The sequence below is a fragment of the Narcine bancroftii genome, chromosome 6 (assembly GCF_036971445.1).
Source record: "Narcine bancroftii isolate sNarBan1 chromosome 6, sNarBan1.hap1, whole genome shotgun sequence".
NCBI lineage: Eukaryota > Metazoa > Chordata > Chondrichthyes > Torpediniformes > Narcinidae > Narcine > Narcine bancroftii.
Window position 1 is genome coordinate 211,456,438 of NC_091474.1, and position 288,358 is coordinate 211,744,795.

Sequence of the window (288,358 nt, forward strand, 5' to 3'; positions counted from 1 at the left end):
CCAAAAAAACATACACCCCATCGTTAGAGGAAAAATGTCATATATTCAAAATAAGTTTTAATTAAATCATTTACGACAAGTATATTTCAATGCAATTAAGTGCCTGCCACATTGACCACCGCCAGTGGGCTGATCTTGCCTCCAACCGTGCATCTTGGCGCCTCACAGTTCGGCGGGCAGCAACCTCCTTTGAAGAAGACCGCAGAGCCCACCTCACTGACAAAAGACAAGGGAGGAAAAACCCAACACCCAACCCCAACCAACCAATTTTCCCTTGCAACCTCTGCAAATGTGCCTGCCTGTCCCGCATCGGACTTGTCAGTCACCAATGAGCCTGCAGCAGACGTGGACATACCCCTCCATAAATCTTCATCCATGAAGCCAAGCCAAAGAAAAGAAAGAAAGAAAGAAGGTCGGGAATACACTGGAAAACATATTTCATATTCAACAAGTTCCCTGAAACAGATTAATCAATATTTTATTATGTCTTAAAATTGAAACTTGTAATAAAAGTAATGATTGAATCAAATGAAGAATACTGATCCTAAAAGAAAATGAAAAAAATCACTAGCGCGGTTTCTGACATTTTTTTCTTTCAGAGAGTGAATAAAAACTGTGCTAGCCTCGTGCTTTATTTTCTGGATCTCTAATTTTTTCTGATTTTGGCATCCCCCTCAGGCTGGCACTTTGGGCAGACCTTCTTCCCCCCCCCCCCCCACCATTAATACATGCAAATACAGGTCTCACTCACTACTGAAATGAAAAAGGGGTATGGACGAAGGCATTATTGTTGAGAAACTTTGGAATCCTCGTCACCAATGAGATCATTTGGAATGGATGATGATAAGACCAGTCAGAGAAAGTATAATTATAATGTTAACCAAGGATAACAATTAAAATAAGAGAAACAACAGAGAAATGTTGGAAGAGCAAAAACACGTTATGAAAATCAAAAGAACGCAGTGATTTCACTTGAAAGTTATCACAGTGTTGCCAAGTCATATCTTTCACACCAACATAACAAGTTTATTTTTTAAAACGAACTTTTTAATTACTTCCCAAAAGATTCCTAGGCCCCTCCAAAATATTCTTAAGCAACATGCCCCACCAAAATATTCCCGCACCTCACCTTGTGAATGTATACCACAGATCCTCCTCACTGAAGCCCCCTCACTTAATAAAGCCTACATTCTGAGATCACTGCACTCTAAGAGCATATTAAATTACAAAGCTAAACAGCAGAAAGAATAGAGTTGGTTCTTTTATATCATTTGAAATAGTCCAGTGAGGCATTTTATGGGATGGGCAGCAATGCGAGCCATGACAGTGTAGCACATTATGTGTTACATCCAGGGTTTAAATAAAAGCTAAGTGAAAATTTTCAAAAAGGGCTCTTTGCCACATTTGCAGATGAGGACCACAATGTGAAATTTGTGCCCAAAAGACCTTTTCAAAAGAGTCACATGAAATATCAAAATAAGGTGGAAAGTAAATGGGGAAGACTTGTTGGTCCATTTTGCAATTATTGTAAGACAGCTGGTCATGTGGTCATAAATTGTTTTTTCCTTGAAGGAAAAGAAGGAACCCAGCAGTACTAGGATGGTTATATTAAAAGAGATGGAAGTTTTTTTTTAAAAAAGGGGTGAAATTTTTGGTAAAATTAGGAAGGAATTTGAATCTTTTGTGTCAGGACATAAGGGTGCCCCTGCAGTAAAGTATCCAATTAAATTTGAGGATGAATGGGAAACTGTTGCCAGGGAGAGTGTTGAGCATACTGATTAAAAGTCTAAAAACCTTGCCAGTGAAAAATCGCTGGACAGAGTAATGTAAAAGGAAAAGCTTGCAAGATACAGCAGCAGATACAGAAACAGACAGCTGAACAGGTACAGCAGGAAATAAACTGTGATGAATCATCAGCCACTTTAAATGTTTCTTTGTTAAGTCAGAACTTTGATTTTAAACTAAAAAATTAGGAACTTGTTAAAATAGAGATTAGATCAAGTTTATCAGTGGATGGTATTTCATTGTTATCAGGAAATGATTTGGCAGAGGATAAAGTTGTTTTTGCAGTGAAATTAACAGATAAGCCAGTCATTGAAACAGAGAAAGATTTAGATCTATATCCAGTGTGTGCAGTGACGAGGGCAACAGAGGAAAGGTTTGCCAATGAAAACAGTGGTGTACAAAATGATTTAAAAGAGTTGGAAGTATGTGACAGTGAACAGCAGTTGAGTAAAATTAATAGATACTGATCTTTCTGAAGTTAAAGAGAAAGCACTCTCTGATGAGGAAATTAAGAAAGTTCCAGTAGGCTATTATTTTAATGGTTTATTGATAAGAAAATGGAGGTTATGTGATATTCTTGCAAATGATGAATGGGCAATTGTTCACCAGGCTGTAGTTCCTAAAGCCCATAGGGATGAAGTTTTAACCTTGGGGTTAAAAAAAACTACAAAATTATGGAACATTTTTATTGGCCTAACTTAAGAAAAGATGTCAAGAGATTTTGTAAGATCTGTCACACTTGTCAAGTTATAGGGAAACCTAATCAAGTCGCACAGTGGCACCTTTAAAATCCATTCTTGTTTTTGGAGAACCTTTTTCTAAAGTTATTCCAAAAACTGGACTATTATGTGTGTCATTTCCAGGTTTCCTGAAGCAATTCCACTCAGGAATATTAAAATAAAAACTGTGTCTGGGGCTCTGGTAAAATTGTCTACTTCATTTGGTTTGCCTAAAGAAATACAACCAGATTAGGGAAGGAATTTTATGACAGGTCTATTTCAATTGGGAGCTAAACAAATTACAAATCACCCAGAATCTCAGGGAGTTTTGGAGAGGTTTCAATCAATTTTAAAAACAATGAGGACTTATTGTTGTGAAAATTAAAAGAATTGGGGTGAAGGTGTTCATTTACTTTTGTTTGCTGTAAGAGAATTGGTATTTGGACATGAGGCGAGCGGATCTTTAATGTTATTGAAAGAACAGTGGGTTAATGAGGATGTGCAGTTGAAATGGTTGGATTATGTTTCAAAGTTTCTAGACCATTGGGAAAAATGTGTAAAATAGCTGAGGAGAATTTAAAAGTGGCTCAAGATAAAATGGAAAGTCTGGACTGACAGAAAAGCAAGACCAGGGGAGAAAAAGTTAATTCTGTTTACAACAATGGCTAATCTTCTTAGAGCAACATTTTCAGGGCCATATGAGAGAGAATCTAAGGTGAGTGAAGTCAATTACGTGGTTAAAACTCCTGATGGGAGAATCAAAACACAAAATTATTATGTCAACATGTTAACCTTTATTGTGAGAATTTGGATGTTAGCCAGAAAAAAACCTTCAAACGAGGTCTTGACTGTGAATAAAGTGAAGGAGATTATGGATCATGAAATCATACAAGATGATTCTTGTGAGAGTCATTTTAAAGGGAAATTGTTTGATAAACTTTTGAAAGCCAATCTTACTGGTAATTTCGCTAAAAGTGAATTTTGTGTTGTTGGCCTGTGTTGTTAGGTTAGAGTTTAGACTATTTCTGATTTTTTTTATACCTACGGGTAAGAAAGCTATGAGGAAACTTTTAGGAATAGTTGGATATTATAGGAAATTCTGTAAAAACTTTGCTGACATTCCTCTTCCCTTGACTAATCTTTTAAAGAAGATTGAAAAGTTTATTTGGACAGCCATTTGTCAGGAATCATTTGACAAACTGAAAGACATGTTATATCATAAACCTTGCTTAAATCACCTGATTTTTGAGAAGCCATTTGCTTTAGCAGTTGATGCCCGTGAGGTGCTGTGTTATTGCAGAGAGATGACTATGATGGTATTGAACAAGCAGTGGCTTACTTATCCAAGAAATTCAATAAACATCAAAAGAATAATTCTACTATTGAGAAAAAATGATTGTCCCTTGTATTAGATCTGCAACATTTTGAAGTATATGTTTACATTGCTATGCGATTAATTATTGTTTACACTGATGGTAATTTGTTGGTATTTTCAATAAAATTAAATATAAGAATAGATTATTATACAGGAGTTTAATTTTGCAAGGATATAACTTGGTTATAAGATATTATAATGACATTATAAGACCATGTTAGTCCCGATTGCCTATCCAGATGTTGAATTTATATGTAATTTCTACAATATTTCTTTGTAATTATGTTGTTTAAGAATGTAAAATCTATCAAAAACAAATGGGATCATGAGAGGTGGAATGTAAAAAAAGTACCTGTTTCTTCCCCGCATCTAAAACATATATCAGAAAAATTAGGATTTAATTTATGTATTTTTTGAGGGTAAGATATAGCTGATGCAAAAAAACAATATTGCACCAGTCTATATCTTGCATTAATTGTGTTGGTCATACAGTCGTAGCACAACCTTGACCAGGTCTTATCATCAAAGTCTGCTTCCCATCTTTATTTTGACCCATGTAACCCCTGTTTAGGAGTACCCAATTGGATTAAACAATGCATAACTGATATGAATTTCTTTGTGGTCCCCTTTTGAATTAAAATCTCAATTTCACTGCACTCTGGTAGTGTCAAAGTCTCTAAGAAAAGCTCTTAATTGAAAGTAACCAAAGACTGTATTTGTTATAAATTGAAACCCTTTTGGGGAAACTTAGGAGCTAAATAATTGGGAAACAATTGTCTCTAAGTCCAGAATTATTTCTTTTAAGAAATATTACAGATGTAAGATCTAAAATGAGGCTGTCCAAATATCAATTAGAATTTCTTAAAATTGCATTGGCAGTGGCCAGGAAATGTATTGCAGATACCTGGAAGTCTGATTCTCTCTTGGAAATAGTCCATTGGAACATGGAAAGGCATAGATGTGTTCCCCTGGAGAAAATTACTTACAACTTAAAGAATAAATACAACATGTTTTTGAAGGTTTGAAAACCTTACTTACAAAATGTAGGGTTGAATATTTAATAAATAGGATACTTATTCAATATATTTTCTTCCCTCTATTGAAATTTAGATCAAAATAACTGGGCATCTTCTTTGATGAATTATATTTCAGATCTCGACCGCTCCTCTTCTTTTCGTTTTCTCTTTCTTTTTCTTCTTTCTCCGGTTTCCTTCTTTCTTTTTCTTTTACATTTTTTCCTTTTTCACCTTTTTCCTTCTTCATTAGAGGTTTTGTTGGGGGGAGGGGATAGGGATCATATTTGGAACATGTATTAATGATGATAATTTGGTATTGTTTGTTGATAAAATAAAAAATAAAAACATTCAAAAAATGGGAGATTGTAATTTAACATTTTGAACTTTTAGAAGTTCAACATTTTTCTCTGCGTTAATATTAATCCTGCTTTAATGTCAAAACTACATTTTATCTAGATATGGTTTAATAAGTTAGTTTTGGGTGGTCAGGAAAACAAAGGCAATACATTAGCACTTCAACAGATACACATGGTTCTTTGCAGCTGGAGGTTGGCTTCAGCATCATTAAATGCATTTGCATTTTAAACACCATTGGCTGTAGAAGCCAGTTTTAAAGACAGAATGGCTGCTGATTGCAGTTGAAGGGCCTGTTTATGTGCTGCCATATTCTATAGTTTTATTAGAACCAAAGTGGAAACAGTGAATGTTGAGAGTGTGGAACAAGCTGGTAGCTGAAGAGGTGAACCCGGGCTCAATTTTAACATTTAAGAAAAAATTGGACAGATAGGTGCAAGGAGGGGAGAGGTATGGAGGGCTAGGGACTGGGCGCAGGTCAGTGGGACTAGGCAAAAAAATGGTTCAGCACAGACCAAAAGGGCCTATTTATGTGCTGCTGCGTTCTATAGTTCTATTGTTTATATTCTGTCATTACATCAAATTTGTTTAATCCCTTCCTGCATTGTAATATTGCTTTTGCTTCTAAACATTTTATTGCATTCTTATTTTTGTTGAAAAAACAAAGAGAGGAACTCAGCCGCTCTCACAGCATTCACAGGAGGTAAAGATATATTACCGACCTTTCAGGCCTGAGTCGTTCTTCAAGGAATTAGCAAAGAACAGGAAGGAATAAGAATAAAGCACAGAATTCCCTTCAAGGAGAGGAGGAGAACTTCTTCAGAGTAGTTATATCTTGACAAGTGGATCAATTGGAAAGAATGAAGCATGAAATTCTGAAGACAGTAAAAACCAACAGAAATGCTAGATGAACCCAGTGGGTCTTCCAGCATCCATAGGAGTCAGATTATTTAAATAGAACAAAGCATACAATGTGGAAGTTTATGACACAGCATTCAGTGCCCTAATAATGTTTGGGTTATCCAACTGCACGAAAACCAACAAGGTCGGGTCAGATACAGCAATGAGCTCTCTGAACCCTTCTCCATTAACAATGGCGTGAAGCAAGGCTGCGTTCTCGCACCAACCCTCTTTTCAATCTTCTTCAGCATGATGCTGAACCAAGCCATGAAAGACTTCAACAATGAAGACGCTGTTTACATCCGGTACCGCACGGATGGCAGTCTCTTCAATCTGAGGCGCCTGCAAGTTCACATCAAGACAGAAGAGCAACTTGTCCGTGAACTACTCTTTGCAGATGATGCCGCTTTAGTTGCCCGTTCAGAGCCAGCTCTTCAGCGCTTGACGTCCTGTTTTGCGGAAACTGCCAAAATGTTTGGCCTGGATGTCAGCCTGAAGAAAACTGAGGTCCTCCATCAGCCAGCTCCCCACCATGACTACCAGCCCCCCCACATCTCCATCGGGCACACAAAACTCAAAACGGTCAACCAGTTTACCTATCTCGGCTGCACCATTTCATCAGATGCAAGAATCGACAACGAAATAGACAACAGACTCGCCAAGGCAAATAGCGCCTTTGGAAGACTACACAAAATAGTCTGGAAAAACAACCCACTGAAAAACCTCACAAAGATTAGCGTATACAGAGCCGTTGTCATACCCACACTCCTGTTCGGCTCTGAATCATGGGTCCTCTACTGCATCACCTACGGCTCCTAGAACGCTTCCACCAGCGTTGTCTCCGTTCCATCCTCAACATTCATTGGAGCGACTTCATCCCTAACATCGAAGTACTCGAGATGGCAGAGGCCGACAGCATCGAGTCCACGCTGCTGAAGATCCAACTGCACTGGGTAGGTCACGTCTCCAGAATGGAGGACCATCGCCTTCCCAAGATCGTGTTATATGGCGAGCTCTCCACTGGCCACCGTGACAGAGGTGCACCAAAGAAGAGGTACAAGGACTGCCTAAAGAAATCTCTTGGTGCCTGCCACATTGACCACCGCCATTGGGCTGATATCGCCTCAAACCGTGCATCTTGGCGCCTCACAGTTCGGCGGGCAGCAACCTCCTTTGAAGAAGACCGCAGAGCCCACCTCACTGACAAAAGACAAAGGAGGAAAAACCCAACACCCAACCCCAACCAACCAATTTTCCCCTGCAACCGCTGCAACCGTGTCTGCCTGTCCCGCATCGGACTTGTCAGCCACAAACGAGCCTGCAGCTGACGTGGACATTTACCCCTCCATAAATCTTCGTCCGCGAAGCCAAGCCAAAGAAGAAAGAATGTTTGGGTCAAAACCACTTTTTTCTTTTATTTTCTCCTGTGCTCCACAGTTCTCAATTTGTAATCAAACAATTCACATGTAATTAATAAGCACATTCCAGATTTTATTCAAGGTTATTTGTATACATTTTGGTTTGACCATGTAGAAATTACTGGTTCTCCGTCGGAGGATCGGCAATAAATTCGCTCACTCAAGATGCAGTAGCAGCGTCCAACACACCTACAACATGCCAGAACTTTGTGTCCTCCACCGTTTTGCCCCGAAGACGAAACTGGGTTTCAGCCTGAATAAGCCAAACCCGAGGTTGATGTGTCTAGAAATGAGGCAAATGAAGTCCAACTGCTAACTGCCGCCATGGCAGTGGCTGCCGCTGCTACTGTAGCTGCGTCCATTATGATTGTAGACTCATTTTGGCCAAATCTTGCAGTCCAGGTCACCAATTGTAGCGGCTACTACGGTAGAGCTACTAAAGAAATACAAACACACGCCAGAGTAGTCAACTCAAGACTGGTTTATTGAAGCTTTACAAGCGGCTTTTATTCCCTGCCTGTCCTGGGCTCCACGGGACAAGGTGGGACCTTGTTAAGGGACAGCTGCTGGTCCACGGAACCAGCAGGTTTAAATTTAGACTTGTTAACATCCCGTGCCAGGGGACACAGCTGATCAATGTGCCATCCCTCGGCACTCAGTACCGCTAGCATGCCAGCCCTTAGATAAGTCCGTGCACTGCACTGATGGTGGTGGTTCGCATTACCACTCGCTCAGCCCGCTACAGAGCCACCACAATGTCTCTTTATAAGTAACCAAGAGTTTCTATTCCCACATATATAAATTCTTCTTCTTCTTCTTCTTCTTCTTTCTTCTCTTCTATTTTATTCATTTCTATATTAACCCATGCCATTTTATTATTTTCATAAAAAGCAAGGAATCTCATCTGTACCACTCGATAATAATTTCTAAAATTAGGAAGCTGTAAACCTCCCAATTCGTATTTCCATGTTAGATCTTCTAGAGAAACTCTTGCCATTTTACATTCCCAAAGAAATTTACTTATTTGTTTATTTAATCCTTGAAAAAATTTTTGAGGTATTAATATTGGTAACGTCTGAAAAAGATATTGTTCTTCTGCGATTACTGAGTGTGGTGAATGTCTGCCAAACTGCCTGTCTCCCCTCTGCCGAGCCTTGCTGTACTAACATTAACTGCGCATTATCTCTACTGTTAAGGACACTCCCCTTGGATACAACTGTATATGCACCTATTGTCTTTCAATATTGTATCATGAGTTTCTGTTAATAAAAGCCATGATTATTGTTTGACCACATCATCTTTGTCTACTTCATCAACTGGGACCTCACCAGGATACTCTTTCTTTTTAATGATGTTCCAAACTTGATTTTTGTAATCCTAATCTTTAGACGATGTCTCTTACTGTTTTATTCTTGTTTTTCAGCCTCATAATGTCCTCTTTGACTTTCATTGGTACAACTCTGGTCCTCATGTACAATAATGGCAACTACAGACTCCAAAGTTGATGAGAAGCTTCAAAGCCTAGCTCTCATATACCTGCATCAATTAAGTAATTAAACATACCTGAGTAATCAAAAATACCTGTGAAGCCAAATATATCAAACATTATGTTGCCCTGAAATCAGGGGACTATGTATAAAAAGTCCTGTAATTTTTACAGGGTCAAACCAAAATGTATACAATTAACCTTGAATAAAATCTGGAATATGCACTTTATTTACATGTCAATTGTTTGGTTTTGTCTCAAACTTTATGGAGGGCACTGTATTTACACGTAAATTACAAGGAATCTGGCAAAGAAAACGCCAAACTAAAAAGACATTTTTGCTAGAATGAATAGTAGTATTTTGAATCAGCTTGCCACTTAAATAAGTATAACCAGTATGCCAGGCACACATCTTGACATAGCAAAAATCTAAAGTAGGAAAGTAAGTATGATACAGATTCTGTGATATAGTGTTCTTTCTTAGTACCGAAGTGACAAGCAGATCTTATTTCAGAATGTTAAATGAAATAAAATTGTCAGAGGATCTGAGTGAACCTATTGCAGAAAACCTTCTGCTGAGTTCAGTGAGTAATAAACTATCAGAACAGCCATGCGCTGACGAACAATATAAACATGAACAGCAATAATTCCTTGCTGATCTCCTACGAGTTTAAGAATTCTGTGGAAAATTTTTTTTTATCCAATTTATTTTCAGTAGAAACGATTTCTATGAGCCATTAATCTGCTTCTTAATTTCACAGTCCTCTTGGACTGATTTATTCACAAATTATAAAAATGAAAAAGTCTTGAATAACATCGATTAGTTTTAAAATATTGTTATGTATCAAAGCTTGCAATGTATTTAATGCAATAAAGTATACAGTTTACACTAAAGTGAGTTTAAACTGTGTAATTGAATCGGGATATTGCATTTAATTTAATCTCCTAAAGTTGCAAATAGCCATACTTATGTGTCAAGCACTCAAAGACAAATACAGAATAAATTCAGAGTAGGATGACATTTAAGCTTCCTCTGTAATTTACCTCTGTAATGTACCTTGTACAATATTGACTGTACAAGATGATTTGCACACTAGGAATTATAGCGAATAAACCAAACTTATCTCCAAAATAACCATCAGCAAAGTGAAATTTACATTTCCACCTGAATCTGTGGTGAAAAAGTGGTTATTGAGGATCAGGAATGAATGAGAGTTCTACACTAATATTTGGTTTGCATTTTAATTAAAGAATTCTAATTATAATGGCATCTTTTATACAAGGGGCACAATTGTATAATGAGTTCATACACTATTGTGTCATTATCACTCTCTAATTTTACCTAACAATTTTACACTGATTGTGTGATAAATGCCGTGACATTTATAAAACTAGTTTCAGATTGACAAATATATCTTAAGTGAACTGCATCTTCATTCCAAAGATAGCAATGAAAAAAATCAATGATTGCAATGTAAATACATTTTTTTTATTTTTGTACATTTAAAAAAAAACACTTTCACTGTGTTCACATTAGATCAACACATTTAACATGAGAGAGGAACCATAATCAATTTTGCAGCCTCAATTACAATATTACATAAAGTGTACTACAGTCAAATATTCTTTAGATCATCAATTCAGAAGAATTTCATATCTTGAGACCAACCTGATTTATTGCTTAATAAATGTACAGACATAGCCCATCATTTTTCTGCGATGTGTTGCAGCTGGCACATAATCTTTTGGGCAAAGAGAATCGGTCTTGATAAAATGCAGCTGGGGAGCACTTTTCACCGTTGAGCCTCTATAAAGGAAAATCATTTTCATGATTACAGGCATCTCAATACAAATCTTTCATTGAGTGAGTGTCAGGTGGACAGTGATTATTTCCTTCCCATTTGAAGGTAATACCATCTAAAGAAGAAAAAGAGTATACTTTTCAGATCATTTTTTTTTAAATCTAAAGAAGAAAAATAATATACTTTTCAGATTTTATGAAGGCTGTGCAAATTAATCAATCAATGATTTTGTATGTATTTCAGATGTTACCTCAGATTCCTTAGAAAATTTGAAGACTTTTACCTGGTACTTTTAATAATTTATCATTTTCCGTATTGCATCAAAGCATTTCCATTTGTCTGGAATGTAAAAAGGTTCAAAGATATGCGGAAAAGGTGTATCATATCCGCAGACTCTGCTAATCGGCGCCTCCAAGTTGAGAAAACATTCTTCCTGTAAATTACACAGAAAAAGTAAGAAGACCCACCATTCAATGACAATCAGATTTTATTTACTAAATGTAATCTGGGTGTTGAGCAACACCTTATTAAGCACAAAGTATATTTTATATCGTCTTTGCTCTATCTCGTGCAAGGTTGCATAAGTTAAAAAAAATGTTGATATTGTGCATTGTGCTTTGAGATCTTATGACCTAGAATAGAGGAGGTAACATCATAGCAGCTTGGTTAGTTTTCATTGACTGACATTTCTTTTCTCCGTGTTGCTAATTTTGCATTGTTGACTGATCGGCATAGCACGAACCACTTGTACAATGATATTACTGTTTTGTTTTTGTGTTTAATGGAATATATTATGAGAAAGAATCTGCAATCTTTTTCAGTGATGCAAACAATCAATGGGTCATCCAAAACTTGAAGCTTCCTGACATAAGGCAAGGACTCAACTTTCTACAGTGAAAACTAAATTGTTAACAATCTTTTCACAATAAGTACATCAAGTTGACCTAAACAAATAGACATATTCTCAGAAAAACGTACTCACATTTTGGCACTAAAATTAACATTTAGAAATAGTTCAAATTGAGAATATTGCAACCTGATATGGAGCAGATATATTTCATGGCTATCTATTGTTCACAAGCAACCTTTTTTAATGAAAGGGTCTACAAGGAAACAGCCAATTTCCTAAAATCATGAACGTACAACAGAGAAGAGTAATGCACAGGAAAAGGCCCTTTGGCCCACATGTCTGGGCCAAAACATGATATCCAAATCAAGCTTAAATATCTGCTGGTTATCACTCCCTCCCCTTCATATTCATGTGTCTGTCAAGAAATCTCCTCAGATTTCAGATTTATTGTACACACATGACATCACGTACAACCCTGAACTTCATTTTATAGGTGGGCAAGGTAGAATTACCACTTGTGGGTAGTGCAAAAAAAAACAACACAAAGTATACATGTAAACAAATAAAGAACTATAAACAGATAAAAAGTGTAAACAAACTAATTATGCAACAGAGAGAATAAAAAATAATCAATAAAGTGCATTTAAAAGTCCTTAAATGAGTCCCTGATTGAGTTTGATGTTGAGGAGTCTGATGGTGGAGGGGTAGCAGCAATTGCTGAACCTAGTGGTTTGAGTCTTGTGACGTCGACACCTCTTTCCTGATGGCAGCACCACTATAAATGGCAGGCCGCTCAAGGTATCGGTGTAAAATATATACTCCAAACATCTCCCATAAACTTACTCTCTTTCACCTTAAACAAATGTCCCCTAGTGTGTGACGCTTTTACCCTGGGGAAAAGATTCTGACCGTCCACCCAATCAATACTTCTCATGAATTTATAAACTTCTCAGCCATCAAGAGAAAACAACTCAAATTTTGAACAAAGAGATTTGTCCAAAATCTCCCCATAACTCATTGCCCTATTAAACCACGCAATGATCTGATAAACCTCTTTTATACCATTTCCAAACCTTTCACATTCTTTCTCTCATAGGGTGACCTGAATTGCATACAGTATTCCCAGTGTAGCCCAAACAAAGTTTTATGTAGCTGCAACATGACCTCCTTACTTTGATATTCAATGCTCTGCCCAATGAAGCTAAGCAAATCATACACCTTTTTCACCCTATCTACTTATGTGGTCACTTTCAATGAGGTATGGACTTGAACCCCCAGATCCATCTGCATATCAATACTTTTAAGAACCCTATATACATCCTCCCTTATATTCGACCTCCCAAATGCAACTCCTCTCACTTGCCGATTAAACTCAATCTGCCATTTCTTTGCCTACATATGTAACTGTTCTATATCCTATTGTTGTCTTTGATAACCCTCTACACTGTCCACAAGTCTACCAATCTTTGTATCTCTTTGCAAACTTGTTAACCCTCTCTCTCCCTTTTTCAAGTGCCATTTATATATTTCACAAACAACAGGGGTCCCAATCCTGAAACCTGTGGAATGCCACTGGTCACAGGCCTCCAGCTCAAATAACAGCCTTGCACCATTACCCTTCTATGGACCAGACAATTTTGTATCCAAACTATTAAATCACCTTGGATCCCATGTGTCTTGAATCAGCCTATCACAAGGGACATGGTCAAATGCCTTATTGAGGTCTACGTGGACCATGTCAATTGCCTTTCCCTCATAAATCACTTTCGTCACCTCAGAAACTCAATCAAATTTGTAAGATATGATCTGTCTCTAATATGACTGTTACTTTTCAAATGTGTATAAATCCTATTCCTAAGTTTCTTTCCAAATAGTTTTCCTGAGAGGGTTACCATCTTATGATTTCCTGGATTAACCGTTTATACCTTCTTCAACAAAGGTACAACATTAGCCACTTTCCAGCCTCTGGGACTTCTCCTTTCGCTAGTAAAGATACAAAGGTCTGTGTCAAGGCTCCAGAAATCTCTTCACTTGCCTCTTTCAATAACCAGGAATATATCCCATCAGGTCCATGGGACTTGTCCACCTTCTTGATCCTAAAAAGACCATCATCTCCTCTTTCTTGATCTCAAAAAACCCTAACAATGAACATTCTCCCTATGTTTCCTACCACCATTCACATCCTTTTCCTTGGCAAGAAGTTCAAGTTTATTATAATCTGAATGTACATAAACTGTAAGGGTTAAAATGACTTGCAACTGGATATACTTGTGTCTGCATCTCAAGAGAAAGTTTTAGCTTTTAGCATGTTGATAGCCAGATGAGCAATTTTAATGAAATGGAAAGATGAATTTTCACCTACTCATACACAGTGGTTATATGATGTAATGTCATATTTCAGCTTGGAAAAAAATAGATACAACGTTATAGAGAGAAAGTTTCAATTTGAAAAGATTGGCAGATGTAAGTAATTTGGGTGTTCCGGTGATTCTCTGTCTGCTTTCTGAAGGTTGTTATTTGATCCATATCTTTATTTTTTTTCCCCCAAGGTAACCTTGATTAGAGGGGAAAGATTAGATTTAGTTTTAGTTTTTTTTTGTTTCTATTTTTCTTTTCATTCCTTTTTTTAGATTGATTATATACAGGTTTAATTATGGTTGTCCTAAATCATATCATCAAATTAAACAGATAGATGTAGACATCTTTTATACTCTGTATGTTTGACCAAGGGTTGGTAATAATGTAACTCAATTGGTTGCATTTTTAAAATTACATTGACATTACTTTATGCTTATGTATGTGTGTGTGTCTGTGTGTCTACACACATATATACATATACACACATATATGATGACAAACTTTTTTGTTATATTAATTGATTTTGTATGTAGGATTAATATGTTAAACTCAATAAAAATATTTTAATAAGAAATGACTTGCAAGCATATTCTGCGAGAAGTCAGCAGATATTGTTAAGATTCTTTGAGTTTTGACGGCTTTGTGCGTGCTTAAGATAAACAATCAGTTTTTAATTTTACTTTGTTCTGTAAAGATGGAAAGAATGGAGATGGTCTGAAGCCTTTTATTGACCATTATAATCATTGTTTTAAGCACTGTTTAATTGTTTTATTATAGCTTTTAGTGCCATATCAGAAAGTAGCAGTAATGTAGCAAGTGGTAAGGTTTAATAAACCATGAAAAACTCAAATGCAACTTTAGTATGGACTTTTCTTTGAATGAGTCATAAACATCGACACTCTAGTCTTTCCAAGTGATTATAAAGGAAGATGGTCACAATATAAACAACAAGATTAAATGTTTCTCCTGATCATTGTACAGACACAGTACACAACACATAATAATCAGAATTATACATAAAGATATAATTTAAAATATAAATAAAGACATTATTTTATAAATGTAAAAAAATATTTTGGGATGATTTATTTGGTTGCAGGATACTGTTCATCAATCTCACAGCTTGTGGGAAGAAGCTATTTCTCAACTTGGCTGTCCTGATTTTGAACCTCCTGTATCTCCTTCTTGATGGTAGTGGGTCAAAGATAGTGTGCTAGATGGAAAGGATCCTCAGCAACTCTTCAGTTAAATAACATCAATAGTGAAAATGGAGGCCCCAACGATCTTCTCATCCATTTTGATGATCCTCTATATTGACTTCAAAGTTCAGATTTATTGTCAAAGTACATACATAACATCATCCACAACCCTAAGATTCTTTTTTTCCTGCAGGCCAAGCAGAATTTCTACTTATTGGTAGGGCATAAAAACTGCACTCAAGAAAAGATATGTATACAGAAGAAAGAAATGTAAACAAATTGAATGCAATATAGAAAATAATATTCGGCAATGAATAATGCACAAAGTAAAAGACCTTAAATGAGTCTCTGACTGAGTTTGTTGTTGAGGAGTCTGATGGTGGAGGGGTAGCAACTGTTCCTGAACCTGGTGGTACAAGTCTTGTGGCACTAAACCACTTTCTTGATGGCAGTAGCAAAAACAGAGCATGTACTGGGTTGTGTGGATCCTGAATGATTGATGCTGTGCTCCGATGGCAGTGTTGGATGTAGATTTCCTTGATGATGGGCAGGGTTTTGCCTGTGATGTACTTGGCTGTGTCCACCATCTTTTATAGGTACTCAGAGGTACTGGTGCCCCCATACCAGTGTGTGATGCAGCCGGTCAGCACACTTTCCTCTACACATCTGTAGAAGTTTGCCATGGTTTCTAATATCATACCAAACCTTCGAGGAAGTAGACACTGGCATACTTTCTTCACGATGACATTAGTATATTGGGTCCAGGAAAGTCCTCTGATATGATGTCAGCTTGGAGTTTAAATTTTCTCACGCTCTCTACCTCTGATCCCCCAGTGTGTACTGATTGTACACCTCTGGATTTCCCTTCCCAAAGTCTACACAGCTCCTTGGTGTTGTTGACATTCATGCTGTTGTCAGTACACATTTCAGCCATGTTTTCAGTCTCCTTCCTGTATGCTGACTCATTGCTCCTTTTTAATATAACCCATAACTGTGGTATCGTCAGCAAAATTGTAGATGATGTTGTTGTCCTATCAAACCGCACAATCGTAGGTGTAAAACAAGTAGAATAAGGATATAAGTACGCATCTTTTTGGTGCTCCAGTATTGATGGAGATTGGGCAGAGAGGTTCTTACAAATCCTCACTGACTGGGGTCCACAGGTGAGGAAATTCAGGATCCAATTACACAGTGGGGTGTTGAGTCCCAGCTCTTGAAGTTTGCTGATCAGTTTTGAGGGAATGATGGTGCTAAATGTCAAACTGTCGTCAATAAAGAGCATCCTGATGTATGTCATTGCTGTCCAGGTATTCCAGGATTTTGAATGAAGCCAGTGAGATCAGCAACAACGTTGAGTCACACTACAGGGAAGAGCTGGAAAATCTTGTGATATGGTGCGAGAGTAACAACCTGAGTCTCAACATAGACAAGACAAATGAGATAATCGTGAACTTTATGAGGACGAGGAATGACCACCTTCCCCTATACATCAATAATCCTACAGTGCAATTATCTTATAATCTACATTTAATAGTGAAATGTCTATATAACAATGGATTTAAAGAGTCTCTGTCTTTTTTTGACATTACCATTATTATCGCAGTAGAAAAAGATTCCAGGAGGATGTGTGTTACTGCTGCCTGACCTAATACTTCCATAAATGGAGGAATCAGGAAATCTTTAAATTCTTTTTAAAATTCAGGCGGGAAACCATTTCTCCGTGAGATTTATTACATTGTGATGAGCTCATGCTTCCCTCCAATGGGTTGAAAGGGGCATCCCGCTCTGCTTGCTCTTGTAAAGTTAACCTTGGAAGCCTTATTTGTGATTTAAAAAAAATTCTATTTTATTATCATCTCTCTGCAACTCCGATTTATATAATTTGGAATAAAATTGCTTAAAAGCTTCATTCGACTCTAACTTAATTGCATTAATCGTTCTTGAAACTTGTTCTGTTTTCAACTGCCAAGCAAGGACCTTATGAGCCCTTTTACCTACTCATAATATCTTTGCTTAGTTCTCATTATTGCTTTCTTTGTTCTATATGTTTGTAATGTATTACACTGAAGTTTCTTATTTATAAGTCTTCTATGTTTTTCCTCAGAGGTCCATCTTTGCAGATCTTTTTCTAAACATGCTACTTTTTTCCAATTGATCTAATTCTTTCATATCGTCTTTCTTAATTTTAGAATAACTTACAATCTGTCCTCTTAAATATGCTTTCATTGCATCTCATAAAATAAGTTTATTATTAACCAAATTAGAATTAGTCTCAAGTAAAAATTGAATTTGTCTTCTAACAAAATTTTAGACATCTGGTCTTCTTAATAACATTGAGTTAAATCTCCATCTGTAAATTGATTCTTCTTTATCTAACATTGTAAATGTCATTAATAAAGGTGAATGATAAGAAAAAAATTCTTGTTTTATAATCAACTTGATTAATTCTACCTTGGAGATGTGCCGATATTAAAAATAAATCTATCCTTGAATAAGAATCATGGGTGCTTGAATAAAAAGAGTAATCTCTCTCTCTCAGGTGAATTCTTCTCCATATGTCTATTAAATTCAAGTCTTCCATTAATGTCAAGCTGGCTTTTGCTGCCTTTGCCCTTGCAACTACTCTAGATGATCTATCTAAAACTGGATCTAGACAAAAATTGAAATCCCCAACTATTAAAATATTCTGATGTGCTCCTGTCAGATTAAGAAATGTTTTTTTTTGTATAAATTTTTCATCATCCACATTTGTGCATATGTATTCAAAAGGGTCCAGAATTCTGGAAAAAAAATTGACAATATACTATAACATATCTTCCTGCAGGATCAATCACTACATTTTGAATTGTAATTGGAAGAGTCTTCAATTTTAGCTAATAGATTGATGAATTTTTTTTACCAAAGTTGATAAATATGGATCAGACAGGGTTTGTAAAAAAGAGAAAATCTGCAGATATTGAAACTAGCTTACTTAGTACAATATATCTAGCACAAATTGAGATCCAAGTGTGGCAATGGCTTTGGATGCAGAAAAAGCATTAGAATTGAACATTTTGCTTTGGGAGTTTGAAAGATTTGGGATGGGACAGGTATTTGCAAATTGGGTTAAGAGACTTATATAATGAACCTGGCTAAAGTTGTTACAAAAGGGCAGGTTTCAGCACCTTTTCTATTGACTACATCTAGTAGACAAGGATGTCCATTTTCACCTGCTCTATTTATTTTAGCAATTGAATCACTTGCAGAATTGATTCAATCTGATCCTGATATATTAAAGGATTTAAAATTAATCAAGAGGAATATAAAATTTATTTATTTGCTGATGATGTTTTGATCCACGACAGAACCAATAGATTTTCTATGTAAATTATATTAAGGCTGGAGAAATATGGGAAAGTATCGGGTTATAAAGTAAATTGAGATAAAAGTGAAATTATGCCCCTCATTATAGGGGACTATACTCAGGGTCAACAAAATACCCAATTTAAGTGGCTGATGAATGGAATAAAATATTTAGGGATACAGTTGGATAATAAATTAAATAATGTATATAAATTGAATTATGTACCTTTGCTGAAGAAAATTGGAGAAGATTTGAACAAATGGAAGATATTGCCAATAACATTATTAGGTAGGGTTAATTGTGTTAAAATAAATATTTTCCTAGAGTACAATACTTATTTCAAACACTACCAATAATGATACCACAAAAGTTTTTTGTAAGAATTAATACCAATATATAAGAAATTTTCTTTGGAAGGGTAAGATGTTGAGAGTTTCTTAAAACAAATTGACATGGAAATTTGAGTTAGGAGGTTTTACAAATTACTATAATGCAGCTCAAAAGAGATTTTTGGCTTCATTTTTTGATGAGGAAGAAAAGTCAACATGGATTAAAATAGAAATTGATAAAATAGGAGAGAGAATATCAGGAGATTTTATATATAAATGGGAAACAAAATTAATATCTGGGGAGAGGGAAGCACCTTTGTTGAAACATTTGATTAATATTTGGAGTAAGGTAAACCTCAAAATTGGAACAAGAAGAGTTACCCTGCCTAAAAAAGTCTTTGATACAGAATCAACTTATTCCATTTTCAATGCATAATTATTTTTTTTATATTTGGTCGCAGAAAGGATTAGTATATAGAAGGCAGCTACGAAGGAAGAAATTTAATGTAATTTGAACAATTACAAAACAAATATGGGATAAAAAATAACACACTTTTTTGTTATTATCAATTAAGGGCTTATCTAAGAGATAAATTGGGTCCAACAATGTTATTATCGAAATATGGTGATGTGGAAATGTTGATACGTAATAGATATATAAAGAAACTTATCTCAGCTATGTACTTTATTGCAGAAGGGGATTTCCAAACAGGGGTTCAGAGAGCGATGGGAGACGGATTTAAATATTAACATTGATGAACAAAATTGGTCAGATTTATGCCGAGATAGCATGACAAATACTATAAATGTTAGATATAGATTAGTTCAATATAATCTTTACATCAATTATATCTCACACCACATAAGTTATATAGGTTGAAATTAGATTTATCAGACCAGCATTTTAGATGTGGTCAGGAGATAGGTACTTTTTTACATTCTGCTTGGTCTTGTTCTGAAGTAAGATCCTTTTTATTAAATTTGGAAATTTTTTAGAACGAGTTACAGGAATTAAATTCCCACAAAATTTTATTTTTATTTGGTAACACTGAATGGAAAAGACCAAAATTGAAATTATCTGTATATTATTAAGATGATTACTGTAAGGGATAGTATAGGCAGGAGGAACTGAATAGTCACATTTTACACAAACACCATCTCAACACAAGTTACAGCCCAGTGACAATTTGATACCTTGGAAGAACTGTGGGAAGGCTTGTCACAGTCTGTTCCAGACACATTTGCAAAGATGTTGTGTTTTTGCAGGAGAGAAACCATTCTGACTGCTGAAAACAAAACAGTTTGTCGAAGCAGCTCTTGTGGCAAGTCATTTTTTGTGGAATTCAGGGCAAATCATGCACTGTGAATGACTGGGCCTTTTCAGTGCATTGACCTGTACCAGGAGGGTCTTTTGGGAAGCAAACTGTTTCAATTTGATTGTGGCTAACAGTGGACGTCACTTGGAGAAACTGCTTCATTTTGAGTGTGAATAATAGTGAAGGTCAGTTGGAGAGAACGGTGCCAGGGGCTTCGAAGCTACGTGAAGACCGCCCAGTTCGAGTTTTACCTACAAAAGGAGCTGGAGTTTTATGACCACAGCTGGAGTGGATGGACATTTCTCCAAAGGCACCACAAGGAGAATTCGTGAGTCTGTGGCAGCCACAAATCCAGTCTTCCCATCAATTCAACATTAATTCTCGGCATCAAATTTCAAAGACCTACGCTTCAATACGGAATTAAAAAAACTGAATTTTGAAGTAACTTTCTAGATTTTGGCCTGGACTTTGATGGTCTGGGTAACACACACACACACACACACACACACACACACACACACACACACACACACACACACACACACACACACACACACACACACACACACACAAAGTGGGGGATAGATTTAATGTTAAGGATAGTTTAAAAGTTAAGACTATAATTTTAAGAGTTAGAAATAAAATTAGTGCTTTAAAATTAAACATTATCCAGTTCATTGTCTATTGCTGCTCATTACGCGTGGTTCATAACAATATCAAAAAGAATTTGTAAAGATTGCCTTGACAGTAGCAAGAAAATGTATAGCCGTAACATGGAAATCGGACACCCACCAAGGTATGGAGCGATTGAACGCAGAAATGCATAAATATGTTCCTTTTGAGATTACATAATGAGAAATAAATATGATGTAATTTTGAACATTTGGCCATCATATTTACAAATTGAGGGAATTAATTTATAGATGTTTTACCTAAGCTTCAAAAATTGTTAATCTCCTTGGAAGTATTAAAAGATACAAATGATTAAATCTGTGAAGTGAGAGGTGCTTCTGGTAATCAGGCTTCTATTCTTATTTTCTTATTTTTTTTAATTTACTTTTTCATGCTTTTTCTTATTTTTATTATTTTCTTGGGGTTTTGTTTAGGGCAGGAGGGGTTGAGGATTTGGGGTTTTATACCATCATGTATAATGGATTTGATACTAATGTTTAACTTTTGGCCACTGGAATTGTAGTGGACACAACAAAATAACCACACAAGGCATTTCTAGAATGAATCAAATGCCTGTCACCCACAGGCCAATGGAATGGTGGAGAGATTTCATTGACATCTCAAGTCAGCCTTGATGGCTCAGTTAGAGGGCGATAGGCATTCATATGATGAATTGTTGTACCGAGCAAGCGAGACAAGGACATCCACAGTGAGTAAGTAAATTGTGTCCTCTATCTGAAGTAACATGCACTGGTAAACCAAAACGAGCCACCCAGGAACTGAGAAACGCCCCAGAACAAGTGTCTATTGGAGTATCTACCATAGGCATGGCCTCGGTCCACTGTGTAAACCTGTCTATTACTGTAAAAAGATAATGGTATCCTCTTGAAACAGGAAGCGGACCAATGATGTCCACTTGGACATAAGCAAAATGCAAGTAACTGCCGGGAAGGACTGCAGTGGCACCTTAGTATGCCACTGAACCTTTTCATTTTGGCAGGCAATACAGGTCCTCACTATTTGTGTAACGTCTTTTTTAAGACCGTGCCACACGAACCTGTCCGAAACTACTGGGCATGGGTGTCCTGTTGATATATCACAGAGGAGTAGTTTGCCATTAATTCCAAACTGGACATCTGTCAATTGCAGGTTCATGATTGCATTTTTCTCATGGGCATGTTCTTTGGCCACGGCCAAAGTCGTGTAGTCAATACCTTGATCTACAGACAAAACCTCAAGTGCAGCAGAGTGGGAAAGTGCATCAGCTACTACATTGTCTTTTGTGTAGTATTTTTGTGGAGAATTCTGAAATGAATTATAATTGCTGTTGTTGTTGTCGAGCTGACCATGGATCTGCGACCTTGGAAAATGCAAATGTTAAGGGCTTGTGGTTGGTGAACATAGTAAAATCTCTGCCCTCCAAAAAATAACAGAAGTATCGAATAGACAAGTAAATGGTCAAAAGCTCCTTATGAAAAGCACTGTATTTCTTCTCTACTTCATGAAGATGGCAGCTGAAGAATGCTAATAGTTTCCATTGCCTGTTGACATACTAATCATGTGCACCTCCTACGGCCATACTGGAAATGTCTATAAAAAGGGTGGTGGCTGCATTTAAAACTGGATAGCTGAGCATATTGGCCTGAATCAGCAAATCTTTCATTTTCAAGAAGGCATTGTTTCCCTCTTCAGTCCAATGGATTTTTCTGGCATTTCCGGACAGTAAATTGAAAAGATGCTTCATGATATAAGCTGCTCCTGGAAGAAACCAACTGTAAAAATTCCCAAGAATTCATGCAGGCTTTTAACTATAGCAGGTCTTGAGTACTTGGTAATGGCCTCAACTTTGAATGGCAGCAGAGTCACGCCTTCCAGAATAATCCTATGGCCAAAGAAGTCAATCATTTCTTGTCCAAAAATGCATTTATCCAGATTGATGGTCAGTCCAAACTTTTGAAGACGAATAAAATGTGTATGAAGATGTTCCAAATGTTCTTCCTTAGTCCCATTGGCCACTAAAATGTAGTCAAGGTAAATGAGGACATTGGTCATTTCCTAAAGCATCCATCACCTGTTGAAATGATTGAGTAGCATTCTTCAACCCAAACGGCATTCGTAAAAATTCGAACAACCCAAATGGGATAATTACTGGTGTTTTTGGAATCTCTTCTGGCTCTACTGGTGATAGTCTATTTTGGAGAAGATTTTCGCTCCATGCAAATTAGCCAAGAAATCCTAAATATGAGGTATCGAATAACGATCAAGGATGGTGGCATTGTTAAGCCACCTGTAATCGCCACATGGTTGCCAACCTCCATTGTTTTTGGACCATATGTAATGGAGATGCCCAGGGACTGTCGGACCTACAAATTATGCCTAGTTCCTCCATCTTGGCAAACTCTTCCTTAGCTAAGCACAGCTGCTCTGGAGGCAAGCGGCACACTTTAGCATGGATAGGAGGTCCCTTTGTACAAATGCAATGAGTAACACCGTGCTTTAAAGTGGAGGCAGAAAATTGTAGAGTAGTAATCTCAGGATAATCTTCCAACAGCTTGGAGAATTCATCTACCGGTTTACTTAATGTTTGAAGGTGCAGAGCAGGGGTATAGGCGTCTGCCAGAGGAATAGTCTGAAAAGTACTTCCATCTATTAGCCAACGCCCTTTTAAGTCGATGAGGAATGAATGAGCCCAAAGAAAATCTGCACCAAGCAAAGGTCAGTATACTACAACTATAATAAATGGCCAAGTGTAGAGTTGATTCTCAAGCATGACATTCAACTTCCTGGTGCCAAAGGTCGGAATGTTGGAACTGTTAACTGCTTGTTCAGGATCTCTGGACTTAAATGCCTGTGATCTGGCTCTTAACAGTTTCTGGATTTAAATATTTATCCAAGGCTTCTAGTTGAGGAAAAACATGAACGATTTGGTGGGGACACATTTGTCCACAGCTGTTTTGTTAAAGTCTGTAATGGTCCTGGTGTAATCATTCAGATCCTCAACAGAGTTCTTGAACACCACCCAATCCATTGACTTGATGCAGTCCTGCAACTGTTTAAAAAATGGTTACAGGCGCAGTCTAGTAGTCATGTCCCAGTGTAGTTGGTCTTGTTTTTTTGCTAATGCCTCCTGGATTGGATTTGAATTGAGATTTATGCAGCCAAATTCACAGGGAATTAACCCATCTTATATCTAAATATACCTAATTTACAATGGCCCGAAGATATTGCTCCCTCCCCATATGTTGCCCATTGAAAGCTAAAAACACTGTTTCTATAAGTATGTAATGCCAGTGCTGCCTGAATCAAAGGAAATGATTGCCCTCCACTGATGCTGAAGCTGGCAGATTCCATTGGGATATTAAGCTGCATGAATAACTCAGGGACATAGCAAAAAGGGATCAGCAGTATCTTTATAAAAGAATATTCAGCATTCTTATTGTACTAAATTGATCCAGATCTGTTATTGCCTGCTAATGTGTTAAACAGCTACCATATCTGTGGCTGCAGCTCACAAACCTTATTGATGGCATTGCACGCTTAAATATATATATAATGGTAAAGCTCCCTCATTTCCCTCTTAATCTGCCTCCTGTGTAATGATGTACAAATCCTGGTCCCAATACCTGTTTTTCATGAGCTAGTCTACAGTAGCTGGCAGCCTGTATGGGTCCTTCCGCTGCTGAGCCCTTCAGTGATCTACCTTGCCAGTAGGGCCATCTCCCGGGCTTCTTCTCACTGGGGTGGTATTCTCCCACTCTGGTATCCTGTGCCGGTCCTCTGATCCCTCGGTGCTCATATTCTCTATGGTTACTATCTAGCTATCCTGGGAATAGATCTCCATAGCTTCAAAGAAAGATGAAAAACAACAGTTGTTTAAAAGCTCTATAGGGCCTTTAGCATCACAACCGAGCAGTATGATCCCACTGAGGAGGGCTGTCTCCACTCTCTACTCTCCATTACTGCAGGAGCAGTAGTGCCAGCATTTTTTTTTACTTCATCATGATGTCCCAAGGATTGTATTCAATGAAGGAAAGTTCCCTCTTTTCAGTACACTGTCCGCTTGTGCTGCCATCTTTAAAGGGCTACATACCTGCACCCCGAGGTCCTTCTGTTTCATAAGTCTCTAATACGGCACTGTCATTAACAGAGTATATCCTGTCCTGGATCAATTTACCAGAATGCAACATTTCACACTTCTCAAATTGTACTGCATCTGTCATTCCTTAGCCCAGTTCCCCAGCTCCTCTATCCCCGGATACTTACTGACTTGCTAAGTTATTCTGGCATTTGTTTTTGTTCGAGATGTCTGATACCTGCTGCTGATTGTCACTACTAATCCAGGGGTGTCAAACTCAAATTCACAGAGGGCCAAAATTAAAAACTTGGACTAAGTCGTGGGCCAAACTAAATATTTATTGAAACTTTTCAACAATATCTGCATGCTTTCTTTTCTTTCAACATATGTAATGTTAAACTTTTTCTTATTAAAATAAATGTTTAATAATAGTTTTGGTTAAACTCTTTCCAGAAGAAGCATTAACAAATGAGAAATAAAATATTCAAAAAATAATATTTCTCTGTAGCCTTTAAGTTCCTTTTAAATGTATTTTTTTTCACAAGCCAACAAGTCAAAAAATAACTTGCTTCAATGAAAATCCAATCTTTCAACTATGAAAAGTTAACCAAAGAACATATTAATCCAAGCTTAGCTTGCTACACTATGATTTACTCTGATGCACCTGGGTCTAAACCAGAATCATGGCATCTCTTCTTAGATGCAAGTTCATCAAACTGTGGGGTCAGAGTTTGCCTCCCACCTGTCTTGAAAGGTCCTGTTTTCTGTCTTTCGTTTGGCCATTTTCCGTAAGGGGTTTATTACATGAGTTCGGCGACAGGTCGCAGATGCTAATGACAGTAAAGAGAGGAGGTGGGGGAGATTAGCGGGCTGACGGGCCGGCGCCAATGCATTTGCAAAGCATTCTGGGATTTGTAGTATTAAGCTGTGCATGCGCTAAACTGGCGCGGTGGCCAGCGGGCCAGCTCTAATATATATTTGATATGATCTTGCAGGCCAAATATAATTATATCATGCCCGCAGGCCTGAGTTTGACATGTGTGTACTAGTCTATTCCTAATTTTCTTCCTTGCAGTGTAAATCTCTATTGAATTGAATGAGCTCACAGAACCTGCACAACGTCTAACCTGGAAAAAGGTTCTTGAGTAAATTCTCAAACATGAGCAAGTGCTGGGAAAATCCCAGCAAATTCATGTTGGATTCCATGCTGAGAACTGCAAAGGTGCATAATGTCATATCCTCTTGTGGGCATCTGTCAGCATGTTCAGGACTTCTGCATTTGGATGAACGTGCGTTCATAGACTTTAGTCTCTTCCTCCAAGAAAATGCTTAAAATTTAGAAAATGAAGATGTAAACTCATCAGCATAATCCCTCTAAATCATGAATATTGATAAATGAACACAAAAGATTTAATATTCCTTGTCAACTTCATTTAATTCAAGTGATCTTCCCTATGCTTTTTAATACCCTATATTTTTCTGCTCATTTATTTTAAAGTTGCATCCTATAATTACTATACTTTAAAATTCTTTTAAAAATTAGGAAAAAGGAAAGTTAATGCCACTATGAGTGCACTGACCTTGGAAATTAACAACAGAATTCATGCAGATTAGGGGGGAAAAAAACATACATGGAGAAAAGCTCATTAAAATGCCATTGTTTGAGGAAAGCCAATGCACAATTTCTTTGAATATGAACAGAGCAATTTGATCTTTAATCAACAAAAATATCTGAACACAACCTGCTAAATGACTGGAAAATAAAAAGATGAACTGATCAGGGTGCAGATGCTACAGGTGAGACTGAGGTGGAGGTAAGGGAGGGGAAGTTACATTTAATTATGGGAGCATAGCAATAATATTCAAAGAGGAATCATCTGTTGAGCTACATTGGTGAAACAAAAATAAGGGGATGATCTTGTGGATGGGGTTGTATTACAGGCTTCTCCAATAGCCAGGTGAAATGAGAGGAGGAAATATGTAGGGGGATCCAAGAGAGCTGTAGGAATAATATGACCATAATTGTAGGCAATTTTGACTTCCTTCTTCATAACTGGGACTCTCATATTGCAAAAAGACTTGGACAGGGAAAAATTTGCTGAACATCCAGGAGTTTTCTGAAGTGGCAACACTGTCACTAGTCCAGACCCACAAAGAGCAAGAGAGTGGAGATGCAGTCCTCTCCTGGGGTCCAGTCGCCCAGTTGACTGCCATCAGCTCTGCACTTGCTATGAACTGGCCGTTGAGGGAGCCGACAGTGATTTTATTTAAGATCCCACAACCGCAGGGTCTGCACCCAAGATAGAGGTGCCTATTAATCGGCAGCAGTCACAAAATGTTGCAGACTCCGGGGATGCGGAGGACTGGAACAGGGCACCAGAGGACAGGAAGATCGCCCCCACCCCCCCGTCTGAGAAGAAGTGGAGGAAATGACCCATGGGACAGTGACCATGGCGGTGGACCAGTGAGGGGCTCTGAGACTGAGGGACCGGTACATGTGGTAGGCTGCTGGTGACTCGAGGCAAGTAACCCACGGAGGCTGTGGGCTGCTGGAGTCTGCTGTTGGGAGAAACGCACCACGCTGCAGACTGCTGGAGACTGGCTGGAGGGATGCCAGGTATCAGAACCGGGATGCGAGGAGGTTCCAAAGGTGCCGAAGGGCTCCCGACTGTGTTGGAGGTTCGGATCTGGAGCTTGGGTTGCCAATGCTTTGGACTAGATTTTGTGTGGCTGCGGAGGCTGCTGAAGTGCTCGAGGCAAATTTACAGACACTTGGTGACTTTATGGGAACTCTCTTTTGCTTCTCTCTCTTTCTGACTGTAAGAAATGTAAGAGGCGCTTAGGCATTTTCTGCCAGTGGTGAATCTATCTGCCTTGCAGCAGGCAAAAAGACATTTCATGTAATATGACACTGTTTTATTACTATGACAATAAATTGAATCTTGAAAAACTTTGTCGATAGTCCTGTAAAGGTTAAAACCTTGTGTTTTTGATTCGTAGTTAATTTTGTGCCTATCCCTTTAAGAAAAAATATTGTCTGTAGTGTTACCATAGTGACTATGACATAATATGTCATAATATCTGAGTGGACAAAGAGCTTGCATCTTATTCTTCTAAGAATTATGAAGGAGACATATGCTGGAGATACTTTTTGAATTCATCTTAATTTGACTTATTTTGTCTTAATTTTGTCTATTTCTTCTTTTACCTGTTTAAAGTTGAATATCATTATTTCTTTATACAGTATGCTTTTTTTATTCATTGTTATGAAAATCTCAGTGAAACGTTATGCAAAATGTTTATCTGTTTTATTAATGAATTAAAGCTACTTTTAGCTGCATCTACAAAGTTTGGTTTATTGGATTAATAAGATAGTAATTCAGAATATTGCCACTTTCATTTCCTTGAAGATGGCATATTTTGAAATTGGGAAATAATAGAACTTGGAAAGTGTCGTCTATATTTTGATTCAAAGAAACATTAATAATAGTGAACTTTGTTTGGAAGAAAGGCTCGTAAAATTTGTCTGAAAGAACAACTTGATTTAAATCAAGAAGCATTTAAGCTTTAACATGAAGTTCAGTTTTCTGTTAGAATATTCCAGAAGCCTCTATAAGAACATGCCTGATTATGCAGTTTGAAAGTGAGCCACGGTCAGGCCAGACACCTGTAACCCTGGAGAGATAAGATAGAGAGCTGCAGGCCTCATTAACTGATTTAAAGGTTAGTGGAACTGAAACAGATGAATGTACGTTGCAAAGCCCCACCAAGCGAAATGCTGAAGATAGAGACTCAGTCAGCAGTATCTGAAAGTTCAGGTATGAATCCTGATGATAATATTTCCAAGGTTATGAGCACAGGAAGATCTTCAAAGTCTTTAAAGACATCTAGAGCAAGTACAGCTTTGTGTGCTTCAAGTATACCAGCTAAGGTGCAAACAGACTTGGCTACTATATATACACAACGTGAGTGGTTTGAGAAAAGACATGTCTAGAAGATATGGAAGCTGAAAAGAAGAATCAGCAATTAAGGCAAGCAGCTGAAATTAAGAAACAACAATTCCAGCAAGAACAAAAATAAGATTATTGAAGAGAGAAAAGACTGGAGCTTGAGGAACAATATGCTATGAATATGGCAAAGTAAAAGCATTAGCTCAAGCTTCTGCAAGATCTATCATTCAAAGTGAGTATCCAAAAGGCTAGCACCTAACATCCCAGCAGGTCAATGGGTTGGGGGGTGGGGGGGGGGGTGGGGATCTGTACTCGACCAAGGAGTCATGGGTGACTCCGCTAGTGCTCAAATGGCAATGACCAACCGTGTGGAAAGGACAAACAACATTCAATCTATTCAGAACGTACAATATAGGAATCTTCCTGAAAGGAGAGCACTTCTAAAAGGCTCAACCATGCGAGTTGATCATACTCAACCATTGATGTTTCTTCGTGTTGCTGAAGAACCAGCGACAGGTCAAGGATCCCCATCAATGCCATCAGTTATAACACTATACCTGTGGCCCCAGTTCAAGTTCCATATGCTCCATTCACAATAAGACAACCAGTCGCAAGCCATGGTGGATAATATAATATCACTCATAGCAAAACAAAATGAAATTTCTGCTATGTTAGCACAGCAACAAGGTTCATGTGGTTTACATAAGAAGAAAATTCTAGTTTTTAATGGAGATCCATTACAATATCTGACGTTCATGAGATCCTTTAAACTTCACATTAAAAGTAATACTAAAAACATTAAAGATCATCTGTATTACCTGAAACAGTGTACTGCAGGACAGGTGAAGGAGTTCGTCCAGATCAAGGTTTTTAAAGGGCAAAAGGATTATTGTATCATCATTATGGAGATGAATATAAAATCACAAGGGCCCACGTCGACAAGATTCTTTCTTGATCATTAATAAAATCAGAGGATGCAAAGGTTTTACAAGCATATGCACTCTTTCTGAGAGGATGCAGTAATGCAATGGGAAGTAGTGTACATTTGCAAGAGCTGAATTTGCTTGTTAATTTGTCGATTATTGTAAATAAATGACCTTATAAGCTGAGGAAATTATGGAGAACCAAAGATGCAGAGATTAAAATGATTTCCGGAAGGGATGCCATTTTTGAGGATGTTGTATAATTCTTGGAATGGCATGCATATGTTTACACCATACCAGCATTTAAAAATATTAAGGATACTTCAATAGTTCCTACCAATGTAAAGAAGTCTAAATCAATGTCTCAACAGAAACCAATGGGAAGTACCTTTGTTACTGCTGTGTCAGATACAAACACAAGAAAGAAAAAGGAAAGAGTGAAAAAGATGATTAGACTGTTCAGGAAAGCTGGTTGCATTGCAAAGATAAACATGTTTCTGAAAAATGTTCACGATTGGAGAAAAAGTCATATGATGAGAAATGAACCTTTTTAAAGGAGAATGGAATATGTTTCGGTTGCTTGTGTAAAGGACACATCAGTAAAACTTGTAATAAGTGACTCAGTTGTGATATGTGCAGTTTAAAGCATCCCAGTTGAGAAGGATGTCAAACAATCTAAATCCAAGACTAAAAACACAGTCAAAGAGAATGCCTCAGCTTCGGTTCAGACAAACTGCCTTGCTTGGGCCAGTGATGAGGCTCTCTCAATAGTTCCTGTACAGGCTAAAGCTAAAAAAGGAAGCTTCATACTGAAGACCTACGCATTTCTTGATCCAGGAAGTATCACATCATTTTGTACTGTTGAATTAATGAATAAACTTAAATTTCATGGTAAAAGATCACAGATTTTGTTGAAGACAATGAATGATGAAAGGAACATTGAAACTAATATAGTTTCAGGTTTACAAATTGCTGGATGGAATTGCAGTGAATTTTGCGATCTTCCAAATGTATATACTCAGAATACTATGCCTGTGAATAAGAAGAATATTCCCTATCAGGATGATATCAAACAGTGGGAACATCTAAAAGACATATGCTTACCCAAGATTCATGCTAAAATCGAGATGTTAATTGAATTAGATGTACTGTTACGAGCCCAAAGGACCACAAAACCCAACAGCAATAGACATTCACCAAGACAAGTAGTTACTTAAACAAAAGATGTTTTTAATTATCTTTCAACATGAAAACAGAAACAAACTAACTTATCTCTATTAACTTAACTAAACCCAACTTAACCCCCTTCTAATTCTAAGCACACGTGTAAGTGATGTGTGTGTAAATGTAAGAAAAGTTCTTTGGTTCATAGTTCAATCTCACTTCTCATTCTTCCAAGTTCTCTGGTTGCAGGCAATTTTTATACTGAGAAATTTGTAGGCCAGACAATAAAATAATTACAGAACAGCATATGGTGAATTTGAAGAGAAAATTCAAAAGAAATTCTTCCTTTCATTGAGCATATACCAATGTCATGTTGGACATGATAACCAAGGGTTATGTAGAAAAGGTATCTGAAGACATCTTGGAACATAAAGATGGTAGAAAATAGTATTTACCTACATCCACAAAAAGAGAAACTATGTGCAGTATTTGATTGTGGAGCATCATTTCAAGGAGTTCCATTGAATTCTCAACTTTTATAAGGTCCAGACTTAACCAGTACATTAATAGGTGTTTTGATAAGATTTTGTAAAGAGCCTATTGTAATTGCTGCAGATATTGAGGCGATGTTTCAACAAGTGAAAGTACCATCAGAAGATCGTGATTTTCTACGATTGTTATAATGGCCTAATGATGATTACAGTAAAGATATGATTGAATACAATTAATTTATTTGGAGCAACTTCATCACTGAGTTGTGCTACTTTTGCTCTCAAGAAATGTGCTGAAGATAATGAAGATAAATTTAGTTCTCAAGTTATAACCATCATCAGAAATAATTTCTATGTGGTTTCAGAAAAAGCAGCAATAGATCTTTATCATGTGTTAAAAGAGATCTGTAAAAAGGAGGTTTCTTGCTTATGAAATGGATTAGCAACAGTCGAGATGTGTTGCCTGTTATTTCCGAGGCAGAAAGAACAAAAGAGATAAAACATCTTGACTTGTATTGTGACGTTCTAGGAGTGGAATGGTGTGTTCAATCTAATGTTTTCAAATTCAAAATTATTTTGAAAGAACGCCCTTTGATAAGAATAGGTATTCTTTTGATCTTAAGCTCAATATATAATCTTTTCGGGATATTGGCACCAGTAGTATTAATGGTCAAGAAAATTCTGCAAGAATTGTGCAGAAGAAAATTTGGATGGGATGAAACTATACCAGATTCTATCGTACAAGTTTGGATGGATTGAGAGTCTTGAAATGTTAGAAAGTTTTGAAGTCAACAGATGTTTTAAACCTACAGACTTTGGAATTGCTACATTTGCTCAGTTACACCATTTTGTGACGCAAGCAAAGGTGGTTTTGGAAATGTCAGTTATTTAGTACTGCAAAATAACCAAGAGTGAGTACATTGTGGATTTGTAATGGGAAAAGACAGAGTGGCTTCATTAAAGCCAGTCACCATACCTCAAATGGAATTGACTGCCACTACTAGGGTGAACAAAATGGATACTGTGTTAAGAAGAGAATTACAGAAAGTTAACTTGGGTGTTCGACCCTCAATTTCTTTCGCGATCGCAAGAAGAATGGCCTCAAAATCCAGAAGAGTTAAAACAATTTTTAATAGAAGATCCAAAATCCAAAACACTAATGTGAATATTATCCAAATATCTAATGAGAATTATTCGATTATTTAATTAATCTGCTATTATTCTTCATGGTTTCATTTGAAAAGGGTAGTAGCATGGATTCTTAGATTAAAAACTGTTTTTAAAACTTATCAAGAAAGAGAATCTGAAGTCTTGAAAGAGCTGTTACCTAACAGTTGATGAGTTAGTGAATGCTGAATTGGAAATAATTTGTTTTTGTCAGAGAGAGGTGTTTGATAATGAGATATCAAAATTGAAGAAGAATCTGAATGTTACAAAGGCAAGTCATGTTTACAAGCTAAATTCTATTCTTGTAAATGATATATTGAGAGTAGGAAGAAGATTGGTAAAGGCAATAATGCCCTGAAAAAGTTAATCATCCAATTATATTAGCGAATGAATTTCATATTCCTGAATTGAGTGTTCGACATATACATGAGAAAACAGGTCATGGTGATTGTAATCATGAGTTATAAGAATTGCGCCAGAAATATTGGATACAGTTGTGGACAAAAAAGGTTTCGTTCAGCGTGCGGATTAAAACCAAGACTGGTTACTTAAGTTGACCTATTACTAAAATCTGTCTTTTACAAAAAGCAGAAAGTTTTGATTTCTAATCTTATACTTACCATATTTACTTTTGTATCTGTAATAGTATTTTTTATGTATTAGTCATTAATGTCTATAATAATAATTAGGGGCCGGAATGTAAAGGTTAAAACCTTGTGATTTTGATTCTTATTAATTTTGTGCCTCTCCTTTTAAGAAAAAAATATTTTTTGCTGTGTTACCATAGTGTCTATGATATCAAATGTCATAATATCCGAGGGGACCAAGCGCTTGCAACTCATTCTTCGAAGAGTTATGAAGGGGATGTAAGCTCAAGGTACTTTTCTTTGAATTCATCTTAATTCATCTTATTTTGTCTTAATTTTGTCTATTTCTTCTTATATCTGTTTACAATTGAATATCGTTATATCATTATACAGTATGCTTTGTTTATTCAGCGTTATGAAAATCTCAATGCAAAGTTATGCAAAATGTTTATCCATTTTATCAACAAATTAAAGCTACTTTAAGCCACATCTACAAAGTTTGGTTTATTGGATTAATAAGATAGTAATTCGGAATATCATCGTTCATGTTTCCTTGAAGATGACATGTTTTGAAATTGGGAAATACTAGAACTTGCAAAGTGTCATCTATAAGTCCTACATGTCACTGGATCTGGAAACATGGAAGGTAAGTGATTGAGATGTCAACAGAGGAGCATATTGGGATCAATGACCATTATTCTATTAGACTGAAACTAGATATGGAGAAGGATAGGACTGGTCCACTAGTTAAAGTCTTCAATTGGGACAAGGCTAATATTGATGGCATTTGATAGGATCTTGCAAAGATTGTTTGGGAGAGGTTGCTTGGTTTAGTAGTTGTTGGGATCCTTGGTAAATTGGAGATGTTTAAAAAGTAAAAAAGGAAGAGTTCATCGACAGGCTATTAGAGTGAAGGCCAAGGCAAGCAAAATTAGCTAGGTGACCAGAGACATTAAGGGTCTAGTCAAAAAAAGGAAGAAAATGTTAAATATAGTCAGGTGGATCAAGTGAATTCCTTGAGGAGTATAAACAATGTAGGAGTTCAGTTATAAGGAAAATTAGGAAGCCAAAGAATGGCAGGTAAGATTGAGCAAATCCTTGAGAATAAAGGTAAAAAAGCAACTTGTGAGAGACTAGGCACCCTTAAAGATCAATGGGGTCATCTTTGTGTGTGGAGCCATAGAAAGTGGGTCAGGCCCTGGAAGCATGGGGATGGGTAAAAGTCTCTGCTTGAGGTTATCCAAGTTCATAGGCAGACCATTCAACATATTTACTGTTGATTTTCATCTTTTTTATTTTAAATTAGTTTATTCTGAAATTGAACTTTTTTTAAATGCACAATTCTCTGCAATAAGGCGAGGATTTCTGACCGTTTATCTGTGTGGTGAATGTCTGCCAAGCTGCCTGTCTCCTCTCTAGCAAGCCTTGCTGTACTAACATTGGCTGTGCATTATCTCTCCTGTTAAGAACACTCCCCTTGGATAGAACTGTACATGCATCTATTGTCTTTCATTATTGTACCATGAGTTTCTGCTAATAAAAGCCATGATTATTGTTTGACCACATCGTCTTTGTCTACTTCATCAACTGGCACTTCACTCTGGTTAGAAACTTTTAAAGATATTACCTTTAGAAAAATCAGCATTGTGCTATATAACATGAAAAATTTGTCATCTAATATCAAATCTTCTGTGCCCCATGATTAGACAGGCTCAGGGTCATGAGCATCTTGTTTGCACCTTCCTTTCTGATCACATTAATAAATAGAATATTAATGTGTTTTTGAAAATTCCAAAAAAGTATTTATAATGTTTTTTTTCTTTATTTAATGTTCATGCAGTAATTATTGTGATAAAAGGTCAATTGATATAAACTTATTCTACCAGTCTGACTTTTTAATTGGATAAATCCAACATTTTAAAAAGTGATTGGTTTCAGTCAATCATGAGTAGATCAGGCTAGGAGCAAAGGAAAGGATCGGTCCTGGAGTCTCCATGTTGATGCAATCACAAAGAAGGCTCACCAGCAGCTATACTTTGTGAGGGGTCTGAGGAGAGTCGGTTTGTCACTGAACACTCTCGTAAACTTCTAAAGCTATACCATAGAGAGCATTCTAGCTGGTTGCATCACTGCCTGGTATGGAGGAGCCAACTCTCAGGACAAGAATAAACTCCAGAGGGTTGTTAACACCACAGGCACCAAACCACTCAATCGAGGATATCTATAAGAGGTGATGTCTTAAAAAAGCAGCCTCTAACCTCAAAGACCCACCACCCTCCCCCCACCCAGGCCACACCCTCTTCTTTCTACTACCATCAGGAAAAGATACAGGAGCCTAAAGATGAGCATTCAACACCACAAGAACAGCTTCTTCCCTGCTGCCATCTGATTCCTGAAGAATCAACGAAGCAAAAACACTGCCTTACTTTTCGTGCATTATTTTTATTTTTATAGCAATGTCATAAGATATTAATCGGCATGTTTGTACGATGATGCTGCTGAAGAACACCGAATTTCATGATTTGTTCATGATAATAAATTCTCATTCTGAAGCTTAGTATACCTCAAAATTTACAAAGCAGTTTCTCAGCAAATGTGCCTTACAGATGTAAACTTGTGGGACAAGCTGCCATCTAGTGAAAGAAATACACCAGAAAGAATTCTACCGTGGCTACGTTAAATATAAAGTTGGCTAAAGGTTGTGATTTTAATGAATAAATGAATAGGAAAAGAGAACTACCTCGGAACTGAGCAACTTCATTTACATCTTTATTGATCATTCCAGAACAAAGTACATATTGTCAGCTGGACTGCTCCAGGCAGCTGAACATCAGGCCGCTCAAAGGTCAAACATCTGCATTGGCTGATCTGGGAAAGCTAGGTCCATTTGATATCCATGGGACATATTCAAACTTCATACTTTAGGCTTTCAATTTTTCCCTGAAAGGTTTTAATAATGAACACAATATTGAATATTGAAACTGCCATCAGAGGCCCCTATATTTTATAAAACCCCCAAAAAACCCAATGCAGCTCCTATCTGTTAGATTCCCTTTCCATGGATACTACCTGACTTTCTGTATTCTTCCAGCATTTTTTGGATTTGTCCCATCTGAGTTAAACTTGATGAACAACACCACTAATTGGCTGAACCTGACGCAGGTCAAGAATGCAGCATTGATCGGCCATCTTGAATCCAACCCATCTGGTAGAGGGTTAAAATATCTGTTGTCTCAAGTAATGTGTTCCTCTGAAAGTTTAAGGTACAGAAATTAAAGCTATCAAAAGAATTGAATTGGGCAATGGTGACTGATCCAGCTTTTGCCCAGCTACTCTCTCCAGTTCTGTTTGCCCCTTCTGATTTCACAGCAGTGATCAGGCTATAGTTGCAACTACTTACTAGCTGTACAGTAACAGCAATTATGGAAAGCCTACACTTTTAGAAGTCTTCTCTAAATTGAAAATATTAAAATCCATAGCCAATGAATCATTGCCTTAGTATGATTGAAAGTTTATTTGAAGAAAATCTAGTTTCTTTGTAGATTAATTGTTCTTTACGGCAAATCTTTGAGGCATTGTTTTTTTTTAAATCAGTTTCTAGATTATGTCAATACTATTGTAACACCTTAAAGAATTTATTTAATGTTTGAATTTACTGCAGCTTTTATTTAATTCAGGCTTGTTTCTTTGGTTCCTTGTTTATAGTGGAAAACCACCACTGAGCTACTAGGAATTTTCCCTCCCACCCTACTCATTCTCAACCAAATCCCACAATAAAAGGAGATTTTAAGTTCCATTCAATAGATAAATATTGCAAATTTTAAACATTCCCAACAAATATTCATGATTTTTTTGAAAAAAAATATAATTAGAATAAATGCAGATTTTTTAAAAAAATTGATGAATTCAATAACAATCACAGATGAACAGAAACCGTTTTCAGTTTCTCATAAACCTCTTACTTAATAATGGGCTATAAACTTGTGTGTCAAGGACATTCCTCAAGCAGTTAAATATTGGGAGAACTACTCATTACTGTGTTTCCACCCTCATTCCCCAGATATTCACCCCATCCCTCACCAGTTTGAAACAAAACTAGCTTGTTGCAACATTGCTGTGAGATGAGGTTACAATAATTATTAAGACCGCCTATTTTCATCTCAGCAATATTGATGACTCGAGTCATGATACAACTTATATATTACTGAAACCCTTATTCATTTCTTGGTTATCAGTCTGCTCGTTACATCTTTAGGCTCTACTCTCCCATTAGACCTGGTCAACCTCCCACGTTCTACTTTCTGCACATCCTGATGTCATTTAAACTCTGACCGCTCAATCCCAATGGAGTCACATGAAGCAGCACATTCTAAAGTTATGAGTGAAAATAAACTGCCCTTCCCCCATAAACATATCTACCTGGGTTTCTTCACCCTCAGTTAACCTTTCCTTTCCCCTCTTCTAACTGGTTCCATCTGCCCATCATCCATCTCTTATCTGGTTCCACCTATCACCAAGCGGCCTCTCTCTCTCTCTCTCTCTCTCTCTCTCTACCCTTCTGCCTTTCCTTCCCCACCGGCTTCTCTGGCAATTTTTTTTTAACTATCATACATCAGTTGAGACTTGATCAAGAGTTCTGGCTCAAAACATCAACATTTCTTTTTCTCCCACCCACTGAGTTCCTCCAGCAGATTGTTTTGTGCTCCAAATTCCAGCACATGCAGTCATGTATCTCCTTATCACCGACTCAGTTTTAATACTCCTTGCTCCCTCTTATCCAACTGACTCCACCTGTCAATATCCCCTCACCAGGTTGCACCAAACACTAACAAACTTCTATTTCATCCCTCCCTCTAACTCCTACTTACTAGCTATATTCCTTCTACTCTCTGTCCTTATGCAAGGTCTCAACTCAAAACACTGACCATTGCTTTTGTCTCCATAGATGCTGATTCATTGAATTCTTCATCAAAATTAAACATTTCCCTTTTTCTTGCATTACATTGAAGCAGCCACCTATCTGCCCAGTATATTATCTCCTTCAAGTCTACTACCATTTTCTTCACAACTTAGACCACCTCCAGATTCTGTAAAACTCCACATTTGTAAGTTGTCTGTTGAACCATCCAAATTGCTAATGAATATTAAGAAAAGCAGTAGGTCAGGTAGCGATCACTGAGGAACTCCACCATAGATCTTACTCCAGTCCAGTCCAAGAAATGACTTTTCATCATTGACCTTGGTGTCACATAAATAGGCAATTCTCTCTTCTTGATGCTTTAGCCTTTTTCACTGCATAGCCTTCAATCTTGAAGTTTAACCCTGTTATATGTTACCTTATTGCTTGCCTTGAGAAGTCAACAAATGTTTCTCACTGCCTCTTACTTGATCAAAATACCTGTCTAAGTCATTGAACACAATTTGCCTTTGATAAATCCATGCTGGCTTTCTTTAATCAGATAGTGTAACTGTGTATTGACGTGAGAGGATGGGGGGGGTGAGACGAAGGCTTGTTGTTGCTTGGTGCAACCGGATGAGGGAGAAGGATTGTGGAGATGGAGCCAGTTGGACAAGGGGAAAGGATTGCTGAAAGAGAAGCTGAGCATGTGAAAGGAGACATAAGAGACCTCAGATGCTGAACTCTGGAACATAAAACAATCTGATGGAGGAACTCAATCCTGTCCTTACTTCAGGGCCAGCCTTAGGAGTTGCGGGGCCCGAATTGGAAACATTTTTTTGTGGGGGCCCAGGTTCACAGTCAAGGTCGGTAGAATCGTAGAAATGTAAATAAAGTTTATTATCGGCTTTATATCTGTATGGTAGGATGGAAAGCAATCAAAATGTGCGATTAAAAAGTGCACGTGAGTTAAATGTAAATAGTATAAACCAGGGATTGTCAACCTTTATCTTTCCACTCACGCACACTTTAAGTAATCCCTATGCTCTGTGATTAGTAAGGGATGGCTTAAGGTGGGATGTGGGTGGGAAGGGAAGGTTGAGAATCACTGCTCCAGACCTAATTGTTACTGAAATATTTTGCTTGAGAAAAATTGTCATTGGCCCATTTCCTTTGGAGTTATGAAGCCATGCACATAATGAGTCAATTAGGTATAATTATAAGAATAGTTTTCAAACTTTTTCTTTCCACCCACATACCACGTTAAGCAATCCTTTACTAATCATAGAGCACCTATGGCATAGGGAATACAAAGTGGTATGTGAGTGGAAAGAAAAAGGTTGAGAATTACTGGTATAAACAAACAATTTTAAGAAAATTAAAATTGTTGTTGTTCTCTATAAAACCTGCAATGTGGTGTTAGGTGTATGTTGCAATGTGTGGTGTGTATTTGACAAGATTAGAGAAGATATTACCCTAGCACAGGGGCCCTCTTAGACACTGGGAGCAACTGGTCCAATGGTTTAAAGGCGGCCCTGCCTTACTTGACCAAGTAACTGTTAATTATCATTGTTTTAGAACTTTCTCCATCTCTGTGATTTAACCAACTGATGTGTGGTTACAAGCTATATTCCTCCACTTTTTATTTGAATAAGGTGTAGCATGTGCAATTTTCCAGTCCTTCGTCCACACCCATACCAGTATAGATGTTTGGATGATTATAGCAAGAGCTTTGGCCATCCAAATAGGAAAGTAGAATATCAATGCATCATCTTAGACAAGAAGTGCCTCCCACAATGTTGAAATCCACATATTCAACAAAAACTAAACACAGAAAGTCATTGATGGTACTTTCCAGTCTTATGACTGACATTTAAACTGAATATTCTGCTGTTTGAGGGACTGTAGGAGTGTAGCAGTCAAAATGTAGCTCACAACTCATTTTACTGAAACATTATTTACTTGGTCATTTATTTCAAGGAGTATTTTGTGTATATAAATTAGCTGGCAGATCTCCTCACAAAATGAAAATATGTACATCTCAAAGAACTTCATTTGCCATCAACCACTTTAGGAAATTCTGGGGACAGTAAAAATACCAGTTATTTTCTTTTTTTTTGTCAATGCATCAATTATTCAAGCTCTGAACTGTTTTTCAATAATAATTTATTTGGGGAAGCAGCCCCAATTTCTATCTAAGGTTCCCTTACACATAGATAATATTTTGATATTTGTTGTTTTTAAGGACTAAAATTTTTTTTTAAATAGAAAATTCTGCAAATGCTCAGCAGATCGGGGAGCGCTTCTGGTCAAAGCCCATTTTGTCAGTATTGTATCACCTGTGTTTATGAGAGGACAGCTAGGCTGGGAAATAACTTCTTCCCGCAGGCAGTGAGACTGTTGAACAATCCTAGAAACACGTACATTGTTTTTATATCATTTATTTTGGATATTTCAGATCGCTAGGTATACACATTGTTTGTGTGGAGGGTGTACAAGTGCACTATGTATGGTTCAGTGATGTGTTGTTTCATCGGATTGTATACATGTAAATGTACAATCAGATGACAAGAACTTGAGCATGTTCAAGCAATAACAGAGTAGTTAACTTATCATTAATAAGAAAAATAATGGAATTTATTCAAAATAATATGGAAAATTGATAAGCAAACATGGATCTAAAATGGAAAATTCTAGCTTGACTAGGTTAACTCTTTGAAAACCTATTGGGTTTTCTAAAGAGGTAACAAAGTGCAAACAAGGTAATTGCATCAAAGCAATATATCCAAATTTTCAAAAGCCATAGGGCACAGAAACAGGCCTTACTTCTCAGCATGTCTATGCTGACCATTAAGAACCTATCTATCAATTCCACTTACCACGACTTGACCCTAGTCTTCTTTGCCTTGGCAGTACACGTACTCATTGAAATACATCTTATATGCTATGAGAGACCATGTGTTTACTACCAGCTCTCACAATGTATTCCAGATTGCAACTACCTTCTAGATAAGAACAAATTCTTCCTCAGATCCTCTCTAAACCATTTGGCCCTAAACCAATGCCCTCTATTTTTAGATATCTCTGCTATGGGGAAAAGTCTACTACCATCTACCCTATCTATGGACCTCATAATTTTGAGTACTTCCTTCAGGTCCTTCCTTAGCCTCCTCCTCCTCAACAAAAAAAAAACCCTTCTTATCTAATTTTTCCTTGTAACAGAAACATTCTGTCCCATGCAACATCATGGTGAACTTCCTCTTTACCCTTTCCAGTGCAATCAAGTCTTACCTATGGTGTAGCAAACAGATTGTTGTACACTGTACTCCAGCTCTAGATTAACTGTAACTCTAGTTTTATAAAGTTTGTACCATAACTTCCTTGCTCTTCATGTGTTAGCTGATGAAGAGAAGATCCCAGATGCTTTGTTTATCACCTTATCTACTTTTAGGATCCTGGACATGTATACTAAGTTTCCTCTGTTCTTTAATGCTCCCTTGGGCCCTATTATTAATTATGCAAGCCCTACAGTGATTATGTCACCTTCTCACCATTTTTCATTACTCTAACCACCCAACCAGTCCTTAAAAAAAAATCCAGGAAGACAGTCATGGAATAATTAGTCAAACAGATAGCTACCAGGCTAAGAATTGGAAAACAAAGAACACTTTCAGATGATAACTATTCAGAAAGTGGGAAGTGAGGTTTGTACAAAGTGGTTTAGAGCAAGTAAACAGTTTCTGTGAAATGTAGTCACTTTCATAATAACGTAGATGGAATACATGCATTTAAGGGAAAGATAGATAAGGAGATGAAGGGAGAAGAAATCTTGCAGATAATGATGGAGCACAAAGACCAACGGGTTGGTTGGATGAAATGGCTGGTGTCTGTGCAAATGCTCAATCAAATTCCATGCAGAATACAGCAGTGTCCTATTGAGAGAAATAAATAACATCTATTTCCTTTTTACAGTCTGATACTGTCAATTATGTTTTATGCTGATGACATCAAAAACAGATTTTCTCATATACCAATGCTCATACGAATTTAAGATTGTTCCAGTGAGCCATATAATTCAAATCCAAGCCCATAACAGATGGTGAGAAATTCCCACAATGGCTTAATGGTTATGTTCATACTTTTAGTTTAAAAAAATCTTGTGGAGTTTGTACCTTCTTCCCGTATCTGTATGGAATTCCTGCGGGTACTCCAGTTTCCTAACACCTTTCAAAAATGTACAGGGTTACTTAGTTAATTGGTGTATTGGGTGGCACGGACTCATGGGCCAGAAGGGCCTATGCTGTATGTCAAAATTTGTAGATGGAACTACTTAACATATATATAACAATTACAGCACGGAAACAGGCCATTAGGCCCTTCTAGTCCACACCGAACCAAACACCCCTTTCTAGTCCCACCTCCCTGCACAATGCCCATAACCCTCCATCTTCTTCTCATCCATATACCTGTGTCAGCTAAGAACATAATCTCAGCTCAATAACTGATGTCTCTGAAATGCTTCAACAGGAGCTTTAGTTATACCTGCAAAGCTTTGAGGTAAAAATACTTTTCTCTCTTCTTTGTGAAAGATACAGGCTGTTGAAAGGGTTTCCTTAAGCCCCTTTTACACTTGCATCCCAGTAAATCAGCCATTCAGTGCCCCGGTTAGGAATAGCATTTTTGCTGTCCACACTTGGCCACTCTTAACTGGGACACTGCATGCTTTCACACTTACAATCAGCCATTCCTGAGGATAGGACGGTTCTACCTTCAATTGGAAGTGCCCGAATGCAATTCTCAGTTTCATACTTGGCCAATTGCAATGCCAGAATCCGCAGATGCCAGGAATTTCAGTAGGGGTCGAGGCGGTCTATCCCTGACATGAGATGATGTGATTTCGTGCCAGCGTTCAGACAATTTTGCTTCACAATTGACCCTTTTTCAGCTGATTGCCTGTTAATTCCTGGGACCACTTGCAAGTGTGAAAGGGTGTACAGACATTGATGTTCTTCCAGATTTATTGTATTTTCAAGTTTCATAAAAATTCAGTGAGTAGCTCCATTAGAAATACTATCCCATTGATGTGAAACAGATGAATAATGTAAATTAGTAACTAGAGTGAAATGTTAACAATTGCTTCAAAACGTTTTCAAGCAACATGTCCTGTTGGTAAGAAATTTAGCATGTCAGTGTACAGTTGAGCACAAATAGCTGCTAAGTAGTGGACAATTCAATGCATATGTTATTATTGTGTAAAATTCCCAGCAAACTATGATATATTAAAAAAAATCCGTGGTTATGAATTGCTGTAAGTTGACAGCTGATTTAAACACACATTGGTTAGCATATGTCCCTGTCCATGACCCTGTGAATTCCAAGAAAGTCTTGTAAATGCCATTAACTGCAGTGTTGAGAGCTAGAACTTCAGTAGGGGAAGGACTATAGAATCTTTTGTTCCCATAATTGTACCCAATCTTGCCCATCCAAGAAGGTAGCAACTGTCTCATTCTTCCTTCCTGCCATTGAATAGTTATTCAACACTTTTATAGTTTTTGTTTATATCTTTCCTTTGCCTTTCTTTCTTTCTCTGTAAAAATTTTGATTCAGAAATGCCTTTATTGGGAATGTGGCAAATGCATAGACTAGACTATAGGGAACACAAGGTCAGTCAGCCACATAACAATCAACATTGATTGAAAATATCTGGTTTTTGGTTGTTTACCAATTGCAATCAAGAAAAACAAGACAAAGAATATAAATATCATCCAGGCTTTAATTTTTTAAAAAATCACATTTAACCATCGCTGATGGTTAGACAATTTACAAGTTGGTCATTGGTCATCTCATGCAGTTGTATATTGGTTGTTGGAACACTTTTGAGAAATGAATCAAACCACCTTTGACATCTTTAATTATTTTTTGAACATGGCCTCATTGTAATTATTTTCCAATTTAAGAAGGAAATAGGACTTGCAGCAAACAGTGAAATGGAGAGTCCATTTCCATGGAAATGTATAGTCCATATGAGATTAGCTGCAGACAACAGAGAGACTGCTGGGCACCAACAATGGCTTAGAGTTCTTTTAAATGACATAAAGGCAGAGTATTATTTAAGTCATGATAAACTGGTAAAAAATTGCTGTACAAAGAGTTCTGTCAAACTGGGATTGAAAGATTGGCTCCTAAAAGTGAAATGACAGGGAAGAACATAAAGCAATAAGCCAGGGTTAAATAAGGAAATGGAAGAAATGGCTGGAAATAATTAGTCACTTTGAATAAAGTGAGATGAAGGCAAATGTCTTCATGTTAATTTGTGTGACAGCGCTTGACGTCCTGCTTTGCGGAAACTGCCAAAATGTTTGGCCTGGAAGTCAGCCTGAAGAAAACTGAGGTCCTCCATCAGCGAGCTCCCCACCATGATTATCAGCCCCCCCACATCTCCATCGGGCACACAAAACTCAAAACGGTCAACCAGTTTACCTATCTCGGCTGCACCATTTCATCAGATGCAAGGATCGACAATGAGATAGACAACAGACTCGCCAAGGCAAATAGCGCCTTTGGAAGACTACACAAAAGAGTCTGGAAAAACAACCAACTGAAAAACCTCACAAAGATAAGCGTATACAGAGCCGTTGTCATACCCACACTCCTGTTCGGCTCCGAATCATGGGTCCTCTACCGGCACCACCTACGGCTCCTAGAACGCTTCCACCAGCGTTGTCTCCGCTCCATCCTCAACATCCATTGGAGCGCTTACATCCCTAGCGTCGAAGTACTCGAGATGGCAGAGGTCGACAGCATCGAGTCCACGCTGCTGAAGATCCAGCTGCGCTGGATGGGTCACGTCTCCAGAATGGAGGACCATCGCCTTCCCAAGATCGTGTTATATGGCGAGCTCTCCACTGGCCACCGTGACAGAGGTGCACCAAAGAAAAGGTACAAGGACTGCCTAAAGAAATCTCTTGGTGCCTGCCACATTGACCACCGCCAGTGGGCTGATAATGCCTCAAACCGTGCATCTTGGCGCCTCACAGTTTGGCGGGCAGCAACCTCCTTTGAAGAAGACCGCAGAGCCTACCTCACTGACAAAAGGCAAAGGAGGAAAAACCCAACACCCAACCCCAACCAACCAATTTTCCCCTGCAACCGCTGCAATCGTGTCTGCCTGTCCCGCATCGGACTTGTCAGCCACAAACGAGCCTGCAGCTGACGTGGACTTTTTACCCCCTCCATAAATCTTCGTCCGCGAAGCCAAGCCAAAGAAGAAGAAAATACAAATGATATTGTGGATAGTGGGGTTGACTGAGGGGATGGACGGGGTGGGGGTTGAGGGTCTTATTTTAAGGGAAATGTGGTTTGGATGAGAATATTTAATCTCCACAGCCTGTCCAGAAAACTCTCCATCTACCTTCAAAGATGTGGTTGTCTCAAAATATATTCATTATTCAAACCTAAACCCTTTCACCCTTAATTTGGTCTGCACTAAGTTCATCCAGCAAACTTCAAATTCAAAATAGTCATTTGTTTCTTTCTAATTCTTCCATGGCTTAAAACAAACTGCTGGAGGATCTCAGTAGGTTGAACAGCATCTGTAAGGGGAGGGAGGGAGGAGGGAATATTGTTGATGTTTCTGCTTGAGACACTGCATCAAGACTGAAGGTGAGAGGGAAGATAGCCAATATAATGAGGGGAGTGGTGAGACAAGGACTAGTCAGGGTCAGATTGGTCGAGGTGAAGGATGACAGGCAGATGGAGCTGTGGAGGAGGGGAAAGGAGTGGAGTTGGAAGACAAAGGCAGCTGAGTAATAGATGGAAGTAGATAAAGACAAAAAAGAATATTTGGAGTCTGGTAGGGTGAGGGGGGGTTGATGAAGGGAAACACAAAAGGCTAAGAATGCTGGAATCTGATTAGTAAGGAAGCTGGAAATGGGAACCATTCAGGGAGAGGGGGGCAGATTGAACCAGAGTCTAGGACGAGAGAGCACAAGTTTAAAGATGCAGAAAAATTTCTTTAGCCGGAGGGCTGTGATTCTGTGGAACTTGCTGCCAGAGGCAGCTGTAGAAGTGAGGTCTTTGAGTGTATTTAAGGTAGAAATTGACAGGTATTTGATCTGTCAGGGCATCAAGGATTATGAGAAGAAGACCAGGGAGTGGGGCTGAGTGGGAGGATAGATCAGCTCATGATAAAATGGCGGAGCAGACTTAATGGGCTGATTGGCCTACATCTGCTCCTATATGTTGCAATCTTGTGATATGGGGAGGGAATTCAGTAATTAAATGTGTGAGTAGCAAGTGGATAGAAAGGAGGGTTTAAAAGGGGTGATGGAGGTGATGGGAAAGGATTCAAGAATGGAAGAATTGAAGATAGATCAGAAGGAGAGCAAAAGAGGAACATAGGAGGTAAGGGTTATCTAAAATCGGAAAATTCAACGTTAATACCACCGGGCTATAGACCACCCAGTCAGAAGATGAGATGATGGTCCTCTCCTTTGCATTGGGCCTCACACTGGCAATGGAGAAGGGCAAGTGGGAAAGGGAAGAGGAGTTGAAATGGCATGCTGTTGCCAAACAACAATTTTGTGAAATATTCATGATAAATTCTGATTCTGAACTGGGCACCCCAGATAGCCATTGCATACAGAGTGCAGGAGCTTTGCAAATTGTTCAAAGTTCAAATTTATTGTCAGAGTACATACATGGCAAGACATACAACCCTGAGATCTTTTTATCTGTGGGCCAGGCAGAATTTCTACTTATTGGTAGTGTAAACAGTACTCAAGAAAAAGATACATATACAAGAGAGAAATATAAATAAAGGTCTTGTAAGCACACTGACTGTGCAAATACAGAAAAAAATATTCAGAAATAAATAACATGCAAAGATTGCTGCTGCTCTTCTACAGCAGTGTTCGATGTGTCGATAGGAGAGTTTTGCCTGTGATGTACTGGGCTGCGTCCACTACCTCATGCAGGGCTTTCTGCTCAGAGGTATTGATGTCCCCATACCAGGTCATGATGGAGCTGGTCAGCACATTTTCCATTACACATCTGTAGAAGTTTGCCAAGGTTTCCAATGTCATACCTAACTTCAGCAAACTCCTTAAGAAGTAGAGGTGCTGATGTGCTTTCTTCATGATGGCATTAATATGTTGGGTCACTCAGAGAAAGCTACATCAGGAGCACCAAATGTGATAGTCAAAGATAGAAAAGGTGCACATGAATCTTTGCCTCACCTTGAAATACTGTTCAGGTCTCTAAATGGTGGTGAGCAAGACATCTAAGAACAAGTTTTGCATGGGGAAATGCTGGGGATCAGGGAGTAGTGGGTGGGTAGATTTGAGTGGACCAGAGTATCGTAGAATGAGTGGTCCCTGCAGAAGGCAGAAGGAGGTGGGAGGTGGGAGGGGAAGATGTGGCTAATGATGGGATCCCATTGCAGTTGGTTGAAATAATGAAGGATGATATGCTGGAAATGGAGGCTGGTGGAGTGAAAGGTGAGGCTGAGGAGGAATCTACATTCTCAGTCCTGATGCATGGTCTCAAGTACTCCTCTGCCTCTCCTCTTAATACTGGCTATCTTTACTCTCCACTCTCAGTCTGGATACACAGACTCTGCCCAAAATATCAATAATTCCATTCCCCACACAGTTGCTATTTGCCCTATGGAGTTCCATCATCTTTGTCTCCACTTCCATGGCTTATTCCCCTCCCACTCAAAGTCTGCAACCTCCATGGAGCTACAAGGAAGACATTGAATTTCAATTCTAATTCTTAATCTCTGGAAATCTTTCTGCAAATCATTCTTGCACTCCCTCACTCACATGATGAATCCCCTCTCCACTCCTCACCATTTAAAATGGATTTTCTCACCAGTTATGGCGGACCGAGCGGCCACACAACTGAACAGGCAGAATTGCCGCACTGAGCAGCTGGCACAGAATGGTGCGGGCTTCCCTTCTTTGCCTAGGAGAAGCCGCATTTGCAGAACCATGGGGGTTGACGGAGCACATCGCTTCCCTGCTGGCATGTTGCCAGAGACACAAAGTGTCCTGACATCACTCCTGACATCACTCCCCTTTATGAAGTGCGCTTACTTCACTCCCCTTTATGAAGCATGCTGACATCACTCCCCTTTGTGAAGCGTGCTGACATCATTCCCCTTTATGAAGCACACTGACATCACTCCCCTTTGTGAAGCGTGCTGACATCACTCCCCTTTATGAAGCGTTCTGACATCACTCCCTTTATGAAGCACGCTGACATCACTCCCCTTTATGAAGCGTGCTGACATCACTCCTTTATGAAGCACGCTGACATCACTCCCCTTTATGAAGCACGCTGACATCACTCCCCTTTATGAAGCGTGTTGACATCACTCCCCTTTATGAAGCACGCTGACATCACTCCCCTTTATGAAGCACGCTGACATCACTCCCCTTTATGAAGCGTGCTGACATCACTCCCCTTTATGAAGCGTGCTGACATCACTCCTTTATGAAGCACGCTGACATCACTCCCCTTTATGAAGCACGCTGACATCACTCCCCTTTATGAAGCGTGTTGACATCACTCCCCTTTATGAAGCACGCTGACATCACTCCCCTTTATGAAGCACGCTGACATCACTCCCCTTTATGAAGCGTGCTGACATCACTCCCCTTTATGAAGCGTGCTGACATCACTCCTTTATGAAGCTCGCTGACATCACTCCCCTTTATGAAGCACGCTGACATCACTCCCCTTTATGAAGCGTGTTGACATCACTCCCCTTTATGAAGCACGCTGACATCACTCCCCTTTATGAAGCACGCTGACATCACTCCCCTTTATGAAGCACGCTGACATCACTCCCCTTTATGAAGCGTGCTGACATCACTCCCCTTTATGAAGCACGCTGACATCACTCCCCTTTATGAAGTGCGTGATTGTTTAAGATATAAAACAGTTGGTAGTTGATTCTTCTCTGGTAACTGTGTTTCTTGAGCTCTGCAGTTAGTCCCACTAAATTGGTGACCCTGACGAATGCTCAACGTCTTTTGAGCCCCACAGTGAAATATAGTGAGAAAGCCTCCAGAATGGATCCCACTACTACACTGCCCGTGGTGGCTGTGAAACTGTCCACCTTCTGGCCTCTCAGACCACGTCCATGGTTCCAGCAGGTTGAGGCTCAGTTCCAGATTAGAAACATTACAAATGAAGCCACCAAATTCTGGCACATATTCACCTCATTAGATGAAAATTCTGCTGCCATCAGTCCCCTTTGTGAAGTGCGCTTACATAGATGATTTTATAATCAAACTGTCCAAGGAGGATCAATACAGGGCTTTTAAGGCACATCTCCTCGCGACTTTCGGCATGTCAGGAAAGAGGCACATGCTTACTCCACCTTGACGCGTAGACGGTGTGTAAGCAGACGGCCATTTCAAATGCTTAATGTTCAACTTAATCTTCTTAGAACGGCTCCCTTGTGACATGACCCTGCTGCTCTCTTTTGCTGACTTCTCCAAACCAAGGGAAGTGGCGAGGGAGGCAGACAGACTTCACAGGATACTGCAGCCTCCCATAGCAAAGTTTCAACAGGTTACCTTGGACAGTCAAGTCAATGCAGCCACCAGTTCTACGGCACTCCACAAGCTACAGAGGAAGAAAATGCCATTGGAGAACAATGAGTGGTGTTTATACCACTGAAAGTGGGGCAGGAATGCATGCCGCTGTGTGCCACCATGCAGTTACGTGGTTGACTCCCAGGGAAACGACAAAGCCAACCGCCACTGATGGCCTCAGCGGATGGCAACCAGACCGACTTTTATATCCCACTGATCAGTGCACATGATGCCAACTGTTAGTCGACACTGGAGCTCAGCTCAACATCTTCCTGCTATAGCCGACCGCTACAAAGAAACACACACACACAGTGTAGCAGGTTAAGTTCACTCCTTTATTAGGGCTGGAAAGGCTGCTTTTATACTGTTCAAGTTCCCGCCATTTTTGTTGATTGACTGGGACAGCCATATGACTAACAATAGCGGGCGGGAACATCCATGCATATGAATGCCCTTTTTCCCTGCCTGTTTCTGCTTAGTTAGCTGGGCAGCTTGACCAATGCCATTTCAGGGATGTTGGTCTAATGCTGCTCCAGCTTCTACCCCCACCAGTTCGTTGTCCTGGGAGTCGCTTTAGCGATCTCTGTCCACGTCTGCTGGACAATTATCTCCATAATTGCGGGCCGCCACACCTCCATCCTCATACAAGCGGGATTCTCAAGTGCCTCAAGCTGACTTGCCTGCCGCCAATAACACTATGATTAGTAGTTATCGTATGAAGTCGATACAACTGGTATTAGACGACACACCTTACTGCTGGACTTTCACACTAGCAGCTGTAGGAGAGCCCATTTTGGGAGTGAACTTCCTGAGGGCACGTGACTTGTTGGTAGACATGAAAGGGCGTCATTTGGTCCACACCACCATATTCCACACATGCCCACTTTTTTCAGGTGCAAACACTCGCTACCGATGATATTGCGAACTTATTAGCAGAGTTTCCTGAACTACTTACACCAGATTTCCATTTAGTCTCTCCATGTCATGGAATTCAGTAACAACCACCGGCCCTCCCCTACATTCCAAGGCATGCAGACTTTCCCCTGACCAGCTACTACAGGCCAAAAAAAAGAGTTCAAAACTATGGAGGAACTACGCATCATCCGAAGGTCCGATAGTCCTTGGGCATCACCACTCCATTTGGTGCCCAAAGCATCCGGCGGCCTAAGACCTTGTGGAGATTAACGGCACAACTGTACCAGATAGGTATCCAATACCACACATTCAAGATTGTGCTGCCAACCTCCATGGCAAACGTATCTTCTTGAATTTAGACTTTAGTAAAAGGTTATCATCAAATCCCTGTCCACCCGGAGGACATCCCTAAAACGGCCATTATTAGTCCATTCTGAGGATGCCTTTTGGCCTTAAGAATGCGGCTCAGATGTTCCAACATTTAACGGATGCTGTCACAAGAGATTTACCTTTCCTTTTCATCTACCTCGATGACATCTTAGTGGCCAGTGAGTCAGCACAAGAGCACAGACAACACCTGCGACAATTATTCCAGAGGCTTCGGGATTTTGGCCTTTCTATCAACCTTGTGAAGTGTGCATTTGGCAAACACACAATTGACTTTTTGGGACACAGGATTTTGAATACAGACGCAACCCCACTTCCAGACAAAGTATCAACCATTCGGGGCCTATCAAAGCCCACTACAGTTAAAGGGCTACAAGAATTCCTGGGAATGGTTAACTTTTATAACAGGTTCATCCCAGCAGCTGCCAGGATCATAAAGCCCTTGTTCCACATCCTCACCGGAAAATCTAAAATCTGCCCTGGACTATAAAGCCACAGAACCATTTGTCAAAGCAGAAGAGGCGCTTTCAAAGGTAACCATGATGGCCCATTCCCATGTGCATGCCCCGCATGTGCTCATGTCACACGCATCAGACATCGCCATGGGGGAAGTCCTAGAACAGAAAGTCAGTGGTCAATGGCAACCCCTGGTATTTTTCAGCCACCACCTATGCCCACCTGAATTAAAGTACAGCGTTTTCGACCGGGAGTTGTTAGCACTTTATCTGGCCATCAAACATTTCAGATATTTTCTTGAGAGCATTTACTAACCTAAGCCTCTAATGTTTTCCTTTGCCAAGATTACAGATCCCTGAATGGCATATCAACGGAGGCATCTAGCCTATATTTCTGAATTCACCTCTGATGGGTGGCATTTGTCCAGTAAAGACAATGTTATAGCTGATGCCCTGACCAGGACAGAGGTCAATGCCATTACAGGAGGGTTGGATCTTCGGGCTCTCGCGATAGCCCAACAAGAAGACCAGGAGGTACAACCTTTCCATACAGCAATTAAGGACCTGCTCTTAACTGACGTTCCATTGGGCCCTGACCTGGTGAACATACTTTGTGATACTTCAACTGGCCACCCACGACCAATCATTCCACTGTCTTGGCAGAGGAAACTTTCCAACCACATTCACGGCCTGTCCCATCCATCTGTCTGCACAACCGTCAAGCTTATGCCCTCAAAGTATATCTGGCATGGCTTAAAGGAAGCAAGTCACTCACTTTGCACAAACATGCCTCTCCTGCCAGGCAGCTATGGTCCAATGGCACACCCAAGCAGCGCTTCAATAATTTCCATCTACGACTCAAAGGTTTCAGCATGTACATATAGACATTGTGGGCCAGCTGCCTGTGTCCAGAGATCAATGGTATATACTAACAATGGTTGACCATTTTACCTGCTGGCTGCAAGCTACACCAATGATGGACATCATGGCTGAAACATGTGCTCGGACTTTTCTCTCGACCTGGGTTGCTCGATTCGGAGTACCAGTCCATCTAACCTCTGACAGGGGAACTCAGTTTACTTCAACCTTGTTGGCAAACCTGGCGAGACTTTGAGGTATGCAATTATATCATACAATGGTGTATCATCCACAGGCTAATGAGCTAGTGGAAAGTTTCCTCCGGCATCTGAAACAAGCCTTTTGGGCAAGACTTAACAGGCTTCATTGGGCAGATGAGTTACTGTGGATGCTGTTGGGTATTAAAACAGCATCTAGAGATGACCTGGAAACCTCTTCAGCAGAATTAGTTTATGGCGCTCCACTCCTAGTACTGGCAGATATCACTCCTTCTCCAGCTAAAGATAGATCCTCAGTTACAGAGAAATTACAAGAACTAAGAAACAAGATGGGTTCCCTGGCTCCAGTTCCAGCAACTCGTCATGGATCACCGCCTACACACGTTCCTGCTGCTCTTGACTCTACTTCTTACAACTTTATTCAACGTTCATGCCATGCTACACTCCTTATAAAGTGCTGCAACACAATGGTGCTATTGGACAATGGTGGTCGACCAGAACTTTTTACACGAGACAGACTGAAGCCTGCACACATGGATATTGCTGAACCTGTGCGTGTCCCACCTCCCAAGCACTGAGGACGCCCTCCTAAAATACCCAAAGTTGTGACCTTGCAGTCGTGCAATGATTCTGGGGGGAGGGAGGGAGGGACAGGCAGAGTCACTGCACTGAGCGGCTGGCACAGAGAAGTGCAGGCTCCCCTTCTTTGTCCAGGAGAAGCCCTCATTTGCAGACCCGCGTGGGTTGACGGAGCACATTGCTTCCCTGCTGGCATGTTGCCAGAGAGACAATGACTGCAGTGTGCTAACTTCACTCCGCTTTGTGAGGCGCACAAATGTTTAAAATAAAAAACAGTAGTTGACTCTTCTCTGGTAAGCTGTGTTTCTTGAGCTCTACAGTTAGTTCCACTAAACCAACTTAGAATCTCCACACATGGTTCTGTTATAGATGTTGTCTGCCAATGCCACTGTAAAATGTGGAGGAAAATTGAATTATACATTACAGAATGTGAGTTATTTTTAAATAGAATGAGAATTTTACCTCTATCACAATGAAAGCAGTGAGTTCTAAACTATCAGGCTGTGAGGAGAAACATTTCAGCTTCTGTCAATGGCTTTAATTTTTTTTTACAGATAAATCAAAGTTCTGATTTTGCTATTAAAGTCATTACAGTTTTAGATCAGCAACAAATAATAGGAATATGGGGGGTATATAAGAGGCCTCAAGCTGCAAACATGAAAAAAACATTATCTGGGAAGAAAAGGAAGTTTGAAGATTTCTGCCAGTCTCTTGCTGGGGTGTTTAACCACAATCATAAAGGTGCTGGTAAATAATGAAAATAACTCGCATTTTGTTAACTATGAATTGAGGATACAACAATTCATCCACAACTTGTTGAACAGGCATCGGAAAAATATAGTGAAAGCTGAGCAGCTGGTTATAGATCAGAGATAACTTTAGCCGCTTTCAGGTGCATTCTCCGCCAAGAATGCGCCTGCAGAAGTGGATTCAGGCTGCAGAAGTGGACAGTGCTAAAAGCGCAGCACTGGCCACCTGGGAAAGGGACAGCTGCACGGGAGGCGTCTCAGAGCGCGCTCTGGCTCCTGTCCCTTTGGGATGTCAGGGTTGGGGCAGCCGGCGCAGGACGTCAGGGCTGGGGCGGCCGGCGCAGGACGTCAGTGGCCGCTACAGCACTGACATCCCGCGCCGGCTGCCCCAGCGCTGACATCCCGCACTGGCTGCCCCTGCCCTGACGTCCCACGCCAGGAGGGAGAGGCAGTGGGGAGGGGGGCTGTCAGCTGATTGTCATCCCCTCAGCAGCCGCTTTCAGGCAGCTGCATTCAGGTGCCGGGGGGGGGGGACACCTCAGTGCTCCAGTGATTATCCCTCTCAGAGGAGGGTTGGAAAATATGCCTCAGAGACACCTCCTGCTCTTTCAGGTGGCCTCCCGACAGCCACATAGGGGTAGAATATGCAGCTTTACATCAGGGTATTTTGGCCACCTGAAAGTGCCTTTTGATGATGTTTGTTGCGAGGGATTAATTTGTTGCATAACAATATATCAATGACTAAAACAGGAAACTAGGCATGTAACAATTGGAAGAAATTATATTACTAATGAGAAAAGAAAGATTTGTACTTATACATTGTCTTTTCTGTCATATTTGGAACATCTTGAAATCCTAACAAGTCAATAATTATTTCTGAAATATGTTCACAGCTATATTAGAAAGAACATGCCAGCCAATTCACACACAAGTTCCTACCAATAGTAATGTGAAAAATATAAGTAATCTGTCTTTTAATGTAATTGATTCTGAGTAAACCGTGACCAGGAGACAAAGGATAGATGCACAACTTTTATTCAAAAACATAATAGGATTTTTTTCAACCACCCCTGGCCCACGAGGGCAGACAAGATATCAATATTTACGATGTAAAAAAAAAATGATCCCTGGTAGGGTAGCATACATTTAGTGCTGTCTATAAGTCTGAGTTTCTTCAAGTCTCTGAAGTGGAATTGTATGCCTGAACTCACCCGGTCAGAGGCAAGGGTCTAATCACATTAATGTGCAAGTATGAACTAATGGGAAGATGTAGTGAATTGATCAGTGTTGAATCAAAACTAAAGGATCGTAGTCTGTATTATTTGAACTCCAGGACGATTAGCAATGTTTTTGTAAGTCTGGTCTAAGAGACAAGCAAGTTAATCACTTCATTCACCCTTATGCTGGAGTATACCATCTAGCCAGAGTATTCACAGGCATTTTCAACCTCTCATTGCTGCAGTCAATGGTTCCAATCTGCTTCAAAAGGACATCAACCATCCCGGTACCCAAGAAGAGTAGCGTGAGCTGCCTCAATGAATATCGCCCAGTAGCACTAACATCTACTGTGATGAAATGCCTTGAGAGGCTGGTCATGGTCAGAATTAACACGTACCTAAGCAAAGATCTGGACCCACTGCAATTCGCACATCGTCACAATCGCTCCACAGCAGATACAATATCACTGGCTCTTCACTGAGCTCTGGATCACCTCGAAAACAGCAATACAGCTGCTCTTCACCAACTACAGCTCAGCCTTCATTACCATTATTGCCTCAATGCTGGTCAAGAAGCTACAAACTCTAGACCTCTGTACCCCACTCTGCAACTGGATCCTTGACTTCCTTATTGGAAGACCACGGTCAGTTCAAATTGGAAACAATGTCTTCTCCTCACTGATTTTCCACACAGGCGCACCCCAAGGATGTGTGCTTAGCCCACTGCTCTACTCATTATACACCCAAGACTGTGTGGCCAGGCACAATTCCAAAGCCATCTACAAATTTGCCAATGACATCACAGTTGTTGGCAGAATCACAAACAGTAATGAGGAAGCATCCAGGAGGAAGACAGATCAGGTCTTTGCGTGGTGTCACATCAACAACCTTGCGCTCAAAATTAGCAAAACCAAGGAGGTGATTGTGGACTTCAGAAGGCAATCAGGGGAACACGACCGAGTCCTGATCAAGGGCTCAGTAGTGCAGAGGGTAAGAACTTCAAAATCCTGGGTGTCAACATCTCCAAGTATCTGTCCTGGATCCGCCATTTTGATGCAATCACAAAGAAGGCTCGCCAGTAGCTATACTTTGCGAGGTGTTTTAGGAGATTCGGTATGTCACCGAAAACTCTCAAAAACTTCTACGGGTGTACCGTGGGGAGCATTCTGGCGAGTTACATCACTGTCTGGTATGGAGGCACGAAATTTCAGGACAAGAGAAAAACCCCAGAGGCTTGTTAACTCAGCCTGTGACATCACAGGCACCAGACTTTACTCTATCGAGGACATCTACATGCATTGTCTTCAGAAAGCAGCCTCTATCCTCAATGACCCCCACCATCCAGGCCATGCCCTCTTCACTCTGCTACCATCAGGGAAAAAGGAACAGGAGCCTAAAATAGAGCATTCAGTGGCACAAGGACAGCTTCTTCCCAGCCGCCATCAGATTCTTGAATAATCAATGAACCCAAAGACTTTGCCTTATTTTCATCCATTTTTTTTTAATTTAATTTTAGTAAAATTGTTTATAATATGAATGTTTGCAATATGATGCTGGTGCAAAACACCGAATTTCTTGTTCATGACAATAAATTCTGATTCTTATGGGGTAGCACTGTTCTCTGCATGGCACTTCCTACAACAATGAAAATCTGTAAACAAAAGTATATTCCACTATCATGAGGTGCCTCACTGCAGGATATTTATTTTTATATTTAATTTTGGCTACTAAAGAACCAAAATCCCACCAAAGCTGACCACAAAGAAAAAAATACAGTCAATCTATGGTTCAAGTTACCATAATTCAAAACTGATCTTTCTATGCTACCCTCAGTCGACACATTTTCCTTTATACCAACTTAATTTGCCATTGCTATTTTTCAAGTAGAGATGCTGGATGCAGTTGTTGCCACCAACAATTCAATGCCAGAAAACTTTCTGGTGTTTGACCAACTATAAATATCCTATCTATGATGGAATCCAGTTGCAGCATTATCAGCGAACAGAAACAATTGCGACCACAGTAATCCTCTTGAAGGAATTATGCATTGTCCCTGTCAGAGCAACTCAATAAACTCATCTATCACAGTATTGTATTAAACCTACTGCTATCCTTCTGTAAAATACAGCTAGCAACAAAAAGTGTATTGGAAAGCATAAACATATTCATGAATTCTGTGAATTGAAGTGAAATTCTCTTTAAACTTAAAACTCTTAATAATAGTTCATTTTGGACTAGGAGCCCATGAGTTCAGCCACAATTTAAGCCTTTAGATAACATGAAATGCCTGTCAACCTCAGGAACAGATCGATTTATATTCACTGCATTCAATTTGACCAATACCTTCAGTTGCAAATCAATTGAGTCCAGAATTATGCTATTCTAAAGATTTGAAGTGGAACAGCATTTTTTTTTAAAATATTCATCCTATTCCCAACATTGCAGCTAAAATACTGGCTTTCTTTCTAAAGAATTCCCAAAAGTGATAAAAATTGAACAGTTCAAATGATTGTGTATTCCAGATGTGTTCAATTGCTACAAAGCGTGACAAAGTGGAACAAGAAAAGTTGAAATCAATTAAGGTGCAGTCAATGGAAGTACTAGCTAATACTGCAATTCTTCTAAGCTGGATTAAACAGAAAGAACAAGGCACGAGCACATTTGTAAATATCAAATTTATATTTTAAGGAATGGTTGATATTTATTGCTGATTGTTTTTAATCAAAAAAAGCTTTAAGACCAATAAAAATGAATATCTTGCAATGAATCATGTACATATCATCAAAAATTGTTTCCACTTTTATGCTGAACTGTACCTCATTTTTATGAAAGCATTATGAAGATCAAAGAATAAATTCTGCTTATGTAATCTGTAAAAATGCTCCACTTCTGAAAATATAATACACCATGACATTTGGATTAATAATACAAATGATCATGAGGGGCAACAGTGCAGTCAAGAAAAGGCTTTATCATTGACTGGGCACACAATTGCAGAAAGATCACTGGGTCAAGGATTGTAATATAGGCATGGTAATTTATGACCATGGTTAGAGCCATTTGATGAGGTAACAAAGCCAAACATTTAACAGAAGGGCCATCATTTATATCATCAACAATATCATCTTCATTATTGAACATGCAAGGGTTCATTCATTCAAAATAACACATCTTCAATTACTTACATGAATCACTGATTTGCACCAATAGAGTGTAACTATAAATCTGCAATTTCACATCCACTGAAATTTTTAGTTCCCTGGGTTTCAATTTACAAATAATAATCCATGCTCAACACAAGTCCTTCAAAGGTTCCAAATTTAAGCTGTCTTATAAAAACTGTAGGATGATGCAACTTTGCAAAAGCAAATACATTCCTCCAGCAATCTCTGGCTTGATTTGCAAACATTTCCATTTGTAATACTGGGCCTTTTCATGGCGAAGAAAAGAGCGAGTGTAAAGGCGGATATTATCCACCTCTACCTCGCTCCACTTACCTCCTTGAATGCAGCGTGTCCACATTTGATGCGTCTCAAGTGATCCTTCCCAACCCTTGTGTCAGGGCCGAGGTGAAGGGCCTAATAAAGATCTATGAACAAGGAACCATTTGGAGTGACTCTAAAGGGGTAGACTGATGATGTCGTCACACTGCGACCCAGGAGCCACCACCTAACTGCTGCTGGGCACAGGCGGCCCAGCAGCAGTGGTATCCCACTCAGCACCCCTCCCCAAACCGCTCAGCACCCCCTCCCCAGACCACTCAGCCCCCCCCACCACTCAACACCCCCTGTCCCGCTCCGCACATCTTTTCCCCACGCCCCCCCCCCCCCCCACCCCAGCCAAACACTGTCAGCCAGACCCAGACCAAATATCAGGGTTGTCATACACGGCCACTTAGCAGCCTGCTTCAATGAGCATACACATGTGAAAGTTTAAATTTCTCATTGCTGGTGCCGAGATATCTTGCGTGTTGAACAACCTTGGTGTTTTGGGACTGTTTGACACTTTGCTGAGACCTTGTTACTCATTATCCCCCACACAGCTGGAACCGTTGGTTGACAGAGCAGGTCCAGATGTGTGGGGAATTATGGGTAACGAAGTTGATTAATTTTCGGCATGTATATATGGCGTCATAACACCAGTAGCCACGCCTCCATCAATGCCCCAGCCACCACCAGGTTGAAAGGGGACATTGGGGCAGGCTTTTCTGGGCCTGCATGGAAAGACAAGAAATACCTTTTCATTTGGCTTTTAGCTGGCCGATTGAAAAGGCCTACTGAGTACAACTACTTTCAAAATTAAATAAATGAACATCCAATACTTTTTTATAGGAAAAACAAAAAACATCTTTTGCACAAAGCTTTGGACTGCAACAGTTGTAGGACCCAAGCCACAGTCTTACCTAGAGGCATTAGGAACTGGCTTGTGCTTACTTAGGCAACTGAGCATTAGGTCCAAAGAACATAAACCATCCATCCCAGAATATTGAGACTCAAGTCCCACATGAGGCAGGAGACAGAAAGAGTTTGGTCTCAAAAAAAAATTAGGAAGGTTTTGTTGCTCAAACAATGTTGAGTCATGAAAATAATAGGCTTGATAAGTAATAAAGAGAAGACATGACTTAGTAAGGAGAGGCTAAGAAAAAGTAGATTGGAGGCTGCAGGTGCAAACCAGAGATTACAGAGATAGTGGAACAGAAGATTTTGAGGGGCAATGGGAGAAACAGGTGATTGGACACGTTAATGCAAAACTTGAGCCAGATGGACTCAATCTTTGAGCAACAAGGCAATACATTTTATGTGCTTCCAGCAGAAATGTGTTACACTGTCAACAATTAGGCCAGGAACACCACCAGATTGTTAGGAGATCGATAGGGTGGAGCTTGAGGTAAGACTCACAACCAGCAGGATGGAGAATGGAAACAGATTTGGGTCTTCACCGAGGATACTTGACGAAGAGGAGGAAAACCACAAATAAAGTGTGGTTCTAACCTTCGATTCCTTATCAATCAAAAATAAATACTTGAACATATTAATTATGAACTCAAAGTGATCAAAAATATATATTTGTATGCCATGCAAATATTAAATGCTATCACAGCTGTGATTATAGTATGCTCATTTAATAAAATAACCTTAAATTGAGAAATTAAAAGATTTTAATGGCTTGGTCTACTAATTATGGAGACATAATAATGGAATTCGAATGAATTAAAATGGCAAAAACAACCTTATTAGTGTTTAAGTTATTATGTAAGTTGGAATTAAAATTCCAATTCTGAAGTTGCTCTCTATTAAAAGTTATGGTGCACCAATTTTACATGGAGAATTACTCCATTTTCAGGCTGGTTACCGTAAATATTCGTGTATAATGCAAAAAAAAATTCCCCCTTTTTCCCCTCAAAAATAGGTGGTCGCATTACACACAAGAGTAATTTTTTTTTAAATTTCTGCAGTCAAGCAGTAGTCGGCAGCCTGCCAGACGGGCGAGCGAGCAGAGAGACACGAGCCCGACTCAGGAGGCCGGGCAGGTGAGCAGAGAGACATCAGCGCAACTCAGGCAGGTGGAGGGTTGTATTATATACAGAGATAAAAAATTTCCCCCCCTTTTCCCCTCAAAAATGGGGGGGGGGGGTCGCATTATAAACAAATATTTATGGGGTATCTACGTAAAAATATTGCCTAATTAAAGTTTCTGCACCTATTTCATTACAAAAGGAATCAAGAGATTGTGGGAAGACTGATTAGATAGAGAGGTTTAGCAAAGATCTTGTTGAATAACAGAAGATGTTGAATAGGCCACCAGCCAATTTCTGCTCCTGTTTCATATGTTCCCATGTAAATAAATTCCTCATTCTTGCTTTCAAATCTCTACACAAAGTTAGTCCAAAATCACTATAGTTTGACAGGTACTATTGTCTTGAAAAACTTTACAGTTTTTTTATGAAGAACTTGGCCTTTAAAACTGAAAAAAAAAATTTATTTGTCAGAATGATTCAGGATAGGGATTATCAATAAATTCAATATCATCAGTACGTTATTGCAATTTGTAAAATTCTGACAATCATTTAGCTTGGAAGCATTCATAATCATTATTGTTTTAATGTAACCAAAGTATTATGTTTGGCTTTTACTGAGTGCTATGCTTAAGATGGCAGTGATCCATCAAATGAGGAACTGTAAAATCTGTTCAACCATACTTTTCCAGCTATTTTGCTTTCAAAAATGTGCATTTAAGCATTTTAAATCCTTAAGCATATTTGAAACAAAATCTTAAGCATATCTTCCATTTATAGCACAAAGCCCTTCCTCAACTAATGACAAACTTATTGAATATTTTTATTTACTATATATGACTCCAGACTCAATATAATTGAATCTTAACTATCTTCTAAAGAAACTTGTTAAGCCACCCAATTGTATTACAATTACTATATTAAAACATAGAAAAAAGAATAAAATCAGACAGATTACCAGCATAAATTTAGGCACTGTTCAGACACAGAAAAGTTGCCTCTAGCTCAGTCAACCTTACAGATTGCTCTTCAAAAATATGGGAAAAGGAGAACAGATCCTGAGATGGTCAAGCAGCAGCCAGAAATAACTATCCTTACTAGATCATACTTTGGAGATAACATGGCAAATTCCCCTATCCCAACTTTTGGGTTCATTCTCTCCACTAGAAGGCCAGAGATACATAGTTGGGAGGGAATAGATCTAGCTTCAGACCTCATAATTCTCATGGCATAAGGTCAAACATGAGCAAGGACACCTCCCAATTACTACCTTCACTCAGCAGACAAATCATTGCTCCGTTATGTCATAGGATATCGAGAAATAGCTAGGGCACAGAGTTGACTTCAGTTGGGGGACTTCAATCTCCATCCCCACAAGAGACTTGGTAGCACTACCACTGACCAAGCTATCCAAATCCTAAAGGATAAAGCTTCTGGACTGAATCTGTAGTAGGTGGTGAGTGAATCGACTTGATCTTGGCCTCACCAATCCATCTATTGCAAATACTGTATATCTGGTCCATAATAGCCCTGAATGAGGTAGCTGTGGCAGTCCATAAGGTCTTGCTTCACACCAAGGGCACCCACTGCCATGTTCTATATCACTACCATGTGCTAAATGTCGGACTCAAAGCATATCAGGCAGCTCAAAACTGGGGATCAACGAGGTGCTGTGGCCCATCAGCAGCAGGATATATGTACATCACCAAAATCTGTATTCTCAAGACCCAGGATGTTCCTAATTCTACCATTATGCACAAGCCTGGTGATCAATTCTAGTTCAATGATGACTACAAAACACATAATGGGAGAATTGCCAGAAATTAAAAAATAAGGTGGCAACTTGGTGATGTTGTGAGACTCAATACATGTGGGATAAACAAAGCTAAAATGTCACCACAATCTCAATACCCCAATAGATCAAATCATAGCTCTGCAGTCTTGCCAAATCTAAACACAAATAGTGGCAGAAAATTTTAAAAAACAACCAAAAAAAGGACAGTTGAAAAAACGTCCTCATCCTCAAAAATGGCAGAGCTGACAAGTGCTGACATCACATACGAAATATTCAATACTATGTTCAACCATAAGTGTGAGGTGGATAATGCATCTCAACAAATCCTCTGGCTACAAAAATAGATTCAAGATAGAAAACCCAGTAATTCACTTTTGACACCTCAAAATGTTTCTATCTTGTACAAATCTTATCAGAAGCATGACTGTTCAACAACAGTCCAGATATTGACACCATCCAGAACAAGGCAGCTCATGACAATGGCATCCTATGTACCAGCCTTCTTTAATGGGAGCCATATTTAAGGGGGGGGGGGCATGGACTGAAATCACAAAATTTTTTTTAATGTTTTTTATATTGTTGGTAGGAGAGCCTGTGAAAGGAACAGTCCTAAAGGGACCATAGCCAAAAAAAGGTTGAGAATGGCTGCGATATACAACACTGAATATTCATTCCCTTAAACATTGATGCACAATGGCTGCAATGTAGACCACTTACAAGGAGTATTTCTTCATCCTTGACCAAGATGGTAAAAAGCTAGAGGTTCCTGGAAACAGCACCATTTGCAAGTTTACCTCTAAGTCACACACCATCTTGACTTAGAAATCTATGACTGCTCTTTCATTAACAATATATTTAAATCACTAAACTCTCTACTTAACAGCTCCATGGAGACACCATCAGAACGACTGAAGCAGTTCAAGAAGGGAGCTCATCATTAGTTTTTTCAGAGCAATGATGGGCAATAAATTGAGGCCTTCAGAGGGATTCAACATTACAAAAGAATGAATAAAGAAGAAAGAAAGTTTATTTCATGCTTCTACCATCCAAGCTGCTAATCACAATTATTGGAATGAATGCCCCTAAGAAAATTTTACACTTTATGATTAACTGTCTAAACAATATCCTGCTACAAATGTAATGTCAGTCATACTAAAAGTACAGGAACCTCTTCATAATACCCACTACATGTAAAATACTTGGCCTTAAAATATGTTCCATCTGGGTTTTTTTCAAATCTCATACACAATAAGCCTATCGTTTATTAATCATATAGATAGATACAAAAACTTATTTGCTTGCCCAGAAACAAAACCAGCCAAATTACAATCTATTCTTCCCAAATTTTCTACCAAGAATGAATTGGCTAAAAACTTCATAAATGGAGGACAGGCTTGTTGGGATACCAACAGAAGTTAAGCCTCCCATAGATCAGTAACTTCTGACAGAAGAAAGACAAAGTTGGCACTCTTTTTCCTCAGCTTTCCCAATAAATGTGTTATTTCAGAAATATCAATGTGAGTTCCAAATCTTTCAGCTCTGAGGAAAAAAGTGGCTACAATTAAGCCTGGCAAATGAAACATTTTTTTATTATTATAAAACGTAAAAGGAAAACTTGCTTTAGCTCATGACCTCATAGCCAATGAGTATTAATGTAGTCATCCATTACAAAGGAAAATCCCACAAGCCACAAAAAGGACAAATTAACATTTTATTTTGTTTTAATTATGCTGATTGAGGAATAATTCCCCAATAAGTGTAGACAGCTTTAGTATCTTAAACTTAACGGTTCCGTAATTTAATACATAATGAATAACAGTAATTAGCATTATTAGAAAGACAAAATGAAGAAAAATCTTCAGAATTATTTCTGATATAATGTTTCAATCTCACCAAAGATCTCTGCCTAAATAATGTTTAAAAAATGAGTACTTCTGTGTTGCAATAGTGCCATCGGTAACAATGAGATTCAATCTACCATAATGCATTAGAAACAAACTTATTATTATAATAAAAATAGGATACCTACACCGCCATATTTGATTAATTTGAATTTGGGGGAGGATCAGAATTAAAGCCTAAGTTTAGGACCAAAGTTCCAGAATTTTTAAGTCACTTGCAATCAAAAAATGTAAACAGTTGTTTCATATTTGTAAAGCTAATTTGTTTTACGATGTGAATACTGATTTACTAACAGTGTGCATTAATTTAGAGTCATGGCGACTATCTTTTCTTTCTTCTTTCTTTGGCTTGGCTTCGCGGACGAAGATTTATGGAGGGGTAATGTCCACGTCAACTGCAGGCTCGTTTGTGGCTGACAAGTCCGATGCGGGACAGGCAGGCACGGTTGCAGAGGTTGCAAGGGAAAATTGGTTGGTTGGGGTTGGGGGTTGGGTTTTCCTCCTTTGTCTTTTGTCAGTGAGGTGGGCTCTGCGGTCTTCTTCAAAGGAGGTTGCTGCCCGCCGAACTGTGAGGCGCCAAGATGCACGGTTTGAGGCGATATCAGCCCACTGGCGGTGGTCAATGTGGCAGGCACCAAGAGATTTCTTTAGGCAGTCCTTGAACCTCTTCTTTGGTGCACCTCTTGGGAAGGCGATGGTCCTCCATTCTGGAAACGTGACCCACCCAGCGCAGTTGGGTCTTCAGCAGCGTGGATTCGATGCTTGCGGACTCTGCCAGCTCGAGTACTTCGATGTTGGTGATGAAGTCACTCCAATGAATGTTGAGGATGGAGCGGAGACAGCGCCTTTGGAAGTGTTCTATAGATAGGACTATACAGCATTGAAAAAAGGCCCTTTGGTCCAACTCATCCTTGTTGGTCAATTTGTCAATACCAAATCAAGCAATTCAACTATTATTGAACGTTATGAGTTATATTATATTTTATATTATATATAAATATGTTTTTAAAAGAGATAGATTGTGGGGATTTAGTGAAGGTCACTTCACAAACAGAGTAACACTTCACTGGTTGGACTATCTTTTACACTTTAAAACCAAGTACAAATGACAGTTTGAAAAGGGTGTCAGAAGTCAACTACTGTCTGAATCAAGTAATGGCAGGACAGCATGGAAATGAAGTGGTAACTGAGAAATAAATTGATCGATGTGCTGGGAAATCGAGGCAATGGGAGAAAAAAATATTTAGGCAAACCCGAGATAAAATATGAATGCCAAATATAACTCAGTGTGTCAGCTTAGTGCTTGGAAACAACAAACAATTCACAAAAATCCATAACATATCACCCCCTGCTGATGAGATCATTCTGCAGCAACTTCTTTTTCCTCAGTAAAAGACAAAATAACATTCCAACATTTACTTACACACCTGAACAGTGGAACTGATTTCTGCAGCAAATCCTCCAGTGATGGGAGCTTCGTGACTAATAAGCAATCTTCCAGTTTTCACAACAGACTACAACAGAAGAAACAGAAATATAAAATTATTTGACAAAGAAATGCACAGAATGAAACTTTAAGGAAATAGAATGGGGGCATGGCAAGATGGCGTAGAAGAAAGACGTGTGTTCCACCTTTCCCCAGATAGACTATTAAAAAGTATAAAAGTGGTTAAAAATAATATTTACAGTGCTTTGAGTAACAGTGATCCATCATAGCTACCAATGTGAAGAAACCTAAAATTCAACTTCAGAAGAAATGACCATGACGATCTGAGGCCTACCTGCACAGCTGAATCCATGGAGTTGTTGTCGGGAATCTCCAAACCTCAGAGGACTCCTGCCCATACAATTTTGACCTCGGCGTCGATCCTGCAGTTGCAAGATGGTGCCGGCACTTCAGTGAGTTCGGTCGTAGCCGACCCGCGTGCACGTGAAGTCATGCATGCGGGCAACACGACCAACAAAGGGCCCCGTGACCCTGCAACATTGCTGGGTGGCCCAGGGACACGCAGTGTAGTGCCGGCGGACGCCCCTGCACGTCCGGCGGTTCTGCCGGGCATGCGCAGAGCATCCTGGGTCCAGGACCTTTTGGAGAAAGTGTGGGCTGTGGGTGACCCCGTGCGCCGGTGCCCCGACGAGGCTGGGGTGCCAGCATTGGGTGTCCAAACCCGCAGCCACACAGTCAGAGGACCTATGGTGACTGAAGGTGAAGGAAAACTTACCTTATTGGAATTTGCCCAGGAGGAGCCTATAGTTACAGAAGGTTGACCTCAAAAAGTGGCTATGGAATCTGGATTGGACTCAGTGTTCACAGTTTTGGAAGGGATTGCTTTTCAAATGGATAATATGTCAAAACAAGTGTCAACTCAAATAACCAAGGATTTATTGATGTGAAAATAAAAATGAATATTTTGTGTGAAGAAATGTCAACTATGAAACAAGAAATGACTGCAGTTAAGAGTGATATTAACAGATGTATAAAATCTGTTGTTATTGTACAAAATAATTAAAACAAAAATTGAAATAGCTTTTTCTGAATGTCAAAATCAGGTGGAACGCAATAAAGAAAAAATTGAAAAAGTGGAACGTTCTTTTGTAGATTGGGGGATCCAAAGAAGGGATTTATTGAAGAAGATTGATTCTTTGGAAAATCAAAGCCGGAGAAATAATGTGAAAATAGTTGGTCTTCCAGAGGACTTTGAAGGTTCTGATCCAATAAAAAATTTTAAACATTGGATCCCAGAGGTATTGGATAAAGAGTTTTTTCCTGAAGGACTGGAACTGGATCAGGCCCATAGAGCATCGAGGAAAAAACCACTTCCTGGACACACACTGAGGGTGGTCTTGATTCATTGTTTGAGGTATAGAGAAATGATTTTACGAATGGCGGTACAGAGAGCATGGCAGAGTCAATCCCCGCTGATGATTCAAAACAATAGAGTGTTTTTTAATGCCGATTTAAGTCAAGAGGTTATTAGAAGACGACAGAAATTTAATTCGGCTAAAGATTTCTTATTGCGAAAGGGCTATAAGTTTGCTTTACGTTATCCTGCAATTTTTACGGTTTTTTAATGGAAATTTTCAATCTCAATTTTTTAGAATGATCACGATGCCTTAGGTTTTGCTAATTCATTGCCAGAATTGTGAAGAAAAGGAAAGTCTTCACCATCGTTTCCTAAGATGAGGGTAAACGGAAATGGGAATGGGTTTGGAAAGACTGGTAAGAATGGAAAGAAAGAAGAGCTGACACAAAGTCTTCTTGACATGAAGATCCGGAACAATCATTGGGTTGAATATATTTACTATATTTGATTGTTCTTAATTACATAATCAATATGTATCTGGCCGGGGGGGGGGGGGGGGGGGGGTGGATGACACTGAAAGCTTTGACTGTCATCTGCCACTAGTGGGTTTACCACACCCAGATTTTTAGGGTGTTACTACCTTTGGGTGGTTTTTTTAGGGGGGGGGGTTTGTGTTTTTTTAATTTTTTTTGTTTATTGAGGGATGGGTTTTGTGTTTTTTTTTCACTTTTGAAGAATTATAAAGGGGAGCGCTATTTTATAGAGTGTAAATATATTAATAGTTAGTAAAATGTCTACTTTGAATTTTGCAACTTTTAATGTTCAGGGTTAAAGCAGATTTGATTAAGTGGAAAGATCTTCCATTAACTGACTGGAAGGGTCAATTGTATTAAAATGAATATTTTTCCTCGAATTCAATATTTATTTCAGTCAATACCTTGTTTACTTACATAAGGTAGTGTGGGAGTTTTTAATGAAAAGGTAAATTAGTTCGAGTGGCATTGTATAAACATACATGGAAATATGCATTAGATGGACTTCAGTTACCACATTTTCAAAATTATTATGAAGCAGCCCAGTTGAAGTTTATTAGCAGGTTGATGGATTTAGATTATCCTCCTAGCTGGGCTAAGGTGGAAATGGCGTGTATTTCTGAGGTTAAGGAACATGAATTTATATTTCGTTGGAACTTGAATTTGCTACAGGAATATAATATGCCAGCATTGAAACATTTGTTAAAGATCTGGATTTTAAAAAATAGGGTTTTGGGACCAAAAGATAAATTATCAATTTTAACTACATTGTATAAGAATCAGCTTATCCCTTTTTCAATGTTTAATAATTATTTAAAGAGTTGGGATTTTAAGGGTATAAAGACAATGCAGGATTGTTTTGAAGAGGGACAATTTCTTTCTTTTAATCAATTGAGAGAGAGAGATTTGATAAATCTGTAAATTCTTTTTTTGTGCATTACCAACTTAGAGCTTTGGTAAAGGATAATTATGGTAGAGAGATTAATTTACTCACTTTGTCAAGATTTGAGTCTTTGATTTCCTCTATATCAAAGAAGGGTTATATTTCAGTTATGTACAATTTGTTACAAGATAATATGGATAAACCGGATTGGGAAAAATCTAAACTTAAATGAGAGAGTGATTTAGTGTTTATTTTTCCTGAAGATGATTGTGCGGATATGTGTCAGGACAATGTAATCAAATTGACAAATGTAAGATATGGAAGGATTAATTATAATTTTTTACATCAATTATATTTGACTCTGGAGAAACTGAAAAAATATGGGTTTAGTCATTCAGATTTATGTTTTAAATGTGATTCATATATTGGAACTTTTCTACATGCTGTTTGGACTTGAGTTAAAGTTCAACCATTTTGGCAAGGAATTAAAGTAGTTTTGAAAAAATTGTATAACTTTACATAACCATTAGACCAAATGATTTTTTGTTGGGTAATTTGATTTCGTTGAGGGGATTAGGTTTGGATAAAATTCTAATTGCTTTTGTACTTTTGGTGTTATCAGTAGCATGTAAATGTGTTGCGAGTACTTGGAAAGATAATACAGAGATTAATATACTACGTTGGCAAAATGAATTGAAACTTGTATTGTTATGGAAAAAAATTACCTATAATGTACATGATAATTATTCCCTTTTTGTTAGTAAATGGTCTCCATATTTGTAATATATGCATTTAGATATACTTTGAATTGTTCTCGACATTTATAATTTTTTTATATATAATTTATATTTTTGACTCCCCTTAAGGGGTGGGAGGGTGGGTTTGGGGTTTATCTTGTAAAATCAATTTTCGTTGATTATTGGATTGTATGTTATGTTTTTTTTAAATTTTTCAAGAAAGTTTGAAAAAAAAAGGAAATAGTATTAGCAAATAATGGAATTTCAGCATTTTGTAATGGAAAGTCATGCTATTCAAATAGCTGAAAGAACATTTGCCTTAAATTGCCATCATGCTGCCACACATTTTGGTCTACATATTTCTATTTGAGGGACATACGAAAACTGGAAACTGGTAAAGATGTGAAGTTCTCTACCCACTTGGCATACGAACACACAGTAAGAACCCAAACAGCAATGGCTCCAGAATCTAACAAAGTACATGCTGTTTCTATGATTTTTACTGATACATGTGCATCCAGTGTCATCCACCTGTGAGGCCAGCTTGTAGAACACAAGTACATAAGAAGTTGGAACTGGAGGAGGCCATTGGGCAATCACGCATTCTCCACCATTCAATAAGATCAAGGCTGATCTGGCTGTGAATGCAACTCCAACCTGCTTGCCTATTCCCTATAACCATTAATTTCCCGAATATGCAACATCTATCTGAGCCTTAAAATATATTTAATGAGGCAACCTTTACTGCTTCCTTGGGCAGAGATTTTTACTCTCCAGGAAAAACAGATCTTCCTCATCTCCATCCTAAATCTACTCCCCCGAACCTTGAGTCTATTTCCCTGACTTTTCGTCTCACCTATCAGTGGAAAATGTTTTCCTGCCTCTATCTTATCTATGTCTTTCATAATTGTATATGTTTCTATAAGATCCCATTTCAGTCCCTGCAACTGAATCACAAACAGGAGCAATTGGCCTGCAACCCAACACTACCAATTGTAACCCCTGAGTCAACTCTCTGCATTTCCTGTCCAACAGATGTGATTCCCCAGCCGCCACTGGACAATCCATGCCTAATTGTACCCCACAGCTACCATCGTGCCATTTTTGCCCTGTAATCCCTATTTGCTGATCACATACCCCAACTAAAATTTCAACCCTTAATATTAAAGAAGCAAAGTCTGAATTTGATAAGATGTGGGGCCCTTTCAAGTATTATTATCATAATTTGAGGATTTAAGTGGTGTGAATGCTCCAGGGATTCTCTGTCTGGTATTTGGGGGTTGTTATTCGATTCATATTTACAATATATACAGGTAATCTTGTTTAGAGGGAGGGGGTCGATTAGCAGGGATTTAAAATATTATTTCATTTTTGTTATTCATTCAAACAAGTAAAGGGGGTTGAATTACAGATCATATCACAGAACAACATGATCACATCAGAGAAATATAAAATATATATAAAGGAAGTTAGATGTATTATTTGCATATTTTTTGTATTCAATATTATTTTTGGACATAGTACGAGTTATGATTTTATTGTTTAATTATTATAATATAGAATTTAATGCATCACCATACGGCTCCTAGAACGCTTCCACCAGCGTTGTCTCCGCTCCATCCTCAACATCCATTGGAGCGCTTTCATCCCTAATGTCGAAGTACTCGAGATGGCAGACGTCGACAGCATCGAGTCCACGCTGCTGAAGATCCAGCTGCGCTGGGTGGGTCACGTCTCCAGATTGGAGGACCATCGCCTTCCCAAGATCGTGTTATATGGCGAGCTCTCCACCGGCCACCGCGACAGAGGTGCACCAAAGAAAAGGTACAAGGACTGCCTAAAGAAATCTCTTGGTGCCTGCCACATTGACCACCGCCAGTGGGCTGATATTGCCTCACACCGTGCATTTTGGCGCCTCACAGTTCGGCGGGCAGCAACCTCCTTTGAAGAAGACCGCAGAGCCCACCTCACTGACAAAAGGCAAAGGAAGAAAAATCCAACACCCAACCCCAACCAACCAATTTTCCCCTGCAACCGCTGCAACCGTGTCTGCCTGTCCCACATCGGACTTGTCAGCCACCAACGAGCCTGCAGCTGACGTGGACATTTACCCCCTCCATAAATCTTCATCCGCGAAGCCAAGCCAAAGAAAAGAAGAAGAATTTAATGTCCTGAACAAAATAAGTTATGTAATAATTATGGTTATGCTCCTAATTTACAATTAATATCCGATATGTACACATGATTTGATTTATGTTATTAGTATGCCATGTGAAAAGGGGTTTTGTAAACCTCAAAAAAATTTTTTTTTTTTTTTTAAATGTAACTCTCCGGAACAGTTCTGTCACCTCAGTAATACAAGGTCTGAACTATACCATACCTCAACCCTAGACTACCAACATCAACCCCAGCTTATGCCCCACAATTTTGTTCCACCATTCTGTAGCCTCCAACAAACAATCGTAGCTTATACACTCCCCTGCCATTCACAACTACAGTTGCAAAGCCCAGGTACTGTACTTCAATTCCATGTTGCTGTACAAACCTCAGGTCAGTTTGCTGACCATCTCATTATACTACTCACACTCCCCTAATAGCTCCTGGAAGACAAGCCTTCCTACATAAAATGTTTCAGCTCACTAACAAGTATCAAATGCATTCCATAATGATTTTCATAACACCCAAATATATTATTTGTACAGTTAATTATTATCTGTGCTTTTTATTGGTTTCTATTAAAAATAGCTATTTAATGTCCTTGTAAAGTGTCTTGTGCTCCATATTGGTTTAATGAGAAGAATTCCACATTCCAAAAGCCTTTTACGCAAGCATATGCTTTTCTCCAGGTGCCCTTTCAGTATTTTTATGTTTCTTTAATGAGTGTCTGGATTACTGTCAATCAGTGGGAACAAGTGATATCCATCTTGTAAAAACTTCAGAAAATTCGAGGAAAATAAAAATATGAAGAAAGTATTTGCAATCCTTGAAAATAAGGGCCTATTCTGCGCCACTGCAGGTCAACGACAGATGCCATCTTCGCTGGCCGTCCACTCTGCGTTGTCACCTGGCCTACAAGAACATCTACATTTGTTTGCTGATTACAGCCTAGTGTTTGATGCCATCGTACCAGCAAAACCAATAATCAAACTCAGAGACATGGATGGGTCTCTGTTTCACCTTTTGCAACTATATCCTTGACTTCCTCATCAGAAAACCCAGCCATTGCAGATTGACCTCATCACATCCTCCTCCTTCTCATTGGCCATTAACATAGGAGTACTTTGAGGCTGCATGTTTCGTGCATTGCCTATTTCCTCCATACTTCCATCGCATAGCCAAGATCAGTTCCCATGAAATTCATAAATTTGCCAACTACACCACTATTGTTGGCTGAGAAATGGGAAATGATGAGTCAGAATATAGAGAGGATGGTGCCAAAACAAAAATCAGCAAGTCCAAGGGGTTTATTATCATGCATTTGTCTTCACTGGAAGGAGAGTGGTGGACAAAGTTAGTTTTTGGTCATTCACATTCAAATCACCAACAAAGAGGCAATCTTGATAAAGAGAATTTACTTTGATTCAGCCTGTCGTTCAATACTCTATTGAACATATATAGGTGTATTGTGGAAAGCATATTGACTGTTTGCATCTTTGCTTGGTTTGGAAATTCTAGTGAACAGGAACCCAAAAGGCCTCAGAAAGTGAATAACCTAGCCAAGTCTATCACAGGCACTAAGCTCCCATCCAATGAAAACACCTATGTGAGGCTTCATAAAGGATCACCATCAACCTAAACACATATCTTCTCAGTATTACCTTCAAGTAGAAGATACAGAAGCTTGAAGTCCTGCATCGCTTGGTTCAAGAATAATTATGTTTTCCACAAGAGCTATTAGGTAGTCCTGTACTACCCTTACCATAAACAACTCAGATTTGTCTATATTTTTGTAAGTTTGGCACAAACTGTCTATCCTTTTATATTTATTATCTTTTTTTTCTTGTGTGATCATTTCATTTATACATAATGATTATTAATATAGTTTACATAACTGTGTTTTTATGTAGCTAGATGTGTAGACAGAACCCTAGATGGTGGAAGTCAGATACAGGTGACCCACTGACTCCCACATTGCAGCCATTCACATAATCAGAACCTGCCCTCACAGAATTTATATATCACAATTTTGAGAAAAAAATAAAATTCACTCTCATTATAACAACATAGACCAACCGTTTGTCATTTAAAAAGAAATACACTCAAATGGAAATATAAAAAGAAATTCTAGATATCCAGTTTACCCAGTTGAACTAATGACTCATAGAATCATACGAACACAGATTATGGAACTTTATTGTGCTTCAGACTAACAGGCTAAAAGGTAGGATGTAATTTTTTTTTAAATATATAATTTTGTGGGATCTGAGTGACATTGGGGAAAGCCTGCATTTATTATCCATCTCTAATTATCAAAGTGGTTTGCTGGGCCCTTTCACAGGGCTCTGTGATCAGTAAGGGATTGCTGAAGGTGGGATGTGAGTGGGAAGGGAAGGTTGAGAATCGCTGCTCTAGACCTAATTGTTGCTGAAATATTTTGCTTGAGTAAAATTGTCAATGGCCCATGTCTTTTGGAGTTATGAAACCGTGCACATAATGAGTCAATTAGGTACGATTAAAACAATGGATTTCAAACCTTTTCTTTCCACCCATATACCACCTTAAGCAACCCCTTACTAATCACAGAGCACAGCACCTATGGCATAGGAAATACTTAAAGTGGTATGTGAGTGGAAGAAAAAGGTTGAGAACCACTATTCAAACTGAACCTTAAATATGTTTAATGAAGTAGCCTCATCTGCTTCTCTGGGCAGAGAATTCCACAGATTCACTAATCTCTGGGAAAAATAGTTTTAGATTTAATCATTTGAAAGTAAATTGTAACAAATCACTTCTCTTAAAAGTCATAACTAAAATGTATTATTTCCTCTTACACACAATCCCCCAGATGCTTTGGAAAAAAACAATTTTTCCCTCAGCATATACAAAAGCAACAAATATAAGTTTTTTATTATTATTATCCTTTGCAAATTTTAAAACAGATATCCTAAAACTACAAACATCTAAATCCAAGTTCAAATTAAAAAATTATGACCATCCAATTGTGCAAATACAACATGAGGAAATAACATTCTCTGGTCCTCGGCTACACATAAACATGCATACAGACAAATGATACTTATCATTTGTGCGTACACACACACAAACAAATAATATTTAATAAATAGTGTCTCAGAGGGTTTGTATGAGGAAGTTAATATCACCAATCTGCATTCCTGAAATCAACAACTAAACAATTTATGTTCCAATGTTGCTTCAGTGATTAGTTCTAAGATTCTAAACCCAAGCACATTAATTCACATAAATTTTCCTCTCCAAATAATTAACATTAAACAAAAATATCAATGATGATCCCTTCAAGACACTATTTGTTTCCATACAAGAATGGAACCAATTGTTCACTCAATTCAAGATTAACTCTCCAATTTCGCACAACACGATAAATTTTGTCAAACTCAGCTAAACTGAAAACGTCATTAGCATGGCACATTAAAATGCTATGATGGACAAAGCAAAATATTTTACATTCTGTAAAAAATAAAAGTTTGGTAGTTTTTTCATTGACTTATTTTGTGATACAAAAATCTATTCATTTCCCTGTCCTATGTCAAGGATTCTTTGCTAAATTCAGAAGAATTGCAAGTTTGCCCATTCATATGTTCCATTATTAGTCTTGTGCATTAAAAGAAATTATGAGCTGAATAAAGGTTTTAATTAACCAACCAATTCCAGGTATCAGCTTGTCTCATTTAGTCGCATTCTTCATTTTGATCCAATTTCAGCTGATCTTTCATTTCTATACAAATACTACTGTTACTAATTATTTATTCATTTTAGGACTATCGGAGGATTCAGCTATCACAAAAAGACAGTCATATCTGCTGCTAAAGCAGTTAGAGACCTTCAAAAGATTTAATTAATTGTTTCCAACATTTTTGGACTAATTTTCATTAATTATCGCTCAAATACGCATTGTATCTTTGCTCATGCTGTTACTATAAATAACAGGCTGCAACAGTCATGGCAAAATGGGATTGCTCTATCTACTTCTGCTGAAACTCTAGGATCATTTACTTTGGAAAAAAACAAGCTCCCAAGTGTACCAACAAAGAAATCAATATTACAATATCAGAAATAAATTAGACAATAAAAACACGGTAGTTTGGGTCCAAAAAATGTCATCATGGAAAAAGTGGAGTCACATTAAAATGAGTTGCTTACATATATTTAAACATACTTGTTCTACCCGCCTCACCTCACTGTCCTACTTGCACACTCTGGTTACTCTCTGGCTGTGTTACCTGGGCATCAGCTCCCTGCAGGAACAGAACCTTCGGCAGCTGTACAAACTGAGGGAACTGGCCACGCTGGAAGAGAGTGCACTGCGCCAGCGGGCTGGACAACCACCTGTTACGCTGAGACTGCCGCTTGCGCTGGCTGCTGTGGACCGGCCCGGCTCTTAGCTCGACCAGAGCGTCTCCGGGTATCAGGTGTCAGCGGCCAAGGGCCAGATGATGTACTTCAGGAGCCGGTCGGATGGCGCAGGCTAATCAGCAAGTCCAAAGACTCATTATCCGAATTTGCGTTAAATCTGACTGTGTAAAATCAGGGCTTCACTGTATTTCTTTTTCCTACTCGTTCATGAAATGTGCATAAATACACTTTCAATATCTCCCAATATTACAATAAACCTTGGTTTTCAAGACATATTGAGACCCTGGTTAAGAAGAAGAAGAACGGGACCATTAGAGGGCACACAAAATCCGTAAATGGTTATATGGTTATTTCATGTGCATGGAACCTTTATTATTCCTTCAAATCCATCACCAGACATTTAACAAGATTAAATTCCATCTGACATTGCTCTATCCATTTTAGCAGCTAAATAACATTGTTCTGTAACCTTGTGCTCACTATCAATACCACCATCAATTTTCATGCTAACTGCAAACTTATTAATACCTTATTACATTTTGTTAATGTATAATATGACAAATTCTCTTGTGTCTTGGTGTGAGCTTGCAGGCGCCTCAGATTGAAGAGACTGCCATCCGTGCGGTACCGGATGTAAACAGCGTCTTCATTGTTGAGGTCTTTCATGGCTTGGTTCAGCATCATGTTGAAGAAGATTGAAAAGAGGGTTGGTGCGAGAACACAGCCTTGCTTCACGCCATTGTTAATGGAGAAGGGTTCAGAGAGCTCATTGCTGTATCTGACCCGACCTTGTTGGTTTTCGTGCAGTTGGATAATCATGTTGAGGAACTTTGGGGGACATCCGATGCGCTCTAGTATTTGCCGCTTTAGTTGCCCATTCAGAGCCAGCTCTTCAGCGCTTGACGTCCTGCTTTGCGGAAACTGCCAAAATGTTTGGCCTGGAAGTCAGCCTGAAGAACCATGACTACCATCCCCCCCCCACATCTCCATCGGGCACACAAAACTCAAAACGGTCAACCAGTTTACCTATCTCGGCTGCACCATTTCATCAGATGCAAGGATCGACAATGAGATAGACAACAGACTCAAATAGCGCAAATAGCGCCTTTGGAAGACTACACAAAAGAGTCTGGAAAACAACCAACTGAAAAACCTCACAAAGATAAGCGTATACAGAGCCGTTGCCATACCCACACTCCTGTTCAGCTCCGAATCATGGGTCCGCTACCGGCATCACCTACGGCTCCTAGAACGCTTCCACCAGCGTTGTCTCCGCTCCATCCTCAACATCCATTGGAGCGCTTTCATCCCTAACGTCGAAGTACTCGAGATGGCAGAGGTCGACAGCATCGAGTCCATGCTGCTGAAGATCCAGCTGCGCTGGGTGGGTCACGTCTCCAGAATGGAGGACCATCGTCTTCCCAAGATCGTGTTATATGGCGAGCTCTCCACTGGCCACCATGACAGAGGTGCACCAAAGAAAAGGTACAAGGACTGCCTAAAGAAATCTCTTGGTGCCTGCCACATTGACCACCGCCAGTGGGCTGATATCGCCTCAAACCGTGCATCTTGGCGCCTCACAGTTTGGCAGGCAGCAACCTCCTTTGAAGAAGACCGCAGAGCCCACCTCACTGACAAAAGGCAAAGGAGGAAAAACCCAACACCCAACCCCAACCAACCAATTTTCCCCTGCAGCCGCTGCAACCGTGTCTGCCTGTCCCGCATCGGACTTGTCAGCCACAAACGAGCCTGCAACTGACGTGGACTTTTACCCCCTCCATAAATCTTCGTCCGCGAAGCCAAGCCAAAGAAGAAGAATATGACAAATAGCAAGGGTCCCACCACTGAGCATTGTGGTAGACCATTGGCTGCAAGAGGCCAACCACAAAAGGCTCTCTATATTATTACCCTGTCTCGCGTTACTAAGCCAAATTTACTACCTTGCTTTGGATCCCATTGGTTCCAACCTAATGATCCAGCATTCCATGTGGGATATGATCAAAGGAAGTCCATGCAGATTGCATTAACTGCAATGCCTGAAGTGATCTACTAATTTAAAAAAAACTTATTGTGAGTCTTCTAATTAGAAGGCTTTTAAATCAAAGAGATATGTTAAACTAAGCCGTTGGTTGAGTTTAAATTTCTAATTTATAAATTCTTACACAGTATTGAGGAAAGAGTCTTCCTGATTAGAATTATTTTGCTCTTAAGCTACATATGAGCATTTTATGCAAAACATTTGGAGGTGAAAGTAACTTTGCGAGGTTGCTTTTTTTTTGTATTATATTATTCTTAAAGATTTTTAGTTTTTCTTGCTGGGACATGTTCATTCTTTTAATTCAAGGTTTGGTATGATCACTTTGATATGCCGATCCACAAACGTCAATCTGAAATGCTAATCTATATATACATTTAATACTGCATTTAGCACTATAAAATAACTTCATTATTTATTAACACAGTTCTTCCAACTCCATTATAGCTTCAAACTGCCTCTTGGAATTAATCCAGAGCCTTGCCTTCACATGTTATCAAGATGAGTATTCCAGATTTCGACCACATTTGGAAGTGCTAACATTTATGATGCATGACCATCATCCTTAATCCTTTCTCTACAAATGCTGCTTGACCTGCAATGCCATGGGGCATTTTTATTCTCACCCCTGCATTTTGTTTGCATAATTGACAACATTTCTTGAACACCTATATTTCTACAGGATTGATGATGCCATGGATGAGGGTTAGACAAAATAAATGACGTGGCAAGGTTGAAGAAACGAGAATTATTCTCTTCAGAAGAACAGAGGTTAAAGGATCCCAAATTGAACTATTGATCTGAATCTAAAACTAAGGGATACACAAAAGTGGTGTTGTAAAACATACAGATGTATAATTTACTGGCAAAACAACTTCAGTAATGTGAGGTGCTAGAATTTGATGGGAAAGTCAGAATCATTATCTACATCTTAGAAAATAAAAGAAATGCTCAAGCAGCATGTGACACAGCAGTTAGCATTGCTACTGCATAACTCCAGAAACCCAGGTTTAATCCTGACCACAGATGCTGTTTGTGTAGAGTTTGCATGTTCCAAAACCAAGGAGGTGATTATTTACTTTGGGAAGGGAAAACCAGAGGTGTATGATCCAGTGAACATTAGGGGATCAGGGAGAGTTGAGCAAATTTAAGTTATTGGGTCACCATCTTGGAGGATCTCTCCTGGACCCAAAACACTAATGGCATCATGAAGAAAGCACATCAGTGCCTCTACTTCCTCTGGAGTTTGGCAAATGACAACAGATGTATGGTGGAAAGTGTGCGGACTGGTTGCATCACAATCTGGTATGGGGACACCAATAGCCCTGAGCGTAAAGCCCTGGAAAAGGTCGTGGACACAGCCCAGGACATCACAGGCAAAACCCTCTCCATCATCAAGAACAACCACAGGAAACACTGCCATCAGAGAGCAGCATAGAACACTACAGCACAGGAAACAGGACATTTGGCCCTTCTAGTCTGCAACAAAATATCATTCCACTAGTCCCATTAGCCTGCACCCAGTCCATAACTCTCCAGACCCCTCCCATCAATGTAATCTTTCCAATTTATTCCTAAATTTACCATGTCAGATGGCAGCTCATTCCAAACTCCTACCACTCTCTGAGTGAAGAAGTTCCCCCTAATGTTCCCCCTAAACCTTTCCCCTTTCACCCTAAAGACATGTCCTCTTGTATTTATCCCTCCTAATCATCAAGGATCCACACCACCCAGTACACACTCTGTTCTCGCTACTACCGTCAGGAAAGAGGTATAGATGCCACAAGACTCTCACTGACTTCAACCACAAACTCAATCAGGAACTCATTTAAGGATTCTTACTTTTGCATTTTATAGATTTTTATTTTTTTTATCTCTGCATTGGACAGTCAGATTGTTTACATTTCTTTATTTGTTTACCTCCATACATATCTTCTGAAGTACAATTTTTTTGCACTACCAATAAGTGATAATTCTGCCTCGCCCACAGGAAAAAGAATCTCAGAGTAATGTGTGATGTCATGCATGTACTCTGACAATAAATCTGATCTTTCTGCCTCTCCCTTTGACTGAATAGGTTTTCCCCGAGTGCTCTGGTTTACTCCCACACGTGAAAGACACACTGTTTAGTTAATTGTCTCTCGTGTAAAGAAATAATAGGAGAATTACAGGGGCTGTTGTTGGACATCTGAAAGAGAGTAAGATACAAGGGATAAAAGCGAGAGAATAGGGTCATTGTAATGGTCTGAAATAGCCTTTTACTTCATAATAAGTATGAAATAGAAGAGCAAAAGGAAATAAGCAACAGTTCATTAAAAGTAACTGTTAAATAATTACAAAACACTGGTATGGAATTCAGAAATAAATGTTTGTTCATGACCGGAGTCAAACTTCACTTGGAATGCAAGAAATCCCTCAAGAGGACAGTGCTGCAGATTATTGATGAAAGATGTTTCATTTTCCCTTGGAAGAGAAACAATAAGTTGACCTTAAAGAGGGCTAGGATTCGGATTTGGATTTATGAGGTTGCGTCCGTAGCCTCATTTTTGGCATCATCAGTTAACCTGATAAAGTAAAGATGTTCAAGACATGGCTAATCATGTCAATAAAATGCAGTAGAAACAACAGAATGAGAAGAGTTATTGCATCATGGGGGCAGTATAATTGGGCAAATACACAGCAAAATGCTGGAGGAACTCAGCTGGTCTTTTCAGTCACAAAGATATATTACTGACATTTTGGGTCTAAGCCCTTCTTCAAGTAATGAACCAGAAGCAGGAAATCTCAGAATTCAAACAATGGGGGAAGAAGCCAAACCCATAAAAAGTATTAATTGGATACGATGAGGGACAAGGTCAGAATTTATCATGTTTGTGCGAAAGGAGACGTAAGGACAGAATGGAGAGGCAGGGGTTTAAACAAAAGTCAGAGAAGTTTATATTAATGCCATCCAGTTGGAGGGGGCCCAGTTGGAAGATGAGGTGTTGTTCCTCCGATTTACAGGTGGCCTCAGTCTGGCATGAGACCATGGACAGACATGTCAGCAAGGAAATAGGCTCGAGAAATGAAATGGGTGGCCACTAGGAGATCCATGCTATTGCGACGGAGGAACCGAGGTGCTCAACATCAAATATTGTTTTTTGATAATTCTGACCTTGTTGGTCTGGATTCCTCCCCCATTGTTTGAATTCTGAGATTTCCTACTTCAGGCTTATTCCTTGAAGGTCTCAGGCCTAAAATGTTGGCAATATATCTTTAGCCCCTTTCACACTTGCAAGTAATCCCAGGAATTAATCGCCAATCAGCCTTTAAAGTGCCTAGTATGAAAGCAAAGTCATCTCACGCTGGGGATTGACTGCCTCGACCCTAGTACAATCCCTGATGTCTGCAGGTGGGTAATTGAATTGTGGGATTGAAATGACCCAAGTGCAGGAACATGAGGGAAGAAAAGATTAAAATGAAGGTATAAACTTTTCTATGGGAAAATCAATAGGAGAAAGAGAGAGAGTGGAAATAAAAAGCAATAAATAGCAATAGCAGACAATTTTTAAACTGTGGGAAAATTGGTAGCTCTATAGTGCACATTTTATAAAGACCGTGGGAAAAAGCAATGGTGGACCTCACTTCCAATAATACCATGCGGCAGAGAAGCCCTCCATAGATGCTCCATTGCTGCAGCTGGTCACACACTGCTTTCTCTGCCACATGGCATTCTGGGAGGGCAGGTCTGCCATTGCAAGCACCAGATGCAGTAAATGACCCCTTCCTTTACAGAATCTGCATCAGTTGAAAATTTTCAGTATTTTCCATTTTTATTTCTGTATACCAGCATATGCAGTTCTGATGAAAAGAGCATAATAGGTGCAGATCAAGTCCACATGGCTCCTCAAGCTTCGTTTACCATTCAATGAGATCATGACTCCTTATTTCAAACTTTATAATTTGTGTCTTTTTCTTTCTATAATTTCTTCTTTTTATGTTTTTGGGCTTATTATTATTTTGGGGGAGGGTGTGGGATGGATTGGGGGACAAAAAAGACTGCATTATTATTGTTTATATAATAATGAAGGATATTTCTGTATTCTGTGTATGGACTGTCTGAAAATACATGTAAGAAATTTAAATAAAATTTTCAACAAAAAAAAAATGAGATCATGACTCATCTGATCTTCCCCTTAACATCACTTTCCTGCAAGATCTCTCTAATAAGTAATTAGAGTCCAAAATTCTATCTTAGGTTCAATATACTTAAATACTTGGCATCTACAGCCCAATGGGATATAGAACTTCCAAAGATTTAGAAAGCTTTGAGAAAAGAAATTCTTTATCTGAATATTAAATGGGTAATCATTTAGCATGAGATTATGCATCCTAGTTCTGAATTCCAACATGGGGAAAAATTCTTTGGGGAAACGATTATCTGGAGGAAGTTCTATTCCATCAAGTCTCAGATTCATTTTTGTTTCATTAAGATTTCAATTTAATTTTTCAAATTTAATTTATGCTTTATTTTTATTTAATTTTAACAAGCCCGTCTGGCCCATGAGCACATTCCACCCAAATACACCAATTATCCCACAAACCCAGTACGTTTTTTGGGAGGGTAAGAGAAAACCAGAGCATCCAAAGGAAATTCCCACAGACACAGGGAGAACGCACAAACTCTTTTCAGAAAGACCATATCCGAACCTGGGTCACTGGTGCTCACCACTTTGAAGGTGCAGACCTTCAAAGTATAGGCCATGTTTTTTCTTGAAACAATATTCATACCTGGAATTATTCCAGCACATCTTCTCTTTAGGGTAAATATATCCTTCCATAAATGGGTGATCAAAATAATATACAGTACCCCAGATACAATCGGATGAAAGTCTGGTTCAGTGCAGTCAAGGACAACGTTCCATTTGCCTTCTTAGCTCCCCCATTCCCTTGTAACTTTATTTTCTTGTAAGATATCTCTGAACACCACCCTTTATTAGTCTCAAGCATTTACACAATCTCTATTTTTCTGACCAAATTGAATTATCACAGTAAAACAAAAATTGTAGGTTAACAATGGAGCACTCCGCTTCTGAAACTGTTTTGAAAAATTTACTTTTTGTGGTTTAACATTCTAAAAATCAAGGCAGATCCATTAATTGATAACATACAAAGTAGTTCCAACAAATAGAGTTTTAAAAACATGACACTGGGGAATATTAAACAAAATCAAACATCGAGTCTGGCTTGCGATCTAAGAACCTGCAAATGTTTTAAATGAGAAAGGGAATTTTTTAATTCCTATAGCTCAGCAGAAACTAAGCAGTGGGAGGAGTTAAAAATTAATGGAATGGAGGCTCATACAGTGTCACTCTGATTATCCAAAATCCTAATTTTCTGAATTTTTTTGGACCTGGAAATGATGTCTGTTCACCTCCGGAAAATTTTGGATAAATGAGGACATCCCAAACAATCAGAAATCCTCATTTAACCAAAATTTTTTCGGAGTTAAACTGACCTCACAGGTTGAAAAACAAATTCACCCGACATGAAATTAGAACAACGATTGTCCTTGTTTCAGGTAACTCCCTCCACTCTCATTTTCCATTTCTTCTTTACCTTCCTCTATTGAGTTTTTTTTCCAGCTCTCCCTTTCAAACTGCATGTCACTATCTTCCAGCCACAAGTGGTCAGAAGAATTCATTGTCCTAGCATCAACAAGCAGAGCAGCCTCGTGGGCAGGAGCGGGACCTCGGGCTCAGTGGCGTTCCCCTCCTCTTCCCTCTCTCCTGTACCCTTCCCTCTCTCCCATCCCCTTCCCACCTATCCTCTTCCCTCCCTCCCTCCTCGGCACACTGGAGCTCCCGACACTGACTTCAAAACCTCCCCGGTGTGCATGTGCAGTAGGCTGAGGGGAGGGTTCGGAGTCAGGACTTGGGCATCAGGAGCTCCAGTGACTGGAGCTTTAGGCACCTGACTCCGAGTCCAAACCCTCCCCTTGGCCTACACCAGAGTTCATGATGCCTAACTCTGAACCCTCTCCTGGGTGTACCGCACACGCATACTGGATGTATGTCAGGAGCTTTGGTGTAGGCCAAAGGGAGAATTTAGAGTCGGGCATCGGGAGCTTTGGTGACACTGTGAGAATACGGCATCTGTCACAGATGCCGTGGTCTCACTTTTCAAAAATAAACAGTACGGGTGGGTCGTGAGGTCGGGGACGTTGCCAGGTTGAAAATGCAGGGGGAGCAGTCGCTCCCCTGACTCACTCCCTCAAAAAACTCCCGGTCAGGTGTGGGACCTTGATGGGGAGGTGTCGTTGATACTGGGCGGCAGTTGGGAGGGGGAGTGTGCACAGGCAAAGACTGGGTCTGTGTTGGGCTTCAACATTGAGCACCAGGATGTGAAGCCAGAACAGCCCCTGTCAGAATGAGCCCACGGTTGCTATTGGGATGTTTTTTTTAAAAATGTCCTGTTATCTGAAAAATTCAGTCATCCGAAATAGGTCCAGTCCTGACAATTTTGGAGAATTGGAGTTGTACTGCATGCACATCAATTTTCTGAATGTCCACCTTTACATAGTACTTATTGCAATTGCCAGCATATTAGAGATCTAGGACCTAAACAGCATTTTGACCCAGAATTAAGCAAACCTTGCAACAATTGGGCCATTTCAAAAAGGCATTTTTAAGATTACAGCTATCATCTGTGAAGTAAGGAGGAACAGATGTGCTTCTTTGAAGGCCCAATAAAAATTGGGTCTTCCCTGCGTCTCCTCTCCTTGAACTGCTTAGAATGTGAAATCTACCCGTTTTCTTTTGCATTTTGATACACCAGGCACTTCAAGTTCAAGTTTATTTAACATCCAATTGTACAAGTAAAACCTGACAAAACAGTGTTCTCCGTCCTTGGTCCAACACACTACAAACACATATACGAACTTAACACACATATAGAAAAATGATACATTCTTCTTTCTTTGGCTTGGCTTCGCGGATGAAGATTTATGGAGGGGTATGTCGACGTCTGCTGCAGGCTCGTTGGTGACTGACAAGTCCGATGCGGGACAGGCAGGCACGTTTGCAGCACTTGCAAGGGTCTTCTTCAAAGGAGGTTGCTGCCCGTCGAACTGTGAGGCGCCAAGATGCACGGTTGGAGGCAATATCAGCCCACTGGCGGTGGTCAATGTGGCAGCACCAAGAGATTTCTTTAAGCAGTCCTTGTACCTCTTCTTTGGTGCACCTCTGTCTCGGTAGCCAGTGGAGAGCTCGCCATAGAACACGATCTTGGGAAGGCGATGGTCCTCCATTCTGGAGATGTGACCCACCCAGCGCAGTTGGGTCTTCAGCAGCGTGGATTCGATGCTTGCGGACTCTGCCAGCTCAAGTACTTCGATGTTGGTGATGAAGTCATTCCAATGAATGTTGAGGATGGAGCGGAGACAGCGCTGATGGAGCCGTAGGTGATGAAAAATGATACATATGAACATTACAAATACACAACTATTAAATTATGTAAATATTATTGTTAAATAAATAGTTGGTCCATAGTGGGTTTGTATGAGCAGTTCATCATTCATTCAGCATTCTTGCTGCCCATGGGAAGCTGTTTCTCAACCTGGCTCTGACATTCCTGTATTTCCTTCCTGATAGGAGCAGCTGGATTATGGTGTGTGTGGGGTGGAAGTGACCCTCAATGATTTTGCAATCCCTCTTTAGTTAATGATCCCGGTAAATCCCATGGATTTAGTGAGGGAGACGCCAATGACTGACCTCTGATCTGATGCTCTACAGCAACTGTACCACACTGCGAAGCAGCCGGCTAGGATACTCTCGATAAGAGTGCCTGCAAATAGTTGACAGGATGGTGGTGATACCCTTGCCCACCTCAATCTTCTCAGGAAGTGCAGTGGCTGTTGTTCCTTCCTGACAAGTGAAGAGATAGTCTGTGTCCTTGAAAGGTCATTTGTTAAGTGTACTTTGAGGAACTTGGTGCCTTTAACTCTCTCCACTACAAAGGGTGGTTGATCCTGGTCCTCCTGAAGTCCACAATTATCCCCTTCATCTTTTTATAGTTTTTTTAAAAAGCTGTATTTTTCTAAAGTTAATTTTCCAACTTCCTCTCTGATCTGCATCCATTAACTTGATCTCCACTTCCATAGGAATGACCACCTAGTTTGAAATACGACTTAACAGAAGAAAAAAAGAATGCACAATGAGACCAAACTCTTTTCTCCACAGTTTGTCATTATCCCAGATCCACTACAGAAAAAAAATGATACTTCTTTCTTAAGCCTATTAAGAGCATTGAAGGCAATTAATGAAAATCATTGAGCTAGTTAGGAGGATGCATCCTACACATATACTTTGGAAATCAGCGCAAGGCATTCAGGTCATAGAAAGCCACACACAACAACCATCGCATGAAAAATAGCAGCTCAAAAATTATGCATCAACAATATCTGAATTGATTTTGACCAATGCTTCACATTTATCACTTTTTCATTTTTACCCATCTCTTTACTGCCCTCTTTTTATGCAGTAATAAATTTTTTAAAAAGTGCAAATACTAATTTCCATTCAATTCAACATTTCATTTGCAACCAACTCTTTTTTTTGACAAAGCTATCTGTTTTAATTAATCCTTTAATCAATTTCGTATTAAATTCCACAATCCGGATTTGATGGCCTGTTGAACTGGATGTGTTTCATTAATAATGTAATCAATAGTATTCTGAACTTTTAAATTAAACTAATGAAAAATGTGGTTCCCTTTATCTATTACATCCAGAAAACAATCAAGTTACAATGATTTTTCCCTTCTTGTAAAATCCTAATTGGTATTTCAGTAGTAACACGCATTCAGCCCTCAATACTTTTCCTTTTAGAAAATCGCCCCCTCAGCAATTTAAAAATGTTGGTGTTGCATCTTCCTGCTTTCAGTCTGGTGATTATTCCATAAGCAAACACAAAATGGATGACTATTAGTTCTCAACAAATTCCATCAAATTTTCAATGTTGAATACTTCTGTCAAAATATTCAGGACAATTGTCATGTCTTAACAGTGAGGCATTCAATTTGTGTTATGCTGTTTAATGAATGCCTCCAAAGATCACTCAATACATTTTCTCTTTCTTCCCAATCCTGGCCACATCCTGTGGAATTGCACACAATATTTCAAGTGAAGTCTCACTATAGGTCATGTATAGTTCAATCTATTCAATGTCCTATTCCCATTCTCCATCTGTCCATGGCCTCATGCACTGCCAAACCCGAAGCTATCCACAAATTGAAGAAACACCACCTATTATTTTGACTGGCACTCTCCAGCTAAATGCATTAACATTGACTTCTCTGATCTCCCCCCCCCTCTCTCCCCACCACCCCCCCCCCCCCAACTTCCACCTCCTTTCCTCCAGTTCCCCAGCCAATTCCCTCTCCATTCAGAGAGCAACTTCCTCCCCATCACCTCAGATTTTTTTCTCTTCTGCTCTTCCACCCATATTCACCTAAGGCCTCTTACTTGTTGGCCTGTGCTCCTTCCTCTGCCTCTTCTTCTGTATTCTCCTTTCCTGACCCCACCATATCATTCAAGTGCCTGCTTGCTTTTTCCTTATACCTTGACAAAGGGCTCAGGTCCAAAACATTGCTTATCCTTTGCTTCCTATAGATATTGCATGGCTTGCTGAGTTCCTTAGGATGGAGGATTTCTAATGTCTGATTACTTTTTAAGAATCTAAAATTCTTGTCTCTTCATTGATTTCCAGTGAACACAGCACAGAAGAATGCAAATAAGTGCTCCTTTTTCAGGAGTCAGATTTCTCAATAAGCAATTTATAGATTTCTGCTTAACCATTCATTTGCTCTGTCCAAAACTTGTAATCAATTTCCAGGTGCATTAGCAGTAACTGCTGGTATTTTCATTTTTTAATAACAACCAAAAATAACAACCAATGTAGTATTTAAAGATAAAATAGACATTTACATCATCCTGAAAAATTAAATTGGAATATTATTAAATAACAGCAAAAAGCTCCAAAGCATTTACTTGCAGACTTAATGGTTTTGGATCCATGGAGTGCATGTGAAAACCACATACCTTCAAAATGAAAAGTTATTAGGAATTCACTAAAGGGTAGTGAATTACAGATGGGAATGATAATGGAAGAGTGAAGAGAATTTTCAGCATTCAGATACATAATCCCTTCCAAATTACTGCCATAGTTATTGTTTAATGATATATTAATAAATTTTGAATTCTGATGCTTAATAGATTTCATTCAGATTATGTATACCCACTATTAAAATAATTTTAAATTATTTTGTCATAATTAACTCATAAATTATTCACTAAGTTCTCAGTCATTCCAGAAGCTATTCAAAAACTTGAACAAAAACAGAATTGGAAAAATAAAGCACTTACTTTCCTAGTTACTGAGATAAAAACAAGTGCCAAGGCTTCAACTTTTGACAATTTACATAAGATATTCGAATGAAGGAACTGATGCTCAATATGCCAATGAGAGAAAGGTACATACAAAAGCAGGTCAGGAAGAGGACAAAAGAAGGCAAAATTAGAAGATGGCTAGGATAAGTGAGAGGGCAAAAACTGGTAAGTCGAGTGGTAGACTATGGGAAAATCTGAAATTGTCCACCTTAACTAGAAAAATAAAAGAAAATATATTACTTTCATAGAGAGATGCAAATGCATCGGGGGATCCTCGAATGCATGATTTGCAAAAGGCTGCAGCACAACTACAACAAGTAATTAGAAAAGCTGAAAGAACCTTTTTTTGTGCCAAAATGAATTGAACATAGAGATTATGCCTCAGTTAATCAGTGTGAGTTCAGTACAATATTGGTCTTATTCAAGGAAGCATGTTAATGCACTTGAGGCAGTTTAGAATAGGTTACAAAATCAATACTTGGGAAGTGGGCATTGTCTCAGGAGGAAAGTTGGACAGTTAGGCTTGTAACCATTAGAATTCAAATGAATGATAGCAAACTTGACTGAAAGACACAAGAATTTGAGGGACCTTGACAGCATGTGTATGGAGAGAATATCTCCTCTTTTGGGAGAGCCCAGAACTAGGGTCACTGTTTAAAATAAGACAGAGATTAGGTCATTTTTTTTTTCTCTCTCAGAGCTCATCAGTCTTTGAATCACACTTCTTCAAAGAGTGCTAGAAACAGACTTTGACTACTTTTAAGACAGTCAACTTGGGGAGAGAGGGTATTGAAGATGGACAAGAATGTGCACGAAATTACCATCAGATTACCCACAATTATCAGTTGTAGAGTTGTGAAAACACAATTGATTTCTGTGTGTTGGAACACTATAAAATAATACATTCAAAAACCAAACACTGTGTATGACGAGTACAGATTTTGTTTTGCACTACCAATAGGTGGTAATTTTGCCTTGTCCACAGAAAAAAAAAAGAATCTTAGGATTGTATGTGATGTCATATACTCTGACAATAAATCTGAAATCAAGTTCTTGTCTCGCCTAGTGGAAATATCCTGCTTTCATTGTCCCTATTAATGAAGCCATGAAAACTTCCAACAAAATATTTATTAATTTTGAACTTGTCAGTGCAAACTAATCAGGAATAAATGGGGCTTCAGCACATCAATGTAATCAACTTAAAATGGTATTTTTCAAGATGTTAATTGCTTGGATATGAAATACGGTAAGATTACACAACTTCATGACACCTTACTGCCATAAATTTACATTGTTAGACATGCCTTTCATGTGAAATCAGATTAAATTGTCTTTATCTTTCTTTTCAAAGTGCCTTGGCAATACTTGTCAAATATCAAGTCATTCCCTCATGAAGACTTGTATTGCACTTTTTCGCAAATGCATTTTTTACATTTCTGAAGTTCAAATATAACACTGCTGTGCATTTACCTGCATAGATAAATCGCACACCATACACAATTTTACTACTTCGCTTTCCTACAGTACAACAATGTTACACTAGGACTATTAATTGTGAAAAACTCTGGGATATTCTGAGATTATGAAAGTTTCAAGTAGAGTTGTTGGCTCTTGCTTTAATTCATTAAATAAGGACACCAAACCATGTAACATTGTAAACTTAAAAAACTGATTTATCAAAGGTATAATCAGTTAAATTTTACTTCTACTAGGGCATGGTTAGTGCAACGCTGTAACTGCATCAATCACCGGAGTTCGAATCCAATGCTGTCTGTAAGGAGTTTGTACGTTCTCCCTGTGTCTCTGTGGATTTCCTCTGAGTTCTTCAGTTTCCTCCCACCCTTCAAAATGTGCCAGGTTGTCGGTCAATTGGGTGTAATTGGGCAGCATGGGCTTGAGGGCCAAAAGGGTATGTTACTGTGCTATAATATATGTCTGTATGTCTAAATTTAAATTTAAATAATTCATTTGATTCATTTTTATCTACAATGGGAACAAAACAAAACTTATTTTTAACCATATTTTTATGTTTAAAAACAAATTATGATATGTGTTGAACATCTCATCTTTGTTTGATCAAAAACAGACACGTTCTGAATGATCTCATACTCTATTTGGTGTTCAAGTTGTTGTTCCAATTTATTCACTGCAATAAACTTACAGATGCATCCACTTAACTCTTGTCAATCAGTTACCATTTGAAATTATACCATACCAGTAGAAGATTCCTGCACTGCTCTGCGACTCATGCAGCTGGCTTGCAAAGTTTTTAAAAGTTTAAAATCTTGTAACAAGTGATATAATTTCATTTAACTAAACTAATATTAATTATAACAGCTAATAATACATTAGGAATTTTTAATTTCAATTCTATTTTCCTGAATTGTTTTGCTTCTAATTGCGATATAATCATTGGGGTTAAACGCAATGTATTTTAATTGGTGACAGTGACTGGACAGAGGGAGACTTTGACCAAATTTCTGGGTTAAAAATTCAAGGAAAAAAAATGAGATGGAAACAGGTTAAAATCCCTCAACAACATCTGGAAATTTAAACCATATCTGATGCAATTCAAACTAATACTTAATGACAATCCTAACAGAATGAGCCCACAGACAAGTCACAAATTAGCCTGACAATTATACTTTTTATCCAACATCCCACCTGCAATTGAATACATTAAGTTTATAATTTCACAAGTATCACTGGAGAACAAATATATCACAGCCACATAATCCACAAAGGTAGGGAAAGAGCTATTTGAGGAAGCCTACTCATTACTGAAGCTCTAGCTCCTACTTTCAGGGAGTTATTAAAATAATTTACTTGGAAGCTTCTTATCTTTCAGGATCTATAAATTAAAGCATTAAAATATTTACTGTTTGCTTCCTATCCAGAATTCTCTCCCATACAATTCAAAATTGAAATCAATAATTATTGAGTATGATAATTAGAGATACAGGATTCAAGGAGAATAAAAGATGAACCAGGATGATCGAACTGATACAGTCCTAAATGATCTACAATGCCACCTAGCATTCAAATGCTTCCAGTTTAAAATACTCTTGATCAAATCCTCTATAGAGTCATCCTTCTTGCCTTCATAAGCATCTCCTTTCTTCCATTTTTCCTAATTCTCCAATGGATTATTTTGTCCAAATTATCTTTGCATTCTCCAATCTAGACAAATCTTGGTGAATATCTTCTAACCTTCTCTATCTTTCTGGAAACATGGTGATCAGCACCCCACAAAACTCCAAATGTAGCCTAACCAAAGGTTTATACAGCTCCAACATGATTGCCAACTTTAAACTCGATGTCCTGACTGATGAAGACAAACATTCGACACATCTTCTTTACCACTCTATCCAATAATATTATCAATTCAAGAAGAATGGAGGTGTAGTGGACAACGATGAAGGCTTTCAAAGCTTGCTGAGGGATCTAGATCATCTGGAAAAATGCCAGATGGAATTTAATGCAGACAAATTTGAGGTATTACACTTTGGAAGGACAAACTAAGTCAGGACATGCATAGTAAATGGTAGGGCACTGCAGAGCATGGTAGAACAGAGGGATCTGAGAATACTGATACATAATTCCATGAAAGTGGCATCACAGGTAGATAGGGTCATAAAGAGACATTTTGCCACATTGGCTTTCATAAATCTAAATATTGAGGACAGGAGTTGGGATGTTAAAGTAACATTATATAATACATTGGTGAGGATAAATTTGGAGTGTTATGTGCAGTTTTGGTCACCCAACTACAGGAAAGATATCAATGAGATTGAAATATGCAGAGGAGATTTACTAAGATGTTGTCAGGACTTAGGAACTGAGTTACAGGGAAAGGTTAAACAGGAGCGTAGATGAATGAGGTAGATTTGATAGAGGTATACAAAACTATGACAGGTATAGATTGAGTAAATGAAAGCAGGCTTTTTCCATAAAGTTAGGTGAGATTAAAAACTAGAGGGTATGGGTTAAGGATGAAAGGGAAAACGTTGAGTGAGCAGAAAAACTCATTTATTGCTGGCTGCCAGGCTGGACTTTTATTCCCAGCCCAGACCTGGCTGAGAACCGCGCTGGGGGGCGCCAACATCACTTGGGCGCCACATGGTCCCCCAGCGCGGAACCCCCAATAGCGCCATTTTGGTCGGCTGCTCCACCGCATGGATTACAAGCAGGGCCAGTTCACCTACCTAGTGGCATGCCGCCACACAGCCCCCCTCCCAGAACCGGCACCAATGTCCTTTTTAGCTGGACTCGATTCTTGGGCTGGGCCACATCACTGGTTCGGTGGGGTCGAGGTGAGCTGGCTTCAGCCTGCCCACAGTAAACAGCTCCCGCCTGCCGCCGAAGTCCAGCGTGAACGTAGACCCTGGATGCTGGACAACCCTGTACGGCCCCTCGTAAGGTCTCTACAGAGGTGCCGCGAGAGGGCCCCACTGAATAAAAACGTATTCTGCAGAGTGCAGCTCGCTGGGGATTTAAGATGGCTGTGTGCCGTGTCTGGGCGGCGGTGGGGGTGCGAAGCAGTCCAAGTGGGCCCAGAGGTGGGGAAGTAGCTTGTGCGGCGACTGCTGGGGGTTGTAAGACACATTGATGAACTCACCAGGCAGTGCCAGCAGTGCACCGTGGACCAGCTCAGCTGATGACACCTGCAGATCCTCCTTGTCCAGGAGCACCCAAGGCAATTCGTCCACCCAGTCGGGTCTGGTGAGGAGGGCCATAAGTGCCGACAAGGTGGCTGTGCAGACGTTCGACCAGCCCATTGGCCTGCGGGTGATAGGCCATGGTGCGGTGTAGCTTTATCCCCAGCCTGTTGGCGAGCTGTGCCCAGAGCGCAGAGGTGAACTGGGTACCCCGATCACTGGTGAGGTGACTTGGAACGCCGAACCAGGCGACCCAACCGTGCAACAACGCTCGGGAGCAGGAGTCCGTGAAGGCGTCTGGCATCGGGATCGCCTCAGGCCAACGAGTGGTGCGGAATACCACCGTGAACAGGTAATGGTTGCCCCGAGAAACTGGTAAGGGCCTGACTATGTCCACGTGAATGTGTCTGAACCGTTCCCGAACGTGCTCGAGCTCTTGCACAGGCGCCCTGGTGTGCCTGTGCACCTTGGACATCTGGCAATGAGTGCACATTCTGCCCAGCCCACAATCTGCTTCCGCAGCTCATGCCAGATGAACCACTCTGCCACCTTACGGACCATGGACATGATGGACGGGTGCAAAAAGTCGTGGATGTGATGGAAGACTTGTCCGCACCACTGCTGGGGAACCACTGGCCGTGGGGTGCCCATGGAAACATCACACAGGACGGTACCTTCACCATGAGGAGTCAGGAGATCTCGGAACCGCAGGCCGATAATGGCAGTCCTGAAGGCTTGCATCTCCTCGTCGGACTTCTGATCCCGGGCAAGCTGGTCGAAGTTGAGGCCAGGTGTCAGCGTGCAGATGTCCGGTCATGAGAGTGCATCAGCAATCACGTTGTCCTTCCCCGCCTTATGCAGAATGTCGGTGGTAAACTCTGACACAAAGGAGAGGTGACGCTGCTGGTGGGCCGACCAGGGATCCTTTGCCACCGCAAGCACCTGAGTGAGGGGTTTATGGTCAGTGAAGATGGTAAAAGTCCCCCCCTCCAAGAAATAGCGGAAATGGCGCATTGCCAGGTACATGCCCGGTAACTCATGGTCGAAGGCGCTATACTTGCGCTCTGGTGGGCTGAGAAGCTGGCTGAAGAATGCCAGCGGCTTCCATTGTCCATTCACCTGCTGCTCCAGGAGAGCACCGACAGCTGTAGCAGAGGCATCTACGGAGAGCGCCATATGCAGGTTGGTGTGCGGGTGGGCGAACATGGTACCCTTTTTGAGGGTGTCCTTGGTGGCCTCAAATGCACTGCAGGCCTCTGGGGTCCAGGAGAGCGTTTTGTGCTTGGCTGTGATGAGGGCGAATAGCAGCTCCCGGGATGAATCAGTTATATAAGTTGACCATACCTGCAAACTCCTGCAGTGCTTTGAGGTTGTCCGGGCGTGGGAACTCCTTGATAGCGGCAACCTTCATAGCTGCGGGCGTGGCTCCTTCGGCCATGATGGTATGGCCCAGGAACTGCATGGACTCTTTCCCGAACTGGCACTTGACTGGGTTGATGGTGAGGCCGAAGTTGGCCAGCTGGGAGAAGAGGGCGCACAGGTTGGCCTTGCGTTGTGCCCGATCCCTGCTGGCAACGAGGATGTCGTCCAAGTAAATGAAGATGAAATCCAGGTCCCTGCCCACTGGAAGGTCCGAGCAGCGTTCTTTAGCCCAAACGGCATGCGAAGGAATTCAAACAAGCTGAAGGGGATGATGATGGCTGTCTTGGGTATGTCCTCAGGGTGCACCGGGATTTGGTGATACCCGCGCACCAAGTCAACCTTGGAGAAAACTCTCGTATCATGCAGGTTGACCATCAAGTCCTGGATGTGAGGGATGGGGTAACAGTCAGGAACTGTTGCCTTGTTGAGCCGTCGACAGTCTCTGCAGGGGCGCCAGCCACTGGAGGCTTTCGGAACCAGGTGGAGCAGCGAGATCCATGGGCTGTCAGAGTGTCAAATGATCCTCAGCTCCAGCAGATGCGAAAACTCTTCCTTCGCCACCTGGAGCTTGTCAGGCGGGAGCCAGCATGCCTTGGCATGAACCGGTGGACCCTGGGTGGGGATATGGTGGAACACCCCATGGCGTGGTGAGACAGCAGAGAACTGTAGCCTGAGGGGGGCCGGGAACTCGTCCAGGATTCGCTGGAACTCGTCTCTGAGCATGCTGATTGTGGCCATCTTCGGTTGCTCTGTGCGGAAGGCGTCAAGGCGAACGGCCTGGAAAGTCCGGGCGTCTACCAGGTGCCTACCTCAAATGTCCACCAGGAGGCCATGGGCGAGGAGGAAGTCAGCACCCAGATGGCAGTTGGAAGGGACGAGACGGTGAACCTCCACGAGAACTTTCGCCGGCTGATCTGGAAGTGGACTGTCTTGTTCCCATACGTCCGGATCTCTGTAGCATTGGCCGCATGGAGGGGATGTCCTCGAGGTCGGTTCCTGGACTCGATGGCCGTGGCCGGGATGACACTGATCTGGCCCCCAGTGTCGACAAGGAAGCGCCAGCCACTGACTGAGTCCCACAAGTAGAGAAGGCTGTGTCCTTTGCCAGCCACCGCAGCCATTAGCAGCGGCCAGCCTGCTCGTTTCCCTGGAATGTGCAGGGCTGACGACACTTCCGAGCCTTGGCTTCCCAGTGCTGGTGGTATAAGCAGAGGCCCGGAGCGGATGTCGTGCCCCTGGTTATGCTCTTGGTGGCCCCTGCAGTGCTAGGGGCAGGCTTGGCATGATCATGCCCGTACCTCGTGACCTGCTGGACCGCCGAGCCCTTCGGGAATCACTCAAGCCATAGCACTTGGGCCTTCTAAGCAACCTTCCTCAGGTCAGTAAAGCTCTCTTGAGCCAGTAACAGCTGGATGTTGTCGGGCAGATGGTCGAGGAAATTTCGCTCAAAGAGTGGGCAGTTGGTCTGATCATCCATGAGCACGAGCATCTTGTTCATCAGCTCCACCAGTGACCTTTCCCCCCAAGACGTTGAGGTGCAGCATCCGAGCGGCACGCTAACGCCTGGATAGTCCAAGGGATCCAGTGAGGATTCGCTTGATGGTACCGTATTTGTCTTCGGTGAGCGGGTGGTGAATGAGGTGCAGCACATGTTTGATGGTGGCCTGGTCCAGGGTGGCGACCACGTGGTAGAATTTGGTCGTGTCGGACAAAATCTGGTGGAGGTGAAACTGGGCCTCCGCGTGGCCGAACCAGGTCTCTGGCTCCCGAACCCAGAAGTCAGGCTGCTTGATGGCTATAGCACTGATCCCAGGTTTGCTCATGTTGGGTTCAAAGACATTTGAACCAGTCGGGCTCACCAATTGTAGCGGCAGCTACACTGCTACTGAAAGAACACACAACCAGACGGGTTGAGCACAGTGAGCAGAAAAACTGGTTTATTGCTGGCTGCCGGGCTGGACTTGTACTCCCAGCCCGGACCTGGCTGAGAACCGCACTGGGGGGAGGGCGCCAATGTCACTCGGGCGTCATGTGGACCCCCAGCACGGGCTTCTGAGCCGATGCTGAGAAGAAAGGGATGCCCCCGTCGGCGCCAATTTGGCTGGCTGCCCCGCCGCGTGGATTACAAGCGGGGCCGGTTCGCCTACCTAGTGGCATGCCGCCACATATATATATTTCTTTCTGAACTACTTCTGCCAGTATTTTTAAACTATGATGGTTACTGACATGCTTGCTCTACATAAATTTAACATCCATTTTTTTCAGTTTCTCATTAACCTGTTTGTTTTTCTATACAAAGAACACTCCAGCATCTTCAATCTTTGTTGATAATGAAAGATCTTTGTCATTAGTATCTCCCTCGTAAATCTCTATCACCTTTTCCCTGGCCTTGATTTACTTACTAAACTGTGCACAATGCTTCAGAGGGTAGTTGAAGTTCAGCATGACCCTTGTATGTTTTCAAAGTCCCTCTTTAAAATTCCCTTCACCTTGAATGTTTCCTTAATCTTACCAACTTACTCTTTGAATGATTTGTTAAATGTGCTTTCCCCATTATACCTCTGCTCTTATACCCTTTCAAAATAAGACAATTATAATTATTTATAGTTCCTTCTAAAGTGTATCACTCTACACATACTGCATTAAATCATATAATCTTGTCAGTGATAACCCAGATTTATCATAATTTTTACAGCTTGTTGCTTTCCACTTTCTTAGACATCTGGATTGGAGATGTCAGAGGGTAGAATAATTGTAATGACATAATGCTTGGCCATCTTGCCATCTCTATTCCTTGAAATAGAGTATCGCTATACAATCTAGTTTCTAAGTCACTTTGCCATTCTATGTCTACCACACCTCATCTTCCAACTCCATGTTCTCTCCATAATTAACATCCTCTATATATTGATCTGTTGCATTATTATCTCAATTTCGCCCTCAGCTGATAACCTCACCCATTCAACAATTCTAGTGCTGTCCTTGATGTCTTCACAATGTGCACTTTTCAGAAACTTGAATTTATCCAAAACTTTATGGCCCATATTTTAAGTAAAACAAAGACTAACGAATTCACTAAGCCATATCTCATATAACAATGAGATGAAATATAAAAATGCCATTGCTGGTCAGCTGTGTAAACTATGTCACAAAGACCACTGACATAAATATCTCTCAACTTTGAACTATTTACTTATATTCATATTACTTAACAATAGTCGCATTTGAAAATATCACACAAACTCTATTCTTGCATTAAAAAGTTATTCTCTACTATAAAATACTTTTTTGTATTTTTTTTTTCAAAAATGAAAGGAGTTTATATTTTTTTTACAACAGATATTGTCCCTTGAACATCCAACAGGAAGCAAATAAAATTACATGTACCTGGATTTTTTTTAATCCAAGTATAGCCATTATAACTATTTGTTCCAGCTTATTTGAGCATTCAACATCAAACATTAAAAAAATCTCATCCAAATTTTATTCCTTTACAAAAGGAACTAAATCAGAGATAACCCATATAGAACAGTACATGACCCTAATAATAATTATTAAGTAACTTGTCATAATTGCTGGTTGAAATTTAACTGGAAATATATCACAGAAACAAACTAATTCAATCTACTGTTTTAAGTTTGAAAAAAAAATCTAATTCCAGTTTTCTATGGGTTTATTCAACCATGTAGTAGTTCAAAAGCCATTTACCTTTTAATGCATGTCATCTTTTTGAAAAGCATCACTCCTCACAAGTCATTTTCTGTAGTTCATGTATTATAACATTTCACACTCCGTGAAGAATACAAGTGAAGTTTCTGCCACAGAATATTGTATGTATCATCAGAGCTCCTAGTGATACCTTTCCCATTCTAACAAATTAAACAAACAGTAAAACCCCTGGTATCCAGCACCCATGGGGATTGGTAGATGCCAGATAAGTGAATTTTCCAGTTGCTTAAGATTGTGCGTTGCATGATTGTGTGACAGAGCATTGAAAGGTGGTTTGGTAGGAATTGTCAAAACAGGTTGCACACACACATTTTAAAACACTGCATTTTTGCAGGACTTTTGACGAGTGTTTTTCGCAAAAGAGCAACAAAGCATCATCATACAGCTTGCCTAGGAGAGCATGCGATTTTTGCAGGCAGGAAGAACGGTTTTGCTCTCAGAGAGGGAGGGTGTGAAAACAGAGAGAGAGAGAGGAGACAGAAATCAGTTCCAGAAGGACAAAGCTGCCAAAATTTGGAAGACTGTCTGGTCAAAGGAGAAGGCTGGCTGTCTGAAAGGTGACCTGAAAGAAAGAGGATCATCTGGAGAACCCTGAAGGGGGCAATTTTCGTCAACAAGACTGATTGAGAAGGAATCAGTTCCGGATGTCTCTGAAAACCAGCAAGAACCCTCCTGAGTGGTAATCATTTGCCTGTTTACCACCAAAGACTGAACTTAGTTAATGCTAACTTCTGTGTACAGTACAAGAATTGCCTTCAATAAGTGAGATTGGACTGTGATCCAAAGAACTTTTCTAATCTTAAATATACATTACACACACCTGCACTTAGTATTAGAGGAGGGATTAAGTAGGTTAGGTAGGTTAAGTAAGTAAAATTTATACGGCTTGCTTGAATTTTATGAGTCTATGAAAATTAAAATGAAGTATTCAAAAAAGAGTATTAAATAGATGGTAAAAACTTGAAAAATCAAGATTTATTTAATCAAAAATGAATAAAACTAGCACGAAGCCAAGGCAGCCAAGAACAGAGATTGAAGAAGCTCCCATTCAACCGGGAACATGGGTGAAAGTCTGAAAGGGAGCGGTGCAAAAATGGTGAGGGGACCTGCAGAGCCAGGTAAAACTGGGGAGTCGGGTCAATTAAAGAGCATCATACTGGAAAAAATAGAGAATTTGAATAACTGATTCATAAGTGTTGAAATGGGGATGAGAGATATGACGAAAAAATTGATGAAATAAAAGATTGTTGAAGACGTGATGGAGAGAATGGGTCAAGCAGAGTCTGAATTGTCGAAAACGCATGAAAAACTCAAAACTTTAGAAAAAAAATCAAAGAATGAGAGTCGGATAAACAAAGACTGCTTGACAAAATTGACCATATGGAGAACTTTAGTCGACAGAATAATGTCTGAATTATTGGACTAAAGGAAGGAATCAAGTGTTAGAAGAAGAAAAATTTGGAGAAAATTTACATGTCGAGAGAGCTCACTGAACACTTGGACCCAGGAGATCTGGTGATCAGAGACCAAGGCCAGTTTTGGTGAGACTTTTAAGCTACCGAGAACGGGAGATAATTCTGGAAGCAGCATATGATTACTCTAGCAGAATAATAGCCCGCCCAAGGTTGATCATAAAAAGGTACTGTTTTTTCAAGATTTTAGCCCAACCTTAATTAAACAAAGAAAAGAATAAGAAGATGTGAAAAGACAACTGCATGTCAAAAACTTGAAATACTCAATGATATATCCTGCGACTTTTAGAGTCAATGTAGTGGAAGAGAACAGGCAATTTTTCAAGAACAAGAATGAGGTGGAAGACTTTCTATGAAGTTTATATTTTTTAAAAAAAGATCAAGGTTGATGAGGGAGAAGATTGAGAAAATATTTATAATGGAACTCGGTAAAAGTGGCATTTTTTTATTTTTGTTAAACCATCTTGTATAAATAGTTTAAACGTAAAATGTATAGAAATATTCTTGGACAGCTCAGTAAAAGGAAAAAAAATATGGGGAAAAAAGCAGTGTGGAGACTGGTCTAAGGGGGAGAATGACGCCTGGAAAGGAGTAGGAAAAAAAGATGGCACTAAAGGAAGGGGTTCTTCCACCTCGAGAGATTCCACGGGCTTTTTTCGGGGGCTTTCGGGTCTCTACGTATATGTCACCATCAGGGCAGTGACAATGTGTGTTTTCTTAAAGGGGAAAGAGCACTTTATTACATAATGAGTCAAAGAGATTTTACTGTTAAAAAATGTTGCTTTAAAGAAGAATATAGATAGAACATTAAAATTTATTAGTTTTATTGCTAATGGAATTAACGAGATGGTGAAGAGAAAATGGGTCTTGGCATACCTAAAACAATTAAAAGCAGATATAGTCTTTACACAAGAAACATATCTTACCAAATTGGAACATCAAAAATTAAAAAGAGGCTGGATGGGGCAAGTAATATTGCCTTCATATGGATCAAAAGCAAAAGGCATAGTGATTTTAATTAATGAAAATATACCAATAATAATAGTAGAGACTTTAACTGATCAAGCTGGAAGATCTGTAATGGCACACAGCAAAATTTATGCAGAATCATGGACGTTTATGAACATTTGCTCCCCAAATTATGATGAAGTCTTTATGAAGAATATCTTTTTTAAAAATACAGGGGGAAGACAAAATATATTGATTGGGGGAGATTTATATTTTTCTTCAGATCCAATATTGGATAAATCCGTAAGAACAGTAACAAGGGTGAAAAATGCAAACATTGTCATTTATAAAGGATTCAAATTTAATTGATATATGGAGGCAGCCCCTCTACAGATAATACGGCGAAGACAGATATGAATAGTTGTATACCCGTAGAAAAAAAATCACATAATTTAAAGAACAAATATGGCACATTTATAAGAATATGGCAACCATAGTTGGATTATATAGGGGCACAAATATAATTTTTAAAAGTGCTATTAGTATAAAAACATGAGTGATTTCCCCAAGGATGGTATTCTTTTTTTAGCCCAACTATAAGCCCTGATGGGGTACAGATTTATACTGTGAAGGGGGTGTAAGAAAAAGTTATATTTATATTAAATATCTATATATCATGAAAATAGAATTTTTTGATATGTATATTTATGGGAAAAAAATTAAAATATTCAAAAGAAAATTTCTAGACTAAAGGTGCTGAACCATTGCTGTTGATTAACCAATTCTAAAGGTCCAATTTGGGGACAATAGAAAATATCTTCATATAACTTTGTGACCATTGATTTGATTTTATCGATGGAAAAGAAGCAAACATATGAGGAGCAAATCTAATAGTGTTCCATGTTTCTCTCATTATGTAAATACAAAATTCTACCATATATGAGGCCCGTGAAATACGATGAAAGTGGTTAATAATGAATTTTCTTCCAATTAGACAAAACTAAGGTTTTACCAGGTAATAAAAAAAAACTATCGTCAAGTCAAAAGTCTAAATAGAGTTTGCAAAGTTTTTTTTTAAATGATGAAATTATAATTACTGTAAAAGCTTGTTTGTCTTTCTGTATAAATAGAAATGCTTGTAGAGGTAGATTTTAGAGTTCCCACGGCAGTGAAGGCTGCTGTAGGCACTTCATGATATCATGTTAATAAACTGTCAGAGCAAATATCGGTCTGTTTTTTAGTTAATTTCCACAACAAGGATGATTTACTGCATACAGTGCTCCCAACATGGCCTCTTCTTCATCAGGGAGACTGGATGCAGAATGGGAGATTGTCTCATTGAGCACCTTCGCTTTGTCTGCTGCAACTCAAGGACCTTCCAGTGGCCAACCATTTTAATTCAACACACTGACCTGTCTGTCCATGGCCTCAGGTACTGCCAAATCGAGGCCATCAGCAAATTTGAGGAGCAACACCTTATTTCATCCCTGCAGTCTCATAACCAGATGGCATCAATATTTAACTCCAATTTCCGTGAATCATTTCCCATGGACTCTCTTTTTCTTTCTCTGTCTCCATGCCTCCAGCTCACAACCCCATTCCTTTCCTTCTCCTATCAGAGAGCTATCACCTTCTTATTCTTCTACGCTCCCACCTGCTGGCCTGTGCTCCTCCCGCACCTTTTTATTTGGACATCGACTTGCTTTTCCACATTCACACCCAGAAGATCATTTACCCTTGGCTTCCTAAGAATGCTGCATTACCTGCTGAGTTTCTCCACCACATTTGTGTATTGCATTTGACCCTACCATCTGCAGCTTTTCTTGTTTATTGGTCAAGCCTTGAAGTAGTTTTAGAGGTTTCAATGAGGTCACCTCTCATTCTTCTAATCCCTGGAGAAGATAGGCCTGGTCCACTCATCAAAAGTTCTACTGTGCACTATGAATGACCATGCTTCGACCCAATGCAATTTGCCTATTATCACAATTGCTCCACAACAGATGCAATATCGTTGGCTCTCCATTTAGCTTTGGATCACCTCAAAAACAGCAATTCATACATACGGCTGCTCTTCATCAACTACAGCTCGGCCTTCAATACCATTATTTCCTCAGTGTTGGTCAAGAAGCTACAAACTCCAGGCCTCTAATCCCACTCTGCAACTCTATCCTTGACTTTGTCATCGGAAGACCAGTCAGTACAAATTGGAAACAAGATGTCTTTCTCACTAATTATTAACACAGGTGCACCCCAAGGATGTGTGCTTAGTCCACTGGCCTACTCATTATACACCCATGACTCTGTGGTCAGGCACTATTTCAATGCCATCTACAAGTTTACCGATGACACGACAGTTGTTGGAAGAATCACAAATGGCAATGAGGAAGCATACAGGAGGGAGATAGATCAGCTCATGAATGGTGTAATGACAACAACCTTGGGCTCAATGTCAGCAAAACCAAGGAGATGACTGTGGATTTTAAGAGGAAGTTAAGGATCATGACACAGTCCTCATCAAAGATTCAGTAGTGGAGAAACTCAAGTAGTGGAGTGCCACCATCTCCAAGGATCTGTCCTGGAGCCTACACATTGATGCAATCACAAGGAAGGCTCACCAGCAGCTATATTTTGTAAGGTGTCTGAGGAGATTCGGTATAACTCCAAAGAATCTTGTAAACCGACTGCCTGATATGGAGACACCAATTCTCAGGGCAAGAAAAAACTCCAGAGGGTTGTCAACTCGGCCTGCAACATCACAGGCACCAGACTTCACTCATTCAAGGACATCTACATGAGGAAGTGTCTTAAAAAAACAACCTCTATCCTCAAAAACTCCCACACCTAGGATATGCCCTCTTCACTCTGCTACCATCAGGAACAAGATGCAGGAGCCGAAAGACAAGTACTCAATGGCACAAGGATAGCTTCTTCCCCGCTGCCATCAGATTCCTGAATAATCAATTAAACATAGGTATGGCCTTACTTATCGTGCACTATTATTTTAACTTTTTTATAGTAATGTCAATAATGTGGCTATAATATGAATGTTTGCACTGTGACGCTGCCGCAAAACACCAAATTTCATGACTTGTTCATGACAATAAATTCTGATTCTGAGAAGAATAGACCCATCGTCCCAGAAATCTTCGCTTCATTCCCTCTAATATTGTTATTTTAGGCAAAGAAATCAAAACCATACACAATACTCTGGCTGTGATCTCAGCACTGAGAACTTAGTTACAGTGCCCGCCACAATGTTTGGAACAAACATTTGTTTCCTTTATTTGCCACTGTTCTCCACAGTTTTAAATTTGTAATCAAACAATTCACATGAGATTAAAGTGCACATTCCCGATTTTATTCAAGGCTATTGGTACACATTTTGGTTTGACCATGTACAAATTACAGCACTTTTTGGACATAGTCCCCCCCATTTCAGAGCAACATAATATTTGAGACATAGCAATGGTACTTTTCCGTGGATTGTCACTTTGTTGTGGTGGAGAAACTTGTGTGGTCCTGAGATCCCAAGAGTGATGCCATCTGGAGCTATGCTCCTGATAGGGTCACTCATGGTGGTAAGGTCGAGGATGAAGGCCCTGACAAATAACAATCCAACCAAGAGCTCAATGGTGGAATAGGCGGATGAAGTTACTTCGAACTCCATGGCTGTGAAGGCAGATTAAGCTGCAACAAATCCATCATCTCCAATCGACATGGTTTCCATGCCATTGGAATTAGTTGATTAATTTGTGAAGTATCATGTGCTTCTTGGAGTGCAACATTAAGTACACGTTAAACAAATACATGCATCTTCGTTCCATGGAAAATGGAATGAAGCCCATCATCTCCAACCTCAAGGGATAGACATGATGACGATCTGCTGTACGTTAAAGTAGTCATGTTTATTATTTTGCTGCATATCCCTCACATGCAATGACTGTTTGAAGTTTGTGGTTCACAAACATCACCAGGTGCTGAGTATCCTCTATTGCAACCATCTTCAGCTCCTACTTGGTTACTTTTTTTCTCTTCAGCATTTGGAAGGCATGCTCAATTGGATTTAGATCGGCTGAGTGACGTCCATTCAAGAATTTTCCAGTTTTTAGCTCTGAAAAACTCCTTTGTTTTGCTTTAGCAGTATGTTTGGGATCATTATCTTGCTGTAGGATGATGCACCGTCCAATGCATTTGGAGGCATTTGCTTGAACATGAGCAGATAATATGTTCCTATACACTTCAGAATTTATTTTGCTACTGCCATCAGCAGTTACATCATCAATGAAGATAAGTGCACCTGTACCTGTGTCGGCCATATATGCCCAGACTATAATTCTCCCACCACCATGTTATACAGATGAAGTGGTATGATTTGGATCTTGGTCAGTTCCTTTACGCTCCTCAGTTTGCTCTTGCCATCTCTCTGAAACTTGTTAATCTTGGTCTCAACTGTCCACAATACCATTTTTCAGAATTCTGCAGGGTCTTTTAAATACTTCTTGGCAACTGTAATCTGGCTATCCTGTTTCTGTGGCTAACTAGTGATTTGCATCTTGCAATGCAGCCTCTATATTTCTGTTCCAGAAGCCTCCTGCAGACAACAGTCATTGACACATCCTTGCCTCCCTTCAGAAGAGTGTTTCTGATCTGTTGGGATAGGCATTTGGGGATTTTTCTTCATCATAATGAAAATTCTTCTCTCATCAGCAGTGGTGGTCTTCCTTGGAATACCAGCCCCTTTGCGATTACTGAGCTCACCAGAATGCTTTTTCTTCTTAATAATGTTCCAAACAGTTGATTTTGGTAATCCTAAGATTTGGGCAATGTCTCTTACTGTTTCATTCTTGTTTTTCAGCCTCATAATGTCCTCTTTGACTTTCATTGGCACAACTCTGGTCCTCATGTTGAAAAATGGCAACTGCAGACTCCAAAGATGATCAGAAGCTGAGAAGAAAGCCTAGCTCTCTTATCCCTCACCAATGAAGCAATTAAATAGACCTGAGTAAAATCAAATACCATTGAAACTTGTTGGACTCAAATATTATGGTGCCCTGAAATGGGGGGACTATGTCCAAAAAGTGCTGTAATTTCTACATGGTCAAACCAAAATGTAGACAAATAACCGTGAATAAAATCTGGAATGTGAGTTGTTTGATTACTAATTTAAATCTGTGGAGAACAGGGGCAAATTAATGGAAAAAATGTCTTTGTCCCAAACATTATGGAGGCCACTGTATTCTTATTGTCCTACATTGGGCAGGCCAGGGAGGTCCTTTGCCCAACAGCAAGTCCTGAAACACAAATTCTATTCTGTGCTTTGTGGTGGGAGGAGATTACCTAGATTCTTTGCAATTTGAGTGAGAAATCTTTATTTAAATTTACCATTTGCCTTCCAAGTTGCTTTCTATAATAGCATGCTAATTTTCATTGACTTGTGCACAAATATACCTAGTTCCCCAAGATGAACTCTAAGACCTTCCTTGCATTACAGAATTATGTTATTAGTAATCTTTAAGTTAGAAAATATCTTATTTTTAGTAAAAACTTTGTGGGTTTGGAAACAGGGAAAGACAATTACACACACAAAGACACATTACACATTTGTACTATAAGATAAGAGGGGTCTTCTGGAGACAAAGTGTCTCTTAATTCAAAACCATACGAATTTTGGATTGTCCTATTAAAATCCAGAGACAATGGATGCTTGCTCAGAAGCACCTGTGTATATATACACATACATTCCGCTTGTTGGTCTGTGCAGACAACTTGGAGATATTTGCTCATAAAGGTTTAAATTAGATCAACTTCAAACAAAACAAGTGGTGATGTCATATCACGTGATTGGGTCACTTAAAAAAGACATTTTTAATAATGAACCATTCTTCATCTGAATTTAGGAATGCAGTAAACTTCAGTGGGAGAGGTACTGTTGTTTTGCTCTTTCTTTGTCAGGGAAGAAACACAGAATCAAGTGGCTTTGGAAGAAAAGGGCCACTTCAATTGTCTCTTTGACAAGAGAGGGCAGTTCTACATGTCCATTTGTAATGGTCATTTAACTCTTGTCTGGATTGGTGAAATCATCGTGTGAAACACAAGTTCTAAAACCTCCACACAAGAGAGGGGAATTTATACAAAAGTAATTTGTATGAAGAAATATTTCTCTGACAGCAAATCTACAAGAATTCATGAGTTTAAGCATTTTTGAACAGCAGTTTAAAGACAAAAGATTTCAAAGACTGAACTTTAAAATCATCTCTTCAGAATTGTGCCTAAACTGCAATGGTTTGGGATTTGCCACACACACACATACTGTATAACTCCAATTATCTGAAATGGTTGGGACCAGGCCTATGTTGGATAAACATTTTTTTCAGATAACTGATCATTTTTCAAAAACAGCCCAGTAGCCACTGCAAATCATTTGCATCAATGTTTAAATAAAAAGGAGGAGTTATGTGATGGAGTAGTGGCCGGTAGGAGAATACCAGCCCTTTCCAGAAAAGAAGAAAAAAAGCGAAGAAAAAGCAAAGCCCCAAACAAACAAATCACAAGAAATAAAAAATAAAGGTGTAGAGAAAATGGCACTAAGAAAGAAAAACCAAAAACAACTGGAAGAAAAGAATAAGGAAAGACGCCGGAAGAGAAAGGCAAAGGTCTTACCTGCACGAAAAAGCAGGGATCCGCCGTGAAAAGAGGAGCCCGCTCCCCAAGGTTAGTGGAGACACCCCAGGGTCGTGACCCACCAACCGCGGGACTTCAAAAATGGCTAACCGAGCCAAACAGAGGAGCGCAACCGCGCATGCGCAAGGAATTGCGCATGCACGATGCGCACGACAAGGAGAACACCAATGGGAGGGGGTACAGCTGAGAGATGCCCGACAGCAGGGCTCCCAGCTGGAAGATAAAGAAAGCAATGGGAAAGGGAGGAATGAGAAAGAAAAAAGGAAGCAAGAGACACAACAGATAACCAGCCTAGAAGAAGAGGAACAACATCAAGAAATCATGGGAAAAAAAACCAACAAACTGAGACAAGCAACTCAACAAAAAAGTCAAAAGAGACACAGATACAAGGAAGAGAAATAGAAGACACAAACCCAAGAGCAGACACAGAAGAAGAAGAAGAACACCAAGCTCTGCACAGAGGAATAGGAGGTAAAATAAATGGACAGAACATAGATTTAAAAAAAATTTCAAGAACAAATGAAAGCTTAAAAGAATGGTTGACCCTAGAATTTAGTGAAATGAAAAGAAAAGTGAAAAGTACAGAAGAAAAAGTAAGTAGAATAGAGCTGGTCATAACAGATGTAGGGAAAGGATTAGAAAATGTGGAAGAATGTGTAATGGAGGTAGAAATGGAAGTGAACGACTTAAAAAGAAAATTGGAAGAAAGTGACAAAAAAGTTAAAGAAACACAAGAGTTGTTGCTCAGAAGATGGATATAATGCAAAACTATAGTAGGTGAAATAATATAAAAATAGTGGGGCTTAAGGAAGATGAAGAAAGCAAAGATATGAAAGAATTTATAAAAGAATGGATCCCAAAAGTCCTGGGAAAGCCAGAAATGCAGGAAGGAATGGAAATAGAAAGGGCACACAGAACATTAGCCCCGAAACCAGTCACAACAAAAACCAAGATCCGTTTTAGTAAAATTTCTGAAATACACAACAAGAGAAATTATATTGGAGAAGACAATGAATAAAATTAGAGAAGACAAGAAACCACTGGAATACAAAGGTCAAAAACATTTTTTTCTACCCAGACATAAGTTTTGAGCTCCTAAAAGAGAGGAAGGAGTTTAACGCAGCAAAATCGATCCTATGGAAAAAAGGCTATAAATTTATGTTAAGGTATCCAACGGTGCTTAAAATAGTTATCCCGGGGGAGCAAAACAGACTGTTCTCGGATCTGGAAAAAGCACAAGAATTTGCAGAACATCTGCAAGACAGAAAGAGAGATGAAGGGATGTAACAGGAACAAAGAATGACAACAAACTACATATAAAGATGTAAAAATAATGTATAAGTAAGAACTAAAAGAGGGAAGAAAAGAGAAGTAAGGGAGAAGGGGGGGAAGAAAGAGGAGGGGTTAAAAAATAAATAAATAAAAAGAAAAAGAGAAAAAAAGAGGGGGAGCTTTGTTGTAATGTGAAGATAAAAGTCTTTTCTGGAGGGGGTTGGGTGGGAGAGAATAACAGTCACTGCGAAATCAGTTGACACTTGCGAATGAGTTCGCAGTCCGAATGGAGAGGGGAGTTGTGGTTGCCCGTCAAGGGACAATAGGGCAACTCAGAGAGGGGGAGGACACTTGGGGTTAAGGGAATTTTTGATGTGGGAATGGTTGAAATATTTTATGTTTTAGAAGTGTTGTCATACAGTGATACAGTGCATTCAAAAAGAAACTGATAAATGAAAATGGGGAAAAGGGGAAGGGTGGTGGTGAGGAAGCAGAAATGAGATGTAAACAGCATGAGATGGCCATGTTGAACTATATGACTATAAATATTAACGGAATACATAACCAAATCAAAAGGAAGAGGCTATTAAATTTACTGAAAAAATAAAAAATAAATACAGCATTCATGCAGGAAACGCATCTAACTGAAAGTGGAACACAATAAATTAACAAGAGACTGGGTGGGACACGTAACGGCACCATCATATAACTCAAAAACCAGAGGTGTAACTATATTAATCAATAAAAATGTACCAATCAAAATAGAGGAAGAAATAATAGATCCAGCAGGGAGATATGTATGATAAAATGTCAAATATATTCAGAGCTCTGGAATGCACCTAATGAAGAGGATCAAAAATTTATGCAAGATATTTTTTTGAAGATTGTAGGGGAATATATCGATAGGAGAGGACTAACTTTAATTTGGATTCAAAGATGGATAAAACTGGACAAAAGACTAGCAGAAAGAACAAAGTAGCCAAATTTATGGTTAAATTAATGCAGGAAATGCAACTTTTGGATATATGGAGGAGACAACACCCAAAGGAGAAGGAATACTCATATTATTCGAGTAGACATAAAACATACTCAAGGATTTACCTGTTCCTATTGTTAGCCCATATCCAAGGGAGAGTTAGGAAAACGGAATATAAAGCTAGATTGTTATCTGATCACTCACCCCTGTTATTACCAACAGAACTGGAGGTCATCGCACCAAGAACATATAGATGGAGATTAAACTCATGCTACTTAAAAGACAGGATTTTAGATAATTTATTGAGCGCCAAATTAAAATGTACTTTGAAATAAATACGGAATTAGTGAAAGACAAATTTATATTATGGGATGCAATGAAAGCCTTCATCAGAGGGCAGATAATAAGTTATATAACTAAGATGAAAAAGGACTACAATCGGAAAATAGAAAATCTAGAAAGGGAAATAGTAAGTACAGAAAAAGAACTCTCAACAAGGGAAGATACAACAAAAAGAAGAGAATTGGCGGACAAAAAATAAAATACTAAACACTACAAACATGTAAGGTGGAGAAGAACATAATGAAAATAAAGCAGAAGTATTACGAGCTAGGAAAAAAAATGCACAAAATGCTGATTTGGCAGCTTAAAACAGAACAAGCTAAAAGAAAGGTATTGGCATCAAGGAAAAAGGACAAACAAATTACATATAACCCAACAGAGATCAATGAAAACTTTAAGGAATTCTACGAGCAATTATACCGAACTGAGAACGAAGAGAAAAAAGACAAAATAGATGAGTTTCTAGCTAAAATTGAACTACCGAAATTGCAAGAAGAGGAGAAAAACAAATTGATAAAACCATTTGAAGTAGAGGAAATACAAGATGTATTAAAAAAGCTACCGAACAATAAAATGCCTGGGGAGGATGGACTCCCAAAAGAATTCTATAAAACATTTAAAGAGTTACTAATTCCTCCCCTCCTGAAAGTAATGAACCAGATAGAAAAAACACAAAACTTGCCAGATTCATGTAAAACAGCAATAATTACAGTAATACCAAAGACAGGGAAAGATCCACTAACACCAGCATCGTATAGACCAATATCTCTACTTCACTCAGATTATAAGATAATAGCAAAACTACTAGCAAACAGGTTGGCCGACTGTGTACCGAAAATAGTAAAACTGGATCAAACTGGAATTATTAGAAAAAGACGAACAGCGGACAATGTTTGTAAGTTCATTAACTTAATCCATGCAGTACAAGGAAATAAGACACCAACAGTGGCTGTTGCTTTAGACGCAGAAAGAGCCTTTGACAGGGTAGAATGGAATTATTTATTCAAAGTATTACAGAAGTTCAACCTACCAGAGAAATATATTAATTGGATTAAAGCATTATATAAGGGGCCAATGGCGAAGGTGACATAAATGGATATATATGGAGCCTGCCAACTTGCCAGTGAGTGTTCCACCAACCCAGGAAGCCTCCCCAAGGATCAGTGGCACCAGTGGGGATGTGGGAATTTCCTTATTATTTTCTTTAGCTCATTGAAGAATTTCTCTGTTAAGGGAATTGGTAACGATTGAAATAGGTATTGTATCCTTGGGAAAATATTCATTTTAATGCAATTTACCCTTCCAATCAGTGTTAGTGGTAAATCTTTCCAATGTTCTAAGTCATCTTGTAGTTTCTTCATTAATGGCTGATAATTTAATTTGTATGGATGGCTTAGATTATTATCTAGTCTAATACCTAGTTATCAGATTGCTTGTATTTGCCATTTAAATGGTGATTTTTTTTTTAATTTTGTGAAATCCGCACTATTCATTGGCATCGCTTCACTTTTATTTGCGTTGATCTTGTACCCCGATATTTCTCCATATTCCTTTAATTTCTTATTTAATTCTTTTTTTTGATAATTCTGGTTCTGTTAAGTATACTATGATGTCATCTGCAAAGGGACTGATTTTATATTCCCTCTCTTTTATTTTTATACCTTTTATTTTATTTTCTGTTCTTCTCAGTTCTGCCAGTGGTTCTATTGCTAAAGCGAACATAGTGGACATCCCTGCCTAGTTGACCTGTTTAATTTAAATTGGTTCGATATATATCCATTTATGTCACCTTCGCCATTGGCCCCTTATATAATGCTTTAATCCAATTAATATATTTCTCTGGTAGGTTGAACTTCTGTAATACTTTGAATAAATAATTCCATTCTACCCTGTCAAAGGCTCTTTCTGCGTCTAAAGCAACAGCCACTGTTGGTGTCTTATTTCCTTGTACTGCATGGATTAAGTTAATGAACTTACAAACATTGTCCGTTGTTCATCTTTTCCTAATAATTCCAGTTTGATCCAGTTTTACTATTTTCGGTACACAGTCGGCCAACCTGTTTGCTAGTTTTGCTATTATCTTATAATCTGAGTGAAGTAGAGATATTGGTCTATACGATGCTGGTGTTAGTGGATCTTTCCCCGACGCCCTTGTCCTGACTTCGAAACCTCTCCTCAGCCTACCGCACACATGCACACAGGGGAGTCGGGTTTGCGTATTGGAAGGAGGCTGAGAGGAGGGTTCAGAGTCAGCTTCAGGAGCTCCGGTGTGCCAAGGAGGGAAGGGGATAGGAGGAAAGGGGAGGGGAAGGAACACCACTGAGCCCAAGGTCCTGCTCCTTCACGGGAGGCCACTCTCCTTGATAGCGCCAGAACAAGGGATTCTTCCGACCGCTTGCGGCTGGGAGACAGTGGCACGCAGTTTGAGAGGGAGAGTTGGTGATAAAAGTCAATAGAGGGAGGCAAATAAGAAATGGAAAGAGATGGGGGAGGGAGTCATTCTAATTTCACGTCAAGTGAATTTTTTCCAACCTGTGAGGTCAGTTGGACTCCAAAAAAATTTGGATAAATGAGGATTTCTGATTTGTTTGAGATAAATTAGGATTTTTGAGAATCCAATTTTGGATAATCAGAGTTGTACTGTATAAATATTTGTGCATAGTGGGGTTAAGTTTAGAGTAAGTAAGATTTTATATTATTAATAGTTATTAATAAAAATCAAAGTTTTGAAGATATTGTTTTCTTGGTGAATTTCTATTGCTGCTAGTCTATGTCGTAACACTTGTAACCAAGCTTACTGACTTTCTCCTCTCTTGCAAAGTCTGCCTCAGCCGTTGAACAGCTGAAACTTTTAGTCACATTTTTATTGGACCCTTACGTGATAATTCTCTTGCTCATCTGGCCATATTCCTAATTGAGATACTTGAGCTCATTCCAAAGCCCTGCTGCCAGCACTTTAACTCAAACCAAGTCCTTGTGTTCACTAAATTGTCAGCCATGCAATGCATGTTCCTTTCTCTGTCTTTCTGTCTCTCTCCTTCCAGCTCTTTAATTACAAACTACTTTGTAAACACTTCTAAGCCCAAGTGTGGAAAGAGTAAGCAAATGTTCAAACTCACTTCTGCCAATGGTGTTTGCTGCTGGATCAATTGCTAACATTAAGCCTTAGTGTGGTGGCTTGCGATTAACCAAGAATGTTACGAGAAATATGGACCAAAGTCATGAATTAACCATGATCTGAACAATTGGAGAAACAGGCTTAAGGGATTCAGTGATGTCCTCATGTTTCATTATGATTACTACAAATCTCTAGTTATAACTATTAATGCATCCACAATTTTAATAACTCTTATGACCATCCACATTTTCATTTCTTTAAGTCTTAACATCTGGGATCTCCTCCCTAAGTCTCTCTTTTAGAGAATCAAGAGATGATGTGTCAGCATTATAAAAGGCACCAAGGATTTTTAAAAAACCAGCAATATTCTTGGTAAATGGCAGAGCAAACAAAAGAGTGTTTTTTATTTCATGTTCAACTTAGACTCCACGAAAAAAATTGCTCTATCCCAAAGTATTCACCATTCTTTTTCTCCCACTGTGCAGGTTGTTTTTTTATTCTAGATTCCAGCATCTGCAGTCTCTCATGAGGCCTCATTTCGGAAACATATGTTTCTTGCCAAATTTTGTTTGATAATGATTCAACGAAATGATATACAAATCTCAGATACTAACAAACGTGCTGCCAGTGATCATTTCAGTGTTCAAAAAGCTTTAAAAACTAAAATCTAATATAATTTTAAACAGAGTTTTGAAACAATCAAAAGCATTTATGAAATAATAATGTATTTTTCTACTTCAGGATGAAGGGATAAGAATATAAATGATAGAAAATGTTTTAATGCATTATACATTTATCGAGTACATGTGAAATAAACTTCATTGCATTAATGCTATTCAATATTCCAAAATATTTCATAATCAATGAAGAATTTGGCTAGGCCCCAAAGAATCCCTAAAAATTATAAAGAATCACTAAGCAAGCAATAAAGAGGAAAGATAGTTTGTGAAAATAAACTGGCATAAAATGTAAAAACATGGTAAAAGTTTTTAATAATTATATAAAGTCAAAAAGGGTGGGTAAGGTGAATGCAGGTCCTTTGAAAGATAAAAAGGAACTGAAATTCTTACTTACTGAACAGGATTTTATGTAAAAGAAACTAAAATAAAATTAAAATCTATAAAACAACAACAAAAGTATACTTAACTGAATAAGAGACAGTACAAAAATTGGGGTTATTTTGATGGACTGGATATGTGGGTCAGAAGGGCCTGTTACTAAAAATGTAAAAATATTCACATATTTTAGTGCAAAAAAATCCCTTAGAAATGTTTCCGGTTTTTCCCTTGTCTGATAAATACCTTAATTGTGCTGCTCTATAATAATTTTTAAAGTTTGGTAACTGCAAACCACCTTGGTTATACCTCACTGTTAATTTATCTAATGCTATCCTCGGTTCCCCCCCCCCCCCCCCCACTTTCCATAAAAATTTCCTTATTATTCTCTTTAGTTCATTAAAGAATTTCTCTGTTAAGGGAATTGGTAATGATTGAAATAAGTATTGTATCCTTGGGAAGACATTAATCTTAATGTAATTTACCCTCCCTATCAACGTTAGCGGTAATTCTTTCCAATGTTGTAAGTCTTACTGCAATTTCTTCATTAGTGGCTGATAATTTAATTTGTACAAGTGGCTTAAATTATTATCTAACCTAATACCTAGGTATCAGATTGCTTGTGTTTACCATTTAAATGGTGATTCTTTTTTAAATTCTGTATAATCCACATTACTCATTGGCATCGCTTCACTTTTATTTGCTTTGATATTGTACCCTGATATTTCTCCATACTACTTCAATTTCTAAATGGGATCTAACATTATCAGATAGATGTTTTCGCTGTAAGAAGGAAATGGGAACAACAGTACATGCAATTTGGGCATGTGAGAAAGTGAAAAAGTTTTGGGAAGATCTAAATCAGGTATTAAATAAAATCACAAAAAATAACATACCAAAAAATCCAGAGATCTTTCTTCTAAGTAATATAAGAAGTAAAGAATTAGGCCTCAAACTGGATGAAGCACAAAAAAGATTTATTATGATAGCCTTAGCTGTAGCAAAAAAATGTATAATGTCAACTTGGAAATCGGAAAAAAGTCTGAGAATACAGCAATGGTGCATGGAAATGAATAAATGTATTCCATTGTAAAAATTAACATATAATTTAAAAAATAAAGTCATATTATTTGAACACATTTGTGAACCGTACATGGAACATAACAGAGAGGGCTTGCCTCGGACCTCCACCCCCTAAAACGAGAAGAAGACAAAATGACTTGACCCAGTGTGTAAAAGTAGATGACACATTTTTCTTGTTTATTTTTCATTGTGTGATGGTTTTATTGTATTGTGTATGTTGAACGTTTAATGGGTTTGGAGGGGGAGGGAAGGTGGGGGGAGAAAAAAGAGGGAAATATTTGTATGTATTTTGGTTGATATGGTGCACAGTGTGAAAAATAAAAAAAATATTTAAAAAAAGAAATGTTTCTAAGATAAAAGGAGCAGTCCCTGAGCGTGTAATAAGATGTTCAAGAATCTGACACTTTTGGAAAGAAATTGTTTCTAAACCAAGAGGTGCTGGTCTTCAGACTTCTGCCGAAGAAGTTATGACCAAGGTGAAGGAGGTCTTTTATGATGATGTGTGCCTTCTTGAGGCAGAACCTCACACAGATGCATTCAATACATGGAAGGTTAGAGCATGTGATGAACCTGGCTATTTGTTACATTCTGAAGACTTCTGCATTCCTGGGCAGTTAAATTCCCAAGTGAAAAACACAAAAGTCTGCAGATGTTGTGATTCTAGTAAAGACACAGAGATGCTGGAGGAGCTCAGCTGGTCTCACAGCATTCATAGGAGGTAAAGATATATTACCAATGTTTTGGGCCTGAGCCTTTCCAATTTATTCCCAAATCAGGCTGTGATACAACCTATCAATATATTTTCCACAGTACACATGTATAAGCTTGATAGAGTATTTCATGGCCTGCAAAATCTCCTCAGATTCCTTAGAAAGTTAAGAAGCTCTAGTGTGACTTGATATGCTGGCTCAAGGAAGTTTTCTGAAATATGAACAGCCAGGAACTTGAAGGTTCTAACTCGCTTCTCCCCACCCCACCCCCTCCATCCATCAATACAGATAGGTGCCTGGTCTCTCTGTCTCTCCTTCCTAAGATCAACAATAAACTCATTATTGATGATGAGAGCAAGCAAGACTGTTGTTCTGGCACCATCCAACCAGATTCTCAATCTCCTTCCTGAATCATCTCCAGTCATGAAGTCAACAACCACAGTGTCATCAACAAACTTGTAGGTCGAGTTAGAGCTGAAATGGCAATAGAGTAGGGGACTAAGCACACAGCGTTGGGGAGCCCCTGGGTTGATGATCAGTGTGGAAGAGGTGATGTTTCCGATTCACACTGACTGGAGTCCGCTGTTGAAGAAGTTGAGGATCCACTTGCAGAAGTACAAACAGAGTCCCAGATCCTTTAGTTTGGTTATGTTTGCTGGTACGATGGTGTTGAAGGTCAAGTTGTAGACAATGAAAAACAGCCTGAACTAAGTGCTTCTGTGCAGAGTGGAGGGCCAGCAAGATGGCATCTGGCACTGATGTGTTGTGACAAGAGATGAATTGAAATGGATCGAGGACCTTCCTATAATAGGAGTTGTGCATTCTATAATGTGGAAATGGCCAAGGCCTTGATCAATTACCTTATGTCAGTCTTCACATGCCAAAGAGAGATGTTAAGGATGCAATGACCTCAGTACAACTGCTATCAGTACAGTGGTAATGCTGAGCAAGCTAATAGGCTTAAAGGTAGACAAGCCCCCGATCATGATGGAATACATCCAAGGTACAGAAAGAAATGGCAGAAGTTAGAGTAGATGCATTTGTGACAATTTACCAAATTTATCTGGACTCTGGGCAGGTTCCAGCAGATTGGAAGAGAGCAAGTCTCATGTCACTGTTTAAAAAAAGAATGTAGGAAAAAAACAGAAAGCTGCAGCCACATGGCTTAAGATTTGTAGTCAGAAAAATGATTGAAGCTGTCATTAAGGACGAAATAGTAAGATATCTGGATAGAAATTGTCCCATCAGTCAGATGCAACATGGATTCAGGAAGGGCAGGTCATATTGGACAAATTTACTTTGTGAGGATATAATGAGCGGAATGGATAGAGGTTTCCATAACATGTTTGATACATAGCTAAATAAAAGATATCCATAAGAAAAGGATGCATTGAGTTGTGGTCAATTTATTAGCATGCATGGACAACTGCTAAACCAAAAGAAGAAAGAGAGTTGGGATAAATGGGTGTTTGGCATTTGGCAGTGGTCATTGTTGGGGCTGCAACTGTTCACAATATATACCTGAATGATTTGCGGATTACTCTAAATTGAGTGGAAAAACAAATTGTGCAGAGGATGCAGAGAATCTGCAGGTATTGTAAGGTAAAAACATCATGAGATGGGACCGGAGAAGGAGTCACCCAGTACTAAGGAGTAACAGGATGCAGGTGTGACCTTGTACGCTCAAGATAAGTGTGGCAATAACAAGATGATGTGCAGCAGACTAACAGAAAAGGATAGCAACAGTTTATTCATTGGACAATGTAATGGTATGATAATTTACTAAGTACATATCCTGAGGTATAAAAAAAACACCACTTGCTGATAACGGCAGAATGCGCCTTCTCCAACTAACACTGTTAGTTGCAAGTGTTACTATCCGGCAATAAAGAACAAAGAACCTTGATTTCGACTCAGTCTGGTGTTTGACTCACTCATTCATGAACAAAGCAGACCTAACAGTTTAGATAGATTAAGTGAGTAGGCAAGACCCTGGCAGATGGAGTACAATGTTGGAATACACTTTAAAAGGAAAAATAGAAGATCAGAATATTTAAATGGTGAAAGACTGCAGCTTGCTTTTATGCAGAGGGCCTTATGAATGCATGAACTACAAAAGGTTGATTTGCAGATGCATCGGTTAATCTAGAAGGAAAATGGAATGTTGGCCTTCATTGCTAGAGGGATTGAATTTAGGAGCGGGGAGGTTCTGCACAACTCTACAGGGTACTGGTGAATTCGAAGATGAAGTACTGTATGGAGTACTTGTATCTTGAGAAAGGCTTTGGAGGTGCTTCAGAGGAGGTTCACCAAGTTTATTCTAGAGTCAAGAAGGTTAGTCTATGAGATAAAATGTGTGGATGAGAGAGGATCTTATAGAAACATGTTAAATTATGATAAGATATACAGGTTATTTCCACTGGGAGTGAGTCTAGAACTGGGAGGGACATAGCTCCAAGATTTGGCAAACAGAATTTAGGGCTGAGATGAAAACAAACTGTTTTTTTATTTATTCCAGAGAGTAGTGAATCTGTGGAATTCTCTGCCCAAGGAAGCAGGATACCTCATTAAATCTATTTACTAACATATAAATGTGGGGAAATAAGGGATAAAAGTAATACACATCGGTGGAGCTGAGTCCAAGGCCAGATCAGCCATGGTTCTATTAGATGGTGAAGCAGGCTCGAAGGACCAGATGGGCTACTCCTGCTCCTACATCTTGTTCTTAAGTAATACCTTTATTTTCCTCACCCATTTGAAAGAACAAATCAGCATAATTATTCTGCTCTTCAAATTATAATGATGAAATTTTAAATCCACTTGAACATTCAAGCAAATTCAAGGAACTCTAAACATGAGAAATAAAATAATCAAATTGTTTTCATAGCCATTTTGAAAAATGCTTCCCAATATCAATAAACAGGATTAAAACAATATAAATATGCTCAAATAATTCTACTCTGCATCAATAATTTCTGTCATTCATCATTATATTTTCAAGAACTAAAATAAGACAATTTACAATGCCTAGCTCCTTCCACTCATTACTTATGCCTGCTCACATACAACTTTAATAATGTTTTCCTGAACTAGTTTCTTTTTCCTCTGTCAATCATAACTGGCAAATTGCACCCCTGAACAAAGACTGGATAGGCACAGTTTGTTTTCTTTACAGCAAAGGAAGCTGGAGGAAGATTTAATTATGGTGTTTAAATGAGCATTGTAAATAGTAAGAACTTAGACTGATGAAAACCCAAGGGACATAGATTTAAAGTAACTGGATGAGATGAGGAAAAACATTTTCACCTAAAAGAAGTTAAGTGTCTGCAACCCATTGCTGGAGGCAGAAACACTCATCACAGTTAAAAGTGCTTAGATATTTTCTTGAAAATCTGTGACCTGAAAAACTATGAATTTAGTGCTAGAAAATTAAGTTAGGAGAAGCTGTTTCTCAACTCACATACACTGAATGGCTTCAATAGACAATAGACAAAAGACAATAGGAGCTGGAGTAGGCCCTTCGGCCCGTCGAGCCAGCACCGCCATTTTACAGATCATGGCTGATCACTACCATCAGTACCCCTTTCCAGCCTTATCCCCATAACCCTTAACTCCTTTGCCCACTAGAGTCTTATCTAACTCTCTTTTGAACAGGAGAATCTGCCTCCTGCATCATTATTTTTCTGTGAATTTTAAGATTTTAGGAATATTTTTTGCTTTCTCACTTGTTTACAACGGCAATAAATAATGGAAACTATCAGTTTACAAGAAGCCATGCTGGTAATGATTGCCAGCAGTGGCACCATAATACTGGATTAAGAAATAAAATCACAATACTTTCAAATACTCTTACCAAGGAACAAAAATGAAAACCAGATTGCAAGATAGATACACCGTGGAAAAGGAAAATATGAACTGAAGGAATGAGAAAAAAACTTAAAGGAGGCAAGCAGGGAAGGAAACCTTAAGCAAAACAAGACATGGAGAAGAAAGAAATTTCAAAATAAAGAATTCTTGTCATTTAATAAGCTTATCAAGTATTTCAGGATAAAAATAAAAGAAACCCTTCCAACATCTTATGAAAATGCTTCTGGTCAGTCGATCCAAGCTAATTTATTTGAGTGTTTGATTACAAATTTAAACTTTCCTACACTCACGTTAAACAGTTGTTTTCTGGTACTTGGCACTGTCACCATGGGAAACAATTTACTGGGTGTCAACCATATTAATGCCTTTCATAATGTTATATTCCTCTATTAAGTCTCCGCTCATTCTTTATTGTTCCAAACAGAAAAGCTCGTGCTTGGTTAACATTCTGGTCAATCTCCTCTGCACCCTCTCTAAGGCAACTTAATTTATTAGAACTATATTTCTGTGTGGATCTTAGCTTTAAAATTAATGGTAGAACTAGGCAAGTTAATTAAGTAACACTAAATTAAGTGTTTAAAAAAAAGGATTCGGTTACAAACTAGGTCAAAACAATGGAAGGTCAAAAATAAAATTACAAATGGGAAAAAGGATAAAATAATTGAAGAGAAGTGGTGTTTAACATGATTTAAGTATTTTTGTAACACATTACAGTAATCGAACACCCTCTGGAACTGCCCAAGTTATGCATCTATATGTTAAGTTACTGTTTCAAAGCAACAATTTGCAAACTGAAATTTTGCATCCAAAATTTCTTGTGATTTTAACATGCGCTATAAATTTCTGAGCATCCTGCCTTGCTTTTACTATGGCAAACCATTATTTCCTAGAGAAATAATCTGAAAATGCTACAGTAAACACAAATGACATATTTGGCAGTGGAAAGCCAATTGCTTATGCCATCTACATTGATTAAGTAGAAACAATATGAATATGACCTGAACATTTGAAGTCTGAATTTAAAATCCTTCTATTATGCTAAATATAATCACCAGCAGAAATTTGTAAGGGGCAGAGATAGAGACTCGGTTGATGCATTCAAGTTACAGAAATATTTTTCATTACATATTTATTTTTATACCATTTATTTAAAGAATTACATCAGGAATTAAAAATACATAAGGAGCCCCATATTAAGGGGGGGGGTAAATGCATATTTTTTACCCTCCTCCTTGGATACAACATTATGGGAAATGTCATAATGTTGTTTTCTAATATCAATATTGAAAAAATATTGCTGCAAAAATGCCAAAGCTATACTCATAGTCTATTGTTTATATGCAGCTGTAGTTATAAGCATTCAGGGTTCAACCTATTCAAAATCAGTATTTACCAATTACTATCATTACCATTCAACAACAAATTTTGAAACAATTTTTTAACTTACATAAATTTATAATTGGTTAACTGAAGCGATTTCAATCAATTTAAACAATGGCTCCCATAAATTAAATGAAAAGTGTAGGTAGGCTATATTCCAAAACAAGAACAGATTATAATAAAAAATAAATACTGACTGATTATATCTGTCTATTTATATAACTTTGATAACAGACAAGGATAAAAGGGGAAAGAACAAATCAGTCTTGGCATGGGTTGCTAATACAGTAAGACAATGTAGTGAGCAAATTAACGTCTTCCCAATGATGTAAAATAAATTTTAAAAATCCAAAAGAGGGGCCCTCCCAAGTTTCTTCAGACTAAATAACTAATTTTTGGGAGGTTTTTTCACAGGTAGCACTATAATGAGTTATTGTTAAGTTACATGTAGCTCATCTAATATAACAGATACACACTTTTCTGGGGTTAAAACAAAGACCTGCATTATCAGCCTTAAATGAAAGCATTATTCTACTGGCAAGAAAGAAAAATTATGTCCAGTGGATCAGAAATGCGCTAATCGTTATTAAATTCATGTATCAGATGAGACTGATGGCTAAAACATATGCTGCCATGCAGATAAAATAACTAAAACCTGGAATCCAACCTCTCAAAATTGATAGTGCTTCAAATTCACTTCCATAACTTCACCTCAAAAACAGCAATTCGTACATGTTTTGGCTGCTCTTCATCCACTACAGCTCAACCTTCAATATCATTATTCCCTCAATGCTGGTCAAGAGGCTACAAACTCTAGGCCTCCGTACCCACCTGTGCAACTGGATCCTTGACTTTCTCATTGGAAGACCACAGTGAGTACAAATTGGAACCAACGTCAACACAGGTGCACCTCAAGGATGCGTGCTTAGCCCACTGCTCTATATATATATATATATATATATATATATACACACATCCATGACTGTGTGGCCAGGCACAATTCCAATGCTATCTACAAGTTTACCGATGACATCACAGTTGTTGGCAGAAGCACAAACCTGCAGTGATGAAGTGTACAGGAGGAAGACAGCTCAGCTCGTTGAATGGTGTAATGACAACAATCTTGCAATCAATGTTAGCAAAGCCAAGGAGATGATTGTGGACTTCAGGAGGAAATCAGGGGAATGCAACCCAGTCCTCAACCCAGGGCTCAGTAGTGGAGAGGTCAAGAACTTTCAATTCCTGGAAGTCAACATCTCCGCAGACCTGCCCAGGAGCCTCCACGTTGATGCAATCACAAAGAAGACTTGACGGTGGCTAAACTTTGTGAGATGTCTGAGGAGATTCGGTATGTCATCTGAAATTCTCAAAAACCTCTACAGATGTAGAGGCATAGAGAGCATTCTGGCTGGTTGCATCACTGTCTGGTCAGGAGGCGCAAACTCTCAGGACAAGAATAAACTCCAGAGGGTTGTTAACTCAGCCTGTGACATCACAGATACCAGACTTCTCTCCATTGAGGACATCTAAATGAGGCAGTGTCTTACAAAAGCAGCCTCTATCCTCAAAGACCCCCTTAACCCAGCCAATACCCTCTTCATTCTACCATCAGGAACCTAAAGACGAGCTCTCAATGGCACACAAACAGCTTCTTCCCCGCTGCCATCAGATTCTTGAATAATCAAGGAACCAAAGACACTGCCTTCCTTTTCATGCACTGTTATTTTTTTATATATAGTAATGTCATAAGATTGTTATAATCGGCATGTTTGCACACGATGCTGCCACAAAACACCGAATTTCATGATTTGTTCACGGCAATAAATTCTGATGTGTGAGGGAGCTGGACAGTAGACAAAAATTAAAAGAATTTCATGTATGCTACATTGTAAATATAGTATTACGTGACAATAATGGAAACCTTACCTGATTCTGATTCATGTGATTGGGATGAAACAGAATTTAAAAGGAGGCCCCTTATAATTTTCATTACGCCAGTTACCTGTTATTGTCATACAACCATCTACAAAAAAAGTGATATCCTGGTGGCTTTTTTTCAAAAAATTTACACACAATTATCCTTTATATATGCTACTCAACAGCAACCTAGAATAGCCAACTTTTTCAAAGGTCAACTCAATCAATGGAAGATATGCATTTTGTAACTCTGACAATTAACCACATTCAAAGTGATCATGCAGCAAAAATACTGAACAATTTTACAGAAATATTCTACCATTACTAACCTATTATATAAAGTCATACAGGATGGAAACAAAAATGCTCTAATTATGCCAATATATCTGCCCATATCAGAAAAAAAAGTTTGGAATAAACAGTTTGGGACCATGTGACCTGACCTCAGTGCTGGTGCTCAACTGTTCACAATATTTATCAATACTTTGGCGTAATACATCCAAGTTCGATGATTATACAGAGCTGGGTGACAGCATGGCTATGAAAAAGTTTCAGGGAAACATGATATAGTTAAAAGAATGAGAGTAAAAAATGCATTATTTGAAATTGTACAGGAATCTGCTGAGACCATACCTGGAATAGAGGTCAACCACTCAGATTAAGAAATTATACTCATGTTTTAGTGGAAATGCAATCAAAATTCACCAAACTGATTCCAGGTTTGGGATTGCGTCTATTTAATAACATTTAGCAGCCAGTGCCCTTAGTCTCGTGTTCAAAAGAATGTGAACTGGCTTCTACCACCTCTTCTGTTCTCTGAACATGCAAGTTTTCTTTCTTTCTCAGTTCTGGTGAAGGGTCTTGGACCTGAAATGTTCATTGTTTTTCTTTCCACAAATGCTGCATGACTTGACAAGCTTCTGTCTCATTTTGTTATATTTTAGATTTCCAGCACCTGTAGTTTTTTTTAAAGATTTTAGTAAATGCAGTAAGTTGAAAAATGCTGTTCAAAAAACCATCCACTTGTGTCCATATGAGATAGATATATTGTCAACATTTCAGGCCTGAGCCCTTCTTCAAGGGATAAGCAGAATGAGCAAAAGCCAGGAAATACAGAAAATGCTGGCTGGGAAAGGAATCCAGACCAAAAAAAATGATGTTAATAAGAGAGAGGTTAGAATGCATTATGTCTGTGTGAAAGGAGACAAGGAAAAGGGAGAGGGACAGAAATGGGGGAAGATGACAGGGGAAGAAGTGAGGTCGGGGGGGGGGAGAAAGAGTTTGAACAAAAGCCAGAGAAGTCGATAGTAATGCCATCCAGTTGAAGGGTGTCCAGTTGGAAGATGAGATGTTGTTCCTCCTATTTGCAGGAGGACTCAGTCTGGAAGTGCATAAGGCTATGGGTGAATATGTCAGCAAGGGAATGGGATGGGGAAATGAAATGAGTTGCCACTGGGAGATCCACGCAACTGCGGTGGACAGAACCGAGGTGCTCAACAAAGCAATCTCCCAGTCTGCGCCTAGTCTCTCTGATGTAGAGGAGACAACAGAAGGAGTACTGGATGCAGTAGATGGCCCTTGCAAATTCACAAATGAAATGTTGCTTCATTTGGAAGGACTGTTTGGGGCCCCAAATGGTGGTGAGGGAGGATGTGTGGGCACAAGTGGAGGGAGATCTTAAGGAGACGGCTGGTGGGGAGGAATGGACAGGGAGTCAACTCATCTCTATCTGCCACAATAGCGTGGATCTTCTGGGGCCACTCATTTCAATTCTCCATCCCATTCCCTTGCTGACATGTTTGTCCACGGTTTCAAACACTGCCAGACTGCGACCACCGCAAATTAGAAGAACAACACCTCATCTTCCGACTGGGCACCTCCAACCAGATCTCATTAATGTCAACTTCTCTGACTTTTGTTAAAACCACTCCTTCACCTTCCATCAACTCTGTTTCTCTCCCTTTTGCCTGTCTCCTTTTGCACAGACATAATAAATTCTCACATCTCCCTTTATATCATATCCAGTTAACACCTTTTGGTGGTTTGGATTCCCTGAGCCAGCACTGTCTATATTCTGAAACTTGCTGAGATTTCCTGGTTTTTGCTCATTCTGTTCATTCCTTGAAGAAGGGCTCGGGACGGAAATATCAGCAACATATCTTTGTCTCCTATGGACATTGAAAGACCGGCTCAGTTCCTCCAGCATTTTGGTGTGTTTTTAACTACAATCACAGCATCCACAAACTTTTGTGTCTCACTACATGCTATTCATATATCAAAAAAATCAAGTAGATAGAACAGATAATGGAAACCAAGACAGACTGACACATTATAAATTTACTTATAAATATAACTGATAAATTACACTGAGAAACACATTAGCTCAAGTCACAATTAAAATAACAGCAGTGTAACCCAGGTTTTAAAATTACAATAATTTTCAAAAGTTTACAGTTTTTTCCATTCCAAATATGCACTTTATAATTGTCAGTATCATCAGTCACAAATAGGCATTACCATACCTTGCAAATGGTTTCGGCATCCCAAGGTAGAATTGTTTTCAAATCAATTACATCACATGAGACTCCCAATTTCTCCTGAGCCATGCTCGCCACTTCTTTCATTACGTGAACCTATAAATAAATAAGTCACTTAAACACATTTGTAAATAAGAATATATTTAGTAGCATTTTCAGTGTCAAACATAGTTAGTTGCAAGTTTTTCTTTTTATTTCTTCTTACCCTTCTTTGATTATTTTCCTTGAATATTCTCGCTTCAAAGCCACTGTCTGTGAAATTCATAAGTGTTTTTTCATGTTGCTTTTAATTGAAATTGGAGCACATGAAACCAAAAAGCTATCTTGGTTTGGGTTGGCACGGTTAGTGTAGCAATTAGCTAGACCTGGGTTCAAATTCAGCCCTGTCTACAAGGAGCCTTTACGTTCTCCCTATAACTATGTGGGATTCCTCCCTCATTCCAAAAGACATGGGAGTTTGTAGGTTAATTGGTCACATGGGTATAACTGGGCATTTTGATGGCATTAGAAAGTTGCAAAGGTTGTTTGGGAGAGGTTCTCAGCAGGTAAAAGGATGCCTGGCATGTGAGCTACTTGTAAAAGTCAGGTGAGGTCAGAGCCAAAATGCTCCTGTTGTAAAGAGCAAGTGTGGCAAGATTAAGGAACCCGGGCTGATGAGGTCCTGGTCACGAAATCGGAGGCATATGTCAGATAAAGGCAACTGGGATCAAGCCAATCCCCTGAGGGCCATAACAGATGTAGGAGTGCACTTACAAGGAAATCAGGAGGACAAAGAAAAAGGGGAGATGAGGTATTTTTTGCAGCTAAGATCAAGGAGAATCCTTAACAGTCCCTATAAGTATATATTAAGAGCAAAAGGATAAATAGGAAGAGAATGGTTTCCCATTCAAATTGGTTGTCTATGTGTGGACCCATGGGAGATGGACAATGTTTTAAATGACTACTTCTCATCTGTATTTACCGCAGAGAAAGTCATGGAAGCTGGAAAATTCGGGGAACAGAATAGTAATGTCCTGAAACATCCCAGCTTACAAAGGAGATGTTGACTGTCTTGAGGACCGTAAAGCCAGATGAATCTCCAGGGCCAGAACAAGTGTATCCTAGTATCTTGTTGCAAGCAAGGGAAAATTTGCTCACCTTGACCATAAGTGAGATTCTGGAAGACTGAAAGATAGCTAATGTTATGGCTTTATTTAAGAAAGGTCTACAAGGTCAAGCTAGGGTGAGCCTATAGTTAAGGGCAGTTACTGGAGAGAACCCTGAGATAGAGGATCTATCTGTATTTGCATAGGGAAGGTCTGATTAGGGATTCCCAACATAGCTTTGTGCATGGGAATTTGTGTTTCACAATTTGGTTAGAATTTTTTTTAAAGAGCTAATTGAGAGGAGGTCATGGTGGTAGATATTGTCTACTTGGACATTCATAAGGCTTTTGACAAGGTCCCATGTTGCTGCGTGGTTCAATGGATGAGATCACATCGGATCCAGGGTGTGTTTTAAATTTTGCAATTGTACATGGTAGCTGCATCACTACGCCACTTAATTTAAAGAGAAACTTTAGCAACTACTATGGCAAAAGGAAGTTTAGAGCAACATTTCCTCACAAAAGCAAGATTCAGTGAGTGAAGGATAGTTAAAATATAACAGAGCTAAATGACCATTGACCAGTGGCTCTGACATCCACCATCATTAATTGCTCTGGCTTACACCAACTCAAATCATACTGCCCTTGCTTAGTGCTCATTGATTTTTGTCCCAATGAAACTCTATACTTTTGGATAAACTATATTTTCAGATAACTGGTAATTTTTTTCAAAAACAGCCCAGTAGCAGGAAGTTACAGTGTTTAAACAACAACAGATAACAAGGAAGGCTTTTTTAGTATGAAATAATGTTTAATTCTCATCAAAATATAACTTGAACAAAATAAGATAAATTCAACACCAAAATCTCAAAATTCTACTCTCACCTTTGACGTCATTTTGGCTCCGAAAATGTCTCGGATAACTGAGGATTTCTAATTATTTCAAATATCCTCATTTATCTGAATTTTTTCAGAGGCGAAATGACATGCATGTGTGTGTGTCTGTAGATCTTGGTGAAAAAAAAATGTTTTCTATTTGGAATGTCATACAACATAATTACCTGCCAATTTTTATTATTTAATGCCTTAAAAAGGCAACAACTTTCACTTGTTTTTATAAAAAAGTAGTGAACATTTAGATTCATGTTAAAAATACTTCCATTGCAAGTAATTATTTCCCAAAAGTATTTCTGTGGAAATGTAACAATAAATACAGAAAGAATAATCAAAAACAGCTTCTATTAATACTGAAATCATGGCATATGACTTCTGGATCTCTCTGCAGGAATGTATGTACAACTGCTGCATCCCTTTCTACTCTCACAATCTGTGATACTCCTCTGATGCGCACTTCAACCTGACTCCAAATTTTTGGAAGATTAATCTACCTAAATTTTAAGTTTGATTGACATATGGCTCATGATTCTCACTTTTCCTCTCCTACTCTGCCTGAAAATGCTCTTCAAAAACTATTGTACTGATTATACACTTGATCAACTTTTCAAATTCTCTTACAATCGTGAAAAATTGCCAAGTCTTTAATGTTAAAAGCATTACTAAAGGCTAACCTTCCATTTCACTTAATTTCAGAAGAGGGAATGGATTTCTAATGAGAAGAACTTAGAACACTGTATAGTACAGTACAGGCCCTTCAAGCCTCGATGTTGTGCCAACCCATATATTCCTCAAAAAAGAAGTTCTAAACCCTCCCTATCTTGTATCCCTCTATTTTTCTTCCATCCATGTGCTTGTTTAGGAGTCTCTTAAATGCCCCCAATGTTTCCTCCTCCACCACCATCCCTGACAAGGCATTCCAGCCACCCACAACTCTTTGCATAAAAAAAGTTATGTCTGATGCCTCCCGTAAACTTCCCTCCCCTCACTTTCTATATATGTCCTCTGGTGTTTGCTATTCCTGTTCAGGGAAACAGGTGCTGGCTGTCCACCCTATCTATGCCTCTCATAATCTTGCAGACCTCTATTAAGTCTCCTCGCATCCTTCAATACTCCAAAGAAAAAAAGTCCCAGATCTGCTAACCTTGCCTCATAAGACTTATTTTCCAATCCAGGTAAATCTCCTCTGCACCCTCTCCATAGCTTTCACATACTTCCTGTAATGAGGTGACAGAACTGAACACAATACTCCAAGCTTGGTCTTAGTAGAGATTTGTAGAGTTGTAACATGACTCTGCTCTTGAACTCAATGAAACCCAGCATCCCATAGATCTTCTTAACTATTTTTCAACCTATGTGGACACCTTGAGGGATGTATGGATTTAGACCCCCAAGGTCCCTCTGTTCATCCATACTCTGAGTAACCGACCACTCAGCTTTCTGGTTTGTCCTTCCAAAATGCATCACTTCACACTTATCTGGATTGAATTCCATCTGTCACTAATCTGCCCAACTCCACATCCTGTCTATATCCTCTTGTAACCTTTGGCAATCTTCAGCTCCATCCACAACTCTTCCAACCTTCCTGTCATCAGCAAACTTACTGACCCACCCTTCCTCCTCTTCATCCAGGTCACTTATACAAACCATGAAGAACATGGGTCCCAGAACAGATCCCTGTGGCACTCCACTAGTAATTGACTTCCAGGAAGAATACTCTCTGCTTTCTTCCTACAAGCCAAAATTTTATCCACCCATCTAATTTTTCACTGATCCCATGACTCATGACTTTTTGGATAAGTATATCAATGGGGGACCTTGTCAAATGCCTTAAAATTTATCGACTATCTTACGCTCATCATTTCTTTTGTTATTTTTTTAAAAAATCAATTAGGTTCATTAGGCATGACCTTCCCTTCACAAAGCCATACTGACTATCCTTGAGTAGACTGTACTTCTCCAAATGATCATAGATCCTATTCTTAAGAATCCTCTCCAATAATTTGCCTGTCACTGACGTAAAACTCACCGGTCTAGAATTCCTGGAATTCTCCCTATTACCTTTTTTAAACAAATGAACTATATTTGCCATTCTCCAATCCTCCGACACCTCTCCTGCGGCCAAAGAAGACTCAAAAATCATAGCTACTGCCCTCACTACCTCTTCCCTCACTCCCCAGTGAAACCAGCGGTATGTCCCCAGGGACACATCAATCTTAATGTTTTTAAGGTTCCAACACTTCCTCTTCCTTAATCTCAACACTTTCCAGCACACTAGCCTGTTCTATTCCAAACTATCCTGATCAAAGTCCTTTTCTCTTGTGAATACTGAAGCAAAATATTCAGTTCAGACTTCCCCAACCACCTCCGCCACTAGGCATACATTTCATTCTTTATCCTTTAGCGGCCCCACCTTCATTCGCGTCATTTTTCTGTTCTTCACATATTCGTAGAACGCCTTAGGATTCTCCTTAATTCTACATGCCAAAGCCTTCTTATGCCCCCTTCAAGCTCTCCTAAATCCTTTCTAAAGCTCCTTCCTAGCTAACATATACTTTTCATGAGCCCTTCCTGTTTCCTCTTTCTAATATATGTTTCCTTCTTCTCTTGATTAGCTACACCTCTTTCGTCAATCATAGCTCCCTTCTACCATCTTTTCCTTGTCCCAGTGGGACAAACCTATCCTGAACAGCACAAGTGGTCCCTAAACTTCCTCCACATTAGTTCTGTGTCTTCTCCCTTAAACACATTTCCAATTTACTCTTGCTAGTTCCTGCCTCATCTCATTAAAATTAACCCTTCCTCAATTAAGCACTTACCCAATTTGTGTGCTTTTTTCCTTTTCCATACTATGCTAAAGCTCAGGGAGTTGTGGTCACTCTCACCAAAATACTCTCCCACTGAGAGGTTTGCCACCTGACCAGATTAATCACTCAGAATTAGATCCTGTATGGCCTCTCCTCTCCTCAGCTGGTCCACATACTGTGTCAGGAATCCTTCTTGGACACACCTGACAAATTCAGCCCCATCTATCCCTCTTGCAGTAAGGAATTGCCAGTCAATATTAGGGAAGTTGAAATCACCCATAACTACAACTCTGATTTCCTGCACCAATCCAAAATCTGCCTGCTTATCTGCTCCTCGGTGTCCCAAGGGCTATTTGGGGGCTTATAATAGACTACTTCCAGCACAGTGATTGCTTCCTTCCTATTTCTGACGTCCAGCCACACCAACTCAATGGACACTCCCTCTACAGCCCTTTCTATAGCCATGATACTAACCCTGACCAGAAAGGCTACTCACTCCACCCCCTCCTATCTCTCATCCTATTGCTTTTAAAACATCTAGACCCTGGTATCTACATCAGCCAATCCTGCACGTACTCCAGCCAAGTCTCTGTAACAGCCACAGCATCGTAGTTCTGCGTACTGATCCATGCTCTAACATCCCCTTTATTCCTACTGTTGAAATAGACACATTTCAAACCCTCTAACTGGCTACTTTATATTTTGTCCCCTGCATGTCCTTCCTCCCAAATTCAAATCACATGGCATCATGCTTTTGACCTGGCCTATTCTTACAGTCACATTCTGATTCCCAGCCCCCTGCCAAACTAGTTTAAACTCTCCCCAACAGCTCTAGCAAACCTCCCTGCCAGGATATTGGTCCCTTTCCATTTCAGCTGCAGCCTGTCCTTTTTGTACAGGTCAAACTTTTTCCAGTAGAGATTGCATTGATCCACAAATCTGAACCCCTGATATCTGCATCAACTCTTCAGCCATGCATCCATCGACCACAACTTCTATTCCTACCCTCTCTAGTGTGTGACATAGGCAGCAATCCCAAGATTATCATGCTTGAGATTCCATTTTTTAACTTCTTATCTAACTCCCCATACTCTCTCTTCAGGACCTCATAATTACTCCTATCTATATGTCACCACAACATCTGGCTGTTCACCCTCCCCCTCCAGAATGCTGTGAACTCGATCAGAGACATCCTTAACCTGGCACCTTGGAGAGAGGCAACACCATCTAGGAGCCTTGAACTTGTTCACAGAACTTCCTATTCACTCATCTAATCAATGAGTCCCCAATCACCATAGCTCTCCTCTTCTCCCCCCTTCCCTTCTGAGTCAAGGGGCCAGACTCTTTGCTAGAGACGTGACCACTATAACTCGTCCCTGGTAGACTGTCCCCCAAACAGTATCCAAAACAGTATATTTATTGTTGAGAGGAATGGCCACAGGGATGCGCTGCACTGTCTGCTTATTCCCCTTTCTTCTCCTAACAATATAGGAGAGAAACAAATAGATCTAGAAAAGTATTTAACCATTTGAAAGAAAAATAATCCAATGGCTAAGTACTTCCTAATATAATAAACCTTAACTCATAAGAACTTGAACCAAAGTTATTTAATTGAAAATAAATATTCAGACCAAGTCAACAATTGGTATTTATCTCACCAGAATGAGCCTTCTAGCAAACAGGGAAGAGAAAGTGACTACTTGGGATTGAGATGGAGTAAAAATCAAGTCCATTGGTCCACTTACTCCAAAACTAGCAACCAAAGGGCTAGGAATTAGATTAATATCAAGCATTAAAGATAGACTATGAAATGCTTTTTTCCAATAGTTACAGAGAGAGGGACATCACCAAAACATATAAGGTACCTTCCTGAGTTGCACATTTATCACTTTTAGAAGATATATTGGGTTAAAATTTAGCTGATTGAACTTCAGAATAGTGGGCTCTATGGACTACTTTAAATTGTAATAAGGAATGTCTCGCACAGGGAGAAAATTAGTGTACATGTTTCAAAATAGACTCCCATGTGTATTCAGCAAACAGTTGTTGAAAGTCATGTTCCCAAAATTTCTTAGCATTAGATAAGGAACTATTGCTAGATCTTAATAGTAGTTCATGAAGGGCTGAAAGCAGTCCTTTCTGACTAAGTCTAAAATTAAGTACTCCCCAGACAAGATTAAAATCTAAGTCTTGGGGAAGCCTCAACTTTAAGGAATTTAAGAAGCTCCTAATCTGTAAATAGCAAAAAAAATGATGATTAGGTAATTTAAATCTGACAGATAATTGCTCAAATGTTTTGGTCTATATATAAGTCCAAGAAAGATTGAATAACTAGCCTTGACCATTGAGTCCCTCCCACGCATACACAAAGGTTAATGGATTTGATGGCAACCCCTTCTCAAGAGAAAAGTAGGTGTTCAACGACCGAAACAAGTATTAAATTTTCTTCTCTTTGGGGTTCTTTTTCTAACTATTTTCAAAATTTACAGATTGATTATTTTTTGGTCCTTATTTTTTTCTTCTCTCTTTTTGAACATATTAGTATCGAAATTAGCAGTAGATGTCTGCCCTTGCCAGCAATCATTTAGGTTTGGGTTAGTAATTAGATTAGTAATACATGGGTTTTTGTTTTCTTTCTTTTTATTTATCAGTAACATGGATCATATGCATCTCGTTTATTAATTGTACTTCTATTTTAACTTTACCTGATCATTATATCATATGCATCTTGATATTTCTTCTCAAAAACCAATAAAAAGATTGAAAAAGAGAGAACAAATGGTATTTATCAAACTGACAATGCAAAAAGCCATACTGGCTATCCCTCATCCATCCTTGCTATTGCAAATACAGAGTTCCCTCCAATAACTTCCCCTGATTACTAGTTTCACATTCCATTTTACCAAAGCCACTGATTCCCCACCATGATTTGTTCAGAAATTTGATTTGTACATCCATTTTCATGATGTCATGTCAATATTACTATCAGAGAACCTTTTCATTTTTCTTGACTATAATATCAGAGATTTTCAGAGCATTGGCCTCGAAATCTCAAACACACCATCACTTGAATTCAATCAGGCATTCCTGGTATGAATACTTTTAGAATCCTAATTGAAGAATTCAACCATGTTATTGCAAGAGAACTTGGTGTTAGTCACTCAGAGGGCAAATTTTTAAAAGCATTTTATGGGTTGGAACTTCATTAAGGTAGGCTTCACAATTTATTTCCTTTACCTCCCCCCACCCTTCAATTATATAATCCCCTTCTCACCAACCCAGTGATCTCATCCAATTACAACCTCCTGTTGGTTGGTCCTTTTGATTTCCTCAATACCATCCCCTAACGTTTTGATTAATACTATGATCACCGGTGCCATACTTCTCATTCCAAAAGGTATCCATAAGCATAAGCCCCTTCTCCATAACCAGATCAGAAATGTAATAACCCCAGGTTCCAAACATGCCTCTAATGTCTATAATCAAAGAGTAACGCTTCCACCAGCGTTGTCTCCGCTCCATCCTCAACATTCATTGGAGCGCTTTCATCCCTAATGTCGAAGTACTCGAGATGGCAGAGGTCGACAGCATCGAGTCGCTGCTGAAGATCCAGCTGCGCTGGGTGGGTCACATCTCCAGAATGGAGGACCATCGCCTTCCCAAGATCGTGTTATATGGCGAGCTCTCCACTGGCCACCGTGACAGAGGTGCACCAAAGAAAAGGTACAAGGACTGCCTAAAGAAATCTCTTGGTGCCTGCCACATTGACCACCGCCAGTGGGCTGATATCACCTCAAACCGTGCATTTTGGCACCTCACAGTTCGGCGGGCAGCAACCTCCTTTGAAGAAGACCGCAGAGCCCACCTCACTGACAAAAGACAAAGGAGGAAAAACCCAACACCCAACCCCAACCAACCAATTTTCCCTTGCAACCGCTGCAATCGTGTCTGCCTGTCCCGCATCGGACTTGTCAGCCACAAACGAGCCTGCAGCTGACGTGGACATTTACCCCCTCCATAAATCTTCGTCCGCGAAGCCAAGCCAAAGAAAAGAAAAGAATGGTGAATGTGAATTTTAGTGTCCAGGCGGGGGGCTTTGCACATGAGCTAAGTGAAAGATCCCATGCTTTTCATTACATATTTGATGACTTAGACTTTAGAAGCCATGATACTAAAATTAATTGAGTTAGTTGTATTTGGCATTGTCTAATTGAGAGCGAATGGTAGGATGAGGAAGGAGGACGATCAGTCATGGAAGAAACAGGTTTCTTATATATCCAGAACAGCGTTCGGCTGGGGGTGGGGTGGTTGCTGCCCGAAGCAGCCCTATGAGGTGCTGGGGCAGCACTCCAGTGAGCTCCAGCTGCACTGCACCCCTGGGAAGGAGGATCCAGGCTGCAAGGCGATATGCGACCTGCTTGGGTGAGTTCAAAAGTATCGAAAGAAATTCAATCCATGATATTGTCTGATGATGTATTTGAGGAGAATAAACAAGAAAAGAAATTAATACAATAACTCTTAGAATACCAAGAAGTGCAGAGTATCAGAGGGGCCTTTGCAAGCATATCCAGCGATCTCTGAAAACAGTGGAGCAGGTAGACTCGATAGTGAAAACTGCATACAGAATACTTGCTTTATTTTCCATGTCTTAAATGGGAAGACATTAGTTATGCCAGAGCTTTGTAAAATTCTACACATCAACCTGTAGCAGGAAAATGGTGTTATGAGAGAGAAGCCATAAAGGTTTACAATATTTTGTCAAGATGGAAGATTATATTTGTACTGCTGTACAGATTGGCTAGGCTGAGCTTGTTCACTTCAGAACAAGAGAGATTGAAGGAAGATTTAGCTAAGGCAGAAAATTTTAAAAGGCTTTATCAAAGTTCATAGGAAGGACATTCCCAACGCATTGCATTTGAAAAAAAAAATGGATAAACATATGAAGAGCCATAATCTAAGCTAAGAACAGAGAATGAGGAAGTGAGAATGACATAAATAGTTCCAACATAAGACAAACTGCCATATGTGTCAAACAACCATTTTTCCATGTGCCATAAATAACCTTCATCCTCCAAATCACATGATGGAAACTTCTGCACTTTGCTGGTGTTCCAACACTGAAACAGTCACCTCACCTCCTCATGACTCAGTGTAGAGTAATGAACTGGGACAATGCACAAAGATTGCCTACAAGGCCTGGTGTTGGCCAGGCAAAGGCAGGTCAGGATAAGATGCACTAAGATGAAGTATGAACTTTACTTCTCTACACATTTCGCATGATCTGAAGGGTGTTTAATGTAAGTCCCATTTTTTATTTTACAATTGTAGCATTAGCTTTCACTTTTCAAATGAAGATACTTCATCACATTTGCAACTTATATCTGGGTATTCCCTGTTCTCTCGGCTGCTTCATTAAATTTAACTCTTCATTCATTTGATGGTCAATCCACCCCGTAAATCTGTCAAACTAATATCTATCACATTTCTTTTCTTTCAGACATTTCTTCACCCAATTCCAAGATCTACATCAGATAGCAACTGCTCAAATGGGATATTACTTACTCCAAAATATTGTATGTTAGTCGGAGAATTATCTGACCTTGACTTATTCAAGTAGATACGTAACTATTTTTTAAAAATACAGTGAAAACTCCATACTAAGATATCCACTGATATTTTTGTTTAACTTGGAAACAATTTTAAAGAGCCCTTCACTTATTAATTCATTCCTATTGCTAAAATAAACATCACATCACTGATATATTAACAGCTCCTTTATCCTTTACAAGCCACTGAATAGTAAAAGAAATGTTTTTTTAAGTCAAACACAATAAACTCTTAAAAATGCAGAAGATTCTTATGAACAAGGTCAATTGATGTCATTTCAATATTTAAGAAATAAATATGGAATTACTCGAAATACACTTTTTTTGCTATCTTCAATTGAGAGGATACTTGTAGGAAAAATTAGGTGCAATGTGCTTACTGGCTTGAAGTGAGTTGGAGATTCTTATCAGGAGAGGGTATACTAAGAAATGTATTTCTGCAATGTATCTTTTATTACCAGCAGGCATTATTAAAAAGGGAATATATAAATCTAGACAGAAATGTGAGGTTGACTCAAATACAGTATTACAATTGAAGAGAAAAAAAATGGGCAGAACTCTGTCAAGACTGTATAACAAATATAATAAATGTTAGATACAGTTTAGTTCAATAAAATTATTCACATCAATTATATTTAACACTGTAAAAATTGCACAAAATAAAATTGGATTTATTAGATAAATGTTTCAGATGTGGTGAAGAAATAGGAACTTCTTGCATTCTACTTGGTCATGTTCTAAAGTTAGAACTTTTTGGATGGATTTAGGAAAGTTTTTGGAACAGATTACTGGTATTGTTATTCCACAAAATCCAGATTTATTTTTGATGGGGAATATAGAAGGAACAAATTAAAACTATAATTTTATCAAGTCAAATTTATTAAAATAGCTTTAGTGGTGGCACGAAACTGCATGCAGAGACTTGGAAATCAGTTGCACATTTAGGTATGGAAAGTTGACATTCAAAAATTCAAAATTGTATACTTCTGGAGAATATTACATATAATTATAGAAATAAATATTGGACTTTTGTACAAATTTGGAGCCCATATATGCAAAGTTTAGGGATAAATATGTAAAAATGTACTTCTGGCTTCTTAGGACCTGCAATAATCTTCTTCCCTGAAGTTGTTTAATATAAATACTGTAAGGTCCCAGTGTGTGACCTAATTCTTTGTGCAATCCACACCAATACTTGAAGATTTGTTAACATTAGTAAACTGTGAAGCAAACAATTTATTGCTATTCAATCACTGTTCATTATGCCTTCAAAACCTAAATAAAGCAGGATTTTATTTTTGTTGAGAAAGGTTTTTACATATACCAGCATACCAGAAAGTTATGACCCAAGGATTTATCAAAATGTTGAAATTGCTTGTGAATGATTCAGCATAAATACATTAATACCTGAATAAAATAATCCTATTTGTGATAAGAACAGCTCAACTTGATCAAAATTTTAACATGACTACAAATTCCACTGATGTAATTTTCCAGATATAGCAATAAAAAGAATAATTTATTGAGTTTATACTTGTCTTTCTTTATTTAATTCTTTTATATAACGATATGTTATATCTACTTCTGTCATTAGTATTTTTATAGTAGTTAGAGGTAAGAGGGAGGGGAGGGTGGGTATTGACTATGTATAACATATAATTACATGGATGGAAATTTTTTAATATTCAAAAAACACAATAAATATTGTATTCTACTTCAAAATATAACAAGCAAGTGCTGACCTGAGTTCCCCAAGCAACAAGTGTCACATCATTTCCCTCCTGTAAAACCTCTGCTTGTGAAAGAGGGATTTGATAAGCCTCCACAGGAACTTGTTCCACTAAGTAAATTAAAGTAAATAAAAGAACAAAAGATATTAATATCCACCAATATGATTACATTATATACTGTTACTAATTTACTTTACGGCATTGCAAATTAAGTTTTGAAATTCTCATATAACTGATATATATATAGGTGTGAACGTGTGTGTATGTATATTTGAATATGCATAAGGATTCTGTAAATAAATAAACAAAGCTTCTTAGTAGATTTATTATATAAATACATTTTACTTGAAGATTTGTTAACATTAGTAAACTGTGAAGCAAACAATTTATTGCTATTCAATCACTGTTCATTATGCCTTCAAAACCTAAATAAAGCAGGATTTTAATTTTGTTGAGAAAAGTTTTTACATATACCAGCATACCAGAAAGTTATGACCCAAGGATTTATCAAAATGTTGAAATTGCTTGTGAATGATTCAGCATAAATACATTAATACCTGAATAAAATAATCCTATTTGTGATAAGAACAGCTCAACTTGATCAAAATTTTAACATGACTACAAATTCCACTGATGTAATTTTCCAGATATAGCAATAAAAAGAATAATTTATTGAGTTTAGCAATAGGTGACTATTAATAAAATAACTAATCAAGTAAATTATTTATTAGGAATGGTATTAATGTAAAATCCCATCCTTTATTAAGGCAGATAGGTTGTTAGCAAATAAATTGTCATATGTCTGTCAATACAAATATACCTTTATTGTATTCACATAAATAAATATAAATGTTTGCACTGTGATCCTACTGCAAAATGATGTATTTTGTGACACATTCGTGACAATAAATTCTGGTTCTGATTGCAAGGAGAACGGAATAAGGGATAGAAATGTGGGGACCGAATAGGAAAATGGATTTGAGGCCAATGAACAGTTCAACCATAATCGTTTTACATGTGGAGTAGGGTCAAGGAACATGACAGACTACATTTGATCAAATTTCCTTTGTTCCTATTACACCCTTACATTGCTTTAAATTACTGTTCAAATTATGTTTTGAAATAAAATGAATACAAATAAAATGATTCACAAAAGCAAAAGAGTAATCAATCCACCATACAGAAAAAATGAGGAACTAACTGACCAGTTGTCAATAATGAGCCAGGATGTCAGACTTCACCCACTGATTCAGCACTACGTGGCAGACTCTCCTCAATAAGATATCGCATTCTTTGCAAGCTAGTTCCCAAATGTTAAAGAAACTACTGCTAAATAGGATCAGAAGATAGCTATAATGCAGTTGGCTCCAGATTTTATTTTCCCCCAAAAAAACTTTATTCACAATAAAAATTGGAAAACAAAAGAAAACTTTTTTTAATTCTTAGTGTTAATTTGCACTTACATTTTGTTACTGTGCACTGCAGTGTTAATCATTGGTTTTTCTACATAGCACCTTTGCCACTAATGCAGTCCCCTGGGATTACTCCCCCCCCTCCCCCAACCACCGCACCCATCTCAATGTTAAAGGATTTCACACGCATCTCAGCCCCTCACACCCATAAGTGGAAAAGATCCAAGACTGTGATCCTTCCCATAAGAACCTTACATTGGCCGCACCAAGCTTCAGTGCATCCCTGAACACCTAGAATGTCTCAGTTAGTAGCATTCCCTCTCTGACATTCATTGTGCTGGAAGACCAACAAGTTCCAGGCAGACCAAAGAACATTTTTTTAAATATTTTATTTAAATTCAATACATGTATTATTATCTAAATACAGAATTGTCTTTCATTTAAATCTAAATAATAATACATAGTATTTTATTTTATACAACCCCAACCCTTCCCATACCCCCCAAAATAATAACCCCCAAAAAGTAAAACAGAGAAAGAAAGAAAAAGAAAAGAAAGAAAAGAACACAAAATATGAAAATTTTTAAAAAAGAATACAACTGGATACTAAAGTTACAGTCAATTTAATCAAATTTTGCCGGGGGGGGGGGGGGCGAGGGGGGTGGCATAATGTGTAGGGAGAAGACGTGTAAAATCCCTCTCCTGGCAGAATTAATTAATACCTGATTTGCTTTAAAAAATTTCAAGTATTGAATAACTTTAAAATTCTTCTAGAGGTCTTAAAAGATGGCTGCAAAAAAATCTAGAACACAGACTGCAAAAAAAAAATGGTTATAACTGAAGTTAGAGTGATGGAAGAAACTGAGCCTACTTTGAAGATTCAGCTTCCGATCCTGGTTCCTTTCCACCCTTGATCTACAAAGCCTCCTCAGGTAAGGATTCAAACTTCAGCGCCATTTTCTCGGGAAGCTGGACAAGATGGCGCTGAAGCACGGAAGAAAACTACAGAAATGACTGTAGAATCAACGTGCATGCATGGGACTTCGCAAATGCGCACTGCAGAAGTGACTGAGTTGGACTCGGCAGACCCAACTTTTTCTAGTGAGCAGGTCAAACGAGGTCTAAGCAGAAAGCCCATTTACAATTTCAACCACTGGCAACTTCTACAGAAGAAGAGAAGGAGGTAGGAGCAGAAGAGGAAAGTCTTGTGCCACAATCACAGGGAGAGGAATCAGAAGAAGAAGGAAGAGATCAATATATTCAAGGTAAAATGGGTGCATATCATTTTACCACAAAACCTCTTGATCCACAGATTTTTGATAAAATTTTTGAAAAAATTGATTCAATTAGTGAAAAAGGATGTAAATTTTGCTGAAGTGAAAGCAGATTTTACTACTCATTGGGAGCTATTAGAGAAGAAATGGCTGTAATGAAGACAGATATGGCAAAGTGTATTAAAACTGTTGATAAAATTAAAATTAAAGTTCAAAAATTTGAAGACTTTCAGGAATATCACATGGAGGTAGAAGAACGTAAAGATACAGTTAACAAGATAGAAGATTCCTTTATGGTGTGGGAAATTCAGAACAGAGATTTATTGCAAAAAGTTGATATGTTAGAAAATGAAAGTGGAAGAAATAATATAAAAATTGTTGGCTTGTCTGAGGACATTGAGGGTACTAATCCAGTACAGTTTTTTTCAAAATTGGCTGCCTGAAATTTTGGGATCAGAGAATGTTCCAAATGGTTTGGAACTTGATAGAGCACATCGAGCTCCAAGGAAAAAAAATGTATCCAGGACAACCGCCACGCTCTATTTTGAATAAATGTTTATGTTATTAAGATAAAGAAATGATTTTGAAAATGGCAGTTCAAAAAGCCAGGGAACAACAAAGCCCCTTAATGATTCAGAATAACAGAGTATTCTTCTATGCAGATTTGAGTAATGAAATTGTCAAAAGAAGAAAAGAATTTAACCCAGCAAAGTCAGTTTTGTGGAAGAAGGGGTATAGATTTTCTTTTCATTATCCAGCAGTTCTTAAAGTTTTTTATGGACAATTTCAAGCACAATTCTTTGCTAATGCATCTGAAGCTTTGGAATTTGCCAATTCATTGCCTAATAATAAGCAGAATAGAAGACAATGCTATTCGTCTCAACAAATGGAAGGGGATCAAGAATAATCGAAGGGAGGGATTCCAGCAGGAAGACAGCCGACTGAGGTTTAAGATGAAATTGATGATGATCAAGTTAACAGAGACCTTGAAGAAGCTTACCATACTTTATTGACTGATGGAAATTAAATTTTGATATTCTGACTGTGGGAGGCGGATTCTTCTTTTTTTTTCCACTTTCCTGTTCCGTGGCCTCATGCCACCAGTCTCAAGAGCCACTTCTCATAATTAAAGGAGTTAGTGCTGACCTAATCAGCATTTCTGGGGCTTTTTTTTTAAATTTTATTATTTTTGGGGTTTCTTACTTTCTATCTTTGGAGATGGTATGTTTTGAAAGTTTGACCCTGGGTAGAGAGGAGAGTTGAGTATTTTTTAAATTATATTATGGCAACTCATAATTTGAATTATCTAACATTTAATGTGAATGGGCTCAATAATCCAATTAAAAGGAAGAGAGCTTTAGTTCATGTTAAGAAGTTGAAAGTAGATATTGTTTTTTTGTAGGAAACTCATCTAACTGAGAAAAAACATCAAAAGTTAAAGAAAGAAAGGGTTGGTCAAGTTATCGCTTCAACTTTTAATTCTAAAGCACAAGAAGTGGCTATTTTAATTATTAAAAAGTTGCCATTTAAATTACAATCAACAGTTATTGATCCTGTTGGTAGATTTGTGTTGGTAAACTGTCAAATTTATTCAGAATCTTGGATTTTTATGAACATGTATGCTGCTAATATAGATGATGAAAATTTATTAGATATTTTTATTAATTTGGTAGAAGTAAATGGAATTATAATAATTGGTGGAAATTTTAATTGTTGTTTGGATCCAATTTTAGATAAATCTACAAAATCTTTATACAAATGAAAATGACTAAAAGAATATTGATCTTAATGGAAGATTTAAATTTGTTGGATATTTGGAGGAAATTGAATCCTAGAGAGAGAGATTATTCATTTTATTCTTATCGGTATGATTCTTATTCTAGAATAGATTTTTTTTTATTTCAGTTCATTTACAAGGAAGAATTGAATATGTACAATATAAACCTAGAATTGTATCAGATCATTCACCATTATTGATGTCATGTTTGAATTCTGATTGAATTGATTCAATTTAATTCATCACTATTAAAAAATGTAGAATTTTGTGACTTTATGAGAAGTCAAATACAGATGTCTTTAGATACAAATATTAATTCAGTTGATACTAAATTTGTTTTATGGGATGCATTAATAGCGTATTGAAGGGGCCAAATAATGTTATTCGACTAAAGTTAAGAAAAATTATCATAAGGAAATAGATAAATTAGAGAAGGAAATTGTAATTTTGAATAAAATTTTACAAAGAAACCCATCTGAAAAAGAGAGGTTGGAATTGATAAATTTAAAAAATGCATTATAATTCAGTTCAGACTTATAGGATTGATAAATATATTAACAGAACAAAACAAAGCACACAAGGTGTTAGCTTGGCAATTGAAAACAGCATGCATCAAGAATTATTAATGCTGTCAAAAAGAACTACCGAAATTACAAATTACAAACAGAGGAGCAAAATAAATTAATAAAACCATTTGAAATAGAAGAATTAGAGGAGATATTAAAAAAACTACCGAACAATAAAACACCAGGAGAGGATGGATTCCCAATAGAATTCTATAAAACATTTAAAGACTTATTAATTCCTCCCCTCCTGGAAGTAATCAACCAGATTGATAAAACACAAAGCATACCAGATTCATGCAAAACAGCAATAATTACAGTAATACCAAAGACGGAAAGATCCACTTGCACCAGCGTCATATAGACCAATATCTCAACTTAACACAGATTATAAGATAATAGCTAAACTATTAGCAAACAGATTGGCCGACTATGTACCAAAAATAGTAAATCTAGACCAAACTGGATTTATTAAAAAAAGACGAACATCAGACAATATCTGTAAATTTATTAACTTAATTCATGCAGAAGAAGGAAATAAAACTCCAACAGTAGCGGTTGTTTTAGAGGCAGAGAAGGCCTTTGACAGAGTAGAATGGAATTATTTATTCAAAGTACTACAAAAATTCAGCCTACCAGAGAAATATATTAATTGGATTAAAGCATTATATAAGGGGCCATTGGCAAAAGTGACAGTAAATGGATATATATCAAAACAATTTAACTTAAGCAGATCAACAAGGCAGGGATGTCCACTATCTCCCTCACTGTTCGCGTTAGCTATAGAACCACTGGCAGAACTGATAAGAACAGAAAATTAAATAAGACGGATAAAAATAAAAGAGAAGGAATATAAAATCAGTCTATTTGCAGATGACGTTATAATATACTTAACAGAACCAGAAATATCAATAAAAGAATTACATAGGAAATTGAAGGAATATGGAGAAGTATCGGGGTACAAGATCAACGCAAATAAAAGTGAAGCAATGCCAATGAATAATGCGGATTTCACAAAGTTTAAGAAAGAATCGCCATTTAGATGGCAAACACAAGCAATGCGATACCTAGGTATACAACTAAATAAAAACCTCGGCCATCTCTATAAACTCAATTACCATCCATTAATGAAAAAATTACAAGACGACTTAGAGCATTGGAAAGACTTACCACTAACACTGATAGGAAGGATAAACTGTATTAAAATGAACATTTTCCCAAGGATACAATACCTATTTCAGTCATTACCTATACACCTAACAGAGAAATTCTTCAAGGGGTTAAAGAAAATAATAAGGAAATTCTTATGGAAAGGGGGGAAACCGAGGATAGCACTAGATAAATTAACAGAATGGTACAAACAAGGAGGCTTACATCTACTAAACTTTAAGAATTATTATAGAGCCGCACAATTAAGATACCTATCAGATTTTTATCAAACAAGGGAAAAACCAGATTGGACCAGATTAGAGCTAGATAAAATAGGGAAGAAGATACCTGAACATATACTATATAAATGGGATGAAAAATTGGTACAATGTAGGAATTCACCGGTATTGCATCATCTGCTCAACATTTGGAAGGAGATTCATGTAGAAAGGAATAAAACAAATTACCAACTACCAAAACTAATATTGACGCAAAATCAGCTAATCCCTTTTACAATAGATAACCTTTCCTTTAGAGGATGGGAGAGAAAAGGGATCAAAAGAATAGAAAATTGTTTTTCGGGAAATAAATTATTATCCTTTGAACAAATGAAGGATAAATATAATATAACTCACGATACAATGTTTGCATACTACCAACTGAAAACCTACTTGAAGGACAAATTGGGAAACAGTCTGAGGTTACCAGAAGGAAGCAATTTTGAATATGTGATCACAGACACAATGATAATTTAAAAATTTGTAACAAACATGTACATCAAATTGCAAGAAAAGGAGAACGAGGAAACAAACAGTAAACCTAAACAAAAATGGGAACAAGATCTAAACATAAAGATAAAGAATGAAACATGGGAGAAGCTATGCTCAGGAACTATGAGAAATACAATAAACACGAGATACATGATACAATATAACTGGATATACAGGCTATACATCACACCTCAAAAGTTAAATAAATGGGACCCAACAGTATCAGACAGATGTTTTCGCTGTAAAAAGGAAACGGGAACAACAATTCATGCAATTTGGACATGTGAGAAAGTGGAAAAATTTTGGGAAGATCTAAACCAGATATTAAATAAAATCACAAAAAGCAATACACCAAAAAACCCAGAGATCTTCTTCCTAAGTAATATAAGAAACAAAGAATTTGGACTCGATTTGGATGGAGCACAAAAAAGATTTGTTATGATAGCCCTAGCTGTAGCAAAAAAATGTATTATGTCAACCTGGAAATTAGAAGACAACTTGAGAATACAACAATGGTATATAGAAATGAATAAATGTATTCCATTAGAAAAAATAACATAATTTAAGAAATAACATTACAATATTCGAACAAATATGGGAGCCATACATGAAACACAATAGAGAAATCCTACCATGGACTTCCACCACCTAAAATGACAGAAGGAGAAGATAACGAAAAGAACTGACTTTGTAAAATTTCTTGTTTATTTTTATTAAGTGACAACATTGTTTAACGGGTTTAATGTATCTTATAGACTGAACTTCAAATAAATGGGGAAGTGGGTGAGGGAAGGAGGGAAGGGAGGGGGGAAAAAGGGGGGAGAAAACGACACTGTATATATTTAAGAAGAAAAATGTCTCTATGTATCTTGGTCAATATGGTTTATAGTGTGAAAAATAAAAAATTTTAAAAAAAAATAATTCATTTTCGAACTACAGGGTATAAATGTTTCTTCTAGAGAGTATTATACGAAGTTATAGTCACCTCAATCATTGAATAATGAAGGAGAAATTAATGATTTTTTACAGATGCTTCAACTTCCATCTTTGAATTGCCAAGCTTGAAAGGATTTAGATTTTCCATTTATGTTGAAAGAAGTTATTAAGAACTTTATGCAAAACCCTGGTGAAGATAGGTTTATGTCAGAATTTTATTAAAACAATGAAAGATATACTGATGCCATTATTAATGGAAGTATTAAAACTGTAACCTGTTCATTACCGGAATCTTTCAAATGCTTTAATAACAGTAATACCTAAGAAAGATAAAGATTTATTAAAACCGGAGTCTCATAGGTCTATATCGTTATTAAATGTTGATTATAAGGTTGTTGCTAAAGTTTTGGCTAAAAGATTGAATGAATATTTACCTGAGTTGGATCATTTGGATCAATCGGGATTTATTTTAAAAAAAGATATATTGCTGATAATATAGCAAAATTAATTAGTCTCGTTCATAGCTCTCAGAAATAATTGGATTTAGCATTAGTTTTATCATTAGATGCTGAAAAGGCTTTTCACAGATTAGAATGGAATTATTTATTTAAGGTTTTGCAAGACTTTCAATTTGGGCCAATATTCATGAATAGGATTAAAGCTTTATATAGAAATGCTTTGGCTAGAGTAGTTACCAATGGACTAGTTTCTTCGGTTAGACAAGGTTGTCCTTTATCTCCTAAGCTATTTGTTTTAGCAAATGAACCATTGCCACAATCAACAAGGCAAGATTTTAGTATTAAAAGAATTAAAGTTAATAAGGAGGAGTATAAAATTAGTTTCTTTGCAGATAATGTATTGATTTATATAACAGATCCTGAAAATTCTTTAATTTCTTTATATAAATTACAAGATTATGGGAGAATATCTGGTTATAAAATTAACTGGAATAAAAGTGAAGTTATGCCATTAGTAGAAGGAGATTATGATTGACGTAAATGTGTAGCTCAATTTAAGTGGACATATAAGAGTAAATATTTAGGTATTAGAATTGATAGAAATTAAGATAATTTGTAGAAGTTAAACTATGTTCCATTATTTAATAAAATTAATGATTTAAATAGATGGAATGACTTACCTATTACCCTAATAGGCAGAGTGAAATGTATTAAAATGAATATTTTTCCAAAATCTTTTCAATCTATTCCTTGTTTAGTACCTCAAAATTGTTTTAAAGATTTTAATTCAACTGTAAGGAAATTTTTATGAAAAGGGAAAATGAATAGGGTACCTTTGGAGAAAATAACTTGGAAATTTGAATTAGGTGGTTTCCAACTTCCACATTTTCAGAATTATTATAAAGCTGCACAATGCTTGATTTAAATAAACCTTCAATTTGGGCAAGTATAGAGTTAGATAAAATTAATGAGAAGTCTATGTCAGAATTTATAAATGGAATTCATTATTGTTAATTGGTAAGGATCCACCAATTTTGAAACATTTAATTGAAATGTTAATATGTAATAAAATTGATTATGAACTAGGTGGAAAAGGAAAGATTTCAGCGAAAATGCCCCATATCAAAATAAACTTTTTTTCATTTTACTGTTAATAATCAGTTTTTAAAGATATGGAATTAATTGGGGATTTTATAAGTTGAAAATTGTTTTGAAGCAGGGAAGTTTGTATCTTTTAATCAGATGAAGGAGAAATTTCAAGTTCCTAGTAGTACATTTTTTTGTTATTATCAGGTAAAAACTTTTTTATTGGGAAACTAGGTCATAGTTTAAAATTACCTAGACAATCTGCTTTGGAATTATTACTTACTAAGGAAGAAACAAATAAGTTTATTTCTGAGATGTATAAGTTATTACAAAATAAAATGCCTAGGTTGAATGTCCTTAAATCAAGAATAAAATGAGAATTTGACTTAAATAGGAATATAGATGAAAATCTTTGGAGAAATTTGTGTAAGGATAATATGACTAAGGTTATAAATGTAAGATATAGATTAGTACATACAATTCTTTACAGCAATTCTATTTAACCCCTCAAAATTAAAGAAATTTCTTTGGATTTGTGTTTTAGTTGTGGAAAAGAGATAGGTACGTTTTTTCATTCAACTCGGATTTGTTCTAAAATTAAGGCTTTTTGAATACAAGTTAAATTGTTTTTGGAGCAAGTATTAAAAGTGAGTTTACTGTTTGATCCAATGTTGTTTTTACTAGGAAACATTAAGTCAATTGCTTTAGGACGAAGACTGACTGACTATGTATCAAATTGAATTTTTACATTTAGCTTTGGCCGTTTCTAAATAATGTTTGGTCATCACTTGGAAATCTGATTTAGTTTTAGGAATGCAGAGATGGCATACTGAAATGAAATCTTGTATTCCTTTAGAAAAGATAACATATAATTTGAGGGATAAATATCATTTATTTTTGTAAAAGAATGAACCCCTTATTTAAAAATTCTTGGTTTGCAGATTTAATCTCTCAATCCGCTCTGGTTTCCACAGCTAAAAAGTTGATTATTGTTATTTTTTAGTGATGGTCTCCTTTCTTCTTTCTTTGTAGGTGGAAGGGGTTGGAGGGAGGGTGTTAGTGGGGTGGATGAGGGAAGTTGGGGATGGGTTTATTCAACTATATAATATCTGTATGAATATGTTATAATTAGCATTATATGATTTAAATTTATAAATAAAATGTTTTTAAAAATTTGCCTCTAGAGTACTAAACCTATATACACTGAGGAGTTGATAAGGTTTTGAGGTTAAGGGGAAAGTTTCATAATGTAATACCTACAAGTATGTAAATATGGGCAACAAATTTTTATGAAATTATTATATTTATTTCTTAAAATATATGTCATTTTTTCTAGAGGTATACAACTACGTATTTCAGCATGCCATCTGTCCATTCCCAAATTTGAATCTGATTTCCATGACATTGCAAGTGCCAGTGCAATTTTCACAAATTCCTTTTGAAACATGTTACATTTTAATTTCGGCCTAATCCCAGATATATTGCCTAATAAGAAAAACATTGGATCTGGAAGAAATGTAACTTTAGTGACACCATTCTAAAAATGCTCCTACTTCCATCCAGAAAGGTCTCAATTTTGGACATGACCAAGTGGAATGTAAAACAGTGCCTATCTCTTAATGACACCTAAACATTTATCTGATAAATCTGATTTCAACCTATTTAATTTCTGAGGAGTAAGATATAATTGATGCAAAAAATTGTATATACCTAACATTTATTGTGTTTGTCATACTATCATTACACAATTCTAACCAATTTTTCTCCCCAATATTTGTATCCAGATCAATTTCCCACCTTTGTCTATGAAATCCTTGTTTCCATGTTCCCTTTTGCAATAATGAATACAGAGCTGAAATAAATTTCTTAATAGATTTATTACAGATCAAATTTTCTATTTCACTCCTTTCAGGCAATAAAATTGATGGACCTAATTTATCCCTCAAGAATGCCTTTAACTGATGATAACAGAATATTGTATTTTTTTGTATCCCGTATTTATCTTTTAATTGATCAAATGTCATTGTTCTTCCCTTCAAAACAATCCACTTTTCTCCTAATTCCTTTATTAGACCAATTATTAAAAAGTCTATTATTCATTATAAAAGGTATGTCTATTTTGAATCAATGGTATTTTAAGTATCCCGTAATTCCTCATTCCCAATTGAACATGTACCCTATTCCATATATTAATCAAGTGTTTCAATAATGGTGTTTATCTATCTCAAATTATTAATCTGATCTCCCATTTATATAAACAATCTTCAGGTATTGCCTCCTCTATTTTATCCATCTCTATCTTAATCCATTCTGGTTTATCTTCTTCCTCAAAAAGGGAAGAAAGAAATCTCATTTGTGCTGCATTATAGTAATCTTTAAAGTTTGGAAGCTTCAAACCTCCTAATTCAAATTTCCAAGTTAATTTCTCTAATGAAACTTTTGACATTTTGCCCTTCCATAGAAACTTTCTTACATATTTATTCAAGTCCTGAAAAAATTTCTATGGAAAAAAAATAGGCAATGTTTGAAAAAAATATCGTACCAGAGGAAAAATATCCATTTTTATACAATTAACTCTTCCCAATAAAGTTATGGGTAATTCCATTCATCTTCCTAAATCTTCATCAATTTTCTTAAGCAAGGGGTTATAATTTATCTCAAATATGTTCATTAATTTATTATCTATTCAAATCCCTGAATATTTTATTCCATTTATTGGCCATTAAAATTGAGTATCTATTTTACACTGTGTATAATCACTTGTGGTCAGAAACATATCTCACTTTTGTCCCAATTTACTTTGTAACCAGATACTATTCCTTATTCTTTTAATCTTGAATATAATTTGTGTAATGAAGTTTATGGTTCCATCAAGTATATTATTACATAATTTACAAATAAACTAATCTTATGTTCCTTTCTACCAATTCTAAAACCTTCAATATCAAAATCAGACCTAATCAATTGCCAATGGTTCTATTGCCAAGATAAATAAAGTTGGTGATTATCGGCATCCTTGTCTACTGGATCTAGTTTATTGAAAAAAGTCATTCATAACTACCTTAGCTCTTGGTCCATTATATAAAGGCTTAATCCAATTAATAAATGTTGTCCCAGTTCAAACTTCTCAGGTACTTTAAATTCTAATCTATAAAATGCTTTTTCACCAAAGAACATCTTTTAATATGACGATGATCTTCCAATAGCACTGGGCATCTATCTCTATGAATAGCCAGTAAATTAGAGTCCTCTGTTACTCTGTTCCTGGGGATGAACTGTTCCTTGCCTACTTCTCCACACACTCTTTGCTTATCCACATTTTGCATAGAGATGGGTGACTGTCTCCTCCCAACACAGTCATCTCAAGGGCACCATGTGTTGCGGGTGATATATTGCTCATACCGGAAGGCTCTGACCAGGAGGGCTGCTCTCATCAACAGTCAGCCCAGTTCCTGGTGCAAGTTCTGGCAATGAGGCATCCACCAGATGACTTGTCAGTCTGTTCAGTAAGTAAAGCATGAAAGTTTGCAGAAACTGTGATTGTAGTAAAAACATAAAAATGCTGGAGAAACTCAGCAGATCATGCAGGATCAATAGGAGGTAAAGATTTTTTTTTCTAATTTAAAAAAATATATAGCAGTATATTTTTTAATTTAGACATACAGCACAGTAACAGGCCATTTCGCCCCTCAGTCCGTTCCACCCAATTTAACCTACATCCCTGGTATGTTTTGAACAGTGAGAGGAAACCAGAGCCCTCAAGAAAACCCATGCAAATACAGGGAGAATGTACAAACTCCTTACAGATAGTGTGGGATTTGAACCACAGTCTGGTCCCGATCACTGGCACTGTAAAGGCATTGTGTTAACCACGACACCAACTGTGCCGCCCAATATAACCACCATTTCAGGTCTGAGCCCTTCTTCAAGATCTGAGCAAAAAGTAAACAGGCACATCAATAAAAAGGCTGGGGTTGGAATTAAGAAAGAGCAGGGGAGAAACATAAGCCAAGAGGCAAAAGATCATAATTGGACATGAATAGGAGGACAGAATTGTTGGGGAGGAAGGGTGGCACTGTGAATGCAAAGCTCGAGGAAATGAGAGAGAGAGAGAGAAGACGGAGATAGGGGAAGGGGAAGATCAGAGAGGGGACACTGGAAACAAAAGAAACGTTAAGGTTAAAGGGTGCCCAGTTGGAATATGAAGTGTTGTTCCTCAAATATGCAGATAGTCTCAGTTGGGAAGTTCATGGACAGACCTGTTTGCATGGAACTTTACCACAAAGGTAAGGTCATGTAGCCATGTCCTATTGACTGGGATATTACGAGACAATGGGGTGAGGCACATACCTGGGACAGTTAGAACCTCAGTACATAGTGGTACCTTTGTTCCACACACAACCTGATACAGCCACACATGAAAATGGATGAGGGCCGCAATAGATATGCTCTTGCCCCACCCTTGAAAAGTGGCTTGTACATGGCAACCCAATGGATCTATTTCATTCTCAATCTCTAGATGAATCAGAAGATGGGTCGGGTGACTGGCAAGTTGGAGCAATAGGGGATGGTTCACACCTGTGTCAAGTACAGAAGTAATGAGAACAACTCGCACCTGATGATAAAGTTCTTCCCTGTTATTGAGAGGGAGTACTGCTTCCACAGTGCCAATTTCTGATGTACATCTGTTATTCGCTTTGACCAATTTTGGTTACGCACCTCACCCTTTCCACGCAAGAGCCCCAGCACGTTTGGGTAGTTGCAAATGTCTGAAGGGGATGACAGACTAATCAGGCCAGTTACTGAAGAGAATTGCCTTGCTCTTCTTCAAGTTAACCTGACATTTGATGCCAACTCCAACTGGCCACAGGTGCTGATGAGTCTGCGAAACAATCATGTATCTGTGCAGAAAACATCGACATTGTCCATGTACAGGGAGTCTGCCTGGCAATATCATTTCACTTATGCCTTCATCCTTCCTAATGAATTCAGTAGAGGGTTCGATGCAGCACACAAACATGTCAAGAGAGGGTAAGTAACCCCAATTGACTCCAAACTTGATGCGAAAGCTCTGTTTCCCATCCATTAATCTGAACTGCATTGTGGATGTCCATGTAGAGCAATTGATTCCAATTTCTGATTCCCACCACAAACCCAATTTTGGACAGCAGGTCCATCATATATATACATGTGCAAAACCCTGTCAAAGGCCTTCTCCTGGTCCAAATTGACCAGACCAGGCAGCAGTCCACCTCCTATCCTGCATATAGGTGAAGGTGTCTTTCAACAGCAGAAGGTGGCAAAAGATTTTGCAGCCTACGACAGCACAGGCTTGGCCTGAGTGGATCAGTAGATTACCATCAACTGTGAAAATCCAAGCTACAAGCATCCCAACAGCACAGCAACTACTTGATATTCTTTTTACAATGGTGGTCTTCATTATTTTACAATTGAGTTTGGTCAAAAAAGCATCAAGAGTTAAGGGTTTATTCAGACACCAAAATGAAACACTTACCAAACTTTTGGATATATATAAAAATTGGAATACATTCAACTTATTTTAATTTCTGGATTAACATAGTGCATAGTAAAATTCTGGGTCGATGTTAGAAAGATCGTTTTCAGTGGTGATGTTTATGTGTGCTACCTTCTATATTTCTGTGCTCACTAAGTACCACTATGGCATTAAAAGGCAGGAATTGTTCCTCCTGGTTTCAATTGATAGATGTCGAGCAGTCAGGTCACTCGTCTGAATGCGACTGGTACCATGTAACCCAGTATTACCTGTCACATGGTCGGGTGGTAGGTGACTAAACTGGCAACCCCAACTGGCTTGCCTGGTGCAGAGGGTGGTTTGACTCTCTGCAGGATGAAAGACAAGTTCTGACAAAGGGAAGACAAACCCTCTTGTAGCATCAACGGCCATCTAGCAAACACATGCCATGAAGCACGGAGAGGACATCTCTTGCATCGGAAGTTTGGTCTGACCATTCACTGCACAATAACTTCCCCCAGCCGTCTTAGACCTCAGCATGCCGCTGGATCTGGGAAGGGATGTCAAGAGGGTGGGTCTGGACCTGCACAACCCCTAGTACTCATCTAAAATCCATTCCTTTCTAGGAGTTGGGTATTATCGACCAGCCTGTACAGCCACTCCAGGATGAACATATCAAACCCCACAAACTGACTGAAAGGAATCATCATCATCCAATGGGATGGATAGTCAGAAGAAGATGTCAAGCAGTGCTCAATAAATTGAGGGAATTTGTGTACGGCCCCTCACCCCAAGTCCAAAGCCCGCTGCGCAGCTCAGACGGCAAAGTCCTCCTCAGCGACAAGATCTCCATCCTCAACCGATGGTCAGAACACTTCCAATCTCTTTTCAGTGCCAACCGCTCAGTCCAAGATTCCGCCCTGCTCCAGCTCCCTCAACAGCCCCTAAGGCTAGAGCTGGATGAGGTCCTCACCCGGGAAGAGACATATAAGGCAATTGAACAACTGAAAAGTGGCAAAGCAGCAGGTATGGATGGAATCCCCCCAGAGGTCTGGAAGGCTGGCGGCAAAACTCTGCATGTCAAACTGCATGAGTTTTTCAAGCTTTGTTGGGACCAAGGAAAACTGCCTCAGGACCTTCGTGATGCCATCATCATCATCACCCTGTACAAAAACAAAGGCGAGAAATTAGACTGCTCAAACTACAGGGGAATCACGCTGCTCTCCATTGCAGGCAAAATCTTCACTAGGATTCTGCTAAATAGAATAATACCTAGTGTCGCTGAGAATGTTCTCCCAGAATCTCAGTGCGGCTTTCGCACAAACAGAGGAACTACTGACATGGTCTTTGCCCTCAGACAGCTCCAAGAAAAGTGCAAAGAACAAAACAAAGGACTCTACATCACCTTTGTTGACCTCACCAAAGCCTTCGACACCGTGAGCAGGAAAGGGCTTTGGCAAATACTAGAGCGCATCGGATGCCCCCCAAAGTTCCTCAACATGGTTATCCAACTGCACGAAAACCAACAAGGTCAGGTCAGATACAGCAATGAGCTCTCTGAACCCTTCTCCATTAACAATGGCGTGAAGCAAGGCTGCGTTCTCGCACCAACCCTCTTTTCAATCTTCTTCAGCACGATGCTGAACCAAGCCATGAAAGACCTCAACAATGTAGACGCTGTTTACATCCGGTACCGCACGGATGGCAGCTCTTCAATCTGAGGCGCCTGCAAGCTCACACCAAGACACAAGAGCAACTTGTCCGTGAACTACTCTTTGCAGACGATGCCGCTTTAGTTGCCCATTCAGAGCCAGCTCTTCAGCGCTTGACGTCCTGTTTTGCAGAAACTGCCAAAATGTTTGGCCTGGAAGTCAGCCTGAAGAAAACTGAGGTCCTCCATCAGCCAGCTCCCCACCATGACTACCAGCCCCCCCACATCTCCATCGGGCACACAAAACTCAAAACGGTCAACCAGTTTACCTATCTCAGCTGCACCATTTCATCAGATGCAAGGATCGACAACGAGATAGACAACAGACTCGCCAAGGCAAATAGCGCCTTTGGAAGACTACGCAAAAGAGTCTGGAAAAACAACCAACTGAAAAACCTCACAAAGATAAGTGTATACAGAGCCGTTGTCATACCCACACTCCTGTTCGGCTCCGAATCATGGGTCCTATACCGGCATCACCTACGGCTCCTAGAACGCTTCCACCTGCGTTGTCTCCGCTCCATCCTCAACATTCATTGGAGCTACTTCACCCCCTAACATCGAAGTACTCGAGATGGCAGAGGCCGACAGCATCGAATCCACACTGCTGAAGATCCAACTGCGCTGGGTAGGACACGTCTCCAGAATGGAGGACCATCGCCTTCCCAAGATCGTGTTATATGGCGAGCTCTCCACTGGCCACCGTGACAGAGGTGCACCAAAGAAGAGGTACAAGGACTGCCTAAAGAAATCTCTTGTGGTGCCTGTCACATTGACCACCGTCAGTGGGCTGATATCGCCTCAAACCGTGCATCTTGGCGCCTCACAGTTCAGCGGGCAGCAACCTCCTTTGAAGAAGACCTCAGAGCCCACCTCACTGACAAAAGACAAAGGAGGAAAAACCCAACACCCAACCCCAACCAACCAATTTTCCCCTGCAACTGCTGCAACCGTGTCTGCCTGTCCCGCATCGGACTTGTCAGCCACAAACGAGCCTGCAGCTGGCGTGGACATTTTACCCCCTCCATAAATCTTCGTCCACGAAGCCAAGCCAAAGATAAAAACATAAATTTTGGCCCTGAGAAAGGACTTGCGCCTACTCCAGGCTCTCAGCCCTCCCTCCTGGAAACAGGTGGACATCTGTATTATGGTCCAAAAGGTTTCTGGTAGCAAAATCATAGGAAAATGCATTCCTTTCTGAAGTTGGTTACATGTTGGGGTTATGAATTAATTACTATGTTCATCAGCTCAAAGAAGAACTGGTCTTCATTAAAAAAACAAACAATTGCGAGACACATGGGCTAGAGAAAAATGTCAGAAAAGCATCTGGTGTGAATCAGAATTTCTCCCAGCCACCAAAATGAACTTCACTTAAATTTTCATCAGCATGAAAGACGACTAAAGGAACTCAAAAAAGTAAATCAGCACATTCATGATTAAATTAATGCATGTTCTCTCTAATTCTCCTTCTCTTGGTAACTTTAAAATCCCCGTAACCTGGAATTCAAGCATCCAGCAGCTTCAAGCAACCAGCGGAAAATAAAGAGGTAAAAAATATGTGTTTAAAATTGGTGCGCCTGGCTGCTAGTTCTCCACACTCTCATGCAACCAGAAAATACACTTACCTGGCATCTACCAATCCCCATAGGTGCCAGATACCAGGGGTTTCCCTGTATTTGTTTTCTTACTTTTCCACTTCCAACCTGAATCATGTTTAACAACACAGCATTTTCTGCTTTAAACTGAGATAATATTGTTTTTCAAGGCTTTATTAAACTTTTTATCAAAACATTTTTATTACTGTAGAAATAGTAAACATGATTAAAGAAATCAGTATTTACCATGTGTGATGGAATATTTGGAGATGTTTTTAGGAGATAAATTGGTGAAATTAGAGTAGGTTACATACATATGCACACTTTAAAACAGATCTTATTTGAAATACTGAAGAATTCATATTCAGTAACTTTACAGACACTATGGAGAATGCTATGCACATTTCACAAGTAGGTGTAAATTGAAATTATGTCATGAAATGAATAGACTATTGTCTTGGAAGAACAACTGGAGTCAGGTTGTCTGTTTTGGACGTTTTTTGCAAGGCTTTTGACCTCTCTGCAAAGTGCTCACTCAGAGGTCATTGAGAGATTTGTTTACCTTAAACGACAGATGTACTAAAAGACTGACTCCTATTGTTTGCTGGAGAAGGAGGGGGTTTTGCACGTGAGAGAGAGTGGAACATGTGGCTGGCAGTTTTTTGAATCTCAAATGGAGAGAGAGAGACATACAACTAAAACAAGCCAGGAGAAGCTTGTTGGAACTGAAACGAAGCTCCAGAGTGGCTGATGGCTGGAAGTGCTATCAGTCTGATGTTTCTCTTGGAATAAGTGGAACAGAAAGGAACTCTGTGTTACCCTGAAAGAAAGAGGTGATCATCTGGAGAACCCTGATGGGGCATGTATCATCAGCAGGACACTGAGGTGACTAAAGGTGGTACCTCAGTTGTGGAAATCCTGGAACAACACATCTCTCTCTGCAAACCGACAAGAACCTTCCTGAGTAGTAAACATTTACCTTTCGAGCACCAAAGCCTGGTGAATTTATACATGTTAAATTCTGTGCACAGTATGAGAATTGCCTGCAACCAGTGAACTTGGAAGAATGAGAAGTGAAATTGAACTGTGAACCAAAGAACTTTTCTTAAATTTACACAAACTTAGAATTAGAAGGGGGTTAAGTTGGGTTAGTTAAGTTAATAGTGATAAGTTAAAGTTTGATTCTGTTTTCATGGTTAAAGATAATTAAAAACAACTTTTGTTTAAGTAACTACTTGTCGTGGTGAATATCTATTGCTGCTGAGTTTTGGGATCCTTTGTGCTCGTAACATATGTTACACAATTTGACATTTTTAAAATATACAACACTGCCATCAGCAATTAACAGTGTGAATGCTCATTGAAAAATAGAACTGTCATGCGTTTTATGCACCATGAGATGCTCAAATAGATATTGCAAAAGACTAATGTTCTAATAGGAAATCTTAACATTAAAAGTTCTCCTTAAGTATTATACAACATTGGTATACTCAATTTATGTGAATTTTTGCTAGTGTTCTATATTTTGCATATCCAGCATATCAGTCAAAAACTGCAGTGGTTGAGTTCCAAAAACCATTGATTTTCTTTCATGGGCAATTTTCTTGCAAAACTGTCTGCATAAAGCATGAGAGATGCACAGAGTATTTTTCTATTTCACCACCATTATTTATTTACCTACTCTGTAAACATAATACCAGGTAACTGTTAATAGAATTCCATGACCATTCACATTACTTGATCTTAAATTTGGACCAAACATATTTGTTTCAAATGTATCCAAATTTATTGCCTGTGAAGGACAATATTCAAATATTTTTGCCTATAAATGAATATTCTATCCCGGAGGGAAAATAACACACCAATTACCATATATTAGATTCTGAATACAGAAAATGTTCCTGGAAAAAAAATACTAATTATTAACTGAAACCAATCATTTTAGGTTTAATCTGTCGATTTACATGCTGAGTTGAAGCAAGGTAGTTCAAATGCTACAAAAAGAAAGTTGTTCATGAATTTTAGCATCATGTGGCTTGAACTGGCATCCTTCCTGGAGATCTATAAAATGCATATTTGAGGTAAAGGAACAGAATGTACAAATACAGCTTAAAAAAATACGTACTCGGTTACAAATGTAATGAACCCATCAGTAGCAGCTTTTATTCAACAAAAATTTGTAATAAACTTCCACGGTAGTTTCTCCCACTGAATATTCAGTAATGGCTGTATTTTGCAGTGGCCAATTAATATCAACCACCAGGTCTTTGGCATATGAGAGAAAAATGTAGCAAAAAGAGGAAGCCTACTCAACCACAGAGAGAATGTGCAAACTGCACTCAGACAGCAACCAAGATCAGAAATGAATCTGGATCATTGGAGTTGTGAGGTAGTGAAACTATAAACTATGCCTCCAAAACTGTACATATTTGTGAGCAATAAATGCAGATAGAGAGCAATAATCTGATAATCTTCTTAGATAGACACAGTAATTACAAAGGTATACTAACCTGAAATGTTAACTCTCTCTCTGAAAATAATCTCATAAAAAGGTGTAGTAGAAACTGAGTGAAAAGGCCTACTCTATTCTTATTATTAAAATTCTCTAAAAGAATGTTACAACCCCTCAGTTGCCATAAATTGTACTTCATCTCTAACCTCCTAATACTGTCTAAATATCTTGAATTTGAAACATCTCCTCCAAATTGAAGTAATTGAGGCATACAGCACAGAAACAGGTTATTTGGCCCAACTTGTCCATTTTTCCCACAATTTAATTATGAACTATTTCATTCACATTTCTATCACATTAAAGCAGCCTCGACCAAAAACAATTTTTGGGATACGGCCAGGGGATTATCAGGCCACCTTTTTCAAACTGTCTATAAACATTAACATGGTTCATTACATCATTATCCTCCAAGACTTACATTATCCAATTCAGCACTATTTTATTCATTTGGGTCCACTCCTACCTTTCCAAATCGTAAGTAGATAATTCACTGCAATTACTTTTATTGCTTCTTCCAAATATTTACCCCATATTGTCCCCAGTGATCTATCAATAACATACATCTCTTCTTTATGTAGGTGCTCCCAGTGATAGCATCACCAAAAAATTCAATATCTGGTTCCATAATCTTCCTAAAATTTGGTTGTCCACAGAAATTCCACATCTACCTTAAAATAACATGCAAGTTGTGATTCCACCAAGGGCTCCAGCACAAACTCAATTCTATTGTTGAGATAAGCAGTGCTGCATAATTGCACAGAAACCTCTTCACAATCTTTATGACTGAATGCTGTACTTCACTAACAATCTTCTTGCTGGAGGAGTTAATCTGCAGATGGATAGGTCATTGCAATCATTGTGATCGCTACCCTGAACCAAGATCATCTCAAACTCAGACATCAATTATAAACAGATAATACCATTATACCATTGAATGTACCATTGGGAAGCTAAGTTCCATATCATCAATGACTTATTTTCAGAAATGGGCAAAACACTAAACATCTGAAAACAAATGTCAATAATCAACCTATTGCACAACTCCACCCACAAAATAAAGATCCACAACAGCTCCCTGGAAAATGTGGATTGCTTTCCATACAAAGTCAAGGATTTTATAGTATGGAAACAGACTCTTCAGCTGACCAAGTTGTTTATCTAAGCTATTCCTATTTGCCTGCTTTTGGCCCATATACCACTACACTCATCCTTCCACATATGCACAGCTGGCACCAAGGGGTGGGGGGGATTCATGGGCATTGCCCCTCCCAAAAGAGTTATTGTGCCCCCCCCAACCCTCAGCACTAGCATCATTAGCGAACACGCGATATAAGCACACGCGTTTGTCTGTTACATCGGAGGAAGGGGGAAGTCGTAGAAATGTAGTGAAAAAGAACTATGACCATATTCCCTACATCTCTCAGGGGTCATCCCTCAATGAAAATAGACAGCAATGTAAAAAATCCTTGTTTCCACTGCATCATCAGGGCTTTTTCCTTTTAAGGAAAAGAATGTTTCAAGACCAAATCCTTAAAATCAACATCACACATCAAGACCAAGGTGCTGAGCTCCAAATCATTTCGGGTTCCTCAATGATATGAGAAATGAACAACCTACAGTAGGCATCTCAATGCATTACCAATGCTGCATCTACAAAATCCTCCAAATCTATTGGCAAAGTAAACAAGATTCATATCATTAGAGCTCTGATCCTGCATATCCAGCTCTGACAGGTGAACCATATGATGCACGTGCCAGATTTCACACACAAAAAACAAGCAATCAACATCACACTCCATGACAGCAACAGATCTGTGGGTGGACAGAGATAACACTTCAAGGAAAAAACACACAAATGTTGGAGAAACTCAGCAGGTCAAACAGTGCCTTTATGTAGCAAAGGTAAAGATACATCACCAACATTTCAGGCTTGAGCCCTTCATCAAGGTGTGGGGGAACATGAGCGTTGTCCAAACAGAAGTGGGAAGGGATGGGGGGGGGGGGTGTTGGTCAGGGCATGAACATTGAGTTCACTGCATTCCACTAACCAGCTTGCCTTTCCCCCCTACCCTGCCCACCTTTAACTAATTATTCCAGTTCCTACTTCCTTTCTCTCTCCACCTCGCCTAGACTCCTTCCGCCCTCCCTTCCTGCGATCCTCCTCCCCTCTCCACCTATCATCTCCCAACCTCACCAACCCCTAGGTCTGTGCAGCTCAAAATGAAGAATGAGTCCCCAGGAAGCCATAAAGCATGTTGAGTCTCAATGTAAAAACTGCAAGACCACACTTACTCCCAACTACTCATCCGCTTCACCAAGTGCCACTGGCTCCACTGTGTGGCAGAGTCTGTGGATATCTAATTGGTATTGGATTTTTCAGAAACAGAGAGAAATCAATACTGATATTTTATTCCTCTGAGGAATTTTGTTCTTCATTTCACACATTTTCAGTATTTTTGGAAGAGCAAGCTATGAATCATGGATTGAAAGCAATTTGATTATTTTGCACATTTTTCCTTGCATTATTTCTTATAAACCACTAAGGAGTTTTAAATCCTACTCAGATTAGGAAAAAATATTAGGTGTTAAGATAATGTTGTTAATAAAATAATGATTGGTTTTTTACGTGCACTATAAATGAATTCTTACTGTTCTTATTGGAACCAAAAAGTAAAAAGTTAAAAAGCTAACTTAAATATATGGATTTAAGCTCTGCCAAATAATATAATTCCATTTTCCACTAAAGTAGATATCATGAATTTCTCAGCATATGTTGTTTTCACTCATTCTAATAAAATCAGTCCGTGCAAAAGTTATGTGCGGTTATAGTCCAACAAGTCTTAGAAAATGCCAGAACTGAAAACTTACCAGCAGCTCTGTATAGAATTTTAGGTTCAAAGAAGATGCAAGGATTTTTATCCTCTATGCACGATAGCAATAATCCCTTGGCCTGGATGGGGCTTCTTGGAACAACCACCTATAAAAGAAAAATTATATTCAGAAATCTTTCAACCGTATGATCAACTTGCCTACTAAGATCACCTGTGGTGATCTTGCTGTGCCAAGCTGGAAGGTTGAGGGCAATCGTCTTCCAGGTAAGATTCAAGACTTCTAAATGGAAATACTTTTGCTAAACACCCAATCCTCAGTAATATGGATACAACACGTTGCTTTAAACTCCAATTAAATTATGGAACATTTCACAAGAATTATTTTGATATTAAGAAACAATGAAAACAAAAAAACAGAACATTAAAAACACGATGTGTTTATTTTTGAAATAGTCCCAATGGCTTGCCACCTTCAATAAACATATGAAAAGGATATATGATATGATATTCTAGAAGGGAAAAGAGCAACTTTATTCTTGATGGAGTTTAAATGTAGGACTTACACATAGTTTATTTCTTCATTATCATGTTTGGGAGATCAAGGCTGAAGAATGCAGAAATCACATGATTTTCATACTGCCAACAGTACCATATTGCAAAAAGTATTGAGTTGGTAACTAGCTTGTGAAAATTATAAAAAATGTTTCTACTATCACGTTGAAAACAATTAAGCAGCTTTCAATAATAATCACAGGAAAGTGTAATTGGTGGCACTTGCTCGGGAAGTTCCGAGTGATGTCATGACGTCACAATGCGATGACATCATTTGTAACGCGCAAGGTTTTATTAAGCTGCATGTGACTTTTTGAGTAAAATTACTTTTACTGAACTCAGACTATATCTGATCATTTTCTCGTACTTCATTTTGCACTGTGACACAGTTGCTACATTGGTGACTCCGACGGGCCCAAACAGATTTTGGACCCAACGTGGACAACGCAGCAGTTTCCCTCAAACTGCTTGTCTTTTGGACCACTCAACCTGAAGTTTGGTTTGGACAGACTGAGCCACAGTTCCACATTTACAAGATAGAAGTGGATGTCATTAAGTACTATCATGTGGTAAGCGTCCACGACCAGGACATGGCTGGTCAAGTAGTGGATTTCCTTCAGGACCCACCAGTTCTCAGCAAGTACAAAGCCCTAAAATATCTCGTTCTCTGGGATTTATGGTCTCTCACAGAACAATCAAGCTGCATGGTTTCTCCATATCGATTACTGGGGAACCACACCCATTCAGAGTTAATGGACGACATGTTGGCACTGGCATACAGCCATAGCCCTTGCTTGCTCTTGTTTTTAGAACAGTTGTTTTTAGAGCATATGCCAGAAGACATCCGCCTCATATTGTCTGACTAGGACTTTAATAATCCTCGTACAGTGGCCGCTCGTGCAGATATTCTATGGCTCACTAAACAGCAAGGCACAAGGCCCACAGAAATTAGTGCTGCATCACACACAAAGACACAGGCTCCATGAGTAACGACGATGAGGGCATATAATTTCACCAGACAAGCATGGCTCTGTGACAACCAGCTGGTGTTTTTACTATCAACGCCAGGGTTATTCAACTCGCCGCTGCCGACCCCCACCACCCCTTGCACTTTTCTGGGAAAACGCATGGCCAGTCATCGCTAATGGCTGCAGTGGCTGGCCACCATAACAGCCTATTTTACATCTGGGAGGAACTCTTCCAGTGCAAATTTCTAGTTGACACAGATGTGGAGATTAGTGTCCTTCCTCCTTCGGACTTTGATACTCGTACCAGGAGTGTGGGTCTGGCGTTCACTGCAGTGAATAACAGTTTGATTCATATGTACGGCACACGGACTATACCTTTGAAATTCGACGACAATAAGTTCACATGGAACTTCATTCTTGCTGCTGTGTCCTGGCTGTTGCTGGATGCCAACTTCCTCAGACCCCACTCACTGATGGTGGACTTAAACGGGCACCACAACACTCCAGACTCTCCACCTTAGAAAAGCCAAACAACCTGCCCCTCACCTAGACTTCGTGCAGTACTTGAACAACAAATTCACCAAATTTCTTGGGGAGTTTCTTCACCGCCACACCCAAACATGGCATCGCACACCACATCCTCACCCAAGGACATCCCCTATAAACCCCAGCCCGATGCCTGCCGCCCGACAAGATGCGGCTTGCAAAGCAAGAGTTTCACAAAATGGAGGAACTTGGAATCAAACACACATCTGATAGCCTGTAGGCTTCCACATTACATATGATGCCAAAACCACGGGAAGCTGGAGACCTTGTGGGGATTATAGGTGTTTCAATGACATTACCACTGCAAACTGCTACCCTGTGCCCCATATACAGGACTTTACAGCTAATCTTCATGGGGCCAGGCTATTTTCTAAAATTGAATTGGTATGTAAACCCGGAGAATGTGCCCAAGACCGCCATTGTAACACCGTTCAGCCTCTTCGAATTTTTGTGAATGCCTTTTCGGCTCAAAATGTTGTAAACATTCCAGCGACTAATGGACACAGTGGGGCATAGCATGGACTTCCTTTTCGTATACTTGGAACATACTTGTCACCAGCCACTCCCACAAAGAGCACCTGCAGCATTTGTGTTTACTCTGCCACAGCCTACAGGAGTTTGGGCTAACTGTGAACCCTGCCAAGTGCAAATTCTGGCAGCCCTATCTAATTCTTGAGACATCAGATCAGCAACCAGAGTGTCGTTCCATTGCCCAGCAAGGTGAAAGCCATCCTCAAATTCCCAAGGCCAGATACGATTAAAGGAATCCAAGAATTCGTGGGGATGGTCAATTTCTATCACCGCCTTCTACCTTCTGCAGCTCATATTATGAAATCCCTCTTTGATTTCATGTCGAGCGGTGCCAAAGAACTCAAGTGGGCAAAGGAGACAACGGTAGCATTCCAGCAGATCAAAGACACCCTAGTGAAGGCAACATCGCTGGTCCATCCACAAATGAATGCACCATCCGACTTGACAACAGACACGTCTAACGTGGTAGTAGGCGGGGTCTTGGAACAGTGCACAATGGACAATGGAAGTCTCTAGCATTTTTAAGTAGTCACATCCACCCTCTGGAAACGAAATATAGCATATTCGATAGGGAACTGCTGGCGCTGTACCTAGCGGTCAGATACTTCCGATATTTTTTGGAAGGCAGGGACTTTATGTTTTTACTGACCACAAACCGCTAATGTTCGCCTTTGCGAAAGCATCAGATACCTGGTCAGCCCACCAGCAATGCCACCTATCTTACATATCCAAGTTTTCAACCAGGATTAACAATATCTCCGGTAAGAATAATGTGGTGGCAGATGCCCTGTCCTGCTCCCTCATTCAAACGGTACATGCCCTCTTTCCAGGTGTTGTTGTTCGTCCTTCGTAGTCGGAGTTGACCATCGCTTCAAAGTCAAATGGAAGATTGGAGGCTGTGGATCCGGAGGTGACTGGTGAGGCCAATCCAGTCCCTGAAGGCTCGCCAATATTTGGGACACAAGTGGGAGGGTGCTGTCCTAGCAGTGGATGCTGCTCGGGCCTTGCACACAGCACGCTTTCGTTGCGCCTCGATGATGCACCTGACTTCAGTTGCACAGGCTCCTGTGGTGATCTTGCTGTGCCAAGCTGGAAGGTTGAGGGCAAGCATCTCCCATGTGTTGATGCCGACACCCAGGCCTTTGAAGTAAGCTTTGAGGCAGTCTTTGTAACGTTTCTTCTGTCCCCCAACTGAGCGCTTGACCTGACACAGTTCTCAGTACAGCAGCTGCTTAGGTAATCGACTGTCTGGTATTCTGACCATGTCCAGCCCACCTGGCTTGAGCTTTCAGCAGGAGGGTGTAGTCGCTGCAGAGCCCAGCACGTTCCAGGATTTCCGTCGGGGACTTTGTCCTGCCACCTGAGTCTGAGGAGGCAGCTCAGGTGAAAGTGGTTGAGCTGTTTGGCGTGTCTGCTGTACAGTCCAGGTCTCGCTGGTGTAAAGGAGGGTGGTTAAGGACCACTACACAGTTGACCTTCAGCTTGGTTGTAAGGCTGAGTCCTCTCCACTCCCAGACGATCTCACAGAGTCTCCCAAAGGTGGCGCTGGCTTTGGAAATCCTGTTGTTGACCTCAGCGTCTATGTTCACTGCGCAAGAGAGTATGCTGCCTAGGTAGGTGAAGTTGTCAACTACCTGGAGGTTCTGGCCCTTCACTGTGATGCGCGGCTCCTGGTATGGTTTTCCTGGGGCAGGCTGGTACATAACTGGCTTTTTTGGTGCTGATAGTGAGACCAAAGTTGGCGTAGGCTTGTGAGAAGCAGTCCATTTCACGCTGTATCTTCTGCTCTGTGCTGGCATTGAGTGCACAGTCATCAGTAAACAGGAAGTCTCTGATGACAGACTCTTGCACCTTTGTAACTGCCTGCAGGTACCCGAGGTTGAACAACCTGCCGTCAGTCCTGTACCTGACATGGATTCCTTCTTCATAGTTATGGAAGGCATCTGTCAGCATGGCAGAGAATACCATACTGGACAGAGTCGCGGCAAGAATGCAGCCTTGTTTGATGCCATTTGTCACTGGAAAAGCCTCCGACTCGTCGTTGTCATCCAGAACTTTCACCGTCATACCATTGTGGAACTGCCGGACGATTGTGATGAACTTGCTGAGGCAGCCAAACTTCTCCATGATCTTCCACAAACCTTCTCTGCTGACCGTATCGAAAGCCTTGGTTAAATCAACAAAGGTTACAAAGAGGTCGCTGTGTTGCTCCTTGCATTTTTCCTGGAGTTGGCGCGCAGCAAAATTCACGTCCGTGGTTCCACATTCAGCACGGAAGCTGCACTGGCTTTCTGGGATTAGACATTGCTCAAGATGTTGGAGAAGGCAGTTTGAGCAGGATGCGGGCCAGAATCTTCCCCACAATGGACAAGAGGGAGAAGCCTCAGTGGTTGTCGCAAGACTGGCAGTTGCCTTTCCTCTTGTAGATGTGGACTATGCTGGTATCTTTCAGCTGTGACGGGATCTGTCCCTTTTTCCACGTGGACTGGAAGAGTACAGTCAGCTTTTGCATCATGACGGAGACCCCTGCTTTGTATACCTCAGCAGAGATTGCATCAGGTCCTGGCGTTTTGCCACAGGAGAGTTGCTTCACTGCCTTCCTGACTTCATTTACTGTGGGGAGATGTAGTGCCAGTTAATGAAGTAGACAAAAGCAATGTAGTGTTATATGGCGAGCTCTCCACTGGCCACCGTGACAGAGGTGCACCAAAGAAAAGGTACAAGGACTGCCTAAAGAAATCTCTTGGTGCCTGCCACATTGACCACCGCCAGTGGACTGATATCGCCTCAAACCGTGCATCTTGGCGCCTCACAGTTTGGCGGGCAGCAACCTCCTTTGAAGAAGACCGCAGAGCCCACCTCACTGACAAAAGGCAAAGGAGGAAAAACCCAACACCCAACCCCAACCAACCAATTTTCCCCTGCAGCCGCTGCAACCGTGTCTGCCTGTCCCGCATCGGACTTGTCAGCCACAAACGAGCCTGCAGCTGACGTGGACTTTTACCCCCTCCATAAATCTTCGTCCGCGAAGCCAAGCCAAAGAAAAGTCAAACAATAATCATGGCTTTTATCAGCAGAAACTAATGGCACAATAATGAAAGACAATGGGTGCATACACAGTTATACCCAAGGGGAGTGTCTTTAATGGCAGGGTTAATACACGGCCAATGTCAGTAAAGCAAGGCTAGGCAAGAGGAAGACTGACAAGCTCAGCAGAGATTCACCAGTCTCCCCCCGGCAGAAGAAGTGTTAAAATCAAAGGGACAGCTGCTAGGTAAAATTTTAGCAGGCAGGCAATTTACTGCAAGCGCAATACATTAAAAAAATAAATGGCATTGAGAATTCACTGACAGCCAAAACAACGCCAGTATCTAGCAGAGCAATCGGAAAAAATTAGATGTTTATGAATACTGGAGCCACTCGGGTTCTTTACGAATTCGAGTGGACTTTCTAATTGGAACAAGTGCAGGCTTTGCAACCTTGGGAGCTGGCGGTGTTGATACAGTTCCCTGGTCTGTAGTGTGAGAAGGTTGGACTTCTGGACCCGCTCAAGAATCGCCAGCGTGAGGCAGTGGGGGCTCAGCATGGCCATTTGAATGCTTACTAGGGATCACAGGCTGGGGGGTGAGTCCAACATCTCAGGATCACTCCAAGTAGGGGTGAATGAGGCGGGGCCAGATCTCTTAGGGGTACAGTGTCTGTGCTCCCATCTGGGAATTTAACCCGGGCATAATTGGGGTTAGTGTGCAGAAGTTGAACTGGTTGGACTAGAGCGTCCGAGCGTGGCTCTTCAGCAGTACGGTTCCAGGCTCAGATAAGACAGGCTGGCCAGTCCATCACAGTTCCTGATTTCCTAGGAAATGCAAACATACATTCATGAGGTGTTTGATTTGTTGCAGTACACAGTAAAGACTGAATAGAATGTAGCGACTCAGGCAGCAGGGTAACAGGGTAACATGTGTCTTTAATGCAAGGTTAACAGTCTTCCAGACTGTGGCGTTAGCCCTTTCGACCTGCCCATTGCCCTGTGGGTTGTAGCTCGTGGTGCAGCTGGTAGTAATCCCCTTGCATAACAGGGTTTGGCGCAGCTCAGTGCTCATGAATGCTGAGCCTCTGTCTGTATGAATGTAACTGGGAAAACCAAAAATGCTGAAAATTCTGTCAAGTGCCTTAATGACAGACGCCATTGAGATGTCAGGGCAGGGTATCGCGAAGGGAAACCTTGAATATTCATCGATTACAGTAAGGAAAAATACATTTTTGTTGTTGGAAGGTAACGGCCCTTTAAAATCTAAGCTGATCCTCTCAAAAGGTCGGGTTGTCTTGACGAGAGTGGCCTTGGGAACTTTAAAGTACTGCGGTTTGCATTCTGTGCAAACAGGACAGCTTTTAGTCAGTTTTCTGACTTCTTCCAGGGAGTAAGGAAGGTTGTTAGCACTTATGTAGTGGAAGAATCTTGTGACCCCTGGGTAGCACAGTGTGCTGTGGATCTCCTTTAGTCCCTCAAGCTGAGCACCAGCAGCAGATCGTGACAATGTGTCAGAGGGATCATTTAACCTGCCAGGTCTGTAATGGATCTCATAATTGTAAATTGAGAGTTCTATTCGCCAGCGTGCCATCTTATCATTTTTGATTTTACTTTTGTGTTTAGTACTAAACATGTAGGCTACAGATTTCTAATCAGTGATCAGGGTAAATTTTCTGCCAGCTAATAAGTGTCTCCAGTAGCAAACAGCTTCATTGATGGCCTGGGCTTCTTTTTCAATGGCAGGATGTTTAAGTTCAGGTCCATGTAACGTGCAGGAGGAGTGCCACCGGTCTGCTTTTTTGATTAAGGGTTCCTGCCAAAGCACAATCTGAGGCATTCCACTTGGAATGGGACATCCTCATTAATGGACGAGAGTGCAGCCTTGGCAATATCAGCTTTAATTCTCTTGAAAGCTTTCAAAGCTGTTGGAGAGAGAGGGAAAGATTTTGTGTCAAACAGAGGGTGTGCTTTCGTAGCGTAGTCACATACCCATTTGCAGTAGTAGGAAAAGAATCCCATACACCTTTTAAGGGCTTTTGCTGAGTCTGGGGGTGGTAACTTCTTAAGAGGAGGCATTTTTTCAGGAGTTGAGCGGATTTCACCCTCGCGAACAATATAACAAAGAATGGGTAGCTCTGTTGTGTTGAAAACACATTTGCCCTCGTTGAATGTAAGGTTGAGTTCTTTAGCTGTTGCTAGGAATTTTTTTAAGTTGTTATCATGTTCAGCCTGTGTTTTCCCCACAGATAGTGACATTATCCAGATAGGGAAACATAGCCTGTAACTCATACATTGTAACAATCTTATCCATCTCCCTCTGAATCACTGACATACCGTTAGTGACTCCAAAAGGTACCCTTTTAAACTGGTATAACCACGCCCCCCACTCCCCCCATCAGCCTCAAAGGCCATATAGGGTCATTCTCTTTTTTTAATGGGGATTTGGTGGTAAGCTGCCTTGAGGTCAATAGTCATGTACATCCTGTATTGCGCTATCTGATTAATCATTTCATTGATGCGTGGCAGGGGGTAGGCATCCAAGTTAGTGTAATGGTTGATTGTCTGGCTGTAGTCAATAGCTAGTCATTTCTTAATGTGATTTTTCACAACTACCACCTGGGCTCGCCACAGACTCTTACTGGGTTCAATCACCCCCTCTTTAAGCAATCTCCGGGTCTCAGCTTTAATAAACTCACGATCTTCTTTGCTGTAAGAACGGCTCTTAGTGGCAATCGGTCAACACTCGGGAGACAGATTACTGAACAGGGAGGGAGCTTTGATCTTTAGTGTGGACAGACCACAGAAACTAGTGCGGGAGATGCTAACTGTGGGTAGTGGCCCATCGAAATTTAACACTACAGTTTTCTTCTGAGATTGAATATCCAACCCCAGTAACACAGGAGCGCAGAGATCAGGGATTACAAAAAGCCAAACATCAGCAAGGCAATGTCCCTACAAGTTCAAAGTAACTTTACACTTGTCCCATACAGCTTTTGTAAGTTCACTACAAGCCATCGATATCTTTCGGTTTGCTGGATATCTCTGCAAATTTAAGGCTTTGGCAACCTTCTCATGGATGTAGCTGTCAGTACTCCCTGAGTCTATTAAGCAATCGAGAGTCTCACCATTCACCTCCCCTTCATAGTCGACCGTTCCAGTCTGTAACATCACCCAAGCTTTACAGTCAATTGGGCTATCACAGGGGATCTTTGTGTTGATCTGACCTCGCCGTCACTTGAAGTCGATTAAGTCGGCTCGTCTGAAGGTTCCTCCTTTTCACAGTTGTCTTCCATTCCTGCAGCTCCAGGATGAATTTTATAATGAATTCTCAATGCCATATATTTTGTTAATGTATTGCGCTTGCAGTAAATTGCCTGCCTGCTAAAATTTTACCTAGCAGCTGTCTCTTTGATTTTAACCCTTCTTCTGCTGGGGGGGAGACTGTGGTGAATCTCTGCTGAGCTGTCAGACTTCCTCTTGCCTAGCCTTGCTTTACTGACATTGGCCGTGTATTATCTCTACCATTAAAGACATTCCCCTTGAGTATAACTGTGTATGCACCCATTATCTTTTATTATTATACCATTAGTTTCTGCTAATAAAATTGTAGTGCCAGTTAATGAAGTAGACAAAGATGATGTAGTCAAACAATAATCATGGCTCTTGTCACTCTGACATCCATCCTATCCCTCTTCCTGTTGATGATGTAGTCAATAAGATGCCAGTGCCTCAAGTGTGGGTGCATCCATGACGTCTTCATACGTGTGGGCAGGCGGAACAGGGTGGCACAGAAGCCACACAGAGCAGAAGGCCGTTGCAGTTACACTTGCCAGTGCCATGTCTCCCAATGATCTCTTCCCAGGTTCAGTAGTCTGTCCCTACTCTGGCACTGAAGTCTCCGAGAACAATGACTGTGGGATTGTTGAAATGAGGGCATCAGGTTCTTCATAGAACTTGTCTTTAATGTCATCTGGGTTGGTCATGGTGGGGGCGTAGGCACTAATCAGCGTAGCACTCTTCTTGTTTGCAAGTGGGAGCTGGAGTGTCATCAGGCATTCGTTGATGCCCTCTGGGTGCTTGGTGAGTTTATAGGCGAGGTGTAGACAACATGGCACTCACCAAAGCTCAGCACCAGGACAACAAACTCCCGGCTTATAGACTGCTTGTCACAAGCCTGCAACTCGAGGATGTAGTCTTTGGGCCACAAAGCACCACTCTCCTGTGTGATGTTTCCACAAGTCAGCCTCATCTTATCATTCCTGCTGCGTGGAGACTTTACATTTTCAATGCCATTCACAGATGTCCCACTCCTTATTTGAGCGTCGGTCCGCCTGATAGCTGACAAGTTTGTATGGCGTGGACTCAAAAAGTAGGTCATGTACTGGCAAAGACATGCACGGACAGTCAATCTGCAGAAGTGCAAAGGTATGTGAAGGCGATACTTCAACCTTTTCAGCCACCACAGCGCAGATTCGACCACATACATGTCTTTTTTTTTAAACTTTATTTAAAATTTTATGACATGAATAAAATAAAAATTACATTTAAAGAAATAATAAAAAAATAAGATAATAAAAATTAGAATACTACATCATTAAACTACACAAATTAACCCCCCCAATAATTATAACACAACATTAATCATCTAATTTAAAATTAGTCCAACCCTCCCCCCAAAAATAAAGAGTGAAGAATTAATTAACAATGTTGTAAATAAAATAGAAAAAACCCCACTTACAAAAAAAAGGATAAAACTTAACAACAAAAAAAATTACTAACAGCAAAAAAAAATATCAATACTAAAATAATACCCTTAAACATATATTTAAATCAAACATAATACAGGTATTTAACAAATGAAATCCACTTTAAAACTAAATTCAAATATTAAAATCATATATCAACCACATATCTGTTATACAAAAAATCATAATTAATAATACATAAATACAGAATTTCCATTAATACCAAGTTTCCTTTATAATTCATCGAGAGAACAAAAACATCCCTTAGAAAAACAATCAGATAAACCTTTTATTCCCTTCCCCTCCCCTTATATAAAAAAAGAAAAAAAAAAGAAAAAAAAGTTCAAACTCTTATAAAATTCTCCATATTCTTCATTTATAACATCTTCAAAATTCTGTATCAAAATTAACTTAATTTTATTAAACTCTTCTCCCTCAATGTACTTGTACTTAATTTTCTTCTTATCACCTTTCCCCTCATCTTCCTCTTCATCTAATTCAACATCCTCAATTTTTGACTTATTATCTTCTGTGACATTATCCTCTTAAAAAAGAAAAAAAAGAGAAAAAAACCCCCCCGAAAAAAAAGGAGAGAAAAAAAACCTCCTAATTCCCTCTCAATTACAATCAGAAAACAAAAAGAGATAAAAAAAATTATTTAGTTAAAAAAAAATAATTTAAAAAAAACCTTCACTTCTTAACCCAAAAACTAAAAAGAAAAAAAAAACAGGTCGGAGGTCACAACTACCTCCTCCTGTTTAAACCGCCCAAAGCGGTAACTCCCCCAAAATATTGCGTGTGAGATAACTCACAGGTAGCTGATGACTTCTGGAAACTAGTGCCCACCCAGTTCCCTCTCCCAACTCCCATTTCATTAAACTATCATCATTATTTAAACTATTTAAACTCTTCTCAAAAAAAAGATAAAAGATTTATTTTTTTTAAATCAACATTACCACTTCGGTCACCATTGCTTCCATTTCTTTTAAAAATCTGGATCCCACCTTACATCTCTATTCTCTTTGGAGACCTTGAAGGACTACATCGTTCCTGAAACTGCATGATTGGTAGAGACTGAACAAAGTCCATAACCTCTTTAGGATTGTCAAAGAACTTTGGCTAATTTCCATCCTAAAAAATCTTCAGTACCGCAAAATACCTGAATGTTGCCTTATGTCTTTTTTTCCACAACCGTTCTTTCACAGAATTAAATTCGCGTCGTTGAAACATAATTTCTTGACTCAAATCTTGATAGAAGAAAACAGGATTATTCTGAACCATCAAAGGAGATCTATTTTGCTGGGCATTTCTAATTGCCATATGTAAAATTGTCTCTCTGTTACAATAGTTTAAACAACGGATCAAAACAGATCTTGGATTCTATCCTGAAAAAAATTTTCTTCTTAAAACTCTATAAGCACGTTCCAGTATTAGACCTTCAAGGAATTTATCCTGTCCTAACACTCGTGGAATCCATTCAGTAAAAAATTTTCTTGGATCTGGTCCTTCTATGCCTTCTGGCAAACCAACAATTTTCACGTTGTTCCGTCTAGAATGATTCTCCAAATAATCAACCATTTTTTGCTAAATTTTTATTTTGGATCTGCAATGTTTCAATTATTCTATTTTCATCTTGCAGTTGATCCTGTGCATCGACTAAACCTTGATCACACATTTCAAATCTTTCAATGGTTTCAAGCTTAAAAGCTCCATTAATGACTTCCGCCATCGCATTAATCTTGGAAATAAACAGGTTCACAAAATTAGCTAAGTGACTCGATACAGAATATATCTTATCTTCAAGATCCTTAACAGACATTTCAACAGAAGTAGATTCAGGCATAATGGGGTCTTGCTGTTCCTTAGAGACCACGGGATCTTCTGTCCCTTCCCTTAATTTAGTATCTTTTCTAGCAGTTTGACTTCGTATAAAAATCCCTCACAAAGTCCCCCCAGCAATGCCAGGAGACTGAAGATCAGAGTTATCTTTAAGCCAAATCTCTTTAATCATCTTCACTGAATCGATGTCTGGAAAACCCGTTGTAATTGAAGATGCATTTTGCATCGCCACCATTGTAGCAGTCGAATGACAGCTCTTTAACTCTCCAGCTGGTGGCACCCCAGCTGATTCAACTGTCAAAGTCTGAGTAACAGCACTCACAGTGGCCGTTGTGTGAAATACTGGCACCCGTCCAGCTCTTTGGTCTGAAAGCTGTTGAATGCGACCTTCAAAGAGCCTCACCGGCTTAAAACGGAGTTTCAATGCTGAACTCTGTACGTCTTCCTCTGGATCCATTCTACGTTGAGTCCTGGCTTCTTGTAAACAAGTAGGCTCAGACAATTTCGGAAAATGTAGTTTTTTAACAGTCTGTTGATGTTTTCTTTTACCCTTTTTTTTGCATATAAACCAATAGGCACTAATCCAACACCTCTTATTATTTATAAACTTTTAAAAGAACTTTAATGGGCACTTAAAGACAAAATAATAAATCAGAGTCAGGAGAGGTCTGGAAGGCACATCTGTTCCCTACGCCATCTTGCCACGCCCCCGACCACATACATGTCGACATTGTCGGCCTGCTTCTGGTGTCACGAGGTAGGTACTTGTTAACAGTCATCAACAGATTCACTAGGTGGCCGGACGTCGTTCTTATGATGGAATCATCGACCAGTTCATGCGCCAGAGCTTTTATTTCCACCTATAGATATCTAGGTTTGGCCTACCTATACACATCATCTCTGACAGAGGCCCACAGTTTACCTCTGCACTCTGGGATGTTATGTCATAAATGGTGGATATGTAGCTCCACCACACGACAGCCTACCACCTGCAGGTGAATGGTCTGGTAGAGCAGTTCCATAAGCACATGAAGGCTACACTGATGGTCTGCCTCCAGGGATCTGATTGGGTGGATGAGCTGCACTGGAACCACCAGGGAATAAGAACGGCACCCAAGGAGGATTTCAACATCTTATCAGCCAAGTTGGTTTATGAAGCCCTGTTCAATGTACCTGGGGAGTTCGTGTCCACAGCACGCGGACAGGACAGGAGGTGCCACCAACTGAAGTCTTAGGCAGACTACAGGAGCGGCTTGGAAAATTGGCCCAGTTCCGGTCATGGGAACAATGACACCCTTCAGCCCACGGAAACTCCGGGCCTGTGAGTTTGTATGTGCGTGTAGAGGTGCACATAGGCCACCTTACATATGCCATATAAGGGCCCCTTCAGAGTGCTACGAAACCTTCGTACAGCTTGTGTACTGGACATTGGGGGCATCCAGAGACATTTATGATTGACCGACTAAAGCCCATTCATCTCAACCTTGATCAGCCCTTGCCACAATCCCCGATGTGAAGGGGCGGACTACCGCCCAATAGCAATGGACAGTAATGGCACCAGAGGTTTAGCCTCTTATCGCCGGTTCTTGGGGGTGGGGGGGGGTGGGACATGTAGCGACTCATCGGAGGGTTAATCGAACCGGCTCAGGAGGTTCCGAGTGACATCGTTTGGAACGCACAAGGTTTTCAAAAGCTGCATGTGACTGTTTGACTAAATGGCTTTTACTGAACTTTGACTCGACTACGTCTGATCATTTTCTCATTCTTTTTGCACTGTGACACAGTTGCTACAATACCAATATGTTTAATAATTTAATTCGATCTGGAAAAGTTTTTAAACAAATAATTACCTCTGTCCTATTCTCACTCCTACTCCCATGATGAACTAGCCGAAACTCAGTACAGTATCACAGACACTAACAGCCATGTCAAAGCTCCATGTGAATGACTATTCTTTAACAAAGTATGTCAAGACAACATCAGTCAACTATATAATTGCCTACTATGGGAGATGTTTCCTTTTCATCTAAGAACATGGAGTCCTTAATAAAAATATATATCCTCCATCTTTCAGTATGAATCAGTGCCTTAAAATCAACACCACCTATGTACTTTCATTTTCTTCATAGATTAGAGGAATTAGGGGATATGGGGAGAAGGTAGGTAGGTGGAATTAGGTCATCAATTAGATCAGCCATGATCGTATTGAATGGCGGAGCAGGCTCGATGGGCCATTTTTGGCCTACTCCTGTTCCTACTTCCTATGTTTCCTATAAGGGTGATCAGCAAAGAAGATTAATCTTGTCATAAGTACGGTTAGTAAATTTAGCAAAGAATTAAATCAAGTTAATCAACCTTACCAGTCAAATAAGAAAATGTGCAGATGCAGTGACTGAAGTTTACATAAAGATGCTGGAGAAACTCAGCAAGTCATGCAGTGTTCTTTATGTAGCAAAGATAGATACATAACCAATGCTTTCGGCTCAGGGTGAAAGAAAAAAGCAGGTAAGGGTCTGAATAAAATGGTGGGGGAGGGCACAGAGAGGAGCAGAAGGCCATAGTCAAGAGGTCATAGGTGAATATGAATGGGAGAGAACAAGAGAAAAAAAAAAACTGATGGGGAGGAGATAGCTCTCTGAAAGGAGAGGGAAGGGGTGGATAGCTGGAGGAAAGGAAACAGGGGAGTCCCATGTGTTTGGTAAGTGCCCAGAAGGAACATTAGTTGTTGCTCTTCCAATTTACAGGCTGCCTTCGTTTGGCAACTCATGAGGCTACGGACAGATACGTCGGGCGCAGGAGTGAGGCGTGGAATTGAATGGTCACCTGATCAATCTATTCTATTAAACTCAAAAGAAGATACTGTTACACATTGAAGAATAAATAGAGATTGGAATCAAGTACTTAAATAGTAGAATAATAGACAATTCTCAGTTTATTGTACTCCTTCAATGTCTTTTCTATGACATTTTGGATTTTCTTATTTCAATTTCAATTGGCAATTTATAAAAAAGTTGAGGATCAAAACCCAATGTTCTATTTAAATTTCAGATTTATTATCAGAGTACATATATGACATCACATACCATGCTGAGATTCTGTTTCTGCGCGTGAGGCAAAATTACCACTTATTAGTAGTGCAAAAAAAAACAAACTGTGCACACCGAATACATGTAAAGAAATAAAGAACTGTTAAGAGATAAAGAATATGGGGGGGGGGGGGGGGGGTCACAAGACACAGAGAACATAGGTCGTGGGATCCGAAACTCCCAGGAAAATAGAAGAAAATGATAATTTAATTGAAATTAACAGAGATTAAAATACGAAGGAAGATTATAAGAATAGTCCATTTACTTTTTAAAATGTCTTCAAAGAAAGGAATTGTTGTTGCTGGAACAGATGAAGGTGTTGTCCTGGATATGAAGAGAGGCCTTTGATGTAGAGAAATCCTGGATCTGGAGTGATGACCAAAGCCCATCACAGAGTTGAGTTGCTGGGAACAGCAGCGAGTGTGACCAGCCTGTCGACTGGGGAAGATGGCGTCAGACCAAGGAAAACAGATTCTTTAAGCAAGGTCAGAGTGACGAGTTTTAGTGAGATGATTGATTTCAGTGGTGAATCAGCAAGAGTTGTGGATCAAGGACAGAGAAGATTTGGAGAAGTTGCTTCAGTCTATGAAGATGTTAAACAAGTTAAATATAAAACTAAGGTTATACAAAAGAATAAAGAGAATACTGATGGTGAATTGCAACAGATGGTATGGAAAATGTGGGATTATATCAAAATGATATGGAAAGAAATAAAGTATTTAAGATCTAAGGTTAAGGATATGAATTAAAAATACAACAACAAATATGATGCAAGTACAAGAACAAAAGATGGGGAAAATCAGGATATTATGAAGGTTTATCGAAAGGTTAAAAATGTAAAGGAGAAGCTGAAAATTTTGGAGTCTGAAGTTAAGGAAGAAATTGTTGAGAAGATAAATTCAGAAGAAAATGATAAGATGGAAAATTTTATTATGGGAAACATAACAAATATAAACTAACCAACTGCAATTCAGAGAGAATTTAAAAAATCAATAAAGTGCCCAACTAAGAGTCCCTGATTGAGTTTGTTGTTGAGGAGTCTGATGGTAGAGGGATAGCAGCTGTTCCTGAACCTGGTGGTGTGAGTCTTGTGGCACCTACACCGCTTTCCTGATGGCAGCAGCGAGAACAGAGCGTGTGCTGGGTGACATGGATCCTTGATGATTGCTGCTACTCTCCGACAGCAGCGTTCCCTTTAAAGTGGAGGGTTTTGCCACTACCTTTTGGAGGGCTTTACACTCAGGAACATTGGTGTCCCCATACCAGACGGTGATGCAGACAGTCAGCATAGTTTCCACCACATATCTGTAGAAATTTGCCAGGGTTTATGGTGACATACCAAACCTCCGCAAACTCCTGAGGAAGTAGAGACGCTGACGTGCTTTCTTCACAATGTCTTTTGTATGTTCGGTCCAGGAAAGATCCTCTGAGATAATGAATCCCAAGAACTTAAATTTCCTCACCCTTTCCTACTCTAATCCCCCAACGATCACTGGATTGTATACCTCTGTCTTTCCCTTTCTGAAGTCAACAATCAGCTCCATAGTTTTGGTGACACTGAAAGCAAGGTTGTTGTTAGTGCACCATTCAGCCAAGTTTTCAATCTTCCTCCTGTATGCTGATGGTGTTATTGCAGTACCCAGCCACACAGTCGTAGGTGTAAAGTGAATAGAGCAGGGGGCTAAGGACGCAGCTCTGTGATGGAGATTGTGGAGGAGATGTTCTTGCCAATCCTCACTGATTATGGTCTAGAGGTGAGGAAATCCATGATCCAATTACATAGTGGGGTGCTAAGTCCCAGGTCTTGGAGTTTGCTGATCAGGTTTTAGGGGACGATGGTGTTAAATGCCAAACTGTAGTCGATAAAGAGCATCCTGACAGAAAATTAACAGAAAACCTAGCATTCTATCTAATGGATTTATTCCTATGGATTAAATCCTTAGTAAAAAAAAAGGGAAAAAATGGAAGTTAAAAAAAAACCTAAGAATCAATCTCTTTATCTACATCAAATAACAGTAGTATGAAAAATAGCAGATTTGGTAAATGACTGTCTGTCCTACAGAGCAAAATGTGGAAATAAATATTCAAAATATTTATTCAAAGCAGGCTGATAGCCTATGGAACTTAATCCAATAAACCTAAATAGAAGATAAAAATGGAAATACAATTAAATGCAAGAAAGATACATAGAAGCAACAATATAGCATTGAAGTAAAACATGAAAGTCTGCAGACTCTTTGATTGAAATAAAAACATAATACTGGAGAACTCAGCAGGTCAAACCGTGTACTTTTGCAAAGATAAAGGTATATAATCTGAGCCCCAGATAACCAGTGTTTCGGATTTGAGCCTTACATAAGCAACGTTTTTGGCTTGAGCTCACAAACCAATTTTTCAGTCTTGAGCCATCAAGGCTCAAAATGTTGGTTATGTATCTTTATCTTTACCACAGAAAGTACACTTCCAGTACTGCATTTTTATTTTTAATATAGCACTGGAGGTACTTCATTGATGATAATCACTGGCTACTTCAGCTTCTCCCAGTTCTGGATTTCAATTGTTGGCACTGATTGGATAGCAATCACAAATTGATATTTATATGACATTCAACTGCAATAGACCATAGATATCCAAGCAAATCTTGTTCTGACATCAAATTCTTCTAATACTGACTTCTGTTTAATTTCATTCACTCCAGATGATAGCCGAACCCCAGGAAATACATCTCTAAATAATGTTCCAACTCCACCACTTTTAGGAAGCTCATTAAAAATCACATAATAACCTTTTAATAATGTCTAAACCTGCAAATGTAAATTTTTGTAACAACTATGAAGCAGTGTGCAAATATAGCCAAGGACTGAATCCATCTATCAACTTTAATTTCCACATTTCACCAGGATTTAGCAGAGTTCACTGAAGCCTCTAATATAATATACCACAAGGTTACAAGGTTATACAAACAGTAAAACCCCTGTTATCCGACACCTATGGGGATTGGTAGATGCTAGATACGTGAACTTTCCGGTTATTTGAGATTGTGTGAGTGTGCCTGCTGAACAACGAGGCGCACCAATTTAAAACTTCCATATTATTTATCTATTTATTTTCCACCTTTATTTTTGTCAGTTACTTGAGGCTGCCAGTTGCTTGAATTCCAGATAACAGGGTTTTATTGTATTTCATTTTAATTTTTGTCATTTTTCTATTACTTTAAAAATATTGGATATCATTTACAATGACAAAGTTGCAAAACTGACATTTTCCCTCAAAATTAAGCTTTTCCCATCTAAGGATGATCAAATCTATAACAAATGTCTGATGTACTCATTGGCTCTGATACTGTTTTTCTTGGCATCATGCTTCCCTTCATTTCTTCCCATTAAGTGCTTAAATAAATAATAATTTGACTTAACTATGAATAGTGAGCAGTTTGAAATACATTTTCAAACCACCTTCCACCTCCAATTTATCTCTGTATTCAGACTCACTTTCAGTTTAACCAGGTTGAAAATTGAATGCCAATAGAATCACTTACAGAATATGGAAGTTATGTTTTGTGGAAATTCTATGTCATCACCATAGTTTCAATGAAGTTCTTTTGATCCATGATTCAAATAAATGTGGATATTGTGAATGCAGAAATTTTGGTAATTTAACTATATTGTTTTATTGTCATGTGTATATAAATAAGATAAAAGTTTTGTTTTCTATCATATCCATGCAATCCAACTGATCGAGCAAGTAATGGAAAGTAATAAATGAACAAAGAAATATATTAATAAGACAATGTTAGTGTAACATCCAATCAAAAGTCTGTTAATGGGAGGAAAAACTTGTCTTTGAATCTGGTTTAAATTATTAAATATACATTAATCACAGAATAATTATATGAAATTTGCCTCCAATCACTTGATATAGACTTTGAGATCCACTGCAAATAAATTTTCCCAAGTTCTATATACAATTTACACATAAAACCTAATTGTACTAGATTGTTATTCCCTTAAGCATTTGACTAATAGAAAAAGATATTGCCAAGTAAAACAAATGATTTTTAAATACAAAAACTACAAGAATAATTGAATCAGAAGGTGGCATTTGTAAAACCATATATAAGGAACAGATTTTTTTTTCTTAGTTCACAAACCATGTACTAATTGCAATAAAGGAAGCCACTGCTTTACACTAGGTAATGAAATATTCTAGTGTGATTTCTCTCACATCAATTGACAGAAAGCAGTAAAAACCACATCTGTAACTACGAAACTGCCATTGCACCTCATGGAAGTACTGAACCATTTAAATGCTTTAGAATTCAGATGGAATAAGTCCCAAGGAATGAAAACAACTGGTTGCTATGAATCTTGCATTTCCCACCTCTAATATCCAAGAGATACTTTTTCAATGCCATGATACATATTGATACCATGACAGAGATAGAAAAATGGATGAGGTTCCGAAGAGTGAATATATGGAGTTTAGGCACTGACCTCCATCATTATGAAATGCTTCATGCGTCTAGTGATGGAATGCATCAAAGCTCATCTTCTAGAGACAATGGACCCATTTCAATTCACCTACAAATGGAAGCATTCCATTCACTCCAGCCTGACCCTCCAGGAGAACGACGCCTCATAAGTCAGGCTGCTATTCATTGACTTCAGCTCAGCATTTAATATGATCATTCCTCAGGGGCTGATAGAGAAGCTGTCCTCGCTGTGACTCAACACCCCACTCTGCCCAACTAAATTCTGGACTTCATAAAGGAAAGATCGAAGTTTGTCCAGGTCGATAGCAGAATGCCAAGCCCATCACACTGAGCACTGGTAATTGCATCGCCAGATCCAGTTCCAACAGAGCAATCAATTGCAGATGACTTAACAGTAGTTTGCCTCATTAGCAACAACAATAAGTTACACCACAGAGAAGAGGTGGAAAATGTCATGTTAGGTGTGATGGTAACAACATGAGCCTCAACATGGACAAAATGAAGGAGATCATTGTGGACTTCAAGAGGACCAAGACTGACCACCCTCAACAACATATCAATAACCCTGTAGCAGAGAGAGAGTAGAGACCATCAAGTTCCTTGGAGTCCACTTAATTAGTGATCTATCGTGGACACCTCCTCACTTATCAGGAACTTCCAAAGAAGGAAGCAGGCAAGCTACCAGCCAGCATCATATCAACCTTCTACAGGAGCTCTACTGAGAATATCCTGGATGGCTACATTAGTGTGGTACGGTTGCTGCAGAGAAATGGATCAGAGGTCAATCCATTGGACCATAAGAGTGCAGAGAGGATCACTGGGGTCTCTCTCCCTCCCTTCCCCCCCCCCCCCCCATCAACATGATCTATCAGGATCATTGTCCAAAGAGGGTGCACAAAATCAGTGAGGGTCCCTTCCACTCCACACACATGATCTTTCAGTTACTCCTGTTGGGAAAGAGATACAAGAGTATCAGAGCCATCACCTTCAGGCAGAGAAACAGGTTCTTCCCACGGACAGTAAGAATGCTGAACAACCAAAGGAACTGCTCACACTATCCATCCGAGACTCTCATATTGATGAAAAAAATATTTATTTATTTGTGTATATACATATTTATATATATATATATATATATATATATATGAATACTTACCCTGCATATGTATTGTTTGTCTGTATGTGTGTTATATTTGGTTGTGTGTCTGCGTGATTTTGCAGTGAGGACCAGAAAATGCTGTTTCGTCGGGTTGCACTTGCGTAATCGGATGATAATAAACTTGACTCAACTTGAAAATGAAAGACCTCAAGTCCAGTAATTTCTAAATTGGTGACTGCCATGCACTAGTCAGGGTAACAATATGAAGATGTGACAGATGAAGGCATGGCCGAAGAGTTGGTGCAGAGGGGAGGAGTTCAGTTTTGTGGATCATTGTCACCTGGGGAAGATATGAGCTTCATAAAAGGAATTGGGTTTAAACTAGATTGGCAGGGGATGAAAACCAGAGTGATGATGGAGAAATTGGTGGAAAGATAGATGCAATGTGCAGTGAGCCTGCAGAATGGACATGCAGTAGGTAGGACATAATTGCAGTCACTTGGATGGGTTGAAATATGCATAGTTTAATGCAAAAAGTATTAGTAATGTGAAGTAAAAGGAAGGGGGTGGCATTACAAATAAGGGATAGTATCATAGCTGCAGAAAGGGAGGAAATGGTGGAGGGATCATCCATTGAGTCAGTGTGGGTGGAAGTGAGAAACAGGAAAGTAGACTAATCCATAGGCACCAATAACCTACAGGCACTGTAGAGCAGATAAATAAGCAGGTTTTGGAAAAGTGCAAACGTTACAGGATTATTAACATGGATGACTTCAACTTCTTTGGAATACGAGTCCATTTGCAATTACGGAACTCACCAGTACGCTTCTTCTTAATGATGTTCCATATTGTTGATTTTGGTAATCCTAAGGTTTGGGTGATGTCTCTTACTGTTTTATTCTTGTTTCTCAGCCTCATAATGGCTTCTTTGACTTTCATTGGCACAACTCTGGTCCTAGTGTTGAAAAATGGCAACTACAGACTCTAAAAGTGATCAACGTCAGCAATAGCTTTGTCTCCTCAGTGTGTTATTACTACCAAAAGCTTAGAAGCAAGCCTTGCTCTCTTATACCTGCATTAATGAAGCAATTAAACAAACTTGAGTATTTATGAACACCTCTGAAGTGAAATATCCCAAACATTATGGTGCCCTGAAATGAGAGGACTATGTATAAAAAGTGCTGTAATTTCTACATGGTCAATCCAAAATGTAGACAAATAACCTTGAATAAAATCTGGAATGTGCACTTTAATTACATGTGAATTGTTTGATTACAAATTTAAAACTGTGGAGCATAGAGACAAATAAAGGAAAAAAGTGTCTGTCTCAAACATTATGGAGGGCACTGTAAGTGTTTTGCTTTGCAAACACTTTCAACTGTGTACCAACTAAGGTTTGGGAAGGAGGTTTAACAAGAGCCAAAGAAATTGCTATTAATGTCATTCGGTTGGAGAATGCCCTGTCAGAAGATGAGGTGTGGTTCCTCCAATTTGTGGGTGGTCTCAGTTCTTCTTCCACCTTCCCCCAAGCTCACTCTCTCTCCATTCCCTGCCTCCTTTCGCACAGACATGATAAATTCTTACCTCTCCCCTCATCACATCCAATTAACACCTTTTGTTGGTCTGCACTCCTCCCCCGCCAGCATTTTCTGAATTCTGATATTTCTTGCTTCTGGTTCATTCTGCTTATTCCTTGAAGAAGGCCTCAGGCTCAAAGCGTCAGCAATATATTTTTGCTTTTCCTTTCTTCTTTTCTTTCTTTTCTTTGGCTTGGCTTCGCGGATGAAGATTTACAGAGGGGTATGTCCACGTCTGCTGCAGGCTCGTTGGTGGCTGACAAGTCCGATACAGGACAGGCAGGCACGGTTGCAGCGGTTGCAAGGGAAAATTGGTGGGTTGGAGTTGGGTGTTGGGTTTTTCCTCCTTTGTCTTTTGTCAGTGAAGTGGGCTCTGCGGACTTCTTCCAAGGAGGTTGCTGCCCGCCGAACTGTGAGGCGCCAAGATGCACGGTTGGAGGCGAGATCAGCCCACTGGCGGTGGTCAATGTGGCAGGCACCAAGAGATTTCTTTAAGCAGTCCTTGTACCTCTTCTTTGGTGCACCTTATGGCTACTGAAAAGACCAGCTGAGTTCCTCCAGCATTTCAGCAAGACCCTTGCACATCGTGTTTCCACAATATTTACAGTGAGAATACAAGCATTAAACTCTCCCAAATTGAGTAGAACATTCCCAAAAGCAAATTTCAAGTACATGCCTAGAATTAAAATTCCACAGTAAATCAATGTAAAATTCACTACTATCCCAGCTCAAGCATCCCAATTTCCGCAAACATAAAAATCAACAAAATGTTATGTTACTTTCCCCAAATATAAAGTGAAACAGCCCAATTTATTTTTAAAAATGTCTTGTAATTTATTTGTTCTTTGTCATAAACTTTGAATTCTCACCTTAATTCCAGGGATATGAGTAAAGAAGGCCTCAGGACTCTGTGAGTGATAGAGTGCTCCATGGCCCACGCATCCCCAAGGTGCTCGAATTGTTAAACTTCCGCAGTCAAATAAATTCCCAGACCGATAGCGGTATTTTGCAGCTTCATTAACAATCTGTAAATAAAATATGGTTACAAACTTTAGGTGAGTACCTAGAAATGCAAAATTTGCAAGGTTATGAACTGTACATTACTTGTACCTTCTTCTGTCGGCTCCATCTCCCTGCTCACTTCCACAACCACGATTCTACCCCCCCACCCCCCCCACCACTACATATCCCTTCTCCCGCTTTAAAAAGTCTTCATCCTTCTGGACACCTCGTTCCAATGTTCTTCCTGCTCTGGACCTTTATATTTCCAAATGTCAACATGACATCAATCCTACAGACTTCACTACTTCCCTCACTCAGTTCAATTTCACCACCTCAGAACGCATGGCCCTCCACTCTCTCCACACCAGTCTGAACCTCACCATCAAACCCGCAGGCAAGGGTGTCGCTGTTGTGATCTGGCACACTGACCTCAATCTGGCCGAAGCCAGACAACAACTCTCAGACACCTCCTTTACTTAACCCTTCAATTGGACTTTACCAAAACTATCAAACCACTGTATCACACATCATCTCTGAATACATCACTTCTAGTCTCCTCCTACCCAACCCTGTACCACCCATTTCTACTTCCTACCCAAGATCCACAAACCCAATTATCGCGGCAGATGCATCGTGTCCGCGTGCTCCTGCCCCCACCGATTTGGTCTCCACTTACCTTCACCCTGTTTAGTCCCCCAGTCCAGTCCTTCCCCACCAATATTCAGGACACTTCACACACCCTCCATCACTTCAACAACTTCCAGTTCCTTGAACTCCATCACCTTGTATTTACCATAGATATCCAATCGTTATTCACATTCATTCCTCATACTGAAGGCCCCTTTCGTTTCTTTCTGGACAATACAACCAACCACCAGTCCCCCTCCACCACCTCCCTCCTCCAACTGGCAGAACATCCTCACCCTCAATAATTTCTCCTTTGATTTAACACACTTTCTCCATGTAAAAGTGGGTAGCCATGGGCACCCACATGGGCCCCAGCTTTGCCTGTCTTAACTGGTTACATGGAGCAATCCTTGCTAAAAGCCTACACAGGACCCTCAACTCTTCCTTCATTACATCGATGACTTTGGTGCTGCCTCATGATGAGATCAATGACTTCATCCATTTTGCAGCCAACTTCCACCCTGACCTCAAATTCACTTGGTCCATTTCTAGCAACACTCTTCCTTTCCTCGACCCATCTCAGGAGACAAACTCTTGAAAAAATCTTCTATAAATCCACCAACTCCCACAGTTACATTGACTATACCTCTTATCACTCTGTCCCCTGTAAGGATTCCATTCCATTCTCTCAATTCCTCCATCTCTGTTGCATCTGCACCGAGGAAGAGGATTTCCATGCCAGATCATCAGAAGTGTACTCCTTCTTCACACAATGTAGCTTTCCCTCTACCACCATCAACTTGTCACTCATCCACATATCCTCCATTACCCGCACATCTGCCCTGGCCCCCTCCGCCCTCATGCGTAACAAGGACAGGATTCTTCTTGTCCTTATCTACCACCCCACCAGTCTCCCCATCCAACACATCCTCTTCCACCATTTCCGGCTCCTACTACATGATCCCACCACTAGACACATATTTCCCCTCTCCTCCCCTCTCTACCTTCTGCAGGGACTGCTCCCTCCATGACATCCTTGTCCACTCCTAACTCCTGAAGGAGATACTCCACTTGCACCCACACCTCCGCCCTCAGCACCATTCATGATCCCAAACAGTCCTTCCAAGTGAAGCAACATTTCACTTGTGAATCTGCGGGGCTCATCTACTGCATCCAGTGCTCCTACTGTGGTCTCCTTTACATCAGAGAGTGGACACAGACTGGGAGATCGCTTTTTGGAGCACCTCGGCTCTGTCCACCACAATAGTGTGGATCTCCCAGTGGCCACCCATTTCAATTCTCCATCCCATTCCCTTGCCAATGTCTGTCAGACTGAGACCATCCATAAATTGGAGGACAACACCTCATCTTCCAACTGGGCACCCTTCAGATGACATTAATATCAACTTCTCTGGCTTTTGTTAACCCCCACCCCCCCCACGCCCCCTTCTTCCCCGATCAGCTCTCCATTCTCTGTCTCCTTTCGCACAGACATGATAAATTCTACCAAGTTCCTTATCATATTCAATTAACACCTTTTGTTGTTCTGGATTCCACCCCCATTGTTTCAATTCTGAGAAAGGAATTTTTTAGGTATTAATAGTTGTACAGATATTTTTATACAACATTTTCTATCTCTTCAACAATTGGGGATGATATTTAACCTTTCAAATAGATATTATTTCAGATACTATCAAATTCAACAATTTGTTCACTTTAAGCTTTTAACATTTCCTACTCTTCCTGACTCAAACTGTATCAATGAGCTACTTGAGTTACAATTTACTCATAAAGGCACAGTATCTGCTTTATATTATAAATTATTGAATATGAAAAGCAATTTCTTTAAATAGAATTAAAACTGAATGCGAGAATGATCTGAACATCTCTTTCCTGAAGGAAGAATGGAATTCAATTTTAGGCCTGGTTTATGATTCACCATTGTGCATTAGGCGTAGTCTTATTCAATTCAAAGTGGTACATCATGTACATTTCTCCAAAGTCAAACTTGCTCACACTTATTCTGATATTAGTTCACTTTGTGCCAAATGTAAAATATTCGACACCTCTTTGTTACATGGTTTTGGACTTGCCCCAAATTTGCAAAAATATTGGACCAATATTTTTAGAACTTTTTCAACCATATTTACGATCACTTTAGAACCATGTCCAGTAATTACACTATTTGGTTTTTCTAAAGATGTAGATATTATTTATATTATCTAGGTTCTAGCATTCTCCACTTTATTAGCAAAAAGAACAATTCTGTTAAAATGGAAAGATGAGCTCCCACCGACATATAATCAATGGCTATTAGATATTATGTCCTTCTTAAATGTGGAGAAAATTAGACATAATGACATGAAAATCAGGAATTCTTTTGATAAGACTTGGGGCCCATTTATAGCTCATTTCCATCATTTGATTAATTAAGTGCGATAATGAATTTCACTGGGTGTGCTTGTTTGGATTCCCTGAGGCGGGTTGTTTGTATTTAACACTACGAACAATATGAATTTTAGCCTTGATTGTTGTGGGTTTGAACTTTTTTTTCTTTTCATTTTTTCTTACTAATTTCTTATAATATTGAATGTATTACCATTTATTATATTTAGAATTTAGTTTTGCTATTGTGCACTATGTTATTATTTGTAAATCTGCAAAAGTTTCATTATAATTGATTTACTTCTTTTTTGTTTGTTTTTCTGATAAAACTCAACAAAAATAATTTTAAAGAAAATGAATTTGGAGACTTTCTGATTTTCCCTTGATCAGGCCTGAAATGTCAGCAATAGATCTTTGTCTCCTAAAGATGCTGAAAAGACCAGCAGAGTTCCTCCAGTGTGCTTATTACTTATATACTGACTGGGATATAATGAAAGAAAAAGAAAGGGGCTTCAAAATCAAAAAATAATGAAGAAGCTAGAAATCACAAATTAAAACAGAAGATGGTAGAAATACTCAGCAGATCTGAAATTTAATTGAACAAGTGAGAAGTGATGCATTTTAGGAAATTAAACTGCAGCAGAACATAAACAGCAGATGGCAAGAACCTGGGAAGTCCTGCAGAGCAGAGACTTAAGGATACAAGTACATCATTTTCTAAAAATGGCAACACAGTTGTAAACACAAGTGGAAACAAAGAATAGTGAAAAAGGTATATGGCATTATTGCCTTCATTAGTCAGTTGATCAGACCTCACTTAGGAGTACTGAATGCAGTTCCAGTCACCAATCTTTTGGAAGGATATGATCTAGCTAGAGACAGTGCAGATAAGATTCACAAGGATGTTGCCTGGACTGGGGGTCTTGAATTATAATGAGACAATGGATAGTCTGGCTTTGTTTTCCCTGGATGAGGTGCAACCTTTCCGAGGCTTATAAATGATGATGGGCATAGCTAAGTCATAGTATTTTTTCTAAGGATAGTGAAGTCTAAAACTAGAGGGTATAGCTTTAGTGAGAAATGAATCCTGAGTGCAAGCTTTTCCACACATAGAGTATGGTAGATAGATGGAATGAGCTGTTAGAGGGGTGTTGGAGCCAGGTACAATGTTTTAAAGGCATTTGTACAGGTACTTGGGTAGGAAAGATTTAGAAGCATATGGGATACATGACTTAATTAAGCAGGCACCTTGCTCAATATGGGTGTTGGAATGGAGGACCTGTGGTGTCCAACTCTCTGACTCTAAGGATCAATAGAAAGAGAAAAGATGTTTGTGTTTCACCAGAACTGAGAAAAATTAGCAAACCTTTTAAGATGTGAGAGCAAGAGTGAAGAGAACAAATGTCATGAATGTTGTAAAGTGGAGACTTCAAAAGAGATAGGAGTAAAGCCTCCACCAGGCTGTAAATAACATGCCTTCACCACTAAGTTTGATTTCTAACTTCTATTCCATTGATCACATCTGCTCAAGGCATTTTTTTTCCACAATCTCACCAACTCCAGGCTATATGTATATGAATGCTTTAGTTTCTATTGGCATCTTATTGTCAACAAGTTCAAACCAGGAGATTCACTTTCAAACCTTTTAACTTAGTATTTGCAATACAAACAAAAAGTCATATTGGTCTATTACTTGGAACAATCTTTCTCATGCTGAATTATTTAAATGTTGTGACCATAAATTCTATACAACTCAAATACTACTTTTCTCCCTCTCTGTAATCACATTTGGAATGACCTAACATATTCTGGACAGATATGGTGAGATCACGGCAAAAAAATAGCTAAATAGAAAAGAACAGAAATAACACTAATTATATCCAGGGGTTAAGAATATGCTATGAATTCCACTTTGGTAAGCTCAAAAAAATTCAAGAATTATTATTTATTTCATTGGTTTGTGGGTAACAACTGACACTGGCTTGAACACAACAAATATATAGTAGTAACAAAATTCCTCGTGTGACGAATTTGTCAAGTTGATATTCAGGGTGATTTTACGTGGGGATTCTAATAAGTAAACACTCTTTCTGGAAAAGGTATGTGTGTGTAAAATACATACACATATGAGAGAGAGATGTTTATAATAATCCAACCCTGAAAGTCACACCCATATAATGATTAGCACTTAACCCCAAAGAGTGTAGATGATTTAAATTTAGACATAAAGCACAAGAACGGGTCATTTCAGCCCACGAGTCTGTGCTGCTCAATTTCCACCCAATTAACTTACATCACTGTAGAAATCCACAGTAAACCACAAGGTAGAAACCAAGTACAAGATTAATCATGAAAATGGTTAAACTGTTTTCCTAGCATTTTAACATTAAGTCTAGGCAAATCAAATTCATGGCAGCTTCCTGCCATTTCAGGAGCCCCTTGGTCAATGTTACGAACTAACCGCCTCCTGTTAATACAGGTGGTCCTCGACTTTCGACCTACACAAGTTACGTCCTCCCGCACATACCACCAAAACTTTAAAAAAATATTTTTATTAAAGCTACTGTACAAGGACATATTTTGTATTAAAAGTACTGTATACAGTGGTCCCCACTCCAGGCAGTAGCCCAAAGTTCCAGATTCCTGTTCCCCGCGCAGCCCGAAGTTCCCATTTCCTGACAACAGCCCGAGGTCCCCGTTCCCTGTCAGTAGCCTGAGGTCCCAATTCCCTGTCGGCAGCCGAAGGTCCCCATTCCCTGCGGCAGCCCGAGGTCTCCATTAAAGGTTCATTTGTTCAATGACACATGACTTCAGGCATGTGTGGTGGAGCGAACCTAACTTATGACCAACCCGAGTTGCAACCAATCCTTCAGTCTCATTGCGGTATTAAGTCGAGGACTACCTGTACTAACATAGGAACAGCAATGGAAGATTCACCAGAGACTGGTAAATTAAAAATAATCGTTTTTATTAAACTATTAAAAACCACATAACAGTTCTCACTTAACCCTAAACTTTCAGCTTTTAACCCAACTATATGCGAATGTAATTGTATAAATGTGTGTGTATTCAAGCCCAAACTATTTCAGTTTAAATTTCAGTTTTATGATCCAGTATTTTAAAGTCTGGATGAACTTGAAGATCTATCAAACTGTAGTTCAGAAGTGATTATGAAACATTAAGTTCTTTTAAATTGTTGCTTAAAGCAGTAATGAAGTGTTTGTTAACACCGATTCAGTCCTAAGACTGTTCAAATCCACAAATCTTGTTGAGTTACTTTCCCAGGAAGAGATTTCTTCTTAAATTCTCACATTGATGATTTTCAACACCCTCTTAGCTTCTGGAGTTCCTTTCCACAATGAGGCTGCACCCTTTTATTTCTTAAAAGCACTTGTGTGGTCCTGAGATTGCAAGAGTGATGCCAGGTGCTATGCTCCTGGTAGGGTTACCCATAGCGGTGAGATCGAGGGTGAGATCCCGGATAAAGAACAATCCAATCAAGACCTCAACAGTGCAACAACTCAACCGCTGTGAAGGCAGATAAAGGCTGCAACAAATCCATCATCTGCAATCATCGTGGTTTCCATGCCATTGGAATTAGATGATTGATTTGTGAAATATCATGTGCTCTTGGAGTGCAACATTAAGTACACATTAAACAAATACATACACATAGGCATCTTCGCTCTGTGGAAAATGAAACAAAGTCCATCATCCTTGACCTCAAGGGATAGCCATGAAAGAATAAAGTACAGACCAATATCTCCCTCTCTTTCTAAAGATTACCGGTTTACGCCTGTGTGTGCCATAGGGTTTTGACCTCAACTCCTGCAGACTTCTGGTTCAAAAATATCTGAATTTGACAATATATTTCTCCAAATTATGTGACATTTACATCATCAATGAGGTCAGTTCCAATTCTTAGAAATAATGTGACCATGTCGCAACATTTTATTGGTAATCATGTGATCTTCATACCTCTGGTTTACAGATGTCACGACTCCGAAAGATGCCATCACTTCTGAATGTATTGTATGGGCGTGTGTGTATAAGAAATATAGCTTAACCTTAACCTAGTATTAATATCAACACAAATCCATCACATTGACATCAGGTGAATGGGAATCTAGCAAATACACTATGCTGTCAGTCATCATCCCAGTTCAAACAGATCTTTCCATGAATTAAAAACAAGGAGGGCTTTAATGGTCCCTGGTAAGACTGTCAGCAATGCTTTGAGAGATAGCCTATAAAATCCTTCTAAATTAGGGAAGTATCTGCCTTAGACATTCTTCTTTTAATTTTATTGTTTAATGCACAAATATTTAAACAATTTTACAAACTTTAAAAGCCATCCTATATTAAGATGCACTGGATTCAACAGATTAAGAACAAAAGGTAGCATATCATGTCTTATTAAGGTGGAAAATGAACTAAGCTTGAAATCATGGCTCATATCTAAACTGATTAAGATCTTAGTAGACATTGACAAATTTAATAATGATTTGGTTGTTCACTATCAAGCAGGTGATTTGAAGAGTAGGTACTGCAAATGTTCTGACTGGTCTTTTCTCTTCTTGCATATACATTCTGTTGACAAGAACACTCTTCTTCCAATGTGCAGCTTTCCCCAAATAATTTTGTTTTATAATATTCAATCTATTTTTTTTCCTGACATCTTCTAAACCCAGCATTTTGCTTGAGGAATTACTAAAGATTAATTTATCCTTTCTCCCCACCCCCCCCCCCAATACTTTTTGTCAATGTTTGTGTTGTCCCATAGGATAGATCTTGGCAATTGATTTGACAATAATAAAATAATTCAGCCTCACAGAGTATTTAGAGCAGTAGTTCTCAACCTGTTTCTTTCCACTCACATACCACCATAAGTAATTCCTTGCCATCGGTGCTCTGTGATTAGTAAGGGATTGCTTAAGGTGGTATGTGAGTGGGAAGGGAAGGTTGAGAATCACTTCTCCAGACACAATTGAAATATTTTGCTTGAGAAAAATTGTCTTTGATTCATTTCCTTTGGATTTACGAAACTGTGCACATAGCGAGATAATTAAGTATGATTAAAACAGTGGTTTTCAAACTTTTTCTTTCCACCCATATACCACTTTAAGCAACCCCTTACTAATCACAGAGCACCTATGGCATGTGAATGGAAAGAAAATGGTTGAGAACCACTGATTTAAAGATATGCTCAATTTGGTTTTGTAAAGAAATGATTTGATTTTATGTTATCATCTTCTCTTATATGACTTTTACAGCAGAAAAGATCTGTTTTAATTTCAGCGCTCTACGCAAAATTTTGCTTAGACACAAATTCCAATGTCACTATGAAGCTTGCATCAGGGCAGTGTGCTACCATGTGCCTCAGTCAGAGCCAGTCAGAATTTCAAGATCCCACTGGCCATGACTAGTCCTTATCCTGTACAATACTGCACCAATGTTCGATGAAAGTTTGAAATCTAGTTAAGCTCTTGGGTAGATGAAAGTTATGTGTTTACTAAGAAATTTTCTATCCAAGCATGCTGACAGTTTCCTCAGAGTTAATGAGTACATGATACAGGGTGACAATCGAAAATGAATTTCTGGAAATCGTATCAGGTGGGAAATGCTTAAAGACATGGTCCAGTTGGTGTTTATACTATTTGATTTTTTTGACATGCCAATACATTTCATCCACTTAAAAAACTGGAATTTCTTCTAATATTTCAGGAACTATCCTCGTCACTGAGCGGAATTGTGTGCAACATGAGTTGTTGATGGGAGCATACAAGTCCAGAAGTGTAGAGAACAGAAGCTTTAACAACCCAACTTATTCCAACAAGTAGGTGGACAAAATTCATTCATGCTTTTATTTCTGAGATGGCCAATTGTCACAATTGCTCTGCAGCAGACATAATATTGCTAGCTTTCCACTCAGCTCTGGATCATCTCAAAAAGTGCAACTTATACATACGGCTGCTCTTCATCAACTACTTCTCAGTCTTCAACTCCATTATTCCCTCAGTGCTGGTCAAGAACCTAAAAACCCTAGGCTTCTGTACCCTCCTCTGCAACTGGATCCTTGACTTTCTCATTGAAAGACCACAGTGAGTACAAATTGGAACCAACGTCAACACAGGAGCACCTCAAGGATGTGTGCTTAGCCCACTGTGATTGAGTGGCCAGGCACAATTCTAATGCTATCTACAAATTTGCCGATGACACCACAGTTGTTAGCAGAATCACAAACAGCAATGAGGGAGATAGATGAGCTCACTGAGTGGTGTCACACCAACAATCTTGCATTCAGCATTAGCAAAACCAAGGAGATGATTTTGGACTTCAGGAGGAAGTCAGGGGAACATGACCCAGTCCTCATCTAGCATTCAGTAGTGGAAAGAGTCAAAAAATTCCTGGGTGTCAATATGTCCAAGGGTCTGTCCTGAAGCCTCCACATTGATGCAATCACAAGGAAGGCTGTACTTTGTGAGGTGTATGAAGCGGTTTGGTATGTCACTGAAGACTCTTGAAAACTTCTACAGGTGTACTGTGGAGAGCAATCTGGCTGTTAGCATCACTATGGTATAGAGGTGCCAACTCTCAGGACAAGAAAAAACTCCAGAGGGTTGTTAACTCCGCTTGCAACATCACAGACACGAGACTTCACTTCATCAAGGACGAGGCGGGGTCTTAAAAAAAGTAGTCCCTATCCTCAAGGAGCCCCACAACCCAGGCTATGCCTTCTTCACTCTGCTACCATCAAGAAAAAGGTACAGGAGCCTAAAGATGAGCACTCAGCAGTACAAAGTCAGCTTCTTCCCCACTGTCATCAGATACCTGAATAATCACTGCCTTACTTTTTTTATGCACTTTATTTTATTGTTGTAAGATGGTTTTATATGAATGTTTGCACTGTGACGCTGCCATAAAACAATGAATTTCGTGACTTGTTCATGACAATAAATTCTGATTCAATAAACCAGTTTGAGGTTAAGAGTGGTTTGGGTATTTTGTCAACATGAATTTTTTCTCACAGATTGATGTTTGCTCGAGCTTTTGGGGAGAGTTTAAACGAGTTTGGCAGGGGGGTGGGAATCAGAATGAGAGGACAGAGATTAGGGAGGAAGAGCACCTAGATTGGAAGGAGAGGAGGGAACAGAACGCAAAAATAAATGAAGGAGGGAAGGAGGTAAAGGTACATTGTAAAAAAGGAGTATATCTGGAGGACATTCTCTCAAATGCATATATTTTAATGCAAGGAGCATTTTAAAAATGGAAGGTGATCTTAAGGCGTGGATAGACACATGGAAATATGATATTGTGGCCATTAGTGAAACCTAGTTGAAGGATGGGCATTTTTGGCAGTTAAATATTCCAGGATTCCATTGTTTTAGGCATGATAGAACAGGGGGATAAAAGGTGGAAGAGTTACTTTGCTTATTAGAGAGAACATAACAGCAGTGCTGTGGCAGGACAGTTTGGCGGTGTTGTGGACAGCGAGGAAGATAATCAAAGCTTACAGGGTGATATAGGACAGATAGAAGAGTGGGCAGAAAAATGGCAGATGGAGTTTAACACTGATAATTGTGAAGTGCTACATTTTGGTAGGACTAATCAAAATAGGTCATACACGTTAAATGGTAGACAATTGAGGAGTGCAGCAGACCAAAGGGATTTAGGAGTTATGGTACATAATTCCCTGAAAGTTGAGTCACATGAATATAGGGTGGTGAAGAAGGCATTTAATATATTGGCCTTCATAAATCAGAGTAATGAATACAGGAGTTGGAATGATATGTTGAAATTGGATAAGGCATTGGTGAGGCCAAATTTGGAATACTGTATGCAGTTTTGGTCGCCGAATTACAGTAAGGATATAAACAGAATAGAGAGAGTGCAGAGGAGGTTCACGAGAATGTTGCCAGGGTCTCAGGGTTTGAGTTAAAAAGATATGTTGAGCAGGCTTTTGTCCCTGGAGCATAGAAGATTGAGGGGTGATTTGATAGAGGTATTCAAAATTATAAGGGGGAAGGACAGAGTCAATGTGGATAGGCTTTTTCCACTGAGGGTGGGGGAGATTCAAAAAAGAGGGAATGGATTGAGAGTAAAAGGGGAAAAGTTTAGGGGAAACATGAGGGGGAATTTCTCCTCGCAGAGGGTGGTGGAGGTGTGGAATGAACTTCCGACAGAGGTCGTAGAAGCAAAATCAATGTTAATATTCAAGGAAAAGTGTTGATAGGAATATGAACTGGAGAGGTGTGGAGGGTTATGAGGTCAGTGGAAGAAGATGTTTGACACGGACTAGTAAGGCCGAACTGGCCTTTTTCTGTGCTGTAAAGGGTTTTATGGAGGTTCTAATGTGTCTTGTGATTGTTGAGATGTAAAGCACATAGAGGAATTGGTTAGTTTGTTCACAGGTTTCAACCGTAAAAGTGAAATTTGTAAAATTGTTCATCGGCTTCAGCATTTCAAAAGGATTTTGCCTTCGTAATCAAAGTAAATTTTTTTATTTTATTTACAACAAGGTATAAACCGATTTCGGCCATTTAAACCCATAACATACAAACTCCGTGCAAACAACACCGGATTCTGACGCTGTAATAATACATACAAAATAATATTGCGTTAACAAAAAAATCATTGAGCTATAAAGGTAATTTAGTTTTATTCAATTTGTCACAATTATTTCATAAAATTGACTCAAAACAAAAACAAAAAAATGACTCCATCCTGCAGATGTTTTTCTAAACATTAAAAGCAAGTAGTTGTATGTAATCAATAAAAAATGTTGAAAGACAAAGCACAAATATTACAATAAATGCATGACAATAAAGGTTAAAAAAAATTCAGAGCACAGTTGCTTGTAGGATATGACATTATGTTGGAAATACAATCAAATATACAATTAAATGTCAAATTTACATCCTTCTGGCATTATTGAGAAAATTACAAATGGGTTTTGAAAGTTGATATATTGAAACAGAACGAAAATTCTACTGACATGCTAGTAATGGCAATTACATACCTGATCAAAGGCTGGAAAAATATAGTCTGCAAACTGTACTTCTGCAATAGCTGTAGCTCCTGTAACTGCTACCCCAATTCCAAATCCTACGATACCTTGTTCACAGAGAGGTGTATTGAACACTCGCTCCTTTCCTAAAACAAAGTTAAGTTTCATGATTGTACAGGATGAGGATTAAATTGATATTTAACTGAATCATAATTGCAATTAATTCAACATTATTTTTTAAATATTTCACAGCAAAATAACATGCAAAATTGTGTTTGGACTCATTCAGAAAACACATCAAACAATAATCTTGTTTCAGGGAATTAAAACAAAATCAATTATACAAGTTGAAAAATAACCATGATTCCTTTAATGTTATGCAAGAGTTTATTGTAAAATATATATCTTTTAAAGCCCATAAACATTTATGGTCTTGATTAGTACAGCTGATGGAAATGTGAAATAAAAATAGAAAATATTGTAAGTATTCTACAAGTTGATCAGCCTCTGCAAAGAGAAAGATTCAAGATCTTATAATGATGACAAGAGAACTGCAAGAACTGAAACATTCACTCTCTGCACTGAAGCTATGTGATCTCAGATCAGATACTATTTATTGTCATGTAATAAAACAATGCAATATTACACAAAGTAAAAACACAATGCTGGAGAAACACAGCAGGTCAAAACACTGTACTTTCTAGTTTCAGATGCATTATCAGAGTACATGCATGGCATCACATACAACCCTTAGATTATTTTTTCTGTGGGCAATGCTGAATGACCACTTATTGGTAGTGCAAATAAAACTGTACGCAGCTTACACATGTAAACAAATAAAGAACTGTAAACAGATAACAAATGTAAACAAACTGACTGTGTAACACAGAGAGAATTTATGACATTACAATTAAGAATCCATAAATGAGTCCTTGATTGAGTCTGTTGTTGAGGAATTTTTTTTTTTAAAACTTTATTTAAAATTTTATGACATGAATAAAATAAAAATTACATTTAAAGAAATAATAAAAAATAAGATAATAAAAATTAGAATACTACATCATTTGTTGTTGAGGAGTCTGATGGTGGAGCTATTCCTGAACCTGATGGTGTGAGTCTTGTGGCACCTATACCTCTTTCCTGATGGCAGCTAACGAGAACAGAGTGAGTCCTGGGCGGTGTGGATCCTTGGTAATTGCTGCTGTTCTCTGATGGCAGCATTCCCTGAACACATTCTCGATAGTAGGGAGGGTTTTTTTCTGTGTTGCCCTGGGCTGTGTCCACTATCTTTTGAAGGGCTTTACACTCAGAGGTATTGGTGTCCCCATATCAAATGATGATGCAGTCGGTCAGCACACTTTCCACCACACATTTGTAGAAATTTGCCTGGGTCTCTGTTGTCATGCCAAATTTCAACAAATTCCTGAGGAAGTTGAGGCACTGACATGCTTTCTTCATGATGCCATTAGTGTGTTGAGACCAGGAAAAAGCCTTGGAGAGTGACTCCCAAGAACTTAAATTTCTCGGAAGAAATTAAATTTCTTTATTTACTTTATATAGCAAAGATAAAGATGCATAACCAATGTTTCGGGCTTGAGCCCTTCATCAAGGTATGAAAAAATGTCAGCACGCATCTGAACAAAATGATAGGGAGGGAGGGGTGGGGGGTGAGCCCAGTCCCAATGACAGCGGTAATAGGTGAATGTGGGAGGAAGGGCATAGCAGCAAGTGTTGGGAGGAGGGATGGCCCTGTAAATAGAGAGGGTAGGGGGTGGAGAGCTGGAGAAAAGAAGACAAAGGGAAAGGGAAGGGAGGGAGAATGGAGAGTAGGCTAGCAGAAACCTGAGTTTGATGTTAATGCCATCTGGTTGAAGAGTGCTCAGTCAGAAAATCAAGTGTTTTTCCTCCAATTTATGGGTGGTCTTATGGGATAGTACATGAGGCTATAGACAGATATGTGAGTATGGGAGTGGGATACAGAATTGAAATGGTTGGTCACTGGGAGATCGAGAAGATTACTCGAACTTGCCTTCAGTATGCTATAAGGCAGACAAAGATTCTTCTTTAGCAATGCTTAGTCCAACTACACACTAAATAAATTCAAGCGCTTGCAGACCAGCATTTATTCAAATTTCTGCTACTCGGTATCTAGTCACAGGCAAAGAACCAATTCTTTTTGTATGTATTCTGTAACTTGAGGTTAATCTGCAAGAAAATTGATCAGATTGAGGAAATTCTGATACACTCCAGTAATAGTGATCTTGCAACTAACGGAACATTTAAGTAATGAGGCTTTGCCTGGCCTGTTTCTCATTTAAAAATGCAAAATTTGTAGTCTTTCAGCCCAGCACTGATGTGCTCATTTGGGCAGTAAAATTGCACCATTACAAATTATTTAATTAAAGAACTCATGCTTTATACATCTATGAAATTTAGTGCCCACCTCACTGACAAAAGGCAAAGGAGGAAAAACCCAACACCCAACCCCAACCAACCAATTTTCCCCTGCAACCGCAGCAACCGTGTCTGCCTGTCCCGCATTGGACTTGTCAGCCACAAACGAGCCTGCAGCTGACGTGGACATTTACCCCCTCCATAAATCTTGGTCCGCGAAGCCAAGCCAAAGAAGAGATAATGCTGCAAATTATTGCCCAGCTGTAAAAATAACATCAGCAAATGAGTAAGATCGTAACTTCAATAAAAGAGGCTCGCCAAATATAAAATAATTAGTTTCAGAATTGGCACATGAATTATATTTTACTTTCAATATAAATATTCCCATGAAACACCACCAAATATATATATAAAAGCTGAGTAAATACTGCTATTTTAGTATGCCTCAAACCATAAACCACATCTTATAATGGTTTCCTTGATAGACTTCTGTGCCATAGAAGAAAAATATTCTTTTAAAAAGGTTTCATTTCTTTTTAATTTTTTGTTTTTTTTTGTTTTTCGAAATTTATTTATAGTATCTCCATACATTCATTTCAAATTGACTTAGTATAATATTACATAATAGATACTAAATAATTTTCAAATTTTCACCCCCCCCCCACCTCCCCTTTTTTTTTCTTTTCTTTGGCTTGGCTTCGCGGACGAAGATTTATGGAGGGGGTAAAAAGTCCACGTCAGCTGCAGGCTCGTTTGTGGCTGACCAGTCCGATGCGGGACAGGCAGACACGATTGCAGCGGTTGCAAGGGAAAATTGGTTGGTTGGGGTTGGGTGTTGGGTTTTTCCTCCTTTGCCTTTTGTCAGTGAGGTGGGCTCTGCGGTCTTCTTCAAAGGAGGCTGCTGCCCGCCAAACTGTGAGGCGCCAAGATGCACGGTTTGAGGCGTTATCAGCCCACTGGCGGTGGTCAATGTGGCAGGCACCAAGAGATTTCTTTAGGCAGTCCTTGTACCTTTTCTTTGGTGCACCTCTGTCACGGTGGCCAGTGGAGAGCTCGCCATATAATACGATCTTGGGAAGGCGATGGTCCTCCATTCTGGAGACGTGACCCATCCAGCGCAGCTGGATCTTCAGCAGCGTGGACTCGATGCTGTCGACCTCTGCCATCTCGAGTACCTCGACGTTAGGGGTGTGAGCGCTCCAATGGATGTTGAGGATGGAGCGGAGACAACGCTGGTGGAAGCGTTCTAGGAGCCGTAGGTGGTGCCGGTAGACGACCCATGATTCGGAGCCGAACAGGAGTGTGGGTATGACAACGGCTCTGTATACGCTTATCTTTGTGAGGTTTTTCAGTTGGTTGTTTTTCCAGACTCTTTTGTGTAGTCTTCCAAAGGCGCTATTTGCCTTGGCGAGTCTGTTGTCTATCTCATTGTCGATCCTTGCATCTGATGAAATGGTGCAGCCGAGATAGGTAAACTGGTTGACCGTTTTGAGTTTTGTGTGCCCGATGGAGATGTGGGGGGGCTGGTAGTCATGGTGGGGAGCTGGCTGATGGAGGACCTCAGTTTGACCTTCCAGGCCAAACATTTTGGCAGTTTCCGCAAAGCAGGACGTCAAGCGCTGAAGAGCTGGCTCTAAATGGGCAACTAAAGCGGCATCATCTGCAAAGAGTAGTTCACGGACAAGTTTCTCTTGTGTCTTGGTGTGAGCTTGCAGGCGCCTCAGATTGAAGAGACTGCCATCCGTGCGGTACCGGATGTAAACAGCGTCTTCATTGTTGGGGTCTTTCATGGCTTGGTTCAGCATCATGCTGAAGAAGATTGAAAAGAGGGTTGGTGCGAGAACACAGCCTTGCTTCACGCCATTGTTAATGGAGAAGGGTTCAGAGAGCTCATTGCTGTATCTGACCTGACCTTGTTGGTTTTCGTGCAGTTGGATAATCATGTTGAGGAACCACCTCCCCTAACCCCTTAGGAAACCACCTTGTGGTGGTTAATTCCCAAAAACCCCATTGGGTGTGGTATAAACCACAAGTGGCCTATGACTTTCGGGAGCAGAAGTACCACTCCCTCCCCCCCCCCCCCCCGGCAGACAAAATACACGTATAAACCAAAAAATCATCATTTCTTATATCCATAAAACCCCGGTCCATCAATTTAACCAATCTTATTCATAAACTCTTTTTTTGAAAATCCAAACTTGATATTAAATTTTGTACCCTTTCCACCCTCCCAACACTGTTAAACATTGTTTACAATCAATAAAAGTTTTTTTTTTAATTTTTTTTTCAAGTCTTCCTGAATTTCATCCACTGAATTAAAACACCTCTGAACATCCCAGTTCAACACCGAATCTTCCATTCTTCTCAGTCTCAAGTTGAATTTGTAGCTTACTTTCAAAAAAAGTTTTTTTCAAATCTTTTAAAATTTTCTTGAACATAATTCCTTCGGTCTTGATCTTCTAAAGCATCAATGTTATTCATAAGTTCTTTCTTCTGTGTTTCCCAATTTAATACCAAATTTTCCACTTTGTCAATCTTCTCAATGTTAAGTTGAAATTATTGTTTATTTTCAAGAAAAACTTATTCAAAATTTTTAACTCTTCTTGGACATTGCTCCTTCGACTTTAATTTTATAAATCATCAATCTTGTTCATAGTTTCTTTCTACTGAATTTCCAAATTTAATAATAAAGTTTCCGTTTTTTCCAATTTTCTCAATATTAAACTGATCTTGTTGTTTAGTTTAAAAAAAACCTTTTCAAAACTATTAAAATCTGTTTGCAATGTATGCATACTCATAGATAATAAATTCACTCTTCCAATATCCCATCCAAAAAAAATCACTGATAAACCTTATTGCAGGTCAAGGAGTTCCATATATATGTTTATCTTCAGAAAATATTTCAAATATTTCAAATCAACATTCGTCGCCATCTTTCAAAAAGGAGTCCGAAATCAACTTTAATAAGTTCTATTCTTGAGAAAATTCCAGCACTAACTCCGGCTCTGTCTGGGCAAATAGGTCAAATTTCTTCCAAAGTCAAAGAATGTAATTTTGTTCTGTATTTATAGATAATAAATTCATCCTTCCGCTATTCCATCCAAAAAAAATCACTAATAAACTTTAATGTTATCTGGATTTTTAAAACTCACGGGCAACCAATGCCAATTACTGCAATTTATCTTCATAAAACATTTCAAATCAATATTCATCACCATCTTTCAGAGGGGTGTCCAAGGCCAGCTTATCCGACAGTCCAAATAATGAGCTCCGTTCTTAAGAAAATTCCAGCCTTGACTCCGTGGTTCTGTCTGGGCAAGTAGGCCGAGTTTCTTCCAAAGTCGGAGAGTGTAGTTTTGTTCTGTATTTGAACTCTATTTTCCTTAATCTTTGTTGCCATTTTAAACTAAAAACAATTGATAAACAAAACAAAGACTTTTAACAGAAAAGAAATATTCTTAAAACGGGTATTTATATAACTGCCTGGGGGAGACCGGGAATGCACGTCCGCTCCCTACGCCATCTTGCCACGCCCCCCCCAAAGGTTTCATTTCTGACTCACTATCTTATTTTTTAATTTAACTCCAATTTAATTAAATTATCTGACTTTTATCTTTTCCATGTTCCCTACATTACCAGTATTTTTTTTTTACTTTTGACTTTCTTTTAATTCCAGTCATATTATATAGCATCTGGCAAGGGGTTTGAGTTTTTCTCCTCCATTATTTTCTTCTTTCCTCTTTTTTTTTGTATTACCAGAATTTTTTCTAAAGTATATACTATTTAGGATATGAAACATGAATATGATTTACAATTTATGTATACTAGCGATATATGGAATACCTTATTTAGCTTATGTCACTGTCCATCTTACTGAATTGTACCCTTTTTGTTTGTAAAAGTCCTTTATTAAAATCAATTAATTTTTTTTTAAAAAGAAAAATAATGTCCTGCAATTTTAATGTGCCCTTAACCAATGAATTTACATCAATAAAGTTAGGATGGTTTTTATATATGTTAAAATATCATTATACGATTATGCAAAAGTAAAATCCTCCTATATTTTCTGATTCCAAAATTTTACACAGTCCTTTTCATAGTCCAAATCATTGACTCGGTCACAAAGAAATATATTCCTGACATCCGTTGAGCTTGTCCTGAACTTCACCCAACAGCTGTCAGCTCAATTGTAATCTTAACTTTCAGCACCATGTTTGTAACTAGTCTGCAGATCAATAAAGTGCTGCCAACTTAAATTAACTTTGATATTATTAATAATCTACATGAGAAGAAGTAACATATGTTTCTTTTTCAGCCTTTGAAAATATGATACAGAACAAATATAAAAATAGTCCCCAAAACCATACGATTTAAAAAAAAATCTACTGGTTATGATATGGCAAGACTGTTTATTGCCCGTCTTCTACTGTCAAGATAGTATAAGCCTTCTCCTTAATACTCCACCATTCTACTGATGCTACTGCCACAAAAACTTTGTGGACAAATTACAGAACATTTTTTCAATTATACTAATGGAGTCATCTCAAGATATCATGCAGTTTAGTCTGGTTTAAAAAAAGTTAACAGAGGATAAAGTGATCATCATTTCACTAGCCCTTCTGAGCATTACCTAATGTGACCTTATAATGGAGAGAAGGTTTTGGACTTTGGAGAAGGGATGGGGGTTTGAATTATAAGCCACTTTCAGGTGGCCACCATACCAGACTGTAAAGCAGCCAATTGTACTTCTATGCAGCTGGCAGGTGGCCACCTGAAAGTGGAGAACCCGGCCAGGAGGTTTACCTACCTAACTCTTCTCTTGTAGGTATAATATCCTTCTCCGAGAATCCCCTGTTGCACCTGAAAGCAGCTCATGCAAAGCTACTAGCAGCTTTCAGGTGCCTAGCAGCAGGCAAGCTATTGACAGTCAGCTGGCAACCTGCTGATAGTCACCCTCCCCACTTCCGACACCTACCCTCCCCGCTGTCGACATGTACCCTCCCCGCTGCCGAAACCTACCCTCTCCGCTGCGGACACCTTCCCTCCCCGCTGCCGACACCTACCCACCCCGCTGCCGACACCTACCCTCCCTGCTGCCGACACCTACCCTCCCCGCTGCCGACACCTACCCTCCCCGCTGCCGACACCTACCCTCCCCGCTGCCGACACCTACCCTCCCCGCTACCGACACCTACCCTCCCCGCTGCCGACACCTACCCTCCCCGCTGCCGACACCTACCCTCCCCGCTGCCGACACCTACCCTACCTTCCCCCTGCCTGAGAGTCTCCCGGCGTGGAACTATGGGGCTAGGGCGGGGGATTACGGGGCTGTGGCGGTCGACAGGGGACTGCAGGGCTGGGGCGGTCGGCGGGGGACTGCAGGGCTGGGGCGGCCAGCGGGGGACTGCAGGGCTGGGGAGGCCGGCGGGGGACTGCAGGGCTGGGGCGGCCGGCGGGGGACTGCAGGGCTGGGGCGGCCAGCGGGGGACTGCAGGGCTGGGGCGGCCAGCGGGGGACTGCAGGGCTGGGGCGGCCGACGGGGGACTGCGGGGCTGGGAGGAGACAGTGGAAGGGAATTGCCAACCTCCACGGATTCACTTCAGCACAAAAAACAAGGTCACAGATTTCCGTCACGTTTCTGCAGTCAGACGCTGACCCTCTCCATCAGCAGCAGTGCTGGATCATTTGAAAATTAGGTTTTAAAATAGTGCAGTTCAGCACAGGTTGAGGCACCTCAGCCCCCACATCAGCGCCGAACACAAGGGACAGTTGAAACGCGTAGTCCTCCACCAGCTACCCCAGCCCCGCAGTTCCCTGCCGGCCGCCCCAGCCCCGCAGTCCCACACCAGGGGGCTATCAGGCAACGGGGAAGGGAACTGTCAGGCAGCGGGGAGGTGAGGTGCCAGGCAGTGGGGAGGCGAGCTATCAGGCAGCAGGGAGACGAGCTGTGAGACGGCCGCCCCTGTCCGGACTCAGGAGCCAGTATTTGGTCTGCGGGCCCTCTCCCAGCTTCAGACCTTTCAGGTGGCAGAACACCACCTTCAGCGCCGCCACCTGAATGTCCCTTCGCAGACACCCGGAGCCACATTCTCCAGGCGATTCCACCTGAAAGCAGCTTTATTAATTCTTTGGAAATGTTAGCAGTCTTTAAGAGAAGTGGTCTCAAGCCAAGTAGAAGCTAAACTTGATCACCTTCAATCTGCTGGAAATACCAATCCATAAATTTGAAAATAATTGTTCACTATTTGAATTTTCCATATACAGTAAAATCCCTGTTTTCCTAAATTTAAACAACTGCCAGACTCAAACAAACAGCAAAAAAAATTGTGGGGAAAAACTGATAAAAAAAATGAACATTTAAAATTGACGCCTCTAGTGGTTAGTTCTCCATTCACGCAACACACAATTTCAAGTAACCAAACAGTTCATTTAACAAGCATCTATCAAGCTCTGTGCTGGATAGTAGGGTTTTACTGTACTCCAATGTGTTTGAAATCTTAGAACTATCTACCAGTATATCTACAAAATCTGTCTTTCATTTTATCATGAACTTTATCATTTAAAATTGCACTTGAAGCAAGTTTATGAAGACATTTTCTGAAATTCATATGCAGTGACTCTTCCCAGGTATCAAATTTCCTCTCACTCCTGCACATAAGAAATTTCATTCTTTATGAATTTTGTCTGCAATGCTGAACTCATTGAATGTAGCCCCCTCAAATGTCACCTCACATCTAGGTGGGGCCAAGACAAAAATGCTAAAGGACAAGTGAAAATTTGTTGAATAAAAGTGTTTTCTACAAGTGGCAGAATGTGACAAATAATAAGCCACAAATAAAAATTGAACATCAATCAATAAAGTTTTCAGTGTTTGAGGATTCTCAGTTACTATTATGCAAAATAGCTTTCACCCGGATGTACCATCTGCAATTTCCATTTGCCTTCTTCCACTCCCCGAAACTTATTCCCAACTTTGTTTAAAAATTAAAATTAAAGTCAATTAAAATTAATCTATTTTTTGATAAAATAAGGAAATAACACTATCTAAAAATAATAAAAAAATAAATCATTTTAAAAATTAAACTAAAGTGAAATAATGTAGAATAACAACATATCTTTATTGATGCTTCTTAACTTCATGCAAGCCACAATTCAAATCATGATCCATCAGAGACATAATCCCAGTTTTTGCTGGTGTTAAACACCAGTGAACATCTAATTATCCCCTTAATATTTTCTGACACAATAATGCACTTCACCAAGAAATAGTGGCAGGACCTGGGCTAATCCATAAGAACGACTGTTCAATCTCCTTCACCTTCATCTAAATCTTTAAGGTGCCACACAAAAAAAGATACCTGCATATCTGCACACTTAGAAGCTGAGCTCCAACTTATAAATGATCAGTTCAATGAATTGGCATTACAATGAACCTTCATAAAACACAAATCCATAGAACAGTATACCACAGGAATAGGAACAGCCTTGGTGGCTGCCTCTACCATGATGCCAATACTAATCCCATTGACCCACACATGGACTGCAACCTTCTATTTCCAGACCATTTCCAAATCTATCTCAATGCGTCTTAAACATTGCCATCATATCTACTATTACGACCTCTCCGGCAAAACACACTACGCAAAAATAAACTCGCCTCACAACCTCCTTTAAATTTACTCCCTTTCATCTTAATATGCATTTGACAACTACACCTTGGGAAAAAGATTATAACTATATACACCACCTTCATTGCTCATAATTTTATATCTATCAAGTTGCATTCCAGAGAAAACAATCCAAGTTTATCAAATCATTCCAATTGCCAATACTCTAATCCAGGCAAACCTCTTCTGCATCCTCTCCATAGCCTGCATATCAGATCAGATACTATTTATTGTCATGTAATAAAACAGAAATGAAAAATTACACAAAATTGCCCTTAGTCTGCATTTAGGCAAAGATTCACCGTTAGCATTAGCATTGCCCAGTGCCCATTATAGTCAGAGAAAGAAAAAAAAAGTAATTCCCCCCCCTCCCCCACATCAACAGAGTCACAGAGTGTCTGTGGATTCACCTCCAGCACTCCCGCAGCCCCTGCAGCCACACAAGACTCCAGTTCAGTTCAAACCATCGGCAACCTGAGCCCAGACTAAACCTCCAATACAATGAGGAGGACTTAAATGCCCATGGCCCTTTGACAGCACTCCTTGCCCTCAGCATCCTCTCAAATCCAAGTTCTGATACCTGGTTCTCATCAGCCAGTCTCCAGCAGCCCACAGCCTAGTGTAAATCCTTTGGTTTCAAGTTGACAGTAGCCCACAGCCTCTGTGGGTCCCTCAGAATCAGAATTTATTGCCGTGAACAAGTCATGAAATTCGGTGTTTTGAGGCAGCATCACAGGGCAAAAACACATATTATAACCATATTATAACCACATTACAACATTAATATAAAAACAAAATATTAATAACAATAATAGGGCACATAAAGGAAGGCAGTGTCTTTGGTTCATTGATTATTTAGGAATCTGATGGCAGCGGGGCAGAACCTGTCCTTGTGCCGCTGAGTGCTCATCTTAAGGCTCCTGTTCCTTTTTCCCAATGGTAGCAGAGTGAAATGGCCTGGGTGGTGGGGTCTTTCAGGACAGAGACTGTTTTGTTAAGACACCGCCTCATGTAGATGTCCTCGATGGAGTGAAGTCTGGTGCCTGTGATGTCGCAGGCCAAGTTAACAACCCTCTGGAGTTTTTTCTTGTCCTAAGAGTTGGCGCCTCCATACCAAGCAGTGATGCAACCAGCCAGATTGCTCTCCACGGTACACCATATAACCATATAACCACTTACAGCACAGAACAGGCCAGTTCAGCCCTACTAGTCCATGCCGTAACAAATCCCAGCCCTCCTAGTCCCACTGACCAGCCCCCGGTCCATATCCCTCCAGTCCTCTCCTATCCATGTAACTATCTAGTCTTTCCTTAAATGTAACCAATGATCCCGCCTCGACGACGTCTGTCGGAAGCTCATTCCACATCCCCACCATCCTTTGCGTAAAGAAATTTCACCTCATGTTCCCCTTATAATTTTCCCCTTCAATCTTAAACCATGCCCTCTAGTTTGAATTTTACCCACTCTTAATTGAAAAAGCCTATCCACGTTTACTCGGTCTGTCCCTTTTAAAATCTTAAAAACCTCTATCAAGTCCCCTCTCAATCTTCTACGCTCCAGAGAAAAAAGCCCCAGTCTGCACAACCTTTCCCTGTAACTCAAACCTTGAAATCCTGTCAACATTCTCGTGAACCTTCTCTGCACTCTCTCTATTTTGTTTATATCTTTCCTATAATTTGGTGACCAAAACTGTACACAGTACTCCAAATTTGGCCTCACCAATGCCTTGTACAATTTCATCATAACCTCCCTACTCTTGAATTCAATACTCCGATTTATGAAGGCTCACATTCCAAATGCCTTCTTCACCACACCATCTACCTGAGTATCAGCCTTGAGGGTACTATTTACCACAACTCCTAAATCCCTTTGTTGCTCTGCACATCTCAATAGCCTACCTGTAGAAGTTTATGAGAGCCTTCGGTGAAATACCGAACCGCCTCATACACCTCACAAAATATAGCCGCTGGTGAGCCTTCTTTGTGATTGCATCAACGTGGAGGCTCCAGAACAGATCCTCGGACATGTTGACACCCAGGAATTTGAAGTTCCACTACTGAACGCTCGTTGAGGACTAAGTCGTGTTCCCCTGACTTCCTCCTGAAGTCCACAATAATCTCCTTGGTTTTGCTGACGTTGAGCACAAGGTTGTTGTCGGTACATCATTCAACGAACTGATCTATTTCCCTCCTGTACATTTCCACTTTGCCGTTTGTGATTCTGCCGCCAACTATGGTGTCATTGGCAAACTTGTAGATGGCATTGGAATTGTGCCTGGCCACACATTCATGGGTGTATAACAAGTAGAGCAGTGGGCATCCTTGTTGATGATCAGTGAGGAGATGTTTCCAATTCATATTGACTGTAGTCTTCCAATGAGAAAGTCAAGGATCCAGTTATGGGGAGCGGGGGCAGGTACAGAGGCCTAGAGTTTGTATCTTCTTGAACAGCACTGAGATAATAATGGCATTGAAGGCCATGCTGTGGTCTATGAAGAGAAGCCATATATATGAATTGCAGTTTTTGAGGTGATCCAGAGCTGAGTGGAGAGCCAGCGCTATTGCATCTGCTACGGAGTGATTGTGACAATAGACGAATTGCGTTGGGTCCAGATCTTTACTTAGGTACATGTTTATTCTGGCCATGACCAGAATCTCAAAGCATTTCATCACAGTAGAAGTTAGTGCTACTGGTTGGTAGTCATTGAGGCAGCCCACACTACTCTTCTTGGGTACCGGGATGATTTTTTTTTTTAAATTTTTTATTTTTCACACCATAAATCACATTAGCCATGATATACACTTTTTCTTTTTCACACATTTACAGTGACTTTTTCTCCCCCCACCCTCCCTCCTCCCAAGCCACCCCCCCACCACCCCCCCTCATCCATTTTAGGTATACACTCTAGGTTGCATTAATTCAGTCAGACAATGTTGTCATTCAACAAAAATACACCAGAAATTCTACAGAGTCCATTCTTTTCTTTCCTTCTCCTTCCATCAACTTAGGTAATGTTTGTCCCCGGTAGGTTTTCGCTATTGTATTTAATGTAAGGCTCCCATACTTGTTCGAATATTTCAATATTATTTCTTAAACTATATGTTATTTTTTCTAATGGAATACATTTATTCATTTCTATATACCATTGTTGTATTTTCAAATTATCTTCCAATTTCCAGGTTGACATAATACATTTTTTTGCTACGGCTAGGGATGATACCCTTGCAAGGGTTCACCCTCTTGAATGATGTTCTGACATCACCCACAGAGACAGATATCACAGGGTCCTCAGCCATTTTGGGATTCTAGTAGACACTGTTTGGTTCTTCTTCTCAAAGAGGGCATAGAAGGTGTCCATCTCATTGGGTAGTGAAGCACTGCAGCAATCTATAGTGTTCACCTTCGCTTTGTAGGCTCTAATGGCCTGCATTCCCAGCCTTAGGTGAATTGCCATTTGCTTCGGAGATCACCTTCTGCAGGTTGTACCTTGACATCTTGTAAAGATCTCAATCTCCGGCCTTAAACACCCTTGTTTTCCCCTCAGCAGGTTGTGGATTCTCTGATTCATCCAGTGTGTCTGGTTGGAGAACATCAGTATTTGCGCGTGGGCACATATCCACGCATGTCTTGATGAAGTCGGTGACACCTGTGGCATATTCATTCAAGTCTATGGATGAGTTCTTGAATATGTTCCAGTTAAACGATTCAAAGCAGTCCTGCAGATGCTCCTCCGGCTCCCTTGACCACACCTTTGCCGTCTTCTCCACTGGTGCTATGGTCTTCAGTCTCTGCTTGTATGCCGGGAGTAGAAGTACAGCCAAGTGATCACACTTGCCGAAGTGCAGTCGTGATATGGCTTGGTTTGCATTTTTCATCCTGGTGGTCAAGTGTATTGGTTCCCCTGTGATGTGTTGCTGGTAGTTTGTCAGAGATTTCTTCAGGTCGCCCTGATTGAGTCTCCCATAATGATTTGGAAGGCGTCTGGATGTGCTGTCTCATCGCTGTTTATTACAGTGCTCAGTCCCTCCAGTGCCAGCCTGACATTAGCCTGGGGTGGAATGTACACTGCAACCAGGATGATGACGGTGAACTCCCTCGGCAGGTAGAATGAATGACATTTGATCGCCAGATGTTCCAGGTCGGGGGAGTGGGACTGGGACATGACTGTCACGTCTGTGCACCATGATGAACTGATGATGACACAAATGCTGCCTCCCCTGGTTTTTCCAGACGCTGGTGTTCGATCAGCACGATGAAGGGTGTAGCCCTTGGGTTGAAGTGCCGTGTCAGTGGGGGAATATCCACATTTAGCCATGTTTCTGTAGCAGCTCTCCCTGATTTCGCTCTGATGTTGGTCTGGCTTGGAATTCATCAAGTTTGCTCTCCAAGGACTGTACGTTGGCTCAGGTCCAAGCATCTCAGCTTGATCTATAGCCCCCCTCTGTGTCCACATGGTGAGGTCTTCTTTACCTGGCTCGTGGGTCCGCTGCTGAAGTAGTTGTGGTACCTGCTGGAATTGCTGAATCGGCTTGAGCTGTTTAAAACTCCGGAGCTGTTGTTGTAAATCAGAGTTGTTGTTGAACAGTTTAAATGTCCCTCAGCCTGACAGATATTGCTGATTCTGCCAATTTCAAGTGATCTTCGGATCTCCAAGATGTCACTAATTTTGATGTTTTTTTTTCATTTTTTGTTTGATTTTTAGGTGTTCAGAACAGGAATTTTGATTATTCCGTCAGAGCGACTCACAGAGTTGCCACAGTAAGATGCCATTTTTTAAATGTCCTCATTAAAACTACATTTTTAAAATGCTCTCGCTCGTAAGTCACCAACAGCTCATCGTCTGTGTATGTCCTTCAGCTGCAGAGCCCGTCAATAGTCTGCACCATGGTCACCATCCTCTGCTTCTCCTCAATGAGAGCTGTTCTCCCCTTTACTGGTATCCTGCACCAGTTTGCTGCTCTCCTGGAGTCTGCGACTCGAGGTCACTGCTGAACACAGGCACCGCCGCCGTCTTGGGCCCAGATCCCTGGTCACATGATTTTAAATAAAACGCCATGCTACCCAATTAACCTACAACCCCTGTATATTTGGAAGGGTGGGAGCACCTAGAGGAAACCCACACAGACACGGAGAGAACGTACAAACTCCTTACAAACAGCATAGTTAGTGTAACAGCATTTCACTAATTATGTTAACTGTGCCACCCTTTGTTGGTTCTTTTTTGGTATATTCAGATCTTTGGCTACTTGCAACTTCAGCTATTTGAACAGTTCTTACTTCCTAAAAACAGGCCTTTATACTTGTTCACATTACATAGTATCTGACTGCTTTAATAAATTTACTAAATTTTGCATTCCCTTTTGCCTCTTCGAAATGAACTGTTTCCCTTGAGTTTAGTTTCATGCAAAATTTCACTAATTCACATGAATTACCTCCAACCACAAATTAGAAACTGGTTTTTATAACTATTATCAGAATTATCATATTTTCAAATCAGCATGGCAATTCCTCTTGAAAAATACATACCTTTGATTCAACTATAGTACAATACCCCATATCTGAAACGCTTGGCACCAGATGTTGTTCGGTTTTTGGGTTTTGTCGGATCAAAACCGAGAAAACCCAGAAACAGCACAGTAACATCTGTGGAATAAACAACAAACAACATGAAAATTCATGTGAAACAATATTTAACACAAAAAAAAACTCGATCTCCACCACCTGTCCCCGACACCTCTCAACCGCCACCGCCGGCCCCCATCTCCATTCCCCGCTCCTGCCTTGGAGCCCCCAAGGTCCCCATTCCTGCCTGGGAGCCAAAGGCGACTTCTTCGATGCAGATGGCACCACACCCTATATTGAGAATGCAGTCGCCATCGCAGGTTCTGGCTGCAGCCGATGCTGAAGACTTGGACCCAGCTTCGTTTGGCAATTTCCCAGCCAAAAGTAAAAATTTCATTTTTTTTTAAACTGATTTTGTAATCAACCCAGCACCAGCAGAGCGACAAAGCCCCACATGAGGCAAGACCACTTATGTTGTCACGTTGGCAGTAAACAAAAGATCAGTTTTTGGATCTTTTCAGTTTTCGCAACTTCAGTTACAGAGTACTTGGCCTGTATTAACATTTCCACAAATTCCCATGAATTCACAAACTTCGATTTAACTGCTAATGTTTCTTGTGAATATTTCTGTAACCTTTTCAAAAATTATGTTCTCGAAAGTCCATTTGGATATTACTAACTAAAAAATACAAAGAGATTAATCATATGCTTCCATTCTTAATCCATTCTGTGATCTGTTTACTCTTGTTAATTCAAGTAGTTGATGCTTAAGCTTATTTGGTTTGTGAAAATTTGTTTTTAATAGCCTAAAGAAAGCTCTTGGTGCCTGCCCCATTGACCATCGCCAGTGGGCTGATATCACCTCAAACCGTGCATCTTGACGCCTCACAGTTCGGCGGGCAGCAACCTCCTTGAAAGAAGACCGCAGAGCCCACCTCACTGTCAAAAGACAAAGGAGGAAAAAACAACACCCAACCCCAACCAACCAATTTTCCCTTGCAACCGCTGCAACCGTGTCTGCCTGTCCCGCATCGGACTTGTCAGCCACAAACAAGCCTGCAGCTGACGTGGACATTACCCCTCCATAAATCTTCGTCCACGAAGCCAAGCCGAAGAAAGAAGAAAAAACCTATTAAAAAAAGGCACAAGAAAACAGGAGGAGGAGCACTTGACCCTCGATTCAATACAATCACGGGTGAACTGTTCCATGTCTTACTCATCTTCTTTGCCAGTTTAAGTCCTGCTCTTTCAAAAATATATATCTACCTTTAATTATCTACAGAGATCTTGTCTCCACGACCCCCAAGATTCATATTTATTGTCACAGTACATAGATGTCATCACATACAACCCTGAGATTCTTTTCTTCCTGTGGGCGAGGCAGAATTACCTCTTATCAGTAGTGCAAAAAAAAACTGTGCACAGCGTATACATGTTGTGACAGAGTATAGATATATTTTTGGGAGATAAATTGGGAAAGATTTGTTAGAGTAGGTCACATGCAAACACTTTAAAACAGATCTTATTTGAAATACTGGAGCTCTGCTAATGCTAGACATATTGGCCCCACAGCCTTTACAAGGGCCCAAGAGACTTCACTAATGCATTGTTGTTTACAAAAAGGCAACAGATGAAAAAGTTTGATGGAGACGCAGATTGTCATGTGGTTTATCAATCAGAGAGTCAAACAGGCTTTCTTTCTGTGAGAAAGAGAGAGAGAGAGAGAGAGAGAGAGAGAGAGAGAGACACACACACACACACATCACTTCGCAGTGTTACAGTCAGCAACACCAGTTGGGACTGGAACAGGACAAGCTGGCAAGCTTGTGGAAAACCCCATCTTGAAGACAGGTTGTGAGTTCTTGGTTCGGCCTGGTCTAATATTTCACTTGGAATAAGATAAACAAAAAGGAACTCTGCAGTGACCTGAAAGAAAGAGGTTATCATCTGGAGAACCCTAAGGGGGCAAGTTTCGTCAGCAAGTCACTGAAGTGGCTGATGGAAGTAAGTCAGTTGTGGATATCCTGGAACAACAAAGCTCTCTCTGAAAACTGACAAGAACCTTCCTGAGTGGTAACCATTTACCTTTCAAGCACCAAAGCCTGGTGAACTTTATAAATGTTAAATTCTGTGCACAGTATAAGAATTGGAGGAATGCAAAATGAGATTGGACTGTGAACCAAAAAACTTTTCTGTTACACATACATTACATACACGTGTGCTTAGAATTAGAAGGGGGTAAAGTTTGGTAAGTTAAGTTAGAGTTTGATCCTGTTTTCATGTTTAAAGATAATTAAAAGCAACTTTTGTTTAATTAACCATTTGTCTTGGTTTATATCTATTGCTGCTGGGTTTTGGGGTTCCCTGGGCTCATAACAATGTAAACAAAAAAAAGAACTGTAAACAGAGGAGAGAACTCCAGAGACTCCCAAGAAAATTTCCAACATAACTCAAATTTAAATGACCACCCATTATCCTATAACTATTTCCTCTCAGTTGGAATTCTCCCACTAGTGAAAATATCTCAATACCTACTCTGTCATCCCCTTCAGGATCTAATACATTTCAAGAAAAACAGTCCTCACTTTTCTAAACTCTAAAGAATACAGAACTCTCTTTTGTCACTCTTTTAAGATAGAACCACCCTCTCATATCGTAATCAGCCTAATGAATCTCTTCTGGAGTGTCTCCAAAGTTAGCATATCCTTTTTAAATAAGGGATGGCAGTATAGTTTAATAAGTCTGTAATCACAGGGCAGGACACAAACACTTTAGTTTATCTCTTGTTCATTTATATTCAATTTCCATAACTGCTCATTAACACACCATTGAAAACAAACTTTTCAATGCTTTAGAGTCCAGATGCAAGCACAAGCCAGCATGGTGTTCCAGGTGCAAGTTATGGCTTCTGCCTCATTCACTTCCTGGGACAATTTTCAAGTTTAGCAAGTCAACTTGGCTAACCCTAAGTATCATAACTGATTGGAACAGGTGGCCAAAGGATGTACCAGGCAGTGGGCCAGTCTCTGGACAATCCAGTCCAAAAACTTCATTTGCCTCATAAAACCTTGGGATAAGTATAGTTTAGCTTGTGGAATTTCTTTTGTTTGAAGTTCTTGTAGCCTTTCTAGCACTTTACCTCATTTTCATTATGGGCGTTGATTCCACTTGGGTTCCTAGAGCAAACTTCAGAACATTAATCCCATTTAATTGCAGCTTAAAAAAATACAATTTTCAGTGAATTTAAAGCATGAAGTATAATGGATATTGACTGCCATCTAGCGGCCATAATTAACTCTTCAGAATCATACCTCATTGAAGGGCTCAATCCCAAATTGTTGGTTACGTATCTTACTTTGCCAATATAATGTACACTGACCTGATGAGTTTCTCCAACTTTGTATTTTGAATCAGAATTTATTGTCATAAACATATGGTGAAACCTGTTGTTTTGTGGCAGCATCACATTGCAAATATTGCTACAAATTAGATTTCAAAATTAAATAAATAGTACAAGAAAATAGGAAAAAGTGAGGTCGTCTCTGTGGCTCATTGTCCTTTCAGAAATCTGATGGCAGAGGACATACAAGACTGTGTTGCACAAAATACAGCTCCTAGCAGTATCTAACTCAGCCAACATTTCCCTTGGACTGTCTCAAGAGACTGCCCTTGAGGAGTGGAGCAATGAAATAGATTTAAATGGAAATATACTAACTGGTTTGTTGGAATGTGTGAAACATGAGTGAAACACAAGCTTGTTGGAGTGTACGTTTGATTAGAGTTTGATACCTTTACTGAGAAGTCCCCTTTGTGGGCACCCACAGCTTCCTGCCTCGAGGTATCGCTCATTTTATTCATAACTACTTTTATTCCTCTTGTGATTTGCAGTAGGACAAATGAACCCCTTTATTTTTGTTTAAACCAGGAGCTAAGTCAATGTTATAAAAACCATCCATTTTCATTTTGATTTTATTTAAAATTAAATTAAAGTAGGTGAGCAATCTATTTCAATTTAATGAAATGTAGTGCTGTTCATTTTCTCCCAGTTAAAAAGCAATTAATTAACAAAACATTCAAACCACCCTTCCTCAAGGACATATTACAGAGACAAAGTGCAAGTGAATGCAAGTTGCTGCCTTTACTTTGGATAAAAAATGTTCTTGAAAGCAAAAATGTCAGCAGAGATGGGTAAAGTCTCTCAGATTAACGTGCATATTAACTGGAATTGGAAAAACTGCAAGGACATTAAATCGCAGATGCTAGGATTGTATCAGGAGAAAGTCTTGTGTTAGGCTCGCTATTATTCACAATGTTCACAACCAATGCATAACATCTCATTCTCTTCCATTTACTTGTACTGAATCTGAAAGTAGTTATAGATACAAAGAACAAAAATAATGGGCTGATTCCTGTGGTACTTCAGCCAATGACTCCATTGAAAACCACAGGCGAACTGAACTAGGTGAATCAGTACAGTCCCTACTTTTGTGTTTGCACATTACAGCTCAGGAGTTGGAAATGAGCTGGAAATAAAGATGTTTATGCATCTGAACTTCCATTGCATGGCTGGAATATGGATCAAATCTGGGGGAGAAGCACTCGCATACCAAAATGAGGGCCCACATACAAGGAACTAGCTGCCAGAGGAACTGATAAATATAGATACAATTATAACATATAAACTGAGTTTTGAGTTTCAACACAAGATTCCCAAGACTGAACTTTGAACTGACTTATTCAGAACTGTGCCTAAGCTGTAATGTGTGTGATCCACACATTACATTTGCACATAGTTGGGATTAAGCTTTCATGTCCAAACACCAGCTCTTGTCCATAATCTCTCACTGCAAACAAAAACAAATGGATACCCTCATCCAAGACCTTCTCATTCTCAAAACAATAGATCCTCATTCTTGTTTTGAGGGTCAAATAGAACCTCTCTAAGACCCTTGATATTCTGGATGATATACAGATGAAGTGATTTGGTTAACTCCCAGTTTATAAACTATCTGCTGAAACAGCTCTGATATGAAATTTCTTCCCTGGTCTGATTGAATCTCTTTAGGTAGACCAACTAATTTTATAAGAGCTTTTTACACAGTTTCAGCTTTAATACTTCTCAGTGATATTGTTTCTGGAAACCTGGAGGCTGTACATATGACAGTTAACAAATACTGATTCCCAGCTTTCGTCTTGAGCAATGGGCCAACATAATCCATAATAACATTAGGAAAGGGTTTGTCAAAAACAGGAATGGGTTGTAAAGGAGCCACCGGAGGATCCACAACCTAACAAACGTGACATTTCTGGAAAAATGTCACATCTTTTCTTATACTAGGCCAACAGAATTGTTTCATCATCCTATAAATAGTTTTGCTTACACCAAGATGACCACCAAGGGTGTGCTGTGGGCCAAAGTTAAAAGTTCATCCCTATTGACTTTAGGAACTACAACCTGGTGAACAACTGCCCATTCTTCATTAGCAGGGATATCAGGTTGTCTCCACTTCCTCACTAACATGGCTTCCATGAAATCATACCTATCTGGCACTTTCTTAATTTCATCATCAGAGAGAGCCTTACCTCTCATTTTAGTAAGATTTGGAGCTCTGTTCTGCCCCACTATAAACTCTTTTCAGGATAATGACAAATCCTTACTCTCGGGTTTAACACCAGAACTCGGACCAATAAAAGAGCCAAAGGTTTTGCCAGGTTATTACAACCAGAGCGCTGTTTTGTCCTATCAAATATCCGGACCCTGTGAAATAAGACTGCACAGGACCATCTATACCAGCAAGCTTCTTAGCCATAGCTCGATTCACTGCGCAGGCTGGATATATATCCAAATCTGTCTTTGTCTTATCAATGACTGGCTTAGCTGTCAACTGCATCACTTTTGCAAAGTCAGTTCCTAATAACAATAAGACCCCCTCTACTGGTAAACTTAATCGGATCCCTATCATAGCAAGTTCATCAAGTCATTCTGATTTCAACATTATCCTGTGTAGAGGTATCGACTCCAGATCACACAACCCCTCTCCCCAGACGTTGAATCAAATTTATTTCACCTGTGTCAGCCTCATCAACAAATTCCAAAACACTGTCCAACACGAGTGAGTGGGTGGCCCCAGTATCTCAAAGGCATATTCACTGTCACTTGCGATAACCTTTCATTTACCCAAACCAAACCCTCTGATACAAAATATTTGAATTCATCCCTAATGTTACCAGCAGATCTATGTTTTCCATCTCTTTGAATACAAGCATCTGGCGATGCCTCCTTTTCTCTCTTTTTCCTCAGCACAGAACAATTTACTATCATGTGACTAGATTTCTTACAATAGTGGCAAAGGGGACGCAAAGGTTTTTCCTTTTCTTGCTTCCCTTCATCATTATCCCCAGCACTACTTCCTGATTTCAAACTTATTTGGATAATCCATATTATTCTTTTGGAAGGTTCTACTCAGTACAAATTTAACCTTGTGGATTAGGCATACTCATCCGCTAATTTAGCAGATTCTTTCAAGTTCCCACTTCTTTCTCATCTAAATATGCTTTTACGTCATTTGGAACACACCTTTTAATTTCCTCAACTAACTAATTTCCTCAACTAAACCACCAGCTTTCTCAGTCTGTTATAGTCATCATTTATATTTTTTGTTGTGCACCATCGGTCAAAGCACATAGCTTTGTCATCTGCAAAATCCATATAAGAATAGTTCTCAAATTCCTGATATTTTCATCTATAAGCTTCTGGAACTAATTCATAAGCCTTAAGCACAGATTGCTTTACAGTCTTATAGTCAGCAGCTTGTCCAATTATAAGGGAAATGTAAGCCTGTTGGGCTTTCTCTTTAATCATGCTTTGCAACATGAGGGACAATGGACTTCTGACAACTTCCTCAAAATGCTGTAAGTATCTATCAATCTTAGCCTCATCAAATTAACCTAAAGTCCCTACTGGTCATAAACCCCTCACTAGGACCAAAAGATGGAAGTCCTTTGCTCTTCCCTCTCAAACTCCCTTTGTTTCTGTGTGTCCTCTGCCTCAAATCGTTTTTGCTTCTCTGCTTCCTCCAATCTATATTTTTTCTTACTCTAACTCAAGTACATGTAGCTCAAACTGTGTTTGTTCTTCAAACTGCCTTTGCTTCTCCTCCACCTCAAATCTAAGTTTTTTCTATTCGATTTGTTCTACTGGTGACCACTGCTTAAGGGACTTGCTCTCTGGAAAGTGTTTTAACTCCCCCTCTCCAAACTTCCCCACTGCTATATAGTGTTCAACTATAACTCTCTCCCTTTTTCATCCATGGTTTTACCACCACAAGTTCCAACTTTTGGCCAATGGCCACCAACTCATTCTTTTTTGCTCTCTGCAATCCTACAAAGGATGGCAATTCCAAAAACTCACCAATATCCTTTCCTGCTGTTTTTACACACATACAAGTATTTTAATTGGCTTTCAAAAAGGAATTTAACCAATCAAATCAAAAATCAATTGATCAATAAGCTCCAAATTTTGGTCATAACCCAGAAAGCCCCGAATTTGTAACATTACAGACCAGCAGCAATAGAAATTCACCAAGAGACTGTTATTGTTTTTAATGCTAAAACAATATATTTATGATTAATTACCAATATACCTTAATTAACCTAACCCAACTATGCACGGTGTGTATGTGTGTGTGTGTGTGTGTGTGTGTGTGTGTGTGTGTGTGTGTGTGTGTGTGTGTGTGTGTATGTACCCAAACCATTACAGCTTAGGCACAATTCTGGAAAGTCAGTCTAAATTTCAGTCTTTTCTAAGTGTTGGAATGCAGACTCTTTAACTGATGCACAGAAGTAATCACGAAAGAGGAGGGAGAGGCTGAGTGAAAGGACTGCTGAAAACTCACAAATCCTTATTGAGTTGCTTACTGAGAAGTATCCTTTCAGACAAACTGTTGTCTCAACTTCCCTTTTCCTTGCGTACGGGAAACAAAACGTGTGAATTCCATTATGCTTCCAAAAGCCCAGCAAAGGTCAGTCAAAGTGACCTTTTTTTTTAAATAAATCACAATGTGGTTCAATAATTCCCCATCAGAATGGCCTTTCCTTTGGTCACAGGGGACTTTAATAATTCCCCTGATAGGGAGAATCAGCCAAAATGTTCATTTCACACAGAGTCACTCCAGCACAATGTTAATGAGATGACTGCTGATCACAAAGTGTGTCTCACATGTCTCTCTCTCCACTTGTTCCTGGATAAAACATGTTCTCTCTCTTCCTCCAGAGGATCAACTTTGGGCATAGTCAGTATCTGATTGTTGTCACTCAGTTCTTTCCACAGTTGTGAATGGTCGCAGCCTGTACTACCCTTAAAGTGACAGACTCTAACTGAAACAGGAGCTCGTAATAGTACCACATTAATTTGAGTTTTATTAATTCACTTAAGCCAAGCAATTGGGAGCTTCCACAAGATCTCAAATTTTTAAGGCAGAGGAGATGAAGGATAAAGGATTGTGGAGATGTTGGTGCTGGAATAGGCTTCAGTGTCAATAAATTTGCAGAAAAAAAAACCCATGATTGGCAATTCATTATCAACAAGTTAATTGTGTTTATTTTTATATAAATATTATGTGTTTGCTATTACTTGGAAATAATGATTCTAAATAGAATTTGTGTTAATAAAATGTTGCAGGAAAATTTTGAAGACAAAAAATATCATAAACATTCCACAGAGTCTATAGAGTGTATAGATGAACCACAGGTTCATCTCAAAATTAGAAAATTTTAAAATTAAATTATGTTAAATTTGCTTCCAAACTTGGTGAGATTCCTTATGAATGTATACCCCCAATACGGTACAAAACTACAAAGGGGGATACAAAAAACATTTACACATTTGATACCAGAATTGTAAAGTTTTACTCATCAGGAAAGTAAAAACAGCCTGATAGCTTTCCTTGAAAATTACTGAAGGCAATTTGATAATGGTCTGTCAAACCTTGAAAGCTTACGTGGCTGATTGAAAGGGATCAGTTTGTGCCCAGAAACAACAAATCCCTCTCTGAAAACTGACAAGAACCTTCCTGAGCAGTATCTATTTACCTTTCAAGCACCAAAGCCTGGTGAACTTCATAAATGTTAAATTCTATGCACCGTGTAAGAATTGCCTGCAACCAGTGAACTTGGAGGAATGAGAAGTGAGATTGGTCTGTGAATCAAAGAACTTTTCTAAACTTACACATTACATACAGGTGCACCTTGATTTAGAAGGGGGTTAAGTTAGGTTAGTTAAGTTAATAGTAATAAGAAAATTTGATCCTGTTTTCATGTTTAAAGATAATTAAAAGCAACTTTTGTTTAAATAACCATGTCTTGGGGAATATCTATTGCTGTTGGGTTTTGGGGTCCTCTGGGCTCGTAACATTTATTGGAACTTTGTTGGAGGATAAGGGCAGAGGAGTCATTGCAAGAGTGGAACAGAAAATTAAAATGATAGATGATCAGAAACTTCAGTCAGAATAATATTAGTGAGTTCTGCATGCCAGTCACCCAATTCTTGTTCAGTTTCCTTAATCTAAAGGAAATATAATGAACAGGGTTATGACAAATATTATATTGAAGGCAATTAAGTATTTGGCATGACAGCAGCGGTCACCTAGTCCTCTCTTTTGCTTTTATGCTGTCTTTGACTTCCTTTCTTGTTATATAGAGAATTTAGGTTAAAAAGACTTAAGTTAAAATGTGATGATTAATCATACACAGGGAAGCCAGAACGGACAGGGAGTTTACTAGCAGTCAAGGACAAAAGGATCTGCTGAATATGTTTTTTTAAACCTATCTTTTCATGGTCATAGTGAGAGACATGCAGGAGACAAAGGATTGATAAGAAGGGTGAGAAACAGAATTTAGTGTATGTAGAGTTCACAGCGTACGTAACGAACGTGATAATTAATAATGCAGTTATACTTAGAATGCTTTTGTAATACTAACCAATTAAAACAGTATTAATAAGAAGGGGAAGGGCAAATAATAAGGGTATAAAAATCAATGCACTGTATGTATCGGGGCTTAACTGGTGAGAAACCAGTTGAGTCCAACTCTGCAGACTTGTAAATAAAGCTTGTCGTGTCATCAGTTTTAAAGAGACTCATGTGTGAGAAGTTTTATTTCTGACAAATGGGGGCTCGTCCGGGATCTACACTCCGGCCGTGAGGGGAGGCGAGAAGAGGGACATCGGAGGCGGTGCACCCCGCTGAGTTCAGCGGCTCCTAGTCCCTTGCTCGTCGCTTCGGGCGGCTTGAGCGAGTGGTATCCGGACAGGGTGACACGACAAGACGGAGAGGAGAAGGGTGACGGTTCAATCCCCGGGAAGACACCGGTAAGTGACGACTTACGATTGTGGTGTGGGGATTGGGTAACAGGTGTAACGGGATACACCTGTTTGGATAAAAACCTAACGAAATAGATTAATATAGATCTTTTGTCGTGGTGTGAGGACCCTGTCGCGGGACTCTAGGATAGACCCCAGGGAAACCTCGGCGGTAACCGAAGGAGGGACAGCACCTCCGACGAAGTGCCGAGAAGAGAGGGGTCAACCCCAGGAAAACCTCAGCGGTAACCGAAGGAGGGACAGCACCTCCGACGAGGCGTCTGAGAAGAAGGGAGTAGGGTCCAGAACGAGAGGGTCCTCAGCAACGATAAACAGATCTAGGTGGGAAAATGGGAGGATCAAAATCTAAGGGCTCGTCTGAAAATTTAGGACAATTCCTGGGAGTACCCCTTGACAGCCCTTTGGGGAGAATGTTTGAAAATTGGGATAGTAAAAGATATCGGGACAAAAACAAGAAAAAGATGGTCCAATATTGTCTCCTTTAGTCAAAACAACCTATTAAAGGTTCCTCGGTCTGGTGGCCGAAATTTGGATCTGATGAGGATTGGGTTAGACAAGCATTAAACATATATGTAAATTCGAGACCAAAGGTGAATCAAGAAGAGTCAGCATATGCATTTTGTTGGGTTCCCTGGCCAGGATCCTTAACAGAATGTTTTAAATTGAGGGTAGCAGGAGAAAAGAAATGGGAACCTCTGGACAACCTTCCCCCTCCTTATATTCCCCCGGTGCCTACTGCGCCCGAGGAAAGCTTATTACCGGAGGGGAAAGGTGATGAATCTGATTGCCCCCAAGGGGGCCGGGAAAAAAAGGATGAATTAAGGGAGTCGGACCCTAAACTTCCACCGGTAAACCGACCCTGGACAAGATCCCAGAATGGTCCAGGACCATCAAAGTTTTCAATAAACCTAAATCCCCTGAGAGAAGTTCCTATGGGAGGACCGGGAGGGGGAACGGGATATGTGAATGTTCCCCTAACTAGTACAGAGGTGCGGGGATTTAAGAAAGAAATGAAAAAGTTATTGGAAGATCCTATAGGACTGGCTGAACAGCTTGACCAATTCTTGGGACCAAACACATATACGTGGGAAGAGATGCAGGCAATAATGGGAACATTATTTTCACCCCAGGAGAGGCAGATGATTCGACGGGCTGCCCTCCTCATGTGGGAATATGAACAACCTGGGGACCCTAGACCCCATGAACAAAAATATCCCTTAAATGAACCCAGGTGGGACAAACGAACACCCGAGGGATTGGCAAGTATGAGACAATATAGAGAGTGGACAATTAAAGGGATACGGGAGGCTGTGCCAAAGGGTCACAATTTTACCAAGGCATTTGGGAATCACCAGGGGAAAGACGAGTCCCCTACTGATTTTTTGGAGAGGGTGAGAAAGAATGTCCAACAGTATGCTGGTGTGGACCCTAGTACACCAATGGGTGAACAGCTTATTCGAATTGAATTTGTTTCCAAATCATGGCAAGACATTAGAAAGAAACTAGAAAAGGAGGAGGACTGGAGTGAAAAACCCCTAAGTGAACTGTTAAAAAAGGCACAAAAAGTATATGTGCAGAGAGAAGAAGAAGATCAAAAGAGGGCGACAAAGGTTATGGTACAGACTATCCGACAGATGAATGCTGAATCCAGAGGGGAAAGAAAACAAAACCTTCCTCTAAACAATCCAAGATATCCAAGAGAGGGAAGACCCCGGAGGTTCGTTAAGTGCTATTACTGCAATGAGGAAGGACACTTTAAGAGGGAATGCCCCCGATACAAGAGGGAATTGCGTGCCCTTGAACTTATGGAAGAAGATTAGGGGTGTCAGGGGTTCCAAATGTTAGGGACCAAATATAAGAGGGAACCCCTGGTAAAACTAAAAATTGGTCCCAAGGGAGAAGAGGTGGTGTTGGTGCAACCAAGCTGAGCTGCAACCCAGCTCAGTTTTTATACGGCAGTGAAACAGAGACAGAGGTGGAGCATGACTGTGTCGAGTTGACAGATCTTCAGACCAAGACCCGAGAAGACCTTTGCGATACTCCGCTGGGAGAAGGATATGAATTCTACATTGACGGCTCCGCCAGATGTGTTGACGGAATGAGAAGAAATGGGTATGCTATAATAGGAGGAAATACTTGGAAAGTAGTAGAATCCACGAGACTACCCGGAAGCTGGTCAGCACAATCCTGTGACCTATATGCCTTGCAGAGAGCCCTCAGAATACTGGCAAAGAAAATTGGAACGATTTACACAGATTCCAAATACGCATACGGGGTAGTGCATACCTTTGGTAAGATCTGGAAGGAGCGTGGTCTAATTACATCAAGAGGAAAGGAATTGGCACACGAACAGATGATTACTCTGACTTTAGAAGCCTTAACATTACCCCAAGAAATAGCAGTGGTCTACATACCAAGCCATCAAAGGGGAGATAACCCGACAGCAATTGGAAACAGACTGGCTGAAGAAGAAGCCAAAAGAGCAGCCATGCAACAAGAAGTCCGTTTGCTGACTTTAATCCCAATAAGGCAAGGCATAAAGACAGCTCCCATTTTCACTGCTAAGGAAGAAAAGAACATGGATCAGCTGGGCGCAAGCCAGTTACCTGATGGAACATGGAAAACACCAGATGGAAGAATGGTTCTAAATAAAGAAATAACTCGTAATATTTTAAAACACCTGCATCATCAGAGCCACTGGGGCACCCAAGCCTTATGTGACACAGTGCTTCGAGAATATGTGTGTAAGGGAATCTACACCTTGGCCCAACAAGAGGTGCAAAATTGTTACCTATGCACAAAAATTAATAAGAAGATAATGAGGACAGGGACCATGGGAGGTCAACCATTAGCCATACGCCCTTTTCAACGTATCCAGATCGACTTCACAGAGTTACCTCAAGTCCAAAGATGGAAATATCTGTTGGTGATAATAGATCACTTTACCCGATGGGTAGAAGCCTTCCCAACAATAAATACTACAGCCTCTACAGTAGCTCGCCTCCTCCTAGAGCAGATAATCCCCAGATATGGTATAATGGATTCTATAGACTCAGACAGGGGTCCGCATTTTTCTTCAAAAATCCAGCAATTGATTTGTAATGCATTACAGGTCTCTTGGAAATTACATACCCCTTGGCATCCACAAAGCTCAGGGAAGGTTGAACGTATGAATGGAACACTAAAAATCCAATTGACAAAGTTAATGGTGGAAACTAAAATGCCTTGGATAAAGTGTCTGCCCCTGGCCTTATTGAGAATTCGTACTGCCCCACGAAAAGATGTAGGGCTGTCCCCTTATGAAATGATGTTTGGGCTTCCCTTCTGGAGTACAGTTGAGGGGTGTCCCACCTTGGGGGAAGGGGATATATTTGTTAGGAACTATTTACAGGCACTGTCACGCTCTCTTACAGATTTACGAAAGAGAGGACTATTGGCACAAACACCGCCTCTAGACTTTTCTTTACACAAAGTGGAACCAGGAGACTGGATTCTCATCAAGACCTGGAAGACTGAAAAACTCCAGCCCCAGTGGGAAGGTCCATACCAAGTTCTCTTAACTACAGAAGCTGCAGCACGAACAAGAGAGAAGGGGTGGACACACGCATCCAGATTTAAGGGACCTGTAGAGGCGCCTCAGGACCCTGATACGAACTCAGATTGTACTTGTGTTCCTGGAGAAAAACCTCTTACCTTACGATTTCGCAAAAAGACTTAATTCACAATGTTATTGTTATGTTCTTTGATTTTTCTTAGTTTGCCTATGTCTTTATCAGGTGTGAAATGTAAGAAATGCAGAGATACAGTGGTCCTGTTTCAGGACCACATTTGGGGAAGAAAGGAAGGTAATTTCATTTCCCATACCTCAGTTCCTGAGAAATGCTGGGCAGAAAATACCACCCAACATCCATATACCCTTTGTGTGGAAAAAGAAGGAAATAATATGGGTCATTATATACAGATTCCTAATACCACTCCTTTCCCTCTTAACGGTTGGAAAGGTGACTCAAGCCCACCATGCCCTGATGGACTCTGGTTTTGCATACACCAGCGTACTGTTCCAATGAAAAGTTACACTCCACACTCGAAATTGCCTGTCCCTTTAAGACAGCCGGACTTAGTTCGAGTCCATCCAAATAGCCATGTAAGTTTCGGTAATGCAATTGGGGGAGATAACCTTTTTGTAGATCTGGCAACTAAAATTGCAGGAACTTTTAATGTAACCAATTGTTGGGTCTGCGGGGGTCCACGGATGTCAGAACAATGGCCTTGGTGGGGGGAGCCCCTCAATTCATTGACCATGATTTCCCGGATTTAGACAACTAACCGAACGAGATCAAGAGAAACCTCGTCTCTCTTTAACTTCCCCTCTGGTTTTTATTGTCTCTCACGAGCCGGCAAAAACCCAGTAGGAGAAAGTCCCTGCAAAGCTGTATGGATTCGCATTTCGCCTGGTGTTTTCACTTGGTTTCCTAAACCTCAGACTTGGTTCTTATCCACTGTTTTTAAAACTAATTGCCTACCCCTGTCTAATAGCAGTATTCAGTTTTGGAATTGTACCACTTCCACCATCACAGGACCGTACCAATCAAATCCCGTTCTTAAAAGAGTTTGGGAAAGGGGGTATGGAGTATCCCCAAATGGATTATTCTGGGTATGTGGTAATAAAGCTTATACTCGTCTTCCCTCACAGTGGAGTGGAACTTGTTTCCTAGGAATAATCCGCCCAGAATTTTTCCTTCTACCCCACGATCACGGTCATAAATTAGGCGTGAAAGTCTTTGATACATTACATCGTCAACCCCGCTCTACCACGGTACATTTGGGACAATGGAGAGATGATTGGCCTCCAGAACGCATAATTCAATATTATGGTCCCGCTACATGGGCTCAAGATGGATCCTGGGGTTATCGTACTCCTATATATATGTTAAATCGTATAATTCGCTTACAAGCAGTCCTTGAAATTGTTACAAATCAAACAGCTATAGCTCTGCAATTACTTGCATCCCAGCAAGGTCAAATGCGCTCTGCTATATATCAGAACCGTCTAGCCCTAGACTATCTCCTAGCCACGGAAGGAGGTGTATGTGGCAAGCTTAATTTGACTAACTGCTGCTTACAGATTGATGATAATGGAAAAGCCGTTCGTAAAATCGCTGATAATATTCGTACATTGTCCCATGTGCCGGTTCAAACCTGGCATCCTTTCCCACAATTTAATTGGATGGACAAATGGTTTGGAGGAACCTGGGGGCGTACCTTCTTGTGGGTCATCGGAGGTATTTTATTCCTCCTACTTATTTGGCCCTGTATTATTCCCTGTCTACGCAGCCTGGTGATTTCCATGGTCGAACAAGCTATGCAACCAGGGGGAATGGGAGACCCTGTAAGACTTTTATTTCAGCGTGAGATTAATATATCATAAAACGCTTCTCTTCCCTAGCTTAGAATCCCCATTCATATCTATACATATATTCAACACATTTTAAAGAGAGAAAGGGGTGGATTGTTATATAGAGAATTTAGGTTAAAAAGACTTAAGTTAAAATGTGATGATTAATCATACACAGGGAAGCCAGAACGGACAGGGAGTTTACTAGCAGTCAAGGACAAAAGGATCTGCTGAATATGTTTTTTTAAACCTATCTTTTCATGGTCATAGTGAGAGACATGCAGGAGACAAAGGATTGATAAGAAGGGTGAGAAACAGAATTTAGTGTATGTAGAGTTCACAGCGTACGTAACGAACGTGATAATTAATAATGCAGTTATACTTAGAATGCTTTTGTAATACTAACCAATTAAAACAGTATTAATAAGAAGGGGAAGGGCAAATAATAAGGGTATAAAAATCAATGCACTGTATGTATCGGGGCTTAACTGGTGAGAAACCAGTTGAGTCCAACTCTGCAGACTTGTAAATAAAGCTTGTCGTGTCATCAGTTTTAAAGAGACTCATGTGTGAGAAGTTTTATTTCTGACATTTCTCAGCAATAGTTGCCACACCCTCCCTTTAGAATGTTTCTTCTTCTTGGGATGCAATGAAACTGTCTCTTTCGAATTGTTCCATTCAACTAGCCAGCTCCTCTCATGCCTCCCTCCGTAGTTACCTTTATTCAACTGTAATAACACCGACACATCTGATGTAACTCTCCCTCTCAAACTTGTTAGAGGAGAAAAAATACTGGGTTTGGAGGAGATCCAGACGAGGTTCACTGGTTAATTCTGAAATAAATCCAAGAAGTATCAGCTGATTACGACTTTCGGGCTAGAACTTGGTAACAAAAAAGGTTCAATCACTTGGATGGTGTTAGGTCTCCAAAACAGTCAATGGGAGTTAGAAGAACGGATAAGTAGGCATACACTGAAGGTGCAAAACAATAGGGTTGGTGTAGTCGGTGATTTTAACTTGCCAATATTGACTGGAATTGACTTGCTGGAAGGGGCTAACACAGGGAGTAATTTCTATAATGCATTCTCGAGGGTTTTCCAAAGGAGTATGTAGAATGTCTTAAAAGGAAGGAGCCGTACTTGATCTGATCATAAGAAATGAGGGTGGGAAGTTATTCAAGGGACTGTGAAGGAAATCTTTGGGAAGGGTGACCACAGTTCAGTACGTTTCAAAGTGGAGAAAGAGAAATGTGAGAAACATATAAAGGAACAGCACACTTTGTTATGGACAAAGTTAGCATTCAAATTAGAAGGCCATTCATTCTGCTTCATCCTTGAAAAAGGGCTCAGGCCTGAAACATCAGCGATCTTTCTAAGCTTCTTATGGACGTTGAAAAGAACGGCTGAGTTCCTCCAGCATATCGATGTGTTTTTACTTCAAATTAGAACACCAATCCAGGAAAGCCAAGACAAAACCTGGGAGAGGTAGACTGGGAACCGGTGCTGGGAGTGAGGGGTGTTTAAATGCAAGAGCTCAGAGCCAGTATGTCCCAGTAAGAGTAAGAACCAAAGTTAGAGGGAACTCTGATTTTCAAAGGATGTTGAAGGATTGATCTATCAGGAATAGGAATTTGAGTCATGATGTTTATAGGGGATATAGAAGCAACCGTGTCTGCCTGTCCCGCATCGGACTTGTCAGCCACAAACGAGCCTGCAGCTGACGTGGACTTTTACCCCCTCCATAAATCTTCGTCCGCGAAGCCAAGCCAAAGAGAGAAGAGAGAAGAAAACTTAAGAAAGAAATTAGAAGGGCAAAAACTGGCCATGAAATTATCTTGGCAAATGACTGAAACAGACAGGAGATTAAGCTTACTTTGAAAAAGTGGAAAACAGTTTAAAAAGTGTACAGAAAGAGTTGGTGTTAATTTCATTGAAGCAAGTTAAAGTAGAAAAGTCCCCTGGGCCTTCAGGAAACATCTGCAGTTAATAAAAGAGGCAAATGAAGAGATTTCTGGGGGCTTGACAAAGATCTTTGCATCCTCAATAATAGGACACATCTCAGAGGACTGCTCTACTCATTTCTCCCCCTCTATGACTGTGTGGCCAGGCACAATTCCAGTGTTATCTACACATTTGCCAATGGCACCATGGTTACAAACAGAATCACAAGTGACAATAAGGAAGCGTACAGGAGGGAGATAGGTCAGTTCGTTGAGAAGTGTCATACCAACAACCTTCCAGTCAAAGTTAGCATTACTAAGGAGTTGACTATGAACTTCAAGAGGGATTCTACAATCCAGTCCTCATCAAAGACTCAGTAGTGGAGAGGGTCAAGAATTTCAAATTCCCGAGTGTCAACATCACCAAGGATCTGTCCTGCAACCTCCACATCAATGCAATCGTGAAGAAGGCTCGCCAGTGGCTATACTTTGTGAGGTTTCTGAGGAGATTTGGTACGTCACCGAAGACTCTTGAAAACTTCTACAAGTGTACAATGGAGAGCATTCTGGCTGGTTGCATCATTGTCTGGTACAGTGGCGCCAACGCTCAGGACAAAAATAAAACTCCAGAGAGTTATAACTTGGCCTGCGACATCACAGACACCAGACCACTCCAATGAGGAAATCTACAAGTGGTGGCATCTTAAGAAAGTAGTCTCTCTACTCAAGGGCTCCCACCACCCAGGCCATGCCATCTTCACTCTGCTACCATCAGAAGAAAGGTACAGGAGCCTAAAGACGAACACTCAGTGGCACAAGGATAGCTTTTTCCCTTTTGCCATCAGATTCCTGAAAGATTAGCAAACCAGACACTGCCTTACTTTGACCTTTTGTATGACTTGTTTATGACAATAAATTCTGATTCTAAGTTTGGAGTTGAAACAAAGATTGTGGACAGTGTAGAGAATACAACAGGAAATAGATCAATTACAGATATGAGCAGAGAAATGGCAGGTGGGGTTTAATCTGGACAAGCATCATGTGTCAAACATAAGGAGAATGTTTATAGTTAACGTGCAGAGGAATCTGGGGGTCCAGGTCCATAGCTCATGTTGCAGCTTCACAAAATTGGAATACTGTGTGCAGAGCTGGGTACCCCATGAAAGAAAGGATTTGGAATGAGTGCAGAAGAGATTTACTAAGCTGTTGCCAGGTTTAGAAGGTTCTAGTTATAGGATGGGTTTGGACAATCTTGAGTTGTTTTTTTTCTCTGGAGTATAAGAGGCTGATAAGAGGTGTGTAAAATTAAGAGAGGTATTGCGGCAGGACAGACAGTCAGAAACTTTTCCTCTGGGTAAAAGGTTCACACACTAGAGGACATGTATTTATGGTAGGGGATGAAGCTTAAGGGCACTTTAGAGGGCAAATCTTTTACACAGAGAGCTATATGTGGCTGGCATGGGCTGTCAGGTAGAGGGCAAGGGGATTCAATAATAACTTTTAAGAGATGTCCATATAGACAGTTTGATTTGGACATTATGTTGGGCATAGACACATGGAACCGAATGGCCTGCTGCTTTGCTATACTAATCTACGATGTAAAGTAAAATACTGTACGAAAGTTTGCAGGCACAATGGTTGATTAACTCAGTGCTGGAGAAACTCAGCAGGTCAGTGTACTTTATGCAGCAAAGATAATGATACATAACTAATGTTTTGGGCCTATGCCTTTCATCAAAGTATGAAAAAAACGTTGGCAGGTACCTGGACAAAATGGTGGGGGGTGGGGTTAGGAACAGGGGGAGGAGCACAGTCCCAAAGTCAGACGTAAAAGATGGAGAAGGAGGGAGGGCACACCAGCAAGTAGGGGGAGGAGGGATGGCTCTGTGAATAGAGAGGAAAGGGGATGGAGAGCTGGAGGAAAGAAGACAAATTGAAAGGGAAGGGAGGGAGAATGGAGAGTCGGCTAGCAGAAACTGGAGAAGTCGACAAAATGTAGGCAGGGGCCTAGTCTCTGTTCTCCCTCCTTTCCATTTCCCTTTGGTTATGTATCTTTATCTTAGTTACATAAAGTATACTGTTTGACCAGCTGAGTTTCTTCTGCTTTGTGTTTTTATTAAAGTGTAAAGTGTCAGTACAGAACATTTAATATACTAGCGAACATTTCGACATATAAGATGACCTTAAAATTCTACTTAAAATATCAGTCGATTGGTTACATAATCCACTCAGACTCCACACTACAACAAATTTTTATCGTAAAAAAACATTTAAAATCCTTCAAAATCACTATCGTCATCTGAGGCGAAGCATTCTGCAAACACATCTGGAGTCTCACTGAATAATACTATGTTTGCTGTTACACCAGTTGGTTTGACTTCTCTATTGCAACCACAAGATGTCTGCTTGAACAAACCATATAAAAATCATATGCATGAAAAATTGAATAGATTGTCATCATCCAGGTCCCAGTCTGAATCTGATGAGTCAGCTTCCATTTTGTCATCAGTGTCCCACAATAAATCATCCTCCGTACTATCCATTTCACTAGAGATAGCGCACTTTTTGAAAAATTTTATTAGTCTCTACTTTCACTTTATCCCATGCTTTGATCACATAATCACACAGCCCTGCTTTCTGTAAATGATTTTTCAGCACTCATCATCCAATTATTCAATTTTTCATGCATATGATTTTTATATGGTTTGTTCAAGCAGACATCTTCTGGTTGCAATAGAGAAGTCAAACCAACTGGTGTAACAGCAAACATAGTATTATTCAGTGATAATCTATTTTTAGTGTTATCAGTTAAATGGATGCAAAACATATCCTAGACCAATAAACTCTGTTCCTTGTGTATACTGCCTAGCCACCTGTTCGACACATTGTCTGTCCATAGTTTAACACCACTTTCATCCATTCATCCTTTTTCATGAAAATGTACAAAAACACCCGGTGGGAATTTTATTTTAGGTTTAATTTGGCGCTTGAAGATTACCATGGGTTTCAACTTCATACCATTGGCCATGCACGATAATACCACCATAGACCTGGTCCTTTCATAGCCTGTGAGGGCTTGCACAGTTTTCACACCTTTTATTGCCTATCATGTCAAAATTCATGGGAGTTTCATCAATGCTTCCAATATTTTATAATAAACTGCTGAAAACTGATAACTTAAATAATCAAGATCTTTGGTAGCTTTTGAGTCTTTTTTGTTTTTTTCCATTCATTAAATGGTTGCACTTCCAGGTTTGATCCTCCCCACTCAGTGCATATGCTCAGATTTTATTTCTTGTCATTATTAAGCAATCTTGCCTCTGTTCGAGTACACATTCTGCAAAGTGATTTTCCAACTTTGGCCTACAAATTATTCTTCTTCTCCTCAAACATTGCTTCTTTGGTATTCTTAAAACATCTTCCTTCTTTCTCCACTCTCTTCCCATCTTCTCAGTTGTGTCCAAAGTCCTGGCAGCAGCTCAGTTGATCGATTCCTTGGCCACTTCAATTACTTTTAAGTTAAAACTTGCTTCATACTTTCTTCATTTTGCTGGAGGCTCCCACCTTCCGGCCATGCCCAACAGCTCAGTCCATGCACATTTGGGGGGGGGGGAGGGGTGTCCATCCTATACACCCATTATAGGATAAAACCATGAAATTCATGCTGAAACTGCGGGGCCCGTCTTTTCTGAAGGTCATCTTATACGCCGAAATATACAGTACATTATCCAATATAGTTATATAAATAAAAGATTTTTTTTAGTAATTTACATTTTTTGTACAGAACTGCTATGAAAAGTTGTTGCAATGCAAATCTCATCTCTACAATGTTAAACTCTTAAGTTTGACAGTCGGCTGTATTCCCTCTAGTAGAAAGGTTTTGATGTTAAGAGGAGGCTACTAAAACAATCGATGAAGGCAAGAGTTCAGGGTTTATATGGACTTTATTAAGACTTTTGACAAAGTCCTTCATGGTAGACTCCAGAAAGTTAAGGTTCATGGAATCCAACGGGTGTTAGTGTACTAGATCCAAAATTGATAATAGTAAGAAGATAGTGGCGGCTGGGTGATTTTCTGATTGTTAGTCTTTAACAAGAGGTACCTCACAGTAATTAATGATGGGACCAATGTTGTTTGAAGTATATATGACTTGGATGAGACATTACAGCGCAAATGACCTGTGTTTGAGTCCCAAGCTATCTGCATGAATTTCCTCCAGTTTCCTCCCACCATTCAAAACGTACCAGGGGCTGTAGGTTAAATGGAGTATTTACAGAGCCCGGGTTCATGGGTCAGAAGGGCCTATAACCATGCTGTATGTCTATAGGTGTACTGATGAAAAAGGACATAAAAAAGCTGGAAAATAAGGCAGATGGAACATAATCCAAGCAAATGTGTGGTGATGCATTTTAAAAATTGGATTTGGTAGGACATATGGAGTAAATGGGCAGGGATCTTAGGAGTGTTTTAAGAAGAGATCTTGTGGTACAGTTACAGATTCTCTGAAAATGGAGATGCCGGTGGATAGGGTAGAGAAGATGATATTCAGAATTCTTGCTTCCATAACTAAGGCGTTGAATATAAATTTGGAACATCATGTTGCACTGTACAAAGTATTGGTCAGATCACATTTAGTGCATCTTGTAGTTCAGGTCTCCACACTATAGGAATAATGGAAAAAGTGCAGAAGAGATTCACCAAAATGTTGCATGGAATGGAAGTCTGTAGTGGTGAGGAGACATTAGATAGACTGAGTTTATTCACATTAGAACATGGGAGGCTGAGAAGTGACCTTGTAGAGGTATTCAAAATATATGATAAAAATTTTTTCACCAGACCAAGGTAGTTAAGAACTAGATTACACAGGTTAGGAGAGAGGGGAGAAATTGAATGGAATTCTGAGGGGTTAACTTCTCATACAGGTTGTTAATTATCTGGAATGAGTTGCCAGAGTACAGAAATTTACAATATAAAAAGGCATTTAAACATGCATTTGAATAGGAAAGCCACGAAGGATTACAGATCTAATGCAGGCAAATAGCATGAGTACTGATAGGAATTACAGCTGGTCTGAATGAAGTGGACCAAAAGGACCCATTTCTAGGCTTTACAATTCTATGATCCTATCAAGAGATAAATAGGTCTCATTAGGGCTTCTATACAAAAGAATGATTTGGCAAAAGTTCTTGCATTTGATAACACTGGGATGTCCACGATAAATAAATTAGGAAATGTTTGTTTTTAATCAATTAAAACTTTTTGGTCACAGAGATATTGAGAGTATTGTTGACGACAGTATGACTAAAGTGTCAATCCCTTCCTGGCATCTTGAACGGCTACATTAAGGTCTTGGACCACATCTTTGGCCGAAATAGAAAGAGAAGACATTCCTATCATTTCAGGTGAGTGGATGGAGTCTTAAAAATTCACTCACTGTTTCTTTTACTTCAATTTCTCATCACACACAACCAGTAATGCCACTCCCTCATAGATCTCATGACCTGGATTCATTCTTGACCTTGGGATCTGCCTATGTAGAGTTTGCATATTTCCTTCCACATCCCAAAGAACTACAGGTCTGCAAGTTAAGTGACCAACTGTAAATTTCAGTGAGTGGTAGAATTTGACAGGAACTTGATAAGAATTGGGAAAACAAAAAAATAGGATTAACATTGGGTTAGTTTAAATGGGTGGCTGATACTTCCATGTCATTTGACTTTAGTTCCTATTTCATGCTCTTAAACGTTAATTATGTAGGAAGAACGTTAACGTACCATATTTGTCCCGCAATCCAACTGTACACCGGAAAACTCCTCCAAAGGCAACATCCTCACCAAAAATCACTGTGAGGTAAACAAAAACATTGTAAAGTTAATACATTCATCAAACTATGTTAAACAGTCAAATAAAGAATAAAATAAAAGCAAAATTGCAAGCACTGGACCCCTGAAAATAAACAAAGCACACACTTTATCTCTTCCATCCGAGTTGTTGACACATTTCAAATTAATGGGGCTGTGGCTGACATAAAATTAAAGAGACACATGTGAAGTACTGTATACCTGATCCTTCAGCTCAATTTGATTATGAAGTACCCCTGAACATGGTACTCCAGTACAGTGAAGTCAGAACTCCTGACACACCAAAACACAAACTGGTGCTAGCCACCTGAATGATTCAGACTTTCATGTTTCACTCAGTTCATTAATTACTTTCCATCAGCTCCTTCAGCAGATGACATGGTGGAAAAGAAAAAGTAGAGACTGTCACAATAAATGGAGAAACTAAGTAAACAACTGTACACCAAGTATCAGGAAGTCCAGATGCTTCCAATTAATTTGGAGTATTGTGAAACTACAATACCAAGTGACTACGTGCAGGTATTTTCCATTAGATCATAAATTCGAAAAATAGTAAGTCGGACCATCATAAGTAGAGAAGCATCTGGTAATATCTTGTTTATGCCAAGAACTACTTGCTAAAATGTAAATCCTGTTTGATTGCTGAAATGCAATTCAAAAAAAAATGGAGTAAGTGTGAAAGAAACAACTATTTTTCTCATCCACCAATCCCCTTCCAAAACAAGACTCTAAAATAAGAATACATACCTGCAGTTGGGTCTTTTGCCAAAACATTGTCCAAACAACTTGTAATAGATTGAAAAAGGTTCATCTTCTGAGTTGGGCCTATTTATGAAAAAAAATGCTTCATTTCAAAGTGTCTGATGAAAGGTAAAGAGTCTTTTTTACAGAACGACGTAATAGAGTCAAACAGCATGGAAATAGGCCCACAAACCCAAATAATGATTTTTGATCACATTAATGATTCTTCTATTTATAAACCAAAAGCATGAAATAGATTAAACTGCTGAACAAGCACTTAATTTAAAATACCTCAAGTAAATTGTTTCAAAAATTTACTACTTTAATTTCTGTTTTGTTGATTGATGAATCAATTAGCTAATAATTTGGCATAACAAAATTCCTTGAATAAGATGATCTTTAAAATCTTTCTCATTATGAAAAGTATTAATAACCTTTCCTTGATTACCACAGCATTGAAACTTATTTCACAGCATTGTAACTTTGAACAATTGGAAGAAATTCGATTTACAAGTATCACCCCAAAAAATAGCTTACACAAAATGACTTCCATTGCTTTAATGCCACCAACCTGCTGTGAGCAAACAAAATTAGTTTAACTGTTGTTGTGATTAAACTTTGTATATCAGAATTTGAATATCCATTTTAAACATAAGCATCAGTCATTTGCATTAGAGATGGAAAAATAGCAGAGCCAAGACCATGAAAAAATTTAAAGATCAGCATCAGAATGTTAAATCCGTCTCTGATGGAGGTGTTGGCAGGCTTGATTTGCATTGGAAAAATTGCACACAGCAGTTTACCATTGACAGGAAGCTGTTCAATTTCCGACAACTGCACCCCAGAACCAAAGAAACACAAAGCTCAGTGGTCAAGCAGCAGTATACAGATTATACTGTACTTCTATTTACAAACAATCTGATGTGGAGCTCAGACCCACTGTTGATACTTTCATTGAGGATTAACATCCTCAATTACCCTATCTCAATGCCACCACACTGCCATCTCATGGCATAGGTTCATGATGAAATTCTGGAAACAAAGATCACTTTTCATTATTGGCAATCACTGATAAAATACAACAAACCCTTAAATAGTCAACTACAGCCATTGGTTGAATAAGGAAAAGGCCTCTTAAAAAGCAAAAATTCAGATCTGCCGCAAAAATCACCTTCCACCAGATGACGTGCTTGTTTCTGAGACCTGGGCTGCAAAGCAGTTATTTCAAAGCACTGGAAAAATGCAACCTATATATTTCCACATTGGAAAATAAGAAGGCAACGCTAATGTATTTTCACAATATTCCCAGTACCAAGGTCCTAGTTAAACTAGTTGGACAACATTGGGCATACCCAGCACAACTCCCAGAAGATACTCTATTTCAAGCTTTGTTGAGAAAGGCTAACACATAGACAGAAGAAAAGTTGCAAAATCTCCTTGAACAAATGCGGCATCCCTTATGATTCTTTTGTATCTCTGCCCCATGACCAATCAAAGTGCAAAGAAGCATTCCAATACTAGAGAGAACCTCAAGACCAAGGTTTAGGATCACACAGGAACCCTGCATAGTGGTGGAAAGGGCAAGCCAGTGTACAAACCATTCAGCTGCCACCTCCCTGATTTCTCAGCGGCTAGCTCAGAATCCACAAAACCAAAGTGGAAGCAAATCATCCTCAATCTGAAGGAACTGCCTAAAAAGATGGGGATTGGATTCTTAGAGAGAGAATTGGAGACTGAATAAAAAAGCATTGGTGTGTTTTTTCACTTCATCCTCTGACTGGGGAAAGTGTGCCGTGAGTTCCACCAAAAGATTAGTGCTCCATTGCTCCTTTCCTTAGTGAACATTAGTAACCTGAACTTGTGTATTTGAGGGTAATTTCCAAATCTGCAGATAACACTAAATTTGGAGGCATGGTGAACCATAATAAACTTTGATAAGACATGCTGGTAGAAATTTAATGTTGAGAAACAGTAGAGGAAATTTAAAAAGAGGGTACATTTTGAAATGAGGTCTAAATTGGAGAGATCTGGGGATGTATAATAGGCAAGTTGAGAAATTGGTTAAATAGAGCATGGATAAAGGATAAAAGGGAAAGGAAGTCATGATAAATCTTTATCAAACAAGTGGTTCAGTTATGAATAATGCATTCCAATCATACTTGAGAAAAGATGTAAAGATTCATAACGAATGCAGAAATTATTAACTAAAATTATTCAAGTGATGAGGGACTTTAGTTAAGTGGACAAACTGGTGAAGCTGGGGATGTTTTCCTTGGATGGGTGGTTGTGAAGTGATCTAATAGATTGAAGTGCCAGTTGATGAAGTAGACAAAGACGATGTGGTCAAACAATAATCATGGCTTTTTATTAGTAGAAACTCATGGTACAATAAAGAAAGACAATAGATGCATATACAGTTCTATCCAAGGGGAGTGTCCTTAACAGTAGAGATAATGCACAGCCAATGTTAGTACAGCAAGGCTCGTCAGAGGGAAGATAGGCAGCTTGGCAGACATTCACCACATAGATATACTTAAAATCAATGAAGATGTGACAGAGTTGAAGCTGTTCCATTGAGAACATAACCTTCCCCACTCCTGAATGATCAGTAATTCCAGATCAACACAGACAAAAGATTATTGCTCATGGTTGTCTGAATGACTTTTGCAGAGCATAAATTGGCAGTTTCCTAATATTTTTAAAATTAATTTCTGGATCGGGGAGTTGCTTACAAGCTAGCATTTTCTGTGTATTCCGAATTGCCTTTGTGACAGTGATGGTGAGTTGCCTTCTTGATAGTTGCAATTGTTCAACTGAAAGTGGGTGACACAGTTAGCCCAACATTGAAACAGTGCCAGCAATTGGGACCAGGGGTTCAAATCCTTCGCTGTCTGTGTGGAGTTTGTACATTCTCCTCGTGTTTGTGGGGGTTTCCTCTGGGTGCTCTGGTTTTCTCTCACCGTTAAAAACGTACTGAGGATTGTAGGTCAATTGGGTGTAATTGGGCAGCATGGGTTCGTGGGCCAAAAGGGCCTGTTACCGTGCCATATGTCTAAATAAAATTTAAAAATAAGGAGTTCTAGGATTTAGACCCAGTAAAAGTGAAGGACTGGCAATGCATTTCCAAGTCAAGATTATCTGCAACTTGGAAGGGAGCCTATGTGCAAGCTGTCATTGTCCTTCTTGGGTAGAGGTCAAGAGTTTTTGTGAATGTGCTTTTGGAGTAGTTTAGTTTCCTAAAATTATAAAATGATGTACAGCCAATTGCTTCATTCATGCATCACTCTTCAGTTGTACTGGTTGTTAACTATAATCATACAGACATTAAGCAGAAGGAGAAGGCAAAGAAAAAAAAGCAAGAATACCTTCAATGGGATTATGTGTTGCAGAGAGAGATTCAATTACCGACACCAGGGTAACACTTCGGAAGAGTTTTATTAGCAAGATATCTTGGAGACCATGCCCAGCACCCAGCCTGAGCCTGCTCTGCTCACAGCCAGTTTTAACAGAGTTTATATACAATAAATGGCAGTGCATTTCTGCATGTGGGCTTCCTGTTGTGGTCAACCTGACAATAGTTTATCATTGTCAATATTTGGCAATAATTTAATCAATGTTTCACAGAATTCCAAAGTTTATCATGTCTACAGATTAGTCGCAATCTTGAGGTTTCCTGCCTCCACTTAAGCAATATGCACTGACTCTTGTATGTTCTTGTAAGCAACTAATGGGTGAAACCTTAACCCTTTGTGTTCAGATTTTCCTCCACATTATGATTATATCAAAATGGAGGAGTGAGATTACTTGTACCATAACAATAAAGGCCTTCCTTCTGCAACAATCTTGGTTGAAACATGAGCTTATAATTAACATTCAATCAAAGCAGAAAAGGAGCATATCAAGTGCATAGCTCGGGATCAGTACTCATGCACTCAGTATCAATAGCCAGAGAAGAGCACTTACCAATAATATAAAGATTCTAGTATACTGAATTAAAGATCACACTCATGAACTAAACAATCAGGGCTAAAAATATAACTTGAGTCAATCTTTCTAGACAACTTAGGCTTGAGGTAAAATTATCCACACAGTTCAGAGTTACCAATCTCATGGCAACTCATGGCTTAATTGCAAGACTTGGGCTCTTTCTTTGCTAAGAGACACAAAGTCACTCTTATGATCATGGTTTAGTGGTTAGAGTTGGCCTCTTTAAGCATAATGGTTTGAATCCCACACTGTCTGGAAGGAGTTTGTACATTCTCACTGTGTTGTGCTTAAAAAAAAATAATTTTTAAATAATGAATGAGCTCAACGTCCAGATCCACTGCTGTGGATTATAAATTGGGAACAGACATTTTCCATGCTGTGAGTTTTGTGTATTCAAGTTCATTCAAATATACTACATCTAATACCATATAGCATATCTCAATGCTGCATGGCCTGGGAGACAGGCGTGAGTGTCCTGGATTTAAGATTCAAGAGTAACACTCGCAGATTGCAATCAGATGCAGGCAGGATTAGACTAAGAATGACACAAGTTAAAAATCAGATTCTCACAATGTTGCATAGACTCAGTCTTAATGTGCAAGGGTCCAAGTCTTGTTGGGAGTCTTCTGATCAGTTTCATGCTGTAGCTCAAGCATTAAAGGGTTACAATTAAGGGTCAGACTCTAAGAATGGTGCATTGAACCAGAGAGTAAATGGTACAGATTACATACAGCATATTGTTGGGTTCAGGGTCAGATTTAGAACACAATGGTTTATGGTCAATCTCTTCGTGTTACGTGGCTCAGGTTCAAACAGGGCATCGTGAGCTCCGGGTCACGACGTCCAAATGTTGGGCTCAGTGTCAGACTTGGTTTCAGGCGTGGGGATGGTGGGTGGAAGGGGTCAGTCTCTCACCAAGGTGCTGGACTCAAGGTTAGCCCCCTACATCATGATGTTGGGCTCGGAGTGATGAGCCAGACTCTCACCGTGCTGCGTGGGGTCGGGATCCGGCACGAAGGTGAAGTGCGCGACCGACCGCCGGGCTGCCGCGGCCGCTCGCGCCAGCCCGGAGCGGCTCTTGCAAACGGAACCTCGAAACCAGAGTCCAGCCATCGCCGCCATCTTCCGCTTCTCCACTCGGTCGCCGTACTCTCAGGATTGGCTGCGGCTTCCCCTCCGTCATCGAGCCGCGCTTCCAATCAGCGTGGAGCAGTGGCCGCGGTGCATTCTGGAGATTGCAGTCCGACCACGGCGATGAAATGAAAGCAGGTTCCATGCACTCTCTGTAGTTTAGACAGCAATCGGGAAAGAGACAATCAGGTAAATGTTCCACAGGAACTTTATCAAACCAAATTGAGTTAAAGTGGTTGGTTCAGGGAACGGCCTTCATGAGAGTTTATTGTCATACACACAAGTACCGTTAAGGACCGCAGTTTGCCCCATCTCGAAAGCTCATTAACGTTAAGATGTCACAAGAGTGAAACAGACATAATAAATAGAAAAGCAAGATAAATAATGTGAGAAACAGAAGTACCTTCACAGAAATTGCTCGAGACAAAAATTGAAAACAAAGAACATTTATTATACAACAATGCAAAGTTGGGTGCTTCCCCTAACCCTGGGAATACACACATACACTGGGGCTCACCCAACTTTTATATAGTTGATTTCAGTATAGAAGTACCCTCCCCCTTACATTCTTCTGCCTCCTGGATGAGTTTGGCATGAGGCAATCCTGCCTGCCTACGTGCTGTTTCTGTGAGCTTGTCGGTGTCCCATCATGTCATTATTGTCCTTATTCACAAACCTGCCTTTGTTCTAACTCACACCATCCCGACTCTCAGGGCTACAACCTTCTTATATGCAGAACTTGCTAATTCTGTCTAAGGCTAGAAGACCCTTATCTTATTCAAACTAACTTTACTTCCTACATTCTATTATCTATTATCTATCCTTATCTTATTCATACTGGCGAACTTGCTGATTCTGTCTAAAAGGCTAGAAGACCCTTATCTTATTCAGACTAACTCTACTTCCTACATTCTAATATCTATTCTTATCCTATTCATACTGGCTTTATTCATTACACATATATCCATACTAGTTTCCTTATCTTTCATACTTTTATATCAGTTTTACTTATCTCTCACAAATAATAAATATTTGGCCACCAGTGCGAAGATGTGTTCTGCCAGTAGTGCAGGGAGATCTTTGATGGTCTTCTTGTGGTTCAGGTGAGACAGAGAGGTTCAAGAGCCTGGTCGCTATTGGAAAAATAAATGGCCTTGCAAGAAGAGAATACGGCCACGGTGATTGGGTCTGGGCGGATACTTTATGATGTTGGCCATTCGCTTGGGGCAGCGGTTCATGTGGGTGACTTAATTGGGCACGAGGTTGGTGCGCCTGGGTTTTTGTTCTCCACTTCCTCCAACCGTGTCTCTGGGCATTTAAGTTTTCAGATGATGCATTTTGACCACAAATAATAAGGAAGTTGGGAGGAGTGAGAAGAAGAAGTTATCAAATGATCATTTTAAGAATATCTAAATCAATGCTAAGCTTTTTAGGATTTAAATGATGAAATATCTCTTTCCTCAAAGAGCAGTGAATCTCTGGAATTCTCTCCCCAGGAGGACTGTGTGTCTTAGTCATTGATTTAGAAACATAGAAGATAGGAGCGGGAGTAGGTCCTTCGAGCCTGCTCCGCCATTCAATATCATGGCTGATCTTAAAGTTCAGTACCCCGTCCCCGCCTTCTCTTCATAACCCCTAATTCCCTTCAATCAGAGCAGAGATAAATATATGTTTGGATATATGAGGAATCAAGTGAATAGGGCAGAAAAATTGTGTCAACATAGAAGATCAGTCATAATCATTTTAAATAGCAGAGCAGTTTCAAGTGGCCAAAAGACTTCAGGGTCCTCAAGCCTGCCATCTCATTCACTGTGATCATCGCTGATCTCCCCCATGTCTCAGCTCATCTTTGGTGACGGTTTTGCACAGCTATGAATTCCTCAATCATTAAAAAAAATGTATTCTCCTCCTGTGATTTATCTAGCCTCCACATCACCCTGCGGTATTAACTTCCAGAAATTCATGACGATCTGCAAGAAAAACTTCTAGTGCACCTTAGTTTTAAATGATTGCTTCCTGGACTTGACACTGTCCCACAAATGGAAACATCTCAACATCATCCCTTTTCATGTCCTTCAGGTTTTTATATTTTTCAAGATCAGTCCTTATATTTCTCCAAAGTCCAAAGAATGCAAATCCATATTCTGCAAGCTGTTAAGATGAGACATTCCTCTCATTTCAGGAAAATACCTCAAACAAAGGTTGTATTTTTTGGAGATAAATCATCCGGCTCTCAGGACAACCATTTCCCAATTCCTTAGTATAGCATCCAGACTCAACTCTCTGCAGTATCTCCTTTCTTTCATAAGGTTAAAGAAGGGTCTGATCATTGATGATTGCACACAATTCAATTTTATTTAGGACTCCAGCAAATAGAACATTCTGTGCCTACATACAACATGACTTGGACCAGCGTTCAAGCTTGAGCTAATGAGGAGCAAGCAATATTCATACTAGACAATCACCTCCAAAAAGGGAGTATATTGTCTAATTTGAAATTTAGTGGTGCCACCATTACAGAGACTCACTCCATCATTATCCTAGAGGGCACCATTAACCAGAAGCTCAATTGGATCGGCCACTGAAATACAGCGGCCGCAAGAGCATATCAGAAGGTGGGTGTCCTGTGACAAGCATCTCACTGCTTGACACCCAAAAGTTTTTCCACCATCAGAAATCCAATGGATTCAATTGCTAAAACCTAGACAATCTGCTTTGGAATTATTGCTCACTAAGGGAAAAAACAAATGTTTATTTCTGGGATGGAAAAGTTATTACAAAATAAAATGCCTAAGTTGAATGTTCATAAATCAAGAATGAAATGGAAACTTGATTTAAATAGGAAGTTAGACGAAAACGTTTGGAGAAATTTGTGTAAGGGTAGTATGACTAAGATTATAAATGTAAGATATAGATTAGTACAATATAATTTCTACATCAATTGTATTTAACCCCTCAAAAATTAAAGAAATTTGATTTAATTTCCCTGGATTTGTGTTTGAGATGTTGTGGACAAGAGATAGGTACTTTTTTTTTCATTCAACTTGAACTTCTAAAGTTAAGAATTTTTGGATGCAAGTTAAATTGTTTCTGGAGCAAGTATTAAAAAGTGAGTTTACCATTTGATCCAATGTTGTTTTTACTAGGGGACATTAAGTCGATTGCTTTAGGACTAAGACTGACTAGATATCAAATTGAATTGGCCGTTTCTAAAAAATGTTTGGCTATTACTTGGAAATCTGACCTCGTTTTAGGAATGCAAAGATGGCATACTGAAATTAACTCCTGTATTCCTTTAGAAAAGATCAAATATAATTTGAGAGATAAATATCATTTTTTGGTAAAATTATGAAGCCCATATTTTAAAATTCTTGGTTTGAAGATTTAATCTCTCAACCCACTCCGATGGGTGACTCAGTTTCCACAGCAAAAAAATTGATTATTGTTGTTTTTAAGTGATGATCTCCTTTCTTCTTTCTTTGTAGTTGGAAGAGGGAGGAAGGGAGGGTGTTAGTGGGGTGGATGAGGGAGGTTGTGGGGGGTTTACTCAATTATACATTATCTATATGAAAATGTTATAATTAATGTTACATGATTTAAATTTTATAAATAAAATGGACTCTGGCCATCTTTAATCTTTCATCTTATATACTCCAGACTGAGTCCATGGGTAAACCTTTACACATCGTTGGTTATGAAGCCAGTTCCAGAAAACCAGGACACAGAGTATGTGCACTTGTTGGTATCCCCAAAACACCGGGACATGGAGGCCAAATGGTTAACTTGCAATAGAAAGGATAACATGTAATGAATGCCTGGTAAAGATAGGTGGCTCTGTCTGTGAAATCAAATGCGTTAATCAACGTATAGAGAATGAAACACAATCATCATTATGTCTGTAATTTTATAATAACCCATCAAATTCAGGGAAATGTGAAGTTTGCGCTAAAAGGGAAATTAAGTAGCTTAGTCCAAGGCCTTCTGGGAGAAAGTCAGGCAAATTTGAAATGCATTGCTTTGGTGATTCTGAAAACATTGAGTAAATTAGAGTCAAAAGCTGTTATGAAATTGCCTGGTAATTAAGGGAAAGGTGATATTTTCAGACATGGGATTGGAGTCAAGTAATAACAGAAGAAAGAGCATATTTTGAGACACAAAGGGAATGTCAAATGTTGTGAGCCCAGGGGACTCCAAAATCTAGCAGCAACAGAAACTCACCAAGACAATTAAGCAAAAATGTTTTTAATTTTCTTCATACATAATAATAAGATCAATAAATGTTGAGTACTGTAGGTTCGCATGTACCAGATACACTTTTTCAACCAGGAGATCTGTCTTGTGGGATCTTATATCTCTACGAAGAAGTACCAGCCCAGGTGTCGTCTGCCAGAAAAACATAGCAGTTCCAGATGTCGATCTCCTGGGAAAAGAAGTCTCTCGTGGAGGGTGGCATTAGTAGCCTTGCACACCAGGGACCTGGAAGCGTGCAGCGCGTCCGGTAGTACTTCTTGCCCTGGAAGACAGGCATCCCTTTTGATGTGAGGGCCAACAGGATTGCTCTCCAGATTGTACCATTCTCCCTCTCCACTTTCCCATTCCCACAGGGGTTGTAGCTAGTAGTTCTGCTCGTGGCTATCCCAGCTGCCTGTAGGTACTGTCACAGCTCCTTATTCATGAAGGAGGAACCCCTGTCACTGTGTATGTAGCTGGGGTATCCAAACATAGTGAATATGGTCTGGAGTGCTTTTATGGCCGTGACTGTGGTCATATCCAGACAAGGGATAACAAATGGGAACCGGGAGTACTCATCCACTACATTCAGGAAAAGCAGATTCCTGTTATTGCATGGGAGGGGACCCTTGAAGTTCTTACTAAGATGTTGGAAGAGATGGGTTGCCTTAATCAGTTGGGCTCTATCCGGTCTGTAAAAATGCCGCTTGCATTCAGCACAGACCGAGCAGTTACAAGACAGTTCCTTAATCTCCTCAACTGAGTAGGGTATATTTCTAGCCCTCACGAAGTGATACAGCCTTGTGACCCCAGAGTGGAAGAGCTTGTCATGCAGGAACTTCAGACAATCTGTTTGTGCATTGGCACACATTCCCTGGCTCAGAGCATCGGGTGGCTCATTAAGCTTCCTGGGCCGGTGTAAGATCTCATAATTATACGTGGAGAGTTCGATTCTTCACTGCATGATCTTATTATTTTTTCTTTTATCCCGCTGTTTGTTGTTAAACATAAATGCAACGGCCCTCTGGTCCATCAGCAGGGTAAATGGTCTACCAGCCAAATAATGCCTCCAGTGGAACACAGCTTCCACTATGGCCTGAGCCTCTTTCTTAATTGCCAAGTATATGAGTTCCAGGCCCTAGAGTGTTTTAGAGAAAAATGCCACTGGCCTGCCTGCCTGATTCCGCGTGGCTGCTAGGGCAACATCAGAGGTATCACTTTCCACTTGGAATGGAATGGATTCATCAATGGCCTGCATTGCCGCCTTGGCAATATCATCCTTGATGCCCTCGAAGGCTTCACTAATGGCCAGGCCTTGTCTGCATAATTGGGGACCCATTGGGCGTAATATGAGACGGCATCTTTTCAGGATTTTCAGATTCTGGGGCAACGGGAGTTCCCTAAGGGGGCGCATTCTCTCGGGGTCCTGGGACACGATACTCCCTCCACCACGTATCCTGGTATCGCCAGCCATGGTGTGGAACACGCACTTCTTCTGATTATACGTCAGGTTTAGGGTTTTTGCCATGGTGAGGAATTCTCTTAGATTTGTATCATGTTCCTCTATGTCATGGCCGCATATGGTGGCATTATCCAAATACAGGAACATTGCCTTTAGTTTGTGATCATCCACCATGTGGTCTATCTCCCTTTGAAACACTGATACCCTATTCGTCAGACCGAATGGCACCCTGAGGAATTGATACAGTCGGCCATTGGCTTCTAAAGCCATGTAGGGCTTGTAATTTAGGTGGGTTGGAATCTGATTGTATGCCGACTTAAAGTCTTTGGTAGTGAAGACTCTATATTGGGCTATCTCATTCACCATGTCAGCGGTTCAGGGTAGAGAGGAGGCATCCAGTAACGTAAATCTATTCACAGACTAGCTGTAGTTTAAAACCATCTGGTTCTTCTCCCCACCTTTTACCAACAGCACCTGCACTAGCCAGGGGCTATTGCTGGGCTTGCTGATGTCTTCAGCCAGCAGCCTCTGGACTTTGGTTTTATTGAAATGTCTGTCCTTCGGTCTATATCTCATGCTTTTGACTGCCATCGGTCTGCAGTTCTCTGATAAATGCTCAAATAGAAGGGGCGGGGGGACCCGAAGGGTGGACAGCCCACACATACTGCCCAGCTTACTCTCATTGGCAGGGCCGAATTCCTCATTCTATACCGTGATCGGGGGTGCAGACCATCAAACTGCATCGTTACACTTTCCAGCTGACAGTGGCAGTCTAATCCCAGGATAACCAGCGCACAGAGTTTTAAGATCCCTGTACCACACCTTTAAGTCTATCCGACAGTACCCACACATCTCTGCAGACTGGGCTTTAAATGCCAGGGATATTCGGCACTTTTCCAGAGACACCATCAGTGAACAGCGTTTGATTAAGTCTGGGTGGATAGAACTTTCAGTGCTCCCTGTGGTCAAACAGACAACCTTTAACGCGACCATTTACCTCAATTTTCATTATCAGTCATGCCAGCAAGTGAGGCTTGTTCTGATCCAGCGTCACGGAGGCTAGGATTAGGTCATCCCTCAGATAATAGTGGGTTGTCCCCGGCACACCTTCACATGATACCCTTTTTGCAATTTGAGTACACTGCATTCCTGGTGGGGCAGGACTTCTGTGGGTGCCTAGCTAGCCTGCAGAATCCGCACTTCCCAGCCCCAGCCGCCGTTGCTGTCCATATCCCAACATGACGACGCCCTTGTTCCCCATGAGGATGCCAGACTACCAGCGATGTAAGCCTCATAGTTTTGCACTGCAATCTCCATCACCTCCCCCAAATCCAGGACTTCTTGCAACATGCAGCTACCTTTTTCCAGAAATCTTTGATGGACCTGAATCGATAACATGTTTATCTGCAGTCTGCCTGACATCAGCTCATCGGCATAATCGGAGGCACTCACCGCGGTACACCCGCAGACTCTAACCAGCTCTCTCAACACCCGAGCGAACTCCGCATTAATTTGTACCTCACGTACATTGAGTTCATCAGGGTCCAAAACTAGCAGGCCCATCACCTTGTCGTATGTTCGGCATTCTCTAATTATTTGAAATGCCCAATTGCCCACTGATGCAAACAGGAGATTGTACTTATCTTCAGCATCCTTTAGGTCGAAGTGGCACATGAACATCTGCATCCTGTGAGGCCACCTCTCGAAGGTAACGTCTGCATTCGGCTCCCTGGATTTAATCGTGAGTGTGGTTAGCTGGCAAACTTCTCCCATTATCCACTGCAGAGTCGATGCAGACCCCAGGGAAGAGTCTGCTACTGCACCACATGGTTGGCTTGACTCCACTGGGCATCTTCCTAATCACTGCTGCTTTGTCCCATATGCTGAGCTTCCACAGCTTTTGTTGGTGCTATGGCGGCGCACTCTCTCATGGCGAACCGGCCCCGCATGGGACAGCCATGGGAAGATGGCGCTGTCAGAGTTTTCTCCCTGCCTCAAGTCTCCTGCCCAGTGTGTGCCTGGGGCATCAATTATGATGTCACAATGCACGAGGTGACTGAGCCCTTAAAAGGGCGTGCGCCGAATTTGAAAAAAAAACAATCATTAACGGCTTTCAATATGGTGGCTGAGTCTTTCTTGGCTGTGTCCAGCACTACGATGGTGACCCCATTGAGCCCAGATGCCTCTCTGGTCTCAAGAACATGGGATATGGCAGAGATCAACGCCGTTGCCATCAAACTGCCCCCTTCTGGACCCATTGCCTGCGTATGTGGTTCAGGCAGGCGGAGGTGCAGTTTCAATTGAGGAACATTTCAGCAGACACCACTATGTTCTACCATGTCGTGAGTGTGCTGGACGAAGAAAGGGCAGCCTGGGTGGACGATCTAATTCACAACCTACTGGCCGAGGGTAAATATCCTGGCCTCAAGTACCTGCTCCTTGGTACGTTCGGACTCTCCCCTCAGCAGCGTGTCTCCAGGCTCCTGCACCTCGACGGGCTTGGGGATCGCACACCATCGGCCCTAATAGACAAGATGCCGGTGCTAGCGGAGGATCACAAACCTTGTTTCCTATTCTGTCAGGTCTTCCTCGAGCAGCTGCCGGGGAGATCTAACTACTCCTAGCAGATGAGGACTTCACGGATCAACGCCAAGTCACAGCCCGAGCTGACACCCTCTGGTGCACCAAGAGGGAGAATGAAGCAACCCTCAGTCGGATTGCGCGACCAAGAGCCAGCCGGCCGCAACACTCCCCCAAGCACAAGCAGGAGGAGCACCATTCCACCTGGTGATTTTACCATCAGCGCTGGGGAGCACAAGCTCGTAAGTGCTGACAACCGTGTGACTACCAGGGGAAATGACCCAGCCAGCCACCATTGATGGCTGCAATGGCTGACCATGTGGATAGCCTCCTTCATGTTACCGACAGGTTCACTGGCCAATGTTTCCTGGTGGATACAGGAGCGGATCTGAGCATCCTGCCCGCCACCACCCTCGAGATATGCAGACGATCCCGTGGTCCCACCCTGTGGGCAGCCAATGATTCCACCATCTATACCTTCGGTACCCGCAGGGAAGTTCGTGTTAGCTTCAGTGGGTACTGCATTGTTAGGGGCCGACTTCCTGAGGGCACACCGACTGTTGGTCAACATAAAGGGCAAGAGGCTGGTCAATGCTCACACCTTCCATTCGGTGTGCCTGGACACCACAAATGCCTGCAGGCCCGAGATCGCCGCCATTGCCACTTCCAGGGATGAGTATTCAAACATACTTCATGAGTTCCCCACCAACCACGATTCAGCGCCACCTTACCCCAGCATGGGGTATAACCACCATATCTCTACACAGGGCCCCCCTCCGCACGCCAAGCCCAGACGACTTTCGCCCGAGAAGCTGCAGCTGGCAAAGGAGGAGTTTTCCCAGGTGCATGAGTTGGGGATCGTCCGTTGCTCAGACAGCACCTGGGCATCCCCTCTCCACGTGGTCACCAAATTCTCTGGGGACTGGAGACCCTGCGGTGATTACCGGCATTTGAACGACACAACCAAACCGGACAGGTACCTGGTTCCACACATTCAAGATTTCTCGGCCAATCTCTTTGGCGCGCAAGTCTTCTCCAAGGTCGATCTGGTGCGTGGGTATCATCAGATCCCGGTCCACCCCAAGGACATCAGCAAGATGGCAATCATCACCCCTTTTGTCCTCTTTGAACACCTGCGTATGCCTTTCGGCCTCAAGAACATGGCCCAGACTTTTCAGCGCCTCATGGACACAGTGGGTACGGATTTAAACTTTGTGTTTATCTACCTGGATGATATCCTTATTGCCAGCCGCAACCCCGAAGAGCACAAGGCCCACCTCCATGCCTTGTTTGCCTGACTGACGAAGTTTGGCCTCACAGTTAAACTGGCCAAGTGCCAGTTCGGCAAGCAGACGCTGCAGTTCCTGAGGCACATCATTTCGTCAGCAGGTGCTCCCCAGTGCTAGAGAAGGTCGCGGCTGTCCAGCGGTTCCCCAAATCATCCAACCTCAAGGGCCTCCAGGAGTTTGTGGGGATGGTGAATTTTTATCATCAGTTCATCCCCGTCACCAACCGCACCATGCGACCGCTGTTCACATTGATCGCCACTAAGGAGAAAGTCCTGGCCTGGTCAGAGACCGCTTTTGCTGCAACAAAGAAAACCCTCGCCAACCCAACTTTATTGGTGCACCCACACCTGGAAGGACACACGGCACTCTCGGTGGATGCCTCAGCCACGGTGGTAGGGGGCATACTCGAGCAGTGGCTCAACAGACAGTGGCGCCCTCTGGTCTTCTTTAGCAAACAGCTGTGCCCGCCAGAGCTCAAGTACAGCGCTTTCAACTGGGAGCTCCTGGCACTGTACCTGGCCATCCAGCACTTTCGATACTTTCTGGAGGGCAGGCCCTTCATAGTGTTCATGGACCACAAGCCCCTCCCACAGGCACTCGTGATGGCCAAAGATCCATGGTCAGCTCGCCAGCAACGCCACCTCTCCTATGTGTCGGAGTTCACCAACGACATCTGGCACAGGGCAGGCAAAGACAACGTCATGGCGGATGCGCTCTCTCGTCTGGCGATCAACTATCTCGTGCCCGGCCTTGAATACACACAGTTGGCACAAGATGGACACAGTTGGCAGAAGCTGGACACAGAGACGCAGGCTCTCTGGACCGCCATCTCTGGCTTCGAGCTCCAAGACATTCAGTCGCCCAACAGCCCGGACATGCTGCTCTGCGATGTCTCCACCGGCTTGCCGTGCCCGGTAGTCCCACCGCAGTGGAGGTCGATGGTTTTCAGCTTAGTCCATGAGCTAGCCCACCCCTCGGTGAAGACTTCGGTGCGAATGGTGGCAGAGCGGTTTTTGTGGCATGGGCTCTAAAAGGAGGTGGCCGAGATGGCGAGGAGCTGCAGCAGGTGCCAGGCCTCCAAGGTCCACCGGCATATGCAGGCCCCAATCCAGCAATTTGACTCGGCAGTGTGGAGATTTCAGCACATTCACGTTGACGTTGTAGGCCCCCTGCCGGTGTCCAGAGAAGCGCACTACCTTCTCACAATAGTCAATCGGACCACGAGATGGCCGGAGGCCTTTCCCATCAAAGAGGCTTCCGCAGAGATGTGCGCCAGGAACCTAGTCAGTAATTTGATCGCTAAGTTCGGAGTCCCAGTGCACATCACCAGTGACGGGCACCAAGTTCACCTCCACGATCTGGGCTCAGCTGGAGAACCTCCTGGTGGTTAAACTCCACCACCCCACAGCTACCACCCAGAGCAAATGGTTTAGTGGAGAGGTTTTATCATCATATGAAATCCGCCCTCATAGCTCGCCTCACCGGCCCAGGCTGGGCAGACGAACTGCCCTGGATCCTCCTCGGCATCAGCACAGCACCCAAGGAGGACCTACAGGCGTCTTCTGCAGAACTGGTCTACAGCGCGCCGCTCTTGCTGCCCAGTGAATTCTTTGGCCCAGAGCCCAACGTCATGTCCGAGCACGCGAACCTTTTGGCAGATCTCTGTAAGAAACTATCCTCACTAGCCACCCCCCACCCCCCGCCTCCCTCACATTATAGCATTCGGCCAACACTTCGTCCCAAAGAGCTGGACTCGGTGGAATTTGTATTTGTTTGGCGCGGCCCACATACGGCACCTTTACAATGCCCATACGAAGGTCCATACAAGGTCCTCCAGCAGTCTGGCAGACTTTCACTTTGGTCATAGGGGGTAAAGACGAAATTTTCACCGTGGACCATTTGAAGACGGCGCACTTAGACCTATCACGGCCGGTGCAGACAGCCATGCCCAAACGCCGGGGCTACCTGCCCAAGCGACAGGATGAATAGCCGGTTCTGGGGGGATTGTGTGGACCCTCTCATGGCGGGGCGTGTGTACACCACATGGCGGGGCAGCCATGAGAAGATGGCACTGTCAGGGTTTTCTTCCTGCCTCAAGTCTCCTGCCCAGCGTGCGCCTGGAGCAACGATTATGATGTCACAATGCACGAGATGACTGAGCTCATGTTGCCCTTAAAAGGGCGTGCGCCGAATTTGAATAAAAACCGTCATTAACGACTTTCAATGTGGTGGCTGAGTCTTTCTTGGCTGTGTCCAGCACTACTGTGCACACAATAACGTTGACATGATGGAGTGATTAAACAGCTTTAATTACCAAAAACCTGAACATTACTGATACACAACTTGGCCAGGTTCCAGGCACAGGAGCAAGAGGGGCATGCCAGCCTTTTTTGGGAAATCCGTAGTGGACCCTCGGGAGGGGTTCGGGAAGATCATTTAGGTTTGCATTGGCCAGTCCATACATCTATTCAAATGCCTTTCACCACAATTGATCATGGAGGCCAGTCCAATCTGAAAAAAAAATTCTGAAAGTTCTACTCAGCTGTAGGTTGCATGTTGCTAGACATCACTGCCCAGGGTCTTTTGGTATATTACTGTGGTGAAATGTATATACTGTTCTGTGTTGTCCTGTGTATAAGTGGCTGATGACTCAATCCCCTGTAACCCCTCCCCCTGTGACCTGGCCATAAAGGTCGACCTCCCTAGCCCTCTCCATTCATTCAAGCATATGGAGTTGGGCCAGGTTTGGAGTCATTGATAATGCGTATCAATTATAAACCTTGATTGCTGAATTTACAATCTATAAATCTTCAATTTTCACTCACAGTTTATTTCAGAAAATTGGACGATGTTGAGCACAAAAATGCAGTCTAATTTTCAAGCATCTGTCTTTCACTTTGTATAATATGGAACTCTTGTATAATACTTTTTACATTTAGATACAAATTAAGCTTTATGAAGCAAGAAGCTTTTGAAGCAGAGAAACACGAACTGCAGATGCTGGAATCTGGAACAAAAAACAATCTGCCGGAATAACTTAGTGAGACGAGCACTATGAGTGGGAGAAATACAGAATGGTTAATGTTTTGGGTTGGAACCCTTTGAAAAAAACCCTATATAATTTGAATTTGGATCAAGAAGTCAGAAATTAAGAAGAATATTTAAAATATAAATCCTTTAATTCAGTTTGACTCCAATGCAAGCTATAAATTCAGTAATGACTCCACCGTTGTTGATCAATTAACTGGAAATTAGTCAGAATACAGGATGGAGATTGGAAATCTGATGAGACAGCACCAAAACAACAATCTTGATCTCAACATCACCCAGACAAGGAACCTATTGCTGACTTTAGGAAGGGGAGACCAAGGGATCTGTCTGCAGTGATGGGACGGAGGTGGAGAGGTTAGTACCTTCAAGTTCCTAGGCATCCATATTTCTGAAGCTAACACATCGAGGCAACCATGAATAAGCCAAACCCCTGCCTATACTTACATGGCACATCATCAAATACTCTATTAAACTTCTACAGGTGCACTATGGAAAGTATACTGACAGATAGTGTAACAGCCTGGTTTGGTTATTTAAAAGCCCTGAAATGCAGAAGGCTGCAGAAGGTAGTGAACATAGCCAGGTCCCTCACAGGCTCCAATCTCCCATTTAGACATCTAAATGAAGCACTGTCTCAAGAAGGCCGCCAACATCATAAAGGACTCCCATCACCCTGGTCACAACAACTTCTTACTGCTACCTTCAGGTTTAAGGTACTGAAGCCCAAAATATGGATCCTTTAGGTCCAAGAACATTGTCTTTCCATCGGCTTTCAGGCTCTTGAACCTCCCTTTGTTAATCTAATCATGAAATGCTCCAACACCCCATAAAAGACGTACTATTGAAACATTACTTTTTTTCTTGACTTATTAGTTATCCATATTTTATGTTTATTATCTCTTTTTTAATTTAAGGTATACTATTACAGTTTATTATAGAAATGCCTGTTCCTTGCCAGCAGTAAGAATATTGGTGCGTATGTACACTGTACAATGTATATGACAATAAACTCATCATCATGGATTCTTGTTTATATCATTTTGTGAAGGTGAGTTGTATTGATTGAAATGTGAATCTGATCAACAGTTTTTCTACACGTTCACTGACTGAAGGAGAACTTTGATGACAGCAATGGTTTTGAAATTTTTTTTTTAACTCTGCCTGTTGTTTTTTTGCCATATTTATTTCTGATGTGTTTATTTATTGCAGGTACTTTAAAGAGAGTCAACATGGAAAAATGATATAGATTGAAAATCACAGTTTTATTTTAATAAACCAAAGTATAAATAAGTATTTGCTAATAAAATACCTCAATGTACACACAACAAATGATAGTTTACTATTCTCTTTGGCTTGGCTTCGCGGACGAAGATTTATGGAGGGGGTAAAAAGTCCACGTCAGCTGCAGGCTCGTTTGTGGCTGACAAGTCCGATGCGGGACAGGCAGACACGATTGCAGCGGTTGCAGGGGAAAATTGGTTGGTTGGGGTTGGGTGTTGGGTTTTTCCTCCTTTGCCTTTTGTCAGTGAGGTAGGCTCTGCGGTCTTCTTCAAAGGAGGTTGCTGCCCGCCAAACTGTGAGGCGCCAAGATGCACGGTTTGAGGCGTTATCAGCCCACTGGCGGTGGTCAATGTGGCAGGCACCAAGAGATTTCTTTAGGCAGTCCTTGTACCTTTTCTTTGGTGCACCTCTGTCACGGTGGCCAGTGGAGAGCTCGCCATATAACACGATCTTGGGAAGGCGATGGTCCTCCATTCTGGAGACGTGACCCATCCAGCGTAGCTGGATCTTCAGCAGCGTGGACTCGATGCTGTCGACCTCTGCCATCTCGAGTACTTCGACGTTAGGGATGTAAGCGCTCCAATGGATGTTGAGGATGGAGCGGAGACAACGCTGGTGGAAGCGTTCTAGGAGCCGTAGGTGGTGCCGGTAGAGGACCCATGATTCGGAGCCGAACAGGAGTGTGGGTATGACAACGGCTCTGTATACGCTTATCTTTGTGAGGTTTTTCAGTTGGTTGTTTTTCCAGACTCTTTTGTGTAGTCTTCCAAAGGTGCTATTTGCCTTGGCGAGTCTGTTGTCTATCTCATTGTCGATCCTTGCATCTGATGAAATGGTGCAGCCGAGATAGGTAAACTGGTTGACCGTTTTGAGTTTTGTGTGCCCGATGGAGATGTGGGGGGGCTGGTGCACAAATAGTCACTACATGCAGAACTATAACAAATTGTAAAAAGTATTAAGAAGTTTCAAGTGTAAATGATTGCTAATTGCAAGTTAATTCAGCTTTGCACAGAGCATCTCCAGGAGCAGCTCATTCATATTCACTTTCCCCAGGACTGGTCTGAAAAATAGTTCTGTGACTGACGTAGTGCTGACCATTCTGAGAGTGGAGAGTGTCAATAGTATTTGAGCAAACCTCATCTGATCTCCATTGTGCATCATCCCGATGAATTCATTTAGCGTGTGCTGAGCTTCTTGCTGCAAGGCCAGTATATAATGAGGTGTTCTTAAACTAGAAACATCTGTAGTACAAAATAGAGAGACTGTGCCTGTTAATAAGATTTTACACATATTCACTCTTATGTTCTAAAGACTATTTACAATAACATTAATAACATTGAATTTTTTAAAATAAATCAACAAAAGAACACAAATCTATATTTTTTTCACTCAGTGACCTATCATTAATTGGTGAATGATATTGGATTAAAACTCAACAAATAATTCTCATCAGAAACATCTGATTAATGATTCATTGCCAATGTGACTAAAAACAGATTTCCCCACTCAGCAAGCACCCAATTTCAGCTAAGACACGCAACCAATAGGTGAAGAAGATAAAGATTCAAACATATCTTGGATTGTCTATTCACGAGAGCATTATTATTGCCTGGCATCAAATTGTCATAAGCTAGACTGAAAAAATGTACAGCGCAAAATAGAAAATGTCTCCTACATTAAAAGAACAAATTTACATTCACCTTAAATACCCATTTCTTTAGTCCAAACATCATTCCTTTGTTTAGAGGAGACAGTTGAAATGTGAAATTTTCAACAAAATTTCCATTCTCGTATATATCTCTCTGGGGACCTCAGTTTAATTCTAACCTTGGGTACTGCTTGAGGGAAGTTTGCAGATCCTCCCTGTGACTGTTTCAGCTGAATGATCTACTCCCCACATCTCAATATGGTTACTGTTAATTAGTACAATGAAAACATTAAAATGTGCATGAAAGAAAAAATAAAATGGATTACAGGGAAATAGGAGAGAGGGAATTTAATTGCACAATCCACAAAATGTTCAGATGGGATTGTCCTGCTGGCATTAACCCATTGCCTCCTTCTGTGTTATAGAAAGTAATTCAGAATAATGCCCTTTTAAGTTTTTTTTTTATTTTTACAATTCTGTTCTCTATTGTTCTGCATAATTCAGACTTATGTTCTTCTGAAAGGAAGTAGACATGCTATTTTTCTGAACCACCACCAGGGGCTGAGGAATATCTTTCCTGAGTCTTGGTGGCAACACTGAACCTGTGTAGTCTGGATGAGAGCGTTACATGGCTTCAGAACAACTTCCTATAGCTTTGACTGTTTAGGCTTCCTGCCAAAATGTTATTTGCCTTCTTACTTCGCCAAACCATTAAAATCAGAACTGAGAGAGGGGGAGGCCATTGCCATCGACTATATGCTTGTTTCCTTCTCCGTTTTCATTATAATTCTTCATGCCTAAGTTTGAATCACAGTTTGACCTATAAAAGTCCTTCACCCTCGTCCTTCCACCACCAGTGGCACTTAGAAAGGTGTACATTTAAAACCTGACAGGTTACCCTGACGAAGGGGTCAGGCCCGAAACGTTAGTTATATATTGTTTCCTCCTATGGATGCTGAGTTTCTCCACACTTTTTACTCCATTTCTCCATGTACGTTCCCCACATAATATGTGCCAATCTTGCAAGAATGTGGACTTGACAGTGCTGAGAAAGGTTCTGAGCAGATAGATCTGCCATACTAAAAGTATGCCAGGAATATTATAGTCAAAACAGGATTATCAAACGATAAAAAATGGAATTTTTCAGAACCTAGTGTTTAATTAATAATTTTAACGTGATGATTGTAGGTAATAAACAATGGAGAGATCTGGCACATGAAAGCATTTCCTCAAAGAAAGGCAATTTTATAAGAACATTACTTTTCACTGAAAATCAGCATGAAGATTAATATTTATCTATTTTGTAATTAATATATATATTTTTTAATCCTGATTTTAAAACATTCTAAATTGCATTGACTCACCTGGATTGAAAAGAGTTATGCCTTTGAGATATGCATACTCTTTGGTACTAATATCCATGCTCCAAAACTTCAGAAGAAATAACTTAATTCTTTGAACTTCTGCAAGAGTTGGGGTGTTCGGGTCTGTCTCCTGATTCTCACCATCCATCGATTTCTGATTTAGGAGAATCCTTCTCAGCAGGCTGGGTGCCACAGCTTCAACCACGTCAAAGTCCACTCTTTCCTGAGCTAAGCCCAAGACAAAGAGTGGAGCCCAGCAATTCTGCACCAACAGGACCTGATCTTCCTCAGGAAGTTGACAAAATGATGGCAAATTTTTAATGAAATTCAATGTCTTCAGTAGCACCTCTGAGGCTAGTCTACATGTGAGTTCTGGTATTTTGAGAACAACTTTTTTTCTGGACTCACAGGAGCACCCGAGAGCTGAAGGGTGATGGTGATGTCGAAAGTGACAGTAGTTTGATTCCTTGGAATAGTCTTTGTTAAGAATGCTGTAGAGAATGCTGCTGTGTGATCCCTGTCCGCAAAAACATTTATCAAAGCTTACTGATTGTGATACACAAGCCATTTTTAACTGCCTGCAATCTTTCTCTGCCTTATCTAATTTCACAGTCACTGAACCCTGCTTTTATAGGCTTAGCATAACCCCTGCTGTAAAAGTACCTTGAACTTCAGCTAGCCTCTTCTACCATTTAAAGGCAAACCAGGCGTGGCTGATTCATTCAAATAGATTTTTTTTTAAATGTTGATTGGTTACATGATTTCTCTGAATGGTAGGAATGGTGAGAGCTTTATCTCTGCAAGATTAACAGCGGATATAATGTTGTTCACGTACACTGCAATGAAGGAGACATCCGTACCTTGGTACTGATGACCTCTCCCTGCTGCCTCCTAGAGTGATGTAATTGTTTTACAACCTTGGGAATTGCATCAATTTCTAGCTGTCCTTGAAAACAAGCAAATGGAAAATAAGTTTCACATATGTACATTGCCTTTGGAACTACTTCAGTTATTTTGATGCCAATATTTGAAAGGTAGAATTCAAACTCTAGTGTGTCACTGAAATCATAACAGCCCATTAGTTGAAGATGTGTTCTGTTGGGATTAAGTAGTAATGGATCACATTTCCAAAGCCCTAAAAGGAAAATCTCTCAACTTCAACATTCTTAATAGGGAGGCAGAATATGCAGGAAGAAGGTGAGAAGCTTCCCTAAAGTCGAATACCTCAGAGTCATGAAGTCATACAGCATAGAAAGAGGCCCTTCAGCCCAACTTGCCCATGCTAATCAAAAATCCCAGCTGCACCAGACTCACCTGCCTATGTTTAGACAATATCCCTCTAAACCTAACCTATCCATATATTGTCCAATTTTTCTAAAATGTTGAAATAGCATCGGCCTCAATTACTTCCTCCACAAGATTAACCCAAAGGTTCCTGTTAAATTTCCCCGCCCTCACAAACCTATGTCCTCTGCTTACCAATTTCCCTACTTTGGGCAAAAGACTCTCAGTATTCACCTAATCTGTTCCTCTCATAATTTTGTACACCTCTAAGTTTACTCCCCATTCTCCTGTGCTCCAAGGAATTAAGCCCTAGCCTCCTAACCTCTCTATAGCTCAGGTCCTGGAGAGGTTCAAAGGTTTCCTTCATACACCTTGTGAAATTATTTATCAAGTGACGATGGAAGTGAGTCAACTGCCTGTCAGGACAAGCTTATCAGGATTGTAAAGCAGCAGTACATGGCCTCAATGGCTTTGAACTCCACAAAATGGACATTACTATATTCGATTCACTGTTTGCTCATATCAGCCAACATCCCAATTATTCAGGACAAGGAGAGGAAAATTAGACTAGGTTCCTGTCCCCAACTTCTATCAAGGGCAACTCTTTAGGTTCTGCAAATGGTCAGATCTAACTTAATTATGATGGATCCTGCAGTTCACAGATTAATTCAGATCTGCATGATGGCACTTTAGATCGCAATAAGTTATATACTCCTTCAAAAGACAAAAGGAGCAAGAACAGAAAAATGAAAATAGAAAAAGGGAAATGAGAGAATGAAGTGCAAATTAAAGTTTGTTACTGTCCATAATATAAAGTCAAGATTTTTTTGGGTGGAAGTTTGAGGACTCGAAGAGAATATCTTCTCAGCATTTATTGGCAGTGTCCTACCACAGAGGTCTTTTCAGAAAAAAACTTGTCAAAAACAAAGGAGTGGTTTTTAAAAGCAAGACTAAGCAATATTTTAGCAATGTGTGCAGACCCCACGGAAATAGTTTTGGTTGCTATCATACTGACTCTCTCCCCTTACAGCTATGAGACACACTATCCTAATGTTTATTTGCCCCAATGCTCATTAGGGCTTAGCTTTTATAAAGGACCCAGTATTTCAAAGCAAAATCAAAATGGTTCAGAATAGTGGATTTCAAAAATTAATTGCGCTACATGCTACCTCAATTTACTCCATGAACTCTGCTTTCCCATGCCAAATATTAAATCAGAATTTAGCGTCACGAAAAAGTCATGAAAATTGGTGTTCTGCAACATTCATATTGTAACCATCTTATGGCATTACTATAAAAATAATAGAGCATGAAAAGTAAGGTAATGCCTTTGGCTCATTGATTATTCAGGAATCTGAAGGCAGCGGGCAAGAAGCTGTCCTTGTGCCATTGAGTGCTCATCTTTAGGCTCCTACACCTTTTTCCCGATGGTAGCAGAGAGAAGAGGGTGTGGCCTGGGTGGTGGGGGTCTTTGGGTATGGAGGTTGCCTTACGTGTGCCATACGTGTACCAGGAGGATGTAGGGATGGAAAATTGTGAACCTTATTGAATGATATTTCCAATAGCAGATCCACATTTAACTGAAATATAATAATGAATAAGTTCAAATATACTGTTGCAAGGGCAGGGTTGTGAATTGTTTTGCAAACAGTGCTTTTATCAAGAGTGAGCATGCAATAAGTATAGATGCAGCTTTGATCAAAGGAGCCCAAATATGCCTTGTGATGCTGAGAGTAGCATTATGGTCCATCCCATGAGAAGGCCTGAAATGTTAAAGTTAACTGACTCACTTTCATTCTTGTGACTCTTTTTGCTATCTGACTCTCTGTGCTGATTGTATTGGCGATTGAGTTCTGATTACATAATGAACTCAATCTCCAATAATGAAGTTCTTTGACATAGGACTCCAACAGTTTTCTGTGAATGTTCTATTCATTTGCTTAAACATCCAGATTCTTTGGCTTGGCTTCGCGGATGAAGATTTATGAAGGGGGTAAATGTCCACGTCAGCTGCAGGCTCGTTTGTGGCTGACAAGTCCGATGCGGGACAGGCAGACACGGTTGCAGCGGTTGCAGGGGAAAATTGGTTGGTTGGGGTTGGGTGTTGGGTTTTTCCTCCTTTGCCTTTTGTCAGTGAGTTGGGCTCTGCAGTCTTCTTCAAAGGAGGTTGCTGCCCGCCAAACTGTGAGGCGCCAAGATGCACGGTTTGAGGCGATATCAGTCCACTGGCGGTGGTCAATGTGGCAGGCACCAAGAGATTTCTTTAGGCAGTCCTTGTACCTTTTCTTTGGTGCACCTCTGTCACGGTGGCCAGTGGAGAGCTCGCCATATAACACGATCTTGGGAAGGCGATGGTCCTCCATTCTGGAGACGTGACCCACCCAGCGCAGCTGGATCTAACATCCAGATTAATGTACTATAAAATAAGTAGAATCAGCAGGCCAACTAACATTGAAGTTAAACAAGAAAATCTGCAGACTGTGATTTTAGTTTACACAAAAATACTGGAGAAACTCAGCAGGTCATGCAGCATTCTTTATGTGGCAAAGATAAAGTTATATAACCAGCATTTCAGGCCTGAGCCCTTCATCAAGGTATGAGTAAAAAGCAGTCAGGCATCTGAATAAAATTGAGGGTGGGGCAGGGGGAGGAGCACAGACCCACAGGCAAAAGGTCATAGGTGGATATGACTGGGTGGGGCACAAAAGAAAAACATTTGAGGTGATGGGGAGGGGATAGCTCTCTTAATGGAAAGACAAGAGGCTGGAGAGCTGGAGAAACGGAAACAGAGGGATGGGGAAGAGAGGGAGACAGAGGAGTGGCCTAACGGAAACCAGAAAAAGGCGATGGTAATACAGTCCAGTTGGAGAGTGCCCAGATGAAATATTAGGTGGTGTTCCTCCAATATGCAGGTGGCTTTGGTTGGCATGAGGCCATGGACAAACATGTCAGTGCGGGAGTGGGGTGCAGCTTAAAATGGTGGGCCACTGGGAGATCCCTGCCATTGCTGCAGACAGAGCAGAAGAGGTCAGCGAAACGATCTCTCAGTCTGCATCCAATCTCTCCGATTTACAGTAGACCACAATGGGAGCAATAGATGCAGTACATAACCACTGCAGATTCACAAGGAAGTTTTACTTCACTTGGAAGGATTGTTTGGGGCCCCAAATGGTGGTGAGGGAGGAGGTGTGGCTGCAAGTGGGGCACTTCCTTTGGTCATTGGATTAGCTACCAAGGTGGTGATTGGTGGGAAGGGATGTATGGACGAGGGAGTCACGGAGGGAGCAGTCCCCGCGGAGGGCAAAGAGGGGAGGAGAGAGGAAGATGAGTCTGGTAGGGGGATCATGCTATAGTTGTCCAAAATTGCAGAAGGTAATATGTTGGATGCAGAGGCTGGTGTAGCTGTAGGAAAGGACAAGGGGAATCCTGTCCTTGTAATGTCTAGGGGCAAAGGAGGCCAGGACAAATGTGCAAGAAATAGAGATGTGGGTAAGGCTGCATTGATGTTGATAGAAGGGAAGCCATTTTTTTGAAGAAGGTGGACACTTGTATGATAAGGAATGGAAGACCATCCCCTTTCTCAACCTACCTGTCTCTATCTCAGGAGAAACACTTTCCACAGATATTTTCTACAAACCCACAAACTCCCATAGTTATTATGACTACACCTCTTCACACCCTGTCCCCCGTAAGGATCTGTTCCTTTCTCTCAATTCCTCCATCTCTGTCGCATCTGCTCCCAGGATGAGGTCTTCAATTCCAAATCATCTAGATATCATCAACATGTACTTTTCTGGTTTCTGTTATGCCATTTCACTGTCTCTCTTCCCCATCGCCTGTCTCTTTTTCTTCAGTTCTCCACCCCCCTTACCTCTTAATTCAGAGAGCTATCCCCTATCCCTATTACTTCTCAGCTTTTTTTCTCTTGTGTCCTCTCACCCATTTTCACATAAATCTCTAACCTGTGGAGCTGAACTCCCCCTCTGCTACTCCCCCACCATTTTATTCAGATGCCTGTCTACCTTTTGCCATTCACCTTGATGAATGGCTCAGGCCGAAAACATTAGTTACGTATCTTTATTTTTGCCATCTAAAGAATGCTGCATGACTTGCCAAGTTTCTCCAGAATTTTTTGTGTAAGCTAACTTTAATTGGCCCCTATTCAGTTTCTCCCAGGGGAATATTATAGTTGATACATTTCTTAACATTTGGATTCAATTGCACTTGGCAAAGCTATAGCTCTTCACACATTGCCAATATTTTGTTATTAATAATTGTAAATTTTTTGAGAAATTGAAAAAAATTTATTTGCTATCATTTAATTCTCTTAAGTTTAGTATTTGCTTTACTACTTTTTAAACACCATTAAACAATATTACTAAAGCTGTGTCTGAAAGTTTCATGAACAAGGCTCACTCTGGAGGGACTCTTGCTTCTCGTTCTCTCTTACTGTAAGGGGCAGAAGGCAACACTAATGGTGATTCTTTGTCTGCCTTACAGCAGGCAGAAAGCAATTTTGTTCAATATATGTTCTATACTATTGCATGACAATAAAAAATTCTTAGAATCACATTATTGTTAGTATCTCATTGCTGTGCCTTTCAGTTTCAAACAGAATATTCTATAGATCTTTTGGAAATGATCATATCAGTGGCCTTTAGCTTAGGATCTATGACCTTGGAAATTAATCCTTAAAAATGCTTATAACAGGGTGGGGCTTGACCATGCTCAGGACCTTGACAGACATAGCTTGGAAGAATTCTCTGTGAAAATTATTTAAAAGATGGATTTAAAGTCATCGAAATTTTAAAAAAATTGTGTTAAAAACACAATGATGATAAAAAGAACAAGACAAAGAAAAATAAAACTGAAGAAACTCAAAAGTCACTGAGATTGTCGTCAGAAAGTCCACAAGGGACTGGTGAAGAAGGTACAGTCACGATGTCGACATAAACCCAAGGAAGTGGGAGGATCGACACGGGATTTAAAAAAAAAAAATAGAATCTATGAAGGCTCTGAGTGAACAATTCTCCAAGGTGGAAAATGAGATGACAGGGAAAAAAAAAAATAATGATGACAGCAATTGAAGGCCTGAATACTCGGGTGGGCCAGATTGAAAATGACCTGATATTGACTCAAGAACAATTAAGGACCCTGTAGGAAAGTTTACAGAAGTGGAAAGTGGATAACCAACTGCTGCTTGCATAAAATTTACCACATGGAAAATTTCACCAGAAGAAATAATGTCCGAATTGTCGGGCTGAGAGAAAGGACTGAGGGAAAGTCTGACAGATTATGTTGTGTTTTATATTGTATATGGATATGTTTTAAAGGAGATAAATTGTGGCAGGATTTTTTAGTGTAGGTCACTTACAAACTCTTCATAACAGATCTCATTTAAAATACTGGAACTCTGCTCAACCCAGTCAGGCTGGCTCTGAGTGCCTTTGTAAAAGCTTTGGGGAGTTCCAATAGAGACATCAGTAAAGGATTGTTGTTTTGAAAAACCACAAATGAAAGCGTTTGGAGGATTAGGTTCAGAGCCGCAGGCTGTCTGAGGGCAGTTTGCTGTTCTAAGAAGATCATGTGGTTTTGCAAGCAGAGGGAGTCAAACAGGGCTTTTCTCTGAGAGAGAGAGAGAGAGAATTCAGTTTTACAGTTCAGCAGCTGGGACTGGAACAGTTTGAAGATGGGCTGTGAATTCTTAGTTCAGCCTGGTCAAAGCCCTTGTGGTCCATATAAGAGAAGAGGACTGGCCGCCTAATGTTTCACTTGAAATAAGAGAAACAGAAAGGAACTCTGTAGTGACCTGAAAGAAAGAGGTTATCATCTGGAAAACCCTGATAGAGCAAGTTTCTTCAGCAAGACGCTGAAGTGGCTGATTAAAAGGGATCCGTTTGTGTCCAAAAACAACAAATCTCTCTCTGAAAACTGACAAGTACCTTCCTGAGCAGTAAGCAAAGCCTGGTGAACATCATAAATGTTAAATTCTGTGCACAGTATAAGAATTGCAAGCAAGCAGTGAACTTGGAGGAATGAGAAGTGAGATTGGACTGAATTAAAGAACTTTTCTAAACTTACACACACGTTACATATACGTGCGCTTAGAATTAGAAGGGGGTTAAGTTAGGATAGTTAAGTTCATAGTAATAAGAAAGTTTGATCCTGTTTTCTTGTTTAAAGATAATTAAAAGCAACTTTTGTTTAAGTAACCATTTGTCTTGGTGAATTTCTATTGCTGCTGGGTTTTGGGGTCCTCTGGGCTTGTAACAGAAGAACCTGGTGAATTTCTTTGAAGAGTGAATCCCTCAAGTGCTGGGAGTGGGAAATCAGACCCCAAAGACCAAGACCAGTCCTGCTGAGAATTTTGAGTTACCAGAATCAAGAACCAACATTGAGATCAGCAGTGGAGTATGCCAGGGAAAACGGTGGCCCAGTCGAGAAGGAAGGAGGAAAGGTACTATTCTTTCAGGACCTAAGCACTAATTTGGTAAAACAAAGAAAAGATTTTGACTATGTTAAAAGACAATTAGGAATGCAAAATATAAAATATGCAATGCTGTACTCAGTGACACTTTCTTCTTTGGCTTGGCTTCGCGGACGAAGATTTATGGAGGGGGTAAATGTCCACGTCAGCTGCAGGCTCGTTTGTGGCTGACAAGTCCGATGCGGGATAGGCAGACACGGTTGCAGCGGTTGCAGGGGAAAATTGGTGGGTTGGGGTTGGGTGTTGGGTTTTTCCTCCTTTGCCTTTTGTCAGTGAGGTGGGCTCTGCGGTCTTCTTCAAAGGAGGTTGCTGCCCGCCAAACTGTGAGGCGCCAAGATGCACGGTTTGAGGCGATAAATTGATGTAACAGAGGGCCCTCAAAGATTCTATAAAACAGTAAAGTAAGTTGAGAGATTTCTACAAGAACTGTAAAGGGGACCCAAAAATGCCAGAAAGAAGAAAATGAAGAACAACAATAAAGATAATGTGAACAGTAAATGATAAAACAATAGTTATATTTTTGAGCTATTTATTATCAGTTATTCAAAGTGATAGTGAAAAGTATACGGAGAGCTCAACAGAGAGTAAATATTTCGCGAAATAGTAGAAGGGTGGATACTCCAATTTAAGGGAGCTAAAGGTGCTGGAGAGGGAGTTTTTTTTTTCAAAATGGCGCTGAAGCTAAGGGGAAGGGTTCTTCCTCAGACATTACCATAGGCTTTCTTCGCAGGCTTCTGGGGTTTCTTGATTCCATCCCTGAATGATCAGGGGCAATACATGCATTTGTTATAAGGGGAAAATCATTTTACTATATAAGTAATCAAATAAACATGAGCAGACGATTTAATATAATTCATTTGGCTAAGTTTAAAGAAAACCTAAGAATAATTGTATTGTTAGATACATAAAAACCATTCAATTGACTAGAGTGGCCATTCTTTTTCAAAGTACTAGAAAAGTATGAAATGAGCCAAACATTTATTGATTGGATAAAAACTCTTTATCATAAACCACAACCCAAAATTATAACTAATGGCCACATATCATCAATGTTTCCTTTGAGTAGATCCAGTAGACAGGGGTGCCCACTGTCTTGGTGATTGAAATTATAAGGAGAGATTCTGATATAAAGGAATTCAGAGATAGCCAGCAAGAACATAAAATCAACTTATTTGTAGATGACGTGTTGCTATACTAATCAGACCCAGCTGAGTCTTTGACCAAACTACAGACTACACTGGAAAAATATGGGAGAGTTTCAGTCTATAAAATTAATTTGGAAAAAAAAGTGAAATTATGCCATAAATAAAGTTTGATTATGAAAGGTATAAAAAAGGAAGTTTGTTTAATTAGAAAATGGATGGAATTAAATATTTAGAAATAATGGTAGATAATAATCTACAAAATTTATACAAACTTAACTATCTCTCCTTGCTTAGAAAGATAGAGGAGGATTTACAAAGATGGAGAGACCTACCTATTACTTTCATTGAAAGGGTTAATTGTGTGAAAATGAAAGTGATGCCAAGATTGCATTACCTCTTTCAATTCTTGCCAATTTGTTTGCCTAAGAACTTTTTAAAGATACTTAATGGTCATATAAGACAATTTCTTTGCAATAACAAAGTCCCTAGGATCACTATGGAAAACTTAATGTGGGACTATAAGTTTGGGAGGATTAAAATTACCAGATTTTAAAAAATATTATTTAGCAGTCCAGGGGAGGTTCCTCTCATCCTTTTTCGAAGAAGGGAACTCTCCCTCATGAATCCAAATGAAACAACCTGCAATGAGAGAAAGTACAGCAGATTTAATTTATTAATAGAATGTAAAATTTATAACAGAAAAAAAGTAGATAACCCCATTCTAATAGATATGATTAAAATTTGGCATGAGATTAATGAGAGTATTGGGAATAAAGGTGGGATATCACTAAAAGCACCATTGTGCCAGAATGAACTATTGCCCATGAGCTTGGGCAATACAATTTTAAATATTTGGCATGAGAAAATAATTAAACATGTTGAAGATTGGTATTGGCATGTCCTTTGAACAACTAAAACAGAAATACAATCTGTCAAATGGAACCTTCTACTGCTTTCTTCAGTCGAGGTCCTTCTTGAGGGGATGCTTTGACTGGGAAATGCACCTAGATTCATAACTAGAATGTATTCTTTATCCTTTTTTTGTAAGTGGGGTTTTTTCTATTTTATTTACAATATTGTTAATTAATTCTTCACTCTTTATTTTGGGGGGGAGGGTTGGACTAATTTTAAATTAGATGATTAATGTTGTGTTATAATTATTGGGGGGGGTTAATTTGTGTAGTTTAATGATGTAGTATTCTAATTTTTATTATCTTATTTTTTATTATTTCTTTAAATGTAATTTTTATTTTATTCATGTCATAAAATTTTAAATAAAGTTTAAAAAAAAATAACTAGAATGTATTCTGCTTTCCAAAGCGAAAGTGTTAAACCAGGTTTACAAAGGTCAAGGGAGAGGAGGGAGTCAGACCTAGGTGTTACAATACCAGAGGAATACTGGTCTAACTGGTGTTTGGACAGAATTATATCAATGATTAATGCGAGGTATAGATTGGTTCAATATAATTTTCTACATCAATTATATATTATGCCATAAAAACTACATAAATCAAAATCTGAAATATCTGAAATGTGCTTTAGGTGTGGCATTGAAATTGGAACCTTTATACATTCTGCATGGTAATATGTGCAGGTAAGACCATTCTGGCATGATATCGTTGAAACACTAACAAGAATAACAGGAGTGACCTTCACATACAACTCAGAACTGTACCTTCTGGGCAACCTTATGGAAGTGAGTAACAAATTGACTAAATTTCAAATATGTTTTGTTAAGGTGGTCATGGCTGTGGCCAAGAAGTGTATAGCAATCACTTGAAAGTCCAACTCTCCCCTACTTATTGCTCGATGGGCTGGAGAGATGCGTAGTTGTATACCCATGGAGAAAATCATTTATAACTTAAAAAATAAATATGATACTTTCGTTAAGATATGGCAACCATACTTAGATTATGTAGGGGTCCGATTGTAAACCTGACCCTTCAAGATATGTAAAGATGTGATATTCCATTTAAAAAATTATGAAAGAAATGAGAGCTCCAACAGTCTGCAAAGATATATTCTTATATTGCTGGGTGGGGGGAGGGAAAAAGAGGGAAATTTTTCTGTTCTTTTATTTGTAATCATTTAATATATATTTGAATCGTATAAAAGTTTAAAGATCGTATGAATACATTTATTGGAAAAATGAAAAAATATTTAAATGCTTATCACAAAACAAGCATGACATAAGAAGAAGTAGAAATTGACCATTCAATCTAATAAGCCTACTTTATTATTCAGTTGTCTGATCTGATTCTTTTCAGGTTAATTTTCACTTTAACTCTTCATTCACATCAATTAGTTTTCTGTGACATGAGTTCCAAATGCTCACAACCCTTTGAGAGAACTACTTCTTGATCTCAATCTTACAAAGGTAGTTGAAATGACTGAAAAGTAATGGCATCAGTTCATAACTTCTCCTCAAGGTCAGGGGGATCCATGAATATCTGCCAATTGAATCTCGCTCCCCATGAGAATAAGCCTCATACATTTGCATCTAGGTCTGAAAACAGATTTTCCTTTGAAGAAAAATGAGTTAGGAGAAGATATAATTCAGATTGCAGATATTCATCGATAATGAAAGAGTTGCATTCCACGAGAAAACTTTTCATTATATGAAGTTGCAAAAATTCTAAAGTGCATTATGACTCTTTTGGTGCAGTTTATTCCTGTGGGTACAGAATGGCTCACCATTCATGATAATGAAAGATAACGCTGTAAATCAAGGAAAGCTATCTGAAAAAGACCATAGCAATACAGTGAAAATTCATAAAAAATAAAGTTCATAACATATTAAATTACTACTAGTTGAAGGTAGGTATTCAGAGTAAAATCTTGCTCAGACTGGGGGCCGCACGGTTCGTGTTGGGGCAGCGCGGTTAACTTAGCGGTTAGTACAATGCTGTTACAGCGTCAGCAATCAGGACCAGGATTCAAATCCCACACTGTCTGTAAGGAGTTTGTATGTTCTCCCCGTGTCTGTGTGTGTTTTCCCTGGGTCTCCAGTTTCCTTCCACCCTTCAAAATGTATCAGGAGTGTAGGTCAATTGGATGTAATTGGGCAGCACAGACTCGTAGGCTGAAGGGGCCTGTTTCCGTGCTGTATGTCCACATTTAAATTTAAATTGTGCTTAATCTGCTTGTAAAAAGAGGGTGATGTGCAATGGAAAAGCAGTTCTGCTCAAAAGAAAGTTTTATCGTTTAAAAAATTAATTCTATAGTTCTGTGGCCTCTGTGGCTCTGTAATATCTAATGTTGTATGTGGCACACAGCTTTCTTCTTTGTTTGTCATTTCATCATGTGCAAAGTCCAAGACCAATATATATTTGCTTTGGCTTCCAATTGGAAGCATTAAACATATTTATTTCCTAAAAGATAGAGTAAGTTCTGGATAAAGATAAGCTACTGTGTCTGACCTACAATACACTGTCGTACGTGCATCCTTGCTCACTGCAAGTGGTTATTTATCACCAATACCCAACAGCCAACTTTTATAATGGTCCCATAAATGGAAATATAATCTCCTCTGTAAAAGCTGTACATGCCTGATAAAGTATAAAATAATATTACAAATTTCTATCTTATGTTAGGTTCATTGAGGAACATGAATGGTGAAAAATAATTTAATCGCTAAATTGTGTTTTCCTCATTGTTAATTGATTTTCCAATATTGACCAGTTCCCAGACTTTGAGCCAATGCACAAATTATATTTACTGTATATAGTAGAGTAGAACCATGATAAATCCAAGGTTAGGGTGGAGTTGGAGGGACATTAGAAGGGAAACTGACAGTACTGGTATTGTGCAAGGGCCTCTAGGCTCCAAATTTGAAAAGAAAGTACACCATTTTAATCTGTTTTGGATGAAATTGTTCATTTTAAATTATATCTGTGCCCCAAGATTTGATCAGAGCAGGTTGTTTTGTCCTACTCAGCTTCTTACTGAAATGTCCAGCAGCAGGCATTACCCTGTATTCAGATGCCAAGGGGCCCAATACTTGTTTCAGGGAGGTGCATTACACGGCTAGAAAATATGCAAGGCTAACACGTGATTAATTGATTTTAAGTTTACTTGTGTGCCAGTGTAAAACTGGTCACCTCTGATCCCTTTTTCTGTTTGTAAAACAAAGCTTATGTTAAGCAGGCCTTGCCTTTTGATGCAAAATGAGTCAAATGCCTGATGATCTTGGAATACTCCAATAACGCACATTGATGCTGCCACAAAACAACAAATTTTGTGACACAAGTTCATGACAAGAAGTTCTTATTCTGATTCTCCTTTTGGAAGTCAGGAGAATATAAACCAGTCTCATCAAGGGCTTAGCAGTGGAGAGGGTCAAGATCTTCAAATTCCTGGGTGTCAACATCTCCAAGGATCTGGCCTGGAGCCTCAGTGTTAATGCAATCACCAAGGCCCCCAAGCAACCATACTTTGTGAAGAGTTTGAGGAGATAAGGTATGTCACCAAAGACTCTCGAAAACTACTAAAGGTGTGCCGTGGAGAAAATTCTGGCCGGTTGCATTACTGTCTGGTACAGAAGTGCCAATGTTCAGGACAAGAAAAAACTCTAGAGGATTGTTAATTCGGCCTGCGACATCACGGGCACCAGTCCTCACTCCATCAAGGACATCTACAAGAAGCGATGTCTTCAGAAAGCACTTTCTATCCTCAAGGACCACCTAGGCCATGCTTTCTTCACTCAGCTACCATTGGGACCACAGTACAGGAGTCTGAAGATGAACACTCAGCGGCACGAGGACAGCTTTTGCCCCACTACCACCAGATTCCTGAATGATCAATGAACCACAGACACTGTCTGACTTTGACTTTTTCTTCCACTATTGTCATTTATTTTGTAAGGAGGTTTATATAAATGTTTGCACTATTGAGATGCAGCTGCAAAACAATGGATTTATGATATGTTCATGACAACAAATTCTGATTCTGAAATGTCCAAGCAAATCATATGTGATAACATTGGATGATGAACATTTTCCTTCCTGAACACTTACAGATATATTTTATAAATTATGGGTGGCTGATGAAGAAAATCACCTTAAAATATTCCTAGGATGTACCCTTTTTTTAGATATAACATATTTTTATTGATTTCCAGTCATGTGTTAAATCCACTTCAAGCATATAAAATCATGAAGTGCAACATGTCATTGAAAATTCATTTTCTGCATTCACACTTGGACTTTTCCTTGATGATCCTGGTGCAGTTAGTGATGAACATTGTGACCATGGAAAAGTGGGATCAGGCCAATTGCAATCCATCAGTGTTGGCTGACTATTGTTAGATACTGATATGAGAGGGATCAGATGCTGAGTACTAATGAAAATCAGAGGCGAAACATTTTAGGTCAGTTGAACTAATGTAATGAATCAACATTATGCAATTAAATATGCTAAATTGAATAAAAGATCATTCTGCACAAGGGCTCAATAAATCCTTTGTCCAAACATGAAAAAGAAGCAGAGTTCCAGAAATCAAATTTATTCAAATTGACTTTTTTGACTCAGTTTGCATGGAAACATTACCAGTAGATAGAACCATCTCCTTCAGTGCATCAACATCAGTACAATATTAATACAATTCTGGTTCTAGCTAGAATTTAGTGGGAGGTTAGTCAGGAAGGTTCAGACACTAGGTATTCATGGTGAAGTAGTGAACTGGATTCAACAATGGCTGGACAGGAGAAACCAGACAGTAGTGGTGGATGATTGCTTCTCAGTCTGGAGGCCCGTGACTAGTGGTGTTCCTCAGGGATCAGTACTGGGACCATTGTTTGTCATCTATATCAATGATCTGGTTGATAATGTGGTAAATTGGATCAGCAACTGTTGTAAATGTGCTGAATGATTGTGTTGTGCACATGTTGTGTGGAATACAAGCTTCCACCTCGTTAGACCCAGAGAGAAATGACAGACACCAGTGATTTCCCAAATCCAAAGAACACACCTTTCAATTTACAATTAGAGAACTATTCCCAAGATCGTGTTATATGGCGAGCTCTCCACTGGCCACCGAGACAGAGGTGCACCAAAGAAGAGGTACAAGGACTGTTTAAAGAAATCTCTTGGTGCCTGCCACATTGACCACCGCCAGTGGGCTGAAATCGCCTCCAACCGTGCATCTTGGCGCCTCACAGTTCGGCGGGCAGCAACCTCCTTTGAAGAAGACCGCAGAGCCCACCTCACTGACAAAAGACAAAGGAGGAGAAACCCAACACCCAACCCCAACCAACCAATTTTCCCTTGCAACCGCTGCAACTGTGCCTGCCTGTCCCGCATCGGACTTGTCAGTCACCAACGAGCCTGCAGCAGACGTGGACATACCCCTCCATAAATCTTCGTCCTCGAAGCTAAGCCAAAGAAGAAAGAAAAAGAAGAGAACTATTTATAGTATTTACAATGACCTTGGTCCCCAACGGAACTCTAGTGAGCCATCTGACACACATGTGACTGAATTAATTGATTGATGGCTCAAATCCCAAGAACCAGTGTGATAGTACAGATTCTATCACCAATGTGTATATGTACAGATTATAGTGTAGGATTATTGTGATTGGCTGAGAGCATAGCCACACCTACTGGCAGATCTTAAAGGATTGCTCCTAGCCAGACCAGGTCATTCTGGACTGATTGACCTACATGTGATATGCTCCAGTCTTTTAGTTAATAAAAGACTTGGTTTGAATCAACAAGTCTTTGGTTCTTTCGACACGATCTAACATAACATAGCATAACATAACAATTGCAGCACGGAAACAGGCCATTAGGCCCTTCTAGTCCGCACCGAACCAAACACCCCTTTCTAGTCCCACCTCCCTGCACAATGCCCATAACCCTCCATCTTCTTCTCATCCATAGACCTGTCCAACCTTTTCTTAAATAATACAATTGACTCCGCCGCCACCTCACCAGTAACGCCCATTGCTGACGATGGTGGGGTCGCTATGGTGTCCTAGCACCTCCTCCTTTGAGCTGGTTACTCATATGAGTGGAGTCTTGGATCCACTTGAAAGGGCTTCACTGGTCTCCAAATTCTTTGAGACTTCCTTGCGGTATAGAGGGTATAGGCTCGTTTTCATACTAGGTGTGATGGGTGGTTCAATGCTTTCTGAGTTGCGCAGGTGTTGTTTCAGCAAGGTTGCATTCTGTTGGTTGCAAATGGATGGCATGTCTGGTCCATCTGTCTGATCCAACTTGTACATGGTAGAGAACATGTGCAATTTTTCTTAGGATTCTCCCCAGCTGCCATACATCCAACTTATCTCTGTATTTCCACACCATCACACATTGATCATCATGAAATGTGCTTTCTTTGGATCCATGCTGGCAATTGTACTGTTGTTCCATTTCATAATCACTTGGTCCAGATTCTGGTCTTTGTAAAAATATGACCTGGAGTTTGTGGGTTTGGAGTGATCCTGTAATTTAACAAGAATGTCTGCAGGATCTCTTCAATGGACCCTCTCCCTTGACCTTGTTCAGAGCTTGTTTCAACGTATCCACAAAATGTTCTGCTTGATCATCGGACTAAGGGTGCGAACGAATATGCGTGATGCCATATTGCTTGCAAAATAAATTGAAGCTGGCTGCAATGAATTGTGTCCCATTGTCTGAAACTAATGTTACAGGAGAACCAAAGCGATTGAATACAGGCTTGATTTACAAGATTGTAGCCAATGCAGTTGGTCGGGCTACTTTGATGATCTCAGGCCATTTGGAGTATGCGTCCACTACAATTAGGTAGTACTCCCCATTAATTGGTCCGGCATAGTCAATATGAAGATGATTCCATGGCCCACTTGGTTGAGGCCCGGAATATAGATTGGTCTTAACAGGGAATTTTGCAGTAGAGGCAAATCTGATACACGACCATGTCAGTTGTTCAATCTGGTCATCCATAAGAGGCCAATAAACATAGCTTCATGCAAGTGCTTTCCCTCAATTCGTTCCAGGATGTCCACTGAGAAACTGTTTGGGAATCACAATCCTTTCTGCAAACACAAGACACCCATTAGTGATCGCCAATGATGCCTGTCTTTTGAAGAATGGTTGGATTTCCATTCATGGACAAGTTTTTGGCCTCCCTGAATGACGATAATTCACTATCTCTTGAAGGATGTCCTCTTCACTCATTACTTGTCTGGCTCTTTCTGCTGTGACCAGGACTGAGTTAATAACATCTTTGACCTCTGGCTCTGTTTCCTGTTCGCTAATGAGTCATGCCAATGCATCAGCTTGCCCAATACTTGTAGTCGGGAGGATTTTAACTTTGAAGTCATACCCAAGTAGCACATTTGCCCATCTTTACAGACAGTTTGCTATGTAATTGGAATTCCTTTCTTTGAACCAAATATTGCTAGTAGCGGCTTGTGATCTGTCAGAAGAGTGGACTACTGTCCATAGAACATTTTATGCAATTTCTTCAACGCTAAAACAATTGCTAGAGCTTCCTTTTTGATTTACCTATAGTTATGCTCTGCTGTTGTTGGAGAGCACGCTACATGTGCTATGGCCTTTTGATTACCATCTGGGAATATGTGAGAAATGACTGCACCCACCCCAGGCAGTGGTGCATCTGAAGCTACAACAATCTCCAAGTTTGGATTGTAGTGTGTCAAAAGAAGGTTTGAATTTAGCATTGTCTACAGCGTTGATGTCTGTATGGACAGTCACAAGCATAGTACCACTCATTGCAGTTCCAACAGGTGCTGAGTGGGTCACACTTTTGTTTTGTCTATGGGGTCTTCTGACTTGACTGTCTGGACACAACCGCCTGAAGATGGGTGTGCCACTTTCACCATTTTACTTTTGTGTTTCAGATTAATTAAGCATTGACATTCGGCTGTTAATCTTTGAAGAGTCATATCTGACTCCTGCTCAGTCTTCGCTAGCAAACTCATTGAGGTCAGCACCTTGGTGCGACTGCATTCCCGCTACAAAGACTAGACACTTAAACTGGTCTTCAGCCAGCATAGGGAGTTTAAAATGCTTGCACTGTCGATTCACCATACCCACGTATGTTACAAATTCTTCGGTATCTTTCTTAGTCATTTTGAGGCACTGATACCAAATGTTGAACAGTGATGTTTGGTCATCGAATATCTCTGCCAACACATTAAGTGTTTCCCTGAAGCTGAGCTCACAGGAAAGTTTTGGCAGAATGAAGTTTTGGCAGAATGAAGTTTTTGCAGCACTCGTGTTCTCAAGTGCCTAACTTCACAACAACAACTTAATTTTCCACATATCATTGAACTCGGCAAAGTTGACTGCAAATAAGACTTCATATTTTGTAAACCAGGTTTCAAATGCGTTTGACTCTGAGTCAAATGAGAACTCAGTGATAGAGCTCATTAAAGCATCTGCTGAATTTGAATTAACTTCATGCTCACCTTCTACAATGGCTGGAGCTCCAATGGGCATTTTCTCTGCCAGCTGGTTAATTCGCCTCGCATGTATTTCTTCAAAGTTTTTCTGCTGCTGCCTGAGGACAGCCTGCAGCTTCTCCATTGTGACCGACATTGTCACCTCATCGCCAAAATGTCATAAATGTGCCAAATGTTTGTGCTATGCACACGTGTGAAATACAAGCTTCCACCTCGTTAGACCCAGAGAAAAACGACAAACACCAGTGTTTCCCAAATCCAAAGAATAGACCTTTTTGTTTAAAACTAGAGAACTATTTATAGTATTTACAATACCATTGATCCTGAGGGAACTCTCGCAAGCCCTCTCTCACACATGTGACTGGATTAGTTGATTGAAGTTCCGTGAAGCGGTAATACCCACTCCTGGCGATGGTGGGTTCACTCTGTTTGGGGTGTCCCAGCAGCAGGTTTACTGATGTCACTAAGATTAGAGGTGTTGTGGACGGCGAAGAAGCTTTTCAAAGTTTGCAGAGGGATTTGCACCAGCTGGAAAAATGGGCTGAAATTTCAAGTGGCTTCACAGGTGATTAGTGTTGTCATATCTGTTGTTCATAAAGCAAAGTATTGAGTACAGATTCTGCAGAAATTATTACATTGTGTCCAGCTACCAAACAAAACATAGAATTACAGAGTCATAAAATCAGACAGCACTGGAAGTAGGACCTCTATGCTCATATCAACCAAAATATGCCATCCACACTTGCCCTACTTGCCTGCGTTTGGACCATATTCCTTTAAACCTATCCTATCCATATACCTATCCAAATGTTTCCTAAGCATTACAATACTACCTCCCTCAGCTATTTCCTTGGCAGCTTGTCCCATCCACCCATCACACTCTGCGTAAAAAAAATCCCTCACGTTCCTATTTTATCTCTCGTCTCTTACCTTAAACCTCTGTCCTCTGGTTCTCAAACCACCCAGTTTATCCCTCCTCATGATTTTGTACACAATGGATCACCCCTCATTCTCTACTCTCCAAGGAATAAAGCCCTTGCCTACTTAAACTTTACTATAATTCAGATCCACAAGTTCTGGCAACATCCTCATAAATTTTCTCTGCACCCTGTCCAGCTTGACAGCATCTTTCCTATTGCACAGTGTCTATAACTGAAGGTAATACTCCAAATGTGGCCTCACAAACAAAATCTTATTCAACTGCAACATTAGCTCCCAACTTGTATGGTCAATCCTCTGAGCATAACTGCCCTATCTATCTGTGATTCCTTTTTCAAGGTACTATCTACTTGTACTTCCTGATCACACTGCTCTGCAACACTCTCCAGAACCCTTCCATCTGATGATTGATATCAATACAGCTCAGTATCTTTCAAGTGCTACCTGTCCCTCATCTTTATTATGGATGCCCAGTTTTTATTTACTGCCATCCATCACCAGAGAGAGATCATAAATCCCCCTGCTTCTTTCTTTAAGTTGACAATTCCTCACCCACCTCCCCCCCCCACCCCCCCACAATGGATGCTGCATGACCTGTCGAGTTTCTCCAGCAGTTTGATTTTTTTTTCCTCCAAATTCCAGCACCTGTGCTCTCCTGTGCCTCCATCTTAAGGTAACTTGTAGTGGCAGCTACCGCAAAGAGACTCACAGCCACCACATTGGATTATTCTCAGCAAATGTTTTATTCAAATCCCATGCCTGCCCCTTTAAGGGCAGCATGAGCTCGGCCCCCATGTGAGTGGTGATGTCATAACAGCTGTCTGAGGCGTGTGCTGGGCAGGAACCACAAGGCAAGGAGGACCCCCGATGGTGCCCTCTTTTCATGGTTTCCCTGCCCCGCGGTTGCACAAGCGAGGCCAGTTCGCCACAAAAGAGTGTGGCACCACACAAACCCCCCCCCCCCCCCGAACCATCTTATGCATCCCGCCGCTTGGGCGGATGGCCTCAGCGCTTGGGCTTAGCCATTTGCACCGGTCACGAGAAGTCTAAGTGTGCTGCCTTTAAGTGATTTTTTTTTCCCAATGTCTAATGTAAAAGTCTTGCCAGACCTCTGGAGGAGTTTGCATGGGCCCTCGTAAGGGTACTGCAAAGGTGCTGAACGAAAACGAATTCCACCTAGTCCAGCTCTTTGGGAAGATGGGCTGGTTGGGCGCTGTGATACGTAGGAGGCGGGGGGCTAGCGAGGCAAGCTTGCTGCAAAGGTCTGCCAATAGGTTTGGGTGCTCGGTCGTAGAGTCGGGTTCCAGGCCGCAGAACTCACCAGGCGATGAGAGTGGCATGCCGTACACCAATTCTGCAGATGTCACCTGTAGATCCTCCTTGGGTGCTGTTCTGATGCCAAGGAGGACCCAGGGTAGTTCTTCAGCCCAGCCGGGGCCTGTGAGGCGAGCAATGAGGACCGACTCAGATGGCGGTAAAATCTCTCCACCAGGCTATTTGCTTGTGGGTGATAATCCGTGGTGTGGTGGAGTTTAACCCCCAGTAGGTTCGCCAATTAAGTCCAGAGGGCAGAGGTGAACTGGGTGCTCCTGTCGCTGGTGATGTGCACCAGAAATCTGAACCTGGTGATCCAGTGGGCGACCAAGTTCCTGGTGCACGTCTCAACAGAAGCCTCCTTGATGGGAATGGCTTCCAGCCATCTCGTGATCCGGTCAACCACCGTCGGGGGCCCACGATGTCAACATGTATCTGTTGGAACCTTTTGACTGCTGGGTTGAATTGTTGAATCGGGGCCTGCGTATCCCAGTGGACCTTGGAAGCCTGGCACTGAGTGCAGCTCCTCACCATCTCAGCTACCCCTTCTTGAGCCCATGCCACATGAACTGTTCCGCCACCATTTGCACCGATGCCTTCACCGATGGGTGTGCTAGATTATGGACCATGCTGAAGGTCCGCGATCTCCACTGCGGCGGGACTACCGGGTGTGGTGAACCGGTGGAGACGTCGCAGAGCAGCATGTCCGGGCTGTTCGGCAACCAAATTTCGTGGAGGCGGAGCCCCAAAATGGTGGTACGGAGGGCTTGCATCTCCGTGTCTTCCCTCTTCACCTGCGCCAGTTGGGTGTAGTTGAGGCTGGGGGGTGGGGGGGTGCAAGGGTGCTGATTGTCGGTCAGGAAAGCGTGTCCACCACGACGCTGTCTCTACCTGCCCTGTGCCGGATGTCAATGGTGAACTCTGACACATAAGAAAGATGGCATTGCTGGCGGGCCAACCACAGATCCTTGGCCATCGCGAGGACCTGCATAAGAGGCTTGTGGTCGGTAAATGCAGTGAATGGTTTGCCCTCCAGGAAGTAACGGAAGTGCCGAATGGCTAGATATAGCGCCAGGAGCTCCCGGTCGAAGGCGCTGTACTTAAGCTCCCGCAGTCGAAGGTGCCTGCTAAAGAAGGCCAGCAGGTGCCACTGTCCATCGATCCACTGCTCAAGTACACCCCCAATGGCCATGGCTGAGGCATCTACTGAGAGCACAGTATGTGCCTACGAGCGCGGGTGAACCAATATGGTGGCGCTGGCCAGTGCATGCTTTGTGGCCGCGAAAGTGCCCTCTGTCTCTTCAGATCAAACCAGGTCTTTGTTTTCAGAGGTGATCAATGAGAACAGCGGCCATATGATGTGGGTGTCGCCAGGGTTAAAACGATGATAAAAGTTCACCATAACTATGAATTCTTGTAGGCCTTTGAGGGTGGTAGGTTTGGAGAATTGCCGTGCGGCCGCAATTTTTTCTGGTGCCGAGGCGGCTCCTGCTGCCGAGATGGTGTGCCCTAGGAACTGCAGCATCTGCTTGCCGAACTGGCACTTGGCCACGTTGATTGGGGGGCCGAATTCCACCAGGTGGACAAACAGAGTGCGGAGCTGGGCCTTGTGTTCCTCGTGGTTGATACTGGCGATAAGGATGTCATTGAGGTATATAAACACAAAGTCCAGGTCCCTGCCCACTGCGTCCATGAGGCACTGGAATGTCTGGGCCGCGTTTTTAAGTCCAAAGGGCATACGCAAGAATTTGAAGAGGCCGAACAGGGTGATGATCACCGTCTTACCAATGTCCTCGGTGTGAACTGGGATTTGATGATAGTTCCGAACCAGGTCAACTTTTGAGAAGACCTGGGTGCCGTGGAGATTGGCTGTAAAGTCCTGGATGTGAGGGATTGGGTACCTGTTCGACATAATCGCATCGTTCAGGCTCCGATAATTACCACAGGGTTGCCAGCCTCCGGAAGATTTGGGGACCATGTGAAGAGGGGAAGCCCAGCGGCTGTCAGAGTGGCAGACGATACCCAACTCCTGCAGGCGAGAGAAACTGCAGCTTCTCAGGCGGAAGTCATCGAACCTTGGTGTGCAGCGCAGGGCCTTGTGTGGAGATATGGTGATAGACTCCATGCTGGGGCAAGGCGGCGGTGAACTGCGGCTGCAGGATGGAGGGGAACTCATCGTGTATGCTAGAATACTCATCCCTGGGAGCAGTATTGGCGGCTATTTCGGGTTTGCAGGCGTCCATGGCATCGAGGCAGACTGAGTGGAATGTGTAGGCTTTAACCAGTCTTTTGCCCTTCACGTCTACCAGCAGGCCATGCGCTCTGAGGAAGTCGGCCCCCAACAGCGCAGTACCCACTAAGGCCAGCACGAACCTCTAGTGGAATTTATCTTTCCCGATCTGGATCTGCGCCCTGCCAGTGCCAAAAGTTTTGATGGTGGAACCTTTGGCTGCCCGTGGGGTGGGACCATGAACTCGGGTGCGGTTCTAGGGGGTGGTAGGGGGCAAGATGCTCAGTTCCACTGCAGTGTCCACAAGGAAACGCCAGCCAATGGTCTTATCAGTCACATGCAGGAGGCTGTTCGCGAGGTCAGCCACCCCAGCCATCAACGGCAGCTGGCCGAGTCGTTTCCCTAGAAGGTACAAGGTTGCCTGCACTTATGAGTTGTGCCTCCCAACATTGATGATAGAAGCACCAAGTGGGGTGGTGCTCCTCTGGCTTGTGCTTGGGGGGGGGCTGTGACCAGCTGGCTCCTGGACAGGTGATCTGGCTGAGGGCGGCTTCGTTCTCTCTCTTGGTGCACCAGAGGATGTCCGCTCAGGCCGCGACTCGCCGTGGGTCAGTGAAGTCTTCGTCCGCCAGCAGGAACTGAATGTCTTCAGGCATCTGCTCCAGGAAGATCTGGTGGAACAAGAAACACAGCTTGTGATCTTCAGCTAGCGCCAACGTCTCATCCATGATAGCTGATGGCGCTTGGTCTCCCAACCTGTCCAGATACAGGCGTCTGGAGGCACGCTGTTGTGGAGAGAGACCAATTTGCCCAGAAGGAGATTTTTGAGGGCAGTGTATTTACCCTCAGCTGGTGGGTTGTGTATGAGATCGTCCACCCTGGTTGCCGTCTCCTCATCCAGCACGTTCACGATGTAGTAAAACATCGTGGTGTCTGCGAAAATGTTCGTGAGGCGAAACTGTGCCCCTGCCTTCCCGAACTACGTATGTGAGCGATGGGTCCAGAAGGGGGGAAGTTTCACAGCGACGGCGTTGATCTTAGCAGGGTCCATGTTGAGAGACCAGAAAAATGTCTGGATTCATCGGGGTCACTAATGTAGCGGCAGCTACAGCGAAGAGACTCACAGCCACCACGTTGAATGTTCTCAATGACTGTTTTATTCAAATCCCATGTGCGCCCCTTTAAGGGCAGCATAAGCTCAGCCCCCATGTGAGTGGTGATGTCATAATGGCGGCCTGAGGTGCGCACTGGGCTGGAACCACAAAACAAGGAGGACCCCCGATGGCGCCATCTTGTCATGACTGCCCTGCCATGCGGCAGTACAAGCGGGTCCAGTTCGCCACGAGAGAGTGCCCCACCACAACTCATATATCTTGTGGTGGAACAACAGCTCTGAATGTCAAAAGAACCACATTATCCGGAGTGGTCAGTTCATACCTTTTGAGCAGAGTGACAATTCACTATTCTCACCACCTCTTTCCTATCAACTACATGAACTAACACACTTGAGAGGACAGGCTCACGTCTCATCACAGTAGCGAGCAGTTGCTTTGTGAGTGGAGCACTAACCATACTTTTAATAATGGCAGTTTCTCACCTAGTTGTGATGTTTGATTCTGAGGTGCAACAACTGATAGTTAACTTAAATTATCCATATTCCAATTATAATCTATACTCTTGGACTCATACATAATTTCATGCAACTTATGTTAACTCCCAATTCTATGCTCTAGTTACAGGTATCTGCAGTATTCTCTTAGATGTACTGGAAACAATATCATAGGGCGTTGTACTTTATGAAAACTACAATGTTCTGCTTAGAACCAAGTAATGTATACGAATTGTCTACAACCAGCGAACTTGGGGGAGTGGGAAGTGAGATTGGACTGAGAATCAAATAACTTTTCTGAACTTATACACATTATATATACCTGCGCTTAGAATTAGAAGGGGTTAAGTTAATTATAATAAATTAAAGTTTGATCCTGTTTTTATTTTTAAAGAGCATTTCTACTGCTGCTGGGTTTTGGGGTCCTCTGGGCTCATCAGACAACCCTTTACTGAACTGCAACATATGCAAATTGACCAAAGACCCAAATATTGTACAGTTTATAAAAAAAGATTTATTTAACAATTTAATATTTCTTAGTTACAATGTATTTTTGTGAAATTTTGATATTTTTAAAACTATAATGTAATCTGAATATTGTGGAAAGTATAATTAATTCTGCACAACTTAAAACTTGTTATTTTGCAGCTCTGAGTTTATTATTGTACGGGCACTAGTATCTAAAAAAAAGCAAACAAAATAATTTGTCTTCAGAATGAAATGATGTTGTATATCTCAACCTTCTACCATCAATGAAATCAATACCATTGAAAGTGACAAGGAGCATCATTCCAGTGAGGTAAAATCTCATTTACAGTTACTGTGCAAATCACTTCAGGAACCTTAATGGCCAGCAATTCAAGACCTTGCCAATGTGGGAATGAGGAAATGGGCCAAAACACTGGGTTTATGAAATGTGGGAGCAAATGGAGAAATATTAGAGGCTTTGGATACACTTTGCAATTTACTGAAAGATAAAAGATCAATGTTCCCATTCTGTAAATTACGATTTCCCTTTCCCATGAAAACTAATATTAGGATTTCTGCTTCCTTACATCTTTTAGCAGAAATAAAGGTGACATGTCCAAGGTATTTTGTGCTGTTCATTAAAAATTGGAACAGAAATTGGTATGGGTCATTTACCTCCTCGTTTCTCATTCCCCATCAATGAAATTATGCTTGATCTATAATCTAAAATTATGTATTCATTTGGCTCCATATTTGTTCATAACTATCAGACTTTGTAAAGAAAATATTGCAAAAATTATCCAATAACTTCATGCATAGAATTTATCTTAACTGCATTCCTGAAGTGTCCTGGTGTCTCTTAGTTTTAGATGGTCCACCCGGTGTAAATTATATTTTTATACATACGCTATTAATTCTCCAATTATTAAGAATCCTGTGTAAATATGTCAGATTCCATAGAACACATACTTGTTTTATACACGTTAATCCTCAATATTGAATTATAAATTAAGTAATAAATCTATGCTGTCCCTCCAAACCTAATATACATATCTTTTCTAATGAATTATGGCCAGAAGAGAACACTGTTAAGGGACAAAATAGGACAAAGTCATACAAAGACATTAAAATGGATTATTTGACCAACAAATCTATGGATAGTCCATAGAATATTGTTATGTTTACAATATTATGGTCATTACAGGGACTTGACATGCATTTTCCAGGGTTTTGATGTTTCAAAAGGGATAGGGAGGGAGATAAAAAGGGTTTAGGGAAATACAATTACAAATCCAGGGATAGAATCACACCCACAGAAAGGGGGAACATTGTGGAGGGATCACCCACTGAGTCAGTATGGGTAGAAGTCAGAAACTCAATATTGGCTCCCAAATGGTCATAAGGACACTGAAGAAAAAATAAAACAGTAGGAAAACTTTGGAACGGTGCAAAAATAACAGGGTTGTTATAATGGGACACTTCACTTCCCTAATATTGACTGGCACTTCCTTTGGGCAAAAGGTTCAGATGGGGTAGTATGTGGACAAGTCAACAAGAAGAGAGGTCATACTGGATAATGAACCTGGTTAGATGACAGACCTCTTGATTTGGTAAGCATTAGGAGACCACAACTCCCTGACCATTATCATAGCTGTGGACAAGGATAGGAGTAGATAAAATGGGAAAGTGTTTTTAAAAAGCCTAATTTTGATAGGATTAGGCAAGAACTAAGGAGAGTAAATCAGTGACATGCACAGCAGAAGTACAGAAGATGTTTAGAGACCATTTGTGTGATGTTCTGGATAAGTTTGTTCCAGTAAAACAGGGAAAAGCTGGGAGGATAAAGGAGCCATGGTTGACAAGAGAAGTGGCCAAGAGGAAGATGGAAGCATAGGAAGCAAATGTCAGAAAGGGCTCATGAGAATTACATGGTAGCCAGAAAATATCTTAAAAAGGGCCTAGGAGAGCCAGAAGGTGGCATGAGAAGATCTTGGCCAAGTAGGATCAAGGAAAACACTAAGATTTTCTATTTTATTTGAATAAATGATATTGAGGGTAGAACCAATTAGAGAGAAAGAGGGGATGAGTATGGAGGAGGGGGAGGTAGGGAAGGTCCAAAGTGAATTCTTTGCTTCAGTGTTCACTAGGGAGAGAGAACTTGCTGAATGTGAGGTCAGTGTACCATAGATTAATCTGCTGGAGTTCGTTGAAGTTAAAATAAAATTTGGTTAGTTAAGTCCCTGGGACCAAACGCAATATCCCCAGGTTACTACAGGAAGCGAGGGAATCGATGGGTGAGGCATTGGCAATAATATTTTTATCCTCCATGGTCATAGGAGGGGTCCTGGAGGATTGAAGAATGACAAATGTAGTCCCCTTGTTTAAGAAAGGTAAGAGGAAGAATACTGGGAATTATAGACCAGCGAGTCTTACATCAGTAGTTTGGAATCTATTGTCGAGGATTCTTAGACATGGTATTTTTAAGCATTTAGAGAAGCATAGTCTTCTCATGGATAGTCGGCATGGCTTTGTGACAGGCAGGTCATGTTCTTGAGTCTAATTTTTGAAGAGGTCACAAAAGAAATTGATGAAGGTAAGACGGTGGATGTGATGTACATGGATTTTAGTATAGTCGCCCATAGTAGGGTAGAGAGCCAGCCCCTTTTTCCTGGGTGACAATAGCATATATCAGAGGGCATTTGTTTAAAGTGAGTGGGGAAAATGTTTGTGGGAGATGTCAGATGTACATTTTTTACTTGAAGAGTGGTGGGTTCCTGGAATGCATTGATGGAGGTGGAGATAGAGGCTGGTACAAAAGGAACATTTAAAAGACTCGAATAGACCTATGAAGATTTTTAAAAAATAGAGGGTTATGGGCTGAGGTAGGGAAGGATTAGATTGTTGTGGAGTAGGTTTAAATGGGTCAGCACAACATCATTGATTGAAGGGCCTTTACTATACTGTTCTAAAATTTGAACTATGATAAAAATGTCATTACTGTTAATGCATCTTAAAACAATAGAAACATAAGTATGTGGACATTTTTTTACATAATTACTTCTCCTGCTCAGAGAAGTTTCTTTGACTTGCACTCAGACTTTCTTCTCCAGTCCTGAAAAGTGTTTACAATCATGTTGTCCTTTCTTGGACAATTTAACATTTTGGAATTGTACCATGTTAGAAATGAAATCTTGTTTCACCATGGCCTACCATTCAGAAACATAAGACCATGGTTCTTCAATTCACAATGTAATCCAGGAAACTTATTTCCCAGAACAAAATGAATTACATTCTAAGTGCTCGAACACACACAAAAAAAGGGTAGGAAGCTAAAAGATACAAATCACAAAGAGATCCTCAGTCATAATTAAACATTAACTGAAAAAGTAAAGCACAACTTGCAGAGTGAACATTTACTCTTCAACACTAACTGGTCAAGGGCTGTAAACATAAGGAACAAGCCAGAAAATCTTTACTAATTCTTGTTTATCAGACAAAATACATCCATAAACCAAATCACAAAATGAATGGGAACATCCTGTGCTAAGAACGATTGAAAGAAAGCTCTGATTAGCTTTCTACATTCCCCCCAAAAAATTACCTTGACATTATTGCACCACCTTGACATTTTGTTGATCTTTTTTTTTATTGTGGCACTTCATAGCTTCAAAGTTCTGAGCAGAAGCAGAGGGAAAATATGGAATATCAGCGGGTTAAGCTACTTTTTAATACTCTACCTTTTTTGCTCTCTGTTCTATGAATAAGATTAAAATTTGTGCAGTATTTTTTTCTTCATTGTTTTCCACTTCTATTTTATTTTCAGTAGAATTTTAAAATAAAACTATTTCTTTGAGAAATCAAATGATTGACTGTGGAGAACTCAATCATACAGCTCCTTACACTGATGATGAGGTGGGAAGTTAAGGATACTGACCCAATACTGAATGAACAGAGGTGCCTGCTCAATATTATTTGCTCAATATTTTTCCTTTTATGCCCATGGAAGCTACCTCAGTGAATATATTTGAGAGAAGAATGGATAGATTTTTACAAATAAGAGGAATTAAGGGATATGGGTGTGGTAAACCACTGTATAAATGTTTGGATGTACTAGGACACGACCCTTGCTGTGTCTGAGTCTCCTCCCACTGATCCCTGAATAAAGGTGATTGTGCCACAGCCCCCTCCTCAGTCAGAGTAGTTGACCAGCATGGACGGACATCCATTCTGTAGTTAATAAAAAGCCTATCAGTTTCTCTGCAGCTTCTAGTCTTTGAAGTTATTGATGGCACATCAATAGGGAAAAAGCAGGCACATGGAGATGAGCCTATCATCAGTTCACCCATGATGTCATTGAATGGCCAACTCCTGCTCCTGTTTCTTATGTTTTTTTAAGTTTCTTTGGGTGACCAGGTGGTGCAGCTAGTCGAGCTGCTGCCTCCCCACTTCAGCAACCCAGGTCCTGTTGTGACCTCTGATACTGTCTGTGTGGAGTTTGCATGCTTCTCCTGTCATGATGTGGGTTTCTTCCCACATCCCAAAGAAATACAGGTTAGTATGTTAATTGACTGTGATAAATTGCCCCTGGTGTACAGATAAGTAATGGAATCTGGGGGAAGTTTATGGGAATAATTGTAGAATAGAGTGGGTTAGAGCAAGACTAGTGTAAAATGAGTGTTTGATAGTCAGTGCAGACATGATGGACTGAAGGGCCTGTTTCTATTCTTAAAATGTATTTTATGATATAGATTTCAGGGAGAAGTTAACTGAACAAATCCTGATTAGTTCCAAAGTGTATTGTTCATATTGTAGTCACAGTATTCTACTGGTGAAAGTG

General features: G+C 40.0%; 2 protein-coding genes across 5 annotated transcripts; both read right to left on the reverse strand.

Annotated features, from left to right (window-relative positions):
- Positions 1-10,520: 10,520 nt before the first annotated feature.
- On the reverse strand, positions 10,521-241,768 carry bckdhb (branched chain keto acid dehydrogenase E1 subunit beta). 4 transcript variants are annotated; one of them, XM_069887391.1, is made up of 11 exons: positions 241,592-241,766; positions 236,625-236,702; positions 235,791-235,859; positions 196,694-196,827; positions 184,530-184,685; positions 161,235-161,343; positions 137,642-137,739; positions 125,494-125,604; positions 65,799-65,885; positions 11,139-11,288; positions 10,521-10,860 (listed from the first exon to the last, which is right to left on the reverse strand). In XM_069887391.1, exons 1-10 carry the CDS (start codon positions 241,725-241,727, stop codon positions 11,148-11,150), a joined length of 1,119 nt encoding a protein of 372 aa, XP_069743492.1. In that variant the 5' UTR covers positions 241,728-241,766; the 3' UTR covers positions 10,521-10,860; positions 11,139-11,147. The 4 variants fall into 4 exon arrangements, with proteins under 4 accessions (XP_069743492.1, XP_069743494.1, XP_069743493.1 ...); XM_069887392.1 differs by lacking the exon at positions 10,521-10,860 and adding an exon at positions 10,867-10,970 and having other exon boundaries at positions 241,592-241,767; XM_069887393.1 differs by lacking the exon at positions 65,799-65,885 and having other exon boundaries at positions 241,592-241,767.
- A 14,549-nt stretch (positions 241,769-256,317) lies between these two features.
- LOC138737022 (nuclear receptor subfamily 0 group B member 2-like) lies at positions 256,318-259,761 on the reverse strand. The gene is made up of 2 exons (XM_069887395.1): positions 258,642-259,761; positions 256,318-256,870 (listed from the first exon to the last, which is right to left on the reverse strand). Exons 1-2 carry the CDS (start codon positions 259,207-259,209, stop codon positions 256,623-256,625), a joined length of 816 nt encoding a protein of 271 aa, XP_069743496.1. The 5' UTR covers positions 259,210-259,761; the 3' UTR covers positions 256,318-256,622.
- Positions 259,762-288,358: the final 28,597 nt, after the last annotated feature.

Coding starts and splice junctions, on each gene's coding strand:
- bckdhb (XM_069887391.1), bottom strand. CDS start 241,727: ATGGCGGCGATGGCTGGACTCTGGTTTCGAGGTTCCGTTTGCAAGAGC. Junction 196,828..235,790: donor TGGATTGCGGGACAAATATG/GTACGTTAACGT, acceptor ACTTTGTTTTAG/GAAAGGAGCGAGTGTTCAAT. Junction 65,886..125,493: donor ATGCCGAAACCATTTGCAAG/GTATGGTAATGC, acceptor CTTCTGTTGTAG/TCTGTTGTGAAAACTGGAAG.
- LOC138737022 (XM_069887395.1), bottom strand. CDS start 259,209: ATGGCTTGTGTATCACAATCAGTAAGCTTTGATAAATGTTTTTGCGGA. Junction 256,871..258,641: donor CATAACTCTTTTCAATCCAG/GTGAGTCAATGC, acceptor TTTGTACTACAG/ATGTTTCTAGTTTAAGAACA.